At 33.3% G+C, this 288358-nt stretch overlaps 8 protein-coding genes and 2 long non-coding RNA genes across 16 annotated transcripts; 9 read left to right on the top strand and 1 right to left on the bottom strand.

Annotated features, from left to right (window-relative positions):
• Positions 1-66908: 66908 nt before the first annotated feature.
• LOC145307097 (26S proteasome regulatory subunit 8) lies at positions 66909-72800 on the top strand. Its single transcript, XM_080149435.1, has 4 exons — positions 66909-67081; positions 71026-71189; positions 71515-71613; positions 71766-72800. Exons 1-4 carry the CDS (start codon positions 67057-67059, stop codon positions 72720-72722), a joined length of 1245 nt encoding a protein of 414 aa, XP_080005561.1. The 5' UTR covers positions 66909-67056; the 3' UTR covers positions 72723-72800.
• A 161-nt stretch (positions 72801-72961) lies between these two features.
• On the top strand, positions 72962-78489 carry LOC145307108 (uncharacterized). The gene is made up of 8 exons (XM_080149446.1): positions 72962-73120; positions 73573-73623; positions 73970-74038; positions 74790-75011; positions 75960-76085; positions 76622-76761; positions 77169-77280; positions 77864-78489. Exons 1-8 carry the CDS (start codon positions 73023-73025, stop codon positions 77964-77966), a joined length of 921 nt encoding a protein of 306 aa, XP_080005572.1. The 5' UTR covers positions 72962-73022; the 3' UTR covers positions 77967-78489.
• On the top strand, positions 78484-81229 carry AP-1sigma (AP-1 complex subunit sigma-2). Its single transcript, XM_080149488.1, has 6 exons — positions 78484-78664; positions 78984-79070; positions 79317-79373; positions 79982-80056; positions 80344-80481; positions 81030-81229. The coding sequence occupies exons 1-6, from the start codon at positions 78593-78595 to the stop codon at positions 81072-81074; spliced, it is 474 nt and encodes a 157-aa protein (XP_080005614.1). The 5' UTR covers positions 78484-78592; the 3' UTR covers positions 81075-81229.
• A 564-nt stretch (positions 81230-81793) lies between these two features.
• Positions 81794-82355, top strand: LOC145307136 (uncharacterized). Its single transcript, XR_013875310.1, has 2 exons — positions 81794-81856; positions 82188-82355. It is a non-coding gene; the product is annotated as an uncharacterized LOC145307136 (long non-coding RNA).
• A 1719-nt stretch (positions 82356-84074) lies between these two features.
• On the top strand, positions 84075-91454 carry LOC145307117 (1-acylglycerol-3-phosphate O-acyltransferase PNPLA3-like). 3 transcript variants are annotated; one of them, XM_080149457.1, is made up of 10 exons: positions 84075-84157; positions 84584-84628; positions 88460-88544; positions 89033-89120; positions 89386-89501; positions 89998-90081; positions 90251-90322; positions 90406-90442; positions 90752-90852; positions 91116-91454. In XM_080149457.1, the coding sequence occupies exons 1-10, from the start codon at positions 84103-84105 to the stop codon at positions 91177-91179; spliced, it is 747 nt and encodes a 248-aa protein (XP_080005583.1). In that variant the 5' UTR covers positions 84075-84102; the 3' UTR covers positions 91180-91454. The 3 variants fall into 3 exon arrangements, with proteins under 3 accessions (XP_080005583.1, XP_080005594.1, XP_080005601.1); XM_080149468.1 differs by lacking the exon at positions 90752-90852; XM_080149475.1 differs by lacking the exon at positions 90752-90852 and having other exon boundaries at positions 90894-91454.
• Positions 91443-112102, top strand: LOC145307076 (exonuclease mut-7 homolog). Its single transcript, XM_080149417.1, has 32 exons — positions 91443-91576; positions 91776-92401; positions 92588-92754; positions 93217-93311; positions 93628-93687; positions 95695-95778; positions 96343-96505; positions 96967-97073; positions 97296-97324; positions 97444-97550; positions 97675-97742; positions 101462-101551; positions 101766-101886; positions 102193-102257; positions 103927-104112; positions 104462-104525; positions 104847-104934; positions 105062-105160; positions 105947-106016; positions 106634-106706; positions 107111-107173; positions 107512-107581; positions 107798-107865; positions 108547-108610; positions 109028-109119; positions 109292-109395; positions 109675-109803; positions 109974-110079; positions 110365-110505; positions 110748-110840; positions 110956-111030; positions 111904-112102. Exons 1-32 carry the CDS (start codon positions 91443-91445, stop codon positions 111997-111999), a joined length of 3597 nt encoding a protein of 1198 aa, XP_080005543.1. The 3' UTR covers positions 112000-112102.
• Positions 112103-112337: 235 nt separating this feature from the next.
• On the top strand, positions 112338-125310 carry Spt5 (Transcription elongation factor subunit Spt5). The gene is made up of 22 exons (XM_080149424.1): positions 112338-112402; positions 112961-113021; positions 113480-113606; positions 114060-114130; positions 114331-114443; positions 114895-114995; positions 115430-115508; positions 116493-116572; positions 116960-117117; positions 117392-117702; positions 118048-118285; positions 118664-118789; positions 119238-119366; positions 119749-119856; positions 120301-120395; positions 120782-120914; positions 121415-121579; positions 121971-122592; positions 122921-123051; positions 123439-123545; positions 123752-123875; positions 124221-125310. The coding sequence occupies exons 1-22, from the start codon at positions 112338-112340 to the stop codon at positions 124302-124304; spliced, it is 3228 nt and encodes a 1075-aa protein (XP_080005550.1). The 3' UTR covers positions 124305-125310.
• A 4526-nt stretch (positions 125311-129836) lies between these two features.
• LOC145307041 (uncharacterized) lies at positions 129837-264603 on the top strand. Of its 5 annotated transcripts, none has more exons than XM_080149390.1 (35): positions 129837-130123; positions 190152-190290; positions 191001-191627; positions 192209-192387; positions 192535-192890; positions 207458-207522; positions 208134-208220; positions 208600-208723; positions 213497-213579; positions 213925-214054; positions 214352-214467; positions 215093-215287; positions 215690-215751; positions 216076-216178; positions 216617-216802; positions 217667-217801; positions 218106-218347; positions 218658-218854; positions 219233-219372; positions 219807-219983; positions 220245-220361; positions 221539-221668; positions 227773-227899; positions 229008-232186; positions 232934-233020; positions 233243-233764; positions 234191-236104; positions 240115-240201; positions 240359-242011; positions 245879-248317; positions 249380-250336; positions 257816-261532; positions 261883-262949; positions 263164-263400; positions 263738-264603. In XM_080149390.1, exons 1-35 carry the CDS (start codon positions 130026-130028, stop codon positions 263753-263755), a joined length of 19692 nt encoding a protein of 6563 aa, XP_080005516.1. In that variant the 5' UTR covers positions 129837-130025; the 3' UTR covers positions 263756-264603. The 5 variants fall into 5 exon arrangements, with proteins under 5 accessions (XP_080005516.1, XP_080005509.1, XP_080005522.1 ...); XM_080149383.1 differs by having other exon boundaries at positions 232499-233020; XM_080149396.1 differs by lacking the exon at positions 249380-250336 and having other exon boundaries at positions 232499-233020.
• Positions 197257-205075, top strand: LOC145312317 (uncharacterized). Its single transcript, XM_080151561.1, has 3 exons — positions 197257-197516; positions 197826-201563; positions 205068-205075. Exons 2-3 carry the CDS (start codon positions 198062-198064, stop codon positions 205073-205075), a joined length of 3510 nt encoding a protein of 1169 aa, XP_080007687.1. The 5' UTR covers positions 197257-197516; positions 197826-198061.
• A 629-nt stretch (positions 264604-265232) lies between the features above and the next one.
• LOC145307071 (uncharacterized) lies at positions 265233-266008 on the bottom strand. The gene is made up of 2 exons (XR_013875288.1): positions 265929-266008; positions 265233-265641 (listed from the first exon to the last, which is right to left on the bottom strand). It is a non-coding gene; the product is annotated as an uncharacterized LOC145307071 (long non-coding RNA).
• Positions 266009-288358: the final 22350 nt, after the last annotated feature.

Genomic DNA, 288358 nt, shown 5'->3' with positions numbered 1-288358 from the left:
TCATATAAGTCATATAAGTATTAAGTATGGGGTGTTTATGTTTTGTAACATATTATCATAGCTAGCTAACTATTGATGGCGCAGCTACTCTATAAGTAAAGTATGTATGATTGTCCTACCAAGACTCTTTTAAAAGTGAGATATTTGCTTTGTGGGAAATCTTTTTTTGTGCTGATCAAATAGTTTTATTTCTAGTTGTTCTGCTACGTATGAATGCCTAAGAATATGTCTTTCAATGCCTTATCCTCAAATTATGTAAAATTTCTTAATATTTTTTTGTTGGTTTTTATGGTCATTTATTTCTAAGTATATAAAATAAATTTACTTCAAAATAGAACACCCTTCAATATCATTATTCAAAATTAACTATGCGGTTATCATAGGACTAGTTTTAGGAAATAATAAAATGGTTATCATTATCGAAAAGAATTACAAGAGAAGGTTCACCTATGCTATTATATAAAGTAGTAAGGTTATTTGTCTGTAGCTTAAGATTTTGATAACTACTGAATCGATTGAGCTCTTTATTTCAGGGGAGCTTCCAAAAGGTCCCAGGGTGGTTTTTACTTTCAGATTAAAGCAGCTCAGTCTATTTTCTGAACACCCTTTTATTCTAATAAAAGGGCTCCTGTATACTAGGGGCGCAGCAGCTAGTAAAATATAAAGAGAGATTTTCAATAGTAAAAGGTGTAAACGAAGTATAGAAAGGCAGCGAAGCAAAGAATCTTATGATACATAAAAAAATAGATGGGTAAAGTGAGTGAGTTAAAAATACAATAGGAGAATGTTTAAAAATATAAAGAAATATAGAAGAACACTTTTAAATTCGAGTGTATCTTTGGGTATCAATATAATATAGTTCAAGGAATCAAGGTCCCATTTCTCCATGCATTTACTAAAATTTTATCCAAGTTTGCTGCGCTTATAAAAAAAACACAGAAACCAAGTATATAAAATCTTTGCGTTAACATGTTAAGGGGTCAAGTAGGAAAAATACTGTACGTCAAAACTTTGCATCTTTAACAATTAATTTCAGGACTTTAAAAGCCCTGAAGAAACTCTAGGCATAAATAGAAATGTAAAAATGTTCAAAATTCAATCTTTTAACTGTTGAATTCCTATGTTATTCGTAGTTATAATTTATCTTTTAAAGAAAGTGTATCAACTTTTTTTTATGGCTAGCCGGTTCTTTTAGTAAGTAGTAGATGTAAAATTTTTCATAGAATTCAGATATGCAATCGGTTTTTTTGTAGACCTCTTATTTTTTATATAATTTAAGTTTTTTAAAAAAATAATTAAGTCGGTTTTAAGGTACTAAAACGCAACAAAATAAAAGAAGAAAATGGCCAGTAAGAACAAAAATAGTAAGATCTTTAATTTGACACCTTACTTTTAAAATTCTGTTGAGTAATTATTGAAAAAATCTATTTTTTTAACCTCGGTTTAATAAAAACTTTAGACCTAAATATTTTCTCAAACAGACATAAAAAACATGGGTTCATATATACCTTTAGAATCAGAAAAATATTACGAATCCATTGTAAGCAAAATTGAAAAAAAGTAAAAAAATAAAAATATGTAAAAATGGCCAATTGTATTTTTTGTTCTGGCAACACTATAGTCTTCCCTTTTTTACCCCCTCTTTACCCCCTCTATACCCCCTTCCCATTTTTATACCCAATTCAAAAGTTAAGACGTTGCCTGTACAATATAATATGATATTTTCATATAATTCCTTTTATTGTAGTTTATATACTATATTGTAAACTTTTTTTTTCAATTTTGCTTACAATGGATTCGTAATATTTTTCTGATTCTAAAGGTATATATGAACCCATATTTTTTTACTTGTGAAATGATAAAATTGAGTTCAAAGTTTTTATTCTCGTGGGTTTAAAAAAATCGATTTTTTCAATAATTACCTGACAGAATTGAAAAAGTAAGGTGTCAAATTAAAGATCTTACTATTTTTGTTCATAATGGCCATTTTCTTTCTTTTTTTTGTTGCATTTTAGTACCTTAAAATCGACTTAATTTTTTTTTTAAACTTAAATTACTTAAAAAATAAGAGGTCTACAAAAAAACCGATTGCATATCTGAATTCTATGAAAAATTTTACATCTACTACTTACTAAAAGGACCGGCTAGCTATAAAAAAAAAGTTGATACAACTTCTTTGAACACAAAAATTTAATTTAATAAACTTTTATTATGTTGCAATAAAACTGATGTTGAAAATCAAATAATAAACATCTAATATTATAACGAGAATAGTTATTTCACGCATCGTATTATAAACAGCTTTCCGCGGATACAGAATTTACAATTATAAGATTAAAACCAGTTTTTTTAGCCCCGAGATGCCGAAGGCACGGGCTGAAAAAACTGGTTTTAATCTTATGATTGTACATTTTTATATTCGTAGAAAGCTGGATATAATACGATGCTAGACATAGTTTTTTCGTAGTTTGTAATCGATAGGACAATTCTAACATGCCTAAATTAACAAATAAAAGCTATCTATCTCGGACGGACGTACGGACGGACGTACGGACTTACCCTAATTATAGAAAAGCTTCGCTTTTAATAAATATTTAAGAACAGATATACTAGGCTCCTAAACCCCTAAAGATCTTAACTGTATTACTTATCCATTTTTTATGAAAAAAAAATTAAATTAAATATTTTTGCGGGGTCGTCGTTGTTTAGACAAAGGGGGAAAGGGGATTAGTGGGGGCATTAATTGGATATAAAAAGGAAATTCGTAATTAAAAAGGACAGAAAGAATTATAATTGGGAAAGGTGAAAGAAATTTAGAAAATAATGAGATATTAATCAAACTGTAAGCGTTTCAAATTAAACAGATGCATAGGAAAAGAGATGGAAATAAACTAGAAAAAAACTGTATATACAGATTGCTGATGAGGTTCTCCATCTATGGGAAACTTCATATAGGCCCTGGATATTTTTTTGACTACTTGTATCAGTCAATTCTTAGGTCAATTCTTTCAAAAGAAATTACCGTTGCCTAATAGAAATTAAGTGATACAGTACAAATGACCAATGATAGGCCAGTATGCATAGGATACTTAAAAGAAGATACAAATATAAGAAGCAAAAACCTAAAAATGAAAAAAAACGATGTAAATATAGAAATTAGGGAAAGCTAAATAGTAGAATGCGCGCCAAAGATAAATAGGAAAAATCTTTCAACATGAAAAAGGGACAAGGATTAAAGAAAATTTATGATAAATATATTTTTTTAGTATTTGGATTAGTTACATGAAAGATTAACTTGGTGTGTCCAAGTTTTGAAAGGGCATTTGTTATTACTATTAGACAAATGTTTTAATATGTTTTCCTTTTATACTTATAAATAATAGTAAATAGTTTAGAATAGTTTAGATATCCTTATCCATAGTTTGAAGTTGTTAATTACAAAATCCGTTGAAATAAAATACCTTTTCTTTTACAAATGTACAAGGAGAAAGGTATAAACAAAAAAAGTACATTTCTTAATACTTTTTTAAAAAGCTGATCCTTAAGATATTTTTATTTCTTTTCTTTAATTTCAAACAAAAGCGAAATAATGCACAATTGATAAATCAAGAAAAGCCTGTTGAAAATGTTATCTTGTTCTGTAGTTTTAAATATTAAAATTGTCAAAATGCAATAAAAAAAACAAATTGTAAAAAAAAACTAATATTATAAAGAATTGGATTTAACTTTATTTTCATATTATTCCTTCATCCCTGAAAGTTTAACTTACAAATTTTTGCCTAATGAGGAAGATTGGACAAGCTTATTTGAAATGCTACAAATTTTCAAAATTCCTTAAAATTGCATATATCTCATATACATATATCTTATCTCATCCCTAAATTTTTACTTTGGGAGGTTTTCATTAGACATGTAGCTTCTCTTTAATCTTTAAATGTCCGTATGTTTTAGTCATTCAAGAATTCATTTTTATTATTTTTCTTTTTTATTAGAAGAAGAATTTTAAAGCTCTAGACTTAACTTCCTTATACTAAAGTAACAGGATGTTTGTGTGTCTGTGTATCTGTGTCAGGGACGTCCAAGCTTTTTATTTTGGGGGGGGTAAAATTTATTTAACCCCCCCAAAAAATTTTACCCCAGGGGTAAATTTTGGGGGGGTAAAAATTTGCTTGGGGGGGGGGATAAAAAAAATTTGCGGCGCGCTTCGCGCGCCATTTTACACCCCCTAAATAAATTTTACCCCCCCCAAAATAAAAAGCTTGGACGTCCCTGACACAGATACACAGACACACAAACATCCTGTTACTTTAGTATAAGGAAGTTAAGTCTAGAGCTTTAAAATTCTTCTTCTAATATTTTAAATTTTATTAAATAAACCCAGAACCACTTCATTATGCAATCTACATTTTCCTGGATATTTTGTCTACGGTAGTCCATAAGTGTACAGCTTTACAGTACATTGTTTCTATTTGTTGAAGCAACACGTATGATAAAAGAAAAAGATTCTTTTTAAAGTAAAATGCTTATATTTCAATCAAAATCTATATGTTTTTATTTTTTACCGATCCACTTCTTTATGCAAGTCAAAAGAAATTAATGGGAAAACGTTTGTTTTGCACTTTTCTCCACTTTTAAAAATTAATTCTGATAAAATAACAATTTTTTAAGGGATTTATGCATTAATTATAATGAAAAACAGTTTAAGGTAGATTTTAATGATTTTTCTAAATAAGACATAATTGAAAAAAGAAATTCTATCCCTATCACTTTAGAGGACAGCTGCCGACCCCCAGTCTTATGGATGAAGCTAAATACATGTTAAAAAGAAAAATTAGCATGAAAAGTATACAAAAATGTTTTTTGATGTGTTAAAAAAATCAATTTTAAAATCTTGATTTTGAGGGTGATGGCCTTTAAGATGCTCTTACTGGTGGTGATGGTGAGCTAAATGTTATCAAAGTGCATGTCCATGATAAAAACTTATATATTGAACTATGGTTCAATTTTTGTAGTCATAGCAGCCTCCAGCCAATCAATATTAAAAAAGAAAAAAATTGCAATTTAATTACTAAAATTTATAAAGTAAATAATGTAGTTTTTAGATAATGGTTATATTTCATGTCGAGAGGCTCCACTGGAGGCTGCTATGACTACAAAAAATGGTACATAGGTTAATAGACAAGTTGTTGTAATGGTCATGTACTTAGATAACATTTAGCTCACCTTCACCACCAGTAAGAGCATCTTAAAGGCCATCATCCTCAAAATCAAGATTTTAAAATGGATTTTTTAAACACATCAAAAAACATTTTTGTATACTTTTAAGGGTAATTTTTATCTTTAACATGTATTTAGCTTCATCCACAAGACTGGGGGTCAGCAGCTGTCCTCAAAAGTGATAGGGATAGAATTTCTTTTTTTCAATTATGTCTTATTTAGAAAAATCATTAAAATCTACCTTAAACTGTTTTTCATTATAATTAATGCATAAATCCCTTTAAAAATTGTTATTTTATCAGAATCATTTTTTAAAAGTGGAGAAAAGTGCAAAATAAACGTTTTCCCATTGATTTTCTTTTGACTTGCATAATGAAGTGGATCGGTAAAAAATAAAAACATATAGATTTTGATTGAAATATAAGCATTTTACTTTTAAAAGAATCTTTTTCTTTTATCAAACGTGTTGCTTTAACAAATAGAAACAATGTACTGTAAAGCTGTACACTTATGGACTACCGTAGACAAAATATCCAGGAAAATGTAGATTGCATAATGAAGTGGTTCTGGGTTTACATAGTATTAAAAATGCGCGCGAAGCGCACAAAAATTTTTTTATTAGAGTTTTTTTATTTTGGGGGGGGTATTTACCCCTCCAAAATTGTTTGGGGGGGGTAAATACCCCCTCCTAAATGGTTGGGGGTGCCTACGGCACACCCAGGGTAGGGGTAAATTTTGAATGGGGGGGGTAATCGCCCCATTACCCCCCCCCCTTGGATGCCTATGATCTGTGTGTCTGTGTGTTTGTTCCAAAGGATCTCGCTAACCGCTAAACCGATCGGGTTCTCCTTAACAGGGTAGCTTCTCATAAGTCCCGGGACGGTTTATAACTATTTTGGGGGAGGGTACCACCTCCCTCCCAAGAGAAATGACAAAAAAATCGAAATTTTTTAAAATTTAGTGGAGACTTCAACGTCAAATAAAGAGTGTGTTTGTCTGTGTTTGTCTGTACTGACCGCTAACCGCTGAACCGATCGGGTTCTCCTTAACAGGTTGGCTTCTCATAGTTCCCAGGAAGGTTTATAACTATTTTCTTAGGGGGTGGGACACCCCAAACCCCCCCAAAAAATGAAAAATCCCTTCCCCCCAAAAAAAATTTATTTTTATTTTTTAACTAAAATTAAAAATTAGGGGGGGGGGCACCCCTCCCCCCGAAATTTTTTTTTCACCCCCCCCCCCAATTTTTTTTTTTTTTTAAATCTGAAATAAGAAATTGGGTTATCAAATTCGACTCTCCCCTCCTCAATTGCCCCTAGAGGCCTCTAGGGGCGTAGCCGCTAGTATTATATAAAGTAGTAAGGTTTTTTGTCTGAGGCTTAAGATCTCAATAACTGCTTAACTGGACGAGTTCTCTATTTTGGGTTTATGATGGTTTTGTGCTACTTTCTTGCTCCTTTGAATACAAAGCCCCTCGACGCTAGGGGCGCAGCCGCTAGATACTTATTAGTAGCGAAGCTACTCTATAATTCACTTTGTCCGTCCGTCCGTTCGTCCGTCAGTCCGTCCGTAACGCTTTGGGGAAAATGGGATTTACTCAGCTCCTATAAAAGATAGAATGCTAAAAATTTTTGACAACATTCCCATCATTAAGGAGCACAATTAAGTATAAAACATCGATGGCGGTTGGACCGCTTTTTAGCAGGTTTTAGGATATTTTTTTATTTTTCGCATTTTTCTCCATATCTTCAGTGTTTATGGTGCGATTTTCAAAATTTTTTCGGTTATAGATATCTAAATTAAATTTTCAGTCGTTTAAAGAAAATAACTATGACGGTCAGACTGCCTTTAAGCAGGTTTTAGGCTATTTTTGTATTTTTCACATTTTTCTCCATATCTTTGGTGTTTATAGTACGATTTCCAAAATTTTTTCCGTTATAAATATCAAAATTAAATTTCCCGCTGTTAAAAGAAAACAACCATGACGGGCAGACTTCCTTTCTGCAGGTTTTTGGTTATTTTTAAATTTTCCATGTCTCTGATGTATATAGTCCAATTTTCCAAATTTTTTTAAGTTAAGGATTTAAAAACCAAATTTCCTGTCGTTTTAAGAAAACAAGCATAGCGATCAGACTGCCTTTTAGCAGGTTTTTGCTATTTTTTTATGTTTTACATATTTCCCCATATCTTTGGTGTTTTTGGTCCAATTTTTTCCCATTGTTATGAGCATCTTTTATGTAATTTACTTTGACCGTCATCATTATACAAATTAAATCAATTAATAAATACACTTTAAATCTACTGGTACGTATTACCATCCATGATTTTATTTTTTGTGCTTCGCTACTTATGGATGTTGTCATCCTTGTATAAATATATTATAGTAGGAACTCTGAAAATTTGAGTACACTTATCTACTATGATAAACTTATCTATTTAACAAATAGGAAAACCAATATACTTGGTAGGGAAAACTGCAGGTATGCCTATACATACATATATTTTGTAAATCAAACGTATATTCCTATCCTATAAGTATTTTTTTTATTTTCGTAAAATCTTTGTAGCTTGAAATATTTTGTTTAGAAAATATCATCCTTGTTAAAAAATGTTAACTAGGGGTTTGAGAAAATTAATGATCTTCTTATGTACTCTGCTTGTTGTAATAAAATCTTTTAACCAGCTAAGCCCTGTATATTTTAAACTTTAATTTACATGGAATTTCATTTAAATTAACTTTAACTTTAAAATATTAGCATTAAATCAATTTTATGTATATTTTTTAAAGAAAAAAACTCAATTGGAATTTTTCTTTGTTAAGACATAAGTATATTTTAGTCTTATAGAAAATTGACAGAAAGCGGAGCCCAATACTGTCCTCAACGTTAAACCATTTTAAATGAGTATTTTATGTAAGATCTTTTTAACCAAACCAAAATACTGTTTCATTAATGTCTCTGCAGAGAGTTTATTTAAAATACAATACATATTTTAAACAAATAGTTTTAATTAAAATCTTAAAATTCTCGAATTAAGTTTTTGTCAACGTCTCAAAATTCCATATTCGTGGGAAAAATTTCTTTGCATTATTTAAATAACTAAATAATCATTCAATTAATAATCTATTAAAATAATCCTTTCAAGAACTTCTATTATGATAATAAAACTTAACTTAAAAACAAAAGATAATGAAAGAAAGACAAAGGCATGTAAATCCTTAATGGAAAATAAATAGATTTTTGTGTAAAAATTAATTTCCTTTTTCCAAAGACTTAATGATATTTTTGTGAAATAAATGGGTGGTTAAGCTTTAACCCATCTGCCAACTAGAAACCCCATCCCCACCTTACCATACCCTTTCACCTGTCTCCAATATTAATAAGGGCAGGGTAATTCATTGTCAAATACAATTAATTAATATTTTTCTTTCTTATATATTGGGGTGTTCTATATATCAACACAAATGTAGTTTAAAAAGAAAAAGTAAAAAATATAGCGATATCCTTCGGTAGAAACAGACACACACACACACACAGATATCCTGTTACTTTTAAATAAGGAAAATTTCTATTTCAATAAATGCTTGTTAAGTTATGGAAATTTGACTATAAAATATTAGTTTAAGTTCCTAAATGTTTACTTGATAAAGTAATTTCAACAATTTTTTACATTTACAATTCTAAAAGTAAATATAATTTAAATTTTAGTTTTTCAGCAATTCATTCAAAAGTTTCTAGCCGTGAAAAAAATATAATATTTGAATCTTATTTAAATACTATTTTTTAAAATCATTATTAATATTATTTGTCACTTTTCCTTAATTTCTTTAATATCCTAGAAGGGGATCATCTTGAAAAAAGGGCTTGAGAAGTGGGGGGGGGGGAGACTTGAAAATTGAATGATAATATTTTTAACATGGCGAAAATGGGCGTTTCCATTTATTTCTCCACCTTCCCCTGTTCGTGTCGCCCTCATTGGGTCCCTTAATGAAAATCCAAAAACCCCAAAGAGGGGGTGCGAAATTCCGTGGTTTAACCTGTAATTATTATAATGATTAAGACCACTTTCAGGGGTGGACCACTGATTTATTCAAAGAGGAAGGGGGGGTTATGAGGAGTTACGAGGCCCCCACACAAACACACACACAGTTTGGTGTTGATAACTCATTTTGTATTTGAAGGAGTAATCTGTGTAAATTATAGAGGGGCGTGGTTGGCCCATTTAACCTTTTTTTCTTAATTCAGCGCCATTTTAGCGTAGGGTTCAAAAAAGCAAAATTGTTTAGCAATTAAATCTTATTAGCTAGCAATAATAATATATTTGTACTATAACATATTTGCAATGTTTAAAATTTGTTTTTAAGGGGGAAAACAAGGACATTCATATCCCTAAAAAGCGCTACATTAACCATTTCACATGACAGTATTGTTATAAAGTAAATGTGGAACTTTCTTAGTCAATTGATGTTTTAATGTTGTTAAGACTAGATTTTATTTTTTTTTTGTAGGTATTGTAAACAAATCACTAAAAATGATATCTTTATGTTACAGGTCTCATTATTTGAATTTATCTATGATTTTAAAATCTAAAATTCGTCGAAGAACAAGGTTTAGTTAATTTTCTTAACTATTCGAACAGAGCTTAACAGAGGTTAACTGTGCTTTAAAAGAAACCTTTAGTGTCAAATCTTTTCAACCAATTGAATGAGTAATTTTGTTTATCTTAATGAGAGTGTACAACAATTTATCTCTATAGTCTTATCCCTTAAGATCCCTGAGAAAAATAAAGAAAATATATTAGAAAAGAATAGAAAAGCTAGTTAGTAAATTTCAAGTACTACACAAGCATAATAAATCTTCCTGTAGACAAGTCTATTGAAAACAAATCTTTTCATTGTCTTTTTAGCAATTATCTTCTTCCTTAAATGCAGTTTGCTTTTTTAACAAATTTAAATGAGGGTTCAGGTGAGTATAATTTATAAAAGTGCTTTTCTATAAAAGAAATAAGGAAGAAAACATACAATAATAATAAGCCTGAGAAATAAAAAAACTAACAAAATTCCCATAGCACTAAAATCTAAACAGTTGCAGACAACCAACTCATTGATTGCTCAAACTTTTTCTGAAAGTCCTAATTGTGCTTGGTATTCAGTTGTGCCTGTTCTTGGCCAAGACATTTTCCCTACTCTTATTATTAATGTCGCGCATCTGACATAGCATCAGTAGGAACATTTCTTAGCCTTTCTAGATATGACGCGGTTTGAGCCGAGATTTAAACCCACAACCTCCCCCAGCGACGAGCATATGCAGTACATACAAATCTTTCTATTTCTGACTCTACAAATTGCTACGGACAAACTATATGTATATTATCAGAAACTGTGTAAAAAGCTTAGATTCAAAATAGTTTTGCTAGAAAAAAAGCTCAATAATATGCCCACACCATTGGTTTGTAAATGATATTATTTTGCTGGCGAAGGTGGTAATTAAATATGAATTCTATCGACGCCCTTTTAAAATCCCTACCCGGATGAAATCAAGGATAGTTACTTAAAGCTTGGAAATAATCATATTTTTGTCTTTCATTTCTTTTGAATAAAGTGTCTTATTCCTAATAGAGATGTGGCAAGTTTTTCCTTTGTTGGTCCTTCTCTACTGTTTAGCAGGATGTAAGTATTAGGAAAATTTAGAATAACCCAAGAAAGGTTTTAGGCTATTGTTTTGTGAAGAACCCCTCAACAACTCTTGGGGCGAGAACCTAATAGGCTTCCCGTATTTAAAATATAGAATAAAACCTACCCAGGAACAATAAAAAGCTTCACTGGAAATGGTTTTTGAAATGGTTAATGAAACCAAAAATAGTTACTGTTTTCAAATACACGAACATATCTAATTCTATTATTACTTTTGCAACTTTCAATGAAATGATCCTTGATTGAAATTATCAAAATTATCGCTTTTGCCATTACCAATCAGAAAAATGCAGCATCGCCAATTTAAAAATTTACCACCAATGAAGATTTCATTTTTTGTTGTTCTTAAAGTTAATTTGTGATTGCAAATTCGTACCTAAAAATGTTTATAAGGCTGAATCTTAACTGTGATATTGCTATGTTCTAAAATCCTAGCAATGATATTTAAATGTTTTATTTTTAAATACAGTTTTAAAAGGACACTCATATCCCCGTTAATGAAAACACATGAGACAATGGATTTATTATTACTTGGATCTTACTCCATATTATCATACTCCATTAAAGTGAAACTTGTAGCGGGCTAAAAGAACGATAACCCCATCCCCTCTTTACCCCATTCCCTCCCCTTTTACTGGATGAACGAACTTACCAATAAATGACAGGGGAAATAGCAACTTAAATTGACGTCAACTTTTTACCTGTTAAAATATCCATGCAAATTCTACATTCATTCATGAGACGTTCTCTGTAAGTATGTCTCAGAGTTTCTCCAAAATAGTAGTTGCTTGTCAGATCTTGTCATAATATATAATTTAATAAATATATTTTGTTGTTGCTTCGCCAGCTATGGACAAACTTTTACTTCTTATCTTAGTACAGTCTCAAACTATACTTATAAACAAAAGTCTTAGCTGAAATTTTCAATTAATTCGGCTAACGCCTTTAATCTAAATAGTGAAAAGAAACTTTAAAGATTTATAAGACAAAAACGACAGTCTGAATGCGTTATGTGTCTAATCAAGAAGAAGGACAATATTTCTATTTAAACTCGCTACTTTAGCCCAATGCGTTGGCACTGTTAATTGTCAAGAAGTTTATAAGTTAGAGTATCTATATCGCATTAAAACCTAAGACGGTAGGCATAGTTCCTACTGTTGCTATGTAAGGTACTTTAAGATTAAGTTCTCACAAACAAATTGTTGGTTGCATATACAAATTTGACCATGTATTCATACAATTCATTCAAAAAGATTCAGTGCATTAAACATTAAAGACAGGATTTTTAAAAGTAAAAATTTAAACTAAAATCAGCCTATGAACTGACATGTTGTGAAAAAGAACTGATATGCTACAAAATTGTTTTCAATGTTCTTAAAAATAACATTGAATAAATAAGCGTCAAGTACAGCTAACGCCCTCTTCAATATTTCGCTCTGCGTCTCTTCTAACTTTAGTTCAAGTAAAAATCACTCTTAAAATATAAATCTTTTTTTTGTATAATATCTCTTATATATTTTCTTTTAAAAAGCTGTAGTTAAAGCACTTTATAACAGTTTAAGAGCTTTTTAAACTTACTTAAAACGAGCTTTTGTAATGGCATAAAAATTTTGTTTTAAACTATCTAGAATATCTTTTTTTCAGTGTAAAAAAAATTGCAAGTCTATCTATCAGGGAGCAACTTAATTTAATGGTTTAAACAACAACAAAATTACCACGATTTTTTGGAATAGGTATTTTGAAAAGAAAAATAATTCAGCAATATTATGTGTTAAGTTAAGTAAAGTGACGGCCATAAATATGAACTGTTTCTTCCTTGTTTATTACCAGTTTTTTTATAATCATTTCTTTATTTCTTTTATTTGAACTCCATATAGAAATTTAATGCTAAAAAAATTTGAGGATGCTGCATAACTTTAATTTTATCCAAACTATCTTTACAGAAATTGCAGTAGATAGATAGATAGACATCTATTCTAATTTAGAATACTTTGAATAATCATTTACCGTAGTAAAGTCAAGCTAAGTGCAAATTCATTGATGACAACTGAATAAGCTTTGTTTGAGCCAAACAACAAAGTCTTAATGATTGATTTGTTTCACTTTTAGAATGATTTTTTTCGCAAACAGAAAAATTAACATTTAACAAAACTACAGGACGGGATAAAGGACGAGTTCTTATTAAGTTAATTTTGCTTAATGTGCATGATTATCCAGTCGAAAGCTGCTCAGACAACCAACTTTTATACAGTCCTTATGTGGTATCCGCCTAGGATAAATGGCAGACACCAGAGTTCAAATGACTACGGCAGTGTGAACAGACGTGGACACCTATACTATAGAGAAGCTACGCTTCTCTAGCAATCACTAAATAATAAACAGAGTCTATTCAGTTGTTCCTTTATTGAAGGTCTAAAGATTACTAAAGTTGTACAACATAATATAAATACATATGGATTAGGAATAAAGATAGTTAAAGGTAAATCATACAAGTAAAACATAGATAGTTGCAATGGTTAGGTAGATGGCTATCCCTGTCCGGGGGAGGCAGGATAGCCCATGGAACAGCACAATAGGTAGATAAGCATAGAGGGGTTGAGTGGTAGGTCTGGGTACTAAAAGGGAAGGTTTGATGATTACTGTGACAACAACAGTCTGTGTGGGGGTGATTCTATCAGGTGAGGGAAGGCTTAGATCCTTTATCCTCAGGGCTGAGGTGGTGCTGATAACTTGGTGGTTGAAGGGGAAGGTTCCGGTGCTTAAGAAGGGAGAGGGAGGGGTAACACCCCTCCCTCCACTTACAGGACAACTGAGAGATGAAATCAATACCGTTATCTGACATATTTTCAGGTGGCTTTACAATTGTAGAATAACAGGGTTTAGCTGGGTGCGTAGCATCACTATAATGTCTTGGTTTCTGCATGGCCCAGAGTTGCCGCATACCACAACTCTCCCCTCGGAAGGCTGGGAGGGGTTGTCTGCACCGCCAGACTTCCGACAGTGGTTGCGGCCTTCAGTTTGTTGTCCTTGTGGAATGGGTCCGCCAGGATACCAGCTGCTGAACGGTGGTAGACTCCAGCCCTCCCCAGGTCGAACAGAATCTGCTATATCTGCTGGAGTAGCTGGTCCTGTTGGATGTTCTGGCCGTTGGATGTGTACCTCTGAGGCCACCCTGGCAACCTCCAGGGGTGGCACAGCACATGAGGGGGCTTGGACCAACAGCCGCCTGGTATACACCTCTTCAGGTTTCTCTACTGGGCTGGTGGTCTCCATCGTGTTGGTCACCTTGCTGCTGGCAGGCTGGCTACTGGATACAGGTGCAGCTTCTTCGCCCTCGGGGCTGGTCAGGCTCATTCGGCTTCCAGGGTCTCTGTCAACGCGGGCAGGTGGTGGTTGCCATACTGTAGGAACGTTGCCTCCCTCAGGCTCATCCTGGACATTGGCAGGGTGGTGCATGGCAGTCAGACCTGCAGGGTAGGGGAAGGTAACAGTCCATCCCCTGTGCCGGAGGCTGTCTTGGATCTGCAAGGGTGGCTCCGCTCTAGTTGGCTGGGGGACAGGCCCATCCACGGCCACTGCTGCTGGTGGACTGGAGGCACAAGGCTCCGGATTTCCTCCCCTAGCCTGAAGGTGTCCAGGCACATCGTCTCCATCTTGGGTAGACATAATTGTTGGGGATCCTCTACTTCTATGGTTAGGCTCGGCACTTGGCGCATCTAGTTGAGTTACTCCCCAGGCAGCGGTCAAAGCTTCTTCAGTTTGGCTGGTAATGGCTGATATCCTGGTTCCTGGGGCAGATGCAGGGGGCGCAGGCAAGTTTGACCCAGCACAAACTTCCTGGTACACCAATGCAATACAATTACCCTGGCTTGGTTGAGGGAGGTAGACAGCTGGACGCAGTTGAGGGTGAGGGACAGCTGGACTCTCCCTGCTGGCTGGGGGCTCTGGCTGACTGGGGGTGACGGGTGTCACCCCTTCCTCTGGGGCTGCGGGCTCGTTCCGGGGTCCAGGTATCTCGGTGGCGGCGACGGTTGTCGCCCCAGGCACCAGCGTGGGGGCGCTGGATAGCACCCCCCAGTCTTCCCAGGGGTCCAGGTCTCTCGGTGGCGGCGACGGTTGTCGCCCCAGGCACCAGCGTGGGGCGCTGGATAGCACCCCCCAGTCTTCACAGGTGGCGGCGATGGTTGTCGCCCCAGACATCAGCTTGGTGGTGCAGGGAAGCACCTCTCGTTCCTTCCAGGTGGCGACGCCGGTTGGCGTCCCATACATCGACTCAGACTCGCTGGCTAGCGCCTCTTGCCTCTCCCGCTCGGCGGCCGCCAGGGCCTCCCCGTACACCGTCCCGGTGGTGCTGGGTAGCGCCCCTCGGCTCTCGCTGGGGGTGACAGGGGTTACCTCCTCCTTCGGGGGACGCGGTCTGACGGGTACCATCATGTTGAGGCCGACCGGCAGAGGCCGCAGGACTTCTGGCTCCGCAATGTTGGTTGGCTGCACGAACACCGGTCCCATGTGGTTGAGGCTGAAGTCCAGGCCAACCCGGTTGGGTTCAGCCGCTCCTCCCAGCACGTTGATCCTGGCCACTATGGTCCCAATCTGAGACACAGACTCCTGGGTGGCCGCGGCCCCAGCGGCGGCAGCTGGTTGGGGTGACGGCTGGGCATCTCCCTCCAGGTAGACCTGGGTGTCAGACTGGTTGTATGCAGGTTGTTGGGCTGCCTGGTGTTTCTTCATTGCCTGGTCCCAGCCGGTTCTACACTTGGCGGCTGTGTGGCCGTTGAAGCGGCAGCGCTCCTTCGTCAAGCTGGATCCCATCAGTCCGGCTTCCCCAGGGTGTATCAACCTGCCAGGTCTCTCATCCTCCAGTTGGGGCACCAGCTGACAAACAGGGTCTCCCCTACTAGGGATCAGGCAGTGCTGGGCTGCTTGTGGTGGCTCCTTGGTTACATTCAGCCTCCTCCCCATACGCACAGGTCCCTTCCATCCAACAGCGGCTCTCCTCTCCTGGGTGGCGAGGCCAGCCTCGGCCTTAGCTTCTGCAGGTGCTTCTCCACATGAGGGATCCTGCCTCCAGTTACGCCAGGTAGTTGGTAGCAAAGGCCGTTGATGGTGCCAGTCGGAAGGGGGGCTATGATCTCTGGGGGGTATCTGTGGCCAGTGTGTGGACAGGTACCCACAGTTGAACCAGCAAGGCCCAGAAGATGCCATACTGATGGTAGCCTGAACTGGGTTCTGGACTGCCAGCAGGCTGTTGGTAGCCACCTGAGTTAGGCCAGAGTTGCCAGCTGGTATTGCGTCCCTGCCAGGCTCCGTCAGCTGCTGGTGGGGAGCCCCTGCGGTGATTCTGGTTTTGGCAGGGGGTGGCCTTCTTATTGACTTCCCTAGTTGGAGCTCTGCATCCTGGTGGGCCTCCATCTTCAGCAGCATGGGGGGACTTGGCTGGGTCATGTGCAGTGGTTCAACAGAGTAGAGGCATTTGGTCTTGGAGTGTGGGGGAACAGCCTCACTGATGCTGGTCAACCCTGCTCCCTCCGTGCTGGGTAAAGCCTTCCACTGCAGCAGGTCACCATTCTCCATCCTTAGGCCGGTCCCCAGTCGTTCCATGCCTGGGGGCTCCCAGGGAGGCTTGGGTGGCGGCTCCCCCACCCCCAGGTACGCGTCGGGCATCTGGGTGAAGAGCCTATTCCCCTGGGACAGCTCCCCATCCTCCAGGTTGGTGAGGCCAGCGCCAGGGAGGACCTTTCCACCCAAGACACAGGTGGTACTGGCCCTAGGGCTGGGCCCCTTTGGAGTCTCAGTTCTGGTGGTGGTGTCCATCTTGGGGCTGGCCACTAAGTCTCTGAAGCTTGTCACCTTCTCATTGGGCTCAGTCGCATCGTTCAACACTCCCGGGAGGACACATACAGGTTCAACAATCCCCAGTCCAGTATCTCCATTTCTCGTGCGTTGAGCACCAACTGTACAGGAGCTGTGCAGCGGACATTCAGTCACCCTTCCAGACAAGGGCATCTCAGGGACCAGGGGTCTGTGACCTGGCATGTGTTTTATGTTCACTGTACTCAACACAGTAGGCCAAAGTAATAACAGAAGCAGCACCTTGTATGAAGAAGCAGAGAGTGGTGGGGTACAGATGTTGGTGGTTATGATCCAAATGAAGACTTCTGTCCACCACAGTGCCAGCAGCATGCCTAGGCACACAGTTAATGCCCAATCAGGGATGTCTTCTATTGCCGCACGCCGGGCTAGGGGCTGACAATTTCTCATCTTGTAGATATAGGAGCAGAGTAGAGTAGCCGCGCCGCAAGGAGGTTCGAGCCGGCTCACCCCTATTATAGATACTATAGCTGTGTAATTAGGGTGGTAGTCCACGTAGCCGTAGGCTCTGTCCTCCTGGCTCAAGAGTTTCGGTGGCTGGAGTGTCCCCATGATAAGTAGCAGGGGGTTGGTCTGTTGGTGCCAGCGTCTTGTTTAACTGTTGAGCCTGAGTTGTTCTCCTTTCCAGTATAGCTCTTGATTTCTGTGATAACCAGCGGATCTTAGCTTAGAGATAAAAGGGAATATGTTAGGTGTCCATAGATGTCTCTAGGAGCGTATCCGCTAGTAGATATATGGATATGTAGGCTGTCTATATATGGCTACACTCCCATATATATATACGTGTATAGGAATATCCCCAGAGCTAGCTAGCTTTCCTCCTTGCTCCAAAAAAATCACGCTTCCTCTGTGTATAGTTCACAACTATGAGGGTCTATGGTCAAGGTACACACCACCACTGCCCAGTGTGGGGCATCAAGTCAGGCTATTTCCACAGGGTGGGCGTACTTTCGTTAAGTTACCATATCAGTCTCCAGTGTTGTATGGTGAGGTTAGTATTCACTTACTTGCAACCATGATACAAAAAAAACAACACTATTTATCACTTGGGTATTTATATATGCATATATTTTTTTCACTAGCCACTCTGCTTTGAAGTAGGGTTGGCAGGGCTAGGAAGATGTTGAGGGTCTGAGCTGGTCTAAGGAACTGATTTAGTTTTCCTTATCACACTGTAGATAGGGAGGGAGGAGCTTGCAAGTTTTTTCTTCTAAAAAAAATATCTCTGTTGTATGCTATAGAGTGGCCCCTCTCCTGTGTGTGTGTGTGAAATCCCCTTTTCTTGCAACGCGCCTACGCGCCGTCAGAGTGTGCACACAGGTAAAACGAGCTTCTATCCCTCAATCTGTTTTCTCATTGGTCCGCTTGATCTCTCTTTTTCCGTTGAATTTTTTTGTTGCGTCCTAAGCTCTGCGACCCGTAAATGGCGCTCTGTTCTCCCGGTCGCTATCTCCACACTGTGGGCGGACTTATTTAAGTGTGGGTAGGAGGGGAAGCGCGTGAGGGGACGGGGTAAAACCGTCCGTTCCCCCCCTATGGGGAGGGGGGTGTTACAGGTTTGAAGTAACTTGGTTGTGAGGTAATTGTGCCTTTTCCTTAATCCTGAGCTTATTGTTATGTCATCTCAATTGTATTTTCTTCAATGGATGGTGGGCCCCTCCCTTTCCATTGGAATAAGGGGTGTATTTGTTGTGCTGAAGGCTTGGGGGGTTAGATTGTTTATCAATGCATTGTTATATTACATCTAGGTTCTATTTTTGGCTTTATCACAATACACAACAGATTTGCTTACCAAGCCTGTTCTATTTTTAGTTTTTATCACAATACACAACAAATTTGTTTACCAATCCTTGCTCATAAATCTATTGTTCAGCCTTCACACTAGGGTGGTAATCCCTACAATGTGATATAATATCTGTTTTTCTAGATGGGTGGCTGCGCTGTAGCCTCTCAGGATACTTGGAGTTAACGTAGTTTTTCTTCTGCTTGGTACACTACACTCATGTTTTCGCTCACAGCTCGCAGCTATTTGGCTTGTTTCAGCCTGTCGGCGGCAGGGAATGTCCCGTCCTGCAGCGCCGTGTATCCGAATCCAGCTGGTGGCGGCAGGGAATGTCCCGTCCTGCAGCGCTGCTGGTTCGAATCCTTGGCTTGTTTCAGCCTGTCGGCGGCAGGGAATGTCCCGTCCTGCAGCGCCGCTGGTTCGAATCCTGCTATCTCTTGCAGTAAATGTTGGCCTATTTTCAGCCGTTTGCACTTATTTGGCCTGTTTCAGCCCGTCCGCAGGCCTGTTTCAGCCCTTGAGCGCTCAATTCTCCATTAGATGTCGGCGCTTCTCGCGGTTCTCCGTCAAGTTTCGCTGCTCTCCACAGTCTCTCGTCCGATCTCGCTACTCTCCGCAGCTCGGGTTCCGCCACACTTAGTGGTCTTTCGCCAGATTTCGCTTCCACAACTGCCGGATGCAGAGTTAGACCTTGCTATCCAGGGTGGGTAATTCAGGTTGCTTGTGTCAGTTTTGCCAGTTTCACTGCTGGGAGTACCTAAGCCTCAGCTGCGCGTCTGCTCTACACTTGTGGTTTGCCGTAATCTCACACAGCTGTCACCAAAAGTTGTGGTATCCGCCTAGGATAAATGGCAGACACCAGAGTTCAAATGACTACGGCAGTGTGAACAGACGTGGACACCTATACTATAGAGAAGCTACGCTTCTCTAGCAATCACTAAATAATAAACAGAGTCTATTCAGTTGTTCCTTTATTGAAGGTCTAAGGATTACTAAAGTTGTACAACATAATATAAATACATATGGATTAGGAATAAAGATAGTTAAAGGTAAATCATACAAGTAAAACATAGATAGTTGCAATGGTTAGGTAGATGGCTATCCCTGTCCGGGGGAGGCAGGATAGCCCATGGAACAGCACAATAGGTAGATAAGCATAGAGGGGTTGAGTGGTAGGTCTGGGTACTAAAAGGGAAGGTTTGATGATTACTGTGACAACAACAGTCTGTGTGGGGGTGATTCTATCAGGTGAGGGAAGGCTTAGATCCTTTATCCTCAGGGCTGAGGTGGTGCTGATAACTTGGTGGTTGAAGGGGAAGGTTCCGGTGCTTAAGAAGGGAGAGGGAGGGGTAACACCCCTCCCTCCACTTACAGGACAACTGAGAGATGAAATCAATACCGTTATCTGACATATTTTCAGGTGGCTTTACAATTGTAGAATAACAGGGTTTAGCTGGGTGCGTAGCATCACTATAATGTCTTGGTTTCTGCATGGCCAAGAGTTGCCGCATACCACACTTACTGTTTCAGGTAATGAGTTGCGCCTGTCTTGAGCCAAAGGTTTATACCTACTTTGAATATTTATTCTGCGAACCATCTTTTAGTGTCTCTATTTGAACCCCTATTTCCCCAACAACAAGCGGATAAAATATAATCTTAACAAATTGAAAATTATATTTTTGACAAACATATCGTCTGTCCTTAGGTAGCTGAGCTCTGACTGTTCAGAAATGTGTTTTTTATAATTTATATTTTTTACACAATTTCATGTTGTAAATTAATTTCAAATTGGTATTGAAGTGTGCTTATATTGATATTTATTTCTCTAATTACTAGCAAATAAAACCCTTAAATATGTATTAAACAAATTTGTTTTGATTTTTTACAAGAATGTTAAACGTTGCACTTGTGTGTTGTTAAAGTTAAATCATTGAATGACGCGGTTTCTAAAACCATTTTTATACTATGAAAGCATAGCCTTCTAACAGACTGACAAATATTGATATTTAACTGGTAATAATTACTTGAAATAACTATAATAATCTTACTATATTTATTATAAATGAGAATATTAATACAAAAAAGCCGATAGTTTTCCGTAAAGAAATAGCATTAAACAAGGATGGTAACATCATCAAGCGAAGCTCAAAAATCATACAGTCAGAAAAACGGACAATAAGAACAGATTATTGTATAACATTTGTGGATAGGGACATATTCAATTCATATTTCAAGACTTGATTATAGAGATGCTTTCCTTAGAAATTGTCTTTAATAATCCTAAGTAGAACCATTTTAAAAATCTGATTTTCATGAAAAATACTGGTATCAAAAAGGTAAAAAAACCGCAAACCTTAATGTTATAGGAATCATCATTTATAGAACGATCCTAATTATAGACCTTCCTTTTTAAGATATTATACATACATTTTCCCATTCTAACTTAGTGTAATCTTTTTTACATAAATTCTATAGAAATTATTTAGCTATTAACAAATAAAATGTATAATGTTAGAACATCCTTATAGATAAGACAGGTGATAAACACTTGAAATATTAAATGTTACAAAATTTTAAATGGGTGGAGTCAGATTGGCTTCAGGAGGCTGATTGAAGGGTCCCTAACTTAATACCTTTTTTATCTATTCTAAAAGCTGATACAATATTGCAGTTTTGTAGTGGGTCATATAAGATTCAATGTACTAAGTTCAGCCGCAGTTTATTCATAAAGCAGAAACTGCCAACTTGAAACTTTTTAAATTATGTAATAAGTTAACAAACCGCATCTACAGACGAACTGCAGCTGCAGTCGCCCTTTAGAAACATTTTTCATTTTACACGGAGCACTAGTAAGATTATTATTATTGGATGGTTTCATTGCAGGATTTTTTCGTAATGTTTTTAAGTTTAAGGATTTTTTCTCATAATGTTTTGGAGCTTTCGCTCGATCATTTAATATCTTGGGATGTAAATATTCATTTATGCTAAATTTTGTTTTAGTAATTAACTTATTACTAATTTTTTGTCACAGTTTTGCAGCTCTTTTTTTCACAAATCTACAACAAAGCTAATACTCTTTTTATGTTCCATTTTTATTGATTTGCAGCCTATCCCCCCCTCCCCCATTGAAAAATGGTCTTCAACCGAGACAACATAAAAACAGTAGACTCTTAGTTGTAGTATCCTTATAATAAAGTAATAGGATCTGTGCGTGTCTGTGTATACAGAACTGATATGGTTCTTTTGTACAGGTTGCTGTTCATAAGCAGTACCAGTGTCGCAGAAACATGAATATTAAACATCTGATCTTAACATAGACAAGATATTTCTCATATTAAATGTTCAAAAAATAATTTAAAGGAACACGAGAGACCTTTAAGTGCGAAAGTTAAAAATGTTGTCAGGTAATAAATTGGGGTCCCACAGTGGTGTTTACTTTGAATATTTATCCATAAAGTGAATGGGAGAAAAGTAACTAAATGGCCAATCAAGCAAGGATATTTACAAGAAGACTAAAAATAAAGGCTACTTTTTTTAATAAAAGGGGGTTGTCCATAATATAATCAATAATATGCTAAACATATTTCTTTTAACAGAGGAAAACAATTTGTTAAACATTTAAAAAATATACTTGTTTATGTTTTTTAAGAGTTTTCATTACTACTTTAAACGAAACCTAACTTATAAAAAAATTAATTCATTTGCCAACTTTGAATAAATAACCCTTGCTAGCAGCCAGCTAGGATCATTAAGTGTCGTCATATTTATTAATTAAAATAATAACAAGGATGACAACATCCAAAAGCAGAAAAACTTAAAATATTCTTATTATCAAGCTTATCGTAACAAAAGTAAGAGTTGTATAATAAACAGCAGCCGAGTAAATCTAAATCTCTATGAAAGATGAAAAGACATTGGACTGTTTACTACACTAGTACCCAAAGTTATATATAATAACGTTTACTTATTCATTGGTTTAACAATTTTGGAGACTTCTATAGAATTTGATTGGTTGGTTAATTGGGCTGAGTTTCCAAACATTTGAATCACTAATCACAATCTACAGAAGGGGTAATTTTGTTTATTAATTTAGGGTATATAAATTTGTCTTTCGGCCAATGTCTTTTCCCTTTAGATTACTGTAACTTTCATATAGAAATTTCATGGAAGATCAGCAAATGAAATATTCTAAAAGTAAATATTTATTTTTTGGGGGAATCTCAAAAACAGAGAACAAACTTATTTGATAGTCAATAAATTTTCCCGTATTACCCTTGTAGCAGTGTGAAGAGACTGCTTGACGGACAAAGCTAAAGAGAGAGTATACTTCACTACCAATAATCATCATATGTCTTTAATTGTTCACTCCCTACCCCCTATCACTCTTTAATTTGAACCCCTCACCCATTCTTTCTGGGATAAAGAGAAATTATAGTTATAGAATATTTATTTAACGCATCATATTATTGACAGCTTTCTGCGGGTATTAAAATGAAAAATTATAAGACTGAAGCATGTTTTGTGAGACCTGAGGTGCCGAAAGCCTGGGTTAACGAAACTAATATTAATCTTATAATTTTATTTAAATATTCGTGGAAAATTGTCTGTAAAACTATGACCTAAACGTCATAAAAATCTTCTTTTACTGCATAATGTTATTTACCTTGTTATTGTCAGAATGGGTATATGGACATTTTCTAATTTATTTTTCTTTTTAAAAATGGTTATATCCCTGACAATTAGGATGAACATGTTTGTTTGTTTTGTTTTTCATTGGCCACAGAATAATTAGAATATGTCCCAAGGCCTGGGAGGTGGTTCTAGGGTCAAAGAGAAAGAGAGATAGCGAGAGAGAAAGAGAGATAGAGAGAGAGAGAGAGAGAGAGAGAGAGAGAGAGAGAGAGAGAGAGAGAGAGAGAGAGAGAGAGAGAGAGAGAGAGAGAGAGAGAGAGAGAGAGAGAGAGAGAGAGAGAGAGAGAGAGAGAGAGAGAGAGAGAGAGAGAGAGAGAGAGAGAGAGAGAGAGAGGAGATAGTGAAGAAAGAAAGAGGGAGAGAGAGACAGATAGAAAGGTATTGCAACACACTAAGAGAAAGCAAAAAAAAACATTAAAAAAAGAGAGAGATAATACAGAAATTAAGAAAATAAGTGAAAACATAAAATTATTAAAAGAAATTATAAAAGAAGAAATAATTTCCAAGATGGAACCAAAGTTAAAGATTTTGGATACCTGACCTCTCTTGTGAGCAAAATCCTTCTGGTAAATATATGTGCACGCACCTAGATAATTGTCTGAATAATGTAAAATAATGATTATATTATTTACGATACTTGCCTATCAAATCGTTCAAGTCTTCCCATTAACCTCTTTTCTTCAAACAAAGGATTAGCAAATTGGTTAAAAAATAACCCTTTCCCCTACCTTTAAATTAAATTAGAAAAATATTGTTTATTGAAACATTACTGATACTTATGACTGATAGAAAATTTAGAGACAAATTATATTTTCATGTAAAAAACCCTTTAAAAAAGAACTGAAAGTGCCATCAAAATATTAAAGAAAAATCTCTCATGTCCATTTTTTCATATATTAGCAGCCAACATACCAATCTGATTGTCCCTGCTAGTACACATGTATTGCATATATCCAAGTGTCTGCCTAACTTATGACCTATTATTCATACACTATACTCTTTAGTTTTTCTTAAACAAACCACATTGAAAAAAAATTATACATTTTTAATAATTAACTAGCGGCTGCGTCCCTAGCATCTAGGTTATCAATATTTAAAGGGATCATTGTCTGGAACTGTGAATGGTACTGAATAGTACTTTTTTGGACAGCATCTCCGAAATTCGTACTAGTGATGTCGAGCATTTTTATAAATTTTAACATCTTTAGTTATGATGCAGTTTTGGTCGACATTCGAATAGTTGGTTCATTGAAACTAATTTTGTAAAGTATTTCAATTTTTTTTTGTTTTTCTACAGTTTACTTTTCTTTTACTGAATATAATTTAAAAGTCATATTTTTGCTTTAATGAATTACAACTCTTTTACTTTAAACTTATTACAGCTTACTGTATTTTTCTCATTTGAACTGTATTACAGGTTGTTCTATTACATTTCAACTTTATTTTGATTTGACCAAAGAACAGCGTGATTTCTCAGGCTTTATTTTGTAATAAACAATAAGAAAATTACCCACTTATTATTTATTTGTCTGTCATATTCATTGCACTACATTATACTTGTTTTCTAAATGGTCAAAGTAGTCTCTGTAACTTAGAAGTTTAATGATAAAAAAATATTCTTAAGGAAAAATTTGTATTACCTAATTCATATAAAACAAAAGTACATAGTTTAACTTTAATTCGTCTAATAATCTTTTTTGCTGGTATATATTGATATGATAATAGAACAAAGTTCAATCTAGAAATAATCGCCATGTTCCTATTAGGTATATGCATAAATTTTTCTTCTTCTTCCTTCTGAACATATTTTGAACTGTTCCGTATTCATGACATTTAATCATATCTCCTACCCAGCATATACTTTTATCGCATTATTTTAAGAAACATGTCGCATTAATACGTCCTTAATGACGTAACTTTTTTATTACTATACAAATGACGTTTCATATTTTTTTAAAGGACGTTTTGTGTACCAAAAATACGTTGTTATCTTTAAAAAAACGTCACAAAAAAAATATAAATAATATTTTGAATTTAATGACATGTTATCTTAAATAACGGCGCATTAAAACGTCAATTTTTCCTTTAAAACGTCCAGAAAAACAAGATGGCCGCCAAACTAACAATATAATTTAAATATTAATTAAAAAATAATAATATTTTATTAAATCCTAAAAATGCGGCCTTAACTCTGAAAAAACGTCACTAAAAAATATAAACACCAAAAATATTAAATGACATATTATTTTAAATAAAGACATATCAAAACGTCATTTTTTTACTGTAAAACGTCAAAAAAAACAATATGGCCGCCAAAATTGGTATTTAATGTGTATCAATAAAATATTAGATTTAATATTAAACAATTATTTTATTGAGTATTTTTTTAATTAAATCATTAGAATTAATTAATAAATAGAAATTGATTTGAGTTAAATAAAAATGGATTATTTTAATAACAATTGCAATTAATCTAGATGCTTGAATATGAGAAATGTACACAGGAAAAAAATAAGACCTCACTCTTAATCAGGAAACGAGAAAAACTTTTTTTTATATATTTCTAAATTTCTGCCTTTTATTGCCTAACCAACCGACCAACAGACAAAATATCATGGAACAGATTGGTTAGAAGCCTCTAGGGGCACTGGTAGGAGGGGGAAAAGTTGACCTTATCCCATTTTAATTTTGAGTTTCAAAAGAGTTTTAAAAAATATTTTTTTGGGGGGAAGGGGGTGTAGAATCCTCCCAAAAGATAGTTAAAAACCTTTCCAGGACCTATAAGAAGCTTCACTGTAAAAGAGAACAATATCGGTTCAGCGGTTAGCAAGATCCTTTGGGACAGACAAAAAACGTTTACTAATCTATAATACAAAGTAGAACGATGTCTGTCCGTCTGTCTGTCCGTCTGTCTGTCCGTCTGTCCGTCTGTCCGTCTGTCCGTCTGAAGCTTAAGATCTCAGTAACCACTGAACAAATTGGGCTCTACTCTTTAGGGAATATGCCTACTGGTCCTGTGATGGTTTTAAGCTATTTTCTTGGGGGGTGGGACACCCCCAACCCCCCCAAAAAATAAAAAATACCCCCCCCCCAAAAAAAAAAGAATTTTTTTTTTACTTTTTCTTTTTAAATCTAAAATATGAAAAATTAGGTTGATCAAACCTCTTAAGGCAAAGCCCCTAGAGGCTAGGGGCGAAGCCGCTAGTTAATATAATAGGATTGATAAAAAATAGAACTCTTACCTTTAAAATTATAAAAACAATTGAAATTCATTAAAGTCCCCAAAGTTGTTTAAGCTAACTTCTTACCTCAACATTGTAAAACTTAAATTCATGATTTGTCGTCGATTATGATCTCCTTTCGAAATTATGCAACAAGAGAAGGAAAAATGTTTTTAGAATTCATTTAACTCATTCTCTCATCACATTTACGAACGAAGTTCTATTATTGAGTAAATCTTATCTTTACACAGATTAAAATACTCATAAATTGTTATGTTTGTTTGAGAGGTTTAACCATTACTAAATACTAAAATAATATTTATATGATGATCAGCGGTCTGACATAGTTCAGAAATTATTTTTGTCTTTTCATAAGACAAATTTAACTTCAAAATTAAAATAATAGATTTCTTGATATTATTTTTATGTTACAAACTTTTAGTTTTTAAGAAGAAAAAAATATTTAAAATTAATTATGTCAGAATTTTTTCTGAACTCTTCCTTATTTCCTAAATTTTCTTGAAAATTATTTAACTAATCAAGATGACACATTACACAATAAGGAGGTATAAATGCCACATTATTTATTTCATTTACTGTAACATTAATATGTATATTCTATAACATATATTATTAAATTATTTAATTAATAAAGATGACTTATTACAAATTAAGGACGTGTTGATTCCACATTATTTATTTTATTTACTGTGACATGAATATGTAATTATACAATATATATTAATATGTGGAAAAAATACAAAATGACGTATTGAAACAACCTTTATTTTTATATTTAATCAGGCATTAATTTGTAATTTCTTTTTTTTAGAAAAATAATAACAAATAAAAAACAGTTAAGGCCATATTAATAAGTCATTTTCTTTAAATACGTCACAAAAAAGACGTATTGAAAATTAACAACATGTCAATGCGACCTTTCTAAAGAAACAAAACCACTTTAGTAGATGCTGGGTAGCATCTAGAGGCATGAATTCTTGAGGAAAGGGAAGAAAAAAAATTCTAAAATATTCTATAAACAGTCTATATATATTAAAACAGCTTAAAATAAATATGTGATGCTTCCTTAAGATCGAGAACTAAATTGTAATTCAGTGGTTAGTGAGGTCATACTACTTTATTCATTTTTATTTTTAGATTTGTCAAATCTGAAGATTAGAGTTTCCCTTTAAGAGTAAATAAGAGTCATTCAAAATTATGTTTACATGAATAAAAACCTAACCACTTATTATCATCAATAGGAATAAGAATTCTAATAAACAGGCAATTTGAAATTATTTGACAGTCCGTATTATAAAAGTAACATAATGTTCGTGTGTCTATAGATGTGTATGCAGCCAAAGATCTCGCTAAACGCTGGACTATTGCGGTTCTTCTTTACAGTGAAGCTTCTTTTAAGTCCAGGGAAGATTGATAAATATTTTAGGGGAGGGAACCTTCCCCCTCACAAGAGAAATATCCACTAGAAAATAATATCTTTAATAAAGTATATGTATGCTCTCAATTTGATCCAATATTTGCTTCTTGTCCAATTTTCAAAATTTTAACAAATGAATTAAATTGAAAAAATTAATAAACTATCTAATAAAATTGTTATAATTAGCGATTATCGACAAATTTTAATTGTTATAGCTGAGCTTCATTCACATAATTGTCCTTAAAATTTAGAATACTAATCTATATCCATTCATAAAATGAAAAACACTTGACGCGACGACTGAATAACAATATGAATTAAAGGGTCAAATATGAAAACAAGGGATATTAGAAAAACATTAACTAATTTGTAACCACAACATAATAATGAAGGTTGAATAATTTATACCAATTAAAATAGTCTGTAAGAGAAAACTTTCAATTTTTTAAAACATTAACAATTTACATATCATATAGTAAAATTAAATATAGTAAATTAAACTACTCCTCAAAATTTAATAAACACATTGCCCTCCCCCATAATAGCTATATACCTTCCCAGGACCTTGAGAAGCTAAACTGTAAAGGAGAACTATAATGGTTAGTGAAATCCTACGGTACACATACATATACATACACCCAGAGATCCTGTTACTTTATTATAAGAATGCTGTATAGAAGAACAATAAATTACACTTTATATATTACTCAACAAATTTAAATTACAAAGTAAATTTGCACTTATTTTTAAAAAGGAACTTAAATTAGAAAATTTACAATAATCTGTTTTCTTGAAATTAACCCAAAAAAATCCGTGCTTTTCAGAAGCACTGTTACTCTCCAACTTGGATCTATTCGTCCAACTGTCCGTCTTCTATTTATATAGCAGTTGTGGTGCTTTCACATAAAGTAACCACTTGAGCATTGATACACACTTCCCCTCCCTTGAAATGAAATAAGTAAGGATGGGGAAATTTGTCGATTTTTTGTTTATTACTTTAGATAAGATTATTATGGGCGACTTCTCAGAGGTTAGGTATAGAAAAAAACCTTTCCTTCCTCATTTTAAATTGATTGAAAAATAAGTGGATGAGGGGTATAAGTGGTCAACCTGCGATTTGTAAAAAAAGTAAGGACAGGTTACAGGTAGCTGAAATTTTTTAAAATTGTTATTTACTGCGCTACTTTTGAGCATGATTGTGCTTGTCTTTTCTGTCCCAAACATATATTTTGTTTTTTTCTAAATTAGTTTCCAATTACAACCAATTTCAAAACTAAAGGAATAGTCAATATTTCGAGGCAAATAAAATGTTAAGTAAATTCTATAGGGGAGGTAAAAATAGTTTAAAACCATCATTACTTAAAAAATTCAAGAGATAAAATGGCCTTAAGCGGTCCTGGGACCTTCATTAATATGAAGAACTCAATCAGTTCAGAGGTTGGCGCTATCTAAACAGACAAACAAAAAACTTTTCTACACTTTATATTTGGATAGGCTACCTATTAAAGTATCTAAACTTCATACTATATTCAACTAATTTACTCTCCCCAATATCTCTGTGTAATTTTGTGTTTAAAAAGAATTCTAATTACATGTGTCAAGTGACCACATATTTCTTTTTTAACTTCTCTTTTAAACACATTAAGTCTGTAAAAGAGAGAAAAAAAGAATGCTGTATAATACATAGTATTAATATAAACTATAGCAAATTAAGGACGAAATAATTACGTAAATTTTTATATAAAGTAACTTTTAGTTTAGAATTTTTATTTTAATGTTATTTGATTTAGAACAAAAGATACACATAAGAACTCAAAAAAAAATTTAAAATGGAAAGTTTGACTTAGAAGAGTAGAAAATATTTTTTTAAATAGAATCTAAAATACATACTTCAAAGATTCAAACCCTAAACTTTTTAAATTACATCACTACTGACTCAAGTGAATAAGCTGCCAGTAAATATTTACACTTCCCGTAATCTGTAATGCTTAATAATTTGTAATCCAAGGTTGAGGAAAAATTTTATGCTAAATTGCCAAATTGCTGCCGGGGGCAACGCTTGGCAAAAAAATTAGGCACATCAAAAAATATCAGGGTTTAACGTATAAGAAAGATGGCGAAACAAACAATTTTTGTTTTAATTTTGATTTTAAAAAATAAAATACTCTCAACAAACGCAGCAGCATAGAGTTATACTACACAAACAAGAACAAACGTCTCCAGTAAAATATATATTTTACTTTATTCAAGCCTTCTCAATTCTAATCGTTTGAGAGTTTCTGTACAACTGACTTTCTCTCAGAAAATCACTCATAAAAACTATTTTGTCTCCAATGTTCAACTGGTCAAAAAAACGGTTTTTGTTACAAAATCACATGAATCATGTATTGCGTCTTGATAATGATCATTTCTGCAGATGCAAAACACTTTTCATGACCATATACCTATCATTTTAAGCATGAAAAAAATATATACAGGAAACTTCGTAGACTTTGAAGGGTCTTTTGAAATAGGTTTCAAATTACATCAGTCACAGTAGAATTACAACTCAATAGTAGGGCAGTTTGTACTGTAATATATGGCATTATATATCTTTAAAAATGACCTGAAGTGTAAAATGTTTGTGTGAGATAGATAACAAGGATGAAAGCATACAACGTAGCTGCTTAACTTTTAAAATATTTTTTTTTTTGATAAAACATTTTTTAATCCCATATCAGTATTTGGCATGCTTTTTAATGGATTAGATTAAGTAAGATCTAAAACCCGTCAAACTTAAAACTTCAGAATTAGAAATAGGAGGAGGTGGAATGGCTGCTTCACTATTATGATAAGAGATTTTGCTGAAATAAAATCCTCATAGAATTGAAGAACCCCAAAAAATATAATATTTGAAACATAATTTTTTGTCATTTATTTTCAAAACTAAATTAAATGAGTTAATAAAAGGTTAACATAATATTTTACTATTGGACCCTAAGCATCTAATGGCGTAGAATAAAAAAGGAAGAAATAGCTTAAATCCATCCAACCATCCCAGGGCCTCAATGGATCTTCCCTAAAATGAATCTAGGCGTTAACTTAATAAAAATACACCAAAAACAATAAACTACTTTAAATAATAGGTTATTAATATTGAGATAACAAGTCATAGAGGAACTATCTTCCAAAACAAAAATAAGGGAAACAGCCAAAACAGTAAAAGTGTAACATAAGAGAGCGAATGAGAGAGAGAGAGAGAGAGAGAGAGAGAGAGAGTGAGTGTTATAGTGAGAGAGAGAGAGAGAGAGAGAGAGATAGAGAGAGAGAAGAGGAATAATGCGTCAGGCGCTTTTTCTATGATTGACAGTTTTAAGTCTAAGCAAAATTTTAGAGGTTAGACTCAGTAATACTAACACAAACAAAATAACAAGTAGGAATTGTGTTCATTTGTAGCGCAGCCATAAGTATCATTTGCCATTTTCTTCTTCATTCACTTTACCCCCTCTTAAGAAGCACTTTATTTGAGCTTCTATAATAAATAAATTCTTCTCTACAAATATGTTCTGTATTTTTATTAGTAGCGAAGCTACTCTATAATTAACGGTCTTTATCCGTTTGTCAGCCTTGCGTAGCGCTTTTGGAGAAATGTATTTTTTTTACAGCTACTATTTAAGATAGACCGCTGGTTTTGTTGTTGTTATCACATATCTCTCTTTTTCTTTTCTACATCATGACCAATGAACATCTGCTTATAACTCATTTGGTCCGTTTGTCCATGAATCGATGCAGCTTCACCCCACATAAACCAAAAAGCTGCCTTTTAATCTTATTCAAGAGCATGACAAACTGAAAGACATTAACATTTATAGAGAAGCTTTGTTCCTAAAAAAACACATACATTCGCTCTCACCTATGTTTTGTATTAGGTTATGTCTATAATATAACACACATTTTTACTCCAAAAATAAAAGAAGTTTCAATGTTCAACATTATTTTTTGTTGGTTCTCCCCCATACTGAAAAATCATGCATAGCATCGCATTACAGACAATTCTCCAAGAAAACTAAAATAAAAGCATACTATTGATAACTGTTTTGTTAGGCCGGGCCTTCAGCCCCTTTGGGTTAACATAGGGATAACTCTTCATAGGGATTAAACCCCCAAATGTTAAGTTCACAGTATAAATAAAATTATAAGGTAGTCTTCTTTTCCCTGATTATAAGCTCAGCTTCTATGTACATGTTATTATTGTTTTTGTTTGTTTGAATTGTATATAAAATATATGTTAGCTTTATCAAGAAACAGTTAGGAAGTTGAAATCATGATTCTTCTATTGATATTTTTTTTTTAATTTCGAAACCAGGGAGGGAGCCTGGGAGGGCAGGGGATATAGGGCTGTCTATTAAACTATTCCCCAAAGTTTTTTAATAACGTTTTTTTATTCGATGGGTAAACAACTTTGGGGAATTTTACTGATATTTTATTGGTTGGTTCATTAAGTTGAGTGTCCAAACGTTTTAACTACTAATTGTAATCTTCAGAAGGAATAACTTTGTGTATCATCATTTGTGATGTTGTACATCAATTTCTCGAAAGTCATCCAAGGATATATGCAAAGTTTCACTAAACTGTACAAGTAAATTAGTTTAGATATTACTGATATCTTAACTAACAAACAAAATTAACCTTACCCCTATCTACAAAAGGAAAGAGAGAAAAACGAATTGTCCTGCTCATAATCTTTTTAGATAAACTTCTTAAGCGATCATTCTTACTCGGAGTAATGATATTATGAGCCTAAGAATTATTCAAGTTTTATTAGAGACATTTTTTAATGTTTTGGAAGATTTTTTGGAAGAAATGTAGAACAAATATGTGACCATTATTTTAAGAGAAAAGAATCTAATTCATTTACTTAACTGTATACTGTGAATATGATTGTGTAATTTGTATTGTATACTTTTTTTACTAAGGTTTTTCAAAATAAATATTTTGTTCAAAATTTCTACACTTTTCTAGTTACCCATTCATTGTGATTCTTATGGAGTAAGAATATGTATGTCTGTCTATCTACTAGGCTTTATTGTATGTTTTGTGAACAGAATGTTAGGTAAGGATCCCTGTAGGGGCTAGGGGCTTCCATTCATAGAGAGGTGAATGGAATTCCATCTAGTCAGGCTGAAAGAAATTTCAATTTTGCAGAAAAACAAATTAATATAACAAACTACTAGATATTTTTTAGTAAAAAAAAGGAAAATTTCAATACGGCTGCTGGATCATTATCATAGAAAAGCTGCGCTATTTACAAAATAATAAAGTGATTAAATAAAGAAAAGGATTCAAATCTATTTCTTTTAAGAAGATGTTTCATTGAGAAAGAAAAAAAAGATAAATTGAAACATCTTACTGACCCTCAAAACATTGGATTTGAAATATAGCCTTTGATTTTAACAATGAAGGAAAACTATTCTAAACATTTGAACAATCTTTTTAGCCTTGTCAGTCAATGGTTTGGGATTGTGTGTGTGTGTGTGGGTGTATGTGTGTGAGAGTGTGTGTGTGTGTGTACATAATTCAGCCTTTTTATTGATCCATCTTCAATCTTTTTGTTCTAGCAGATTTATTTTGTTTTGCCTTCAAGGACCTATGTATACATATGCAGAGTGGATCAAAAAAAAACAGTAATGTGACTTTTCAGGCAATCACCATATACACCTAATTAAAAGGGATATTGTATTAGTACAAATGTTAAATTTTGGATATTTTACATATAAAAAAAAAATCTAAAGTAAATTAAAATTCTAAATTAAACCCCAAAAGATCCTCTTTCAACACTATTGAAATTATTAGATGAAAAAAACTTGTAGAATTGTTATTTAAATTATTTCAAATATTATTTTCCTGTTGAAAAGTTCCTAATAGATAAAGACGCAATATTCATAATTGCATTGCATATAATGGCTACTAAAGTGTAACTTGAATTTAAGGTCTTAGATAAAACAGCATAAGCATAAGTATAATAGTTAGATGTAAATAAACTAAAGAAGTGCAAATAAGTTTTGTAAAGTTTTTTAAGGGTCATCCTTTAAACATAGGCAGGGAGTGTTAAGGAGTAGTATCTATAGTTAGATGTAGATACACTAGCAAATATTATTGAAAGTTTAAAGTAATTTTTAAAAGAGTATAAAATAAACATTTTTGCATTAAAAATATAATCAAGGGATCTTATTAATTTTTTTTCTACCTTTTTACCATTTGACATCTTTGTATTTAAAAAAAACAATAGAAAGGAAGAATTTGAATAACTAGATGCCCACCCCGTGGACCCTGTGCCGACTTTCAATTAGGTCTTTAAATATAAGACAATAGCGTTTAAAATATCAACTCAGCCAAGTCGCTACATAAGAGCTGAAAGCAATTTTTCTAGCAGATTAAAGAATTCACAAAAAAAAGTCCACTGTGTAAATGGGAAAGAAAATAATGGGGCGAGGAGAACAATATTGATATGAGCATATATAAAAGATAGCCTGATATCTAGTTGCCGAAAGTGTACGCAGTTTCCTGAGTGTTTCCTCATCCTAGCTCAATATTTACTACTAGCTAAAAAAGCTTCAAACTTCAAAAAAAAAAATCAAAATTTAAAAAATTCAAATTTATAATGTATATTGTATAAATCGTTTACACATTCAAATTTTGATTTTTTTAAGGGAAGTTTGAAGATTTGTAGCTAGTAGTAAATATTGAGCGAGGATGAGGAAACACCCAGGAAACTGCGTACACATTCGGCAACTAGATATCAGGCTATCATATAAAAAGGTTGATTCTTCAGACATTGGATCATCATTATGACAGAGTATTTGAAGGTTGGTATTCTGTTGTGATATTATAATCAAAATAGCATAGAACCCGACCAAAATATATAAAATATCCTGGGGCATGGCATGTGAATAATATTCTGAATGATCACACACACATAAACACACACACATGAACACACACAAACACACACATAAACACACAAACAAAAGCCTAAAAAACCATTAAAAAACAAAGAATGATATATAAGGTACTTAAGAGTTTTAATATTTTGCTACTTTTAAAATTTTTCATAAAAATAAAATTATTAGTTAGATTTCTTGCAATAAAAGCAAAGCTTTTTAAAAATATAAACATTAGGAAAAATAGCATTTACAGATCACTAAAAAATAAAAGCATTAAAGTTAAATTTTAGCTATGAACGTACTAACGAAGAAAAAATATATAAATTGTCATCAAAAGCATCCTTAGAAAATCTATCAAAGATTTTATTTATGATTTAAGTGATTATAAAACTTGCCTTTGTGGTCTAAAGTTTTATTCATAAATTTTCAAGGTGTTGGTCTTTTAAGGTACCACAACTATGCCGAAAATGTTTTTCTAACAGGGGAAGGACAAACAGACAAACACAAATGGGGGTTGGGAATAGTGATACAGATTTCTAAATCTTTTTTGTTAAAATATAAAATTTGACTTTTTGTAAATTTACAGATTTAAAAAAAATTAAACTCTTAATATTGAAAGTTTTTGATAGCGCCGTAGTATAATTTAATTTGTCGGTCTGACCATGAATTTGTAACTCTATGAGATGTTTCGGATGTTGTCATTCTTGTTATATACAATATAATTAGAGCATTAACAACTGTCTTTCGGCAAGCGTTAAGAGAAGAGTTTCTACACAGCCTAGTCTTACAGTAACACACAGTCAAGCCACAGCTGTAAACACTCTGTAGAATTAGCTCAGTCTATAATCTACAGCTCCTAAGCAGTCTAGAATCTACAGCTGCTAAGCAGTCCAGGGTCTACAAAATCTATGTTTTTTAAACACTAGAGTTTCTAAGCAAAAACAACTTTTGTTGCAGTGCTACTTATTGACAAATACATCATTTCCCAGAGTCTTAATCCTTATCCTTAATTTAGGGGATGAAAAGTTCGTTGGAGGGTGAAAGATAATGGTTCTAAAATTGACAATATTTTATATTCAAACAAGGATGACAACATCCCTAAAACGTTTTAAAACTCTTTAATGTTTGATTACATCTGAATTAGCAAGAAGTATATCTAATATTATAAAAAAAAAACATTATATCGTGAAAAATTGAAATAAAATTTTGTTTTCTAATTGTCAATAAAGAAATTTTTTACTTTTTGGAAATCCTAAAGAATTGCTTCAATACATGAATTGCCTTTAATCACAATATTAATGAGTATGAAAAGTTTTACAAAGACAAGACATTTCTTTTCTCTTATAATCGCTATTTTACTAACTTTGAGACTTACCGACGTACAGACCGTTATTATAGAAGAGCTTTACTTCAAACAAGCGTGGCATAATGTATTCCAAAAAGAAGCGCTACTAAGCAAATGATGTTTTTGGGAAATTTAAGGATTTTCTTTGGGGACGATTTAAAACGCATCATGTTGATAGTTTATGTATGCTTGTTAGCCCAGGGCAAACCTTAGGCTAACATATATAATAGATACTTCATAACTAGAGATAAAAATAAGATTTTTTATGATTGAAATTATTCAGTATTAATCATATTTCAGTAGAGCAGTTGATCTACATAAAGTGGATGTCTGCTCGTCCGTACTTGCTTTTACCCACTTGCTTTAAAATTCCTTTTTGAAACAAAGGTGAATTCTCAATAAACTGATCATTAGATTTTATGTTTGAATCGTTAAAGTTTTATTTTTATTGCTTGAAGAGCTTTAAAATATTGTTCTTGATTCATATTTAAATATAGTCTACAGCCAGCTTACCGATGCTGAAGACCGATATTCAACCAACCGCCCAAAAAATATATTGGTCAGCCGAATATTTAAATTTTCCAAGTTTTATTTTTAAAGTATTTATATTGTGTCAATAAATGAACAATATAGACTGTATATAAGATGTAGAAATATAATATATACCTATCTAAAGATTAGTTATTGACAACTTGTAATAAAACATGCTTTCAATTAAATTTTCAGATTCTTTTATTTTCATCTAAAACATCTGTAATTACAACACACTTTGCGCATTTTACAAAGTATTTCAATTTTTAATTGTTTATGTAACATATTTAAAAATCTAATAAAATTTGTTATGTTTTAAGCAAAAATTTTTCATAATATCACTTCCATATCAATATGACAGAAAATTATGCTCATAATTTCCAAAAATTTTAAATTTACTTCTTATCTTTCAAAAAAGTTTTAAACTATCTTTTCTAAAATATACTAATATTCAGTCAAATATTAAAGAACAATTATCTATTTAGATTTTAAAAGCTTCCTAAAAAAATATAAAAAAATGAAGTTATACGTTACCTCCTTTAAATTTAAAAGAAAATACACATTTTTTGCAAAAAATCTATTTCAAAATATACAACAATTTGTATACACAATATTTCATTTCTCTGATTAGTTTTTCCACTTTCCAAAACTAGATTATTCTTTTTACTATCTTTCTTTCTTTCTTTTTTTCCCTTTCCCCTTTTTTCTTCCTGAAATAGTGAAGTTTATTACTTTTTAGAGGATCCATGACTATTGCCATGTTGTATTATACCAACCAGATTATTTAATATTATAAAGATAATGAGAAAAGATTATACCCCAAAATTAATATATTTGTATGTTATTTAAATAGAATCTTAGGAGGCGTTTCAGCAGGCATAAAACTAATTTTAGAGCCTTAATTTTAAAAAAGGTAAAATTTTGTGATATGCATTACTATTTTCATAAACAAGAACTTTTAATCTCAAAACATGGTATTATAAATATTATGATCCGTTTTCAGTGCGCCAACATAACAAAATTCGTGGATCCCTTATTACCCATATAGTACCTGTTTTAAATTAGTTGGATAGTTTGCATTCTGACCAGTGAGGAGTAATTTAGTCTGTGCTATGCAACAATACAGGTATGAGATGTACTAGAGGACCAAATATGATTTAGTTTTAATACAATGCAATATAGAACACTCTATATTATAGATAAAATAAACTTTTGTCTTTTTTATTAACTTCTTAAATATAATAGGAAATACGTTGATATATATTAACAGGGGAAAATATTCGTTAATTTAGCTTGTTATTATTGACCTCATTTATGGGTCAGTTCTATTATCCATTCTTAAGGAGGAGAGGGGTTGGGTTAAATAGGGTGACTGGGGGGATCTCGTTATTTTATCCACCTGCGAGCATCACTTTATCAGAGTACATGAAAATCGGGTGCAACATCCAAGTAATAATATACCGATTTTATACATACATACTGTAATTATGGTAATTTTTCTGAAGTTTTACAAATATTCTTAAAAAGGAATATTAAATGAAAAGTACAAAACAAAGATTCTTACAAAACCAAACATCAATTCATTTTTAGAAGCAGCATTTAAGTATTCTTTTGGCATCTGGATCTTTTTAAAAAATTGAGTATATTCTAGGACTACAGGGTATCTGTCATTGTTTACATTTGTTGATTTATATCAATGTTTCATTTTTTATTTCATTGTTCATCTAATCTACCTATAACCTCTATTATTGCAACCCTCTATACTCGTCTCTCAGTCCATAAAAACAATTTGAAAACATGGAAAAAGTCCAACTAGCTTGCTCAAGCTAATTTGTGTGTAATTGACTTTTCTCTAAAAAACCTATGTTTTTCTAGCCTTGAAAGAAGTGAGAATAAAATTCTTTATCGATTTATTTTGTGTTTTAAGGGGCTTTATTTGGTATGATGTTGAATAAATGTGTACTTTATTATTTTGAAGTTTTTATATGACATTACTATTAGAATTCGATTTCCATCATCTAACGCTCTCTTATTATATAAAGTATTAAGATTTTTTTGCCCGTAGCGAAGAAACTCGTTATCCGTTGAACAGATATGGGTCTCCGTTACAGTAAAGCTATTTTGAGGTCCAGGAAAGGTTTTTAACTATTTTTTGGGAGAGTACACTGATCCTCCAGAGATAAATCGCCCCTAAAAACCTTCCCCCCCTCCCAACAAAAAAATAAATAAATAATGTTATGCTGATATAATCACAGCAAAAAAGTTTAACTTTACAGGACATTTCTAAAACCTACAAAATAAAAATCTGTGTCTCAGTTAGTTTAAAATGCCTTGCCTGTGCTGAACAGTTGTTTAGCGCGCAAAATAAACGTTGGGTGTCCAATACAACCATTTTTAGAAGCACAACTTTTCTATAATAATTTTTAGTGTTTTGTATTTTTTAGAGATTAAAAGAAATAAGACAATCTCCGATAAATTGAGGTACATCCCCAATAATGATACACAAAATTACCCCTTCTATAGATCAGTGGTTAAAACGTTTGGACATTCAACTTAATGTACCAACCCAATCAAAATTCAATAAAAGTCCTCAAAGTTTTTTAAGTCAGTGAATAAGAAAATGTGATTATAAAACTTTGGGGGCCAGTGTAATAAACAGCCCAATGTCTACTCCTTCTCTGGTGTTTTACTTATACATATTAAGAAAAACATGTTCCTAGCAACTTAAAAATTCCTAAAATTACTTTTTCTCGTATTCATTCGAATCCGGTGGATAGGAACCGGTTCTCATCCATACGAAAAAACTATGTCTAGCATCGTATTATATCCAGCTTTCTACGAATATAAAAATGTACAATTATAAGATTAAAACCAGTTTTTTTAGCCCCGAGGTGCCGAAAGCGGTTTATAATACGATGAAAGAAATAACTATGACTTCACTCTCTGATGAATGCTGTCATCCTTGTACTGTATTTACTGATAAACTTAACATCAAATTAAAAAATACCTATAATACATCTATTTTTAAGGGATTCCTATAGTCTCTTTATCATAGCCTTATTCTGATATCGTAGCAGGCTATCAAAACGTATTTTTGCTGTGTTTCCAAAATATAAAAAGGGCTTTTAACCCAAATTTAATGACCAAACGGATGTAGAATATACGTGGATATTATAACAATGAAAAAGTTGTCGTCAATTTAGGTTGCTAACATGGAACTCGTTTATTTGTCAGTTTGTTCATCCAGTATTAAAATAAAGGATTAAAACAAAGATGGTGAATTGGGGATGTAAGCCCGCTGCGTGTTTCACTTTATCAGAGAACATAAAAATCTGGTGTAAGATCCTTGTAATAATATATCCATTACCAAACTTCTATTTTTATGATTATATTATGTATACTACAGACTTGAGATAAGTTAAGATCTGTTGATGTTAAATAAGAGAAAATACAATTTTTATAAAGGATTTGCAATGGACAATTTTTGAAAGCGAAGCTTCTCTATAATAAGGACTTATACGTTCGACCGTACGTTACAGTTAACTCTTTTCGTTAATTTATGCACAGTTTAATTTTCCTATTGATAACAAACTTTTGATTATGATTCCTGTAACAATTAGGTACAACTTAGAAAGAGTACATACTCTATAAATTTAACAGAAAGTCTGTACATCCATTAAAAACATGACATATTCCTATAAATCGCAATCATATGATTTTCAAGATTCAATATTTTAAGCGAAGCAACTCTATAAAGAAGTCCCAAAATGTAAGTATGAAAAGAATATTCAGCTTATTGAGTTGTAAAATTCTACATGTTCGTTTGTTCTACAATCCCTCTCCCTCTCTCTGACATAGTACAGATGGTAAATTTGTAAGATAAAATATCTGGTAGGAGGAATGTTGACAATGTACATCTGATAGAAATGTCCCTCTGTCTAACATTATACCCAGATAGAGAGCGGGCAATGGCCTGTTTTTTATTCTAGTCCCCAAAGTTTTATAATAACTGTTTCTTATTCGTTGACTCAACAATTTTGGGGAATTTACTGAATTTTGATCGGTTGGTTTATTAAGTTGAATGTTCAAATGTTTCAACTACCAATTTAATCTACAATTGGTGTAATTTTGTGTATCACCATTGGGGATGTACATCAATTTATAGGTCATTGTCTTATCCCTTTACATACCTCATAATTATCTATATTTTTATTTTTCTCTGCCTTTTATGTTTTATTGCTTTGCCTATAAACTTTTTATAACAAGGATGACAACTTCTATAATAGCAAAGCCCTGAACTGGTAGGACAAACGAACATTAACAATTGTAGAGTGTTAGAACTGAATAAGCAGAATATAAATGAATAAGTCTAAACAAAATTGTAAGTAAATTTGTTGCAAAACTGCTTTCTCACTCGTACCTAACTACTACAGGAATCACCATTCCATGTTTCAAATCAATAGGACAATTTTAACATGCCTAATATAACGATAAGAGCTATCCGCTACGGACGAACAGATTGACGGACCGACTCTAATACTTAATCTTGTAAGTTGAAGAATAAAATTTGAAATTAAATTTTTTTAACCAAAACATCAAAAGCAACCTTACAACTAACTTCTATGTTCTCTAAAGGATGCCGTACTAATAGGGATGAGTTAAGAAGGAAGAATGAAAATTCAATTTTGTACAGGGATCTCGGGATAGGTAAGCTGGTTGGAAAATTTTAATTAATCTATAAATCTCAAGAAAGAAATTTGTAGCAAAGATTTTGTTATTTGGGACTTTCAAATGTTTTGACTTCATGATGAATAAGAATATATTTTCAATATTTCTGGGCCAAACTAATAATCACCTTATTATTGTAGCAAATAATTTGAGCAAAGTTAGTGGCTTGTAGTAAACATGGATAAAAACAGTAATACTTGTTTAATATAATTTTACTTTATATGATAAAAATACTAAAATCCCCAGAATCGTTCTTTAGTAAATCAAATTGGCTGTTATTTGTATATTATTTTTCATTAATATACCTATCCCTTCATCCTAAGACAATATAAATTGTCTGTCTCGGTCAAAAGTTTAATTTTCTCCAAAAACACTGAGAATAGACCCCCTGCAGGGTGCTGATAGACTCCAGGAACTACAAGGACAGGGATTGGGCACTCCAAAAAAGAAAAGAGTGTCTTAAAAAATGTTAAATTTCATTAAAAATGCAAGAAATTCTAAAGATACATTTTCTGCCTTTGTAAGCTTGAACATGCCCCCCCCCCCTCCCCTTCAACCTTTAAATTTAAAAAATAGTTTACTTTTCTTTTAGCACAAGGAAAAATTCACAAACAACGGCTTAAACTTATTATGGCGCAAATTATAAAGTTTACAATTATACCTCAGAACATTTTAGAAAAGATGGTCCTATCCTTCCCAGTAAAGTATTAGGGCTTTTTAATAGGCTTTTGGGGGTGGGTGAAATTTAGGTCGATGACAAATTAAATCCACGCTGTATCACGGGTTGGGGGCGTGATTGAAATGTGAAATATACTCCTTTGATTAAACTCAATTTACGGGTTTTTATATAATTGCAACGTAGTTATAAGACTTTTGGTAGCAATAAATTGAGACGTTGGGTATCCCTCTAACTGAACCGATTTTTGATTAGTCAACGGTCTAAATTTGACTCGGCCAGGATATGATTAAAAGCCTAAATCGGCCAAGGAATAGCCGATTACAATATTTTTAAACTTAAAAAATTAAAAATAAAGAGCTAAATGATTTATTGCGTCTTTCTCTTTTTATCGACAGACGCACTTGGATATATTATTTTCATAATTAATTATATGTATTTCCCATGTTAACGTCACCTTATGTGTAAATTTGGTGAGCTACGTTATTGAGTAGCGTTGTTAAGTTAGGATGGAAGAATTTTGTAATGAAAGCAAAAGTGGGGTAGAGGATAAGGGATGGGGTAAAACGGGTTATCATAATGTTTTATTTTCTTGACTTTAAGTTAAACTCTATCGAAATTTATGCAATATATTTTTTCAAGGGGTTTGGGTATGCGGGGGGGGGGGGGTAAACAGGAAGAAATATATATTGGTTAGCGGTAAAACATGGTTGGAGGGGTTAAATAAGATAAAGTGTACAATCATTACAACCTAAAATTTATATGAAGTAAAAATTTTGTTGTTTTTTGTAAGGTTAAGTATCGCAGCTATTTCATGCTAACTACATTAATCTTTATGAGAAATAGAATAAAGAAGGCATTTTTTAGAAAAACATAAATTTTAAACGTATTTTTTGGCAGATATTGTCACAATATATAGTTTTATTAAAGAATTATCAAATGTTTTTCTCGTATTCATTCAAATCCGGTGGATTAGAACCGGTTCTCATCCATACGAAAAAACTATGTCTAGCACCGTATTATAACCAGTTTTCTACGAATATAAAAATGTACAATCATAAGATTAAGACCAGTTTTTTTAGCCCGTGCCTTCAGCATCTCGGGGCAAAAAAAAACTGGTTTTAATCTTATAATTGTACATTTTATATCCGCGGAAAGCCGTTTATAATACGATGCGAGAAATAACTATTAAAGTTTATGATAGGTGTATTTTGATATGACCATTTTCCTATGTTTTTTGATCAGTTTTAATATTTAAATGAAGATTTTAAAATGTTGTTTCATTGTTTAAACTCAAAATAAATAAGGGAAATAGCGTTTAGCGAGAGAGGGGGGGGGGGGGTGAGTTAAGCAATAGGCAATTATTGTAAAAAATTGAGAAAATTGGGTTCTTGTATTTCCATTTTGAAAATATATTTACAAATTTGCTTCGCAGATTAAAGTTAGAAAACATAGGATTAGTTTTAGGAGGGATTTTATGGGAGGGGGGGGATTGATAGATTGGATTTGTTGTAAAGTTGTTAATATATGCTTTCTTTCCTCGTGTTTAAAGGATCGGTAAAAAATAATATTTTAAAGTATTCCTCTTTAAAAAATATTCTGTCTGATTTTATTGGTAATGGGAGCCGGGGCTACTCTAAGATTTACTTTGTCTCATTACCTTTTAAAACTTAAACAAAGCAATTGATTTATGTACATTATTATGTAATAATAATTATAATTTTTACTACAATTTTTTAGTACGAATATTTTAAACCAATGTAAGTTTCTTCCTTTTTCTGTATAGCTGTTTTAGATAATTTTTAGCAGTGTAGCAACTATAAAACTAATTCATTACGTTAGTTAATTCCTTTTTTAGAATAGAAAAGGAAGTGTAAATACGTATGTCTAGTTAATTACAATAAGGTCTTTTTTTGATTCCAAGTGCGTTGTCTGAAAGTCCGAACTTTGCATAGTAATGAATTGTGCCTGTTTCAGGCCGTTGCATCCTCTTAATAATACTTTTTATGCCATGCATCTGACATAGCAGCAGTAGCAACTATTTCTAACATTTTTTATAATGACGTGGTGTTAATTAAACTAATGAAGCACTGTATTAAAGACTAGCGTCTACACCCCTAGCTTCCAGGGACTTCCAGGGACAGAGAAAGGCTTGAAAAATAGCTTAAAACCATCTCAAGATTTAAAATGAAAATAAAAAAGCCTAATCAATGACAAGACATATGTGAAGTTTACCGAAAATTAAGTATTCAACCGTTTCAGTATATCTTAAGCTTAAGAAAAAAGTTAACTTGCTTTTTACTATCTAATATATGTATATGTGCTGCGCCAATTATGGACATAATCAATAATCATCCTTGTTAGATAGGCAGATAGTGGGCATGAGAAATTTGTTTAAATTGTGTTTTGATCCGTGGGTTCGTCTTTGTAGTTTAATTGCATGGAAAAATGATAATCTTATATTTGTCATGTATACAAACATGGATAGGTTTTCAGAAAAACTGAATATAAGAGCATGTCAGGGATATTAAGGGATAAGACAATGAACGAAATTGATGTACACTCCCATTTATCAAGAACAAATTTGTAGATCAAAATTATTGGTGAAATAGTTTGTACTAATCAAGATGCAAAACATTTTAAGCCAACGAATGAAATTATGTTGAACTATTGTCTTCATAAAAGTTATAAAAGCATAAAAAGAAGTCATGTAACGTTATGGATTGTCAGATGAACAGAATATATTTTCAAAATGGACACACGGCCAAACAGAAGGACAATCGGACTGACAAAGTAAAATATGCAGTAAATTTGCCTTTAAATATAACATTTAGTACATGTTTTATAGTCGGAAATTCTTAATAAGAAAAAGAAAACAAACACAATTTTTGGACCTCTAGATTTATTAGGAGGAGAGATAGCAAGGAGTTTTTGTCCCCTCCTGATATTAAATTAAGAAATAACTTTAGCAATATATTTATCAATACTTATCCCTGTCTTAGATTTAATTTCTAGTTCTTTGTTGACCTAAAATTTTTCTTTTTTATGGGAAAATAAGCTTATTCGTAAAACCTTATAAAGATATATGCTATATTTAATCAATAATTTATATAACAGATACCAAGATAAAATTGTCATTTAGCATTAAAACTTTACTGTAAAAATAAAGTTATTTATTGCATCGTATTATAGAGAGCTTACCGCGGATATTAAAATTATAAATTATCAGAGTAAAAATTATTTTTATTATAGGATTATTATTTTAATATTCGTGGAAACTATACAATAGGGTGGGTCGATTTTGGACATTTTTTTTCTGAGGCAAAAGCGGGGATCTGCACTCAATTTATATAGATATAATACACCTCTGGGTGATTTAAAATTTATCCTAAGTCTTAAAACCGCTGACGACCAGACATTCAATTGTATAGCTATTTGTAAATGGGAGTCAAAAATTTATTGAATCAGAACTATGGCTTCATGGTGCTCCCTGGAAATGCCTTGAGGAGCTGAGTCAGGAACTTTTGTCCGTCTCAAAAAATCTCGTTCCTAGCCTGAGAAAATCTAAAAAACCTCTACAAATTGGACAATTCTCAATAAACCTTAATTTTTTTTGCTTTTTTAGTGATTTCTAAGGCTAGGAACGAGATATTTTGAAACGGACAAAAGTTCCTGATTCAGCTCCTCAAGGCCTTTCCAGGGAGCACCATGAAGCCAAAGTTCTGATTTAAAAAAAATTTTGAATGTCGTCTTTGCATACTAATAAGTAATAATCATATTTTTAAGTGGTCGTGTTCTAAAACTCAATTTTTTAAAATTCTTTTTGGGTCAGAAATGTTTTTAAGGTTAATTTTATCTGTTGCATATCCCCGCTTTGTCTAATTCCGATATGAACCCACCCTACTATACAATGCTTAACATGTTTTTTTTTGTTTTTCAGAACGACTGAAACCCGTACTAATCTAGCGGATATTAATCGGTTTCGAAGCCATTCTGGAAAATTTTTATTTTCTATTGATGAAATTAGAGCAAGCATATAAATTACAGAATAGCTTTGATGATTAAAAAGAAGAAAAAGAAAATCTATGCAAATTAAAATTTTAAATTAATACAATCGTGATCATTTATTTGATATAACAGTGTCCAAAAAGTTTTTTTTATCCTCATAAAATTACTTTTGAATTACCTTTATTCAAAAACTAATAAAGTATTTGTACCACTGAGCAAATTTTATTTACTTTTGGATGGATATTTGATACCTAATATATGCATACTATATAACAAGGATGACAACATCCATAAAAGCGAAGCTCTGAAACGGTAGGACAAGCGGACATTAACACTTGTATAATGTCAGAACTGTAAAATCAGAATGTAAATGTCAAAGCAAAATTGTAAGTAAATTTGTTGAAAAACTGCTTGATACAGGATAATGTTTATGGACATACTTACATTTTTAGGACTTGATTATTGAGCTTCATTGCTTACAATATCGTACTTTGTTGTTCCAGGAATCAGTATACCAAAAATCAGACCAATCGGATAATTACTAATTAGGTCACTTACAAATTTGTTGTTAAAAATGTAAAAAAAATCATATGTTTAAAATGGCCGTACGGACATTCTGGTAATGATTATAGAGTTGCTACGCTTTTTAAATCGTACCTAACTTCTACTTTTAAATCGATAGGACAATTCTAACATGCCTAAATTGACGAAAAAAGCTATCCAATACGGACGGACGGACGGACGGGCCGACCCTAATTATAGAAAAGCTTCGCTTTTGATATATACTGATTGTGTTCTTCATTTTATGGAAGCTTCAAAGGTACAAAGAAGGAAAAGTTTCTAACGGACAGACGGACAATTAATTATATAGTAGCTCAGCTACCAAATAAAGAAAAAAATCAAAAAGAATTTATGAAATTGAATAAATGAAAGTCATTAATTAAGAGAATAAAAAAGACTTTCTCATTGAAATGATTGGACGCAATGATTGTACGGCCTAATTTTATTTCAGTTTTATTATAAAAGACTTTTTCTGTCTTTTGTTACTCATTCAACGTTTCAAAGTTTTAATGTGAAGTAGAAAACTTTGATCAACATACTTGATTATGAATCTTTTATGTAGCAAAAATTATTTTACAAGATGAAAAAACAAATAATTTCAGACAGATGATCGAACAAAGTTCCCATAATGAGTTATGGGAATCTTCACAAAAAGTTTTATTTATCTATTTTTGACAGCAGCTGGTTTAGCTTAAGTTTAGAGAGATAAGACATGGCCAATAAATAGATGTACATCCCCAATGATGATACACAAAATTACCCTTTCTGTAGATTACAATTAGTGGTTGAAACGTTTGGACACTTAATTTAATGAACCAACCAATCAAAATTCAATAAAAGTCCCCGAATCTTAAGCAAAAGAGTAAGAAAACGTTATTAGAAAACTTTGAGGACTAGTATAATAAACACCCCAATGTCCCCTCCTTCTCTGAGATTGGACGCTGAAAATTGTGTATCACAAGGTCCAGCCGTTCACGAGATCTTTTAGACAGACACGCATACACATTATTACTTTTTTAGAATAGGATTTAACTTCATTATACTATCTTTGCCTATCTTTAAACTAATGAATTCAAAACATTAAGATTTGCATAGCGATCCGTACTGTATTATGAAATAAGGTTGCAAAATTAGACAAATATTAGAGGAATAAAAGGTTGAAATTTATCAAAAGCATTGAAATGTTTTTTAACTGCTATATTTAAAAGTGGTTGAGTTCAAATCACAAGGGTGAGAAAAAATCCATAATCACTTTATGTTTTAAATATTATATTTTTTTTTTTGGGGGGGGGTTAATAAGTGAGGTTTTTTTTTATATTTTTAAGGTGGGGGGGGGGGGTCTTAAACTTATTTAAAACAACCTTTAAAACTACTTAGGTTGAATAAAAACATATATACTCATATCCAGTTAATTCTTTTAGAATTCCAACCTTAATGTTTTAATCTTAAATAAACTGTGCTTAGCAATACCAAATCTATATTGAGTTAAACATTGTGGGGAGGGTGGGGGGATTCCTCCCAACTCCGCCCCTCATTTGTCACATCCTTCCTCTTTATATTATGGATTGAGAGAGGGGGTGTATGTAACCACCTTCCCTTTAGCCTAAATTTGCACATTATAGACTTGTGCAAAAGGCTGTATTAAAGAACAAAATCTTCGCTAATTCTAAGATTGTTAAACCCTTAATATTACACAACAGTTTCAGACTATCACAGTCAGAATATAATTTGTAATTATGCTATATATAAGTATGAGAGCATTGATTTAAGAACAACATTTACTATGGTGGATTATGGAGAAAGGATCATGGTAACCAAACTGTTTTTAAGTTTCTTCCAAAAGTCTTTCAGTCTCTTGGCATCCATGTTATTATAAGATCATTTGAATATCATATAGGTGATAGTGTTCTTTAACAAAAAGCATCATATGTAATTCAAACCGTGACACCTCTGATGGGTTAATACTACATAATACAGACTGTCTATATAGCACCTTGGAGAATATTCATCATGGCGCCTCTAATTGTTTTGGCTGGATTCTTAATGGAAGAGTTTTAAGTTTGGAAACCATTATTACTTGTTTGATGGTTGTTTAAGACTAACATATTACTTGGCAACTCTGATTACTTGTGAAAGAGTGGATTCAGACACACTGACAACAGAGCAACAAATAGAATATTGAACTTGGCAACCCTGATTACTTGTGTAAGGGTGTAGTCAGATACTCTGACATTAGAGCAACTAATAGAATATTAAACTTGGCAGCCCTGATTACTTATGTAAGGGTGGATTCAGACACACTGACAACAGAGCAACTAATAGAATATTGAACATGGCAACCCTTATTACTTGTGTAAGGGTTTAGTCGGATACCCTGACAATAGAGCAACTAATAGAATATTAAACTTGGCAACCCTGATTACTTGTGTAAGGGTGGAGTAGGACACACTGACAATAGAGCAACTCATAGAATATTAAAATTGGTAACCCTTATTACTTGTGTAAGGGTGGAGTCGGACACCCTGTCTACAGAGCAACTAATAGAATATTAAAATTGGCAACCCTGATTACTTGTGTAAGGGTGGAGTCGGACACCCTGACAACAGAGCAACTAATAGAATATTAAACTTGGCAACCCTGATCACTTTTGTTAGGGTAGAGTCGGACACTCTGTCTACAGAGCAACTAATAGAATATTAAGCTTGGCAACCCTGATTAATTGTGTAAAGTTGGAGTTAGACACTCTGACAATTGAGCAACTAATAGAATAATAGACTTGGCAACCTTGATTACTTGTGTAAGGGTGGAGTCGGACACACTGACAACGCCCCACTCTTTATTTTAACAAGTTGCCAAACGTTTGCAAATTTTTAAGGCAATGCGCAAAAAAACAAAATTACCAATGTCTTTATATATTTTTATTGTTTTACTTTTCTTTTATTAAATTAATGTAATAATTATAATTTTTTTGTTATCAATTTGAATATATTCATAAGTAAATTGTAAATGCTATTTTCCTATTGCATTAAATAAATGAAGCTTGGTTGGCAGCCTAATCTTTAATGGAATAAAAACTATGTTGAGCCTAAATCTTTAGATACTTTTAAGGTGTTTTTGAAAAGCGTCAAATTTATTAACCGTTTGGCTTATTTTAATTAATTAAAATGGCTTAATAAATTAAAATGGCTCAAAACCTGCCTATTTTAAACCGTAGGATCAAAATCATATTTTTTCTTAATGCTAATAAACGAACTACCCCATCTGTAGTTGAACCAACTCATCAAGATTTTATGAAAGCATTCAAAGTTTTTAGACCAACAAATTAGAGAAGATGTTTACAAAACTTTGGGTCAAAGTATGTTTTAAAATCCAATGGTCTTCTTATAATAACCCTTTCAAATATATGAGCTAAAAAAATCCGTTGTTTTGGGTAAATTTCATTTCAGCTTTAGATAGCTATAAGGAGAGCTAAACCTAACTTATTGCTTGTAATAACTAAATGTTTAAAACTTAAAATAACCAAATTTAAATAAGGATATTTAAATTATGCATGTATTTAAATATATAATGCATAAATTATTCTTGTTAGATTTGAAAGAACTTTATTTAAAATTGTAAAGTTATGTGTACTTAGATATCTTTATAACAAAAAACATTTTTAAACAAAATTAACAACACATCGTTTTGTTAATCTAGTATATTTATATTTTTCTTACTGATCTATTTTTGTAAATTTGCTTCCTTAATAAAATCATGTTTCTCTGTAAAAGTTGCTACAGCTGCTATGTCATATTCACAACATAAAAAGTAAGAGTAAGGGAAATGCCTTGGTCAAAAACAGGGGCAATGCAATACCATGAACAGTTAATACTTCCAGAAAAATGTAGTGCAATAAAAGATTTAGTTGTCTGCAAAAGTTGGGATGTTAGTGGCCTGGTACCATCTTAACAATTCTACAGAAGTAGTAATCAGTTATGAAAGTTTTCGCTTAACTTCAAAGCAATTTTCTTTTTTCTAAAACTGAAAGTAAGCTGCACAGGTTGTATAACAATGTTTTAATCCTTTTATATTTGTGTGGATTAATGAGTTAATGAATTCATTTTAACTATATAAGCCAAAGTTTTAATCCTTTAATCTGTGGGCAAGCTAATAATCAGGAATATAGGTATAGACGTCCAAGGGTGGGGGTATAAAGGGGTATTTATCCCACTCAAACTTTGAAACCCCTCATTTTACCCCCCTAAATAATGAAGAAGAAAAAATTATATTACCCCCCTGAACCTTTGAAACTCCTCTTTTTACCCCCTTAAGATAAAAAGCTTGGACGTCCCTAAATACATGGAATTATAAATTTACTGAAATATATTTTTTTTAATAGCTCTTGCCTTTTCATTAGGAGAAATTTCATTTAATTATCCATTGTTCTATCTCTGTATTTATTCTTTGTAAAAATAAACTTTAAAGGTAAGTTATTGGGTGCTTTCACACAAAGACAAAGTACCTTGTTTATTAATAATAACCTTACCAATTTTGAAATAAATTAAAACTTTGGGGGGTAGTTTTCCGTTTGTTTACTTTAGTTCAGGTTAGATTAGGTTATATTGGGAACTGGGTTAAGCGACCGCAGGGTCTAGGCCCTAAAAGAGGCACAGGAAAAAAAATATTGATAGATATTGACTTACACATACAATTAAAATGTTCATCTAACCAATTTTCAAATTGCTATGTCTGCGATACTAATAAAGATCTTTGTCCTTGTATCTTTTATAGTGAAACATTCTAAATAAACCTTTTTAGAGACAATTTTTCTATCCTTGTTTCCCTGAATCTAAAAAGAATTAAGTTTCATTTAGAAATTGGATTAGTGTGGAGTAATGAATATAAAAATTGCAATTCATTGTTGTAAGTATAACAAGAACATTTATGTCTATAGATAGCACAGCCACGATTGCAAAAATATTTAAGTTTTTAAATTTTAAGTAGGGAAATAGAGCAAGGAAAGCAAAAAGTGTCAATAATATTAATTAAGGAGTTAACATTTGATTTTTTTCCATAACTTCTTTTTGCCACTAAAAGAAAAATTTTCATTGATTTTAATCTAATGAATAGGTAACTCATCATAATTGAGAATGTACATCAATTTATCGTCTATTGCTTTTTCCCTCAAAATTCATATATTTAAAGACAAATTAATTTAAACATGTGAAAAAAGTTTGTTGGAATCAACCATCTTAAAAACTAACAACTTTTATTATTTAGAAATATATTCATATTGAAAACAAAGTTAATATTTGATCCATAAACAACAAGGTACAGGATCTTTGTGTTTTTTTTTGCAATTTATTTGGATATTGCCTTGAACCTTTCAAAAACATATTTTTTGGCAATGGGTTTATGTGTTAGATTAGTGAAAGTGTCAAATAAAAGGTGACTTTGTATCAATATTCAATACATATCAACCTGATAATTTATAATAATAGAAATTTAAAGAAAAATTGTCCTATCGACATCCATCCTTGATTAGTGAATGATTTTTAATATTTAAAAGAATACTGAGCTAATCTATAATCTTAGTAAAATGTTCTCACGTCATTTAAAACATGTCGAGTTTTTAAAACATATTGAACATGCATTACATTGCCCTTTTTTCTAAAAAAAAAGTGATTTCCAGGACGATTAGAAATCAAATAAATTTGCCAAATTGTCATTTGAAGGTGGGATATGAGTGCAAAACAGGATATTTATAAAACTGTTTTTTTTTATATTAATTTTAGCCTTTTCCCAAGTGTTGTAAGTTTTTCTTTTTCTTTTTATATACAACTCCTATTCGACGCCCCTGTCAGTGTGAGATTGTGACAGGAAATGTTGTAATAAAAAGTTACTTTATTAATATCATGATGTTTAAATTATCTACACTTTCTCAACTTTATTATAGACTTTCAAATAACATTCGAGACTTGCCAATAATGTAACAGGGCACAAAGAAAGGTGGGTGATTGGGAGTAACCCCCCTCCCCCTGACAAGTAAACATTAAAGTTTTTAATTTGTCTTCAGATGGTTTTAGGCTATTTCCATCATGTAAAAATCTATTTAAGTCAAAATATAACAGTAGTTTGAAAATTGACATAGATTTGATAATAAACAAAGAAATATCTAATTTGAAAATACACTATATTATATATTACAGACAGAACGGTACAATAATCTTGTATAATAGCTACGCTACTTAAGTTATCAAGCAGATTAGATTAGATTCCAACCCTTTTAATAAATTCTGGGTATGCCTATTATAAAGACAGTCACAAAACTTAAGACGGACACCATAAACTAAATTACAATATCTATACAGTTTGTACACACAGTTTATTTTCTATAATTAAAGTTCAATTTAATTTGGATTATTTCTTTTTCAATAAAACACTAATGATAGCATTCTTATTAGTAAAAGCTAAAAACATGGGTAAAATACCTATGTGATTGTTAAATATAAATTGTGTAAACTGTACATCCTTAGGAAACAAGTAATGGCGGCCAATAAACGCCGACAGGCCAAACTGAAGTGAGATAGGCCAAGGACAGGCGCAAAAATTTCGTCTTAGAGCTGGAATTCAGGAATAGGACTAGGATGAAACTTCACCATAATCTGCACAAACATAAATAGATTAATCCTTATAATAAAGTAACAGAATATTTAGCTGTCTGTCTTTACCAAAGGATCTCGCTAACCGCTGAACCGATATAGTTCTCCTGTACAGGGTAGCTTCTCATAGGTCCTGGGAAAGTTTATAACTATTTTGTGGGAGGTTAACACCACCAATTTTTTTTTACTTTTTCTTTAGAATACATACATATACATATACATACTTATACTTTCATTCTAATCAACTGCTTTTTACTTGAACTTAATTTAGCTACATTAAAGCTTTTTTACTTTTTAAGTATAATACCGCTAATAACAGTTGTATAAGTGCTCCTAATACAAAACACTTTAAAACTTTATTTTGATCAAAGTTACCTGTCCCTGTTTCCCTGAGTGTGTCGTCACAGAATGAAAAGGTGAAAAAGTTTAGATTCGTTGCAGTTCATTTCTTTCATCCAAATCGATACAGACAAGGGATATTTTATATCATAACATTTCACCCAAAGTTCTTTTAATATAAGGAGCTTTTGTGCTGTTGCTCTGCTATTAAAACTTTAGATCTCCCTTCTTTAACCTAATTAGTATTGATTCAGGCAATAAAAGGCTATTTGACTGCTACAACCTCCCTTGGGATATAAATCTTTCTCCTAAATAAAACAGAAGTATTAATTGCTTTCATTTTAAACCAAAATAGGATGTTCAGAATTGTTTTTAAAACCACAGATACATTCCCGAGTAGTTACTAAATGTGAGAGATTTAAAACTTTAAATAACACGCTGTTCGTGTTGAAAATTTTTTTTAATGTGAATTGACAAAAAGTTGTAATGCCCCATCTTGGGCCCTGAATTAAGCAAGCCAAATTTTGCCAAAGTCATCTTTCCGTTCACATATGTAATATCTTTCTAAAAATTGCTAGGCTTAGTTAGAACATAAAGATAAAGTTTTTTGATTGACTCTTTCAAAAATGATTAATTATTTTCTTTGACTAATTCTAAAATATAAGCGAATATCTGTACTTAAAGACTGCTTTAGCAACAGCCATTTTCTATTACTTAATTAAACTTTGTTTTCAAATAAAGTTTTTGCAATGTCTTTTTTCTCATATTGTAATTTATTCTCTTTTCAAAATATTTTTGGATTTTCTTAGAACGGTTTTTGTTTTACAAATTACCACTGTAGCGATTGAGTTCTTCTCAGGGAAGCTTCATATTACAAAAGGGATTGGTTGAGGGGTTTCTAAATTAAAGTCTATTGTTTGTGTCCTACTCTATTCTCTTTAAATATCGTGGTAGAGCTATGAAACTAATGTATGGTAAAATAATATCCATAGAATATTTAGGAATGAAGTTTTTTCTTTGGTAGCTTGTAAATATTGGGGGGAAGATTTAGGTATAGTTCTTTTTAATCTTCAATTGTCCTATCAATCCCTGATAAATTTGCCTTAAGGCAAAGTTGACAAATTTAAGTTAATTATTATTAGATTTTGAAAGATTTAAAATTGTTATCAGATAATGAATTAAACCCTATTTGTTCAATAATATATATTAACAAACCTTTACTTCTATACGTGTACATTACCCCGTCCCGGATTTGAAAAATTTTGTTAAAATTTTTGCCCCCAGCCAAAATATGATTGATTTATGCATAAAAATGACCCATGCAAAATATTTTTTCTGTAATGCAAAAATTGCGCTGGTACAAGCACTGCAAAGTTTTTTAAATCTGCAAAAAACCCTGTTTTTATGGCTTTTTTGGGGCTTTTGTACCATCCCAATTTTAAAGATTTTTACAAAATTTCAATTCAAGTGTGTTGATATATGCCTGAAATTTACCAAAAAAAATGGGGGCAGTCTCAATTATAACATATGAAGGTGTAGCAAGTAATCTTCCAAATACAAAATTGTCAAATTGCATACATATATAATAGGATTGGGCCGGATACTTTTTTGGACGGATACTGGATATCTGGCTGATTTATAATGCCAAATATCCGGCAAATAAATGTTATTTGGCCTGATATCCAGTTATTCGACCGGATATCCGGTTATTTGGCCGGATATCCGGTTATTCGGCCAGATATCCGGTTATTCGGCTGATGTTCTTTTATTTGGCCAGATATCCGGTAATTTGCCATATAACGATTATCGTTCATTAGAAATCAACCGGATATCCGGTATCCAGCCAAAAAAGTATCGGCCCAACCCTATTATATATGTATGCAATTGTTTCTTCTTTACAGTAAAGTTACTGATAGATCCAGGGAATGTTCCAGTTATTACCACTTAAATAAAATTAGAGGATCGACCCTTCTCTCAGGTGCCCAAGAGTCCTTTAGGAGCATTACCGCTAGAAAGTACTATGGAGAAGCTCTTCTTGTGAAAATTAGATAATTTTTAACATTATCTTTTTATGTGTCATTATTCATTGTTTATCTCTGTTAATTTTGTATTAACTTAATGGAAAAAGATTTTTTAGCTTATAAAAGATGTTCGGTGCTTTTCCTCAAAGTGTCTTTTAATCACTGACAACCCCTCCCTCCTTATATTAACTTGCAAGGGTCCCTGGTACCCAATATAAACTATCCTAACCTGACCTTATATAATTAAGAAACAAACTAGAAAGTATCCCTTCCTTTTTTTCAAGGTCGGGAGATGGGGGGGGGGGGGAGGGGGTATGTGCTCGACTTGGCATTTGGGAAACTGGCAATAATTTGCATTAAACTTACGTCTTCAATATATCAAAAACTAAAGCTATAAAGCAGAAGTACCGATTGCAGAGTTGCTACACTTTCTAAACCCTTATTGTTAAAGGAATCATCAACCAAAGGTTTCAATCAAAAAATTTCAACTTGCTTAGATTAAATAAAAGAGCTAACCTTTACGGAGTTCGTTCAGACTCATATTATAGAAAAGATTTGCATTTAATAAGTATCAGAAATAGATTGGACAAAATAGGCCGTTTAATACACTAGTCCCAAAAGTTTGAAAATAATTCTTATTTGTTGACTTAATAACTTTGGGGACTTTCAATAAATTTTGATGGATTGGTTTATTAATTTGAGTGTTCAATCGTTTCTACACTAATTTTAATCTACAGAAGGGTTAATTTTGTATATTATTAATGGGGATGTACATCCATTCATTAGCCATAGTCTTATCCCTTAGATCCTTCAGTAACATGTTATTTCTTGTTATGTAATAAAAATGAAAGTGTTATTATTAGACTTTGGGTACAGGGATCTAGAGGGATAAGACAATGGCTGATAAATTTATTTGTATATCCCATGATGATACACAAACTGACCCTTTTTTGTTGATTACATAGTGGTTGAAACGTTTGATCACTAAACCTAATGAACCAACCAATTAAAATTCAATAAAAGTCTCTAAAGTTGTTGAGCCAAGAAAAAAAAATGTTATTATAAACCTTCCGGGACTAGTGTATAAACAGCCCAATGTCACCTCCCTCCCTAGTTATTATTAGACTTGTGATACACTCTTGTATAGTTCAGGGAGGGAGGGGACATTGAGCTGTTTATTGAATTAGTCCCCAAAGTGTTATAACGGTGTTTTCTTACATTTGGGTTAAAACATTGGGAAAATTCAGTATATTTTATTTGGTTGATTTATTAAGTTGAGTGTTTAAAAGTTTCAACCTCTAGTCTTAATCTACAGAAGGGATAATTTTTTGTATCATTATTGGGGATGTACATCAATTTATAAGACATTGTCTTATCCCTTTAGATACTTGAATAACATGTTATTTCTTGTTATGTAATAAAAATAAAATTGTTTCAGTTATTATTAGACTTTGGGTACAGGGATCTAGATAGAGAAGACAATGGCTGATAAATGGACGTGTATACCCCATGATTATACACAAACTTACCCTTTCTGTTGATTACAATAGGTGGTTAGAACGTCTTATTAAACCAATTAAAATTTCAAACAATCTAAAAAGTTGTTGAGCAAACAAATCAAAAAGTTTTTTAAACTTCGGGGACTAGTGTAATTAACAGCCCATTGTGCTCTGCCTCCCTAGTTATTATTAGACTTTTGGTACACTCTGGTATAATTCAGAGAGGGAGGGGAAATTGGACTGTTTATTTCACTTGTCCCCAAAGTTTTATAATTGTTTTTCTAATTCATTAGGTTAACAACTTTTGAAAATTTTATTGAATTTTGATTGGTTGGTTTATTAAGTTAAGTGTATAAACGTTTCAACCGCTAAGTTTAATCTACAGAAGGGATAGTTTTGTGCATCAAACTTATATAATAGAGGTAGACCGGATACTTTTTTGGCCGGATACCGTATATCCGGATGATTTAAAAAGCAACATATTTGGTATCCGGCAAATTACCGGATATCCGGTCGAATAACCAGATATCCGGCCAAATTACCAGATATTTGCTAGATATCTGGCCAGATGTCGAATATCCGGCATTATAAATCAGCCAGATATCCAATATCCGTCGAAAAAAGTATCTGGCCCAATCCTATTATATATGTATGCAATTTGACAATTTTGTATTTGGAAGATTACTTGCTACACCTTCATATGTTATAATTGAGACTGCCCCCATTTTTTTTGGTAAATTTCAGGTATATATCAACACACTTGAATTGAAATTTTGTAAAAATCTTTAAAATTGTGATGGTACAAAAGCCCCAAAAAAGCCATAAAAACAGGGTTTTTTTTGCAGATTTTAAAAACTTTGCAGTGCTTGTACCGTCGCAATTTTTGCATTACAGAAAAAATATTTTGCATGGGTCATTTTTATGCATAAATCAACCATATTTTGGCTGGGGGCAAAAATTTTAACAAAATTTTTCAAATCCGGGACGGGGTAGTGTACATCTGTTTTCTATTCTATATAAGTACATACATATATATATAATAATTTATCCTGATATAAAAGTAAAAGGATGTGTGTCTGTCTGTCTGTTTGTGTGTACCGAAGGATCTCGCTAACCGATATGTATCGACATAGTTCTCCTTTACAGTGAAGCATCTCGTAGGTTTAGGGAAGGTTTATAACCATGACCCTGCTAATAATTGCCCAAGAAAAGATGTCCCCCTCTTTCAATTTCCTACAATTTATTTTTAAAATTATAATTTAAAGTGGAAGATCACTCACTTACAGAGGTAGCTATTCTAACAATCAATTCTACAAAAAAAATCACGAAACCTTTTAAAGTAAGGTGGAAGTATATTTTTATGTAATTGAAGAGGGGTGGGTAAGAAGGGGAGGTAAAGGGGAAGGGGGTTGTGGAGACATTTTCCTTTAGAATTGTTTGTCAGAATCACATTCTCTTTTCCCTGCTCACTTCCTTCTAGTTCCCCTAGAGGCCTCTAAGAAGTGACGTAGCCGATAGTTATCTGATATAGAGAAGCTCTTATATAATTAACTTCTTAACCCGCGACCGTGGCTCAACACGTAGCGCATCCGCTCGTCGTCGGGAAGGTGATAGGTTCGAATCTCGGGCCGACACCGCGTCATAACTAAAGACGTTAAAAATGGTTCCTACTGCTGCTATGTCAGATGCGCGACATAAATAGTTAGAGTAGGGGGAATGCCTTGGCCCAAAACAGGCGCAACTCGTTACCATGCACAGTTGGGACTTCTCAGACAAAGGTCGTGCATCACAGAGAGTTGGTTGTCTGATGGATATTACTTAGCCTAATATCCTTGGGTGTTTGGACAGAGAAGGGTGCGTTAGTCATCCTTAGTTCTCCTGGATTGCTGGACCAGGACCTGGACAGTACATCAAGTCGATAAGGTCCGGTACTGCAATCCCGCCCGTACGAGGTATGGTAAGGTAATTAACTTCTTTATGTTATATGAAAATATTCAATTAATCTGTAAGAAAGTTTTAAAAGGGAGTTATATTTAGAAATAATGCAAAAAAGTTACAATTATTTGCAATTTTCTTTTAAGAAAAAGCATATGTATATATCTTTTAATTTCTGTCGCCTATTGATCAATCTTTTCGTTATTTTTCCAAAAAAAACTATGAGTTTTGCCTTTTTAAACTCCAAAGCTGAGATAAATTAACGCGTGGCTGCAATCTACAACAAACTTACTTACACACACTTACAACTTGAAATGTAGATTCGCTACAAAAATATAGTATTCGGAAGGTCAAAGAGGGGCTAGAAAAATAACTTAAAATCATCTCAAGCCGTAAATCTGAAAAAAAGAAGCCTAAAACCATCACAGGACCTATGTGAAGCTTTACTTAATTAAATAACCCAATCGGTTCAGTAGTTATTGAGATCATAATCTTCAGACAAAAACCCTTACTACTTTAAATGGTAGGATATAGAGCGTCCTATCTACGAATACTAAACAGTCTTGTTATAGTTACGACATTTTAGCAATTATTTCCTAACAAGTGTCTACCAATAGGTCGCGTCGATTCCAGAGACTTTTAGATAATACATTATAACAACAAACAAGGATTATAATATCGATATTACCGAAGGTTCGGAAGATTATAATTATAAAAAGTTTTAACGAATAATATAACATTCTCATAAAACTTTGGGTACTAGTGTAATTTACAGTCCAATGTCCCTTACCTCTCTAGGGGACAACAAAAAGCAGAAATTTGTTAAGGAACCTAAAATAAATGTTTTAATCTGTCATGGAATTGTGACATAAGACAGTATTATCGATTATAAAAAGATCTATCCATTACTTTTCAAAATCCTTACTTCTAAGTGCGTATTGCGTATGTTATAAGGGCGTAAGTGTGTGTGTGTGTGTATTTAACAATATAAACCTTTCAACATAACTCTTGAAACGTTAAATGTCAATTATTTGCACGATTTCAGTTTGCTATACTTTGTGTAATTGTATATATAGTGCACAGTATCATATACAGGTTTCGTGATTTTTATTCAATTATAAATATATATTTTTTACATTAAAACTAGCGGTTGCGACCCTAGCATCTAAAGGCTTTTACACAGCCTAAAACTACCCCAAGATATATATGAGGATTCCCTAAAAACATAATTAAATCGGATTAGCCATCCTTGTGATCTTTTACTTCAAACAAAAAAAACCTTACAACTTTATTTAATAGATGTGTTTAACAAGACTTCACATAAACCGCTTTATTATAAATCTTCAATTCTCCAGGAAACTTCTTTTCGGTAAGAAGCAGGCTTTCGGCTATTTTTGCGGATAAAAGAGAGGAGAGGATTTAACCAAAAAGATAGATAGTTGTATAAAGATAGATAAATAGAGAAAGGGATTGAAAAGAGAGATACATAGATTAAAGAAAAAGAGATAAAGAGAAAAGAAAAAAAATATATATTTGTGAAAGAGAAGGAAAAATAAACACAAATAAATTTAAAGGTGGTAAAGATAGAGACATAATAAAAATGTATTTAATTAGGTGAACTTATAATCCTCTTAAGTCTACAAAAAGAGACATAAGTATATTTACTATAAAAATAAATACAAGGATGACAACATCCATAAAAGCGAAGCTCTGAAACGAACATGACAGACGAACATTAACTTTTGTTGAGTGTCATAACTGAATATACAAAATATGAAAATATAAGGTTTGACAACATTATACGTAAATTTGTTGCAAAACTTCTTAAATACAGAATTCTGTTTAAGGACATACTGACATTTTTGATACTTAATTATAGAGATGCTTAGCTCATAATATTGTACCTTATTGTAATAGGAATCAGTAATCAAAAAATAAATCAATCGGATGATTTTATCACATAAAAAATTGTTATTAAAAAAGTAAAAAAACAACATGTTTAAAATGGACTTGCAGACTTTCTGGTAACGATTATAGAGTTGCTACGCTTTCTAAATCGTACCTAACTACTACAGGAATCACTATGCAAAGTTTGAAATCGATAGAACATTTCTAACATGCCTAAATTAACGAATAAAAGCTAACTATCTCGGACGGACGGACGGACCGACCCTAATTATAAAAAGGTTCGCTTTTAAAAATTAAGCATAATAAGAAGAATTAGAAAATCACTAATAATTAGGTTAAAAAATTACACAAAAAGGAGAAATTGAGGAAAAGAAGAAAAAAGACACATGTTATTAAATAGCAACAAAAAAAAGTGTGTGTATGTATGTGTGTGAATATTTGAGTGTGTAAATTTAATTAAAGGTTCTTATGTGTAAAAACTATTTAACAAGGACAACCATTAGTTTATAGACAGCGTATTAGACAACCAAAATAAACTAAATTTTTCTCAATTCAAAATATGAACTGAATATGTGTTGGACTAAATTTTATAAGATATATTGTATAATTTAATTTAGAAAGGGGTAATTTTGTTTATTATCATTTGGGATGAAAATAACTTATCGTCTATTTCCATAGTCTTATCCCTGCTGTTATGACATTATTTACTAACGTACAGAAGCGGAGAGGAATAGAGTATCTGCGCTGCGTAAAAACACAAGCACTAATTAGCACAGATTTAATTTTCTCTCAGTGTGGTGCAAGAAATCATCTGAGAAAAACGTTAGGGTGATGTAGCCGCAATTTTTCTGAGGAATTAATGCGGCATTTCAGCGAATAGTAATATTAAATGCTTTCATTAGAAGCAGTATATGTGTGTGTCTGTCTGATAAGAACTCGGCAAGCACTTGACCGACTGATTTCTCCTTTGCAGGGAAGCTTCTTATATGTACAGAGTATATTTTGGTTTATTTTTAAAGATGGAATATGTAAGAATGTTACTGTATTACAGTTTAGTTTCCTATTTTAACATAAATTTTTGTTGCAGCCTTCTTACGTTTGGACACAATTGTCCTTGTTTTTAAAGTGTATACTATATCCTCTTATATGAAGTAGTAAGTTTTTTTCTGAAGCTTAAGATCTCTAACTACTGAACTGATTTGGTTCTCTATTTTAAGGTAAGGTCACATGATGGTTTTAAGCTACTTCATTTTCAGATTTAATCCTTGGGATGGTTTTTTATCTATTTTCAAGACCCTTTAAATACACAGGGGCACAGCGGCTCTATAAATATGCGGTTAGCAACCCTAAGAAAAAGATTTGCTGTATAGTGTCAAAGTCACTTTTTGTGTACCAGGATGAAAATCAATATTATTATCAACTCTACCTAGTTGAAAATTAACATGAGGACATGTGTTAACAAGGATGATAATATCCATTACATTTATTTAATTTTTTAGAAATTCAAAAGAAACACAACAAAGTGTGGTTGAGTAAAGAGGTGAACTCAAATCTCCACCATAAATCACAGCCAACATACAGCCGGACTAAAAATGCTGAGACTTGAGAAATGCTGAAAGGGGAATCTTTACCAAAAAAGTTAGCTGTTTATCTTTAATAGAAGTCAAGAAAATTCCTTTTCATCCAGAATAATACAGACAGACGGACAAACAGCCGAACAAAGTGATTTACAAAAAAAGCTTCGCTAATAAAAACAGCGCATATAAATATAATCTTTTTTGGTTCCTTATTACAGATTCTAGTACGTAGCTGCTATAAATCTAATATTGTTAGTCCGTCTTTCTTCCATCTTCTTTGGGGCAGGATACTCCGTCGCGTCGATTTCAAGACGTCTTGATAAGCTAAAGGCATCATCTGCTTGTCATAGAACACTTTATAACACCCACTATAGAATACAATTTGGTTAAGTAACATTAAAAAGATTATCAACAATTTTAATGCACGCCCTTTGTCTGGAAGTCATTATTTGTGGTAATAAGTTCGTCCTATTACGACAAAAGGATTCCCCCCTGACCTAACACGCATAAAATAGCAGCAGAAGGTACAATTTTCTAAAGATTCTAGACTTAAAGATAATTCGCCAGAGATAAAGAGACAAGCAATAATACAAATATATATCCTGTTACTTTTGATTGTAGAGTAGCATCACTGTTTAAAACAAACAAATTAGTATCAAAGCTCAGCCCAGTAATTGATTTTTAAATCAGCGTAGTTTAGATAGTTTCAGTATTTTTGCGCAAAACTGGCATGGATAGCTTTAGAAATGATTAAGGTAGCTTATTTTCTAAGAACCTTATTAACCCCAAAAAATAATACAGCTTTAAAGTATGGCTTCGAAAGCTATTGAATAACGCTGGATTAAAACCAGTTCTCGGTCGTACTGAAAGATCACGTGATGCTATTACAGACTATTTTTCACGAATATTAGAATTAAAATCATAAAAGTAATCCAGCCCGGGCCCCTCGGGGCTATTTGAGGGAGAATGCATCCAACCTTACAAGAGAAATCACTTTTCCCTGGCCAAATGTAAAATCTAAGGTGGTGGTTCAACTTCACATCCTACGACACCCCCCCCCCCCCTTCCCCACTCATAACTTCACGTGCCCCTAGAGGTACATCTTTTAGTTTCTTTTATAATAAAATGAAATTTACTGCAAAATTGGTTAAATAAAATATTTTTAAAACTAAAATACATCTTTCAGCTCTGGTTAATAATCTATGAAAGCTGCTAAAACAAATTCTAATTTTCTTCTCAAATTTTGAGAAATTGTTGATTTGACAAGTTATTGCCCAAAAAAGGAAGGAAAAATAAAGGATAAAGGTATAAGTTTGTTAATGAAATCACACTTTCAGCGTGGATATGTCCGCAAGATACGACGGCTGTAATAGGCTCGAGTCTGTAATGAGAGGTAAAAGAAGGTTTATATTGCTGCTATGTCAAGCGCATGTTATCAATTGTTAGAGAGGAAAAAATACATTGGTTTAAAATAAACGGTAACTCGACACTATGCAAAATAAGAACTTCTTTCTAAGCAAAGGTTCTGTGATCAAAAATGCCTGCAGAAAAGTACCCGTCCAATAATGTTTTACTAACTATTTTTATTCATAAACAAGATCAAGTTGCTCTTTTATTTATATTATTCATCTATTCCTTAGTCCAAGCAAAATTGAAAATCCTGGAAAAAGGGACAATGCATCTAAAATTATTGTTTTAAACCCCTAGTTTTTTGTCAGATAGAATGACAGCTTCAGATATAAATATCTTTTTCTGCAAATTATGGTACTTAGCTAAGTACGTGTAATTAGTGAAAAAATAGGCCAAAATGTTTGTAAACAAGAATGACAACATCCATAAAAGCAAAGCTCTGAAACGGTACGACAAACGTACATTAACCTTTGTAGAATACAATCAACATGATTTAAATGGAGGTACGGACATTCTGTTAACGATTATAGAGTTGCTATGCTTTCCAAATAATGCCTAACTGTTATAGGATTCATCATCAATTGATAAATCGATGAGACTAAATAAACGAGAAAAAAACTAACCGTTACGGACGGACCGATCGATCCAAATTATTCGCTTTTAAAAATAGGACAAAAATTTTTTGAAAAATATTTTCTTTAAATTCTTTAAATGGATAGTAAGATAGATAAGAATGAAGTTTAGAGAGTAAAAAAAAGAGGTAGAGAGCTAAGAAAAGTGAAAATATATTTACAAAAAAGAGAAAAAGACATATATTTAATATTCAAACTATGTACAATATACTAATAAGAATAGAATAGAGAGAGAGAGAGAGAGAGAGAGATACCCATAGAGCCCTAAAAGACCCTTAGCAAGATTCCCTAAAAAGCTAAGCCTATTCGATCTAATCAAAATATTTTGCAGTACATATAATATACATTATACTAATTAATGCTTATCTGTCATTGAGTAAATTATAGAGTCAATATATTTTCCATCTAATATTTCTGTATGAGAAAAACATAGAAAATGAAATATAGAGTAGATGTGCTGTGCTACAAATAATTCTGTGTAAGATACACAACATAAAAGATAAATTATAGAGTAGTTGTGCTATGCTACTAATAATTCCGTGTAAGGTTTGCACAGAAAATAAAAAGATAAAATCAGATTTGCATTGAACTTATTCAGTCAGGAAAGAGAGGTATTTTCTTAAAAACAATTATGATAAAGAACGCCAAAGATACCAATAAATCAACAACAACAAATTTATCTTACCACTTAAGGATTTTTTGGGCTTAAAAAAGCTGTAAGGTTTTTTTAAAAAAAGAACAAAGCGGTTTGCAATTAGCTGCAGCTTTGGTTATAATTTTTTTTTAACATTGCGACTAGGTTACAGCTGTGGATTATTGGATTGGGGGGAGGGAACGGTTGATTTAAATATTTATCGGACCCCCCCCCCCCCTCCACACGCAAATAGGGCCATAATCATGTGCATCCCCAATTCTGATTTATGTGATAGTTTTGTTTTTAATAATATTTGTCCTAATTATTCATCCTTTATATTCAGATAGGGCTTTGTTAAAAAATAAAAGTTTGAAAAGAAAATAATTTGTTTTGTAGTTGAAGTAAAATCTGTTTATCAATTCATCGAACTTTCAAATAGATAGGAAGGTTGATAACATATAAAACCAGGACAAAGATGTCCTTAAGTGGTGAAGCAAAATCCAATTTATTTTAGATTATTTTCCTTCATTTTTCTTGTTCCAACGGCTTAGCCGTCAAGGAGCAGTTAGGCTGCTAACACAGTTTCATGTTAAATTATATTTTTTGACGTAGAGCAACGTTTTGCATAATAAATTACTTAAAGAATAGCTGTGCTAATAACAGGGATTGCAAAAAAGCTATTATTTATTCATGGCTACGCCTCTAGCTTAGAAGAACTTCACCCAGAGAGGAAAGTTTTTAGGCGAGGCTCTGCACATGATTTGAGGGGAAGGAGGGACAAAAGTGCCGAAAAATGTTTGCTCCTCCACTTTGTATCTCTTCTGATATTTAAGATAGAATACTGATGATAATTCATATATGAACACTGGGCAGCTACTATACAGCTTGATTCTAATCCCAGGAAAACGCGGGGGCTGTTTTGTATATTAGCAAATGAGAGAAATATCCAAACCACTATAAGCTTCTCAAAAGGCTAATGCCCTTTATAAGCGAAGCTGTTCTATAATGATGGTCAGTCCGTACATCCGTTAATTTAGACATGTTAGAATTGTTCTATCAATTTCAAACTTTGCATGATGATTCATATAACAATTAAGTACGTTTTAGAAAGTGTAGCAAATCTATAATCGTTACCAGAAAGTCCATACATCCATTTAAAATATGCTGAGTTTAACTTTTTGACAACAAATTTTAGTATAATATAATTATCCTATTATTTTGATTCCTGTATTTACGCAATTTAGCAAGTGTACACTTTTGTTTATGCTTACAAATTAACGTTCTGTTTATTAAATTCTGACAACCTACAAGAGTTATTAAAGATGTTATAAAGATAAGAGTGAATTGTAATAGTTGTTTCAAATTTCATACTAGTTTTAGGTTAAACTTTACTTGAATAATTTTAATATAAATATGGTTTGTTGTGGTATTGCAAGTTTTTCCCAAATTCCCCCAGTTTGTCGTCAAATTAAATTAAATTTTTTAAAAACATCATGATATATCGCACAAAAATGTAATAAAAATATTATTTAACGAAATTAAAGCTTAGAAATATAATCATTATTACAAAAAAAGGCTTATTTATAGTAAAATTATGTTTAATTTGCTGCTCTTATTAAATTACTCTATGCTCTTTGGAATAATTAAAATTGCGCGAATGCCGCTGAAATTATTTCTCTGAAAACTGTGACCAAGCAACTTTCATCACAAACACAAGAGGAAAGGAGAGTGATTTTTGAATCTATTTAAACATATTTATTTAGAATTCAGCTAGAAGATGCCGCCTAATCCTAGGGTAACAGGTATAAATCTATCATTTATTATGTTTTTTTAATAATGTAGAATATATATTCAAGTTTTATTGCTAAAGTATGGTATAAATTATAAGAATAAATCTATATACCGGTAACGTAATAGCGAATACCTACTTTTTTGTGGTTGAAAGACAAAGTTTTAGAATTTTGAGCTGTAAATTCCTCTTTGTATAGGATTTTTATCAAAATATAAGGTTTTTTTTCTTGTATTTTACCCTTTTATTAAGAAGTTGTAATATTTGTTTGTCCGTCAAAATCTCGCACACTATATAGCTAAACATACCTAACGCTTATATTCAAAATCAAGACATTTATTTATCATTATTTATGAATATCTGACGCTCATGAGACTTTAAATAATCAGATTTTCTTTCGCTCAAAGTATTTAGAAGAAATATTGCTAAATTTTAAGTAAGGTTATAATGTACCTTTAATTGACTTATCCCTAGCACAGTGGCCCTAGCGTATCTTTTGCTTAAAAATCGTGACCTCATCAGTTGAAAACATCATAACTTTTTTATTTTTAGGAGTTATGACTTAATTTTTACCATTTTAGAAACGGGATAACATGTATTTTAATTAGAAAGTCTGAAAAAAATAATTTACTTATAAATTCTACTGTTAATTTAGCAAAATATGCCAAATTTTGACTAAAAATCGTACTTTTTTACTCAAATCACATTACAGAAGTTCTGACAAATTTGCTTAAACATGGTGTAACGGCTTTATCTTTTGAGTTAGATGATAGTTTTAAATATAATAAAAGTTTTTTATATAATATATTATCTACAAGTTTTGGAATTTTTTGGATAGGCCTCCAGGTTCAGATCCTGCAGGCTTCCAGATCGACTCTCTGGACAGGTATAAAAAAAAAAAATTTGTTGACTTAATGAAAAAATTCTTTTACAAAATATTATACTATAGGGTGTTTCTCAGAAACGACTTGAGATAAATGGAGCAAACCTTGGGATAACACTTTTGTAGGCCTATATTTAATTTTAGAATTATCATTGACCACCCACCCCCAAACCCCTAATTTAGGGGAGGGGGCAGGGGGATTATACTATAGGGTGTTTCTAAGAAACGACTTGAGATAAATTGAGCAAACCTTAGGATAAAACTTTTGTAGGCCTATATTTGATTTTAGAATTATTGCTGACCACCCACCCACCCCCAAACCCCTAATTAAGGGGGGGGGGGGGCGGGTGGATCATACTATTGGGTGTTTCAGATCTCAGAAACGACTTGAGATAAATGGAGCAAACCTTAGGATAAAACTTTTGTAGGCCTATATTTGATTTTAGAACTTTTGTTGACCACCCACCCACCCCCAAACCCCTAATTTAGGGGGAGGCGGGTGGATCATACTAAAGGGTTTTTCTTAGAAACGACTTGAGATAAATAGAGCAAACCTTAGGATAAAACTTTTGTAGGCCTATATTTGATTTTAGAATTATCGCTGACCACCCACCCACCCCCAAACCCCTAATTTAGGGGGGTGGGCAGGTGGATTTTACTATAGGGTGTTTCTCAGTAACCACTTGAGATAAATGGAGCAAACCTTAGGATAACACTTTTGTAGGCTTATAGTTATTTTCAGAATTATCGTTGACTACTTACCCACCCCCAATCCCCCTTAACTGAGGGGAGCTGTGAAGCTGGTTTAATACTTAAATAAATATTGCTCACCCCCCACTCACCCCCACCCCCAAACCCTCTTATGGCAAAGGAAAAAGATGGGAGGCTGGTGTTTAACACTAGTGTGTATAACTTAGAAACCACTTGAGAACCATGGAGCAAACCTTGGATTTAACATTAGTAGGCCCAGGGTTTCGGATCCGCATTGATTTTATGCGGATCCGGATCCGGATCCTCAAAATTTGGTCAGTGTGGATCCGGATCCGGATCCGGATGCGGATCCGGATCCTACTGGATCCGGATCCGGATCTTTGACAATTAAAATAAAATCACCAAATTTTTCAAAAAAATTTTATTCTTTAATTCGAAGTCAAAAATACTTTTAATTTTCAAGTCTGAACCTAAACCTTAAAGATTGGCTCTCATCAAGAGAATGTCTGAGATTTTATATAAATTTAGGTAGATTTTTCCTTTTTTCCGCATTTTTTGGAGTCTAAGGATCCGGATCCGGATCCGCATTTTTTTGCGGATCCGGATCCGGATCCTTGGACTCAAAAATATGCGGATCCTTGCGGATCCGGATCCGGATCCAGATCCGGATCCGAAACCCTGAGTAGGCCTAATACTATTTTATACTAGTGTGTACTACTCATATACCACATCTGATACATGGACCAAACTTTAGTAATAAACTTTTGTAGGCCTAAAGTGGCTTTTGAAATATCATTGACCCTCCACCCAACCTCAAAACCCCTTAATCTGAAGGGGAAAGGGTTGGTGGTTAATACTATTCAAACTTTTGTGTTTAAAAAAAAAACACTAGGGATAGAACCCAAAAATTTTAAAATCTGGATTTTTCCTTGATTTTAGATTTGTATTCTACAAGGATGACAACATTCATAAAAGCAAAGCACAGAAATGGTAGGACAAATGGACATTAACCCGTGTATAGTGTCAGAACTGAACAATCAGAATATAAATGTATAAGAGGATAATCAAAATTGTAAGCAAATTTGTTGAAAGACTGCTTGATACAGAATAATGTTTATAATATTCTAAGATATAGAATGTACAATTATGAGATTAAAACTTGTTTTTTTAGCCCTGAGGTGCCGAAGGCAACAGCTAAAATAAGCTGAGAACTCCTATTTTTAGTGTTGGGGACTTTTGCTCCACAAGCCCCTAGAAGGAAAGACCCAAAATAAAATATGTGATTGTAACTTAGTTCAGTTATTCTTAGTGGTCATTGGTCAACAATAGTACTAAAATCAAATATAGGACTACTAAAGTGTTATCCCAAGGTTTTTGCTCCATTTATCGCAAGTATTTCTTAGGAGCACCCTATAGTATAATCCACCCGCCCCCCCCCCCCTAAATTAGGGGTTTGGGGGTGGGAGGGTGGTCAGCAATAATTCTAAAATCAAATATAGGCCTACAAAAGTTTTATTCTAAGGTTTGCTCCATTTATCTCAAGTCGTTTCTGAGAAACACCCTATAATATAATCCACCTGCCCCCCCCCCCCTCCTAAATTATTTTTTTTGGGGGGGGGGTTGGGGGGTCGAAGATAATTTTAAAAGTAACTTTGGCCCTATAGAAGCTTAAATCCAAAATTAGCTCCCTCTAGCTCTAAGGGTTCTCGATTAACCCCCCCCCCCCTGCCCAAATGGGAATTATGCACATCCTCCTTTATAGAAAATCTTTGCTTTAATAAACAATTTTTTTATTCAATAAAAATTCAATTATAGTACGACATATAATGTTAAGAATACAATAATAATCTCCCGTTTATATAACACTACACTGAGAAATAGCGCAAATCGCGAAAAATCACCATAAAATTGCGGCTAAATTAACGTATGACTCACACGGGGTGAGAGGGGGTGAACTTCCCACGGTTCAAATGTAATAAAATTTTGCACAGTCACGAATAAGCGCATATTCTTGCCGCGTTTTTCTGCGTGTAACGATATCTCTATTTTTAGGCTTATAATAAACGCTCAAAAATACCTTATATTTAATGACTTAAATTGCCCTTAAGAAAAATTAAATATTAATTTTTTTTTATAAAAAACGATAAATGAGGTCATAATTAAACTATTTATGCAAAAAAAATTATTAATTTATCTTAAATAAGAACAAAGATATGATGTTTTTAACACCTACTAAAAGGATTAATTTTTTCGGGATTTGGCCTAAATATCGCGTCGACTAAAGTTGTTTACAAAAGATACACTACACTACGCTGCAGGGCCACTGTGCTAGCTAAACTTTATCTAAACATTTCTATTTTAAGGTGTGGAAATGGAGGTCGACCAGCCCTCCGCTGGAGGCGTTGGAGGTGGTGATGGATTGAGGTCTTATTACATCACTAAAATCGAGGAACTTCAGCTAACTGTTAACGATAAAAAGATGAATGTCCGCCGTTTGCAAGCTCAGCGTAACGAGTTAAATGCTAAGGTAAACTAAAGTCAGCTTATTGCATCCATATTCATCGAGGATTTGGGTGCAGTTGTCGCGTAATTTAGTATTAAATACACACTAAGCTAATAAAAAGAAACCCGTCCTATTTTTGGTTGGATTAAAACATTGGGAACTATTTATTAAACCTTCATCGGGTTTTACAAGAATGGCCGTAATTTTGTTTATCCTCCAGATTTCTGATTTAAACTTATCTATAAAAAGAATTTGATTAAATACAAAGTTGCCAAAAATGTTCTTAGTCAATTTACTAGGTAGGTATCATTTATCTCTGCTAACATATACCTAAACATCTATTTCTTAGGTACGCATGTTGAGAGAGGAGCTGCAATACTTACAAGAACAGTGTTCATATGTTGGAGAGGTAGTCAAACCTATGGACAAAAAGAAGGTCTTAGTAAAGGTAAGCTATTTATGGTTATATTTAACCAATATTTAATTTAAGATTTTCCTACATACTTTTTAGTGTTCCTATCATTCAATTTAAATGAAAATCCTTCTATTAGATGTGAAACTTTGTTTACATACGTATTTTGATGATTTTCTTTGTTTAAGGTTCATCCAGAGGGCAAGTTTGTTGTGGATATCGACAAGAACATTGACATCAATGACGTGACTCCCAACTGTCGTGTGGCCCTAAAGAACGACAGCTACACATTGCACAAGATCCTCCCCAACAAGGTTGACCCCTTGGTCTCCCTAATGATGGTCGAAAAGGTGCCCGATTCAACCTACGAGATGGTTGGTGGTTTGGACAAACAGATTAAGGAAATTAAAGAGGTTATTGAGCTGCCGGTCAAACATCCTGAACTTTTTGATGCCCTGGGTATTGCACAGCCTAAGGGTGTCCTGCTGTATGGACCTCCTGGTACTGGTAAGACCTTGTTGGCTAGAGCCGTGGCCCATCACACTGAATGTACTTTTATCCGTGTGTCCGGCAGCGAATTGGTCCAAAAGTTTATTGGCGAGGGCAGCAGGATGGTCAGAGAGTTGTTCGTGATGGCGCGTGAACACGCGCCTAGCATCATCTTCATGGACGAGATTGACTCCATTGGCTCCGCCAGAATTGAATCCGGTGGTGGTGGAGATTCAGAGGTACAGAGAACTATGTTGGAGTTGCTTAATCAGCTGGACGGTTTCGAGGCCACCAAGAATATTAAAGTCATTATGGCAACTAACCGTATCGACATCCTTGACTCTGCCCTGCTCCGACCCGGCCGTATTGACCGTAAGATCGAGTTCCCACCTCCAAATGAGGAGGCTCGTCTCGACATTCTCAAGATCCATTCCCGTAAAATGAATTTGACTCGCGGCATCAACCTGCGCAAGATTGCTGAACAGATGACTGGATCCTCAGGCGCGGAGGTGAAGGGTGTGTGCACAGAGGCGGGTATGTACGCGCTCAGGGAACGTAGGGTGCACGTCACCCAGGAGGACTTTGAGATGGCAACGGCCAAGATTATGCAGAAGGATTCAGAAAAGAATATGTCCATCAAGAAATTGTTCAAATAAATATTTTCTCATTGTCCCTATGTATTTATAATTTATGTTTGTAACTATATTGTATCATTAATAAAAATATGCCTTGGATATTTTTCGCTTTTTGTTTCAACCAATATTTAAGTTCTTTTTTTCTAATTTAACTTATAGTTAAAATAGTCCTCAGATATAAACACTAGTTTAACCTAAAATTATGCTAAATTCTCGTTTAATACAGTACCTTTTGTATCATTTCGGTCTATTTATGAAATTTTAAGTCAATAACTTTATTTACAGATAAAAATGCACTGAGTTTTAAGCTAATCTTGCAAAATGGCTGGATTATTAGACTTACCAGATGAAATATTAATAAAAATATTGTTAGATATTAGCCATTGTCAGATTATGGAGATGGCTAGAGTTCATATGAGGTATGAAAGTAAATCAAATTATCTTAATATTATTTTCTTTTGTTTAGTTTCTGCAATGTTTTACCCAGGGATCTTTAGGGATAAGACAATAGACGAAAACATTTACCCGTCTGTAGTTTGAAACTAATGCCTGAAAAGTTTAGACACTGCTAGTTTGAAAATCCAAATGTAGATGGAAGAGAAGCCCAGGTTTTCATGCGAATGAATAACAAAACGTGTCTATGAAACTTTGAGAACCCGTATTTTTCATAAAATGATTAATTATCGTTATTCTTATTCTACCTACTATATATCATCTCATTAAAATGAAGATTTTCTCAATTTTTGCTGGATATTTTATTTCTTTTTGTGTTAAAAGGTCTTATTATTTGATTCTTTCCATTTGTAAATGAGTGTATAATGTGTATTTAGTATTTGCTGAAGTTAAAATCTAATATAATGAAAATGTTTAGGTTTGAAAATCTTCTGTGTAACTCTGCTTTATGGACCAAGGTTAATTTTAGGTAGATATTCTTTCCAATAATTAAATTTGGCAATGCTAATGCGGGATTGTATATTCTGCATGGGATCCTAATAAATAAAGAAAATTGAAACCATTTTTCCCATACTAGGGCGAAAAAGGCTAGAAAAATATGTGGGAGGATGAAAAAATTAAGAGTAGGCACTAAAAACATTTCTTATTTTTCTATCTCCTTTTGGGGAAAAACTACTAGGAATGGGGAGGCATGTGCTTTCAGTCGTTGGCTATTCTTGCAATATTTACCGCAAACTGTATCATATCTAGTTATTGTATATTTTAAGAAAGAAATGAACACATCAATGATATTGAATCTTGATATTTAATTTTAGTCGTCCAGTACCACCTAAAACTCTGAGAAAATGTATCAAATATATTGGAACCCACACTAAATCTTTAAGGTAGACTTTTACTTATCTAAATTAATTTGCTTAATATTCATTTTTAGGAAGATTCTCCTATAATGTAAAGCAACAAGGCTTTTTATTTGTCCGTTTGTAGCTAACTAAAGAATTTCATTTGACACCTCTGGTTTTAATTGTCAATAGTCAAAATAATCAATAAATAGGATACCTAAATTCAACAGTCGTAGAAACTAGGATTTTTAATTAAATCTCTTTTTTAAAAGCGAAGCTTTTCTATAATTAAGGTCGGTCCGTCCGTACGTCCGTAACGGATAGCTTTTTTCGTTAATTTAGGCATGTTAGAATTGTCCTATCGATTTCAAATTTTGTATGGTGATTCCTTTAATAGTTAGGTACGATTTAGAAAGCGTAGCAACTCTATAATCATCACCAAAATGTCCGTACGTCCATTTTAAACATGTTGATTTTTTTACTTTTTTAACAACAAATTTTTAAGTGATCTAATCATCCGATTGATCTGATTTTTGGTATATTGATTCCTAGGACAACAAAGTATAATGTAATAAGCGAAGCAAATCTATAATCAAGTCCTAAAAATGTAAGTATGTCCATAAACATTATCCTAAATTAAGCAGTTTTTCAACAAATTTACTTACAATTTTGCTTTGACTCTTATACATTTATATTATGATTATTCAGTTCTGACACTTTACAATTGTTAATGTCCGTTTGTCCTACCGTTTCACTGCTTCGCTTTTATGGATGTTGTCATCCTTGTTTGTTGTAGTGTAACCGGTTTTTCTGGAGGAAAGCGTCCCAAGCCTGACAGTAACATAACCGACAGTTTTCTATCCACATTGAAACAAAAATGTACAAACCTAGAAATATTGATTTTCAAAGATGTTTGGTTTAACCAGCCCATTCGAGTGGATTCATTTCTCAAACATTTACCAGAAAGTATTAAGCAATTGGAGTTGTCTAATTGTCACCTACCCCACACACCTACAAGGTAATTTAAGAGTTCATAACTAAAATTTTGATAGTGGATAAAAAAATATTGCCAAAAATACAGCGAAAACGAATTTGACAAAAATACACCCACTTGTTCTCAAAAACACTGTGACTATATTTTTGCTAGTGGAAGGAGTGGCAGCACCCCATTTAGTATCAAAAGGTCAAACAAACTTAACTATTGGAGAATATAGCATATATTAGCCTCTAAATTTTCTATAAATAAGCAGCAACTAAATATTGTATTAAGTTCTCTCTTGGTGATAATTAAAAGCATGCCGTTCAGTAAGTCAAAGAATTTTTTTCAGAAATTTTAAATTGTTGAAAAGTAGGGGACAAAATATTATACCTTCATAAGGCAAATTCTTGGGTTAAACAGTGGAAAATAAAATCTTACTACTAAAACATATCATACGCTAAAAACTTTTTGATTGCTAGTAAATAATCAGGGGAAGAAACTCTGTATATTAAGGGGGGGGGGGGGGGCGAAAGTGACACTTTTTGAAACCAAAACTAGAGGTCAACAAAGGAACTCAACTAAAAAAAGAGTTACAGGTCTGAGATTTTGCATGGCAGTTGCTTTATAGGGGTATAATATGGAACTGTGAAGAAACTGCGGCGCAACCGCCGAAAACCGCCGTTTCCCGCCGAATTTTTTTTTGCCTTTTCTCGGCGGTTTTCGGCGGTTGCGCCGCCGTTTCTTCACAGTTCCATATTGTACCCCTTTAAAGCAACTGCCATGCAAAATGTCAGACCAGTAACTCTTTTTTTAGTTGAGTTCCTTTGACTTTTAGTTTTGGTTTAAAAAGTGTCACTTTCGCCCCCCCCCCCCCTTTTAAATGCAATTGTCCGTCCACTCTATCTCCCTGATTTTGATTTGGATTAGGTACCTACTAAAGAATAAAATTTAAAAATATCTGCCGAATAAAACAAATCATTTTTTTAGGGAGAAGAACTTCACATATTTCCTGTCCAAGACAGCTATAGAAAGACTTAGTTTAACTCGGTGCAAGTGGATGGTTTGCAAAGATCTTATTGATGCCATGACGTGTAGTAATATTTCTTTTTTAAGGTAATGTATATGCATTCCTTAACATTTAAGTGCTTGGAATAAGTATCATATTAATTTATTCATATGCCTTTACTTGATTTAAAAAAACGTTTATTTTTGTAATGTCAATTAAGTCTAACACACCATGTTAATAAGTGAAGTAAAAAAATTGAAATACTATACTATATTTAATTTGCCAAATTTTCTTCAGAGACATTTATATTTTATTTGCTAATGTATCGTCCTACTCCTAATATAAATGTCACCAAAGATACATAAAGGACAATAATATTGAACTCCATTAGTTACTTCCTAGACTCAATCCCTTATATTCCTTATTTTGACTTAACTTTAAAAATATTTGCTATTGTTATATTTTATTTTAATGTTATATTTATGCGGATTTACCCCGAATTGTGTTAAATATTTTTCCATATGGGCTAGAACCGCTTATTTTTCCTGAAATTCAACAAAATCTTGATACTATTTCATTTAGAAACCCTTAATCCTTTTTATAACCAACCGGCTGAATTTCATGAAATATGAATATTTTTTAGGATATGTGAATGTAGAAACTTTAGTAATGTTGCCCACTCTGTTGTGATAAAAACTCCTCGTCAACTTGTGAACGCCCAGCGCAAGGATCAGACACATGAGCCATTACATTTAGAGATTCACGGCTGTGAACTTAAACAGGGATCAATCCTTAAACAATGAATTTTCAAGTTCTTTTAATGAAGCAGGGAGGGAGTGGCCCATATGCAAATAAAACCTATATTCAATCCCACGACCCTTAAGATTATATTGTAAAAGCTACCAAATTTTACTCACAATTTAAATTTATGTCTTTTTGTGTGTACCACCTTATTACATGTTACACTTTTCAAAATTTCTCTTAACTTGGGTACGTTTTGTCATGAAAAGTATTTTTATGGTTTTAAATTCGTTTTACCCAGCCTAATCAATCAAGGATACTACGAAAGTCATCCTGTCATTCGTTTTTCCTTTTCGTCTGTTCGTCTAGATAAGTTAGCAAAAACTCCCAACTTTGGCTATATAGTAGAAGGACTATTTCGAAGTTTTGTTTACTGATTGATCTGTAGGAGTTAATGAAATGTTTGTTTACCCTGACTGGATCAAGAATTACAAAGTTAACACTGACAGACAATAAGAAAATTAATATTGGACAGTTACTACGCCCTTTGTCTAATTTAAGGTAAAGGGATAGTTGCATGAAATGGATTTCAGAATAATGATTTTAACCCTAAGTTACAAGTATAACACTGAACATGTATAATTTTGTATTACAATAAATAACAAACAATTAGACTTTACTAAATAAGTCGTCATGCTTTTTGTGTGAAATTAAGCCAGCTAGGTATATAAATTGCATATATCACTTTATATCATTTTAAGTTTACTTGATGTTTTCAAAACTACATTGTAGAGAAAAGAAATTCTTCCAAATATAGTTTCAAAACTACATGGTAGAGAATAGAAATTCTTTCAAATATATGCCCTATAAATGTTATTTAAACCATTGAATAGAAAAAAATATAGGTACGGTTTACTAAATTCAAGTTTAAATGCATTTCGTGCAACTACCCATTTTGAATTTAGATATATAAAGTTTAAGAAAACTGACGGAAAAGACAAAAACCTATTGGGGATTTATGCACTATCTCAAAATATAGCCTTTAACATGTTCAAGCTACCGTACTGAACAAACTCTTAAATATATCTGGTTACTTTTGTGTATAAGATTTGTTTCTCGTAGGTATTTAATTTTTTTCTTTCAGAAACATAGAATACCTGAATATACAAGGAACTGAAGCGTCCAAAGACTCGGAACTTATCAAAGAAATATCATCAACCTATCCCAAGTGTCAGTTAGTTATGTGAAAAGGAGACTAATGAGCATTTTAACAAGAATCCTTATATTTTTATATTTTATCTCTACCTAAATAAAAATTCATACTGCTTCTTTAAGCGGATATTCGTTCAAAGTACCTATAAACAAAAAACTTGAAATGATTGTAAAATATGTTTCATTCTATGAATATTTTATTGTCTTTAATCTAGATGTGATATTCCAAGTATTTATATAAATGATCTCATAATCATGGACATTCTTCAGTTTTATGTAAATTAACTTTGAGGAAGAGGGGGGGGGGGGGTGCGACTTCCCTCATAATTATTTTGTGAGACTTTAGAACTAAACAACAACCAAACAGTCTTAGACCAACTTTAAGTTAGTAGCTGGTATTAAACTTTCCTAGAAATTGCAGACTAATCAGTCCACCTGTTAAAATATCTACAAAAATACAAACTGTTTATGGTTAACAATTGAACTGTCATTGCACTAATTGTAATTAATAATCTTTATATTTACACCTTGTTGGCATTTATCAACTTATGTTTCAGATATTTTATGGATCAAAACTAATAAATGTGAGTTCCAAGTTATCTACCTGACCCTACACCACACACACACACTACTTGCTTGCACTGCACTAGCTAGCTAGAATATGATCCAGTTCATGCTTCTGTTCAGCCGTCAGGGCAAGCTTAGATTGCAAAAATGGTTTACTGCCTTCCAGGTAATAAGACTGTTTTCTCTTCTGGAACATTATAGGAGATTCAGTAGATTTACCTGATAAAGACATTTAATGTGTGTTTTTTTGCTGGTTTTTTAGTTGCAAAGTTACTGTACAATTTGTAAAAGTCCGTTCATTTCATCTATGTGTTCGCCCGTCTGTCTGAAACTATGTGGGACAAACGTAATTTTTTCGACCTCTATTCAACAAAGACTGCTGATTTTTCATGACAACATTTCCATTTTAAAGATAAATTCTTACAAACATTACTATACTTCATTGACCTAAATCTAGTATGTAACCATTTGTTATTTATTTGTAGGAGGGAAGTAAGAAGAAAATGTCACGTGATTTGATCAATGTAATCCTCACTAGAAAACCTAAGATGTCTGCTTTCTTAGAATGGCAGGTAACGTGATGCTGATGTAATAGATGTGTTTTAATATTGGATATGTTTTTGCCACTGAAAATAAGATAAAAGGATATGTAATCTTTAAATTCAGCTTCATATATTGAATATCTTTTTAAAAAAATTCCTTTCACAGTTGTAAAACTTTTGAATATTAACTTTGCCAAATTTAACTAGCCTACATTTAAAAATATCTGCTGTAATCACCCTTCAGTAAGAGTAAACTTCGTATTTATATTTGTTTAGGATTACAAGATTGTGTACAAAAGATATGCTAGTCTCTACTTCTGCTGTGCCATAGAGGTAAGAGTCAGATGCCACCAACAATTCAATTAATTTTTAATAAAATGTCTTGTGATTTCAGTTGTTTTTGGGGTTTGTCTTAGTAGTAATGCAGAATTTTTATTTGACCCCCTAACAGGGGTGTATATTCTACATGGGATCCCCGGCTCAGGGGGGGGGGGGGAATAAAAAATTAGTGGTTGGAGGGAAAAAAAATGTAAAAATTAAGAAAACTGAAAACATTTTTTCCATTTCCCCCCCTCCTTGGTAAAAAAAATAAAAGAATGTGTGGTAGGAGGGTTAAAATAAATAAAATATATATTTCTTTAAATATTTCCCCCCCTACTTGGTGAGAAAAAAACTAGGGGGGAAAAGAATTAAGAAATTTGGAGCCGGGGAAAAAAATAAATCTTGTGCAGAATATACACCCCTGGGGCCTGCCCCCTAATTTAAATTTCGATTTATTTTCGTTGTTGGTCATACCTTATTCTAATTAAGATTAAGACTTTTTAAATTACCGTCCATTGCCCTATCTCTGAGTAAAATGGAAGCATGCATTTTAAGATTTGAAATCTTTATGTATACGCTGCGCTCCATCAACAAATATTTCCTTGTCTATTTATGTTTAGAATACTGACAATGAACTGATTGCATTGGAAATAATTCACAGATATGTTGAACTTCTTGATAAATACTTTGGAAGTGTAAGTAATATTTGTTTGATTTTGTAATTTGGTCTTATTTTCAATATTTTGAACCGTAAGCTATTATATGAAGGATTTTTCACTATCGAATATTTTAATAATAATATGTTAAAGGTTTGTTGACAATTCTTGGTTACGTAGCTATATACTATAACTACCTAGTTATTAACAATTCAGTTTACTGTTCTTTTTATCTAAAATGAAGTTTTTGATGTTTTACTTATAAAATTAAACGAGCTTCTAATTTATTTTCTAAATAAGAATAAAATTAATTTGTTTTCTGTTAGGTGTGTGAGTTGGATATTATCTTCAACTTTGAGAAGGCTTACTTCATGTTGGATGAATTCATAATCGGTGGCGAGGTGCAGGAAACTTCTAAGAAGAATGTTCTAAAAGCCATTGCTGCTCAAGATTTATTGCAAGAGGTACAGTTTTTGATTTTGCTTCAAGAGCACTAGGTATTGATTTATGTAAGTATACAAGGAAAATGTGTTAAGTCAATATGATATCGTTCTGCCTTAGTTGTAAAGATAATAAAGAGAAACCGTTCTTTCTGTTTTTATGACGGATAATTTTATTGGAGCAAAGTCCCTACTCTATAATAAAAGGTATGGAAAATGCTTTTTAAACAATCAAATCTATGCATTGATTAGTGAATCTTCCCCCACACCTTTTAATTAGGTATTGGTTATTTCTATTATTTTCAATTTGAGTATCAAATGCGCTACCAAAGTCGAATTGTAGTATTTGTATACTACCGGCTTAATTAATGGATGAAGGGGTGCATGGTTGGTCTTTAGCCTAAAACCATCCAAAGCCTATACTAAGCTTTCCTGTAAAGTTATACTCAAACTATATACTTAGATATTTAAGAGATTCTTGCTTAAAAACAAAACAAAATTCCATCTACTTTATATTATAGTATGAGAAAATAAAGAGACTGAACTTAGTTTTAATTTTATGTATTTTTTAGGAGGAGACCCCACAGGGATTCTTTGAAGACGCCGGCCTGGGATAGAATTAATCCCTCTAGGGGGCCAAAACTTATTACGCATCATCCTGGATCAAGTCAAATTAACTTTGTTAGTCACAAAAAATGTTCCAAATCAAAAATCATCCTGGTTCAAATATTTTCCGTTATTTACAAACATTTCTGCCACTGAAAAACTTTCAGCTAAATCTTTCTAATTGCAATATAATTTCTGAGCTCGATCTTTAAATCGTTTATAGGGGATTTAAACCGGGGCGATTCATTTGGCGCACCATCAAATTATTAATATCAATCTTTAAATCGAATTTGCATGGGCGATTTGAATCGGGCAGTGGCGCGGGCCCGGCGCGGCAATGGCACTCACCGAGTGCCATTGCCGAACCAAATTGGGGTGATTTATTTAATAAATAAATATTTTTTTTACTTTAATATTTTATTGCAAAACTATCGTGAAAACATTTTTATAGTTATTTTTAAAATAAATTATATATTAATGTTTTATATAAAATACCATACGGACACGGCATTTTATATAAAATACCTTACTGACACTGCTTAAGTAATAAAGTTGTACTGGCGCGGATCGATATTTTAGTGAGTGCGCAGGCGATTTAACAACACCGCGCCGAAAATCTTTTAAAAATCCATGTTTTATAGGCGCGCTGTGGCTTAACACCAACGCACCTACGGTTCACCTCTGAATCGCCCCGGTTTAAATCACCATAAAAACGATTTAAAGATCAAGCTCTGTTTAAATAAAACACAATAGTTGTACTTGTAACTAAAATATTTTTCATTCAAAACAGCACGTAAATTACTATTAAGGCACTTAGTTAGATATTAAAATAGATACACATATTTAAACCGATTAGGGAGTAATCTTCAGTTTTGTAAAGTTGTAAGCCATACCCATGCACATTAAAAATATTACAAAGTTTTAACATTCAAAAGTAGATAGGTAAACCTTTCAAAAAAATTTACATTTATTTTTTGGTGTATTATTTAAATTTTTACCCAACTTTTAAAGGTTTGTTTAATGTTATGTAGTATTATTGTATACGTTTTTTACTATTATTGTACGTACAATAACATTGCTAGTCTATATATAATTCTCTACTATTAAAAAGCTGTTGTAACTAGGTTATTTAATGAATAAATATTCATGATTGATCTCTTGATTTTCCTAAAGGGATAGTTTTATAAAAAGTATTTTATCACGGAATAACCTTATAGTTTAAACTTATTGGAAACAATTACATAGTTTTAAATTTTTTAACAATTAAAAATTGTATTTAACACTTCGAATCGGTTGTTTTTCAAGCAACGTTAGATGTTTAAATACCTTTAATGGAACTATCCCTTAATCAAATACTTGCCCTGCAACCTTTAATCAAATACCCTAACATACATCGATTTCTTGAGTAAAGAATGAAAGTAAATAATAATGCATAACATGTAACTCTAATAAAATGAATCTGAAACCATATGGAATAGGGACTTAGATTTTTAAACTAAAATATATAATATGCAAAAACGTTTTAATTAAGTAAAGGTTTAAAAAGAATGTAGGAAAAAATTTTAAAGGATTATGACAGGTTTTCTATTTTAATTTAAAGAAATGTGCTTAAAAATGGAAACTTATTCCATTATTTATTTTTCTAAGCTCCCTTTTTCTGAAACCAAATTGTGTCTTCCTTTCTTCAAGTTGCCAAATATATAGTTTTATTTTCAAACAATAAAAAATGACCAATGCTTGAATAATTTCTATTTTGCATTTAATGTTTCTATTTAAGATATTTCTAAACTTTTTATTAGCTTTTTAAGATTTATATAATATATTAATTTAGACGTTCCCTATCCTAACTATTACGAATGCTTAGCCCAATTCATAGTAAATTCAATAATTTGCAAGTGGAAAAGATTTCAAATTTTAATTGCCAATATCCTTATCTTATTTCCTCGTTTTAGCATCCTTTGGTTTGATTTATGCTTGTAAAGGGAGAGGTCATTTTCTAGTAAATCCCGTAAAGGTGTGTGTTATAAGGCCTAAAAATAGTAGTAGAACGATAAGGTGCTCTAGATATATGTATTCCCTATTGAATAGAACAATAGGGAAATTTTTTTTTTTTTTTGATAACCGTACCTGGATTATCTAAAAAAAATACGAAATTTCTATCAAACGCTTTGTTTGGCTCAAACTGACAAAAATTTAAAAAAAATATAATTATAATAATAATGTTTTCTATAGGTACAAGGTAAAGGTTAAGAACAATCTATACCATTAAACAAAGGAAGAAGTCATTCTTTACAGGTTGATTTATTATAATTATATTTTTTTTTATTTGTGTCAGTTTGAGCCAAACAAAGCGTTTGATAGAAATTTCAGATATTCCAGGTACGGTTATCAAAAAAAAAAAAAAAAGTTTTTTCCCTATTGTTCTATTCAATAGGAAATACAAATATATAGAGCACCTTATCGTTCTACTACTATTTTTAGGCCTTATAACACACACCTTTACGGGATTTACTAGAAAATGACCTCTCCCTTTGTGTTTCTTTCGTTTTTTTGTTGCTGATATTATTTTAGTAAAGGGGGAGGAATTTTTTTTATAAAGCGTGCCAAACTTCATTGTGTTTTCTAATAACGTAATCGATATCAAAATGAATTCATTTGTCTGTACTAATGTAGACTTTCTATTCTTGGTATAAGCTATAAAATACCACAAATACCCGCGGTTTTTACACAGAAGAAAGATTATATTAAGTCACTTGGTAAGTTAGTAGTCTTTGACATACTTTTATGACAAGTGTCTCCTCTCCTTTAAAGATATTGTAATAACTTTTAGTTAATTTTATACTATTACTGAGTGGTGTTTTGTGATCTATTTATAAAATGTAGTTAGTTTAAACAGCTGTGATTTATTTTAATTTGTGTAGTTATAAATATACTTGATTTTATTTTAAATAAAAAGATTTTAACATTATCTTAATTTTAATTGTACCTATTGATTTAATGTTTATGTATTTCAGTTAATAAAAATGAATTGAGGAAACGATGGGTTCTGTTAAAAAAGGAATTCATCTTTCTTTTGCAGGGGCTGGCTTTTTAGGTACTTACTTATATTATTTTAACTGAATTTTTACTCGACAATATGTCCGTCCGTCTGTTTTTCTTTTTCATACGGAGTTCCTTACGCTTTAATCTGAAATATTTGTATACAGTGGCGTGAACAGGGTTTTATCCTGATGGTGCGCGAAGCGCTCTTTAAAAATTCACCTACCGAAACTGAAAGGGGATGTAATAGAGACATTTAGTGGAGTGTAAAACAGAATATCCAATATCAGGTAACGAACTTAGATACATTAACAAATCCTAAGCATATGAAATACTTTCATTTAGGTTGAGATATTTATTCAGTCAGAAATAGATATGAAGGAATTTTGCCAATTGGGTGGATGCTCCCGCTTTATTCACGCAAACTGCATGTATGTAATATGGTTGAATTGTTAACCTTGATGGTAACTAATTGTTTTAGGGGTATATCAAATTGGTGTGGCTCGATATTTACAAGAAAATTCAGGTATTTTAGTTAAATAATATTTAAATGTAAACAAATCCATGTTGTTCTTTCTGAAACGTGATTGTGTCAAAGATTGAATTTCAATCATCGAAAACCAAGATCTTCTTTTACTGAGAATTCCTTATTTAATATTTTGAACCAAGCTAAGGTTAGTTAATTACATACCTAATTTTGGCCAGAGTATGACAGCTTCCATTATACCATATTCAATATGTCCCATTAAAAGGGGGACGTAACTGAAGCTTTTTTGATGCTGGGGGGGGGGTTTTCTCCGGAACCACTTGATGAACCGTGCAAATTTTTTGGACTTAAGCTTTTAGGGGTATGAACATCTTATGGTTTCAAAGTCAACCCCCTACCCCCACCCCCTAGCCCCCCGGGGCTCAAAACCCCCTAAAAATGAACCTAACCTTAATTTTCTCAGAAACCATTTGACCAATAGGGATGATTTCTTAAACTTAAGCTTTTAAGGTTATAAACTAACTTCTAGTTTAGAAGTCAACCCCCTGCCGCCAACTCCTAGCCCTCCGGGGCTCAAAAAAACCCTAAAAATGAACCTAACCTTAATTTTCTCAGAAACCATTCGGCCAATAGAGATGATTTCTTAAACTTAAGCCTTTATGGTTAAAAACTAGCTTTTGGTATAGAAGTCACCCCCCTGCCGCTAACCCCTAGCCCTCCGGGGATCAAAAAACCCATAAAAATGAACCTAACCTTTATTTTCTCAGAAACCATTTGACCAATAGAGATGATTTCTTAAACCAGGGTTTCGGATCCGGATCCGGATCCGGATCCGGATCCGCAAGGATCCGCATATTTTGAGTCCAAGGATCCGGATCCGGATCCGCAAAAAAAATGCGGATCCGGATCCGGATCCTTAGACTCCAAAAAATGTGGAAAAAATGGAAAAATCTACCTAAATTTATAAAAAATCTCAGACATTCTCTTGATGAGAGCCAATCTTTAAGGTTTAGGTTCAGACTTGAAAATTAAAAGTATTTTTGACTTCGAATTAAAGAATAAAATTTTTTTGAAAAATTTGGTGATTTTATTTTTATTGTCAAAGATCCGGATCCGGATCCAGTAGGATCCGGATCCGGATCCGGATCCGGATCCGGATCCGCACTGACCAAATTTTGAGGATCCGGATCCGGATCCGGATCCGCATAAAATCAATGCGGATCCGAAACCCTGTCTTAAACTTAAGCTTTTATGGTTATAAACTAACTCCTAGTTTAGAAGCCACCCCCCTGCCACCAACTCCTAGCCCTCTGGGGCTCCAAAAAACCCTAATAATGAACCTAACCTTAATTTCCTCACAAACCATTCGACCAATAGAGATGATTTCTTAAACTTAAGCTTTTATGGTTATAAACTAAATTTTGGTTTATAAGTCACCCCCCTGCCGCCAACCCCTAGCCCTCCGGGGCTACAAAAACCCTAAAAATGAACCTAACCTTAATTTTCTCAGAAACCATTCAACCAATAGAGATGATTTCTTAAACTTAAGCCTTTATAGTTATAAACTAGCTTTTGGTATAGAAGTCACCCCCCTGCCGCTAACAACTATCCCTCCGGGGATCAAAAAAACCCATAAAAATGAACCTAACCTTTATTTTCTCAGGAACCATTTGACCAATAGAGATGATTTCTTAAACTTAAGCTTTTATGCTTATAAACTAACTTATAGTTTAGAAGTCACCCCCCTGCTGCCAACCCCTGGCCCTCCAGGACTCCAAAAACCTCCAAAATGAAACTAACCTTAATTTTCTCAGAAACCATTTGGACAATAGAGATGATAGCTTAAACTTAAGCTATAATGCTAATAAACTAACTTCTAGTTTAGAAGTCAACCCCCTGCCGCCAACCCCTGGCCCTCCAGGACTCCAAAAAAAAACAAAATGAACCTAACCTTAATTTTCTCAGAAACCATTTGGACAATAGAGATGATTGCTTAAACTTAAGCTATAATGCTAATAAACTAACTTTTAGTTTAAAAGTCTTCCCACCCCTGCCTCCAACCCTAGCCCTCCTGGGCTTAAAAAAAACTAAAAATGAACCTAACTTTATTTTTCTCAGAAACCATTTGATCAATAGAGATGGGTTTTTATGTGTATAAACTACTTTTTTGTTTGGCAGAAATATGGTTAGGTATAAACTAAATTTTATTTTAGAAGTCACCCACCCCATAGCCCCCCTGGGCTCAAAAACCCCCTAAAAAATTTACTTTAGCTTAAATTTCCAGTAATTTTTTTAAAACATGCTTTTAGAGGAATAACCTAACCTCAGTTTTCTCAGGAACAGCATTATTAAATGTGCAGATATTTTGGACTTCAGCTGTTATGGGAAAAAATTAACTTTTCGTTAATGAATTAATGATTAAAGATTTATTTTACTATTTTAAGAAAAGAAGGATGTCAATCAATTTTGTAAGAGTTGGGACTCTATACTTTGTTTGCGGCAGGGGGATGACTTCTAAACTATAGTTAGTTTATAAGCATAAAAGTATAAGTTTAAGAAATCATCCCTATTGGTCAAATGGTTTCTGAGAAAATTAAGGTTAGGTACATTTTTAGGGTTTTTTGAGCCCCGGAGGGCTAGGGGTTGGCGTCAGGGGGGTGACTTCTAAATCAAAATTTAGTTTATGACCATAAAAGCTTAAGTTTAAGAAATCATCTCTATTGGTCGAATGGTTTCTGAGAAAATTAAAGTTAGGTATATTTTTAGGGTTTTTTTGGAGCCCCGGAGGGCTAGGGGTTGGCGGCAGGGGGGTGACTTATAATCTAGGAGTTAGTTTATAATCATAAAAGCATAAGTTTAAGAAATCATCCCTATTGGTCAAATGGTTTCTGAGAAAATCAAGGTTAGGTTCATTTTTAGGATTTTTTTGAGCCCCGGAGGGCTAGGGGTTGGCGGTAGGGGGGTGACTTATAATCTAGAAGTTAGTTTATAACCATAAAAGCTTAAGTTTAAGAAATTATCCCTATTGGTCGAATGGTTTGTGAGGAAATTAAGGTTAGGTACATTTTTGGGGTTTTTTTGAGCCCCAGAGGGCTAGGGGTTGGTGACAGGGGGGTGACTTCTAAACTAGGAGTTAGTTTATAACGATAAAAGCTTAAGTTTAAGAAATCATCTCTATTGGTCGAATGGTTTCTGAGAAAATAAAGGTTAGGTTCATTTTTAGGGTTTTTGAAGCCCCGGAGGGCTAGGAGTTGGCGTCAAGGGGGTGACTTATAAACCAAAATTTAGTTTATAACCATAAAAGCTTAAGTTTAAGAAATCATCTATTGGTCGAATGGATTGTGAGGAAATTAAGGATAGGTTCATTTTTAGGGTGTTTTGAAGCCCCAGAGGGTTAGGGGTTGGTGGCAGGGGGTTGACTTCTAAACTAGAAGTTAGTTTATAACCATAAAAGCTTAAATTTTAGAAATCATCCCTATTGGTCAAATGTTTTCTGAGAAAATTAAGGTTAGGTTCATTTTTAGGGGGGTTTTGAGCCCCGGGGGGCTAGGGGGTGGGGGTAGGGGGTTGACTTTGAAACCATAAGATGTTCATACCCCTAAAAGCTTAAGTCCAAAAAATTTGCACGGTTCATCAAGTGGTTCCGGAGAAAACCCCCCCCCCCCCAGCATCAAAAAAGCTTCAGTTACGTCCCCCTTGATAAGAATCCCTTCCCCTTTTTATCACTCACTCAAACTCACATTCACTTGGAAATGTCTGTGCTTGCCACTGAATAGAAAACAATATCTTTATAAAATCTCTTAGAAACTTATCATGAATATTAAAAAAAATAACACCTTATCTTTTAAATGCTATTTATTATTTATTTAGTTGTTATTGACAAAGTTGGTGGGTGTTCCTCAGGGTCTTTAGTTTCTTGTATGTTACTAGATCAATATCCTGCTCAACAAATGAGGTACTCAGTCTGTTTAAATCTTACATTATAGTTTCAACAACTATTTATATATATGTACAATGGATATAAACAGGTTTTTTTTATCCCTAGTAAATCGAATATTTTTATTTGTGTAAGATGCTTGCTTGGAACTTGCAGCTGATATTCGCTACTCTATTTAATATAATAATCTTTCTGATGGTCGTCAAGCAGCCTAACAGCTGCCAGTAATTCAATAAGTAACATTTTAAAACCTTTTCGTTATACCAATTTGTTAATGAGTAGGCTTTTGTTTGTCCGTTAAGACATTGCCAACCATTAGGCCAATTAAATTCTCCATTTTATGGATGCTTCACATTATTACAGGCCCTGTTTTGATTGTCAAGGCTATTTCTGTTTTGGGATTGTTTTAGGCTATTATTTGCCCCTATTACAACCTCTTTGAAAACTGAGCCCTTAAATGCTATAGGCAATGCTGTTGCTTTTAATATTACATTTTAAAAGTTTAGGGTGAAATTTGGAGAAATATCAACTCTAGCAAGAAAATCAAAACTAGGTGCCTTCAGCCCACAATTTAATGTTGAAAATTTTCTTAAGGTAAAAATTACAATATTAGGTAGGTATTGATATATGAAATTCAACATTTTAAAGTTTCATCTATTATTAGAATTTATCAATTCAAAAACTTCAAATTGATGAAACAATGGTTTTAAAGAACTTTATTTTGGTTTTTATATAAGTGATATATTTTATGCATATTGACTGAAAAGAAGTTAAGAGTATATTTAATTGCTTACTAATCACATTTTCTAATAAATATAAAGATGCAAACGCAACTCTAAACTTGTGTTTATCTGTTTAGAGATATTTGTTACCCGCGCTATCTGACCATGTACTAGAAAGAGTGAATAACAGACTATATATTTCACTAACAAAATTCAACAGGAGAAATGTTGTTGTTAGCCAATTTAATACAAAGTAAGTTTAGAAATTATTTTATCCTCTTAAAAAATGTAATAATGTAACTGTTTGTTTTGTTATCTGAAAAGATCTCTCTAACCGCTGAACCAATAGCAACTTTTAAGTGATCTTTCACGTAGCTTCCAGGTTGGTTTTAGGCTTTAGACTTGAGATTGTATTAGATTTATTTCTGCCCGTTTCCCTATTGAATACAGAGCCGTTAGATGACAAAGGCGAAACCACTTTGACTTATGACATATCTAATGCTAGACTACAATTAACTATTATTTGTCTGTCTTATATAATAAATAATCATGTTCTTAAAAATCGTTCTTTAAATCTAGAAAAAACAAATAATTTACGAGGCCAGGAAATGTTTACTGCAGACTTTTAAAAGAAAGAAAGTCATCAGTTTTATCTAGCTTAAGATATTATTTAAGTTGCCTTTTATTTTCTTAAAGTGTAGTATTGTTATATGATTACTACTTTTCTGACAAATAATTTTATAATTTAGGAGTGATTTGATAGATGCATTGGCATGTAGCTGTTTTATTCCTGCATATTCTGGATACTCTATACCTAAATTTAATGGAACCAGGTAAGAAAATGAACCATAAACATCCCATTTCAATACCGTTTCATTATCAGTTTTCTGCGCTTTAGAAAGTTGTATTTATTACCTATAAACTATCCCACCCACCCCTTTAAAAATGAGCAAGTACTGTGCAACTGCTTAATATTGAATAGTAAATTATCTTTGTTTCTAGATATTTGGACGGTGGAATAACAAACAATTTACCAAAAATCTCCGAAGAAACAATTTTTGTTAGCTCTTTCAGGTAGGTAGGTAATAAATTATCTTGGTGTTTAATTTAGATTATTTTTTTTACTTCAATATTTTAACAAATTGTTTGTTTCTTAGTGGAAGAGGTAAACACATTTCACCACAGGATGTAAAGGTAACTATTCGAAACTCATTTCAACTTTTTACTGTGGCTGTGCATGTTACAAAATAAAAATAATCTTATAAATTTTTATTTTGATATCTGTAGAGAACTGTCTTTAATATTAAGTGATAAATTACTATTATTTCATCTATTTTCTTATTGCTTCATTTTCATTCTTAGTAACTAATAAGTTTATTCCACAGAAAGTGTTTATTTTGTTTATTATCATTGGATATGTACATAAATTTAGTGTCCATAGTTTTATCTTCTAAAATCTTGTGCAAAGAAGCTGCTTAAAAGAATCAGAATTTTCTGTTTTAGATTTTAAAATATCCATCTTTTAACTTGGGAGGCGAGAATGTAAGTTTAAGCCCTGAGAATATAAAACGGCTGATGCATGCTGGATTTATCACTACAGACAGGAAAAACAGTCATTCATATAACCTTTATACATTTTTTCTAGGGTTGATTTCTCTTGGTAAGTTGGTGGCACCCTTACCCAAAATAGTTATAAACCTACCCAGGACCTATGAGAAGGTACTGCACTGTTAAGGAGAACAATATTGGTCGAGTATTTAGCGAGACCTTCGCTACAGACAGAAAAACCTTACTACTTTATATAATAGGAGAAAGGAAGAAAATGAATTCAAAAATAATTTTGATTATGACTATTAATAATGTTCAGTATGTACGACCAGTACGAACATCAGGGGTATAAAGACGCTGCTCATTTCTTCACATCAAGATGACATCAATCAGAATAAATATATATTGATTATTTTTAAAGACAATTGAAATGGATAATTATTGATTAAATCATCCGCAATTTTATGAACTGTTTACCTATAATCTATCTATCAAATAAGAATCTGATTCAAAGCCGAGATGGAAATGTTTTTATTCTTTTAAATATTTCACCGCATTAAAAATGATTCTAGTCAACCCAACAAAAAATTATTTAGTCCCTAGATGAGGTTACTAGGTACTTATTGAGATAATAAAGTTTTAAAGTATGAATTTCAGATGGGTATTTAACGCCAATAGAATGTCAAGCAATGCTAGTAACAATGGATTCCCGAGGGACAGAGGGATATTCCCTCTGGATCCAACCCTATCCCCCCGTGGAAGGGGCATAATATATATAGGAATGGACATTGAATTAAAATACAAAGAATTGTCAAATCTTTAAAGGATATTAATTGTCATATACACTTCATTTTTTGATGAAACGAATCACAATAACTAAACTAAAAAACAAGAATTAATTTTTTTATTACAGTTTTTCTTACTTTTCCTAAAAGTATTAGATACATCTCCATTTTTACATTAATGTCCTTTAACCAGGTCAAAATTTCACATCAAATGGAAGAGGAGCGTTTCAACATGACCAACCACAGTCTTCAAGCAACAGGGGTGTGTTCACCCAAGACCCAGCACAATCGCCACGTGGCAGAGGTGTGTTTACCCAAGACCCAGCACAATCGCCACGTGGCAGAGGTGTGTTTACCCAAGACCCAGCACAATCGCCCCGTGGCAGAGGTGGGTATAGACGGGGCCGAGGTTTCAACACGCCTGTACAAAATCATGCTTCATTTAATAACGCTTACGAGCCAGTAAGCCATCATCAACCATTTGGTAGGGGTGGCAATCAAACTAACCTCAGAGGTTTCCATAGCCCAAGAGGTCATTTGACAAACACAAGAGGTATCACTGCAACAGTACAAAGCCATTATTCACACCCAAGAGGCTTTCAGGATACACATGATCATCAGACAAGCACAAGAGGTTTCAACAGCAACCAAGGCTATCATGTAAACTCGAGAGGTATAGGTCCTTCAATGCCAGCTGGGATTCAGCCAATTTTTGGGCGAGGCAGAGGAATTTCCGGGAATAATGATACTTACCAACAAGATAATCAAAGAAGGAATTTTGGAAACTATGGAAGGGGCAATGGATCTTTAGCAAATCAAGGTAGGCTCTATAGAAAATGACATAAAACTCCAAAAATTAACATGCTTTTAACTTTTTTACCATTCAAATTTTATTTAGTGCATTTAACAATCTTTTTAGTGACATGAAATTTTTTTCTTTAAAAGTATAAAAACTTATATATATGAATTAATGTTATTTAATCTATAAAATTAGATATTTGTTTAGAAAATTCTCCGAGGCGGGGGAAAAGTAAAATGAACTGGTCTGGGTCTCAAGATGGGAGGGGTATAAAAACTATGGCAGGGGACATGGGTAGCAAATCTTCAGGAGGGGGGACTAAGTCACCCCCCAGAGGAAGATTCCGAAATGACAGAGGCGGTCAACCACCAGGAAAGCATGCATTTATTATATCCTCCTTTTCTTCTCCTATATGAAAAAAACATATAGTTGATTTGTTTAATTTTGCTATTGTTTATTTGTTTAAATTACAGTAAAGATGTATCAGCATTGTGGAGCCGGGAGCCGTGGAGCCGCTATATTTTGCCGGAGCTGGAGCCGTTATTTTTGTAAAAAAAAAACTGCTCCGGCTCCGGGTTTTGCTAAACAAAGGGGATTTTTTTTATGAATTATAATTTGGTAACTCTGTTTTGTCGTGTGCAAATGCCCCTTTTAAGTTTTTCAAGTTCATTTTTATCAAAAATTTAACTTTTAAAACCTTCAAAAGTCAAAAATAGACTTGGCAAAAAAATAGGTTGAGTTTTTCTTGTTTTTAGGTCGGAGCCAGAGCCGCACCAAAATCGAACGGCTCCGCAACGCTCGACTATGAAATAATAAATGCGAGTTTCTCTGTAGGATATAATCCAAATCACAAGTTTTACAAAACAAAATTTAATCCTGCAAGCATACCCGAATGGACACCCAGTAATCTTACACAAATTCAAATTTCTAGGCATTTATTTCTTTATATTGATTTAATAAACTGACTTTAACTCTCAAATTAGGAATAAGCAAAGGTACTCTAAACTACCGAATTTTAATTGATCTTTAGAACTACCTTAGTACTTTTAGGTAGCTTGTTCTATCTGTAAATCTATTGCGATCAGTAATATTGTAGCTTTGTCAACGTTGGATGTGATCGTTCCTTTTTTTAGATTTAATGTTTCAAAAGTAAAGATTGTTTAAATCCCTTTCCCTATTTCATAGAGCAAGGTTCAGCTATCCTGAGACCATTACTATTTGTTTTAAAAGAAATAACCTTTTGTTAGTACTGAACAACTCTTCTGTGATAAAATGAAAAACAAGACGCAACAGTCTATAAATATCAGGTATGTTAGAATAATATTAGATTTTAGTTTACAATATTCTTTTTAAAGCTATTTCTTTCGTGGTTATAACCTGCATAGGCGTCCAAGGGGGGGGGGTAATGGGCCATTTGGCACCCCCAAAATTTTTTGAACAATACCCCCCCCAAAAAAAAATTACGCCTACCTTGGGGGTGCCGTAGGCACCCCCAACGATTTTGGGTGGGGTATTTACCCCCCCCAAACCATTTTGGGGGGGGTAATTACCCCCCCCAAAATAAATGTTCTTTACAAAAAATTTTTTTGGGGGGGTATTTACCCCCCCCAAATTGAATGTTCTTAAAAAAAAAATTTTACTGAAAATTTTTTTTTGGGGGGGGGATCTATGATGTAATTGTAAAGCACTGAAGATTCCATAAAATAGATACCTAACTAAATTAAATATTTCATTAAATAATGAAAAAGAATTTCTATAGGCGATTTCTTTTGGGAGGATGTCAGGGTGTCTCAAAACTAGTTATAAAACTTACCAGGACCTATAAGACGCTTCACTTTAAAGTATAATCATATTAGTTCATTGGTTAGTGAGTTAACTATTGTATTTTTATGTTCTAAAGAATGAGATACTACTATATATTTGAACTAGCGGCTTCGCCCCTAGCCTCTAGGGGCTTTGCCCTATATAGTTTTGGGAAGTCAACCCTCCTTAATAGAAATATTCAAAAAAATATTCTTTGTTTAATTACTCTGTGATAAAATTAAACCCAGGTTGTGCGCTTTATGCAGAAAAATTTTAATTTGTACAAATTAAACCCAGGTTGTTTGCCGTATACAAAAAAATTTCAATTCGTAAAAATTAGACCTAGGTTGTTCGCATACACAAAAATTAAAATTAAAAAAAATATATTTTGATTTTTTTTTGGGGGGGGGGGGATTCATGGGGGCTTTGCCCCATGTTGCAGTGGGGTTCTCCCACCCCAATTACTGGTTTTTGTTTAAAAAAATTTAAAAAAAAAAATATTTTGGAAGTGGGGAATTTTTTATTTTTGGGGGGGTTGGAGTGTCCCACCTCCCAAGAAAATAGCTTAAAACCACCAGAGGACCAGTAGGTATATTCCCAGAAGGGTAGAGCCCAATTTGATCAGCAGTTACTGAGATTTTACAAAAAATGTAAAAAAAAAATTTTGGGGGTTGGATTTTTTTTATTTTTGGGGGGGTTGGGGGTGTCCCACCCCCCAAGAAAATAGCCTAAAACCACCACAGGACCAGTAGGTATATTCCCTGAAGAGTAGAATCCGATCGGTTCAGTGGTTACCGAGATCTTAAGGGACAGACAGACAGACGGACAGACAGACGGTCAGACGGACAGACGGACAGACATCAATCTACTTTGTATTATAGATAGTAGTGGCGCCCTTAGCATCTAAGAACTCGTGTTTTCTAAAGGGTAAAAAGGGAGGAGAAAAATAGCCTAAAACCACTCAAAGGATTGACCTATAATAGTGTGGAACCATCATGGGATCTATGTGAAGCTTTCCTAAAAAGGAGAACTCAGTATTAAAAGTAATGAAATCTGAAGCTATAGTCAAATAAACCTTACTTACTACTTTATGTTATAGGATAGTACTTATTAACTTAATAGATTAGGTAGGTGCTTTTTTTACATAATAATTAAATTACCCCCCCCAAAAATTTTACCCCCGGGGTAAATTAGTTTGGGGGGGTAATTACCCCCCCCAACAGATTTGGGGGGAGTATTTACCCCCCCCAACAGACTTTAGGGGGGGTAATTACCCCCCCCAATCAAATTTTACCCCCGGGGTAAAAATTTTGGGGGGGGTAAAAAAAAATTTCGGCGCGCTTCGCGCGCCATTTTACCCCCCCCAAACACGAATTACCCCCCCCCTAAAATTTTTTACCCCCCCAAAAAAAAAAAGCTTGGACGCCCCTGATAACCTGCCCTACTAATTGGATTATAAATTTAGAATTATTTTTCTATTATTTTAGATAATTTAATTGACCTTGTTTTAGACAAGAATTAGAAAGGGTTATTAATGATCATACCAACCCAAGGCTTTCAGTCCTGAGAATCCTCATGGAAAGTAGAAATAACAGGTCAATTATTTGTTTTTTCTTTAATCATAATGAATAAATGATAGAAAAGGAAGATTGTGGTATAAACACTAGATAGATGCGATTTTTATATAGATTATAGGTTATTCTTACGTATTCTTAATATGAAGACAATACTTTTTGTGGTACCATCACAAAAGAAGATATCAAAAAGGCACCATCCTCTTATTATTACCTTACCTTTAATATTGTTAGAAATTAAAAGGAAAAGAGATTATTCAGAAATTAAAAGGAAAAGAGAGTATTCATGTAAGAGAGATAAAAAGTGAAGCAACTGAGAATCTTTAATTTCAGGCATAATTGATTACCATAACCCCGACTTACATTTTCCAGATTAATGTACTTTTGAATAAAACAAAACATTTGACCAATATATCGTTAATATTGTAAACTCGTTCATGAAAAGTTATCTTTTATGTTAGGATGTTAGATTTCTTTAATAGGCATGGTTTGAGGGGTTGTGTTACTTTTAATGCAAAGATTCCATGCAAATTTTGGACTTTCTATACCTGATGTAAGGATTGACAATATGAAATATTTTTTTAGAGGTGTAGTTGTAGACTTTGAGAAATGGTTAAAAGCGAGGAAGCACCAATCACAACAGTATCCAAGTTTAACTAAGGAAGAGAAGGATTTAGCGGTCAGAGCATTTCTCTCAGAAGATAAACCTACTAACCTCATGTCTGCTATCAATGTCTTTGAAATTAAGGTAATGGTGCCTTTTTACTTTATAGAAATAAAGTTTTATATATATTAGTACAATAATTACGCCTATCTCGACTTTTTCAACCATTTCTGCGATACTTAAGGGAACTTTCAATCTAACTTAAAAGATTAAATGATTTTAGTGGAAATCTTATGTGATAAATTTTTTTTTTCATGTGATCTTATCCTCCAGGTTTTTAAATTGTCCCTTTTTGTGAACATAGGTTTGCCATTACTTCTGTAGATTCGATTGTCCTGTACGCAAAATCTGTGTCTTATAGTAGCTCTAATTTAAAATATCCAATAAATGATAAAAGATGTATTATAATAAGAGTTCTAGATAGGGGAAGAAATAGTGATTTGCAGTTCTGACGAGTTGATACTGTGATCTATTTTGAGGAAGTGATTGACAATATTATGCTGTACATGCACATATAAGTGTTATGATTATTACTTTTATTTTAGTCCGAAGAATACAAAGGAGTAGTGCCACATTTGATAAAGAATGGAAAGTACAAACACGCTTGTGACTGGGCAACTTGCCTCAAACTTTTTGATATGTTTAAACTAAGGAAAGTCCATCTTAAATTACTAATTACCTAGGGATGAACTAACATTAATGCATTCTAAAAACCATTGGAAATTAACACTCGGACTCTAAGAGAACCAAAGTTATACAGAAACAAATTTTTAGAAAGCTCTTTGCTTGTTAAATTATGTATAACAATTTTGCTTGGTACCATTTATATTTGTTCCAAATATTAAAAAGATTATGATGGATTTTATTTTAACAGTGATTTTGTGATGCCTCTTCTAGTTCAAGGTAAAATGTAAAACTTTATTTAATTCACTTTTTTTTTCTTATTATTCCATATTAGATATGTAAAAAATCTTTAGATAAAACATACCTCCTTGGATTTTTCATAATAATGTTATACCTAGGAAAGTTGAATACCCTGGAGGGGTACATAGATCACTCTCCAAGATTGGGAGAACAGTTCGTCTTGTTCCTGGATGCACTTAGCACTGATGAAAGTCTCATAACTCAGGTAATCCTAATTGACATTGTTTAGACATTGACATCATGTGTTCTAACAAAATATTGGGATAAAACTTGTAAGAATTCATTGACTTAAAGATATTCTAACTTAATAACTTGAATTTTATCTTCAGTATATGTCATTATCAACACGAGATGGAATGTCACAATTGAAAGGAAAAACTTTGGACAAAATAATAAAGTAAGTTTGTAATAATATTGTTAAACTGTTTTTAACCTATTTTTAAAATGTATATCAAAAATAGACTATGACACCAGAGCTGGATCTTTAAATGTGTAGCCGTGGCCGTAGTCATGGCTGTAGTTGTAGTCGTAGTCGTAGTCATACAGCATGACCCTCGAAAAAGTATTTTTAAGCATCTGCAGCCCTTATTTCTCAATGAATCATTAAAAAATGTATATGTCCTTGTTCTCCATAGTGTTCCACATAAGTAGATATAAAAATATTTTTTTTACCTCCATTAACACCGGAGATTTTTAGAGCTAAAGTTTTGAAAAAGTGACTGAGAAAAAGAATTTTTTTTTGTTTCTCTTATTTTTTGGATGGTTATATTATGTTTTTCTGGCAACTGAATAATAATACACAAAGAAAAACAAGTTAACTAATTATTTCTTTTTTATTCCACCAAAAAATATAAATTTTTAATGGCAAAAAATACTACTGAATGAATTGATTATTTGCAAATTTTAGGTTATTTATTAACCCTTATTTGAGAAAAGGATTAATTATGACAGTTGCTCCGCCTACTTTTCTGACATCTCAATAATTTAATAGGGGGTTAATTAAGCTTTTTAGACAAAAAAATCATTATGTTTTAATTTTATTTTCTTTATAACTTTTTTGTTATTATAGTTAGGATTGTGAAACAAAAACAATTTTCCTGCTATATTCATAAAGATTTATTTGGTTTTTTAATCTTAAACAATTTTGCCTAATTAGTAAGTTTTTCAAAATATCATTAAACTAAAAAGACTCAAAAAATATGTGTAAAAAAAATGCTTTTTACTCAAAAACTAAATTTTTTATTTCATTTTTGTATAAAGTTTCTGCTAGTGACAAAAATAAAAGGATTTCTACCTTAATTTTGCTAAAAAAAGTCGTTTCATGTTAAAAGTTACTTTTTCCTCAATCACTTTTTCAAAACTTTAGCTCTAAAAATCTCCGGTGTTAATGGAGGTAAAAAAAATATTTTTATATCTACTTATGTGGAATACTATGGAGAACAAGGACATATGCATTTTTTTATAATTCATTGAGAAATAAGGGCTGCAGATGCTTAAAAATACTTTTTCGAGGGTCATGCTGTAGTCATAGTCGTAGCCGTAGCTGTAGCCGTAGTCGTCGCCACAGTGCTGCTAATAATTATAATTCATATAAACCTCACTTTCAATAGGTTTACGTTAAAATTATCAAATTACTTGTGGCTTTAGCAACGCTTTAGCCACACTAACGGACTGTGGTCACTTTTAGCGTGGTTAACCACGCTACGACTACGACCACGCGTTGCCAATATGATTTAAAGATCGCATTTTTTTTTGTGGCCACAGCAACGCGTGGTTAATATGATTTAAAGATCGCTATTAGGTTGGTGGCTGTAACTCTGACCACGACTACGGCAACGGCTACGCTTTTAAAGATCCAGCTCAGTAGAATCAGACTGCAGAGCCCAAATTTGAATTAAGTCCCCAATAAACTTTTTTGGGGGGATTCAAAAATTAATTATTGCTGTTGCTCTGGTCAGATTGACCAGAGCAAAAGGATTTTTTTTACTTGGGGTAATATTGTGGCTTAGAGAACAGTTTTATATAATTCATGTTATATTGATACAATAAAAAAAAACATTATTCTGTTTGATGGAAATAATTTTTTTTCTAAAACAATTAATTTCAGTGAAAAATTTAACATAATACAATAAAACACATAATGCGAAAGTCAAACCAATAAGATTTCTTGTTTCATTTCAATTCTTTATAATTTCCGAAAGAGTGTTTTCACAAAGTGACTTGTTTACAATGTAGTTAAATAATTTTTATTTAATTAAAATGAAAAGAATGAAAACTATACACATAAAAGATACCTACATACTTTTTAAAAATATTTAAAAAAATAAGTTTGAATAATCTTATTTTATATCATATTTATATATGTGACAAATATAATTTTGTTGTATTGCATAGGGTAAAGCGGGGCGATCTCGGTTTTGAGGTGAAGTCGGTATTTTTTTGACCACCTTCAATAAATGAAATTTTTGTGAGATGAATTTTTAGGGTACTTATTGGGTCTTAAAGTCGGACGACAAAAATTTTTTTTTTCGATTTTTTTGCTTCGGTTGGAAAAACGGTAAGTTGGACAAAAACTGGTAAGAGCTAGAGCTTAGACGTCTTCAGGGGACTTATTAAGAATCTAATAGGCTCTCCATTTCCGTTTAAAACTTTAAAAAAGCTTGTATAGTTTTTTCTTAAATCGACTAAAAGTGAAGCGGGGCGAATTCGGTTTTTTCACTTTTTATACTAACTTTTTCAATTTTATATAAAAAAGTGAAATTTTCAAGAAAAAAAGTCAAATTTCTCGTACTTAGAAAAAATATATTTTTTTTGTAGAAAAAATTGTCCGATCTTCATAATTTTTTTTGTGAATGCTCTTTATTACATTTAGCAACTTTAACCTTTAGGGCATGCTGTAATTAAATCACTATGTCATAGGTTTTTTGAAGCTGGAAAATCGACCACAGATTTTGCCAAACTTTTCTCTTTTTTTGAACTTGATTTTTTAGGAAATTTTGCTAATAGAACTAATTTTTTTTTGGCCAAATCTATTCAAAATTGTCTAAATTTTAAGGATCAGGCCTTTAAAGTCATAAAAAGTTATTTTTTCTAGTAGTATTTTTATGTTTTTTATCAAAAAAAATTTCGAAAAAAAAGTCAAATTTCGCGTACTTCGAAAAAATTATTTTTTTTGGTAGAAAAAATTGACCTATCTTAATAAAATTTTTTGTGCATACTCTTTATTACATTTAGCAACTTTTACCTTTTGGGCATGCTGTAATAAAATCAATACGTCATCGATTTTTTGAAGCTTGAAAATGCCCTACCGACTTCGCCTCAAGGCGGGGCGAAGTCGGTGCCGTTTTAGAGATCAATTTTGACAAACTTCCCAATGTCCTAGGTTTACGTCCCTTTAGGACCTGATCGACTTTTCCGAGATCTTTCTACTGGTCTTGGTCCCATTTAAAAAAGATAATTTTTACGATTTGCAGGTTCAAAAAACCGAAAAAAAGACCGAGTTCGCCCCGCTTTACCCTAAACATTTGTTGTCATCTTATGTTGTCATCAAATTTAACCCTTTACAGCCAATTTTTATGTGTTTAAAATAGGTGATAAAACACAAACATGTTAATGTTAATTCATTGGTATATTGTAAAGATTTAACTTTTTAGTGAATTTTTTATAGTAAAATCATAAGGCCTAATTTTACTCTATACCAGAAAACAATATTTATGAAGCAAAACACTCTAAAAGCTATGAATTTTACCCAAATAAAAAAAGACTTTTTGCTCTGGTCAAAATGACCACGGCAACAGTAAAAATTAATATTTAAATCCCCCCAAAAAAGTTTATTGGGGACTTAATTCAAATTTAGGCTCTGCAGTCTGATTCTACTGGTGTCATAGTATATTTTTTATATACGTTTTAAAAAAAGGTTAAAAACAGTTTAAGTTTATTTCAGCAACTATTTTATATTCAGTTTCGTAACTGAACTCTTAATAATCAATGATGTTAATTTTGAAGCATTTAAATTCTGTACATTTTATTTCTAAATAATCTCTATTTTTATGCCTTATGTTTTTCTTATCTTCGTTTCATGTTCTTTGATGTTGTTGCATATTTTGTTATTTTTAGGAGATATGCCAGCAAATTTGGTATGGATATAAGTAACCTACCTAATTATTGTACAAGATTAGAGACAAATGATTTGATATATTGGACAAGGTAAAGAATCTGCATGACTCTAAGACTAACATTGCAACGCATAGGAATAAATCTGCTCACAGTGAACAATTCAAGTCTAATATCCTATCACTTTTAAGACATAATCTATACTGACCGTCTACGCAAGTGTATTATCACTCCCCCCCTCCCCTCCCCTTGATCCGTTTAATAAAAATCTTTTATTATTATGACCATCTATTTTTCTATTTTGTAGGGAATATAATAACATAGAGCCGGAAGCAATCACTGCCTGGAGAGAATTAATGTTGTCAAAGCTTCAACGAGTTCCTCATCTTAAGTCAATGTTTTTAGACCGTCTTATCAGAGTTGATATGGTAAGTTTATATTTTCTAATTTGTTAGACGTGTTTGAGCACGTTCATTCATGTTTAATGTGTAAATATAAATTAATACCACAAGGGATGGTTGGTAGTTTTAACTTTGCCATTAGCCATCTTTAATTATACATAAGATCATTTTATGAAGACATTGTACAACAAACCTTTAATTCCCTGACCTTTGTCAGGAAGTTTTACCTGTAAATTGTAGGTAGTTATTTAGTATATAAAGGCAAAGAACTTTCTCTTCAATTATTATAAATGTCACGAATCTGACTTAGCAAATATGATATTTTTTTAAAAGGAAGAAACAAAATTTTGGTCAAAACAACTTGGTATTCGAACAGAAAACATAGAATTCTTATTCAGGTATTTATTTAGACTTTAGTATTAAACAAGGATGACAACATCCATAAGTAGCGAAGCACAAAAAATCGTAGATGGGAATACGTACAGGTAGATTTAAAAGGTTTTTACTAAAATCAAGAATAGATTTATTGGATAAAATAAATATGAAACCTTGTTTTATTTTGTATGATGACGATGGTCAAAGAAAATTATATTAAAGATGCTCATAACAATGGGAAAAATTATTTTGATACTGATATCCCATAAAAGTTTGAAAATTGGATCAAAATAAACAAAGATCTTGGGAAATATGTAAAACATATAAAAATAGCCAAAAACCTGATAAAAGGCAGTCTGGCCGCCATGGTTGTTTTCTTAAAACGACAAAAAATTTAATTTCTAAATCCTTAAAAACTTTAAAAATTTGGAAAATCGGACCATATACACTGAAGATATGGAAAAAAGTGTTAAATATATTTATAAATAGCCTAAAACCTGCCAAAAAGGCAGTCTTGCCGTCATGGTTATTTCCTTTAAAGACAGGAAATTTAATTTTGATATCTACAACTGAAAAAATTTTGAAAATCAGACTATAAACACTGAAGATATGGAGAAAAATGTTAAAAATATAAAAAAAAAACAGCCTAAAACCTGCTGAAAAGGCAGTCTGGCCGTCATGGTTGTCTTTTTTAAAAGACGGGAAATTTAATTTTGATATCTATAACTGAAAAAATTTTGAAAATCGGACCATACACTGAAGATATGGAGAAAAATGTGAAAAATATAAAAATAGCCTAAAACCTGCTAAAAAGGCAGTCTGGCCTTCATGATTGTTTCTTTAAACGACAGGAAATTTAATTTTGATATCTGTAACTGAAAAAATTTTGAAAATTGGACCATAAACACTGAAGATATGGAGAAAAATGTGAAAATATAAAAATAGCCTAAAACCTGCTAAAAATCGGTCCGACCGCAAAAGATGTTTTATAGTCAATTGTGCTCCTTAATAATAGGAATGTTGTCAAAAAATTTCAGCATTCTATCTTTTATAGGAGCTGAGTAAATCCCATTTCCCCCATAGCGTTACGGACTGACGGACTGACGGACTGACGGACTGACTGACTGACGGACGGACAAAGTGAATTATAGAGTAGCTTCGCTACTAATAAAGTTGCATATATAGTACATTTTTTTCAATAATATATTAATGTTTTTAAAACAATTTAAGAAAATAATTAATACCAAAAATACATAGTTTATGTGTAAATTAGGAGTTTTTAACACATAATCCTATAATGTAACTTAAAAAAGATTCTTTGCTTGTCAGTTAAGATCTCGCTAACCACTGAACCGTTTACGAATTCAATCTTAGGGTTCTTTATATGAATGATTATTCAAGAAGGAAATTACTTCCTTTTTAATGTTTTCTTTGATGAGAGAGAGATGCCTAGTTAGGTATAATAAGCAGTTGCTTTTAAGATATATTATTAATTTTCCCATGGATGGACAAGATACCGGGATTCTGACAAACAATTCTAAGTGATTTCCCCATAACTGTCTTCCCTTATTTCTCCCCTTCTTACCCACTTACATTAAAAAACAAGTTTTACCCTTTCTAAACGCCACAACACTATTTAACTTTCGGCGTTTTCCAATGGAATTAATTGGCTGAATTTACCTTTTTTTGTAGCAGTGAGATGACATTAACAGAAGAAACCGAGGAAGAGAACTGGTTGGATGGAGGTGAAAAATCCACCAAAATGTCGCCAGTTTTATGGAAAGAAAATATTTTGGCGTCCTGGAGCACCTGGGATAATTGTGATATTAATCAAGATAGTTCAAACAACAATAAATATTTTACATTGCCTATTACAGGGTAAGTTTCTTAATTCTTTATATATGTACTAGCGGCTTCGCCCCTAGCCTCTAGGTGCTTTGCCCCAAGAGGTTTGATCAAACCAACTTTTCGTAATTTAGATTTTAAAAAATAAATTAAAAAAAAAATTTCTTGGGGGGGGGAAATTTTTTTTTTATGTGGGGGGGAAGTCGTCCCCACTATTTTAATTTTAGTTTTAAAAGTAAAAAAAAAAATGTTTTGGGGGGGAGTATTTTAAATGTTTTGGGGGGGTTGGGGGTGTCCCACCCCCCAAGAAAATAGTTAAAAACCTTCCTGGGACCTATAGAAAAAATATTTTTTGAATTAAATGTTTAATCTTATTTATCAGGGAGAACCTAAAGTTCATAGACACTGTTGAAGATGCATTGGATTGTTTTCAATACCTTTCTCAGGTGAGTTCAGGTCAATAGGCCGATTATATGCAAATTATAAGTTCATTACAATTAACATGTCTGTTATTGTCTTCATCATAGCAAATTTAGGGGTTTTGGTATCCAAAGAAATATATATTTTCCTTACTAGAAAAATTGTGTGATTTTCAAGATTAGAAGCTTCTCCAAAAATTACTTTTTATGGAGATAAAAAAGTCATTTGGGCTTTTATATCAAAGTGAAAAAGTAACTTAAATTTAGTTGATAGGGAAAAGATTGTTTTTTTTAGAGCTGCTTTACTTGTGAAATATTTTTCATGAATTATGTATATTAATGTTTCAGGCTTCAATGATCGGACTGGATGGAGAATTTACAACGGGTCCTTATAAATCACACTTGTCAATTTTACAACTTTCAACAATAGAAAAAAGTAAGATTTTCAACAGCAAAGTTAAAAAATAATGTTTAATAATGAGAAGGGATAAGGCGTTAAGTTTTTTTTCTTTCACATAATATGAACAATTGCAAAATCCTCCTAACTTATTCTTAAATTTTAGGTTTTGTATTAGATATGACATGCCTTAGCACAAAAATGACAACCGAGGATTGGAGCAAATTAACACATTTAATTACACATCCAGATATTATGATTTTAGGTAAATATTTATTGAATAAAATAATCCCTCTTGTAAATAATTTATAGTTTCGATGAACTCGCACCCACACTAGATTGAACTTAGGCCATTTCATGATATGGGTGCCATGCTGTCTTCTGTATAAATTTCATGTCCACAATTTGTTTTTTAACATACCATTTAATTTATCTATACGCCTAACGCTTCATCAATAACCAACTCTCCTGATTCTTAAACTTACGATTAAGGTTATTAAAAGTGTTGATTATTATTGCTAACTTATGTAGAGTGAAGTTAAAATTCAGGGATCTTAAGGGATAAGAAATTGAACGATAAATTGGTGTATTATCACAAAGATTATTAACAAAAATTCTGTAGATTAAGAGTATTTGTTGAAAAGTTTGGAACCTACAAATCGAAATCAAATTCAAAAGTATCGAGCCAACTAATAAGAAAACGTGATTAAAAAAACATTGGGTATCAGCTTTATTTACAGACAAATGTCCCCTTCATCTCTGAAAAAAATGGCTTTGTTGTTACCAAACTTGAGTTGATTACTTAGTGTCAGAAATACAGACGTACTTTAAAGTCTAATAATTGAGTAGGGACGATACACTAATCAATAATAAACTCAATGTTATGTATATTATGTATTGCAATTAATCAAACAGATTTCAAAGAATACTATAAATTATAACTATAGATTATAACCTATATAACTCTAACTAGCAATATGAATCTAAACATCAATGCTGACTAATGTATTTAATGAAGTATAGCTCCCCTTAAACCCATACACTACATTAGGTTATGGTATACAAGATGATCTAGTCCTTTTGAGTAAAGCATCACCGGCTTTGGAAGATATCATTCAAAAGTAAGGAAATTTACCTATAAGTATAATAAAAAAAATATCATTTAAAATTAGGGATGGGAATCCGTCGAATTTTTGGGCCGGATTCGGATTCCGGATTCTGAAGGAATCCGTCAAAAAAAGTGACGGATTCTTGCGGATTCCGGATTCTTATTTTTGGCGGATTCCGGATTCGGATTCCGGATTCTAGCAGTATTTTAAAAGGCCGTCCGCAACAGAGGGATAGCTTTTTTCGTTAATTTATCACTATGTTACTTGGTTGAAGCCTTGATTTGTTTAAAGTGTTGACTTCCAGCATAACTAAAACATTTACATCACATTAGTAATTATTAAAATTTGTTATGTAGAAATTTTTTTTTTGATCTTTGCCTTCAAACAGAGGAAGTTGTAAGAAAAAAGACGGTAATTTTAGCCTACCAATTTAGAATCCGGAATCCGCTATAAAAAACGGATTCCGGATCCGGATTCGGATTCCAAAATTGGCCGAAAATTGGGCGGATTCCGGATTCCGGATTCGGATTCCGGATTCGGATTCCCATCACTATTAAAATAACATTTCTAATATTAGAATTAAAGTTTATCACTGTAGTGCAGAACTTACTCGATGCTTGTGATTTTAGAAAGAAAAATATTGTTTGTTTGGAGAAATTGAAGGATCAATTGTTCAGTTTGTTATTGTTCCCTAAATCAATGGTAAGCATATTTGAATATATAATATTTTAAAAGAACCAAATTTTTGGTAGTGGCACCCTCCCCCATTATAGTGATAAACATTCTCAGAAGCTAGGTACATTGTAAAGGAGAGCCATCTCGGTTCAGTGGTTAGTGAGAGCCTTCGGTATATACAGACACAGATCCTGCTACGTTTAAGTAAGATAGAATATAAAAAAATTCATGGAGGTGTAAATTTTTTCAAGGGGCGATTTTTCTTAGGAGGATGGTGGTAAAACCTTCCAATGACATAAGAATCTAGACAGTTTAGTAGAACTATATCGGTTCAGCGGTTAGCGAGATCCTTTGGTACACACAGACAGACTTACATAGATCCTGATATAAGGATATATTAATAAGGATTGATAAACTTTAATTTTTTCTAGTTCAAAGGGTTGTCTGGTACTTCAGAAAGTGTTCTTGGAAAAAGATTAAGCAAAGCAGAACAGGAATGACATTTTTATATAAATAATTGTCAAGACTTTATTATAATTCTAGCAATTCCTTCACGGACAAGAAACCTCTTCTTATAAAGTAAAATCAAGCCGTTTCAAAGCCGTAGTTTAAATTAAAACATTGTCCAATAACTTACAGAAATAGAGTTTGATCCATCAAAATGGTTGGGATTGGCTTTTGGTTACAAGGGACCAAGAATATAGGATCTAATTAAAAGAAGAATTTTTTACGTTTCTGTGGCCGATTGTCTAAAAAATTAATAAGGAAAGTAAAATTTTGACTATGATTTTATAATAATTAAAAAAATATAAATGTCCATTCTTCATAATAGATCTCTGATTGGGATAGACGACCTTTACGCCGGGCTCAACTTGAGTACGCGGCATTGGACGCGTATATAGGAATATATTGACAATTTTTCTCACGTATTTTTTCCCTTTTTTATTTTGTGCTTAAAATGAAGATTGATTAAATATTCTAAATAATAAAAAAAAACAATAATTTTATGCATACTTAGGTAAGTATTCAAATAAAATTAAATAAATTGGACGGTTAAAAATTACAAATTGACCTGGGGGAAAATTGTCGAAGAGAAATAGTCCAATATTTACCAACAGTGCTCGCTTTATACAACAAGATACAAGCCGTCGCCGAAGAAAAGGGAAAGGGTGAAAATTTTAGACAGGTAAAGACATGATTTTATACTATTTTAACGTTATTTTGTCATTAATAATCAATTATTATACTATTTGAAAAGGATTATAAATCCTGTATGTATTCAAGACAATTGCCATTCAGAGATAGGTTTTTTAGGCATCTCTTTCATGAAGCAAATCTAAAAGCGAAATTGTTTTTGATAATTTCACAGTATTTTGGATTTAAAACTGTTTTGGCTTGCAAATTATTTTATAGTTAGGAGGTTAAACTAGTGTTATAGGTAGTTATAAAATTACTAGTAGCATTAGACTTTCATATTTATCTCTGATCTAATCGATCATAATAATCGTCTTAGCTGAAAAGGTTTTATTAATACATTATTTCATTTTTCTGAGATATTAAACTTATATCTTTCTGGTAGAGATATTTAATTAAGAGGCAATGAAATGGCACATGTCTAAAATAATAATATATGGCCATGACAATATTATTAGGAGAGGGGTAAAATGTAAAACGTCTATTACCTTTCCAAGAGGGATTAAAGTTAAACAGCTATCGTAGATTATATTATTCTACTCGAAAATGATTTAAACCACTCAATTGTATTGTGTCGTAATTAATTTCGTCTCATCAAATCTTTAAAAAAAAAGTTGGGTATAGCTTAGGTATATATTACCTACAAGATGCATGATAGATCATATTATTTTAGATTGTCAATGATTTTATTTCGGGAAAGTCAACAAAGCCGAAACAAAATGTTCAAGAAAAGAAAGGTAGATTTATATAATACTTTTTTAGTGTTATAGCTACTCTGTAACTAAGGGATATCGTCTGTAGGTCACGTATAAAAGTTTTTTTTTCAGTTTATAACCAATTTTCTTGTTTTTCAAATGTTTCAATTCTATCCACCTTCCTAAAAAACACACTTGATGCTAAAGTTTTCCCTCAAGAACTCCAACCTCCAAAAAGTAATATTTTGATCACATAATCTTAAATTTCAAGCTAGGTATTCTAAATATTTGGTGAATTCATATGTTTATTTGTATGATTTTAAAACTCTCATTGTCTTTTTTGAAGTCATTATTGAAAGATGAAATTGGCCTTGTCTTTTTGTATTATAGCAATTTTATGTTTGCAACAATATCTACTTCTTTTTTTCCTGAATCAAAAAACTATGTCTTATTTTTCAGATTCTGAATCAAAGGCACCAGTTTTGGGCCCCTTGAACAAGGAACCAATCAAACCAAAGGAGCTTCATGTCGTCTGTGATACAATGCTGCAGGTTTTGACCTTTTTTTTAATGTATAAATATTTCTTTAAAAAACATCGATTTTTACATAAGGATATACTGATCACTAAGTCCTTTATATGCGTTTTTAGACTTTCATATATGAATTCAAATAAATTTTCAATTAATCTAACCGTTGAAGTAATTTAAAAGCTGCATACTTTAGGGTGTTTGTAAGAAGTTACGTGTATGTGGAGTTGATGCTTTGGCCCTAAATAATTCCCAAACACATGAACATTGTCTTGCTCTAAGGAAAGAGATGCTTGAAAGGTAATTTATGAATAGTGCTAACATTTAGACTATAGTATTCACATTAAGGGATATTTTTGAAGATTTAACAAAGTGGGCAATTCTATCATAAATATTATGCCTATTTAGCATTTTTATTATAATTAAGTTTTTTTTTAAATTAAATTCCTTTACATATTTAGGTATTATTGTAATGCAACACAATAAAAAACTTATTTTAACCTAACTATCTTTATCTAATACAGAATCTATCATTTCTATTGAACTGAGTTTTAATTAATGATATGAATTTTATTTTAGGACACCTGGCCCAGTTTATATTCTTTCTCGCGGGAAACCAGCCCAGCTCATTAGTAAACACTTACCTAAGGGACATTGTTACTCTCTTTCCAGTGACTTGCTTGATGAACAGATAAAAGAAATATTCCAGTAAGTAATTTTCTTGAATTCGGGATCCAATTAATTTTGATATGAATGAATGCATCTATTAGTAGCATATTAGTTTAATGAATATTTAGCAGATTTACAACGTTGGTCATGGTCCATGTGTTTATGCAATTGAATGCTACGCTAAATAGTATATATTTGTCTTTGTCCAGGTACTTCAACGTAGTTGCTGACGAGAATGATTTGTTTTCACGTTGTGTTATCTGTAATGGAGACCATTATATCAAATTAGCAAGCACTCACCTCAAACAAATATGGGTAGGTGTTCTACAATCTTTGAAAATAACAAGATATAACCCAAGATATCAAGTGATTTTCTTGTCATATTACCAAAAAGGATAGTCTAGAAATTTGAAAAGGACACGACCTAATAAAAGAAAACAGGATTTTGATTGATCAAAAGAATCGAGCCAAAAAGTTTGTTTTTCTCATAATAAAAAACTGACTGCCTTAATTTTTCCGTGAAAGTATTCTACGATCCTTTATCTTTCCCAAATATTTACTAGCTTTCATCAAGTTAAATATTCATATTTTTTTTAATAGAAAATAGAGGAGAAAAGAAACTGTATCCCCGCTGGGGCTGAATCCGAAAGGCGTAGATCTCCAGCCGAAAAGGATCAAAACATTGATGTTGAAGGATTCATGGATAGTGGACAATCAAGTGGGGAAGAGGATTTTAACATGGTAAGTAATGGATGGACAAACAAACATTAACAATTACAATAACATATTGTTTATATATATCAACCAGTTATTGAATGAAATATTTGAAACTCGCCTAATTTATACTAATTATTGGCTTTTTTATTTTTTATAGATTTTATAGGGTTTACTCCTCTGAAAAAAATCTTTTGGGTTGCCTAAAGCCCTTAATAAGCATTAAGTGCCTCTTCTGAAACCTAATTTTAAAATTTGTTTTCTTTCAGATTTCCAGTTCTAAAATACAAGAACGGTTGTGGCTAGAGGCTGAAGGTGGAAAGGTTGATTTAAACTCGGGAGAAATGGAAAATAACGTTAAGGTAATTTAATACTTTAATTTGTCCTAAGAACTTCTAGCTACCGGTCTCGGAACTTTTTTTCTGTATGTTTGTATATGCTCAAGAAATTAATCATGTACATATTTCTTTCACTTAGATTGGAGTTAAAAATGTGCCACACAACACCTTAAACACGGTTGAAGAGTTTTGGATTTGTCATTCTTGTGGAAAGGTAATATTTATATTAAACTTTTTTTTCACCTGAACAATAACATAAAATACTTGTTTTTTTTTCCTTACTACTATAACAACTTGTAATTAACGACCAAAGTTTTTCACAAAGTTTATAAGTCTAGTGCTCTTAAATAAGTTTTAATATAAGGGGGGGGGGGGGCAGCTGTGCCATTGTTTGAAATCAGAAGTAAAATGCGCATGATCTCAGCCTTTAAAAGAGTTACAGCTCTAAAATTCGGCACAGCAGTTGAATTTGTTGAGAACAATATATGGAACAGCGAAGAAACGGCGGCGGAACCGCCGCTTCCGGAGATAACCGCCGAATTTTTTATTTGCCTTTTATCGCCAAAATAGACAATTTTAAATCTTTTTTTTAATATTGACATGTTTGAAATATTGAGTGTCACATGAAAATATAAGGGAAATTTTTATGAGAAAAAAAACTTTATCTCAGATGATTGAGAACAGTTTAATTTGGCAAAAAAGGAGGAAAAAAAAATTTCGGCGGGAAACGGCGGTTTTCGGTGGGAGCGGCGGTTCCGCCGCCATTTCTTTACAGTTCCATATTGTTCTTTTCAAAAGCAACTGCGGTGCAGAATTTTAGAGCTGTAACTCTTTTACGGGCTGAGATCATGCGCGTTTTATTTTTGGTTTCTAAAAGTGGCACAACCACCCCCTTTCTACTCCATTTTGTCATTTGGCCAAATGTATTATTTACAACTCCTGTTCATATTCTGATCCCTTTAATGGTGAGCCTCTGTTATGGGTAGTAGATATATTAGAATATGTAGTTAAACATTTACTACATTTTTCGAATTGAATAAATCTAAAATAATACCTAAGTTTTTTAGACATATATTATTTATTTTAGGTATATTGGCAAGGGTCCCACTGGGAGAAGGCTCAGGACAGAGTGAAAGATTTCTTAAATGTTGCACCTTCCCCAGTTCCTAAACCAAAATCGTAAAATCAAAAATATTTTATATAATATTAAAATATAAAAAAAAAATATTTTGTAATAGAACCGCAACGGGAAATTATGCACAAAGGCATACTCTTTATCCCTTTCCTTAATTTTGTTAGAATTTTACAATATATATGTGATACCATATTCCATAACTGTCATAAACTCAATAAGAACAAATTCTTTTCAGTTCTCTTTTTTTATGTATTTTGAAGCATAATAATCAAATTAATTCAGAAAACATAATTTTTCTTTTTTAAAGTAAAAATATAAATACTGTATTTACTTCTTTCTAAAAGTAATATTTTGTTATATTGTAATATATTGAGACTTTCTTAATCATGATGAATTTTTTTGCAGAACTAAAAATGTCTGACAGCGAAGGAAGTTCTGTTGGATCTCCAAGGTAGAATCAATGTTGATTTTTCTGTTGTATTAACCCTTTTTTTAATTTTTCGTGTAAAATTCTCTGATACGAAACGATACATGATTTTTCAGTTTGGTTCAGAAATTTTAAACTATGCATCGGAAAGGATTTGGATTAGAAAAAAGGGACCTGTAGGTTGCGCTAAAAATCAGTAAAGGTGTGAGTGTTAAGGCTTAAAAATAGTAGAATGATAATATTCACTAAATATGTGTATTTCTTATTAAAACAATAATTAAAGGAACTATAGACAACATTTTTTAAAAAGTTAACATAAATTTTTATTGTTCTACTAGGTACTGTTTCTAACTTGAAACTCACAACCTTTACGGATTTTTAGCACAACCTACTCCTACCTTTATGATATATTTCAATGGCCATGCAAGAATGTTATTTCTTTTTATAACTTGTTGTAATCTTTACATTTATAAAATGTGTTAAAAAATAGGCCAGCAATTTTACCTAAATCTTACTTAAGCTTCTAGATAGGAATTATACCAGTTTCCTTATTTATAACATTGATGTTGAATAACATTACAGGTCTGATGAAGGAGTAGAAGATGAACAAGAACCAGAGGGAGAGGATCTTCTTGATTCTGAGGTATGTACACAATTACACACATCACGTATTTACACTTATATTTATAAGAAGTGGGTTGTTGACAAATGCAATATACACCATAATAAAGGGAGGAGTAGGTTGCACTAAAAATCCGTAAAGGTTGTGAGTTTTAAGTTAAGAACAGTAGTAGAACGATAAAGATTTATGTTAACTTTTAAAAAATTGGTCTATAGTTCTTTTAAATAAGAAATACACATATTTAGTGAATATTATCGTTCTACTACTGTTTTTAAGCCTTAAAACTCACTCATATGTTAATCAAATGTTACTTTTTTTGAGTTGTAGACTAAAGAACAGAAAAAGGGCTTCAGTTTTGTGTTTATGTAGGTACCTAAAGTAGTTTTACTTAAAATCAGAAATTTTCAACTTCTGAATGTCGCAATTGTAAACTTTTCTTTGAGATGTCGTCTTGCCGTAGTCAAATGTCTTCTTTGTAGGAGGAGGAAGACGAGGAGGATGACCGTCCGCGTAAGAAGCGAGGAGGACGAGTGAACGCCTCTGACTTCATCATCCAGGAGGCCGATGTTGACGATGATGATGATGAAGATGACGACACATACAGAGGTCAGTTGGTGCGATGAGTTGTTGGTTGGATTATTTATTACCTCTTAACAGACAACCAACCCTGTGATCTGTTGTATGATCTTTTGCAAGGATTTTAATATTTAGCACGGGGAGAGTTTTTAGTTTGAGTATTTTTTTTACCTCCTAACAGACTACCAACCCTGTGACTTGTTATATGATCTTGTATAAGAATTTGACTATTTAGCATGGGGAGAGGGAAAGGTTAGGTAGAAATAGGGCCTGTGCAAAATGACGCCTCCAACCACCCGCCCTCTTCTTGTGGCAATTGAACCTACTAAAATCATAAGCTATTTTATTATTTATCTGTTTTTGCAAGGTATGACATTCTAAGATCAATATGCTGAAAAATCCTAGATTTTAGAACCTTTTTACGAAAAATTTAGACAACCTTTAGCCTAGATATATAACAATGTTTTATCCCTATTTATGTAGATTATAATGATGATGCCCTGGACCCCAACAATGAGGCTGAAGAGGCTGGTAGAACAGCTGCGGATATCGAGGTAAGTCACGCCTCGCGGATCGATAGACATCTTGCTATTTAGTTGTAGCTTTTTAATGAATTGAATAATTTACTTTACTATTTTATTCCTACCCACTAACCTTTGTTTACAACCCATAACAGTAAAACAGAGACCATTTAGACGAAGCTGCTATTGTTAACACATTTTAAAGAAAATATATTCATGTTGATAATTTGTAGGCTAAAATGAGGCAGAGAGACAGACTGGGTATGAATGAGGACCAGTTGGATGAGGCTGCTATTGAGGATTATTATCGTAACAAATATAATGAGGATGAAGCAGCCATTGCTAGGTAAGAAATCCTTTTTAATAATGATTATTCATGGCAAAGAAAGTGTTAATTATATTAAAAATATTATAGTAGTAATTTTAAGGAACTTTATTCATATATATATTACGCATATTGAAGTAAAGCTTGTTGTCCTTGCATTATCCCACCAATTCCCTAAACATCCTTTTCAAGTATTGGAAAACTCTAGAACTATATTTCACAGAAAAAAAACTGTTCGTTTATTTCTACGTCCTTAAAATTAGCAAATTGGAAGATATGATCAAATGTTTCTCTCAAATTTCTTAGTCTAGTACAGAAGTTTTTTTGTAGATTATTTTAGGCCCGGTTAGGTTAGGTTATACTGGGCAGCTCCGCAGTGTTAGTTATAAATAATTTCCCTTCCCCCCTTATTTTTAATTAAGGAAGGTCTGATGGGCACTTCTAGGTTAAAAGCTAATATTTTCATCTTTAGATTCGGAGAGGGAGGTGAAGAGATGTCTGATGAGATCACTCAACAGACCCTGTTGCCCGAGGTCAAGGATCCCAACCTCTGGATGGTCAAGTGTCGTATAGGTCAGTAAAACTGGTACCCAACGTATTATGAGCATTGGTTTGCTTTAAAACATTGGGATCATTAAAAAAAATTAAATTCAGATTGATTTTTACAAACTTTTAGTATACAAACTTTTCTACCGACACTGGGGGATGTAAATTAATTTGTCGTTCTTTGTCTTATCCCTTAAGATCTCGGTTTCTTTCCTCTTATTAAAAAGATAAATCAGAATGCATCCGTTTTTGATTTACAGATTTATGTGATTTAGAAACGTTTAAAAAATGACTCAACTTTAAAATTTACAATATTTTTGTTTTGTTTTTATCAATAGGTATGTGACTTATTACCTGATTTAAATCCTTTTTATTAATTTTTTTTAACTTTAATAATAAATGAAACTTGAATGATTTATATCTAGTATGTCCATTACTTATGTTTTGATTTCTAATTCAAGGTGAGGAGAAAATAACTGTGCTTCACCTGATGAGGAAAATGGTGGCTTACCAGTATGAACAAGAACCACTTCTTATTAGGTATCTTATTGATAAGTAAGCTACTAGAAAAAATAATCTAGTATAAAAAGATATTGTATTCATCTTGTAGCTCATTTTTTGTAGGTCTAGATTTAACTTTCTTATCTAACCTAATATTTTTTTGCGCGAATCGCTCCATCTATTTAATTTGCACCATGCAAGTTTTATTACCCTAAAGTTTATAAAGGCGTTCTGCTATTCGTTTGCTCATCAAACTTATAGAGGTTTTATAATAAAAATTTATTTGGTTGTATTATTAATTGAATCAACGTATTTATTAGTAGCGAAGCTACTCTATAATTCACTTTGTCCGTCAGTCAGTCAGTAACGCTATGAGGGAAACGTGATTTTCTCGGCTCCTATTAGAGATAGACAGCTGAAATTTTTAGTGAAGATTACCATGACATGTGCGCATCTATTCTGTACATTGTTTTGTCCTTCTGTCTATTAATTGGGGTGCTAGATAGATTCCTAGATTTTTACTTTTTTGCAATTTTCTCAATTCCTGTTCAAGATGAATGGCTGGAATTTTCAGGGATTAAATAAATTCAAATTCTACATATTTCCATCAAGTTTTATTAAGATGCCTTTATTGGTTGGGGTGCTAGATCGATTCCTAGATTTTTAGGTTTTCTTGATTTTTTCGATCCCCATGCAATATAGACAGCTGAAAATTTCAGGATTGAATAAGTTTAAACTCTACATATTTCCATCAAGTTTAATTACGGTACCCTTATTAGTTGGGGTGCTAGATCGATTCATAGTTTTTAAAGTTTTTGTGATTTTCTTAACTCCTGTTCAAGATAAATGGGTGGAATTTTAAAAGGTTTCGTGATTTTTATGATTGAAATTTTTTATAACATACTCTAAAGATCATTTTTCCAGATGTCTAATCATAATTTTTGAACTTCGCTACTTATGGATGTTGTCATCCTTGTTTTTTTTTATAATCAAATTATGATAATGAGATTAATTCTAATTTAGGTCTGTGGTAGCTCCTGAACATGTTAGAGGTTATATCTACATTGAAGCATTCAAACAGTCTCATGTTAAGGCTGCCATTGGTGAGGTTTTTAACATCTAATTATTATGAAATATAATTTTCTTAAAGTCTAAAGTTTGCAATTAAAACTTGCCAAAGTAGATAGAAGCCAAAACAAGCAAACAACTCTGATGGAGAAAAATCTTAATTTTTAAAAGTATTTGACATCTATTGGTAATTAACTATGGATTTATGGCATTTGATTTTATTAATTGGTGTTTTTTTCTTTGCATTATAAATGGAAATGTATTGTATACCTACCAATTCATAAATATCTTCGTTGGTACGAACAGACACATACACTAGTTTTAGAGTAGCTGCGCTTCTGTAAAAAAATTATTACCAACGGATTAGGGATGAAAGCGTCAGAACTGAGAATAGAATCAGATGTGATGAAATGTATTACTAGATGGAATTGGTAACCTGCGCATGGGTATCTATCAGCAGCAGATGGTCCCATTGAATGAGATGACTGACGTGATGAGGGTGGTGAAGGAGCAGGTCGGGCTCAAGCCCAAGCAGTGGGTCAGGATCAAGAGAGGTGTCTTCAAGGATGATTTAGCTCAGGTAAGCAGTACTTATTCATCCATCCCTCCAAAGAGTGTACTTTCGACTAGATAACAAGAATGACAAGATTCATAATGTAAAAGCTAAGAAAGTTCATGTAACAAAATTTTTTTTTCGAGTAACAATAAGTAATAAAATTTTATAATGCAACAAATGAACCTAATTCATGCAGGGTATAGATTCTGCAAAACATTAAATGTTTTTAGTAAGGGCAGGATATACGTTAAACCGTCAGACTCGTCTTAAATGAAATAATCCACGATTCCATATTTAGGTTGATTATGTGGATGTGCCAAGCAACATGGTATCTCTGCGTCTACTGCCGCGCGTCGACTACGCTCGCATGCGCGGAGCGCTTCGTACAACAGCCGCCGATGATCTCAAGCGCAAGCGGTTCAAACGTCCGCCGTCGAAACTTTTCGATCCGGAAAAGATTCGCGCCATCGGTGGAGAGATCAGTAATGATGGTGACTTCTATTTGTTTGAGGGAAATAGATATTCCCGCAAGGGATTTCTCTTCAAGAATTTTGTTATGAGTGCTATCTTAGCAGAGGGAGTTAAACCTACTCTCAGCGAGTTAGAAAGGTAAATATTCCTGATTTTACAAAGCTTCATTTATTACTTACCAATAATAAAATCAATTATGTAAAATATTTCAAGATTATTTAATAACTCAAAATAACTTTATGATTAGAGTTTTAAATTGCATTTTTAAGGACAAATTTGGAACTAATCAGTAAAGCAATAACAAGCTACAATTATTCTATATGATTTGATTTTTAAGAACAGTAAAGACAACTTTCAGCAGGCATAGAACAGCCATTGATACATTACATAGCATATTCATTTTGAGCTTTATTCAAATTACTTAGGTATACACGTTGCTACTTGTTTTATGTTTGTTTATTATTCAATAATATTTTCGTGCAGATTTGAAGAAACCCCCGAGGGATTAGACATTGATATCGGAGCTGGTGACAAGGAAGAGTTTGCCCATAAGTTCAGCACTGGCGACAATGTTGTTGTGGTTGAGGGTGAGTTGCAGAACCTGCAGGGTAAGGTGATGGCCGTGGACGGCAGTAAGATCACTATCCAGCCCAAGCATGAAGATCTTAAGGACGAGCCACTGCACTTTCAAGCTAGTGATCTTAAAAAATATTTTAAGCAGGTTACATTTTTTTCTTTTAAATTAAATAACAAGGATGTTTATTATTTATTAAAACTTCACAAATATAAAATAGAAACGAACTTGCATTTATGTTATGTAGTTCATTTTAAGGGATAATGAAATGGAAGATAAATTGTGGCACATCGACATTCCCTAATAATGATAAACAAATGACCCCTACTGTAGATTAATATGAAAAGTTTCCATCAACCAACCAAATGAGATCTAAGTACAGTACATACAAACAGTTTTAAACCAATAAAAGAGGAAAGGAGTTCATAAAACTTTGAGAACCAATGTTTTTTACAATGCATTGTCCTTGCCATCCTGATAATAGTCCTACACTTTGATATTGAATGATAAATTTTATTATTTCAGGGAGATCACGTGCGAGTTATTGGTGGCAGATACGAGGGAGATACCGGACTTATTGTCAGGGTTGAAGAGAATATGATTGTCCTATTCTCTGATCTAACTATGCATGAACTCAAAACTTTACCTAAGGTATGTTATATTGTTTCAGACAATGAATTTTAAGTGTAAAGGTTTATAGTTTTTCCTTTAAAATGTTTTAGTTACTAAACCAGAGGCGTGCGAAATTTAGTGGGGTAGATACACTCCCCTGAGTGTCCAATACTCTACAACATCCTTGACAAGGTCTACTCTACATCCCTCCTAAAACACACAAGAGGAGTGTTAAAGCAAAGCTTGCCCTCTTTGAACACGGAACATAAAATGGTAGGGGCACAGCTACAGCTGGTGTCTTAAAATATTCTGTAGACGAATTTTAAGGGGAGTTTTTAGTGATTTAAATTAAACATTAAACCAATTTCGTAAGTTTTTTTTGAAAGGCGGATGTACGATAGTTGAAGTAAATAAAAAAGAAATAAAGTAGCCAGGCTTCTAATATCATTGCATATATATTTAAGCTGATGACCTGACCCTATTTTAGGACCTGCAACTGTGTAGCGACATGGCAACCGGTGTGGACAGCCTTGGACAGTTCCAGTTCGGGGATCTTGTTACTATTGACTCACAAACTGTAGGTGTTATTGTCCAGATTCAGAAGGATAATTTTCAGGTAAACTTTACTTTTACAGTTGTGGATTAGGATACAGATAATTCTTATTTTACTGGATACCCCTTTGCATTTTTTTCAAGGTTATTTAGATTTTCTAATGTGTTCTTATGCAAATGTTAATTAAGACGTGAAATTCGAACTTTTGAGATATTTGCATCTTTGAAATGTATCTTATTTTGATCAAATCAGTATAGCGATTATTTTAGTTAAATATTAGTGGTTCAAGATATTCTTATAACTTATATTAACAATCGTTTTTCTTTTCTAAATCTTTATTCTTCATAGCTTTTCAATTAAAAAAATATTTAAAGGATCGCTACTCTACCCTTACTCGTTAAATGCACTTTAGAGCTTAATAAAATTGTTAATCGATGTATTTAAGGTTCTGAACATGCATGGAAAGGTTGTCAGTATGAAGCCAGCTGCTTTACAACGTAAACGGACACACAAAGATGTGAAAGCGCTAGACAGCGAACAAAATCAGATTCAGGTAACTAAAATAAAATTTTAGATAGATACTTTTGATTCCAAATGTCTGCCTGTTAGCTAAGTTTACATGATAAAAATTGTCCCTCTGTTGCTATAGTAAAGATTCTACTAATCAATGAGCATTTATTCTATAATATTCGTTGTCCTATCTATTGTCCTGATCTATTAGTAGTGTACTGCTCTGGAATACATGAAATTTTATCAGGAAATAGCAGTTTTCTTAGCTGGGAACAAAGATGGACTGCAATTACTTTGTTTAAAGATAAATTTCACCACTTAACATCTACTCTACAACTCAATATGTCTATCAGGCTGTCTGTTATTGCTTAATTGGCTATTCTTTTTTATGTTTAAAAGCTTCGCTACTCATATGTTCATTGTTCATGGTTATCATCCTTGTTTGTTAGAATTTAAATCTTTAGAAAAGTTCATCTTTCTTTTTTAGACACGTGACGTGGTGAAATGTATCGACGGACCTCATTCTGGTCGTCAGGGAGAAATTAAACATCTATACAGAAACTTTGCTTTCTTGCATTCCAGGTAAAAACAGATTATTTACATGTATTTTTATATTAAGGCATAGGAAACCCTTGATTATAAACAATAAAAAGCATTTTTAGATTTAGAATTGCTTCGCTATTGCTAAGAGAACAAACAGGACAGAAAACGAAAAAAAAATCACTTTAAATTAGTTTAGAATCCAGTAATCAAAAAGACTTTATTTTACCCTCACTTATTTTTTATTTAAACTTAAATTGATTAAGTTAGGTAGGTTTGCCCCATGCAGTAGTAACTTGTTAATTCTCCTCTATGGTTAAATCCTATTAATAGGGCATGGAAGTGGACTATCTTAAATAATCTTATTGGGGATTTATAATAAAGCTGTACTTAGATTCCTTATTTATTATAACTCTGATATATTTTAGAATGATGTTAGATAACGGAGGTATTTTTGTGTGTAAATGCCGCCATTTGCAACTTGCCGGCGGCGGCAAGGCGTCGTCTGGAGGCGGCAGTACGCCAGGTGTCGGCGGTATGCCAGGCTTTATGTCACCCAGGAAAGGATAAAATTATAAGTAAAATGGGCGAACAATGTAAATTATATTATGTACTTGAAAAAGACGCTCGAATAAAAGAAAAAATGTAGGTATGACTTGAGTAAAATCAGTGACTAGGGAATGCTATTCAGCCAAACAACTCTAAGTGAAAATTTCCCAACAACCCTTTCCCCTTATTTCTCCTCCTTCTTACACACTTCCCTTCAGTTGGATCAATAAAATTAAACAAGTTTAACGAGAATTTCAAATTGAATTAATTGGCTGAATGTCAGCCCCTGAGTAAAATAAGGTGAAAATTTTCCCTATTTATTCAGTGTCACTTATAGGCTGTTATTTTAACAGTTATCAAACTTTCATAAAAGATTGGCAAGTTTTATTAATGCCTATATTGTGCAGCAGATACGGTTGCGTGTTTCTAATATTCACAGTGTATTTCCTGAAGTTATAAATAATGGTTTTCCTTGCTTATTACTTATACATTTATCCCTGGTATGAATCAGGCTTACATCACCCGCCCATCCAAGCCAGGGAGGTCGAGGTGCCGGTGGCGGTGGTTTTAGGGGGCGGGGGCGTGGCAGAGGGCAAGTCAGCAGGGATAGAGGGATTATTGGAACTACAATTAAGATCACACAAGGTCCCTACAAAGGACATATTGGTATTGTTAAAGTAAGTTAATTTTCTTAGATTTCGAAATCGATACAAAACTCCTATCACAACACAATTTATATCATCTAATACAAGTGGCTACGCTCCAAAGGGCCTCTTCGGGCACTTATGATGGGGGGAGGGCGAAGTCGACCATCACTTTCCACTTTAGTATAAATAGAAATAAAAATAAAAATTTGAGGATTGCATTTTTTTCTGGGCAATATATCTTTAGTTGGCTGTGGTTCCTTCTCCCAATATAGCTTCAGTGTACCTATAAGAAGCTTTATAGTAAAGAACCATATGTTTAGCTGTTAGTGAGATCATTTGCAACACACATAGACAGACATAAATCCTGTAACTCTTATATAAGGATTTCTTAAATCTCTAAAACCAACCCTTTTTGCTTTAGGATGCTACAGAAGATACAGCTCGTGTAGAGTTGCACGCCAAGTGTCAAACCATCTCCGTGGACCGTTCTCGTATCATGCCTGCCAGTACTGGAAAGAGCAGCGGTGGAATGTCCAGCTACAACAAAACGCCGTCGCACTCGGCCTCAGGCACGCCTATGTATGGTTCTTCCACGCCCGGCGGCAGCCGTACACCCATGTACGGCAGTCAGACTCCTATGTATGATGGTTCACGCACGCCTCATTATGGCAGCATGACGCCGAGCCACGGAGAGGATGGTTCGCGTACGCCAGGACGATCAGGTGCTTGGGATCCAACGGTTAGCAACACACCTGCCCATAATCGTGACTTTGAAGATTATAATTTTGATGATACAAGCCCAAGTCCCAATTATAATCCGGGAACACCGTCCCAGTTCGCCTCTCAAGAATCCCCATCCGGCCCGTACACACCCAACACGCCTGGCAGTGTCTACAACCCACAGGATTATTCGCCGTACCAGCCGTCGCCCTCGCCATCAGCGGCCTATCAAGCCTCGCCATCGCCGAGCAACAGTTATGCACCGTCTCCTGGTGGCGCTTATCAGCCATCTCCATCACCAAGTTACGCAGCGCCATCTCCAGGTATATTTTTTGTACTAACTCTTTTAATAGTTGTTATTCCTGCGAATGATTTTTATTATTGCCTAATTAGTATATAATTTTTTTTACATGATTTTATAAAACTTATGATTTAATTAGCTCTAAATAGTCGTCGACATTAAATATCTAGGTATCTGAAATAGAAGGTCTATTCCCAACTAAAATAGTCTTTTCTATCCACCAGAATAGTTCAGATTCATTTTAGAGTAGTTAGGAATTAGATACAAGTTCCTTATATAAGTAACTTCCTTTATCTTTTGTCATTATTCAAAAAACATTGAAAATCTTATTTACTAATATATGTTGCTAGGTTACTCTCCCATGACTCCTGGATCCAGCAGCAACGCCTCCAGCCCGTACCATCCATCCACCCCGTCCCGTGGAGGCGGAGGCGACTCGGATATGCTGGCAGGACAGGACTGGTACTCTCCTGATATTGAGGTAAAGAATTATTTGTTTGATTTAGAAAGTGTCCAAAACTCTTAATCAAGAAATGATGGACAGTAAAAGTCCTTACAGATAGATGTATTGCTATTTCACTACAGAAAAATAAACAACATTTAATTTATAAGTAATGAAGACTTTTTTACCATCAAAAGTAGAGTTCTACTGTATATGAAAAAATGTATTTTCTTTCAACTAAAGGTACTAGGTAGATACTTGAATATTGGTTTTCAAAAATAACCTCTTCTCTTTTTTTAAATAGTAAAGATACATATCTTTTTGAGAGTAGATACATGTTATAGTCTGAATAGAAATTGTGATTTTTGCCTTCCCTCTATAAATCTGGACAAAATCTACAATCTACATTGTTGTTTATTTTCTTAGGTTGTCATCAAGGACAGTCACCAGGACAATAATCTTTGTGGACAGATTGGCGTGGTCAGGGGAGTTATTCCGGGCCATTGCTCTGTGTATCTACATGATGAAGAGAGGTTAGTACTCTATTTGATGCAATCTTATTTGTTTCTATAAACTCTATGTCTATTTTCTGATTACAGAGTTGTGACTATACATAGACCTGATACTAGTGGTGTCCCCTAGTGGTTAATAATAATATTAATATTACAAAGTTGTGACTATACCTAGATCTGATACTAGTGGTGTCCCCTAGTAGTTAATAATAATATTAATATAATAGAGTAGTGACTATACCTGGCGTGGACCTGCAGCCTGTGGTGCCCTCTCGCGGTGACAAGGTGAAAGTAATCCTGGGAGATGAAGATAAGGACCAGAGTGGCCAACTTCTTTCTATTGATTCACAGGTTACCAAAAGCTTTCCTTTTATTATAGCATTGCCAATTGTATAGTAAGGGAATGTCTGACTGTATGTCTACTAGTTCTCTAGCGACAACTTAATTATGAAAATTAATTCAATAACATTATCTGCTAGCAAGATATTTAAACAAACTAGGTATCATTTCAATTATCTAAACAAAACAAAAATTTCGCCGTCTAATTGTTGCACGTTTAATAAGCCAAAACCAACAGCTGTTCTTGTCTTAGTTATAATAACGACCTTTTTTCTTTCTTTTGTTCAATTTATTTGTTATTTATACCCCTGGCGTAAAACGGTCATTTTTTGTATGCTTACCTATTCTTTTTTCTAGGAGGGTGTGGTGAAATTGGACAATTCTGGCGATGTAAAAATGTTACAGCTCAAATTCCTTTGCAAAATGAAATCTGATGATTAAGAAAAACATTTAATCAAGAGAATAAAAAAAATAACTATGATATGGCATTGAAAGGAAAAATTTGTCGCCTTTTGAAAATTATATTGTTTTAATTGAGATGCAGTAGAACTATATTTTCTTCACTGAAAAAATTGGCGCCAAATATTTTTTTTTCAGGTGCCATGACTCTGTTTCTCCGCGTTTTATATATAGTTGTTATTTTTCATTATATATCAGGGATAGAGGGATTTCCCTATCTAATATTCTTATAATATTCGTGTTGCTTTTTATGGATAGCGGGTTTCGTCGTAGTTTCACAGTAATTTTTTCTTATTATTCCCAGCGGGAGGCTCCTACCCTACGGCGGGGACATTTCCTAACCCTGCGGAGTAAATCAACATTTACCTAACTAAAAATAGCCAATCAAAAGCTACTGTGAAAAATCGACGAATCCTGTTACCTCATTTTCTTTCCATGATCCCTTTTCATTTAAGTATAAAACACATTATTAATGAATTCCTCTTAATATCCTGTATTTCATTGTAGTAAATTTTTATCGATGTAGTGTTTTTCTAATTTAGAAAACCAGTAAAAAAGGATGTAACAAAGTTTACCTAAAAAAAAGGATATTAATTTGTAAATAAAGAAGTAGTTTTAATTAATGTAACCTATACCTGTTTGATACATATTTATCAAATAAAATGGTAGATTTGAAAAAAATTCTCCTATATTTTAAAGTTATTTTTCCATTAAGAGGTAAAAAAAAGTCTTTGTATTTAATTTTTCTTTTTATTCAAAATTAAAAGATATTTGTATTGTATTACATATATTTATATCAATTAAGTAGTAAATCTATCCTTTGTTATTTTTTTTCTGTTATATTTATCTAATAATAAGTAAAAAGTATAATTCATAACACACGATCATATTTCACATTATTTTTTTTGCTTATTTAAAAACTATCGGCCAGTTTTTTCTAACTATAACTGTATCATTTTTTTTTTTGGTAATAAATTGTTTTATAGAATATTTAGTTGAACTTTTTTAGTTGCAAATCGACTAAACATGTCGTTATATTACTAACTAGCTGTTTTGCCCCTAGAGGCCTCATTAATAATAAGTTTAATTGAAGAAATGTCTACACACCCGAGGAGATTATTTATTGGGGGGGGGGGGGGGGGGGTTGCACTTGCAAAGGATGTATTGTATAAACAAACAGCTATTAGGCCATTTGGCTGTTTTTCTAGTTGTATGTGTCAAAAATGTAGTTGAATTTGTTTAATAGATCAAGCAGCCCTTAAAAACTTTTTGATTTATTAAACGGTCAAGTCAACATTAATTTTCATGTTCTATTTTCTTTTAGTCGACGTGCGATGTATTGAAATGCATTAAAATGAAAGAAAGACCAAATTAATTATGGATTATTTTTATTGAATTTTGCAACACACACGTATGTAAATTTTCCAATGCACTACAGGGCTACGTTTGGTTTAACAACAAAAATATGGTCTTTTTTCAGCCATCCTTTTATAAACTAGTAATTTAGTAGGTAACTACCGTTTTTAACTTCCCTGGTATGACGCGGTGTGGATCAGACTCGAACCCGACACTCATCAAGCAGGCATTCTATCATTTACTCTTATGCCGTGGGTATAAATATCATTGTAAAGAGCTGTTCGTAACGTACGCACGGACCTACGCTTTTAAACAAGGGTGACAACAGCCATAAAAGCGAAGCTTTGAAAAGATAGGGAAAACGAACCAATTGACACTTGGAGAGTGTCAGAACTGAATTAGTAAAATTTTAAGCTTGAATAAAGGCTTCACTTATAACATTGTAGTTTGTTTTTCTAGAAATCCGCATTCAAACAAGGATGACAATATCTATAAAAGCGAAGCACTGAAACGGTAGGACAAATGGACATTAACACTTAAATAGTGTCAGAACTGAATAATCAGAATATAAATGTATAAGAGTGGAAGCAAAATTGTAAGTAAATTTGTTGAAAAACTGCTTTATAAAAGATAATGTTTATATGACCAGTACCTATTGTAACCTAACCTGACCTAAAGAACTGGACAAACAAACGAAAAATTAGGCTATTTTAGGGGAACCGCAGAAATCATTATTATCAGATAAGTACAAAAATTGGAGTGTACCTTGAAGGTCAGGATTCCCAATACCAGGTATCTGTGTATGTAAAATTAATGTGATTCCCAATACCAGGTAAGTGTGTAGTGTATGTAAAATTAATGTGATTCCTGATACAATAAATCAATATCAAACTCGATCATTAATTTTTAATATTATTTTATGCACTGCTACTCTATAAGTAAGGTCAGTCAACGAATTGTTTACGTTCGTAGAAATGTTTCAAGTGCTAGAATATTAATAGGAGCCAGGAGTATATAAAATTTTAGGTAGAATTTCTTAAGACTTACATTTTCCTTCAAATCTATGCAGGGCTAAGGAACCCTAACTTCTAAGCTTGCCTAAGATATTAACTATAGGTTTTTGCTTAATTCATTATATGATAAATTCACTGGAGTAAAAAAGCACGAATGTAAATAAGTCCTTTACTTCATAATTGTTTATTTAGAAATATATGTATTTCGGTGAACATGGCACCCTCTTCAGTCTATAGTAGTTTAGCTGGACGTTAATTTTATTTTTTACTTGCTTTGTAAGGGCACATTATTTAACAATGGTAAAAAAACAACCTAAAACAGACCCTATAGGACATAAATTCAGAAATGAAATATAATTAAAAACCAGGAGTTAAAGTAGGATTCACTAAGATCTAAAAGGATATACCAAAAAACCTTACTTTTTGACATAAGAGGCTTATAAAACTACAGCAATAAAGGTACTAAGAAAGAGAGGGAATGTCTGATTGATCCAATAGAAGAATCGCATCGGTACATACATTTAATTTCATTGGTTGAAATTTTGTACACATCTTGTTACGAATGCATGTTTTTTTCATTTCATACATAGATAAAAGTCAGCTGTAAACAGTATATTTTCTTAGTAGAAAGCTTTGCGGAATCAGAGTTAATTGCCCAAAAATTTCGTTAAAATTTGAAAGCTTCGAAACGAGGCGGATTCTTAAAAAAAAGTTAGGCTGGCTACTCGCTGGTGAGGCAAAATTATTTTTGTGAAAAATCCTCCAAAATCAAATAAAAAAGTATACAAAAATTAAATAAAATCTAAAACGGGTTATTAACATATGATTTTGTTTAATTTTTGTAGATTTTTAATGTGCTTTTGGATGATTTTTCACAAAAATAATTTTGCCTCACTATCGAGTAGCGAGTCTATAATTTTTTAAGAATCCACATCAGCTTGAGTCGAAAGTTAACAATACTTTTGTCTCTAGAAATGTTCCTTCTTAGATTTTACGAAAAAAGTGTTCAGAATATGCTTCTATTCTTCTATTTCTATTGCTACAGCAATCACAGTGGCTTTTCGTAAAATATAAAATATGAAGTAATGAAAAATCACCAAACCTTTTATCCTGTAAACGCAAAATCAAAAAAAAAATGTAAAATAGAGGCTTTGCCCTGAGGATTTAGGGTCTTGAAATTCTGAATAGAGAATCCTTTGCTTTAACATTGAATAGCCTAAAACCATTGAAGGAGCTTTGTGAAGTTCCCTAAAATTGAGAATTTAACAAGATCTTATTCTTGATGGACAAATAAAATGTTTATAACTAGCGGATACGCTCCTAGGGGGAGGGAGCAATGCGCTTTTATTGATGTGGGAAGGGGGGGGGGTGTTATTAGGGACCATTTCTCTAGGGATGGTGGTGGCAAAGAAAAACCATGCAGGTTTGCGATTTCCTTCGCAACACACACAAATACTTATACAAACTTCCTATTACTTATATATAAGGACTGGCGGCTACGCCTCATAGAGGCCTCTAGGGACACTTGAGGTGTGGGGGGTTGAATTTGATGCTCCCCCTATTTTCATTTTAGTTTCAAAGTAAAAATAAAAAATATTCTTTTTATGGGGAGAGGTCATTTTTTATTATTTATGATTTTAAACGAATCCTTTTAGATATACAATAATTATAATTCATTTTTTAGGTTATATCATTGCGTTACATCCCATCTAGGGTTATAAATCTATTCATATCTTTTTCTTTGGTTATTCATAGAAAAATACATTTGTATATATTGTAATAATTGTGTGTAATTTTAAACTATTAAATCACATTAGATTAAAAACAGTTAAATCAAAGATAAATAAAGCATACCCCAAATAAAGACAAAACTATTAATTTCATAATTTGTAAAATTTTATTTCTCATTATGATATCCCTGTATCTGTGAGTATACATAGATTCTAGAATTAACGGGCATCTTTAGAGTTAGATTGGGAAATAGGGGAGGGGAGAGGGGGCATACAACCCCGTCAAAAGTCCTTCTAGAAGCATCAACCAAAGCGACCAGTTTTCGGGCTTCAAAGATATTAAAATTAAGTCTTAAAAATAAAATTTTTAAAACAGGCATTTGACCTTTTTTGAATTGAGATGGGCTTTTATTGGTTTAAGCAAAAAATTAAGTTTCAATTTCAACAATTTTAATCGTTTTTAATCATTATAATTTTAATTTCAATTTATTAATCATAATTAAGTGAAGTCAACATGCAAGAACAGCTGCAAATCTGTTTTATTCTTCCAAAATATACTGATTTTTTGCAAATAGCTGCCTTTTAATTCTTATACTAAAACTATTTGCGCTCCAAAGAAAATAATTCGTTTAGATAAATGCTTTGAAAATAATGGCATACCCCCCTTGGCCCCCAGAACCATATCTACATATATGACTCATATCAAGCTATGCTTTTCTGCTTTTAAACATCCCCGCCCCCCCCCCCCCCCCACGCCACTGACTATCTATCTTGTCCTTTTTGGGTATTGTCAAAAATACCCCCCCCCCCCCTCATGGATACCCTTTTTTCTTACTACTTCAGCATCTTGTAAAACGCGCTGGCTCGCACGCTCAAATACACACACGCACACATATTTTTCGCCCAATTTTTGCACCTTGCCTAAAAATGTTCAAAACACTCATTATTTGATTATTTTTTTATTGTTATTTGTGGTTCATAAATAATAAATGTAATTAATGTTCTCTTTTTGAAATGACATTGAAAAAAAAACAGCTGTGATTATTAATGATTTTGAGTGCCCAAAACCATATTGCTTCAAGTTATGCCTGTTGCTTTGCTTTCCATGCCTTTACCCACCTCCCTTTGACGTAGTTATCGCGGTGTTTGTTATCTTTAACATGTCACTATCATTATGTGTGTGTTTTTATAAAGCTGTATGTTAAATGTGTCTATGGTTGCGACTCCCATTTCTCTCTCTCTCTCTTTCTCAAATACGCTATGGTAAAGGTGTGTGTGTGTCGTCAATGCATACACACACACACATTCACACACCTGATACTTCCAAAGTAATAGCGCTGCTATCCCTTTTACCCATTCCCTTTCATTATCCATCCATCCACCCCCCCCCCCGCATACTCAAATATTCATGGGCCTTTTGCCAGTCAAGCGTTCCCCGTTCGTCATCAAACATAACTGCTAGGGGGCTACACACAAAAAATCTTGCAAAAAAATTGCAAGGCCCCTTTTGTTTTTGCATAAATTATATATTTTTATACTAATATAAATTAAATGTATATGTATAATACAAGTTATAAAGTGAACCCTAAAAATTGAATGAAAAAATGAAACGGAAAGAGTCCAAAAAGGCGGACACGTCCAAAGTTGCAAAAAAGGACGGAGCCGCGAGTGGGAAATGTATTTGCGAGATTTGCACTTGCGGGTGAGTACAGGTTTTTTTCTGCACACCCCATAATTAATTGGGTGTGAAAATTAATGTCCTTGTGCAAAGACTTTCAACAATGAAAGTCTGTACGTCGACAACGTACGTTATAGAATCGTTGTCTGCAATTTAGCATTCTGTTTATTTAAATTAATATAGAGTATATGTTTATTTCAAATAAGACATAAATATGCAAAAGATACCCTAAAAAAATACCATTTACATTTTTGCTAGTTTGTCATTGCTACGCTATTTATGGATACACATATTTTTGTTATTTTTTTAAACAGTATGTTTTTAAAACACAAAATATTATATTTAATTCTGATAATATTTTGTAATTTAAAACACTATTGTAATACAAATTCATGGCTTGTATAATCTTAATAACAACAAGGATGCCAACATCCTATAGAAGAAGAGTCTTTTCTACAGTATTTAAATTTCGTTATTTAACTCATTTTCAATCAATTCTACTCCCTAATACATTCCTGCTACAAAAACACATAATTTAATACTTTAAAAATTCAAGGAAAGATTTTTTCTCTTATTTATTCGAATCCGGTGGATAGGAACCGGTTCTCATACATACGAAAAAACTATGTCTAGCATCGTATTATATCCAGCTTTCTACGAATATAGAAATGTACAATTATAAAATTAAAACCAGTTTTTTAGCCGGTGCCTTCGGCACCTCGGGACTAAAAAAACTAGTTTTAATCTCATAATTGTACTTTCTATATCCGCGGAAAGCCGTTTATAATACGATGCGAGAAATAACTATTCCAGTATGGCATCGAAACTGATTGATATCCGCTGAATTAGAACTGGTTCTCAGTCCTACTGAAAATTCACGTTTATTATCGTATGACAGACAATTTTCAACGAATTTTAAAATAAAAGTCAATTATACGTAATTTAATAATATGCTATTCCTAATTTTTCAGTATGGCCGATTCTAATCCAGCGGTTATTAATCGGTTTCGAAACGATGTATAAAACATAATATATTATTGTATGTAAAAATTTAATGAAAAAAAATTAGCGTAAAGTTGACACAGTTTGACAAGTAAATAGATCTTCTCAAATAAAATGGTTTTGAAGTATGTATTTTGTGCTAATTTTGCTAGTCAGAAGTTATAACTTCTTATTTTGCTCTATTAAGCTAAAGAAACTGTCTGACGGTCAAACCAAGAAATAGGGTAACTACAATACCATAGAAAAACCAAACATGTCTGCAACAACCCGTATATCAAAATTTGCCATCATGCAAATATTTGGCAGAGTTTTTATTTCGTATTTTCGCGGATTTCTTTTAGTCATTGGAGCCTAAAAATTCAGTCATTGCAGCCTGATTAGGCTTGATGGTCCGTGACTAAATAATGACATTTTAACAACTATTTTTAAATTGCCATGGTGTCGCGTAATGCTTTTCAATGTTAATTTGATTCCAATAGTAGTAGGATGGTTTTTTTGTTCGCAAACGAGAGCATAAATTTTCTAGCTGGCTTTGTTTAAATGTGGTGTTTTAGCTATCTTATTATAGACAGCTTTCCGCGGAGATCCAAATAAGAAAAATAAAAGGTTAAAACCAGTTTTGTTGTGCCCGATGGACCGAAGGCCCAGGTTAACAAAACTGGTATCAATTTATGAATTTTTATTATTCATAAAGAATGTCTGTAATACAATGATATACATGATTTTTCAGTATGGCTGAGAACCCGTTCTAATCCAGCGGATAATAATATACTGGAAAAGAAAAATGTTTTTTTTTTAAAGTGTGTCGCTATTATGTCAGCTACAGCCACTTTTTATCAAAGTCGACATAAAACCTTAGAATTGTTAGAATCCAAAAAATGTTGACAGGGAAAAATGTAAATATTTTTATTATTACTTTTATATCATTGCTGCGCTACGTTTACACAAAATGCCCTTGTTTAAACAAATTTGATAAAATATTACATAATTGGAAATTTTAAAAAGGTGCTTTTTAGTAAAATTATGACATAGGAAGTAAAAAACACATGTGCATATTAAATTTTATTACTAAACGCACTTTTTCATACTTTTAACATATTTTTAATTCATAAAACATCAATTTTTATTAGTATACAAAGTATTGTACATGATAATTATGATATTTGAAAAAAAAGGATTTGGTCGTTTTCCAAATACATGTTTTCATAGCAGTGAAGTCCCTTTTAATTTGGAGCATATCTGTTCGTAAGTGACAAGTATAATGTTAATAATACTTAATGTTGTTGCTACTCTACATATGGAAAACATTTTCTTATTGAAATTTCAGTATAAATGGATATTGTTATTCTTGTTTTTATTATGAAACATGCAAAGATAATAAAAGCAAAAATGAAAAATTCCAAAATATCGCAGAAATCTTTTTATTAGTTTTTGTCAATTTTTGCATTTAGTAAAAGTTGCACTTTTATGAATATAATCGAAATATTGCTACTACTAGCCTGCTACATAGCCTGATATTTATTTCGGCAATATGTCTAACATTAAATATAACTACCAGAAAACTTTAAATTTAGAAAACGCCTAGACATACAGACAATTTACACATTATAGTGGCTTCGTTACACATGACGAGATTACTTGCATGACAAAATAATGCAAGTTTGTCCAAAATTTTACAAATACTAGCAAAAATGAATGGATGGACATAAAGACATATGAAAAACTTGAGTAGCTTCGTTACAAATATAGTAAGATTAATTGCATGACAAAATAATACAAGATTGTCAGAAATTTGACAAATACCAGAAAAATAAATATTCTTGTATGGTTTGTTTATTTGTTTTACAATTCACAATTACAAAGTATTTTTGGTTCAGATCCATGAAAACGCAGTTTATTCATTTCTCCTATTATTTATTTGTGTGTAACCACTAAAACATTTTAATTCTCCATTTTAGGAGAGGTCCACATAGGTCCCATGATAGATTTGGTTTATTTTATTGAAGATCCACGTTGACTTCTTAACTTAATATTAAAACTTGATTGGTTATTATTAACTAGCAGTGACTAATTTATTCCTCCAATAATGGACGAAAATTTATATAATACCAATGATGAAAAACAAAATTATATCTTCTGTGGATTAAAATCATTATTAAAATTTTGGACATTTGGGATATAAAACCAACCAAGTCGATGAAGTCCCCAAAGTTTTTTAAGCCAACAAATAAGTTAACGTGATTAATTTACATTCATACACCTCCCTCGTGAATGTATAAAAATCTACTAAAAACCTAAAGAAAAAAAAAGAAATTATAAACATTATACACGAATCACAATATTTAAACATGAGTATATAAAATTATAAATGCATGATGTTTTTTCCAAGGTCATTTGACAAAAGATTTTAAAACATTAAAGCAAGCATTTAGAATAAGCTAATACACAATTTTACATGAAACATAATATTCGTAGCGAATCTACTCTATTGATCATAATGTCTTAGTGTTTGTCAGAAATTGTTTTTGGTAAAAGTGCATTAATAGTTAGATTTTAAGACGTTTAATTTAACATAATGTGAATGCAACATAACTACTTTGTTTGTCTGTCCTTCAATAAAAACGCTAGTCTATGTATTTTCCTTCAGGTTTTATAATTTTATTTCTATTCCGTACTAAGCTACTTTCGTTTTTGTTTTGTGACAACATTTTAACAACTATAATGATGTTAAAAAATGACAATCTTAACTATTGCAACTTGAATTAGTTGTTAATAAATGCGTAGACACCTGCACAGCCCAGATGCATACGCATTTCCCGCGCGTAAAGTAGACACCTGCGCTGCCTTAGTACCCATACACGGTGTTGTTGTGTGCATCGTTAAGTAGACAGCCGCGCTGTGCCTAATAATAGACTAGAGATGCTTAATTCAGAATCAACAGGGTGGCCGAAAATAAACTACAATAAGGGAAAAATAAAGGCAAATTTAGAGCAGAAAGGGAAGACATAGAACTGTAAATAACGTTGATTTCTCAACGGTTTGCTCGAAAACTTTGGGTACTTTTTATTAAAATCTTGATTTCCCACTGAAGGTGTAATTTTTTTTATCATTATTGGAATGTACATCAATTTATTGTCCACTGTATTATGCCTGTAGATTCCTGCATTTATTAACTTCAACTAAAATCAAATTAATATATGGTATATCTATCTTAACATAAGAGTTTAAATATCTCCTAAAATGATTCTACTAAATAGGTTAACCTATAATGATATCCTATTATATAAAATAGTAAGCTTTTTTGTCTGTAGCGAAGGATCTAGCTAACCGCTGAACCAAAATAGTTCCTGATATGGTTTAGGCTATTTTTTATTTATATAAATAAGTCTGGGTATGGTTATATGCTATTTTTCTAACTTTACATATTCCTTCGAGTATAGAGGCTTTAGATGCTATGGACGCAGCCGTTAGAAGTTTAAATAAATTTATAAGTTGGTAACCGTGGCTGGCTACGTATTATAATATGTATGCTAGGACACGGAAGCCCTTGGCCTTCAGGCTCTCAAATACGATACTTGGGGTGCTCATATGATTCCGCTAAAAATTATATCTGTAAATTATCAGGGATCTAAAGGGATAGGACAGTGGCATATACATTGATGTACACCCCCAATGATGATACATAAAATTACCCCTCCTATAGATGGCAATTTAAGGTTGAAACATCTGGACAATTTACTTAATGATCAAAACAATCAGCATCCACTAAAAGTCCCCAAAGTCGTTAAGCTAATGAATAGAAAACGCTATTATAAAGCATTGGAGACTAGAGTAATAAAGAGCCGATTGTCCCCTCTCTCTCGCTGGTAAATGATCGATTCAGTACCCATTATAGAAATGTGCGATTTATTTGTATTTTTTGTTTTGATAACGATAACAATAAAATGTTTAGTGTAATCGAATAGACACCCTCAAATACTCAACATTCAGCGGGTTCTATTGGCATTTAGTTACAGTATTATAACAAAAAAATAAAAGGTGGTATTTAAATGTATTTTAATGAAAATGTCGACTCTAAACCCAACTTTGATACTGTAAGACAACAAACAAGATATATTGTTTTAACAATTATGGGCAGTTGTTTCTATGGGATTTTATACGAGGATTTATTTTTAGTATATAAAATCAAGGAACTATGTGTTCGAAGGAGTAAGGAAAGTAGGAAAATAGCCTAAAACCACACAGGGACCTATAAAATCTTTCATAAAAATAAGAACTCAATCGGTTTATTAGCTAATGAAATCTTAAGATACAGAAAAGAGTCTTACTACTTTTTACAATGGGATAAAAAAGCATGGACAATGGCAACACTTCTTTCTGTTTAATTACACCATATATTCTAACTAAATGAGGCAAAATTTTACACAAAAAAATAGATGGAATTAAGTTCTTATAATTTATCGTCCTATTCTCATATCATAATATTCATTTATCTATTCGTATTATAAATAACTTTCTCAGCCATACTGAAAAATCATGTATAGCCCGGACCTTCGGTTCCTGGGTCCAACAAAACTGGTTTTAATCCTATGATTTCTCATTTTAATATTTGATGTAAATTGTCTCTAATCCGATGCTGTACATGATTTTTCAGTACCGGTTCTAATCCAGCGGATATTAATCGGTTTCGAAGCCATACTGGAATAAATAATAAAAATTTGATTTCATATCTAAAATTTATTTTAAATGCTACAATACTTATTTATCCTTGTTATCAAATTTAAAGTGACGACTAACGTAAAAGTTGTTATAAAGAATAAATAAAAGGGTTTTAAGATCACAAGATGAAATAAACAATGATTTCCAAATCAATTTCCCTTACGTTAATGGTACTCCTCTAAACTTATTTAATGGTTATACAATCAGCCCTAGACATTGAATAGTTATTTATCGCATCGTATTATAGACAGCTTTCCGTGGATATTAAAATGAAAAATTATAAGATTAAAACCAGAGGTGCTCAAACGGGGTCGAAGGCCCGTACTAACAAAACTGGTAATAATTTTAAGGTTTTTATTTTAATATTTCTTTGAAATTACAATACGATGCTATACATGATTTATTAGTATAGCTGAGAACCGGTTCTAATCTATCGAATATTAATCGGTTTCGAAGCCATGCTGAAAAAAAACAACTGCCACAAAAAAGTCTAAAAACAGTCTCACCGCAAGATCATTCTTTTCTTATTTTTAAGTAAATAGGCAAGGGCGGAGGGGAGGTTCAAAACACTCACCAAAGAAAATGTTTAAAAGAACGTCATGCCCAAACTTTGAGTGTGTAACAAAGGCTAGTAAATGGAAAACTTAATGCAAAAAAAAGTCTGGGACTGTGCCATAATTCAGCACTAGTGGTGTATTTCGCACCTGGGTGATTTATTTTAGTACAAGATAAATATGTCCATAAGTAACGCAATAATAATAAGATTTTATGCAGTATTGCTACACAGAAATAAAAATCTTAGGTAAATTTAATGTAGGCTAAATTTCTTTCTAAGAAAAAAAGGTTACTTAACTTAAAGATCTACAAACGATCCCTTTTTTAGAGTAGCTGCGCTCCTAATAACCAGGAATCTAAAGGAAAAAGACAATGGCCAATAAATTAAAGTACATCCCCAATGATGAAACACAAAATTACTCCCTCTGTAGATTACAATTAGTAGTTGAAACTTTTGGACACTCAACCTAATGAACCAACCAATCGAATTCAAGAAAAGTCCCCAAAGTTGTTAATCCTATGAATAAGAAAAGCTTATTATAAAACTTTGGGGACTAGTGTAAGAAGCAGCCCAATGTTGCCTCCCTCCCTGCCTAATAACCCTATTATTGGCCAGTATATGTATGAAACAAAGTAGGGCGTATAATACTTTCATTTTTATATGTCTATTCAAAAGCTATTTTTACGGAGCCAAAAACTAAAAGGTTATTTAGATAAAATGAATTTTTACTGTTTCTTGGATGTTTAAAAATAAATTCAGTATGGTTTCGAAACCGTTTAATATCCGCTGGATTAGAACTGGTTCTCAGCCATACAGGAAAACCATGTATAGCATCGTATAACAGACAATTTTCCACGAATATTAAATAAAAATAATACCAGTTTTGTTAGCCCGAGCCTTTGGCCTCTCGGGGCTAACAAACTTTGTTTTAGTCTTATATTTTTCTTTTTAATATCCGCGGAAAGCTGTCTGTAATACGATGCGAAAAATAACTATTAAAAACTTCTTTAAATTATTTTCTTAACCTTAAGCTTTTGTACGATTTGTTTTATTTGCCATTATCTATCTCTGTATCCCTGTTAGTCTTTATTATGATGTAGACCAGTTTAGTTGTTGTCGATAAATTAGGCACAAAACCAAAATTTGTGAGCTTTGCATTTTTTTGGATTATCTTATAAAACTGCAAAAAAAAATTATTGGATAGCTTGAAGTTAGATTTAGGATGTTCTCATTATTAAAAGGAAAGATAAGTACAATTTTAAAACTTTTTTCTGTTAAAACCACGTCATAACTCAAGACTTAATTATGAGATGGGGGAAAAGGCGCAAATTATTACAATGCAATGCAAAGTTAATACTTTTAAACAAGTGCCATTTAATCAAAGGGATGGTTGTCTAAAGCTGTATTCTTTTCATGATTTCCTTTTTTATTGGCTAATTTGAATTTTTTGCATTATCAAATAAACACTATTTTTTTCTAACTAACGGGTCTAATAGATTAGAATTTAATTTACAGAAAGGACAAATATATGAGTAATTGCACATTACTTAATCTAATCATCTTGCATTAGATGTGGTTTTTACTTATCATGATTAAACACACAGTTTTAATGACAGTAACTGCCAAATTTTCAGCTATATATTCTCACTAATGTTTCCCAGGGATCTAAAAGGATAAGACAATGACTGATAAAGTTATGTACATTCCCGATTATGATCAACAAAATAACCATTTCTGTAGATTACAATTATGGGTTGAAATGTTTGGAAATTCAACTTAAAAATCAAAACAATCAAATCAATAAAAGTCCCTAATATTGTAGGCTAGCGAATATGAAAACATTATTGTAAAACTTTGGGGACATTTTAACGACTCTATAGAAGCAAATTAACCTGATATTTAGATCGTCAATATGTCCAATTTTTTCCAAAATTTAACATTCAACAAGAATTGTATAGATTTATTTTATTAAAAAGTACCCAAATGTCTATATTAGTCTGATGTCAATTATTAAATATTAACTGGTTCGTTGGCCTTAACTTTATTGTATTTTTTAGAAGTACAGCTTTTCTGCAAATAGATGTTTGTTTTCAGGAAGTATAAACTGCATGTAATAAAATTTTCAATCAAATGTTAAATTGTACTTATCCTTTAGCTTAATAACTTTAGTGACTTTTATTGACTTTTGATTCGTTTGTCCATTGACTTTATAATCCGAACGTTTCAACCACTAATTGTAATCTACAGGATAGGTAATTTGTTTATTATTATTGGAGATGTACATCAATTTATTGGCCATTGATAGATCCCTGCTAGCTGCGCTACTTATCAACAAAACTTTCCTTGTTTCCTAAATCATTAATTTGTAATGTAAAAATTCCAATAAATCTATTTATAATTTAGACTGAAACATTAATATTATTAATTCCTTGGAATTTTTATATACTTCCGTCCAACTTTGAAAAAGTAGACGATTTTCCAATTTAGGTAAATTAGACCTTCAGAATTCCAAGGTTTCTATTAATTTTCCTGAAAGCCTTGATGAAAATATGCTTAATTCAATATTAAACTAGATTTACTTCTATGTTGGGAGGTGGGAATGGAAGCGGGGTGGGGGGGGGGGGGTGTATGTTTGTGTTTTAGATTCTCGCAAAATGGGCAAGGCAAAAAATTTTGTGAAAAGTACAACTCTGTATGCAATTTTTAATAATTGATTCAGACAAAATAACTTTTAATTCTGCATCATATTGACCAAGAGCATGCCGTAAATGTCTTAAAGAACAGCTATGGAAAAAAACTAGTGTATCGGTCAGATTATTATTAAATTGGATGGGTCTATAAAAGCAAGGTCTAATGTTTGAAATGATTAAATATTAATATATCCGTAGTGAGGCTTTTGTCACATTGTAACTTTACTTGGTTCTAGAAAAAATAGTAAAATAATAATAACAATATAATAACAGCTGTTTCCAGTGTTAAATTGTATTGTAAATCTACTAAAATCAAGTTATTAGAACTAGAGCACATGGTATGTTTACATTTCAAGTTAAATTCCGATCGTGGTAGTGCGAAAAGTAAAACAAGCACAAAGAAGCAGATAACCATAAGTAGCGCAGCAAGCTTACAAAATGTATAGTTAGTTATAAGCATTGAAAACTGTTTAGGACAGTTTAGCTAACACAGAAAATGGGGAGGGTTATGGTTCAACTTTGTTCGTCTGTGCACTTATAAGGGTGTGTCTATGTGACTAAGGAGAGAAAAGCTGAGAGAAAATGGAGAAATAAGAAAAATAGTAGGACAAGAAAAGAATAAAAAGGAAAATGTTTAACAATGCATATAATACTTTTACCGAGTGACAGACAGACGTACAGATAAACCCTAATCGTAGAGTAGCTACGCTACTAACTAAAAGGAAAGCAAGTGAAAAGAATATTGGTAAATCCATGCCTTTAAATCATGTGTGGTTGTTAGGTATGGAAAACAGGGAAAGGTCAATGGATCATAATTTAATCTTCCACAAATTAAATAATCTATAATTTTGCTTAAATCGTTATTCAACACTTTATCGTGTAAATTAAATAAGTTTTATTTTCTTTGTATACCAAACTTTTTAGCTATCATTTATATTATACATTACATTACATATTTAAGAAAAGATTCGATACATGATTTTTCAGTATGGTTTAGAACTTTTTCTAATCCAGTAGATAATAATCAGTTTCGAATCTGTACTGGAAAATACATTATAAGAATAGCGATAAATACCACAAGACTTAAAAGGGTTCCTTTAACTATGTGGTAGCTTATTTTTTGTGTGAATATTTTATCACTAAATCCATGTTATCATCGATAACGTGTGTATATAAAACTTAATCTAATACAAATTTGATATTTAATTATAGCATGGTAATTATGTTTCAGAGAAATTATTGGTAAAATAATTGCATTATATCGTAATAATCTTTAAGGGGAATGTAAAAGCCAATTTAGAGACTTTCTTTAATTTTCAAATTATATCCTTTTAAAGTCCAAAAATATTAATGTCACAATTAGAAACTTAAGGAGGTATAATTAAAGTAAAATGATAGAGGGGACATTAGCTATATGTAACTCTACCCACAGGGCAGAGACCCTGTCCTGATTTTGTTTGGGGTCTTTGAAATCAGCTAATAGCGTCGGAAACATAAACACAACTGAGGCCCAACAAAAAAAACAGAAAGCAATTTGCTTGGGCCGGGTAGTTAGAAATGAATCATTGCATTACAGAAAAGCTATGCTTCTAAATGATTGTCTAGTCTCAACGCTTGTTTTTTTTATATAATTGGTTGAATGCAATGTTCTAATGTTCTAAATTTTATTTTCATGGATATAACATGAATTCCAAGTTGGAGGGTAAGGGACGTTGGACAGAGAATTATACTGGTGTCCAAAGTTTTATAAACATGTTTTTCTATTCGTTGGCTCAAAAACCTTAATTACTTTAATAAATCTTGAGTATTTTGTTCAATCAAGCATTGCCAAACTTTTCAACCTTTAATTTGATCCACAGGAGGGGCAGTTTGTTTATAATCATTAGGTATGTAAATCAATATATATGGGGTATGTACCAATGTACATTTTAAGTGATGTACATATAATGAAAGTGTATCTAGAGTTTATACAAAATTATTTACACTTGATTTAATCTGTAAATTCACATTCGAAAATTTTAAACAATTATATTTATATTTTAATAAAATTAAAAAGAAATTATGTTTTTTACTTAACATAAAATTCTTTTTCTAGTATGACTTCGAAACCTATTAAATAAGAACCGTTTCTCAGCCCAACTGAAAAATCATTCATATCATCGTATCACAGACAATTTTCCACAAATATTAAATTGTAATCATAATCTTATATTTTTTCATTTTAATATCCTCGGAAAGCAAGCTATAATAGGATGCGACAAATAACTAATCCTTATTCTTGACACATCTTTCTTGTCATTGATTGATATATTTCTCTGGTTCTGTGTTATTTTTTGGATGTGTTTCAGAGTGTCATTTATGAAACCTACCAACAGCTAAATCTCTAAATTACAGAGAAGCTTTGCTTCAAGTAAATATATGATCAGAAGATACTTTAAAATTTTATTGTCTGATAAGTTTTCCGTTATTTTGTATATTTTTTATGGTAGCTAATAAAAAATCATTGGCTTTTAGCAATTAAATATAGTCTTTAAATATTGGTTAAAATATCCTATCCTATCATATAAAGTTGTAAGGTTTTTTTGTCTGAAGCTAAAAATCTCGAAACATTTTGGTCCTAATTGGTATCTCTTTTCAGGGAAGCTTTATAAATCTATAAAAATGATAAAAAATGATAAAAATGAGAACAGAACCCTCCAACCCCAATATTTTGCTAATTGAAAATAATTGGGGATGGGGGGTAATTTTTCGTCATTTTGTGTTTACTTAAGGTTACGTTAGGTTAGGTTAGGTTATATTGTGTACAGGATAGATAGCCCCGCAGAATAAGAATACCGTGGGTAAAGGCATCTCAGGGGTTAGGCATAAAGAAAAAAAACTAACCCGCCCCCCTTTTGAAGCTAGTAAAAGTGGCTGACTCAGATCATGACGTCAAAAAAAATTAACCAATGAGAGGCCACTATAAATTTTACCATTGGTCAATTACAGTGTATACTGGCCTCTCATTGGTTAAGTTTTTTTTGACGTCATAATCTGAGTCAGCCACTTTTACTAACTTTGTTTGATTATCAACCCCCAATAACTTTCAACAAAATTGCGTAGTTTTAATCTTGAGAGAAGATAAATTTATCTTCCATTGTCTTATCTATATTTACATGTATTTCTTGTTGATTTGTTAAAGATTGGGTTTCAAATTTCAAGGATTTTTAAAAAGTTTCAATGAAAACATGCTGGTAAATAGTCAAGATTATTCTTTAAAAAAGTTTATATGGTTTAATGACATTACCTGCCAAAATAATATAAATGGATAGAACTATTAGTAAATAATTGTTCTTCTTTGTTTAATTACATTGCAGAAATTCTGCCTTAGGTAGGTTTTGAATTATAGGTGAAAGAATAATTATTTAGCCAGATACTATACATTTTATATACTGCTGTATTGTCTGTTGTGTGACACTAATGATAGGATAATGTCCTGGTCCATAAAAACACATTAGGACTATAGACGAAGGTTATGTTTTAGTGTTATTAGCTATTCTTCTCTTGATGTAAGCTATTTTTGACAAAAATTCACCTAACCCTTAAAAAAAATTACGAAAAATTACGGAAAATACAGTTTTTTGTATTTTTCAACCTTTAATTACACTTTTCACACGGCAAACATTTGTCTTGGTAAATACTAAAACAAATAATCAAAACACCATTATTTAGTTGCAGGAATATAAATAAACTTTTTTGAATTTAATTGGAGCCCTCCATCAAGTAAATATGGAAAACATTAAATGTTGTTCTAATATTTAGGGATTAAATTCAGGATTCTGGAAAGTATATGATTTAGGGTGATTGCAATCAATCAATCAATCAATCAAACCCGGTTGCATTATTTTATCCTCATAATACAAACTTTCCCTTAGTCAAATAACCCTTAAACCATGTTTATGCCTATTTTTGTGAATTTCAAATTAAATTGAATGGTTAATCATCACGTTCCCTGACTATGTATCATTTTTTTTAATTGCTATTGTTTTTTGTTTGTTTGTTACTTGATATGTAATTATTGATTATTTTTTATTCTTTTCAGGTAAGGATAGCTCTATATTTAGCAAATATTGGAACGCTTCCTTCAGTTTTGGCGATGTGTCTGGTTTGAGTTTTTCTAATGATGTAATATTGGTATTAATTCTATGCCAGAAGAGTGACAAAAATAGTCTTCGGGGAATGCTATGACCCTTAATTTGTCAAAATCAATAACTTTTCACAGCAAAGAGCAAAGACTTTCCGTCAAAAGTCGTGCAATAAAGGGGTATACTAGTATTTGTATGCTATTATTAACGGACAACCTATAAATAGATTAGTCTGTAAGTCTGTTTCATTGTAGGAAAAAAATTTACTGAGAAAGCTTATTGTTACAATATTAACTAAATATATGCATATGAATATTCATGTTCTAATAATTCATTAATATTGTTAACGAAGTTATGGTACTCTATGAATAACTGTTCGTCTGTCTGTTTGTCATATTAAGTAGATAAGGATATTATTGTCTTTTTATGATTTTCTAACCATTTAGATAGGGTAGTACACTTTTTTTGTTTGTCTAATAATAATTTATGAACCAATTAAGATTTCCGTTTTTTGGGAGTCTTTATTTATGTTTCGGGATAATTTTAGCCTATTTTCATGCCTTTGGAATTTCTCAGTCTTAGAATGGGTTTATCCTTTTTTGATTCCCTTCCTTGCTTTGGGCGCAGCTTTAAGTATTTTATAATCTATAAATATTGGAAGTCCATCACCATTACATTAGGTCATTTAATTGATATCTACTATATTCCATGCAAAAGACGTGCAATCAAAGAACTACTGCAGTTATGGCAATATGTGTAACTGTACAATGTATAAATTCCTCCTTATTAATGAAAACTAAGCTAGAGCTACCATTGCATTTGTGGTATCCTTGTAATAATATTTGCATGTATGTTACCGATGAATTTCTAATGCACTAATATATGTACACTCAACGAACATAGTAATAAATAAATAGACCGAAAATTAGGGTTTTAAAAGTTTAATCAGTTAGGGAGAAGGTCATAAATCGATCAATTAATTAATCTTTTTTATGTTTTAATTGTGGTTAAAAATAAACCCATTGTTATAAGTGGGAATGGATATAAAATAAACGTGGATATTAGGACAGGGGGAAAATATCGTCAATTTAGGTTGCTAACATGGACATCATTCACTTGTCAGTTCGTTTAGCCAATAGAATGGGGGTTAAGAGTTTCTCTTTCTTAGAAAATATGAAAATCTGGCGATTCATCCAAGTAATAATAAATCCATTTATGTGTGTGTTTGTACTAGTCATACAGGTGTGTGTTCGTGACAAATAGTGGTGTTAATGGATAAAAAAAACATTATTGACGTACATAATGACATACTATAGTTGAAGAGTAGTTTCTCCTCAAAAAATAATTTTATGTTACTAATTTACACTTACGTTTGTTCCTATCCTGTTAATTTATACAACAAGCAAATATATAATATGTTGTTCATTTAAAGGTCATTAAATTAATAGGGTTGTTATACACGTAACAAGAACAATAAATCAGTGATTTCAATCATTTGACTGGCGATAATTTTGTTTTAATGCTTAAAATCTAACTCACCTTCTAGTGTAATATTATACTACTAGCGGCTGCGCCTCTAGAATCAAAGGGGGGAAGAAAGGGCAGAAAAGCATACAAAAAAACTTTTTCATACAAACAATACAAAATTAAAAATGAGAATGTCTGTCTCTGTCTGTGCATGATTGATAGGGAAAGGGTTGATTTTTGTAATGGACTATTGATTTAATCATTTAGACCACAAATAACTTTTAAACAATAAATACATAGTTATAAAACCAATATAATACTACCCTTTAAACTGTCGAACGATAAAGATAAAAACCGACATCATATTACTTAAGCAGAAGCATTTTTACAAAAGGAAAAATTTTTAACGAGCCGTTTCCAGATTTTTATTTTTAAGTTAAATACAATTATTTTTTTCGTTTCCTCGTATTTTAGAAAAATTTAACTGTGCCATACTAAGGATGTCAAAATTGTGCTTTATTAATAGTAAAAGACGGGGGAATGTCTGCGCTCTAGTAATGTTTAGTTTGGAGCTCAAGACAAAAGTTTGAGCAATCAAAGGGTTGGTTGTAAGGATATTAGAGGATTTTTATTGTGGTTTGCTCAGCCTTTACACATTAGAAATATTGGATGTTATCATCCTTGTTTTTCTATAAAATTTGTACAAAAATATTGCGTGCTTTACAGACTATAGAACACGGTTGTATGCTGTTATTTTCAAATTTTGTGCACTCGCAATCATAGAAGTACACTATTCTAAAGTGGTAGGTTGTTTGTGTGTTTGCCTGCTTGTCTGCTACTGTCTCTTAATCGTATTGGCAGAGTTATCTATATTTTCTAGGGAAGATTCAAAATATATCTTTTTCATAATGATAAAGTACAATTAATTATCAGTACAAATATTGAAAATGAGAATTGACACCCATCGAACATTTTCGTCTCATGACTTTTATATTTGGCATATATTATTCATTTATCTAGAATTCTAGATAGTTATCCTTCAATAATTCTTTACTATTACTTATGTAAATATATATTTAGTTGTTTAAAAAATTTTATATTTAGTTTTAAAGAAAAAAAGAATTTGTATAGGGGCGATTTCTCTTGGAAGAGTGGTGGTACCCTCCTCAAAAACAGTTATAAAACTTCTCAGAACCTATGAGAAGCTACATCGTAAAGGAGAACGATATCGATTTAGGGGTTAGCGAGATCCTTTGGTATAGATAGACACACAAATACTTCCCGTTAATTATATATAAGGTATATATGATAGTTTAAAAATGAATTTATCTTATAAAGAAAGAGGGCATTTATGATTCTACAACCCTTTCGTTCAACAAATATTTACAAGCTACAAAAGACAGAATTTCACAGAAAACTTGTCCATCATTGTGCTATCCATGTATCCCTATGGGGGTAAACAGATTATATTAGTTGTAAATGACCATAAGTTGATGTATATGATTAACATTTATCTTAACAATTTATCTATATTTAATTTTAAACCTTTAGCAATTATGAACTTAAGCATCAGAACCCACGAATTTGTACAATTTAAAGTACAGAAACCTAACCTTATAATATCAGGACCCACGAAGCTTTATAACATTACAGCACAGAAACCAGACCATATAGTATCAGGACCCATGAAGTTTTACAATATTTCAGTAAAGAAAACAGACCTTATAATATTAGGACCAACGAAATTTTAAAATTTTGTGGTACAGAAACCAGACCTTATTTTGTCATTGACCACGAAGTTTTACAATATTACAGTACAGAAAACAAACTATACAATATCAGAACCCACTAAGTTTTAAAATATTACAGTACAGAAACCAGACCATATAGTATCAGGGCCCTCGAAGTTCTACAATATTGCAGTACAGAAACCAGACCATACAATATCAGGACCCACGGAGTTTTACAATTTGAAGTACAGAAACTATACCTTGTAATTTCAGGACCCACGAAGTTTTACAATACAAAAGTATGTTTGATTAAAATATATTTTGATATAAATAAAAATTATCTATTTTAACAAGAAAGCGAGGATTCTTTGATTATTAATAATTAAACAAATTCCTCCTTTCTATTCCATATATACTTTACTATACGTGTATTAGCAATTTCTATGTTTTACCAAATCAGCTAAAACTTAAGATTTTAAATTTTGCCAAAAAGTGTAAACAAAATTGAATATAAATGTGATGAAAAATTACAAGATACTGTTTAAGGACACACTTACATTTTAGGACTCATTAGGTTATGGAGATTATTAGCTTATACTATTGTTATAAGTTTGTTATTCTAAGAATCAATATCTCAAAATTAAGATAAATAGGATAAAGATATCATACAAAAAAATTTATCGTTAAGTTAAAAAATATAGCATATTTTAAAAATATGTAAGAACTTTCTGGTAACTACTGTGCCTTAATGTTATTTCAATCATCATGCAACGTATAAAGTTGATAGGACAGTTCTGACATGGTTTAATCAACAAAAAGACCCTAATTTTAGAAAGGCTTTCCTTTTGAACAATAGTATAGACTGAGGCCTTTTCAGCAAATATTACTTTAAATCTTTGTGAAAAATATTTGTTTTGTAGTATTGTATGGTGATGATATCGTGCCTACAAGGATTTCAATGTTAAATATATTATTCCTCTTCAACCCCTATCAAGGTCGGAATATACTTACACACACACACACGTATTTCTGTTTGTGTGTGTGTGTGTGTGTAATGTGTATGTGTGTGTTGGTGTATTATTAATATTATCCTAAATGATAATATTAATGGAAAAGATACCTCTTCTAAATAAAAAAGAATCTTTTTAAAACTAAAAAGAAAATTGGAGGGTCGACTTATCCCCTTTCCTAAAGTGCCCTAAGATACCTCTAGAGGCGTAATCGCTAGTATATGATATAGATCTAATTTTCTAGTTTGAAATTTAAAAAAAAATGGCTATTTCATGTTTCATGATTTAAAAACGTAAAATTTTTCTAAATGATGAAGTTATACTTATGATGTAAATTATAAATTATGAAATCAAGAAGCATTTTTTTTGGCTCAAGTCAGAAATTAAATTATCCACGGTTATGAAGCAATATCAAATTATGTCTAAAAGAAACTAGAATTTTTCTTCAAATATTCATTTGTATACTATTACATAATGTAATAATTTTTTTTGTGGTCCGTTTTAAATTGTATACCTTTACATCCTGGGATTGTTTTAGGCTATTTTCGTTCTAGATGTAAGACTTGGGTTGGTTTCAGGCTAACCATTACACGAAAAGGGATAACTGTTATGGATGAACCGACCCTAATTATAGAAAAAGCCTCGCCTTTAAAAGTATTGTAATACTGTGGAAAATTTAAATTTCTCCTTTTTTTCTATATTTAATACAAATTTAAAAACATTTGTGATGAGAACTTTAATTTGAATACTTTGATACTTGTACTTGAAAATTTTACTTTCTCAATTAAACTGCAATCAAGAAATTTTAAATTGCCAATTTTTTTCATCTTCATACTTTAAAAACCTGCGCGGTATAAAAGTTTTTCAGGATCTAGATAAAGATATCTAACATAAATATATTTTTTCGGCGGTTTTAGTCAATAAATTAAAATTGGGGGGTTTGTTTGTCGTCCAAAAATATAATTGAGTGAAATCACCAGTTATTCTTCTGAAATGTCCTCGATTTTTTCTTAGAAATTATTCATTTTAAATATCTCAAAAGATGTTAGTCATTTAAACGTCTATTTATGTTAATTTTAAGTAACAGATGTAACCGAAATTATTTTAGGTATCTTTTTTGACAAAAGACAAAATTTCAAATTTTAAATAATTAAAATTTAAATCATTAACAAATTTCTAGATATTATAAAAAATAATTTCTCAACAATCCAGTTTATTATAGAAACTTCTTGAAATAGATTTAAATCAATATATACAATTAAAGGATGCTCCAGGTTTTTTAGTACAAATGACAGTTTGGTTCGACAGACAAAGCCAGTTATAAAAAGTTACATTTAATGAATCATAGTTATGTAATCTATAAGCAAGAAAAAAAGCTTTAGTATGTCGAGTTTTATAATTTTACTGTTAGTCATATCTGCTAGGGAGAATGTCATAAAAAGAGCATTAAACTTGCCCACGAGCCCTTCGTAGAAATAACATAATCATTGAGTTATTTGTACAGTTGTTTCAGAGATATTAAGCAATACCTTTTTCAGTTTAAAAAAAACTGAAAATTCGATGTTTGAATACCATAATGTTTTCTTTGTTAAAAACTAAGGATTGATAATGCAATCTAATAATGCAAGTTCAGCCATGCCAAACACATTTATTTTTACTCAATTTATTTAGCGCTTTCCTACAAAGTACATGTTTGAGCACATAGAACCCCCACTTCCTTTATAAATAAATTGAAAATAAGCGGCTTTTTATTTTTCGTATATCTATTTATTACTTTAGGTCAGGTTATATTGGGTAGTGGGTCAGGTATAGGGAAAAAATCTACCATTCCCCCTTATTTTCAATTTTTTTTTAAAATAGGGTAATGGGGGCTAGTACTCAATCTATTCTTTGTGGTAAAGCACCATTTATTATATTTATTTATCTTTAATGTTTCTTATTTATGATTTTTTTTTAAATTTAGAAGAGTAGCTACTCTAAAACTAAATTAGTCCACCCCTACGTCCACCAGTATGACCAATTTTGAGAATCTTAAATAATTTTTATTAAAAATCAAATCAGCTGTATACATGATAATAAACATCTATTAGCAATCAAAAATTTTAATGAAAAATTGATAAGATTGCCATAGCTTTACTGTAGCTTTACCTTTAGAAAAATATCCTCGTTGATTATGTCACATATGTTAACTTTTCCTTATTTTAAGAAATGTATTTATAAAAAAAGAAAAAATATAAATTTTGTATTTTCATCAAATATTCGATTATTAAAAATTTTGAAATGAATCTGATTTCGTATGCATTAAAGGTCTAAAGTTTAGATTTTTATAATTAGTAAAATTACCATTTAAGGTGTAAAAATGCTAATTTGAAGAAAAATTGCTATAGATCAAATAAGTAGTTTTCATAAACTAATATATATAACAATAATTTTAGATTAATAAATGATACCAATATATAAAAGAAAAATTATTATTTTACAACGCAAAGCTTTTTCTATAGATCTTAGGTTAATTCGCCCTGCGAGTTTAAAACGAAGGAAAATTTTCTTTCGTTAATGAATCTGTTGTATAGTATAGAAAAGGATAGAAATTTCTATGTGCGTATTATCCTCTTTCATTGACTTACTCTTACAGTCAGTACAATACTTCAATCCTTCAGATTTAAAGTCTTTTTTACGCTTTTAATCTTTCTATTCAATCTTATCTTTTCGTGTATTTACCGTCTGTAGTCTTGTTTTTAAAATAAGTCAACATTATGTTAAAATATGCACCACCTGTTTTTATTTAGAATGTTTCTCTGTGTGTATAATGTATATGTGACGTTGATATTATTATATTGGGCACTCCCCTTAAGAGTATTTCTCCAAAACAGCTGCATTTCTAAACATCATATTTAAATTTTTATTATAGTATACTTATGTCGAAACAGGTGTAACTATCTCATAAAGATATGTCATAAACCACAAAGCTTAACCATTCTGAAGAAATTAGTATACCCAGGTATAAGGTATAACTAACAAGTGAAATAAATCTTCAATAATATTTGAGGGGCAAATGGAGAGGTCGTCAATTTTACTATATGTTGCCCCCTAACTACAGCTGAAAACCACATAAAGGTTTCGTGATTTTTTAAATTAATTTCGTTTTTGGTATGAGCTGACCTATTATTTCTTTAACCATTATATTGGCCGTTTCATATGAACACTTAGATTAGATGCAATGCTTATCTTGAGCTCGATTTCTTGAACAAACAGCTTGGTACATAGGGTTTACTAGGGGGAAATTCCTTATGTGTTACCTATGTGGACTTAGGGAAAGTGATTCCCTATGACGCACTTACAGAAAGTGTCTCATGAATAATACCTATGTTAGCTGTGCGTATTTTTCACATATGTAATTAGCTGAGGAAAGTAAGCTGTCATAAGTATTTAAAAGCAATGTTGCCACATTTTTAATTATTATGTTGTCCAATTTTTGATTTACACAAAGCCCATTTTGAAGATCTTATAAAATGTCTTCTTCTGTAAATTCCGGAAATAGAATCATAAAATGATAATAGTAAACATAACTATTATTTTTAAGTATTAATATAATTTTATAGAAACAATAATTTAATCAATATAATAACTTTTCTTAATTATTTAGGTAATACAAATATGTCCTTATTTTTTTTCTCTTATTAACAAATTAAGTTTACAAAGAGTGTAGATAAATTAAGAAAAATACAAAGAGTAAATCTTTATACAAAAGTAACAGGATGTTTATCTGTATGTTCGTCTGTACCAAAGGATAATTGAAAAAAATCTTTTTGCAGGGACAGTGTTTGTCTCTGTAATATTTATCTTTTAGAGAAACTGCAGCTGCTGAAATCGCTGCCACTGGCAAAAAATTTTTTTTCACCATTTCTTGCCATATCAGACAATATTGTATCATTTAAGACCATGTTATTTTTTTCAAAAAATTTTCCACTGTGAGAGCACTTAGTAATTTTTTGTAGAATTTTTAATAATAAATTCTAATGTTAGGCTTTTATTTTTATAGTTTGTTAATGGTCTACATAAAAAAAGCAGTTACATCCCCCTTGAAGAAACTAATTAAAACCGTGGTGGGATTAGAATTAATTAAAGAGTTTTATTTTCTTCCATATAGAACAATTTTTATCATTGTTTATTTTAGTTTTCTGGAGCTTTTTTATTTGTGTTTAAATTCTAATCTACAAAAGTACCTTGAAAAACATATCTACTTAATTCTACCCTCCCGAAATTATTGTTATTATGCACAAATGCCCCGTAAAAATCGATTATTTACTCATGTATTTGACAGCTAAGCTTAGGTAAAACAGCTTATTCACATAAGGAATAGCCTGTTCCCCATGTAACATAAGGATTGAATTCACATATGTAAATGACGTCCACTTAGGGAATTTACTTCGGGAATTCACTTCGGTTTTACATCGGGATTGTTCATGATACACTTTTTCTATGAGTTCACTCAGTGAAAGCTGTCATAGGGAAAATCAAGTTCTTCAAGAAATCGAGCTTTGGAAAAAGATCATTTTAGTAAGTCTCATGAGTCATAGATAATTTTTCGCCAGTTCCTTCGACTATCAAATAATATAACATAACAGCAGATTCAAAGAATAAGTTTGTCTAAAATTTAGGTGTTATGTTGAATAATAAAATAAATTCAGAAATGTTTATTTTACAGAAATATATTGGTTTGCATCTGGAGTTTATTTGATAATTTAAATGACATATTTAAATGAGTAATATATAGATAGAGAATAATAGAATTATGACATTTGAAGATACTTTCAATGTTTAATCTTTGAAAGATTAGATAACTTTTGATAAAGGGGGAGGGAGGAGGGGGATTAAGAAAAAGAAAAAAATTGAGCTATATTCCATAGAGCGGTTGTTAAATTTTAAAACCAGACTTAGATCATTATTATACTTTACTGAATATTTAAGACATTTTTTAAGGTCTTTGTCACATTTTGTCTCAATGATAAGCATTCGTGTTAAAAATATTTCACAATTTTAAATATTAAGAAGAATCTTTTATTACACTATTGTATCTAATTGTAATTTATAGGCATAGCATTTTCTTATCCCAAATATGGTTGCATCAAATCCAAGGAGGGAGGGGGAATTAGTCCCCAAAGTTATATAATAAAGTTTTCTTATTCGTTGGCTTAACACCTTTGGGGACTTTTATTAAATTTTGATTGGCTGGTTTATTAAGTAAGGTGTCTAATGTTTCGACCACTAATTATAATCCACAGAAGTCAAAATTTTCTGTATTATCATTGGAGATGTACATCAATTTATCAGCCATTGTCTTATTCCTTTAGATCCCTGATCAAATCCAAGAAAAAGGGATAAAAAATATACGATAATTCAATCTCCACTGTATTTGGCAGCTTTTTGGGAGAGAAGAAAATGTTGCGGATTTATTGTATCGACATTGTGTTATTCCTTAGATCCATGCAATAAATCACTTTTTATCTAGATAAGAATTTTGGTTCGGATCATGATTCAGTCATTTTTGTAGCCAAGATTCTAAACAATCCTAACATAAAAGTAACAAGATGTCTGTCTGTCTCTGTATGTGTGTAGCAAAGGTTTTCGTTACCCGCTGAACCGATTTGGTTCTATTTAACCTTTCTACAAGCTGATTAAAGCTCCATGGAATGTCTAAAACTATGTTAAGGGTGGATTTAATGGATTAAGAATGGGATCATGATTCTCTACGTCCATTACCAGCAACGGATTACCAAACCGCAGCGCGGGTTCAAGGGTTTTAAGGAAGGAATCGTCCAATATTTTTAATTTGCAGAAGGGGAAATTTTTGGCTAATCATAATTTATGGTATACTTAATACTTATATCAATATATATACAATATACATTGTCTTATCCCTTAAGATACCAGAGTATAGATATATAATGAACTTGCTAATTTTGTCTTACTGCAATTTAATTTGCAATGTGAATATACATACAATTACAGGGATATTGTACTCGGAGAAAATTAATTTAGCACTTATCCAGGGATTCAAGGATAGGTCAATAGATAATGGTAAATTTATTTTCTTCCACAACTTTATGTGTCAAATGGTGGTGAGAGTCCAAGTTCAAGACCTGTAGGTAGCTCGAATTTCTCAATGGGTTCTAAACTTAAAAACGGTCTGTTATTTTGAACTGGCTAAACAATTATCTGTGGGTGACCTATCCATTTGTTCCTGGATTATTTATCCTTGATTCGTAGTCGTGAGTATTTCTATTTGCATCATGCTAAGAAGATCAATCTCGGATAAAATCCAACAAACTTAAAAAAGAATAAAATATGCCCACCTTCCTTTTCTGGAGGGATTTTGACAATAACTATTTTGCCTCTTATTATTTTCTTATGTACTGTATTAAAGGTATGAGGTAAAGGCCAAGAGTCAAGCCTCTGAGTTGACAAGTTGACTGTTCAGTCGAGGTGCAACTCACCCATACGACATAAGCATACTATTTACTTTATTGGTAACGATAACAGAATGTGTTTTTGTTCAATATTAATAGTAATTTTTTTCAAAGTATTTATCTATTTACATTCAACTTTAAAAAAAGAGAGAATGCGGGTTAAAAAATGAAATATTAAACGTTAAGAGATGTTTGTTTGAGTCTTTTCTCTTTGTACAGAGTTCAAGTAACTGAAATCATAATTTTTGGTTGCGAAGTAACTTTACAATAAAATATTTTTCAAGAAAGGGATTTCTTTATAGTTGTCTGTAGCTTAAAATTTCGATAACTAAAAAACCTATGGTTTTAGGATCTTTGATGTTCAGGTATAAGTTTAAGCATTTCTAAAACATTATATTATTTATGTATATTATTCTTTTATTAATATATTACATTACTAGCGGCTACGCCCCTAGAGGCCTCTAGGGGCACTTGAGGAGGAGAGAGTCGAATTTAATAATTCAATTTCTTATTTTAGATTTTAAAAGAAAAAGTAAAAAAAAATTACGTTTGATGTTTGTTTTTCGTTGAACTCTCTTTCTAAAATTGAGAAATTTTTAAAAAATTTAATTTCTCTAGGGAGGGTGGTGGTACCCTCCCCCAAATAGTTATAAAGCTTCCCGGGACATATGAGAATCTACCCTGTTAAGGAGAATCCGATCGGTTCAGCGGTTAGCGATATCCTTCGGTACAAACACACAAACACACAGACACACAAACATCCTGTTACTTTATTATAAGGATATCAATACGAAATGGTACTAGCCATAAATGACATTTTTGAATAAAAACATGTACTTAAATTACATTTTTTTATCTTCTGAGTTTGGAATATTCTTTCTCTTTAACATGTAAGAAGGTGGAGATGGATGATGGCTTGCACGTAGTTCCACCTGCCCGAGGGTCAATGAGTTCCAGAGCCATGCTGAGAAGGTCCTACCATGTCAGACGGGTTTGTGATGAGGCTCCAGTCTAACAGTCATCCCTGAAACTCCACAGTAATGGAGGTTGGCGCAGGGCTAATAACTCTGCCCGTAGAAAAACTTTATTACAGAAATACAACAAGGTACCCCTCATACAACCCTTGTAACAGAGGAAAGTATGGGAAATTCTTCTGATCCAATGACTGAGGCTGTTGGCAACAACAATATGACGTCTGGCTGGCAAACTGCTAGCAGACCAGGTAGACCGAGGCTCCTCAACTCTAGTAGATCAACCAAAATTTGCACATGGAACGTACAAACAATGTACCAGGCAGGAAGAGTAGAAAACATTATTAGAGAAATGACGAAGTACAAGATTGATGTTCTAGGCATCACTGAATCACGATGGACTGGAAGTGGTGACTTCAAACATCTCTCAGGCATGAGAATACTATATTCTGGCCAACAAGATGAGGCACTAGGTCACCACCAGGGAGTAGCACTTATCCTTACAGCCGATGCCTCCAAGGCTCTGATAAGTTGGCTACCACATGGCCCAAGAATAATGGAAGCTTATTTTAAAACCTCTAACAAGAGGATAAATCTGCGGCTAATATTAGTCTATGCCCCAACTGAGGATAAAGATGATGATGTCAAGAACAACTTCTATGACCAACTTGACAAAGTTTACAGGGATGGTCAAAAAGAGAAGGACATTACCATGCTCATCGGTGATCTCAATGCCAAAGTTGGTGATAACAATGAAAACATGGAGGAAGTAATGGGTAGACATGGACTTGGTTCCATGAATGATAATGGAGACAGACTTGTAAGTTTTTGTACAGAGCATAAGTTGGTGATAGGTGGAACCCTTTTCCCTCACAAGAAGATTCATACAGCCACGTGGAAATCACCAGATCAAGCTACTTTAAACCAGATTGATCATATATGCATCTCCAAGAAGTTCAGAAGATCCCTTCTTGATGTAAAAGTACAAAGAGGTGCAGATGTAAGCTCGGATCATTTTCTACTCTCTTCCATTGTTAAGCTAAAACTTAAAAAACAACAATCAGCCCAAAACCCAAGGATTAAATACAACATAAGTGCTCTTCAAGATCAAGACAAGCTAAATACCTTTAAGCTTAACCTTCATAATCGTTTTGAGGCCTTGACACCCACTGAAGATGATACTGTTGAAGAATCCTGGGAAGAAATCAAAACTGTCTATAATGAAGTCAGTAAAGAATATCTAGGTTTCAAGAAAAATGAAAAGCAACCATGGATTTCTCAAAATACCATCAACCTTATGAATGAAAGACAAGAGTTGAGAAAGAAAGTCCTTGATACAGAAAATGAGGCTGACAAAGCTTCTTACAATAGACTTAGCAAGGCCATAAAAAAGAGCGCTCAAAGAGATAAAAGATCCTACACTGAAGAACTTGCAACAAAAGCTGAGAATGCTGCAAGACAAAATAGGATGAAAGAGGTCTATGATATCACCAGAAAACTGACTGGTAAATTCAACAAATCTAGTTCACACATCAGAGACAAACAAGGTAATCTGTTGAAAACTGATGAAGATAATCTGAACAGATGGGCTGAACATTTCAATGATATCCTAAATGTACCCTCTTCTGAAGAAGAAGTTGATATCCCACCTTCTGAAGATACACTTGATATTCTCACTGAGCCCCCTAGCCTGCAAGAAATCAAGGAAGCGTTAAAGACTCTCAAGAATAACAAAGCTGCTGGTCCTGACAATATTCCTGCTGAAGTATTAAAAGCCGACATAGAACTCTCAGCCAAGTCCTTTTTACCCCTCATACACAAAATCTGGAATAATGAGATTTGTCCCGAGGACTGGAAAAATGGTCACATCACCATTTTACCAAAAAAAGGAGATTTGACTCAATGTGGAAATCATAGAGGAATCATGCTTTTATCAGTTCCCGGCAAAATTCTAAGCAGAATTATTCTAAGCAGGATCAAAACTAAAGTTGATGAAAAGCTTAGACCAAATCAAGCTGGTTTTAGATCAAATAGATCAACAATTGATCAAATTACAACACTTAGAATAATAATAGAACAATCTAAGGAATGGAACTCTCAGCTTTTTGTAAACTTTATAGATTACAAAAAAGCATTTGACTCACTGGACAGAACATCACTGTGGAAGATCTTGAGACACTATGGCATCCCAATCAAGATCATCAACATTATCAAATCTATGTACGAAGATGGTGGTGGTAAAGTGATGTTCAAGGGGAAACTGTCTGATCTGTTTGTTATTAAAACTGGGGTCAGACAAGGATGTCTCCTTTCCCCTTTTCTCTTTCTCCTTGCTATAGACTGGATCATGAGACAGTGTGAAGCAAGAGATGGTATTCAGTGGACCGTTACTGATCATCTTAATGATCTGGACTATGCAGATGATATTGGTTTACTCTCTACAACCAGACATCAAATGCAGAGAAAGACGAATAGGATTGCAGAAACTTCCAAGAAAATTGGATTAAATATAAATGTTCCCAAAACTAAAATCCTTAGAATAAATGCCACATCTCAAGAACCAATAAAGATTGGCGACATTAATTTGGAAGATGTTAGCACATTTGAATACTTAGGCAGTAAAATTGATGAATATGGTGGAACAAATGCAGATGTTAAGGCTAGAATATGTAAAGCTAGATCAGCTTTTGCTTGCCTAAACAATATCTGGAACTCAAGAACCATCTCTGTTCGCACAAAGTTAAGACTTTTTAACTCAAATGTCATGTCTGTTCTGCTCTATGGAGCTGAAACATGGTTTCTAAATAAAACCCATGAGACTAAGCTCCAGACTTTCATCAACAAATGCCTGAAAAGGATTCATAAAATCTTCTGGCCTAACATCATATCAAATAAAGATTTGCTTCTGAGAAGTGACATGAATGATATAAGATCAGTGATAAAGCAAAGAAAATGGAGATGGTTAGGACATACCCTAAGAAAAAGTCCCCAAGATATTACTAGGCAGGCCTTACACTTTAATCCCCACCAGGGGAAAAGGAAACCAGGAAGGCCAAGGAACACCTGGAGGAGAGAGTTGGAGAAAGAGATGATTGATTTGAAGATGGAATGGAGTGATGCTGTTGCCTTAGCAAAGGAAAAGAAGAATTGGAGAGACCTTGTCCGTAGCCTATGCCCATCATAGGGCTACCCAAGGCATAAGTAAGTAAGTTAACATGTAAGATTAAGCTTATGTGAAAGGTTAAATGAAGAATAAAACCTTTTGATGAAAGATTTCAACTTAATACTAATATTGGTTATATAGTTTCTACCTATGATTTTAAATATTTTTTAGTTGTCATCCTTGTTTAGATTTTTATCATGGTTTCACTATGAACCCAAAAACTTTCTTTTTAAAAGCAAATATCATTTATAATACAATATATCTATAATACAAAGTAGCTTGATGTCTGTCCGTCTGTCCGTCTGACCGTCTGTCCGTCTGTCTGTCCGTCTGTCTGTCTGTCCCTTAAGATCTCGGTAACCACTGAACCGATCGGATTCTACTCTTCAGGGAATATACCTACTGGTCCGGTGGTGGTTTTAGGCTATTTTCTTGGGGGGTGGGACACCCCCAACCCCCCCAAAAATAAAAAAAAATCCAACCCCCAAAATTTTTTTTTTTACATTTTTTGTAAAATCTCAGTAACTGCTGATCAAATTGGGCTCTACCCTTCTGGGAATATACCTACTGGTCCTCTGGTGGTTTTAAGCTATTTTCTTGGGGGGTGGGACACCCCAACCCCCCCAAAAATAAAAAAATCCCGACTCCCAATATTTTTTATTTTTTTATTTTTTTTTAAACAAAAACCAGTATTTGGGGTGGGGGAACCCCACTGCAACATGGGGCGAAGCCCCCATGAATCCCCCCCCCCAAAAAAAAAAATCAAAATATTTTTTTAATTTTAATTTTTGTGTATGCAAACAACCTAGGTCTAATTTTTACGAATTGAAATTTTTGTGTATACGGCAAACAACCTGGGTTTAATTTGTACAAATTAAAATTTTTGTGCATAAAGCGCACAACCTGGGTTTAATTTTACCACAGAGTAATTAAACAAAGAATAATTTTTTTAATATTTCTATTAAGGAGGGTTGACTTCCCAAAACTATATAGGGCGAAGCCCCTAGAGGCTAGGGGCAAAGCCGCTAGTAGTAAAGAAAGTCATAAGGCGGCTTATTAATGTTGAACAAGAACAGTTATTACCAGAAAAGCGCCGCAATAAATACCGTACCGTGTGTACCAAAGGATCTCACTAACCGCTGAACCGATCGGGTTCTCCTAAACAGGGTAGATTCTCATATGTCCCGGGAAGGTTTTAACTATTTTGTGGGAGGGTTTCACCACCCTCCCAAGAGAAATTACAAAAAATCAATTTTTTTTACCCTCTCGATTTTAGAAAGAGAGTTCAACGCAAACATAAACGTCAAACGCAACATAGACATATTTAAAATATAAAAAAACATTTAAAGTGCCACTAGAGGCCTCTAGGGGCGTAGCCGCTAGTTGATAAATAAAGTATTATACTAAAAAAAATTAAGAACACATCAAATATGAGTTCAATTTTTCTACCAGTATAGAGTGGCTACGGAACTAAAGAATAGATACCTAAATATAATCTAAGACCCTATAATGATTAGTAGGTATATTCCCTTAAAATAGAGCCCAATCGGTCCAGGGTATAGCAAGATCGGAGCTTCATCCGGACGAAGTGTGAATGGACTTACAGAAAGACCAAAGTGTTATAGAGTAGTTCCGCTTCTGAAAAAGAGTATATATGATTGTCATTAAGTTGAAAGGTAGTTAACAAAGTCCCCAAAATGAATGAAAAATGACATTGAAAATAAAAAGTCATTGCCGAGGTTTTATGTGTGTGTGTGTGTGTGTGTCAGAATCAACCCTTCGACTCATTGCTTAGCTTTCTATATTTATGATTGTATTATAATATTTAACAAAAAGATTCATGTACCTATATGATGTCTATTTTGACCCTCAGTTTGAAATATTTGGATACTATAAAATCAATGAATAATTGTGCTTGATGAATATCAAAATTAAATTAAATGATTAATGTATATGTACAAAAATTAACGAGTTGTATTTTTTGTCCATACCTTCAAAGGTTTTCTATAAAATTCATTTTTAAGGGGACATATCTCTTATATTTATTTATCGCACCGTATTATATACAGCTTTCCGCGGGTAATAAAATGGAAATTTATAAAATTAAAATTTGTACGATTTTTACTTTATTATTCGTAGTAAAATATCTGTGATACAATAATATACATGATTTTTCAGTATGGCTGAGAACCGGTTCTAATCCAGGGAATATTAGTAGGTTTCGAAGCTATATTGAAAATGGGGTTATCCTCCGTATAATCTACCTAATAGCCTCTATCAGCCAAACATTTTAAGAGCATCCGTTTACAAGATCTTACTATAGCAGTAACTATAGCATACACAGCAGAATACACGCTATACTGGTGTTATTTTAAATAATATTCATAATGGAATAATTCAATCATTAGAGTTTATAAAATATTCATAGTTCTGTTTTGGAATACAAAATTCAGTTATTTTCAGTATACAAATAGCTTTTCTTAGATTTGTTGATAATATCTGCAAAACAAATTTTTATTTTGCTCAATTTTCATCAAATATTTTTTAGCATTGCTTAAAGACTAATTAAAGATATTTGTTTATATCATTTTGTTTAATTATTTTATTTTTTCTAGGTAAGTTGAAATCTACAGCAAACTAGTTTTGTTCCATTAAAATTTTTTATTAAGAAATAAGTAATACAAACTCTTTTGAGTGGCTTTAAGCTAGAAAAAACTGTTCAACCTCACAACTGAAAATTTAGGTTTTACTTAACTACAAACCTTAAATTTCTTGTTTGCAAATTTTGCGCCATTTTTTCTAAATTTTTCTCTCGCTTCAAGAATCACCAACAATGCGAGAAATTTTAGTTGCTCTATTTAAAACTAGGGCTTAAGAAAATTATTCCTACAAATAACAAGGATGATACATCCATACTTGGAGAAGTACAAACAAAAATATTTAAACATAAAGAACCGAAAAATGATTATTGGAAAGCATCTTATAGTGCCTTTAAACAATGACGTCATACAATACAAATGACGACCAGTGATAGGCAAGTAAACATCTTAAATGGCCAATAGTAAAATGTATACTGGACTATCATTGGTCATTTGTATTGTATGACGTTATTCTTTACAGGCGCTATAAGCTGCTTCGATTAAGTTACAGAGTAGGTGTTCATCAGGTTGAAATTATAGAGTAGCTTTATCACTAAAAAATAACAAAAATTGTGAACAAAATCTAAAAATAATTTTATAAAAGGAAAATGATAAATATACCAATTTCCTGCAAATTTAAGCTTTTCTAAATCTGCTTTTTTAAAGCAAATGTCTAATAATGTCATGATGCTATATTGATATAAAACATTTTAATTTTTATATCAGATTAAAGGGTCATATTTCAAAATAATTAGTAATTCATATGTAAGGCTAAATATTAGGTTAGTAAAATATAAAGATAAAAAGCCTAATATTACATACTTAAATTTTGGATGTGTTTCGTCCTTGTTTAAAAATTACAAAATTTCTTGTAATCAACACATTTTTGGTCAAAATGTGTAAAATTGGTTAAATCGTATTTACTGGTATAGCCCTTGGCCAAATTCTACGGCGGATTTTTTTTGCCAATTTGTGTTTTAAAATTATTGCTTGGAAGATTTTCTTGCTGTCGATAACTTGATAAGATTTTTTTTTGCCAATTTGTGTTTTCAAAATTATTGCTTGGAAGATTTTCTTGCTGTCGAAACTTGATAAGATTTTTAGAAAAATTGGCTCTTTTTCCCTTTAAAACACCTACAAAAAAAAAGATGTTAGAATCCGTTAGTAAAAAAGGGCACAGCTTACAATATATAAATCAAATTTAAGTAAAACAAAATTAAGGATAACATTTTAGTTACCTAGTTTTTTAATTGAGAAACCAATTTTTAAAAATCAAAATCATTCTATAACTTAATAAAGTTAAAATCATTAATCTTAGCGTTCTCAGCATAGAATGACAGCATTCTTTATTTTCATTGGTTCTCAGACGTACTTACATACTCTAGTTATAAAGTGGCTACGCTATTACAAAAGTGTCAAATGACAAGGTTTGTCACTGATGATCTCATCGCTGTGCAGCCAGCCACAAAAGAATTCAGTTTTTTTCTCTATTCAAAGCCGTTCCTTGATTTTCATGGTGAGAGGGACGGGGCAATGTAGGTTATTTTTGTGTAAAAATATATTTTGAAATTTTATTTCTTTCCAATAAAATTAATTAGAGTGAATTGGGTGAAAGAGCCTCTTCTATTATTCTAAAGATAAATCCTTGTACCTCTGCAACTTTTCAAAATATGCTAAGCTTGAGCTTACTTCTTTTTCCTATCTTTTCACGTTACTCTTAAAATGGCGTTTTCAATATGTTAGGAGGGAAGGGGAAGGGTAGGGTGTGGGGGATTTCACATGTTACTGTATTCATGTATTCCATTACAATATTTTGCTAAACAAAAATTAAACTCTTTTCCATTTTCCCCTTTCTTTTACTCCTTTTGGGATTAATGATGAAATAAAATAAATGAGTAATCAGGGATAGGACAATAGCCGATAATAAAATCACAATTCATATTGCAAAAATTTACCTTTAGTAGTTTTTATTTTTGGAAGGGGAAGGGTATAAAGTAGAATCGATTTATTTAATGCCCATTTCCCCCTCTCCCTGTATAATCATTATCCACCAAGCCTTTTTCAATATTATTCTTTAAAGGCTAGTTAAAATGCCAAAAAGCTGACTAACCACAGAATATTATGCAATTTGTTTTTGATTAAATGGAATCTCTTTTTAAAAAGATTTAGGTATAGATGTTTGATAAAGTTATAATTCAAATATCTATATTGTGATAATATATTGTTTTTGGCAGATATTGCTAATGTGTATATGAAATTTTGTAGAAGTCTTATTAATTTTAAAGTTAAAGCTGCTTCGTCCCTACCATCTAGAATACTGTATTCAGGGGCATTAAAGAGCAGAAAATCATCCAAACACTGAAATATAAAAAGAATAGCCTTAAACTTATGTGAAGCTTTCCTAAAATGAAGAACTAGATTTGACGGCTATATTAATCTTTAGCTGCAGGCCAAAAATCTTACTACTTAATTTGATAGAATTCATGTTTTTAATAAATTTTGTGAGAGGTTAATACTGTGTATGCCCTAAAAAATACAATTATGATACAATTATAGATTAGAATGTCTTTTTGACTTTGTGTATTAAGCATAGCTACTCAACAAGACTGATGTTTAGTTGGCTGTTTTTCTATGATACATAAATGACGCATTTCAACTTCAACTTAGGCCAAAAGAAGGGAGGAGACAGTGGCCCTTAAATTAAACTGGTAACCAAAGTTATCTTTTCGTTTGCTCATAAACTTTGGACTCTTTCATTGAATCCAAACTAGCATTTTTTCAAATCCGAATTTTTCAATCTTTAGAAGGGTTATTTTGATCATTCGAGATGTACATTAATTTTTCGACCATTGTCTTGTCCCTTAAGATAACTGCTAGACAACACAGAAACATTAATTATATTTTTAATGAAAGTTACAGCTTTCTGTCTAAAGTCTAAAAATGCCTTTCAATTGTCTCTTTCGTCAGATATTTAACAAACAAACTCCACTGGCTAAGAATATAATTCTCCCTGCTTGTGTGATTGTATGTGGTTATTATGTGGGTGGAGGCTAATATAATATACAATATTTTAATCAATTTCACTCATTTTAGTTTTTTTTCAAGCTGCGACACCTCTTTTTAGGAGCAAAGTTATTCTAAAATCTTATTACACTTACGTGATCTTTTGGTGCAGCAATTTATTTTGATTACTAACGGCTAGACCCTGGAGGCCTCTAGGGGTAATTGAGGGAAGCAGAACCATTATGGTTCAGTGGTAAGCGAGATCCTTTACTATAAAGACAGCCAGACATCCTGTTACTTTTATAATAGCATGAAATGAAAACAAATATTTATGGAGAAATTCATAAAGATATTACAGTTAGGGAGTTGAATCCATTTTTATAGAAGCAGAAGATTCCACTTTTGCCTCTCTTGGTGAAGATATCTTCACCAAGAGAGGGGAAAGTGGAAGGGTAGATTACAGTTTTAGAGGGTCCAAACCATAATCATAGATTATATTTCTGCTTCTATAAAAATGGATTCAACTCCCTAACTGTATTAGGATATTAAAATGCAATATTTTTTTCTATGATTAAAAGTTGTATTGTGCTATTATTGTATAGAACTGTCCTAGTTTAAATGAAGGTTTGTTTTGGCAACTATATCCATGTACAAATCCAAATTTGGAAAATTAAATTTTCACCGCCTCCTACTTTTTTTCTTCACAAATTTTGACTGTTGTCAACCGAGTTGAAAAATATCAATATAAAGCGGGTTCTGCTGTCCTTTTGGTACAACTGAAATCACATTACCACGTCAAGGTATTCCGTACTGCAATTCTAACTCTTTACCTCAAGCTTTAAAGTAATTCAATTAATCTCAAATAAAAGAAATATATTGAATAATTAATCAAAATAGAGGGAATGTCTTTGCTCATAAACAGGTGCAATTTCAATCCCCTGCAAGAACTAAAATTCAAAAATTTAAATTGGTTGGTCTATCCACCCCTCCTTTCTTCGAATGTTCCTAGAGGTCTCTAGGGGCGTAGCCGCTAACTTTGTAAAAAATGAACATATTTTAATATATTCTTTTTTCTATGGTGTTTAAAATTCATATATTGACTCTGGATAAAAAAGATAAGACATAGATCAGTCTTTCTCTATTCAAAAATTGACATTTCAATGATCAAAGTGTTTTTGGAATAATACGAAAAAAAAGACAATTTTGAATTTTCTTAGTTTGGTTGTTTGCTTCAGTCACATAAGTCTCAAAGAAACCAGGGATATTAAGGGTTAAGGCAATAGGCAATAAATAAAAGTACTTTCCATTGCTGATAAACAAAATTATTCTTCTGTAGAATAAAACATTTGGTACACTCCTAGCTTGAACCAACTTGAACATAACTTTTTAACCTATAATTTATTCTACACAAGGGGTAATTGTGTTTATCATCATCAAAAAATGTCAATCTATTGTCCATGTATTATCCTATAAGATGGTTATTATGAATTTTTCTTTGTAAATTGTCGGTAGAAAGAGTTTTTTGTTGAAAAAATTATATTGGCTACTCAAAAACAAAATATTAGTTTATTTACTCAAAATAATGGATTTGATATAAAAACACTGAAAAGGGTTTTAGTTTTAAAGATTATATAAGTTTATTAAAATAACGGATTGATAATGTATATGATGGTCTGAATTTATTGACATTATCATTTAGCTTATAGATTGATCCTTTTCATCAAAATTATATAAAGTAGTTATAGCTAGTTTTTTTTCTGAAGCATAAGTTCTAAATTGTTTGGTTTTATAGGGTTGTTTTTTTTTGTTGTAAAAGCTTTACATGCGTTTTCAGATGGTTTTAGGCTATTTCCCCCAAATATCCATCAAAATTAAACATTAAGGGCGACCAAAATGATCGTTTATTCATGTAAAAAGCGCACATAATGCTATTTTGGCCAAAACTCTAACTTTACAGGGTGTCCAACAAAAAGTGTATTTCGGATATCTAGCGTAATACCCAAAATACCTGTCCGAAAAGAATCATTTTTTTTGGCTTAAATCCTGTGTTTTATCTGTGGGCATATGTGGTATATAACGGTTTGGAGGACCCGAGACTATAAGGTTGTCAAATTTCACTTTTGGACACCCTGTAAATGTGATTTTTGTGTCTGTAGAGCTAAAACTTGGTCCAAATTGGCTATTCTTTTACAAATTACTCTAATATGTGTCTTAGTATGTTTGGCCATAGTGTTTTCAGACCAGATCAATATTTTCCTATTTTTTGGACACCCTGTATTTTCTAAAAAAGAGAAATTTTTTTTTTGATTTTTAAAATTTTTTTTTCTCTATTTTTAAGTTACTTAAAACTGTCATATAGATACAGATTTTGACTAATAACAATAATATTTGCCTATTTTACAAATTTTTACACTTTTGGGACACCCTGTGCATGTTTTTGAAAAATGATGTTTTTTGCCCATTTTTTGGGGAAAGGAGTCGTTTTAGGGCCATAGACTATTTCTTCATTTTTGTAGAATTTTTCAAGACACATCATTTGTTATTTATGCAAAAACCGCAAAAACCGAACCGTTTTGCCGTTATTAACCGCCAAAGGCGGAATTTTTTATGTTTTTTTTCCGTTCCCGAGGATTTAATGCGCATTTTTGGTAAGAAGGCGTAGATTTATCAAGATCACTCTGAAATACTTTTATTTAGGATATTTTATTTTCTAAATTTCATACTAAGTCAAATTTTTTGTGCAGCTAACCGTTGTTTGTCGAGATGGATTACAATTGTTAAAACAAGAAAATGAAATGAATATAATATAAATAATTGCTATAACATAAGTAATAAAAGAAACATAAATCATGTGCATTTGAAATTCCTTTTGACAAAAATCAGTTGGATATACAAAAAATTTTACTTCACATGAAATTTAGTATATTAAAATGCCTAAAAAAGTATTTCACAGTTATCTTGATAAATCAACGTCTTCTTACCACAAATGCCCATTAGAACCTCGGGAAGGGCAAAAAACGTAAAAAATTCCGCCTTTGGCAGTAAATAACGGCAAAACGGTTCGGTTTTTGCGGTTTTAGCATAAATAACAAATGATGTGTCTTGAAAAGTTCTACAAAAATGAAGAAATAGTCAATGGCCCTAAAACGACTCCTTCTCCCCAAAAATGGGCAAAAACCATCATTTTTCAAAAACATGCACAGGGTGTCCCAAAAGTGTAAAAATTTGTAAATTGGCAAATATTATTGTTATTAGTCAAAATCTGTATCTATATGACAGTTTTAAGTAACTTTAAAAATAGAGAAAAAAATTTTAAAAAATCAAAAATTTTTTTTCACTTTTTTAGAAAATACAGGGTGTCCAAAAAATAGTAAAATATTGATCTGGTCAGAAAACACTATGGCCAAACATACTAAGACACATATTAGAGTAATTTGTAAAAAATAGCCAATTTGGACCAAGTTTTAGCTCTACAGACACAAAAATCACATTTACAGGGTGCCCAAAAGTGAAATTTGACAACCCTATAGTCTCGGGTCCTCCAAACCGTTATATACCACATATGCCCATATGCCCACAGATAAAACACAAGATTTAAGCCAAAAAAAATTATTTTTTTCGGACAGGTATTTTGGGTATTACGCTAGATATCCAAAATACACTTTTTGTTGGACACCCTGTAAAGTTAGAGTTTTGGCCAAAATAGCATTATGTGCGCTTTTTACATGAATAAACAATCATTTTGGTGTATAAAATGTAAGATAAGATAAGATAAGATTTATTTTCCTCTAAGGTGCATATAATTAGGGCGAGTTACTAATAAAGGTTTACAATTTTTGACTATTAGGTTTCTTCCTGAAAAAGATTGCATATTAATAAGATACTAAGTTTCTTCCTGAAAGAGATTGCAGGCAAGATAATAAATAAATAAATACATATTATAGAGCACAACTCTTATTGTGGTAAATAAATAATCAAATTGTAATTTATTAGCAATTTAAGATTCTGCAGTACATTTACTATTTATGTACCTAGCTCAGGGTTGTAGTGAACTTCTCCTTCCCCGTTCACCTACATTTTACATTTTACTATACAATTAATATATAATTGAACACTGAGCAAGCTGTGAAGCGAGTGGATGGCTTAACCCCGGCCGGGGTTGTTGAACCGCAGTTCTTCGCGGCGCTTACCAAGTCGTTTCAGAGCTTAGAAAATAGTTGTAACAAATTGTTAAGTTACATATCTGGACATATATAAGACATATATAAGACTACTATACTAAGGTATGCTGAATATACCATCTAACAATCATTCCACTAGAATCCATACGGGGTTTCCAAAAATAAGACCAATACAATTAGGTTATCGGTGCCATGGAAGTTAGCCATGTTTTTTTTCCCGTTATAAACTGCGACTCCCACCGCCCTAACGTTCCCGGATTAAATGATTATAAGAACTGAGTATTTTAAATCCCGTGGGATTTTAGTCCCACACTTCTTTGATACCTGCAATTTATTTCCGAACCGACACTTTATTCCTACATCCCTGATGGCGTTTATTAAATAAGAATAAATTTACATATTTGAGTTTTTCGTTGGGTAAAAACTTGAGGGCTTGATGGATTTTTAGCCACATTTAAACATTTAAACATTGCAATAACAAGGATTACATATGTACGGTAGGCGCGCATATGTACCTAGTAAATTAAGTAAAAATTAAGCAAAAATTGGTAAAAAGAAAATCTAAAAAGATTGTGATCATTTAGAGAAAAACTGGCTTTACTAGACTTTCAATTAAGTTGTTTGAGTGGCGACGTGCATTGGCATCTTCAATATCGTGTGTATTCAATTCAATATCCGGTAGGTTTGTTATAGAGTGGCTTTGCTACTTTGAAATTGAATTCTTATTTAAGTTTGATATTAAGAATGTGCTTTTTTGTTTGATTCAATTTAAGAAGAATAAAAAATCATTTTTAGAAACACATCAGTTTACTAGCATTGTTCTTCAAGTGAAGGTTCCTTTATAAGGATTATTAAGACGTTAAGACGTTAAGACTTAAGAAGAGAGGTTTTGACTGTAGAGAAGTTTGACATCAAGGACTGGAATAGAGATAAAGAAGGAGATGGCAGGTTTGGCGCTCGAGCGGCTGCGCACCAGAGTTCTGACCGCGGCGGCCGGTCCTTGGAGTAACTTATCTGGGCGTTTAACAAACGCTTCTTTGTTGGCAGAGTTTTATCTCTGGGAGGTTCAAATTGAGGACGATGTTTACCTCGAAATGGCTGGGATTTATGACGAGATAAATGAGCTGCGCTCATTTATCTTTGTCAGGCAACCCCGCAGTTTGACAGGCCACCTGTCCGGGCTGTGCTCTTTGCGGCACACACAAGCCGCCGTCCTTATCGTCGAAGGACGGCTTTCGGTGTGCGCGGAAAGATGCGCTCAGACTCTTAGTGCGCGGCGTCGGTCACCTTACCTGCCAGAAGTTGTTGACGCTAATGAGGATTAAATGACTGAGTGATCTGATCTGAGGAGGAACTGACCGACGGTATGGCTGAGTGAGAAGGATGGAAGAAGAGTTGAGGAGAGATAGTGAGCTACAGACTAAAGACTAATAGACTAAGTGAATGGATTTAAGTTAGGTTGAACACCTGTAAATATTGACACCTAATTTGTAGTGATGAATGTATAAGTGAAAGAAAAATTGGAAATATGTATCAACCAATCGTTTAAATGTTTAGTTTGAGTCTGTCAGAGTCACCCTACCCCGGCGCTTAATACTTATGTAACCGCGGCAACAACTAAATAAATAAAGAGTGCTTGAAAAAAAGTTTTGATTTGTTTGTAAAAATTGTTAAGAATAAATAACCTCTCCAAATTAATGGATTAATTATTTTCGTTAACAATCCTCTGCTGTTGCTGTTGTTAGTAACTTACATCGCCGTATATTCAACCTCACATTAAGAACTAATACCTCAACGACTTAATAACGTCAATGCTACTCTATAATTGGGTGTTTCCGTGCACACAAATATAAGATAAGATAAGATAAGATTTTCCCGGCAATGACAGAAATAAAATAAAATTGTTAAAATGACAATGGAATTGATGAAGTTAATGATTGATGGAGAAAAGGATTTTTGGTGATATTTGATGAATATAATGAGTATGAATAAACATAATTAAGTTTAAAAAGTTAAGATGTGGGAATTTGGTGAAGTTTTGTAGGAAGCACTATATACCCCCCCCCCCCCCCCTAGCTACCCGGGTGAGAGTTCGGATCTTACAGATCCTATTTTTGGATTTTTGAGTATAAGACATAGATAAATAATATTAGAACACTTACCATTAGTAAAAAAGAGATTTTTTGTTATAGGTACCTACGTAAAATCAATTTGGTTAAGAAAGTAGGTGAAACATTTTCTATTGAATTCTTTTTCATTTACTATTTGTTTTATATTGTTGGGAAGACTTTTAAAAATTGTGGGAAAAGAATGAAGGGGTGAATTTAGTAAAAAAGTTCTATTTGCTCCATTTGCGTATGCAAGTTATTTACATTTCTTGTGTTGTACCTGTGGCGATCACGGGAGATTTCCCAGGTATTATTAAAAATTTCTGGCTGTAAGCCGTGTAGGTACCTATACATGAATTTACAGACGTTAAATTTAATTAATAGATTAATGGGTAAAATCCCATTACTTTTAAAATATTCTGCTGTGTGTGCTCTACTTGGTAAGTTTTCTATGATTCTTACTGCTGCCTTCTGTATTTTCAAAATTGGATCTAAAAGATAGGCTGGACAGGCTGGACAGGCTGTAAAGAGAAGGCAGCAGTATTCCACATTTGCCTTAATATAGCTGGAATATAAAATCTTTAAGTGTTTCTTATCAAGCAAGTGGCGCATAACGCGCATAGAATAAATAATCTTTGAAATTTTTGCATGTACTTTTTTAAGGTGATAAGAAAACTTTAATTTTGTATCCAGACTGATTCCTAAGTGCTTTACAAAACCCTCATTATTATCATCTACAAGGTTTAATTTTGTGATCTTTTCAGGGATGCTTTCACCTACGTTGTTCATGTCTATGAAGACATTGAATTCCGTTTTCAATTGAATTTCTTCAGGGGTAAGATTTTCTCTGGGGGAAGTAAAGACCATAACTTTGGTCTTGAGGGGATGGATTAAGAGTTCATTTGCGTTATACCAGGCGGTCAGCTTGGGGATAGTTGCTTTTGCAAGTTCAATCAATTCCGCTAATGAATTTCTTTCCATGAAGGTTAGGGCATCATCAGCGAAAAGATTAATGAAAACTTCTGGGCTACAATTTGCAAGATCATTTATGAAAATTAAAAATAATATTGGGCCAAGGACTGACCCCTGTAATACGCCTATGATAATCTCTTCCAACGTAGATGAAAACAGCCCCTTAAAGTACACCTTTTGACGCCTATTACTATAATATGAACGGAACCATTGTAGTGGTAATCCCCTAATCCCTGCATTCTTTAACTTTTCAAACAACAGATTTCTAGGGATCATGTCGAAACACTTCCGTATGTCCAAAAATATGGACATACAGGAATTGTTTCAACTTAGGCACTGAGTGATCATATTTGAGAGGTCAAGAACATTATGGTAAGTTGAAATATTTTTCCTGAACCCAAATTGTCTGCAGTTAAAAAAGTTTTTTTCATCCAAAAAATTTACCAAGCTATCGCATACGTATTTTTCCAGGGGCTTGCTTAGGTTATCAATCAATGATATACCACGATGGTTATCCATTTGATTGAGTGAACCTGATTTGTGGAGGACAAGAATTTTGCTTACTTTCATACCATCAGGAAAGATGCCAGATTGAAGGGAAAGGTTATAGATGTGGCAAAGGGGGTGTGCGATAACATCCGCACAACGGGAAATTAAGAACATGCTGACATCATTAATGTCTGTGGACCTTTTGGGCCTGATGTTTCTAATCAAGTTTATTACTTTGAAAGGATAAAGGGGTTCAAAAAAGATTGATTCTTGGATGGGGGGGGGGGGGGTAAATATTCTGCAAAGTTTTTTTCTGTTGTTGGGATCTCAGGTTTAAGGGAGGTTCCAATCTGGCTAAAATAGGAATTGAATTCGTTAGCGATAGCTTGGTCACCCTCAACTTTCCTATCCCCGACCTCTAAGTATGAACACTCAGCACTCTTTTGATCGAATCCTAGCATATCTTTTAAGCAACGCCATAATTTTTTACTGTCTCTGCCGCAATTTCTTATATTTGATCTATAGTATTCAAGTTTTGCACGTCGTACATTTCTATTATAAGAGTTTCTATAAGAGTTATACAACAGCTCACTTTCCCTTGTTCTTTCCCTAAGAAAATTGTCGTGGAGGGTATGTTTGTGCTCCCTCATTCTCAAGAGGTACTCGTTCATGAAGGGCTGTTGGGGTTGGACCCTTAAGTTTTTTTTGACTTTTACAATGGGGCATGAGGTGTTGTATAACTCAAGAAACTTTGCTATAAAATTACTATAGGCAACGTTGACGTCATTTTGGTTAAGTACATTTGACCAATCGGTACTGAAAAGTGCGTCATTCAGTGAATTAATGTTATCATCGCCTAGCAATCTTTTTTCATAAGAATCAGGTTGTTTTGGTTTTTTGTTAGCATTAATTCTATACGCATTTATCAGCAACAAGTGGTCACTTATTTGTGATGTTAAGACACAAGACAACATAAGATTTGGAATAAAATTACCAACACCGAAAATGTCAATCAAAGTTGAAGTGTTTTTTGTGATTCTGGTGGCTTTGGTAATTGTATTCAAAATGCCGTTGAAATTTAGCGACTCTAGCAGACGCATACTTGGGCTGTTGTTTTCATTAATCCTGAACAAGTCAAGATTAATGTCTCCAACAATAAAAAACGGTAGGTTGAGTGACATAATCCTATCCAATAGTTCAAGGTAAATTTCAAAAAATTCATCTAGTTCAACATTACTTTGATTAGGAGGTCTATAGGTATTCAACACCAAGAATTTAAATCCATTAAACGAACATTTGAGACAGATTGATTCACATATACGTTCTTTAAAAGAGATATTGTCAAACATTCTTACTACTTTATAATGTTTTTGTACGAGTAAACCCACCCCTCCCCCCCTTTGTGATTTTCTAAGGTTGACATGCCAGTTATAGCCTTCGATATTATACACATCAAAATTTGCATTGGAATTTGCCCAGAGCTCTTGACATGCAAGAACGCTGGGCCGTATTCCTTTGCAATTAAATTTGTCTATGCACGCCACCAATTCATCAAATTTAGAGTTAATTGATTGACAGTTTAAAGAAAATAAAATTATCAGTTGTTCTCTAAAAGATTTTAATTTTGTTATTGCTTCATTTTCGGACATATATTGACAGTTAATACCAAATTCCTCGTTAAATCCATCAAAATGCTGGCCATAAATAGGGTTTAGGAGGTCTAGTGTCGGGTTAAGATTTAAATTAGCAGGTACCTGTTCATTCAATCCATTAGGGAGGCTTGTAGGGTACTGGTGTGGAGTCTAGGTTTATCGCAGGAGGATTAGCACGTATATCATCCAGTGGGAACGACTGAAAAACAATATATATCAGCATACATAAAACATGAACATATTTACAATAGTAATAATAGTGAAATAGATAAAACATTTAGTTAGGAGGTGATGTGCCTCCGCTCTTTACTCTTCCCCCCCCCCCCCCCCCCCGTGGTATATTTGCTAGATACAAAATCTTTAATCAATAATGTATAGGTTTGATGAAAAAAATCATTTTTAAAATTGTGAAAAAATGGGTATTTTTTAAATTTTTGTTACCTACCTTTATAGATAGCTAGATATCTAGACATCCAGGGACTCTGAAACTTTTTTTGACCATCCAGAATCCTTGAATCACCCAACGGACCAAAATATAGAGTATTAACAAAATCGGAGAGGTAGTGCAGAAAAGTGGTACACTTGGCAAATAATGCACCATATATATGATGTAAAATGTATAAATATTGATAGGATTTTGGCTGATATATATTTCAATTAAAGTGAAATTTACAACTTTTAATTAAATCAGTATCCAAAACACTATACACTAGGTGATATAAGATACTTATATGTCATAATTATTTTATGATTTAATTTGGAGGGTGGGAGGGAGTGGATATTTAACTATATTATACTGGTACCCAAATTTATCTTCATTCTTTGGCCTAAATAGTATTGGTACTTTCACTGCACATAAATTTAATTTTCATTGTATTATAAATTTTGATCCTGATTAATTTGATAAATTAATTAATTTTCCTTTTGTTTTACATGTTCAAATGAATATGTTACAAAATTGAAACAATATTTAAATCAAATTATCTTTTCTTCTATTAACAACATGCACTGATATAAATTGCCTAACTTCGATTATTTAATTTCAATAAACAAAATCTCATGAATCTACAATAGAAATTATTTAAAATGTGCCTTTAATGTTAGGATCTATAATAACAATGTTTATAGAAAAACAGGGTATCTTTCTGTTTTTCTTTTTATGTGTATGTGTGAAGCGAAATATCTCTCTACTCCATAAGGATTTTAAACTACTATGGGGGAAAGCAAATTTTACATACTATTTAATATTTAAAATCATCTTGGCCTTATTACAAAGTCGAAAAATTTATCTCATAAATTTCATGTTCATTTTTATGAAGGGCTTTTATTTGACATAAACCCCAAAAAATGTCTAATCACAAAATAGGAAAACAATTTGAGTCTATCTGACATTTCATCTATAATTCAAAAGCAAAGAGCAATAAGTGAGATTCTATGATTTGTTGATTCATATACACAACAACTTTGGGTCACACACCTGTGCTTAAATTCACTTAGCGCTGGGTCCACAAACTGTTTAATTACAATAGAATATTAGAAATACAGTTGATGAACTTAAATGTGATTTTGCTGTAATTATCGGTCTGTGGAAATCGTGTTTGGGCTGGTTTCTTATCACACATGGTAACCAGATATATCAACATGCAGGCTTACAGGGATGCCACAATGGAATGAGAGAGAGAGAATGATTATTTGGTTTTAGAGAGGGGTTATAAGGCATGATAAGGTACTAATGTAATATCAAACGTCCATTTATTGTAGTTAATATTTTAAATTCTCATAAACATACAAATATATTTTATTAATATAAAGTATCTTTGCTTGCAGTTAGAAGTTTTTTAAAACACTGAACTGTTTTTTGGGCCTATTTAAAATATAGAAATGCTTTTCATGAAATGAACCAAAATTTAGCTGGAACGTATAAATATGTAAATGAAGTATAGATTATCTCGCAACTAGATTATCAAACCCCCCCAACAACATAATACAAATTCCTAACATTTCTTAACATTATGGTCATTACTTTTACATATTTCAATTATTTATTATGGACTTAAGCCTACTAAACTATATGAAGAGTTATGTAGCCATAACTTTTACCATATTTCGACAGGCAATTTCAATGGTTTAAGTCGAATTTATGACAGAAGTTCGACAAACTTTTCCCCCCGATTTTTGATTAAATTTTACTTCGACTAAATAACAAAAATGGATATATTATTACTCGGATTTTACACCAGAGATTCATATTCTCTGATAAAGTGAAAAAGTAACGGGCTAAAATTGCTATTTTCCCCTCTACCCCCCTCCCCTCCTACTGGACGAACGAACTGACGAATAAATGAGTTCAATGTTAGTAAGCTAAATTGACGCCAATTTTTCACCTGTCATAATATCAACGTACATATATCCTATATCCATTATAATAGACAAATAAAAAAGGTTGACATATTCTCGACAATAACATTAAAATATTATAAACAGAATTATTACTAAATGTTTGCTTACAACTAAAAGACATTGATTGTTAACTTCCTAAACGATCACAAAATGTCGGACCAATGTCGACCGATTAACCCTTGTAAAAGTCCCCTAGCTTTAAAATTGTAAAAGTTGGCAGCATCTGAAAATATATTTCATTCCAAATCAAAATTAAACTTTTCATCTCTCACTCAAGTTTTACTGATTTGCAATCACTGCCGCATATTATCATATATGCATTGTCTTTCTTTTATCCTTATATAAAAGTAACAGGATCTCTGTATGCCTGTCTCTGTGTAACAAAAAATCTCGAAGCCGCTAGTTTACAAAAAAGACACACAAGCAAAATTAATTTAAGATGATGTTTTATGATTTGATTGAACCTTAGGAGAAGTGTCAGTTTGTACTGTTGTAATAGTGTGCTATTTTGATGATTAATAATGTGATACATCTGTGGATGTGAATGTACACCTAAGTTTTAGGCCAAGATATCCTTCAAATAGGATCTGTTACAGACACTAATGTTATGTATAGTTGACTGTACATTTTAGTTTTTTCAACAAAATCAATAGATGAGGGGCCAAAAAAATAGACTAAATCAGTAATAAACCTTGGGATAAACTAGACCTGTAGGACCTATATTCGCTAATAGACAAGAAAGAAAAAGTCATTTATATTACTATACGGACAGGAATATCCAATTGCTAGAGTATCTACGCTGCTAAAGATTAGTGTTCGCTATAGTGCATACGACCTTTCAAGATATACAATTTTACTTTCATTCTAACTTGAGATTAAATTCTTCTACAGAAATTGTAACATTTAAATTTGACTTTTTCATGTCAAAATAAAAAAAACAAGGATAACAACATTAATGAGTAGTGAAATGTAAAAAAATAAAGGTTGGACAAAAGGACAAAGTCATAGAGCATCTGTTCAGTGGTCATAAAATATTTATACAAAATTGAAAATCACGAAACCTTTAAACAAAAACTTTAAATATTAATATATTATCTCTGTCTTTTCCAGCATGACCGAAAACCAGATGACCAATAAAATTTTTATTGAATTTCGATTGGTTGGTTCATTAAGTTAGGTGTCCAAACGTTACAACCAGTAATTGTAATCTAAAGAAGGGAAAATTTTGTTTATCATCATTGGGGATGTACATGAATTTATCGGCCTTTGTCTTATCCCTTTAGATCTCTTGATATATTCACAAAAAATCTGGAAAACTGAAAAGGTACCATATCCTGGTTTTACTATGAGATTGATGAAAAAAAGATTATATCTTATAAAGCTTGACTACCATAATAGGAGCTTTGTTTTTATGACATATTCTAAATCAGTTTCTTGTACAAAAAAAGAGATGTCTAAATCTAAAAAAGTAAAGCTTTTAAAGCACAACTTATACAACTTTTAAATGTGTTCTTTAACTTAAAATTATATATAGCCCGAATTAAAAGAAATCAAAGTGTTTTGAGTTGAAAAATTAAGTTTTGCAAAATTAATAAACATACTTTTTAAAGAAGGTGTATCAACTTTTTCACTTTTTATTTAAGATAGCTAGCCGGCTCTTTTAGTAAGTAGTAGATGTAAAATTTTTCATAGAATTCAGATATGCAATCGGTTTTTTTGTAGACCTCTTATTTTTTAAGTAATTTAAGTTTTTTAAAAAAATAATTAAGTCGGTTTTAAGGTACTAAAACGCAACAAAATAAAAGAAGAAAATGGCCAGTATGAACAAAAATAGTAAGATCTTTAATTTGACACCTTACTTTTAAAATTCTGTTGAGTAATTATTGAAAAAATCAATTTTTTTAATCTCGGTTTAATAAAAACTTTAAACCTAAATATTTTATCAAACAGACATAAAAAATATGGGTTCATATATACCTTTAGAATCAGAAAAATATTACGAATCCATTCTAAGCGAAATTGAAAAAGTTTTAAAAAATTGTAATAAAAAAAATAAAAAGTTTATTTTAAGAATTGTAACTACTAAACTAGCCAATCACAAATCGCGAAAATTGACGAATCGCGAAGCTTAACCTATAAAGTTAACGAATAGAAATACCAAAAAAAAGGAGAACGTTCATACAATATATACAATAGATACTACAATAAATATAGTGATATTACAGATCATGTAAAGAATGAAAAATTATGAACAAATATGCATCAGTCTGTTTATAAACTTCAAAACAATGCAGTTAAAAATACATTATTGTTTCTTGTGTTTAAAAAATATCTGCTACATTGCATTGTCTTTTGTTTAGGTTCTGTTCAGGTTTTATTCAAGCTAACCCTTTAAAGCCGAAAATTAAAATTCTTAAAATAAACTTATAATTTTTATTTTAGTTTTATAAAAGTTTTTCAATTTTGCTTAGACTGGATTCGTATTATTTTTCTCATTCTAAAAGTATATATGAACACATACTTTTTATGCCTGTGAGAGGATATCTTTAATTTCAAAGTTTTGATTAATCCAAGGTTAACAAAATAGATTTTTTCAATAATTACTTAACAGAATTTTAAAAGTAAGGTGTCAAATTAAAGATCTTACTATTTTTGTTCATACTGGCCATTTTCTTCTTTTATTTTGTTGCGTTTTAGTACCTTAAAACCGACTTAATTATTTTTTTAAAAAACTTAAATTACTTAAAAAATAAGAGGTCTACAAAAAAACCGATTGCATATCTGAATTCTATGAAAATTTTACATCTACTACTTACTAAAAGAGCCGGCTAGCTATCTTAAATAAAAAGTGAAAAAGTTGATACAACTTCTTTAATAGTTATTTCTCGCATCGTATTATAAACGGCTTTCCGCGGATATAGAATGTACAATCATAAGATTAAAACCAGTTTTTTAGCCCCGAGGTGCCGTAGGCACGGTCAAAAAAAAACTGGTTTTAATCTTATGATTGTACATTTTTTTATTTGTAGAAAGCTGGATATAATACGATGCTAGACATAGTTTTTTCGTATGGATGAGAACCGGTTCCTATCCACCAGATTCGAATGAATACGAGAAAAAATATACTTGCACCTTATTTTAAATGAAGGCATTTCTTCTAAATTTACATTAAAATTAGAAATCTAAGTAATGAGAAAAAAGTTTTTTCTTGTAGTTTCTACTCCCTGAAATTAGATTAAATTATTAAAATATTCAGTGTTGATGACAGTATTACTGTTTTGTGTCTAGAACTTAATTCCATAAAAGGTTAAATCTATTTTTGATTATATAATTTTAATATTCATTTCAGTTATACTAATTTATTTATGCGTAAAAAAATGATTTTAAACAAATGTTGTCCTTTTTATTAGAGACTTATAGACTTTAAATGTGGTCTGACGTACGTACATACCTTGTAGAGTAGTTTTGCTACTAATTAATATCTTGGCCTCTATTAGAGATAGTTATCAATTGTAGTCTATATCCTAAGGGTAGATGAAGAGTTAGCTAAATAGTATTCAAATGATAAGAAATTAAAGGCCTCAGGGAAAGGCAATGATTGACATATTGAAATAATTATGCCAAGTAATATAAACAGTAATAAGGATCTTGCAAAGTAGATTATTAGAACAACGTATTAAAAAACGTATGTATAATTATTAGTGATGGCAATCCGTCGAATTTTTGGGCCGGATTCGGATTCCGGATTCTTAAAGAATCCTTCAAAAAAAGTAGCGATTCCTTGCGGATTCCGGATTCTTATTTTAGGCGGATTCCGGATTCGGATTCCGAATTCTAGCAATTTTTTAAAAGGATTTTTAAAATTAAAAAAAAAATTAAGTGCTACGTATGTTCTTGGTGTTCTCTATAATTCACTTCCGAGAATCGAACCAGATTTTAAAAGATATTAATTATTATATATAATGATGAAAATCTTTGCCTTCAATAAGGAGGAGTTGAAAGAAAAAACTCAAGACGCTAATTTTAGCCTACCAAATAAGAATCCGGAATCGGCTATTAAAAAACGGATTGGCCAAAAATTGGGCGGATTCCGGATCCGGATTGCAAACCCTAATAATTATATATATAAATAAATAAGCAGAGCAGCAATAAAATAGATTTAACAATTTTAAATGAAAAATGTCTTTGTTTAATTTCCAATTAAGTTGTCTGTGTTTAAAAATAGAAAGATAGCTTAAATACAAGAAAGTGGAAGTATAGCATCAATTAAGGAGTAGCTACGCAACTGCAAATTTCTGGACTTTTGTTATTAAATTGTTCCTTGTTCATTAATATATATATGTAATTATATGTCATATATATTGATGGAAATGTAACACTTACTTTAACTAATTACTTTTTACAATACGTGTGGCTTCGTCCCAAAAATATTTCTAGTTTCAAATGAAACTTTTATTTTCCAAGGGTTGTGATAGAGTTGTCGTTGTATATTTAAATCAACCGAATATTTTAAAACCTGTCATGATCTAATGCTGGTATTTTCTTTAAATTCTGGAATTATACTTGACATTGGTCTTAAACACAGACAGACATAAACATTAGATCTTTTCATGAAAATACCCACTTTCGAATTTCAATCTTCTGCTAACCTAAAAAGTTACTTTAGGGGCCTAGAAATATATGTACAAAATTTCAGCTCTCTATCTCTACTGGCGACCTAGCGCCAGGCATGTAAAATATCAACAGATAACGGTAGCACGGCGGTTTTAACAATATCTCAGTAATGTGCAGATTTTCAGCTCTTCTGCATATTTCAATTTAAACACATAAGGCCAAAGATATTATATCCAAAAAATCTTTTGTCAAAGTCTACACTAGACCTAGCGCCAGTCAGTTTTCTAAAATCATGCATTTTATACCTGTGAAAAATGAAATCGCCAGCGCTAGGTGTAGAGTAGACTTTGACAAAAGATTTTTGGGATATCATATCTTAGGCCTTATGTGTTTAAGTTGAAATATGCAGAACACCTAAATTCACCTTCCAAGCCATTCTCTAAGCATTTTAATTTTTTTTTAGAAATAACGGGATTTCAAAACTGCCTTTTGAAAAGGCCTAAAAAATATCTTTTTTTGTCCCTTTTTTCACTGTATATAGTTACAACTTATTAAGATATTATTCTCAGTTAAAAAAAAATTGGCGCTTCCAGCACCAAAACCGGCAAAAACAGGCAGTTAAATTTCTGAACCCCTACTTAACCCCCTGACAGACCCCCCCTCTATCTCGGCTCCTGTTACAGATAGAGACGTAAAACTTTTTTCTGGTTGTTCATGTGTATTTTTAGAGAATTGCTTTTTCTAGTCATAGCGGTCAGACCGCTCATTATCCACTTTTTAGCGTCCAGCCGCTAAATATTAAAACAGCTGTAGAGCGGCCAATTTTAAAGCTAAGAAAACCAAATTTTATGACAAATTATTATTTTTTATAATAAAAAAATACCTTTTTTGACCATCGCCGAAAAACGACAAATAACGGAAACCGCCAATTTTGGCGGTAAAACGGCCAATTTTAAAGCTAAGAAAACCAAATTTTATGACAAACTATTATTTTTTATAATAAAAAAATACCTTTTCTGATCATCGCCAAAAAATGACAAATAACGGAAACCGCCAATTTTGGCGGTCAGACGGCGGTTGGCGGCGCTAAATAATAGTTTTATCTGTTTATAGTTACAACTTTTTGAGATATTATTCTCAGTTAAAAAAAAAAATTGGCGCTTCCAGCACCCAAACCGGCAAAAACAGGCAGTTAAACTTCTGTATCCCTACATAACCCCATAACAGACCCCCCTTTATCTCGGCTCCTGTTACAGATAGAGACGTAAAACTTTTTTCTGTTGGTTCATGTGTATTTTAAGAGAAAATTACTTTTTCTAGTCATAGCGGTCAGACTGCCTCTTATCCGCTTTTTAGCAGCCAGCTGCTAAATATTAAAAAAGCTGTAGAGTGGCCAATTTTAAAGCTAGGAAAACCAAATTTTATGACAAGCAATTATTTTTCATAACAAAAAAAACAACAAATAACGGAAACCGCCAATTTCAGCGGTAAAACGGTTGTTGGCGGCGCTAGTTTTATCTGTTTATGATCACAATAAAGACTACATACAAAAATTGGCTGGTCTAGAGCTGTTTTAGAATTCCGCTACTGGCAGCTTAAAAACGGCAAAACTACAGGTAGGAAATAAAAAATCAGTTAAAAATCGGTCAAGGAGTGGCCAAACGGTCATGGCCTTACGGAAGTTCATTATTACTCAAGAATTAATATATATTTTAAAAAAAATTGAATTGATTTGAAGCTTACATGGACTGCCGCCACTGGCTGCGGTCAGCTGGAAACAACAGCTGATTTAAAAAAAAAAATTAATATGTCATGTAGGCATGTAAGATAAGCTTAATTTTACAATTTTAAGTCTATGAGTAAAAAAATAAATACACTGGAGCCATTCAAAGTTATTTGAAGACTAGGAGGATTATATCCTGCTGGATCATACCTGAACACCTAATTTTCATCTTATTTTTTACTAAGGTTGATTAAATATTACAAAAGTAATTACAAGAGAGTTGTCCTTACTTCTGATCTTAGAGCTTTGTCTTTATGGATGTTGTTATCCTATTTTTAGTAGCGAAGCTACTCTATAATTCACCTTGTCCGTCCGTCCGTCAGTCCGTAACGCTATGGGGGAAATGGGATTTACTCAGCTCCTGTAAAAGGTAGAATGCTGAAATTTTTTGACAACGTTCCCATCATTAAGGAGCACAATTAATTATAAAACATCGATGGCGATAGGACCACTTTTTAGCAGGTTTTAGGCTATTTTTGTATTTTTCACATTTTTCTCCATATCTTCAGTGTTTATGGTGCGATTTTCAAAATTTTTTCAGTTATAGATATTAACATTAAATTTCCAGTTGTTTAAAGAAAACAACTATGCAGGTTAGACTGCCTTTAAGCAGGTTTTAGGCTATTTTTGTATTTTTCACATTTTTCTCCATATCTTTGGTGTTTATGGTCCGATTTCCAAAAATTTTTAGTTATAGATATCAAAATTAAATTTCCTGTCCTTTAAAGAAAACAACTATGACAGCCAGACTGCCTTTCAGCAGGTTTTAGGCTATTTTTGTATTTTTCACATTTTTCTCCATATCTTTGGTGTTTATGGTACAATTTTCAAAATTTTTTCAGTTATACATATCAAAATTAAATTTCCTGTTGTTTAAAGCAAACAACCATGACGGTTAGACTTCCTTTTTGCAGGTTTTTGGCTATTTTTAAATTTTTCTATATCGTTGATGTATATAGTCCGATTTTCCAAATTTTATTAAGTTAAGGATTTAAAAATTAAATTTCCTGTCGTTTTAAGAAAACAAGAATGGCGGTCAGACTGTCTTTTAGCAGGTTTTTGCTATTTTTATATGTTTTACATATTTCCCCATATCTTTGGTGTTTTTGTCCAATTTTAAAACTTTTTTGGGATATCAGTATCAAAATAATTTTTCCCATTGTTATGAGCATCTTTTATGTTTTATGTAATTTATTTTGACCATCATCATTATACAAAATAAAACAGGGTTTCTTGTTTATTTTCTCCAATAAATCAATTAATGAATACACTTTAAATATACGTATATGATTTTTTTGTGCTTCGCTACTTATGGATGTTGTCATCCTTGTTTGTCTGTATTTAATCACTTATTAATGTTGTCATCATTGTCATATTATTTGATAAAAATATCAATGCTTTACAAATAAAATTTATAGAGAAGATCATCTTGATGTTTTTAATAATTAGATTTGTATATTTTGATTTTGTTGTTAACCCTTCGTAGACAAATTGATAATATTTCTAAATGTTATTTTTTTTAAATTGTCTGCGTCTGGCATCTGACTAAAATAAAAATCTATTACATTAGTTTAAACAATTAACTGTCTTGACCCTTTCCAGACCTTAATCAGCCAATTTTTGTATGTAGTCTTTTATTGTGATCATAAACAGCTAAAAATATTATTTAGCGCCGCCAACCTCCGTTTTACCGCCAAAATTGGCAGTTTCCGTTATTTGTCGTTTTTAGGCGATGGTCAAAAAAGGTATTTTTTATTATAAAAAATAATAGTTTGTCATAAAATTTGGTTTTCTTAGCTTTAAAATTGGCCGCTCTACAGCTGTTTTAATATTTAGCGGCTGGACGCTAAAAAGCGGATAAGGAGCGGTCTGACCGCTATGACTAGAAAAAGCAATTCTCTAAAAATACACATGAACAACCAGAAAAAAGTTTTACGTCTCTATCTGTAACAGGAGCCGAGATAGAGGGGGGGTCTGTCAGGGGGTTAAGTAGGGGTTCAAAAGTTTAACTGCCTGTTTTTGCCGGTTTTGGTGCTGGAAGCGCCAATTTTTTTTTAACTGAGAATAATATCTTAATAAGTTGTAACTATATACAGTGAAAAAAGGGACAAAAAAAGATATTTTTTAGGCCTTTTCAAAAGGCAGTTTTGAAATCCTGTTATTTCTAAAAAAAATTTAAATGCTTAGAGAATGGCTTGGAAGGTGAATTTAGGTGTTCTGCATATTTCAACTTAAACACATAAGGCCTAAGATATGATATCCCAAAAATCTTTTGTCAAAGTCTACTCTACACCTAGCGCTGGCGATTTCATTTTTCACAGGTATAAAATGCATGATTTTAGAAAACTGACTAGCGCTAGGTCTAGAGTAGACTTTGACAAAAGATTTTTTGGATAAAATATCTTTGGCCTTATGTGTTTAAATTGAAATATGCAGAAGAGCTGAAAACCTGCACATTACTGAGATATTGTTAAAACCGCCGTGCTACCGTTATCTGTTGATATTTTACATGCCTGGCGCTAGGTCGCCAGTAGAGACAGAGAGCTGAAATTTTGTACATATATTTCTAGGCCCCTAAAGTAACTTTTTAGGTTAGCAGAAGATTGAAATTCGAAAAAGGGTATTTTCATGAAAAGATCTAATAAACATAGGTAGTTTAGATCATCCATATTAGCAAAAAAATAGAGACAAATAGTTCTGTGAAATAGGAAGGAAAAACTAATGCATGATATTTTAGTTAATTTTCTTTATTAAGAAATGAATAGAAGAAGCATAAAATACAGTTTTTTTCCTATGTAGATTAGATACAACAAGCTCATGATATTTTAATTTTAAATACAACAGTAAATAATACCCTAGGAGAATACAGTTAAAACTGATCGATAGGGCGTAAGTGACGGACGTTTACAGGTCTAAACTAAAAATTAGCTTCGCTGTTTGATATTTAATTTTAAGAGCAATTGTTTTCTGGATATTTTTCTTTTAATTGATGGCCAAACTATTTTTAGAGACACATGTGTGGCCAATGCGCCAGAAAAGGGCGCCAAATCGTCTTCCCTCGACCCGTGCCATGACATACCTGGGCTTTGTAAGTACCTGAGGTGAGCGAGTGTGAGTGTGTTTGCGTGTGTGTGACAAGGCATGTGAATCAGGGTGTTCCAAATCTACTGAATTAGGAACGCCCTTAAGTTTTATTTTTTTTTATTGTGTGGCGTGTTTGAGTGATGTATTGGCATGTTTTATTTTAAAGAAAGGACGATTGGCTTTCTTAGAAGTTTTTTAATAAATCTCTTTAAGTCAAAAAACTTTATTTTTGGTTTTAAACATTTTTTGCCTTTAGAGGGCTTAGTTCCAACCATAGAAATAAACAAAAATGCTAGTATTCTAATCCAGCTGTTTTAGATGTATTAAGTAACACATGGACAAACAGAAACATCCAAATACTTTTATAAATTGAAATATGATAAACAAATTATTCAATTTGATAAAACGACAAAATCTTATTTTAAAAAAAGTGTATAAAAGGAAGACTAGATATTATCTTTGAATTTATTGATGCATAGAAAAGTATACACACAATAAACAAGAACTGTATTTCAGTTACTAGCGGTTGCGCCCTTATCATCTAGGCTTTGAAAGGGGAAATTGGTAGTATACAATAACCGAAAATTATCCCAAATCCTAAATCTAATAATAGAATAGCCAAAAATAACTGATCGGTGAGATTTTTATGGACAAACAAAAATCCTTGTTACTTGAGGAAATATTATGTTATTTCCAGTTTGCTATTCAGAAACTTGAAAGACTGACATGTAAACTATAGAGAAGCTGCGCTCTTAATGAGAGCGTGGGATAATAACATTGGGGTGTGAGATATTTTCATTGTAGAACAGGGCAGAAAAAAGTTTATAAGAAATAATTTAGTGTTTATCAACTGTTGAAAAAAATATGTAACATCTTCCCAGCAGAGCAATTTCTTTCTAGACTGATTAACTCATATTTCCTTTAAATGAAACTAACGGTTACGCCCCTAGCATCTAGTGGCGCTGTATTTGAAGGGGCAGAGAGGGGATAGAAAAAAAGCTAAAGACTATCCAAATACACATCTAAAAATTTAAAAGCCTAAACCAACAAAGAACCTAAATAAATCCTGTCTAAAATTGATAACTCATTCTGTGCCTTGGTCATTGAGATCTTAAGCTTCTGCCAAAAAAATCTGTTTTAAATAATAGTATAATGATACAAGAACAAATATTAAAAAATATAATAATATATTCTATATATTGCAATGCTACTTATGAACATGATTACTTTTTTTTTCAGAACACTTACCCCTCCCCTTGGGTTCAAATATTTTAACGTATGAATGGGGAGGGCGTTTTATGCATATTCTCCTTCCTGCTTTCTAAAAATCCTTTTTTTACGAGAAAGGTTCAGGGAGGAAGGGAACAGTTTGCTGTTTATTACACTAGTCCCCAAAGTTTTATAATAACATTTTCTTACTCGTTCCCTAAATAACTTAAGGGAATTTAGATTGGCTGGTTCATTATGTTATGTTGAGTGTCCAAATGTTTCAACCACTAATTGCTTTCTGCAGAAGGGGGCAATTTTGTGTAACATCATTGGGGATGTATATCAATTATTCACCTTAGGTACCCGGAAGGTGGTAGTATTTCCCTTTCTCTTGAATAGAAGAAAACTACATTGTATGTGGGTGAAAACATTAGATCGTAGGAGAAATTATTTTTTAAATCAGGGACCTGAAGGTATAGGACAATGGACTATAAATTGATGTACATCTCCAATGCAATGATATACAAAATTACTATTTTTGTAGATTATAGTTAGAGGTTGAAATTTTGGGATACTCCTGGTTTGAACTAAACCATCAAAATTTAATAAAAGTATCAAAAGTTTTTAAGTTCTTAAATAAAATACAAGGCCACATTATAAACATGATTTTTAGTCGAAACGCTCTGAAAATATAAAAAAACTGATCAAAATTACTTGGTCTTGTATATAAATTATCATTTCTTATCTTCATCTAATTTGAGAGTTAAAATTTGAAACCTACACAAAGTAAATCTGGCTGGGTAGGAAATAAGTTTAATAAGGAAGAAAGTAAACATGAACTATCCATCCTATCATATAAAGTAGTAAGTTCTTTTGTCTTTAGCTCAGGATTTTGAAAACTACTAAACTGATCGAGTTCTCCATTATATTTATAGGGTTCATATAGGTTCTAGAATGGATTTAGGCATTAGATTTTTAGATTCTTGGATGGTTTTAGGCTGTTTTTTTCCTACACCTTTGAATACAGAGCAGATGCTAGTGACATAGCTGCAAGTTATTTAAAAAAGACTAAAAAACAAGAATGGCTAAATCCATTTGAAAAAAAGGCTAAGCTCAATAATATAACAATAAGAAGCACAGGCGAGAAAATGGGAATAAAAAGTAAGCATTACAGATAGACAGTCCCAAAATTTCAAACCATCCTTTTAAATTTATTATATAATTTGTAAGAATGAAAATGCACAAATAATAATATACACTGAGTAGGATGATTTTTCAATTGGAGGTATAAACAACAATCACATTTAGATAACGAAAACTCATCTTTTTATTAATTCTATCATGTTAAATATAATAGAATGGGTATACATATCAATATAGTTGCTACACTTTTAACATTGTTCCTTATCATTACGAGAATCTTCTTACATGGTTTTACAGTTATAGGCCGATTTTGACATGCCTAAAATTACATGTAAAAAGGAAAGAATAAACATTGTTATGAAGTAGTTACGCTACTAATAAAAATGCATAACAGGTCCTCGAATAATTATCCAAGCGACAAAACTTTTTTGAAGGTTAAAATTGAACAAAAGAATATTTTTTGACAAGTCATATACACAAAAGTTGTTTTCATTCATAGTCTACCAGTATAGTATATGTAACTTAATATCTATATCAAAGTAGAAACTAGTGGCCAAGTCCTCAGCTTCTGGGTGCATCATACACAATTAATATTGCCTTCATCAGACTAGATTGTAAATTTGACATTATTCGAATTTGAATTTAACATTTTTTACTTAAGAAAATTATTTTACAATAAAAAAATCTTTTTTTATTTTGTAAATTCAACTTCTACTTAGGTCTAGAAGCTGCGCCCCTATCAATTAGCTGCCCAATATTGATAGGGTTTCAAAAAAAATTATAAAACCTTACCCGTAACTCTGTATATAAAACACTTAATCAATTCAGCATTTATACTACTTTATATAACAGGATTGACTATTAAGTAAAGTCTATCTACTTATGTTTATATATATTAACTTAAAACCCAATCTAATCATATAATGGACATACTTAATTTTACATTTGACATGGACATTTTGCATCGTTTATCAAATATTTTTAGTAGCGCAGCTACTCACCATTTTTTTGTCTGTATCCTGAAAGTAAGCAATATAAATATGCTACACATTTTCTGGATTATTACTGTATTGATTTTTTAAAAAGAATAGTTGTTATTGTATTATAGACAGCTTTCTGCGTATAGTAAAATGAAAACTTATTCGATGAAAACCAGTGCCGAAGTGGTTTCATTTTTATTTTAATATTAGTGTTATAATATAAAATGTTTTAATTTAGGAAAAATCCTTAAAAAGACCATTAACACCATTTTGTTGTCTTTTTTTTATAAAGGAAGTTTATAAATACGAAATTTGGCATGAAATGAAACCAATTAAAATTTTTTGTTGATAACAATTAACCCCAATAAAACCATGAAGAAAGGTTCTTAAGATTGTATAAAGATGTTTTTTTTTAATTCGTAGTTATTTTAAAACTTGGGAATTGCTGTATGTCTAAATAAGTTATCATAATTAGCATAACAGTATTCTTTTTAATTTAAAAAGATAGTAAACAAGGATATCAACATCCATAAGTAGCGATGCACAAAAAATTAAATTGGGCAAATGCATAAAAGAAATAAATCATAGAAAACTTCAAAAATATTAATTCTTAAGCAGAACCGACAGATCGACGGGTAAAGTAAATTTTATACCTAATAATTAGTTTCAGAAATCTTCACCCAAATTGCAGCGTCCTATTTCAAATAGCATACGTGAAAAATCACTATTCAACCATAGCGAAACGGCCGGACTGAAGGACATACAGATCGACCCTAATTATAGATAAGCTGGGCTATTAATAATAATTATTATTAAAAACATATTTATTGTGACAAATTTTGTAAAATTTGTCAAATTCTTAACAGGTGTGTTTAGGAAAGTTTGGTTAAAAGCAGGGAGGGAGGGGACATTGGACTGGAAATTACGCTGGTACCCAATGACTTCTTATTGTTAAGTTAAAAACTTTGGGTACTTCTATGGAAAACTTTAATGTAAAAATTTTCCATCTATAGTTTTATTCTACAGAAGGAACTTAATCGCTATTTGGTTTTTGCATTATTTCATCGTTAATTGTCTTATCCCTTAAGATCCCTGCATTAAAATTTAGAAGCAAAAGTTGTCCTTTCAAGCATACTTAACGGGGTCAACAACATACACATACACACACATACAAACACACACACACACATACACACATGCACAAACAAACATACACAGACACAGAATTACACTAAATCTTTTGCTCATAATATACACTGAATATCACAAACACATTTATTAACAAGGTATACACAGAAAATATTTATAAATACTCACACATAATACACACACAAACACACACACAAACACACACACAAACACAGAAACAGAATTACACTAAATCTTTAGCTCATAATTTACACTGAATATCACAAACACATTTATTGACAAGGCATACCCAGAAAGTATTTATAAATACTCACACATAATACACACACAAACACACATACACACACGAACATAACCTACAGAATTACACTAAATCTTTTGCTTATAATTTACACTGAATATCACAAACACATTTATTAACAAGGTATACACAGAAAATATTTATACATACACACACACACACACAAATACACATAACCAATAGAGTTTTAACTGAATATCTCATATTAACAACATATTCACAGGATGATAAATTGATGTACACCCCTACGGGAAATTATTGGTCAAGCAGTTCAGTTACTCGTTTGAACCAAGCCATAAGTTTTAACAAAATTATCCAATGTTTTAGTCATAGAATTGGTGAAACATAATATTTGATAAATTATTATTTGATTTGATATTTTTTTGAAAGGTTGCGTGATTGATTTAAATAAAAATATATCTAACAATTATTTTTTATTTTAGACGTCACAAATGTCGGCACAACCCCGGAGGCGGGGGAGGGAAGAGCCAGATCTTGCCGCTGGAAGATGGCCGGGGAAATATTGTTGGAGAGTATATGACTAAAGAAGAGAAAGCTTCTTTCCAGCTTCGTCATGCCCAGGTAAATAATAGTTGACTGGATTCTAAAGGAACAAGACAATGGACGATAGATTGATATATATCGTCAATGATTACCTATCAATTGCCTTATATGAGGGAGGATTTTGTCCACGACACTTTAACAACTAAGGATAAACAAGGGGATCCAATCTCTACTTTTATGTCCAAACACAAGGGGAATTTGGTTAAGTAACACCTATCAGACAACTATCTCATTGAATTCACAACCTGGAAGTCCTTACAGCGCCTATTTTGAGCCAAGGCATTGCCCCTGCTCTAACTATTAATGTCGCACATCTGAATACAGAAGGAACCATTTTTAACGTCTAAAGTTATTTAGCAGTGTTGAGGCTAGATTCAAAACTATCACCAATGATGCTAAGCAAAATTTCCCCTTTTGTAGAATTGAACACTAGGTTTTGAACCAACCAAAAAAATTAAATAAAAGTACCCAAAGTTTTTGACCCAACGCTCGAGATAACGTGATTATAAAACTTGCAGAATATTTTACAGCCCCTTTCCTCCTTGGATAATTTTGTACTTACCATCAATAATTACTTTTTCAATTGGCAAATATTATTGGAGGGGTCTTTAGTTCAGTTTTTTCACTGTCCAAAGGTCTTTTGATGTAAAAAAAAAAAATCTTGATACCTTTTGCATTTCTTATCTTATTTAAATATGATAACAAAATTAAAGATATATTTGTTATAGGCTGAGGCAAAAGAAGCTGTATTTGTATCTGAGATGAGAAAGCTGTCCGCGTCTGGAGCCGCTGCCCAATCAAGTGCCATAGTCCAAGCAGCTGCTGCCAGCGAGGTAGCCACTAGCAGCTCCACAACTGCTTATATGTCATCTGCTACTGAACAAAAGAGCAGCTACCAACAAGAGTCAAAAAGCAGTTATTCCGAGGAAGCATCCATGTCAATGCAACAGTCATCATCATCAAGTGCACAACAATCATCAACATCAACAGCAGGAATAGTCGCATCCAATGTTGTCATTGGTTCAGCCAGTTCAGCTTTCCGCCCAATCAAGCCTAGTTCCTCAACAACTCAGCTAGCTGTGGCGGCTAGCAAAGAGGAATCATCAACAGCTATGCAGCAGAGCAGCAGCACAAGTGTGCAGCAGCAGTCAATGGAGCAGTCTAGCAGCTCTATGGCGGTTGCAACCAGCAGCTCTAAGATGGAATCCATGAAGAGTCAGCAGAGAATGAGCTCCAGTCATCAAGTGGAGTCCAGTTCATCACAGCAAATGGAGTCTAGCCATTACATGTCCTCCAGTTCGTCCAGACAGGTCCAGGAGTCCAGTCAGAAAAGTATCAGCCAGATTCAGTCTCAGGTAAACTCTTTTTTATTAGTAGCTCAGTAAATATATAGCTAGGCTGTGATTTTACGTATACCTGTCGGCATATTTAAATAACTACTAAATTAATTTTATTTGTTAATTAACAGATTGAAAAATATAAAAAGAATTTAATAACCTATAAAGTAACTATTGACAATACTATAATAGTTATTTCTCGCATCGTATTATAAACAGCTTTCCGCGGATATAGAATATACAATCATAAGATTAAACCAGATTTTTTAGCCCCGAGATGCCGAAGGCACGGGCTACAAAAACTGGTTTTAATCTTATGATTGTACATTTTATATTCGTAGAAAGCTGGATATAATACGATGCTAGACATAGTTTTTTCGTATGGATGAGAACCGGATCTAATCCACCGGATATTAATCGGTTTCGAATAAATACGAGAAAATATTTTTACTGTAAAATTTTAGTTCAATCTTTTTATAATAAAACTGTTGTTTCACGTTAGCCAAGATATTTTATATCACTAATGATTTTTTTGTCTTAACAGTTGTATATTATCATACTGTTCTAATAGAATAATGATTCATATTCATAATTTTTAGATGGACACATCTAAGACAGTATCAACAGTTGGAGCAGCTGCCTCAATAAGCTCAACAGCTGTCACAATGGAGTCATCATCCAAGCAAGCTGAAGCTCTGGCAGCTAGTGAACAGCTGCTAAGAAGCTCAAAACAGCTTGCTGAAACCTCGCCTTTGGTCAAGAGAAGATCCCTTTCAAGGTTTGAATCAGTTTAACTTTATGGATGATAAAGAAATTTCTATAGTAGTTTCAAGCTAATGTCTGGACTTGACTTGTAGTATGGAACTTTTTTTCTTGAATTTTAGTTTTTGTTTTTCTTGAAATCTAATGTGATCTTATTTTGCAGAGACAGAAGAGGAGATGTGACGAGCATGCTGGACGCCAAATCCGCCGCCATCCAACAGGAGATTACCTCCATGGAGGCCAGAAACAACGCCAGCACCAAGCTGGACTCAGCAGTCATCAGTTCCGGCTCCATCCGTCGCGACTCAGGCCAGGAACTTGCCTCGTCCACAAAGTTTCTGTCGTCTTCCAGTGCAACAGCAGCTGCCGAACAAAAGTCGTCTTTTCACATGGAGAGCAGCTCTTCTACCACAGCTCAACACGTGGAACAGTCTGCGTCTGTGAGCAAAACTGCTATGGAAGCTTCTAGCAGCAGTAAGTCTGTTCAACAGCACTCTTCAACTGCTGTTATTTCAAGTGGTAAGTGCAGAATTTTTAATCAGGGCTAATATTCAGAAATAATTGTTGGAGTGACTGAGCTGCAATTATCAATTTGTAAAAAATGTATTCTACCTCTGTAATCTCAGACACATGACATGAACAACGCACTAAACAATAAACATAGGATACTAATTAGAATATAATAAGATACTTATGATAGTAGAGATTGTTAAAAAAACTCAAAAATTCAAAATATTATGATTATTAATGAAATATGATATCACATTAATGAAATAATCCAAGTTGGTTAGGGAAGTTGGTTGCTAATTAATTTTTCAAATTAAAACTTGGCAGCCACTAATCCTGGTGTGCTATACCTACCACCAAAGTGTCCTAACTGCTAAGTGATCATCACAATAGCACAAATTTAATGATTTCTTATGGATTAGAAGTAAATTGGATGGGCTTTAATTTTTGAACTGGTGGAAAATGAAACAAAGTTGACAACATTCATAAAAGCGAAGCTAAACAGCTATCTGACATTTGTACAAACCTCCAATAACAATTATTAAGTTAAGATGTATGAGTCAGAGAAGGTACTTATAGCTCAAAACACTTTACCCTATCGGTCTAGGAATAACCACTGTAAGATAATAGATAATTTTATCACGTAAAATTTATCACGTAAATTTTAAAATTGAATGTACCGACTTTCAGATAATAATTATAGAATTGCTCATTTTTCTAAATTTTTCTCAATGGAATATAAACATCAAGCAAAATTTCAATCAATTTTGTAACTTTTCATATCCTTACAAATATCTTTTTATCTAGTAACTAACTCTGTTCGTCTTGACCTTTGATATATATCTAGGATTAAAGTTAAGACACCATGGGTCTTTGCCAGGGAGCTTAAGGTATAAGACAATTCATGATAAATAAATATACATCACCAATGATATTAATCAAAATTAAATCTTCTGTAGATTTAAATATTTGTTAAAAAACACCACTTGATTCGAACCAAAATTCAATGAAATACCCAAACTAATTAGATAGCATGGTAATAAAACTATGGGTACCCGTGTAAGTTACAGTACAATGTCCCCTGACTCCCTGGTCGATGCTGAATCTTTCCGTTATTTTTTCTTGTAAATTTTATTTCTATTTTTCACATCATTTCCTTGTCATAAGAATTTCTAACTTCTAACGGATAGCTTTTTTCGTTAATTTAGGCATGTTAGAATTGTCCTATCAATTTCAAACTTTGCATGGTGATTCCTTTAGTAGTTAGGTACGATTTAGAAAGCGTAGCAACTCTATAATCATTACAAGAATGTCCGTACGTCCATTTTAAATATTTAGATTTTTTTTACTTTTTTAACAACAATTTTTTTTGTGATCTAATCATCCGATTGATCTGATTTTTGGTATGTTTATTCCTGGGACAAAAAAGTATAATGTTTCAAGCAAAGCAACTCTTTAATCAAGTCCTAAAAATGTAAGTATGTCCATATAAACATTATCCTGTATCAAGCAGTTTTTAAAAACAAATTTACACTTACAATTTTGCTTCAACTCTTATACATTTATATTCTGATTATTTAGTTCTGACACTATATAAGTGTTAAAGTCCGTTTGTCCTACAGTTTCAGTGCTTCACTTTTATGGATGTAGGCATCCTTGTTTTTCACATCATTTCCTTGTCATAAGATTTTCTAACTCTTCATGACGCTTCTAGTGGCTCCGTCTCTAGTCAAGCGTAAAACCTACCCAGGACAAATATTAACTTCTCTAATAGGTCCAGCCGTTTAAGATATCTTACTAGACATATACACATATTAAGCTTCCTAGGAGAGTATAAAGTATAATGGTAAAATTTGAAACCTAAAGTTTTAGTACCACTAATAGAAATATTTATATAGACAAATAGGGTTAACACACACACACACACAAGATTCTCTGAAGTTACTTTAAAGCTCTTCAGAAACTTGCTCTGTCTCCGATGCGACACTTTCCTACCACTTCAAAAGTTTAAAAACCTTATAGTATTTGGATCACAGCAGATTTCTAGGCCTCGTTAGGCTGATATTCAATTGTGATACTGCCCAATGAAATAACCATAGGAAAGACTGGTTTCAGAGACTAGACGGAAAATAGACGAGTTGGGTTTAAGAGGCAAAAGGTATCTTTTTCTCTCTCTCTCTCTCTTTCTCTCATTATCTCTCGCTCTCTCTTTTTCTTTCTCACCCTTTCTCTTTTCGCTCTCTCTCTCTCTCAGCCCTTTTTCTCCTTTCTTTATTTTTCTGTATTCACCCTCTAAATAAGTATGTGTACCCATATGTCTGTGTATGTGTGTGTGTGTATGTGTGTGTGTGTGTGTGTTATACACAGAAGGTCTAAATCTTTAGTTTAGTCCCCCATGTGTCCTGGTCGGAGCCAAAGCCCTCCTTCAAAATTCTCCGCCAGGTTTTGAATGAAGATTTAACAAACAATAGGTGATCAAAATATTTAGTTTAAGAGCTTTATAGATCTGTTCATTTTAACAGGAATTGAAGATTTGCTGTTAATTATTATATTAAGATAATGATAGTTAAAGCATTGTCATTTATATGTCAAAAAAATTTAATTTTAAAAAATCGTTAAAAGAAACCTAAATCTATTCGAGGACCAATAGAATACCTAATAAAAAATAATTTGCTTAATTTTTAAAAAATCGGATTATATTATATAATTTATTAAATCCCCCCCCCCCCCCCCCTAGTTTTAATATATTCTGTTTTATTTGCTGCTTTTGATTTGGAAGGCCTATTTCTTTCTTACTTTTCAACAAAGTATAAATGTCCATCTGTCTATAACCTAAGAATTTGCTGACAATGTGATCCAAATGAATTCTACTTTTCATGGAATATACATTCCTTCTAGTCATACTATGGTTTTGTGTTCTTATAGTAGGCTAATGGCGAAGCCAACAGGTTCTATCAAAACAGATCTATTTTTGGTTTTAACATTATGTGTTTAATGTTATACAACTAAGCATTTAAATATTCAGTAATAGAGAAAAACTTTTGTGAAACTTTTTGGAAACATTCAAACTTAATAGCCATATGTGTTCATTTCATATACTTACTTCTGTATAATTTTGAAATCAGTCCAAAAATAATTAAGGATAATACCAGTCGTTAATAAAGTTAACATGGACGTACTTTCATTTTGAGAGGTAATTCTAGAGATGTTAAGCTTATTTTATTGTGGCTAATTGTCCTAGGAATTATCATGATTAAAAATCGACATAAATGGATGATTATCACAATAAGAGTTACATACAAACGTACATGCTTACGGATAATCAAACAAAGTGAGTAAAATTTATCATTTACTCAAAAAAAAAAGAAAGGAAGTGAAGAGATGGGGGGAGTTTTAACTCACATCACTTGCAGAAAAATAAATTTAGCATGGCTATCCACTCTGGTCCAGAAAGTTCATAAATCATTGCTTTAAAATTGTTTGGACATCCCATTTAGCAAAATAAGAATTCCGATTTATTTTTAGAATTTTTTATTTGCAAAAACCTGTCCGTCTGTCTGTCTGCCTGTCCTTAATGTTAACTAACATAAATAACACTTAATAAATAAGATTTATGTATCTTTTATTTTATATTAGACTAGCGGCTTCGCCCCTAGCCTCTAGGGGCTGTGCCCCAAGAGGAAATAAAAAAATTATGTGAGTATGGAAATCATTACATCTTCTAATACCTACACAGCCAAAAAAATTACGAATGAATCGCCAATCCCAGCTGAAAAAATTGCGAATGAGTCGCCAATTTTCGCGAATAAATGGCGAATTCGCAAAATATATGCAAAACAAATTCTGAAAAAAATTGTAGGGGGGTATTGTTTTTTTTTTGGGAGGTTGGAGGTGTCCCCCCCCCAAAAAAAAAGAAAGAAAATAGCTTAAAACCACCACAGGACCAGTAGGTATATTCCCTGAAAGTAGAATCCAATCGGTTCAGTGGTTACCTAGATCTTAAGAGACGAACGGACAGACAAATAGACGGACGTACAGGCGGACAGACATCATTCTACTTTGTGTTATAGATTACTGTTTAATAGTTCTCATCTATAATTGTGTAAGCATTTGCAAAGATGATTTCTGTAACATTTAGGTACAATTCAGAACGTGTGATAAAATTGTCCTATTCATTAGATTTTTGGAATATTGATTCCTAGGATAATAAGACACAATGATAACACTCCATAATCTTTTAATTAATGTGTAAACCCCTTTCATTTAGTCCATTTAATCAGGGATTGAACATTAGACGATAAATGAATCTTGATTTTTAAGTTAATGCTTCTACATAGATTCTACAATATCTGTATTAGCTTCCCACACTGTGTTGGAATGATTTTTCTTGTATTCCCTGGCAAGTTCGAACCCATTAATTCCCTTTTCCTTACACCAGAGAATGAGTGTGTTACGCGGCATTCCTAACTATCTCCGCGCTTCGCTTGTAAACAAACAAAGAGGCGCACATTTTTTCCTTGATGATTCCCATGTGAAGAGCTACGTGAATAAAAATAATGTATTGTATGGATATACATGCGCTCTAATCCGTGGAAGATCTCAAATAAGCCTTCCTGCTTAGTTTGACATCATAATGTGGTAAGAATTTATCTTAATTCTTAATAATAAGTGTAGTATGGTATATTTTCACGAAGAAATTTAAAACATTAATTTTTCAACAAATAGACCATTTAACTGCTAACTTTTGACATACGAATATTTTCCTTAATTTTATTGATCATTTGAATCTAAAATTATCAATTTCTGATGCTATTTAATATGTTTCGTGCCAATTTAAAGTTTTTTAGAAATTTTATATTTTTAATTAAATTGAAATCACGCAACCTCGATCTACAAAAATAATAAACCATTAATACTATGTAATTAATTTTTATATTTTTGTTTTAGATTCACCGTTTTCATGGTAATAAATACACATTTGTAAACATTCACATGTTGGTCATTCGGAGGGCTTGGAGATTAAGAATTCGTGAACGGCAAGGAATGCGTTCCGAAACAATGAAAACGAGACAGAACAGATGCGGCTAAGAAAATATCTGTGAAGTTTTGTGAATGTGTTGGTTGTGATACCTTACCACACACTATTATAATCGTAATCAGTACAGTTAATTATTGTGACAATCATGGGTCCTAAAAAGAATAAAGGCGCTCAACTTGGACTACGGCTGCGCCCAGCCGTCGAGGCCCTAACCAGTGAACTAAATAAAGTGATGAAGTTGGTCAGTGAATCTTCAGAGCTTGATGTTAGACATTTCACTAAGGAGTCAATCCTTGTCCATGACAAGTTCGAGACATTCGATAGCATTATGGTCGGTTTTAGCAAGCTTGGTGTGAGAATCCAAGAGCTTGAGGAGTTTAGTGACATTTATTCTAATATAATTACTGTGCAAAAAGATTATAACGCTCTGAAAGATGCTCTAGATGCTATGGAGGAGCTTAGTGACATTCAAAGTGTTGTTGATTTAGTTGGTGATAATTTGCCTGACCATAAGGCTGAACTATATGATCGTTGCTTAAAGATTGTGAAGGTTATTAAAGGGTCATACTTTCCCTTACCAGAACCAATTATAAACACTTTGTCTGCTTTGATGAAACGGCTGGCCGAGGTTAAGCTTGAACCTGTGAAGCCGCCTACAACGACGGCGGGTGCTTCGACAGCATCGCCATTTGTGTCGCCGTTTGGCACACCACAGTTCGGCACCGGTTCTATATTCACGCCAGGATATATGAATCGTGTCGACGAACGCCTTCTTCCAAGCTTTGACGGCTCAGAGTCAGCCTACGTAAGTTTCAAGGACAATTTTAAAAAGCTTACCGTAGGACAGGACCCGTCATATTTACAGTTATTGTTGAGCAGTGAAAAGGTCTGCAAAAATAAAGAGTTGAGACTTCAGTTAATTCAGATTCAATCACATGAATCTCAATGGGCTTACCTCGACGCACGTTTTAAGTCCAAAACACGTCAGATGCTCTGCCTTTTCAACCAATGGGAGAAGAAGCCTAAACCGTCGGACTCCAACCAGATTGTGACAGTCTTAGCAGAGTTTGGTGGTGCAGTTAGCCAGCTCGAGCAGTTGACTAAAGATGATGATGATGAGGAAGTCACCACAAGCCAGTGGTTGACCATTATTCTTTTGGAAATGTTATCCAAGAAGTTGCCACGTGATTTCCAGGACAAGCTCAACCTGGCGTTGGGCTCGATGGATACCCCAAATATTCCTAAGCTGTTGAAGATTATAGAGGAACAGCGTGGCGCCATTTTGATGAGGTGTTCAATCGATGTAGACACCCCCTCCAAGAAGAAAGGTAATCCTGCGGCCGCAGCTACAGCCGTTGGTAAACCTGGGTCTCCAGCTAAGACCAAGAAGAAACAGCCTTGCCCGTCGGAAGGTTGTAACTCTGATCACCTGTTGTTTAAGTGCTCCAAGTTTAGGGATATGTCTGTTCCTGAACGCAAAGTCTTCATCAAGAAGATAGGCGCCTGTTTGCTCTGCTTACAAAAAGGGCATCGGGTGGCCGATTGTCCCAGAGCCGATAAGCTTGGCAGCTGTACCATTGACAGTTGCAACCAGCCTCATAATTCATTATTACATGAATCTGTTGCTAGTGGACAAGTTGCGGCAGTGTATGAATCACAATTGTTTAGCAAGAACAATTTTATGCTGATGTTGCAGCAGGTCCCGGCGTTGGCGGCTGACAAACGTCAAGTCACCGTCAATGCCATGTGGGACAGTGGAGCAAATTTGACGTTGATTTCTAGAAGTATTGCCAAGAAGTTAGAGTTGCCATCAACTGGTCGCACAGCTACTATTTCTCTGGCAGATGGAAAGAGCCAAGCATGTCCTACAGTCAAGATTTGTTTGGTTGACCGCAACCGGAATTCACATATTCTGGAGGCGGCGGTAGTGCCCAGCATTGGTACTGAAGAAGGGTTGCGTTCTATTGATCCTACAGCCGCCGCCGACATTTTCAACATGAAGCCTGATAATTTTTCTATGGTCGACGGCAAGATTGATGTTTTAATCGGCCATTTAACACCAGCTATGTTCCCGTGTGCAGATAAAATGGTTGGTGACTCTAGACTGTACAGAAGTTTATTTGGTACAGGCTATTTAGTTGTGTCTGCAGATGGCAGGACTGTTGCTAATCCTGTCGCCTGTAAAGCTGTGAAGTTGGAGGTCAGCAAGATGGAGTTCCTGAGTACTGAGAGTTTGGGAATACAGCCGCCATCAATGTGCAGCGGTTGTAAGAACTGCCGTCATTGCGCCGCCATAGCCGCCGGGCAGTCCGCCTTGGACGTGCGTAAGCGGCAGCTGATTGAAGAAGGTCTGACATTAGATCTTGAAAACCATATTTGGACGGCCTCATATCCCTACAAGCAGCCGCCAAGTGTGTTATTTGACAATTCAGAGCAGGCCTATAAGATCTGCTTACGTGACCGGCAGAGAATGATTAAAAAAGGTGAATACAGCACCTTCTGCCAAGTGTTTCAAGAAGCTGTGTCTCGTGGAGTGTATCAGAAAGCTTCGCCAGAAGACCTAGCTTATACTAAGCCCGTGTATTATTCGAGCCTAGTCTGCGCATATAAAGAGTCTATTTCCACGCCGTTGAGGATATGCGCCAATTCTAGCCTCTGCTGCAAGGGGCTAAGCCTCAATAGTATTATGATGGACGGCCCAGTTCCATTATATACTCTGATGCACAATCTTATCCGGTTCAGAAGTTATAAGTGTGCATTCGTGGCTGATATTCAGAAGTTCTACAATTCATTATTAGCTACCTATGAAGATTCTCAGCTGAAACGTGTTTTTTTCGCTGATACAGTTGATGGAGAGCCAGAGGTCTACCTTACCAAAACCATCAACTTTGGTGAGGCCTTGGCTGGAGATATGGCCGTGACTGCCCTCAGACTCACTGGTCGTATTTTTGGTGGACGTTCCCAGCAGGATGTTCAAGATGTTTATGGATCTGAGAAGATTAGAGGTTGTGACGTTGTAGCCCAGCAGGATGTGTGGAGAGATGTTCAGCAACCACTCAGTTCTGAATTTATTTTGTATCAAGATCCTCCATCGGTCAAATTGGAGACTTGTACTTACGTGGATGACTGTTTGAGCGGTCATAACAGCAAACCTGAAGCTGTCCAGCTGGTCCAAGAGCTGGAAGATATGATTGCACCTGGCAATTTCAAGTTTAAATCTGTTGTTTATTCTGGAGATGATGTTGACAGTGTAAAAGTTCTGGGCCTTGTATGGGACCCTAAACAGGATAAGTTGTTCCTACCTGTCAGAGCCAACCACGGCGAGAAGATTAAGGGTAGAAAGTTACTGGAGGATCTGGATCTGGAGGACCTCTGGAGAAGTCTACCTGAGTTGATAACTAAACGTGAAGTTTGGAGAATTGTGCAACAACTTTATGACCCAATGGGTCTAGCAGCGCCATTGCTGCTTAAATCCAAGCTTTGTCTGCGCTCAGTTTGCATACATGGATGCAACTGGGATGATGTTATACCTGGAGAGTTGAGGTCGGAGCTCGTGTCCAGCCTCCAGGACCGTTCGGCACTTGGAAATGTGTCGTTCAGACGTTCGATGGTTCCTGATAAGCCGTTGGGGCTTCCAATGCTTGTTGGTTTCTGCGATGCATCTAACCAGGCCTATGCAGCCATCACCTACCTGAGATGGCCAGTTCCTGGAGGATATGATGTAGTTTTGTGTTGCGCCAAGTCACGTGTCGCACCAGTGAAGATTGAGTCTATTCCAAGGTTAGAAATGCTTAGTTGTCTAATTTTGGCAAGGCTTGTGGATACTGTTGCCAGAGCCCTACCTTTCAACATTTCTGGCAAAGTGTTTTTTAGTGATAGCAGCTGCGCCCTAGCTCAGCTATCCAGTGACAGTGTTATGTTAAATGTTTTTAACAGTCATCGTGTTTCCGAGATACAACAGTTGACGAGCCCTGAAGATTGGAGATGGGTTCCAACCCAGCACAACATCGCCGACCTGGCGACGCGTGGTTTGTGCACGATTGAGGATGTACAACCTGGATCTACATACCAGGAAGGTCCAAGCTGGTTGCGCCTGGAACAGGACCAGTGGCCCGTTAAGACGGCGGGTGAGGTAAATGCATCCATTCCCGAGAGCGAGCTAAATCCCAAGATGGCGAAGCTCAAGGTAATGTTCACACAGGTAGTGGACAATGATTTTTGGAGGTCTCTGGCAAGAAGGACCTACAGGCAAGCAAGGAGGACTGTGGCCGCAGTTCTTAAGGCTGCCAACTGCTTTAAAACGCTGCTTGTCAAGAAACGTGGCGTTGCAACAATTGAGGATGGTGTTAGCAACAATGATAGTTCTAAGCATTATGAGAACTATACTTTCACAAATACATACATGGATTCTGTTTGTGACCTGTTTTTGACTTCCTTCAACCAAGAGAAGGAGATGACCATGGACGCCGAGGGGAAATTCGACTCCCTTCAACCGTATCATCACAAGGTCCAGGTTTGTTGGCTCATTGTGGGTCAGGATGGATGTTATCCTCTTAGGACATTTACAATATTGAAAATGTCCGGGAGAGGAGATGAGGCTCTTGAGGCCGCTGCTGGAGGCCCCAGGAAGATTATGAAGGACAGCCCAGGTGTTGTCTTGCTCAGCCGCCACAACAGGCTGGCGCGGCTCATCCTTCAACAGTCCCACGATGAATTGGGGCATGGAGGCCATCGTAAGACGTTGGCGCAAAGCCGCAGGTATGCATGGATCACACATGGCCGCATGGAGGCTATGAAAGTGGTCAAGAGTTGTGCTGCATGTTCCATTGAATATGCCAAGCGTTCGAGTCCCGCAATTGCTAATATTCTGCCAGATCGTGTCGAGCCCTCTGTGCCCTTCAAGGAGGTGCATATGGACCTTGCGGGGCCGATCGAAGTTACGAAGCCTGGCGTTGGCACCAGGAGTTCCAAGACCAAGTACAAAGTTTGGTTGTTGATTGTGGCCTGTAGATTTACACAGGCTGTGTTTGTTGATGTGTTGACTGATTATTCAACTGAAGCCGTGCTGGTCGGCTTGAGAAAACTTCAGGCGTTTTACAATATGCCTAGAAGGGTTACCACAGACAGAGGCACCAATATGGCTGGTGCCAAACGAATTATGGATGAACTTTTGAAGGATACCCGAATGCATTTTGAATGGCATCTGGTGCCCACCGCAGCACACTCGTTCGTAGGTACTGTGGAGAGGCAGGTTGGGCTGGTCAAGCGTGTGTTGAACAAAAAGTTGGCTGGTGCTACTGTAACCTTTAATGATTTATTGGTGTTGTGTGCTGAGACTGCAAGAGTCTTGAATTCTAAGCCATTGACCTATGCCACCCAAGGAGATGACGTCAATTGCTGGAGAATAATTTCACCTGCTGATCTGTTAGGCGGCAGGACCAACGATGCAATCTGCACCTTTGAGACAGGTTGTAAAGAGCCCATCACCAGGAGGCTGGAGAACTTGGAGGAGTTGACCCGTCAGTTCCATCAGGTGTACAAGGAGCAGCTCATGCCTGAGCTACTCAAATCCGTCAAGTGGCGCAGCAACAAGGTGCTGCTCGAGCCGGGAGACGTGGTGCTGATCGACGATAGCACAAATTTGATGAAGAAGTTCAGATTGGGGCGTGTGGAAGAAGTGCGCCCAGGTGGGAGGACCGTGGTTTGCAAGTTCAAATTATCAGATGACGCAGCCGCCACGAGTAACGAGACTTCCGCAAGACGTCTGCTCAAGATCAATCTACCCAAAGTTTAGTATAAGTATCGTTCTTGTTTAACTTTGAATTTTATTTTTACGGTAGATTTATCAGATATTTTTTTCGAAAGACAAAAAACGCAAATTTTGACGCAATTTCGTTTAAACTTTCAAATCGACGCAAGATTTTTTCATTTGAAATGCAAACTTAAGTTATTTATACGTTTACGCAAGTTTTTTCAATGATTTAAGTCTTTCCGGGACCAGGGATTTTTTTCGCGGAAATTTTCCTAGGTGCCTACGCAAATACGAACATTTTTATTCTTGTTTAATTGAAATTCGATATGATAAAAAGTAACACAATGAGATTTTTTTACATCATACAAATATTTCTTTAAGATTTATTATAATCACATAGATAATTTAATATTACATACATATTAAAATTATTTCTATTTACCTTTTAACCGATGTACCTAAAGAAAAATGCAGATTTTTTTTCGTCTTGAATTAAGTAGATTCTTTGAGTTCGAAGATTTAAGCTTAATAAGACCGCTCTATAGTGTATCTTAGCTCTGTTACCTCGGCCAGACATACTACAGAACGGCAAAACTAAAGCATAAGATAATTTTATTTTGATTGCTTTGATTGATGATTCTAAAGTTTCTTGAATTATTCATGATTCTTTTAATTTTTGATTTGATTTAAACATCACTAATTATGTTTATTTTCAGTTGATGGAGCCCTGCGCCAGAAATCCTGTCGGAAATTATGCAGTATCAAAAAATTGTGATGGAAAGACATAACGTCCGTCAGGATAGCTGGAACATGGCATTATTAATATTTTAAAGATTGGTTAGTTTGTATCTTGAGGGGTTCATTCTAACTGAGGCCCCAAATTGCCTTAATTTTGACTGTATGAATATGTACAAGTTGCTTTCTTCTTAAAACAGAGAGAAATTGCAAACTCAGCATTTAGAGAAGTTCTTTTCTTATAATTGAGCTTTTGTTTTACTTTGGTAAATTAATTTGCATATTTCAATTGCAATTTTATTTTACGCAATTTTGATTCACGAAGATTTAAAATTATGAAATTTTAATTTCCCGATGTTTGATGATTTTTACAGTCATAATTTAATTAGATTTATGTATCTATTTTATTAAACATGTTAGATTTAAGGATTTACCTATCTTATCTAAGAATGTCTAGATGTAAGCCCGAGTATTTTTCCGCTGGAGAAAATGCTTAATTTTGAGAAGTTTTTTATGAAAATTTTACTTTCTTTTTTAGCAAAAAGATTTAGTAGAAAAAATGTCATTATTTAATCTTTCTTTCTTTTGATTAAAAGTTTGAGTTGATTATTTAATTATTGATGCGATTTTTAATATAAAAAATCATTTGCCTATTATCATGTAGGTACCTAATCAAAGTTTAGGTACTATTGATTATTAATTCATGTATTCGCAATTACATGGTCTGTAATTCTAACTTTAATTGAGATTATGAGGCCATGATATAATGAGATGTGTGAGTGGTAAATGTGCATTTCATGAATGTTGAATGCTTTTCCCATTCCTTATTCCTATCCTTATGTGGTAGTGGAGTCGGTTTGAGTTATTGTGGTGTTCGTAAGTTACCATATTTAATTTTAGGCCTGATGGCCATGCCATTTTAAACTCTTGTAATTTATGCGTTATGAGATTGTGATTTTGTGGACACTGTCTGCACGCATGATGTTAAGATGAGTTATTGTGTTCGATTCCCAGTGACTAGACGGGTGTGTGTTGGAATGATTTTTCTTGTATTCCCTGGCAAGTTCGAACCCATTAATTCCCTTTTCCTTACACCAGAGAATGAGTGTGTTACGCGGCATTCCTAACTATCTCCGCGCTTCGCTTGTAAACAAACAAAGAGGCGCACATTTTTTCCTTGATGATTCCCATGTGAAGAGCTACGTGAATAAAAATAATGTATTGTATGGATATACATGCGCTCTAATCCGTGGAAGATCTCAAATAAGCCTTCCTGCTTAGTTTGACATCATAATGTGGTAAGAATTTATCTTAATTCTTAATAATAAGTGTAGTATGGTATATTTTCACGAAGAAATTTAAAACATTAATTTTTCAACAAATAGACCATTTAACTGCTAACTTTTGACATACGAATATTTTCCTTAATTTTATTGATCATTTGAATCTAAAATTATCAATTTCTGATGCTATTTAATATGTTTCGTGCCAATTTAAAGTTTTTTAGAAATTTTATATTTTTAATTAAATTGAAATCACGCAACCTCGATCTACAAAAATAATAAACCATTAATACTATGTAATTAATTTTTATATTTTTGTTTTAGATTCACCGTTTTCATGGTAATAAATACACATTTGTAAACATTCACATGTTGGTCATTCGGAGGGCTTGGAGATTAAGAATTCGTGAACGGCAAGGAATGCGTTCCGAAACACACACTCTTTAATAGCGAACAAAATTTATGTTGATTAATTAAAGCGTCTATTTTATATTCCTTTCTTTTGATGATTAATCTTCATCGTGACTTTTATTTGATATTGAAAACCTTTTTGGATTCTTACATATATAATTTTTAGAAGCTTATTCTCTTTCCTAGAAAATATTAGATATGCAATTATAGATATTATTGATAAATACTTTTACAACCAAGTTATTAAATTCTTTTCCGATTAATTTCCGCTGAATTATAACCGGTTTTCAGCTATAATAAAAAAGCAAGTATAGCATTGTAACACAGACAATTTTCCACAAATATTAAAACAAAAATCTTACCAGTTTTGTTAACCCAGATCTTCTCTCCCTCTGGGATAAGAAAAGTAAACCAGTTTAAATCTTATAATTTTTATTTCAATATTCACGGAAAGCTGTCAATAATTCGTTACGATAAATAACTATTATAATTGTGAATTTTTTAAATTTTTGGATGATGTTATTCTAGTTTTTGTTATAATCTATAATTCTTGATTATTGACAAAAATTTTGCAGTATTTAGATGTATGATAGCGTCATACATTACCTTGGTTTTATTGGATTTACCTACTTTATTATTCGAAGCGAAGCTATTCTGTATTCAGTCTTATGTTTGTATTTTCTTAAGAAATGTATAATAATCAAATGGGAAGCCAACATAAAACAGTACAATATCTTTAGTAAGGTTGTTTTAATTGTCCATTAAGATCTCAAGTGAAATGATTGAGTGTTTATTGAAAAATAGGTCTTGGGCAGGTTTTAAGTCATATTTATTACTAAGATTTAAGATATACCTTTTAAAATTAAAAACAAAAGTTCTGTTTTTGTGAGGTTTTCAAAATTTTAAGAGATTGGTAACTTTTTCTTTGGGACCTTTTACTCAAGACGAGTTAACCTCTCCTTCCTTCACAATAAACATAACACAGAGTTGTCAAGATGTGTGTGATCTTACTGGACAAATGGACAAACAGACACACTTCAAGATATTTCAGTTAATAGAATTCGGGAAGAATAAATTTCTTTCTATGTTCTAGTATGGCGTTGAAACCGATAGATTTCGCTAAATTAGAACTGGTTCTCAGCAATATTGAAAATCATGTATAACATCGTATTACAGAAATTTTCCACTAATTTTAAAATAAAAAATCATAAAATTAAAACCAGTTTTGTTAGACCGGGCTTTTTGCTAATCATATAATTTCTCATTTTAATATCCACGAAAAGCTGACTTTAATACGATGCGATAAATAACTATTATTGAATATAAATTTTACCAGAAATTTAATTCCATTTTATTTTAGATTCCCGCGAAGATGAAGCTATCTCCTCCTCAACAACTTTTGTAAGACAGAATACATTCACTAAGGTACAGTAGCTTTGCTTTTTGAATGCGCATTCATAAAATATAAACTATTTTCTAGGCGCCCTAGCCCTAGTGATTCTAGAATTATGGATAAAAAGAAATTACATACTCTTGTTTTATTAAACAATAAGTTTGTAAATGTGTTTAAAAAACTAGTTAAAAATACCAACAAAAAAAAGGTTTAAAAGTGTGTTGCTTTAGCTTAAAGTGTAGTTTTTAGAACAAAAAAGTAAAACCTAACAAAGAAATTTGACCAAACTTTTCTAGAAAAATTCGAAAAACTATTTCACTTTAAAGTTTTTTGCTTGTTCTAACAGTTTTAATAAAGATACAGGATGTAATTTAAGTGTTTATTTTTTAAAAGTTTTGTTAATAGATACTTTTTATGAATGTTTACAAATGATCCTTGCCAGGTTATAACCTGTTTTAAAGGAAATCCAAATAAATAGACCATTACAATTTGTAAATATATTTTTTTTGCTAGAGGAGGGTTTAATATACCTACATGTTTTTATTGGCTTCCATTGAAGATATTGGCTCAGTAACTTGAGAACCTTGGGGTGTGATGTCCTTTACTTGGATAAAAATAATAAAATGAACAAAAAACTATTTAGGATGACGAGATGTCCGGGGCGAGTAGCAGCAGTCAGGCACGTCCTGTGGCCACAGAAGCCAGCCAGGCCAGATTAGTGTCCTCTCAGGTATAGATAAGCTTTACATAGCATTACCTTTTGTTTTCACCACCCAAAGACTTTGTAAAGCGACCCATCACGTTAACCCATTCGTTAAAACAACACATAACATACAACGAAACCTATGGCTGGAAGTCACAACTCTGAATTATAAGTGTTCCACCTGATTATGTGACAAGGCATTCTCTTACTATTGATGTCACTCACTTGATAGCTGAAGTAGGTGACATTTTTAACATCTTATAAAAGGAGCGGTGAAGTCCCCACTAGAACCCAACACTTTCCCCATAGTAAGAGGACAGAAGGAAAGTCATAAATTTTGCAAATTTTTTTCTCTAATTAATGTTAACATTTGAATGCTTGCTACAATATTTATTTACCTGTTAAGGAGCACCAGGAAGCTGCCAGCTGGCAGTCCCAGGACCGGGTGCGGCTGATTGGCGGTAAGCTGGTCAGGACACAGGTCATCAACAAGTCACAGATGTCACCAACAGTTGTTAGAAAACATTCAGGTAACACATTTAAATTTTTTGAAACAATTCAAAGCCAATCGGAAAATCTAAAATATTGAAATGAATGAAAGTAATTTATTATTCAACTATGCATAAACAAGAGCAATTGACTCTAAGCACTTTTTAATTGTGATTTTAGACTTTTTGGGTGTAAATATAATAGGTTAATGTATCAATTGTAGATTTTTGTCGAAATATAATCAAATGTTTTGTTAAAGGTGATAAAATGGCAGCAACATATCATCAAATGCCACAAAAAGCAAAAGCTCATAATCACACCTTTTATGTGATAACAAATTACTACATCTTGTCCTAAATACAGTTGGCTCCTCAGGGCTAACAAATTTGGTTTAATTTTTCATTTTAATATCCGCGGAAAGCTGTCTAATATAGTCCGATAAATAAATATTCGCAACTAAAATGCAAACCATATTTGTTATGTGCTAAAAATTTGTATATGATATCTCTCTCTATTGAAAATTTCATATTCACTTTTTAGAAAAGCTATTCTATGTCAAGAACAAGTACAGAGAAGTGGTATCTGAAAAACAAACATACATTTTTTGCCACAAGAAACGATCACTATTAATTCCTAATAAACTGGTTTTAATCTCATAATTTTTCATTTTAATAACCTCGGAAATCTGTCTACAATACTATAACGAGAATTATTTTTTCTTCAGTATCCACATTCCTATTACTGATACTAAAGTATAGAGGGGTAGATATTGTATTTTCTAATAGAATTTATGTGTGTGAGAGAGAGGATAAAAATATAGCTTCCAGCTCCAGTTATGCAATAGAAGGACAAAATTTTATACAAAGAGGTTAATTATGCACATATCTAGCTCTAAAATAATTAATGGACCCAAATCAAAAGCAATAAGGATGATATCATCCATAAAACCTAAAAATTCTTTTACCTAGACATTTTTAAAAGCTTTACAATAAAAAAGATTTTGATTTTTAAATAGTATGTTGGTTAACAAAGCCTCCCCCCCCCCCTTATCAAAATAAAATCAAGATTTATTTATTTTACATGATGGTTATACATATTCTTATCTATTGTTAGCAAGACGACTACTTTTATTAAGAAAACTTGGTATTGTGCCAAATAAATGAACTAGGTCAAAATCAAAGTAATGATGTTAAAGTCAATACAAGAATTTCAGAGTCTATCAGAAATCAGGGATCTAAAGGGATAAGACAATGGCTCTACATCCCCAATGATGATACACAAAAACTACCCCTTCTGTAGATTATCATTTGTGATTAAAAGGTTAGAACACTGAACTTAATAAACCAACCAATCAAAATTGACTAAAAGTCCCCAAAGTTGTTAAGCCAACGAATAAGAAAACGTTATTATAAATCTTTGGGGACTTGTGTTATAAACAGCAAATGTCCCCTCAATGAATTATGCCCTTGATATGCCAATTAGAGTTTGTTTGTTAAATTAAGGTCAAATAGTCTTTTAAAGAATATTTGTCTCCAACCTTAAAAATAAATAGATAGAGTGTATTATATTTTGATTGTATTACACTGAGTTGCACTGATGTAGTTAGCTGGGATTTAATTCTCATATTTTCAACAAACATTCAATATTTAGTTATTTTTTATTTCTGGGTCAGAGCAAAATTCTGTGTTTTAACTTTAATTTCTCATTTCATTATTTCTTTGTGTAAAATGTTTTTTTTTAAATCTGTGTTAAGACCAGCTGTTTACCAAAAAATATTTTTTTTGTTACCCTCGCCCAAAATAGCTTTGAACCTTACCATGACTTATGAGAAGCTACACTGTAAAGGAGAACCATATCGGTTCGGGGGTTAGCGAGATCCTTCGGTACAAACAAACAACAGAAACAGATCCTGCTACTCTAATAAAAGGATTAGTTCGCCCTTAGCTGTAGAGGTTTCATCACTTTATGACAGACATAGGTTTATCATTTTAACTACAAAAATGGATTTATTGTTAATTGCATCTTACACCAGATTATCATGTTATCTAATAAATTGAAACTTGCTAAAATTACAATCCCCTCTCTTTACTTCTTTATCCTATCTCCTCTTCTCCTACTGGAAAAACGAACTTGCCAATAAATAAGAGGGTATTAGCAGTTAAAATTGACGACAATGATATCCATTCATATTCCTCAGTATCTTGTTTCTTCATTCATTATTACTCCTATTTCATTCCTTTTCCTACTAAAGAGAATATTGCACTCTGTCTCAATTTAGAAAATTTACAATAGTTACCATTCAGTTGACGAAATCTAGAATTTTGAAAATTAACAAGAAAACCTATATAGTAGCGAAGATACTCTATGATTCACTTTTATCTGTCCGTCCGTATGGGGAAATGTTGGTTTTCTCGACTGCTATTATTACTTAATATCTGCTGCGCTCTTGAAGCCTCTAGAGCTCTTGAGAGAGGGGAAGGGATTCGACCACCACTTTTATTAAAGTTTTAAAGAAAAAGTTTACATTTTTTTGTGGTGGGCATTTAGAAGCTATTTCTATTGGAAGGGTGGTGGTGGTAACCTCCCCAAAAATAGTAATAAACTTCCTAGGCTGAGAAGTTACATTTTAAAGGAGAACCATATCGGTCCAGCGGTTAGCGACATATTTTGGTACAGACATACAGAGATCCTGTTACTTTTATAGAAGGGTTTTAATATTTGCCGTCTGAATAATCCCAATAAAATTAAAATATCTGGATACAGACAAGATTTGGAGATTCTAAGCCGGGGGGAAATTAAATATATCAAATAATTCTTTCAGCTAAACTCCCATAAAAACCTAGGCTACAGGCATATGTCCTTAGCAGCGGGCAATCTTCCATACTGAATTTTTATACAGAAAGCTTTTCAACTTTTAAAGATGGACCTTTGTTACTTTATGATTGTTAAAGTTCGTTTGTCCGACCGTATGATTTGTTGAACTTCCCCTCTGTGGATGTAGTCATTCTTGTTTTCTTCAATTTACCTAAGATTAAAGATAATTAGAATTAAATAAAATATCGTAGTTTTTTTTATTCGTAGGAAACTCTCGACATTTTGAAAATAGTCCCTTTCGTAACATCGCCCCATAAGGGGCGATTCGTCGTATCTTTAAAATGGCTTTTTATAGGTTAATTTAGGTTAGGTTAGGTTATATTGGGTCAGGTGATTGCCCCACAGGGTTAGGTAATTGGTCCCGCAGGGTTAAAGCAGGGGCTACAAATAGGAGAAAAGCTACTGTGAAAAATACGAAGAAACGCCCCATAAGGTGCGATGTTACGAAAGGGACTATACCCGACATTTTTAGTTTGTAAATATTTCTATAATGTTTTGAGTAAATTAATGTATTTATAAAACAGGTATAATTTACAGCTTAATGTCTTCTCACTCTTTAAAATTATAAATCTAAGCAAATTTTTGGAAATAATATCTACTGCTAATCAAATGCAAAACTAGCTACAAAGTGAAAGGAGGAATTGCAATAAATAGCTTAGAACAAACGGACAATCGGATAATAAGATAACAGGAAATCTACCTGTTGTTTGTCTGTACCAAAGGATCTCATTAACCGCCGAACCGATATGGTTGCCCTTTACGGTATAGCTTTTCATAGGTCCTGGAAAGGTTTATGGCTATTTTAGAAGAGGGAACACCATCCTCCCAAGAAAAAAAATTGCAAAAAAACATAACTAACCCTATCCAGCGGTGAAAAGAATATTTTTTGGGTAACAGCTTATCATATCATAATTTGAAAAGAAAACTATACACATGCCCCTAGAGGCCTCTTGGGGCGTAACCGCTAGTTCTAAAAACAAAGAGTTTTTTTTACCAATGAAACAAATATCTTTGATGTCTTACAAATATAATTAAAAGTTTAAAAACTTTGGGTTTGAACATTTATATGTAAGTTGTAATTTAATTATAATTCATGTATTTAATATGGTGGCTAGACTTTAAACCAACCAGGGCTCGACAGCTGTACCTTTTTGGGGCGGCTTGGGTGTGGATTGATTATATAATGTTCTTGAAACTGTTAAAAGAGCGGCTGATGCTATAAGCTATATTCTTACGACAAATATTAGGTTAAAGTTAACCGGAAAACCGTGAAATTTAATAAAACTGCGGCTGTAGCTGCCAAGCCCTGAGACCAACTATTCATTAAATATTTAAATCTACATCTAACTTAATTCTATGCTCTTTCAGCTGAATATAATCCAGGAAGGGAGTAGGCAATGGTAGTTAAATTTATCTACTACCATTTCTGTCAACAATTTTGATCGCCTTGGCTATACCCATAGGATTTAAGAATGTTCCTTTGCCATATCCCTATATCCTGGGATTTAAATAAATGATTAATGTTATGAAATGTTAATTAAAATAATTATAAAGAAAGTTTGGACTATTATATACATTTTTAAAAGAAAAAATATCTCAAGACTTGGAAAGTTTCGCACCAAAAGAAAAACTTCTTTCCAAACTTAAAAAAATTGTAAAATTTCGTTTCCTATTTTAAGATATCGCTAATCACTGTGCCAAATGAGTTCTTTATTTTTAAAAAAGCTTCAAATATATCTAAGGTTGAATTTCTACCACTTTGAATACAGAGCCCCTAGAGTCTAGGGTGCAGCTACAAGTAAATATTAAAGCATTTTAAGATAACTTTAGCATAAGATATGATTCATAGATATTCAATTTAGAAATTTGTATTTCAATTCCTTAAGATAAACCTATGTAACTATACCCCATACCGTTCATTAATAAAAAATATTTTTCAGATCATCTCGGTGTTGAGGGAGAACTTGAATTTGGCGGCGGCTACGAATACGTGGCTGGTGGTCAAGACTCGCGGCCAAAGTTGGCAAGTATTTATATAATTTGTTAGTAGCATTGTTACTTTTACGTAGCAGTCATGGAATTATTTCTGTTTAAGTAGTATTTAAATAAGTAATAATTGGTAAAACATATTATTTGGGCATGTTTCACTTTTATACCATTTTTTCTCATACAATTGTAGTAAATTTACAAGCCTTTCTGACCACAATTGAGAGTTTAATTCTTGAAATGAACAAAAAAATTTCCAAAGGGAGAAGTGTACTTTGTTGGAGAGGCTAAGATGTAAAAGATTAGATTAATCTCAAATTTGTAACTCCCAAAAAACTACGATGATATTGGACATTATCAACCTGGTTATTCCCCATTTCAGGTGCGACGCAAGACGTGGACCAAGATGGACGGGGAGATGCAGTTCGAGACTAGCACCAGCCAGACATACAAGGGGGAGAGGGGGGACAGGGGCAATGTCACCAGACACCAGGATAACCTCAGATTAGAAGGTAATCTAAAGACGATTTTTTTTTGTATTTTTAGTGTACATATATCTGTCTGTCCGTACGTCTGCCTTTACGGCTGAGGGAAAATGTGAATTTAATGGATTATATATGTGGTATAAAGATGCAATTTTAGCGAAGGTTCTATGGGCTATACGATTACGCACCCAGCCTATACATTGTGTTTTTTTCTTCGGTCTATTAGTATGTATATTCTATTATTTAATGCTGTTAATTATTTGGGTAAAAATCTGCAACAATTTTTTAAAAATCCTCAAAACTCTAAATGAATCTTATTTTTAGGAAATTACGAAGGCCGCCGTAGCTATGCCGACGAATATTCCGCTACTGTCGGCGATAGAGCTGCAGTCACCGTCCGCCAAGACAACCTGCGGATGGAGGGAGAATTTATTCGCAAGGTAATCATCAAGATCAGTTGCTTCATTCTATTATATAAAGTAGTAGGCCTTTTTGTCTGAAGTGACGGATCACGCTAACCGCTGAACCGATATGGATGTGCATTACAGTGAGGGTTTTTATAGGTCCTGGGATGGTTTTAGGCTATTTTCCCTCACATATCCCATCGAATATAGATTCCCTTGATACTCTAGTAAATATAAAAATCATAAAGGTTTAAAACAAAACATCTTTAATAATTTTGTTCTGTGCCCTCTATTCTTTAACTTTATTATTTAAAATCTTTGTTAAGTTCAAGACAAAAGTTTTGGTTCAGATTTGATTCAGTTACGCACCAAATGGAAGACTGACAGACCAACACTCTAGATTTGCTAAAAAGCTTCACACAAAGTACCTTCTTCAGCACTGAAACCCATTCCTCTCTCCTTTGATTAAAAAAAATGAAAGTAAAGAGGGAAGGGGGGAATAGTTTTTCATTAGTTAAGTATTACTTAAGGCATTGTTAAGTTAGGTTAAAGCCCCTCTAGGGTTAGGGAAAGAGCAGAGAACTGCCACCCAAAAGAGGGAAGGGGTCATTAGTTCTCATCCGACCATTACTTCCAACAATTTACTGATGTTCCTGTACAGGTTGCGGACAAATGGGAGCCTGGAGAGAGGGCTGCCATGGTGAAACACCGCGACAACCTGCTGCCACCCGGCCCCATCGAGGACAACAGGGACAGGAGTGGGCCCGGGGCTGGGGACAGAGCCCCCGTGGTCAGGCACCCAGATAATCTGAGGCAGGAGGGAGATTTTGAGAAGAGAAGGATTGAAGAATTTCAGGTATGTTTTTATACATATATTCAGTATATTTGTATATGTATCTGTTTGGATCAAATATAATCATGGATGGACCTGCCATGTCATCATGGGCCCGCCAGGATGAATTTATTAAAATAAATTTAAAAATCACTCAGTTATAGCCCTCTCTCTTTATAACCCAGAAAATAAGATAGAAAAAAAACCGGAGGAGAGGCGTTAAAAATTAATCAAAGGGATGGGGGTTAATTTTTTCCTCTGTCCTTAACATCTTACGGGGCTTTAACTCTAAGAGCCTATACATGGGTGCTTTAACATTGCAAAGCTACCCAATACGAATATAACCTTGCCAAACAAACAAACAAAACAAAGGATCCCCCCCCCCTCCCTCCTTATTATCAATTTATATATAAATGATTTGTTTAGGCTGCTGAAAGAATGTCGGCTGTAAAACAATCAGATCATCTCAAAATGGAAGGAAAAATGAGGTAAATTAAATTATTAAAAAATCACTAAACCTCGTTGAATAATTTAGAATTTAATTACGAGTATCAAAATAATTTTGCGATTTTTATGTGAACATTATTTTATAGTCATCATGTCATTAGAATATCATTATGTTGATAAAATGTCAGCTATGGCCACTTTTTAACAGCCATATGATAGACATATGTAGATAATATTCAATGACTTGATTTGAAGACTGATAATCATTTTTTTAGTTAAGCAGTACACAAAAATGATTTATGATATAAGTAACAACATACTCAGAAGCATCATTAAAAAAAGACAAATAAAATCTTATCTTGTAGAACATCCAGAAAAGAATGGGCTACAGCCGGCGAGAGAGCTGAAATTATTCGTCATGAGGACAATCTTCACATGGAGGGACAGTTTGAAGTTCCTCAAACTCAGGTATTGAGAGACAGACAGACATACAGACAGACTGTCAGACATACAGACAGACAGATGGGTAAAGTTATGAAAATTAGTTATTTCTCATAGGAAAATCTTCACATAGAGGGACAGTTTGAGTTCCTCAAACCAAGGTATTGTAACATAAAGACATACAGACAAACAGACATAGGGACAGAAAGACAAACAGACATCTATACATACAGACAGACAGACAGATAGAAGGGTTATAATTATAAAAAGAAATTTTCACCCAATGAAGACAATTTTCACATGGAGGGACAGTTTGAAACAAGGTAGAAAGGTAAACTTACAAAAAGACAGACAGAAAGACAGATAGATATACAGACATGAAAATACAAAGACAAATAGATTGACACAACACAAAGAAACAGATAGAAATAAAAATATAATTTTAATAATAAAATTTTGTTTTAGGCCTGGGCTCCAGGAGAGCGTAGCAAAGCGGTCAAACGCTCTGACACTCTCCGCCTGGAGGGCGCTGTCGAGGGGAGGAGACGGGAGACATTCTCCAAGGGGGAGAGGGCGGAGATTGTGAAACATGAGGATAATCTTCATATGGAGGGAACTATGTCAGACAGGCGTAGGGATACATATACTAAGGTATAGTAGAAAATTACCCAACGATTTTAAGCTAACGACCAAGATAACGTGGTTATATATCTTTGGGTAGCAATGTAACTTACATTCCAAACGGGTTTTAATTTGAGGATAAGTCGCGACTAACGAGCGGCTGCCGAGCCCGTATATGTAGATTTATAGAAAGATAGACAATTAAACCGATAGATAGATAAAGAGATAAATGATATAATTGATAAATAGATCGATTAATAGAGAGATATTTAAAAGAGATTTAAGAATGGATATAAAAATAGATTGATTGTAGGATAGAAGACGTTATGAATAAATAGACACACGTACAAAAATATTGATTGATTTAAAATCTTATATATTGAAAGAATAGAATTAGAAATAGCAAAGTTTGATTAAAGTTTCAAATATCTGAAACAAACTTCAATTAAAAATGTTTTTATTGGAAAAGCAATCATTTCAAACCTTTGATTTTAAAACTTGGATAAATATTTCCAAAGGCAGTGTTACCATTTGTATAAATCATACTTTAATTTTAATATTCATTCAATTTTTCAATGGTCTATGGAAGCGGCACGTAATGAGGCGTCGCAAAGAGATGAGGTTTTCTCAATTTTAAGTTTATTTTGGAGTTCTACCGGAAGCTACTGTGAAAATACGACGAAACGAACACAGTAATAGTGTCTGACTGATTATGACGTAACAAAAAAAATAGCCAATGAGAGGCCACTATAAATTTTAGCATGGGTAAATAACGGCCTCTCATTGGCTAATTTTTTTTTGTTACGTCATAATCAGTCAGACACTAATACTGTGTTCCGACGAAACCCACTTCTTCATTTTCTTTCCATGATCCAAAATTTCTTCATTTATTAGGGAGAAAGAGCAGACATAGTACGTCACGAGGACAACCTGCACATGGAGGGAAGCATGGAGTCTCGGCAGCACCAGGAGTGGCACAAGGGGGAGAGAGCACAGATGGTCAAGTACTCGGACAATCTCAAGCAACAGGTATACCACTTGAAAGGAAACAAACTTGAAATAATTCAAGGGAGGGAGTGAACATTGGATTGTTAAAAATACTATTACCCAAAATGATATCTTACATTCGCTGTCATAAAAACTTTACGGACTTTAAATAAATGATTGTTCCCAAACTAGTAGTGATCAAACTTTAGAAGCAATAATTTTAATCTACTGAAGGGTTAATAGTTTTATCATCATTGGGTTTATATACAATTTCACTTTTATATCAATGCTAGTTTTTAGTTTTTGATTTTTTAGCCGTTTTTTTATTGAAATATATAATTTGCAGGGAGATTTCGAGGGCAAAAAATCTGAAGAATGGAAACCCGGCACCAGAGCAGAAGTATCAAAGCCCAAGGAAAACCTTAAGCCGGAAGGCGATTTTGTCCGCCGCGAGAAGGCCGAGTTCGCCGCCGGCGAGAAGGCAAGTGTGGTGAGGCGGGAGGATAATTTGAAGGTGGCGGAGGGAAAGTTGGAGGTGCACAGACAAGAGTGGGCCACATCCGGAGATAGAGCTCAAATTGTTCAAAGGTAATATAATAATAGATAAATTTTAAAGGTATTTCATCACTTTTGTTTGTCCGTTAAGATATCAATTCGTCAACCACTAAACTGGTCGAGTTTTTGTAAAGATTCTTATTGCTCCTAGGATGGTTTATATTTCTAGATTAAGATTTGCCCCTCTAGCATCAAATTATGTATCAAAAGCGGTAAAAAAGGGGCAGATTAAAATCACCACAAGGCTTTAATCTATAAATGAAATAGAAAGAAACAATAGTAGGACATTTTCTTTTACATTTTGTATTTTTTGGTTTACTAATTTTGAATATATTTGTATCAGGGCTGACAACCTGAAGGTTGAGGGTCAGTTTACTGGACGCCAGCAGGCAGTATGGCAGGAGGGTGAGCGGGCACAGGTTGTTAAACGCCAAGACAACCTGGCCCTGCAGGGAGACTTTACTGGCAAACAGAAAGAGGAATGGAGGGCTGGAGAACGGTCAGAAATCGTTAAACATCAGGATAATCTCAAAACCCAAGGTAATATTTTTATAGATTATGGAAAGAAAACGAAGTAGGGGGCTCGAACCCTTCGAGACAATTATTAACATTTACCTAACCAAACCTAAAATAACCTATCAAAAGCAACTGTGAAAATACGTCGAAACCCACTACTTCGTTTCTTTTCATGATCCTATAGTTTTTATCGAAATCATAATAGAAGTAATGCAACAGTAAAAGGCCAATCATTCTTAATTTACACTTGATGATCACTTCTGCTGCAAGCGTCTTTGCACGGGTTTAGGCGAAACAAGTATGTTAATATTTCAACGATATGTGACCGACAGACGGACGGACTAAAGTGAAAATTTAAAATAATCGAAATATGCTGATATCACATCTTTGATTTATTATCAGGCGAGTTTACAAAACGAGAGATGGCCAGTTTTCAGGAAGGTGAGAGATTCAACCTTGTGAAGCATGCTGACAACCTCCAGGTCGAGGGAGACTTCACCAAGCGGGCGCAGCCTGTTTGGCAACCTGGAGAGAGGGCTCAGGTACAGGTTTTTTAGTATTTCAGTCACCTAACTTTGCATTAATTGTAAAAGCAATATTCTCGTAGTTAATGACGTAATAAAAGATTGAAGAATTGAAGTAAAATATGGATCAAAAAGAGAATGATAAAGTCAAATGTTAAATATTTTTTTTATAATTTTGCAGAATAGTTATTTATCAAATCGTATCATAGACTGATTTCCTCGGATATGAAAATGAAATATTATAATATTTAAACCAGTTTGGTGGACCCAAAGTGCCGGAGGCCGGACTAACAAAAGTTGTATCAAAAATTGTCTATAATACGATGTTTTACATAATTTTTCATTATGGCTGAGAACCGGTTCTAACCGGTTTCGAAGCCAACCTGGAAAAATATTCTGCAACTTTAAATTAATAGTTTTGAACATTCCCAATTTGATGTTAAAATCTTTAGGTTGTAAAGCGCAGTGATAACCTTGCCATGGAGGGAGACTTCACCCGCAAGGAGACAGCCGCCTGGCATGGAGCCGGGGAGAGGGCCAGTATTGTGGTGAGGCAGGATAATCTCAAGATGGAGGGAGACTTCATCAAGAGGCAGGAACAGACTTGGCAGGCTGGAGAGAGGGCTCAGGTACAGTTATTGAATTGTTAAAAACACTGGTACCCCAAAAAATCTCAATAGAATTAGTTGAATTGAACCTAGCCTCTAGGGGAATAAAAATATATCCTTATATTATAGAATTTATGGCACTTTGATATTAACAAAGCACTTAATTAAAAATATTCTACAAATTCTTTTATTGATTTTTTTAAAAATTCAAATTTACCTTTTTATTTTTCCAAGAAAAGTTAAAACAACCTTTTATGAAATAACAATATGCATTAAATTTAGGTTGTTAAGCACGACGCTAACCTAACCCTGCAGGGTGACTTTGAGAAGAGGGAGCAGGTTCAGTGGATGCAAGGAGAGAGAGCGGATATTGTCAAGCATAAAGACAATCTACATCAGGTAACAAATCAAGGATAATGCACATAAAGTAAAAGAAATTACGCAATTTTTCTCAAACTGGAACTCATTTATACTCTTTTATAAAAAAACATGTTTGGGATACGCTTTTTTAGGTTGGGTTTAGTAAGGAAAGCTTTACAGTTTATTGCAATTGGGAATGAATTGTTCTTAAATCATTGAAAATATGAGAGACGGATCTGTCGGTTTAAAAGATTATGCCTTTAATTATTTTACCGGTTATAGGTTTAGTATCAATGAAAGCATCATTTTACATCTATAATGTACAAAATGAAAGAGAATATAAGATTTTCTCCACTATCCTTTGAACTAATTATTTCTTTGATCATTTGTAATGTGTCTGTCTTCTTAATTGCATATTATAATTATAAAGGTGTTTGTGTCTGTGTGTACCATAGGATCTCGCTAACTACTGAACCGATAAGGTTCTCCTTTACACGATAGGTCCTAGGAAGGTTTAATTCTATTTTGGAGGAGGTTAAATTTTCTTTAACTTTTTCTTTTAAAAACTACAATTGCCCCCCTCTCAATTGCTCCTAGAGGCCTCTAGGGGGTGTAGCCGCACTGAAGTATTTACAAAAAAAATGTATTACTGCCTGTATAAAAATTATTTTTGTTTTTCTTGTGCAACAATTTATCTTGAAGAAACTAGAAAGAAAATAATTGTTTTGTATTTGTTTTTCAAGAATTCCAATACTATTACTTATATCATATCATATGGTATTGTTCTCCATATTTTTTCTTTACAAGATAAATATTTTTGTATTTTTATACTTATTTTTACACATTTCTAAAAAAAATCAAAGAAAGTATTAATTTCAGGTTTCTAAAAGACGGAATATTTGTATTTATCATATATATAGATTAAAGGGAAACATAATATAAACAAATGTAAAAATTATTTATGGATTGGAATTCAAATGAGTATTCAGTGAAATCACATAAAGTATTGATAAATAGGCCACCGAAACTCTACTTCATTTTTTTTGAGACTCAAGCCCTGCGGGCTCTATTCCTAAACCTTACTAACCTAACCAAGCATAAAGAAGTTTATTCTTTCCAAAAGTTATATATATCAAATATATTATAATATAACTGCGAGACCTGTCATATTTTTAAATATTCCCCCATTAACATTTGAATTTTGTTAATATTCCAGGAGGGTGCCTTCCTCTCCCGCGCCCAGGAGAAGTGGGTACCCGGGGACAGAGCCGCCGTGGTACGCCGCCAGGATAATCTCAAACCTGATGGAGAGTTTGATAAACGACCAGATCAGAAATGGCAGCCAGGTAAATAATTTTTTTTTTGGTTGTTAGAAAACAAGAAATATTAAAAGACATTCTTTAGGCTTATTTCAGAAAAAATACTTTCATCTAATCTTTTATATATACCTTTTTCTTTTAGAATAATAGTTGATTAATTAAAGTACATATTATATGATGATAAACAAAATTATCACCTTTAAAGATTTAAATTACTGGTGTAAAAATTTGGACACTGCTCCCCTGTTCTACTTTGGGTACCAATATAATGTACAGTACCCTTCCTTCCATGATTTTAATTTTAATTCTTCTTTTTTACTGGGCGTTTGAAAAATGTAAAATAACATTAGAGAAATTTTAAATAAAAATATATGTTATTCATATATAACTAACTTACAAACAGTATACAATATATGTATAATAATATAGTTCTAATTGTATAATTGTATCATAATTTATAATGGAGAACAAACTGTAATTTTCCTAAATTGAAAGATTTCTAACGTATTTTTTAACGTATCAAAATGACCCTATGAAATTAGAGATTTCTGATTTGAAAAATGAAATGATGGGAAAGGGGAGGGGGAGGGTGCTGGTTTACTGACATTTTTTATCCCAATCAAAATAAAAGTAATTAAACAAAGCAAATACAATTTACAGGCTTAGAGCATATAATGAGTTTCTGACATGCATTATACTTTTGTGGGTTGAGTGTTTGCTGTTGTGTGCTAATTTCTCATTATCCTTTCAAATCTGAGTTTATTCTACTTTTTACAGCTAGACTTTCTTTATATTGCTCTACCTTAAACTTTGTTTTGTATTTTACTGAATACTCTAGTTGAAAGAGAAAAAAAGCATTTTTTAAAGATTTTTTTGTTACAATTTAGAGAGAACATTATGCAAAAAATTAAAAAATACAATACACTTTTACAAGGATGCTTGAACAGGGTTTTGCCCTAAATTTTGATGGGGGTTTCCTATTTTAATTAGATAACTTAGATAAACAAAATATCAGTTATTTTTTTGACATTGCCCTAGAAAAAAAAATATTTTGTTAATTACTTTTCCGCTCAGTTGTTATTAGTTTTTCTTAGCTTGTTATTGCTTTTGTTACTTTTTGATTATTAGTAACCTTTGTACTTTAAAAAGATTGAACTGACTAAATATATCAGCGCACAAAATCACAGTGTATTGAAATGTGTATAATGAAAAGTTTCTTGGAGGTTGTAATTAAGCTTCAGTTTGCTAGAGTTGGCCATAACCTCTGGAACCAGATACATACAACTCAACTCTTGGAATTTATAAGTTTGCAATGCGAAGTGAACTTTCAGTTGTGCTCTTCACAATTTAGTTACAATATGAATGTGTATGTGTGTGTGTGTAGTGTCATACAATAGGATTTAAAAGAACAGGTATATCAATTATCAATTATGATTATAATCAAATACTACTATGTCATTTTTCAAATTAAGAAAATTGTTAATGTGCATTTATTTAATTTTTTACAAAAGGCTTTCACCTTACTTTAACTTTTTATAAGCTTTTTGTACAGTTTGTTTAGGCATCTGATCGTCATTTTGGGCATCTAGAAGAGTACTATTAAATTCAAACTTTGTATTATGGTTTCTGTAAAAGTTTGGTGCAATTTAGAAAGAATGAATTTAGAAAATTATTGTATCAACTAGATTTTTTCAAAATGATTCATAAGACAATTTTACACAATATAATAAGTAAAGCATTTCTATAGTCAAGTTTTAAGTTGTAAATATTTCATCGCCATAATTGCTATCCAAATCTACTAATTTCTAAAAAGTCTAATAACATTAAAATGTATTTGTCGTATGGTCTATAGTTTGCTTTTTATTAAGAAAACTCATTTTTGTTAAAGAGTGTTTTTACTGTTTTTAAAAGCGAAGCTTTTCTATAATTAGAGTCGGTCCGTCCGTCCGTCCGTCACGGATAGCTTTTTTCGTTAATTTAGACATGTTAGAATTGTCCTATCGATTTCAAATTTTGCATGGTGATTCCTTTAGTAGTTAGGTACGATTTAGAAAGCGTAGCAACTCTATAATCATTACCAAAATGTCCGTACGTCCATTTTAAACATGTTGATTTTTTTACTTTTTTAAATAGCCTTTTTCGTTAATTTAGGCATGTTAGAATTGTCCTATCGATTTCAAATTTTGCATGGTGATTCCTGTAATAGTTAGGTACGAGTTAAAAGCGTGGCAACTCTATAATCTTTATCAGAATATCCGTACGTCTATTTGAAATATTTTTTTTACATTTTTAACAACAAATTTGTTTGTGACCTAATTATCCGATTGGTCTGATTTTTGGTATACTGATCCCCGGACAACAAAGTACAATATTATAAGCATTATCCTGTATCAAGCAGTTTTTCAACAAATTTACTTACAATTTTGCTTTGACTCTTATACATTCGCATTCTGATTATTCAGTTCTGACATTATACAAGTGTTAATGTCCGTTTGTCCTACCGTTTCAGAGCTTTGCTTTTACAATATTACAATATTACAATAATGTTTGCAAGAATTTTCAAATGCAAAACCTTGAAATGATTTAACCAACTTGCATATAATTGTTTTGTGGTCAGATTGTTATTCCCTCTTTCACTTTACAAATTAATTTTATCAGGGAGAGATAGGACATTTGGCTGTTTATTACAATAGTCCCCAAAATTATATAAAAACGTTACCAATTTTGGGGTCTTTTCTTGAATCTTAATTGATTAGATTATTAAGTTGAGTGTCCAAATGTTTCAAACACTAATTTTAATCTACTAAAGGGTTTATTTTGTGTTTCATCATTGGGGATATACATCAATTTACCGGCCATTGTCCTATTCCTTCAGAACCCTGAGTTTAGGACTCTTGCAATAACTTCTCAGTTTTAACTTTATATTCAAGAAAATAGCGATAATTTAACAAGAATGAAAACATACATAAAAGCGAGGCCCAAAATATCAGACGGTCAGATAAACGAACATTGCCAACAATAGAATATTAAACCATCTGAAGATGTACACAACTGTACATGAGACAATTGGTAATGTAAAATAAACTTGATATATAAATACTTGTGAGTTGGACATTAAATGAAAATTGAATATTATTTCTATTCAGTTATGAAAAAACCTTATATGGACATACTAACATTTTAAGACATGATATAAAGATGCTTTCTTTGTTACATTGTGCCAATCCTTCTAGAAATCAATACTCCAAACCCCTTTTCAACATAAGAAATTAAGATAATTTAGTCCTATGAAAAACGCCCAAAATACATTGCATTGATAATTTACGCGCTTTTGTAGTCAGAATTATAAGATACAACATATTTTCCGTACAAAATCCCCCTATTCCTATAATTCGTATTCCAAGAATAAATGTTGTATATTTCCTACTTTACTTGACCTGTATTATATATTATTATATTTGATTTGATTGTCAACTCAAATGTGGAATGACAAGAATGGGAACATCCAGATTGAAAAATCAACAATAGATTCTTTACTTTTTATTACAACTATACGACATTAATTTACATTTATCCTTGACATAAAACACAATATGTTAAACTAGGTTAAGAATTGCAAAAAATATTCAAAATTGAATTGGATTATTTATATTTAGCCTTTAAGACTAACAAAAAAGTGCGGGACTTTTTTCGTTACATTTAATAAAGTACCTATACTACATACTTTTATTTATTGAACAAGTTGCTCCTAATGTATTGACATATTAGAATAGTAACATACAGACCCTACCTAATTAAAGAAAATCCTCCCTTCAAATATGATAATAACAAGGATGACAACATCCATAAAAGCGAAGCACTGAAACGGTAGGACAAACGGACATTAACACTTGTATAGTGTCTAAACTGAATAATCAGAATATAAAAGTATAAGAGTCGAAGCAAAATTGTAAGTAAATTTGTTGAAAAACTGCTTGATACAGGATAATGTTTATGGACATGCTTACGTTTTTAGGGCTTGATTATAGAGTTGCTTCGCTTATAATATTGTTCTTTGTTGTCCCAGGAATCAATATACCAAAAATCAGATCAAACGGATAATTAGATCACATGAAAATTTGTTGTCAAAAAAGTAGAAAAATCAACATGTTTAAAATGGACATACGGACATTCTGGTTATGATTATAGAGTTGCTACGCTGTCTAAATCGTACCTAACTACTACAGGAATCATCATGCAAAGTTTGAAATCGATAGGACAATTCTAACATGCCTAAATTAACGAATAAAAGCTATCTATCTCGGACGGACGGACGGACGGACCGACCCTAATTATAGAAAAGCTTCGCTTTTAATAAAGTTGGTCTTGAAAATAGGGGAAAGTGTTTATTCGACAAACAAGGGAATTTTACAAGGAATATAATTAAACAATTTTACATTAAACTGTGGAAATAGTTAAAAGTTAGCAGGGAAACAAAGAAAAATAAAAATGTTTCGATTTGTGGCTACAAAAAGAATTTTTATTCTATTTATTGTTTTTAAGTCATTTTGTGAATACACAGTTTCACAAAGTTGTTCAGAAACTGGTCAATTGGAAAAATGATGATCTTACTAATGGGGACAATGACATAAATATCTTAGAATTAAAATCGGTTCTCAGACATATTGAAAAATCATGTATAGCATTACTTTACATTAGTATTACAGACAATTTTCCTCGGAAACTAAAATAAAAAGCATAATATTTTGTTAGCCTGTGCCTTCGGCCCCTCGGGGCTAACATTACTGGTTCATTTTAATATCCGCGGAAAGATCTCTATAATAAGATGAGAAAAATAACTATTATGGTGTTTATGAAATTGACAGTAACCTTTTTTCCAATATTTGTGTCATTATAAAGTTAGATATAGTCTTCTAGTATCGATAATATATCTGGCTATAATATTTTACCTGTAAAAATTAACATTTTAGAGACGCACCTTCTCTGTAATTTAAGTAATGACATCTGAACTTATATAACTTAGGTGAAAACTAAGTTTTTTTTGTTTATTTTTCCATTTAATTAGCTTTTATTTTTTTATTATTTTGTCTCAAGGTTTTGCTATATTTCCTTTATCTTGTTAATAAAAATTATTGAAATCCTAAACTTTTAATGTTGGATAGAACTAAGGCATATGAAGAGAAGCTTTGCTCCATAAAAGAAAAGTCACATTTTATTACCTCATTCATTTTTTTGTTTTCGAAATAAAATGCAAAGAAAGTTATATTTCTTGCATGGGTTTGTTGTGGCAAAATCCAGTGCACGCCACTTTCTGAAAGACATGATTTGTCTTTGTTTACGGTTTGTAACTGGTTCTATTCCAGAAGAAAAAGAGCGGAGTAAAGTGTCAGAGAGAGAGAAAAGACAATGGGCTGTTTATTACACTAGTTCCCAAAGTTTTACAATAACGCTTTTTTATTTGTTTGCTGAACAACTTCGGAACTTCTACTGAATTTTGATTGGTTGGTTTATTAATTTATGTGTTGAAACGTTTCAACCTCTCTTTTTTTATCTCCAGAAGGTGTAATTTTGTGTTAAATCATTGGTGATGTACATCAATTTATCGAATATTGTCTTATCCCTTTAGATCCCTGAAAATACTATTGATCAAACTGCAACCAACAATATTTTACACACACACAAACACACACACACACACACACATTTACAACTTTTAGTAGTATTTTATATTTACACTAAACCACATTATTTTTTTACCAAAAAAAAATATGTAAGTTGCTTTCTCAATACTTTAATTTCCATTTGTCAATCAAATAGCTTATACTTAATATCCATAATTTATCAATTTGTTAATATATATATATATTCTTTCTATCTATATTTATATCTAAAATTCTTTTTACCTATCTTTTTTATGTGCATTTATCATTTTAAATGCATAACACATATATAAAAAATTACGTCATATTAGGATAATGGACTATTCTTATAGGACGTCATACGGGAAACTTCGGTCAAAAGTTTTTTAATTGTCCCCTTTTTTAAAGGCACTATGAAGAGCTTCCGTTATCTGTCATCTATCTATCTATGTATGTGTATCTATCCATATAGTTATCAACCTATCTTTCTAGGAGAAAGAGCTGAGCAAGTGAGACACAATGACAACCTCCAGCTAGAGGGTCAGTTTATCCGTCGTGAAGCCGAGGCATGGCGTGCTGGTGACAGGGCAGATATTGTCAGGAGGGAGGATAATCTCAGGTAAATAGTTTTCCAGTATGGTCTTCGAAACCAATTGATATCCGCTGGATTACAACCGGTTTTCAGCCACACTAGAAAATCATGTATTGCATCGTATTACAGACAGTTTTCCACGAATATTAATATAAAAATCATAAAATCAGTTTTTTTTATCAATTTTTCATTTTGATAACCGTGGAAAGCTGTTATACGATGCGATAAATATCTATTTTTATAAGGAACTTCGCCCACTTTTTTACTTTTGTACTTTTCCAGTTTGGGAATATAATTGTCCTGTTTTTGAAATTAATTAAAAAGAATATATACCTATTTTTTTTTCATCTTATTCGCATGATATCAAGTGAATTCATTCATGCAAAATTATGCACGGTTTTCAAGAATTATGTAATATTTTTGCATTAAATGCGATTTTAAGGTCAAAATGACAAGTATTTTCTCTGAAGTTTCTGGGAATAATGCAGTATTATGCCAATCATGTTCGTTTTCACAAGATATTTATTGCCTCTTTTGCTTTACAATTTCCCATTTTCGTTTGGATTTTTCAAAGGGTTTTCTATAAAACTTTGATTTCCTTTAGCTTAATTTTCTGTCAATTTGAAAATATTGTCAATTAGTTGTAAACCTTTAAATCCAATTAAGAGCTATTATTTTAGTTACATTTTTAAACAAAATTTATAATGTCAAGAGCCATTCATTTGATTTATTTAATATCTTCCGAATGACTTTGATTAAAGTAATCTTGTTTTTATGGTTCCTTGTTTCATGATTTGTTTTTTCCTATAGACAATATTTTGCAATTTGTTTTTTTGCAAGTTTGTCAATGATTTTCTTGCAAGCAAAATAAAATAGAATCAAAATTTACAATTCATAAAAAATCATAAGGGTATAGTCCCTTTCATTGCAACGCCCCTTAAGGGGCGATTCGTCGTATTTTCACCGTAGCTTTTTCCTATTTATTGCCCCTGCAGGCCCGGGGGCCTCTAACCCTGTGAGGCAAACCTAACCTAACCTATAAAAAAGCTACTGTGAAAATATGAGGAATCGCCCCTTAAGAGGCGTTGCCCCGAAAAAGACTATATCCAATCATAATATATTTATTTTATTTTAGACTTGAAGGACAATTTGAAAAGCGCCAGGAGGCGGTCTGGCACCAGGGAGACAGAGCTCAAGTTGTCAGACAAGTTGGCAACCTTAGGCCTGAAGGAGACTTTGAGGGCAGGGCCCCGGCTGTCTGGGCCCCTGGAGAAAGATCACAAATTGTAAAACATGGTGATAATCTGAAGCCAGAGGGAAATTTCCTGAGTCGGCAGCCAGAAAAGTGGAAGCCAGGTGAACGGGCAGATCTTATCAAGCACGGAGATAACCTAAGACCTGAAGGTGATTTTATTCGCAGATCACCAGAAAAATGGACGCCTGGCCTACGATCTGATCCAGTCAGGCAGGCTGACAATCTTAGGCCAGAAGGCCAGTTTGAAAAGCGTCCAGAAGCCAAGTGGGTGCCAGGAGAACGTTCCCAACCAGTCAGGCAGACAGATAACCTTAATGTTGAGGGTGAGTTCTACAAGAAACCATCGGCTGTGTGGGCACCAGGAGAGAGAGCCACTGTTGTCAAGCATGATGATAACCTCAAACCTCAAGGTGATTTTGAAAAGAGACCAGTAAGCAAGTGGTTGCCTGCTGACCAAAGAAAAGTTATCCGCCATGATGACAACCTCAGACCAGAAGGTGATTTTATGAAAAGAGCTCAGGATACCTGGAATCCAGGAGAACGTGCTCAAGTTGTTAAACACTCAGACAATCTTGCCCAAGAGGGTGAATTTTACAAGAGGCCAGTTGAAAAGTGGAGTCCTGGCCAACGAGCTGATGTTGTAAAACCTCATGACAACTTGCAGCAACAGGGTGAATTTATGCGAAGATCTGCTGATAGATGGGTACCTGGCGAAAGAGCCAGTGTAGTCAAGCAACCAGATAACCTCCAACCAGAAGGAGATTTCTATAAGCGGCCAAAAGACAGGTGGGCTCCAGGTGAACGTGCTGACATGGTCCGTAGGGATGATAACCTCCATCCTGAGGGAGAGTTCTACAAACGACCAGACCAGAAGTGGGCTCCGGGTGAAAGAGCAAATGTTATCAGACATGACGATAACCTGGCATTACAGGGTGATTTCCAGAAAAGAGCTCAACAAACATGGGCGCCTGGTGATAGAGCAAATGTCGTTAAACCAGGTGATAACCTTCACATGGAAGGTGATTTCTATAAAAGGTCTCAAAATAAATGGGCTCCGGGAGAAAGAGCTGATATGGTGAAGAGGGATGATAACCTTAAACCAGAAGGTGAATTTCATAAGAGACCAGATCAAAAATGGGCTCCGGGAGAAAGAGCTGCTATTTCCAAGCATCCTGATAATTTACATACAGAGGGAGAGTTCCAAAAGAGACCAGATCAGAAATGGGCTCCAGGAGAAAGGGCTGCTATTTCCAAGCATCCTGATAATCTTCATACAGAAGGTGAGTTCCAGAAAAGACCAGATCAAACCTGGGCTCCTGGAGAAAGAGCTGCTATTTCCAAGCATCCTGATAATTTACACACAGAGGGAGAGTTCCAGAAGAGACCAGACCAGAAATGGGCTCCTGGAGAAAGAGCTGATATGGTGAAGAGGGATGATAACCTTAAACCAGAAGGTGAATTTCATAAGAGACCAGATCAAAAATGGGCTCCAGGTGAAAGAGCTGCTATTTCCAAGCATCCTGATAATTTACACACAGAGGGAGAGTTCCAGAAAAGACCAGATCAGAAATGGGCTCCTGGAGAGAGAGCAGCTATATCGAAACATCCAGATAATTTACACACAGAGGGAGAGTTCCAAAAGAGACCAGACCAAACCTGGGCTCCAGGAGAAAGAGCTTCTATTTCCAAGCATCCTGATAATCTCCATACAGAAGGTGAATTCCAAAAGAGACCAGATCAGAAATGGGCTCCGGGAGAAAGAGCTGATATGGTCAAGAGAGATGATAATCTTAGACCCGAAGGGGAATTCCAAAAGAGACTAGATCAAAAATGGGCTCCAGGAGAAAGAGCTGCTATTTCCAAGCATCCTGATAATCTTCATACAGAAGGTGAGTTTCAGAAAAGACCAGATCAGAAATGGGCTCCGGGAGAAAGAGCTGATATGGTCAAAAGAGATGATAATCTTAGACCCGAAGGAGAATTCCAAAAGAGACCAGATCAGAAATGGGCTCCTGGAGAAAGAGCAGCCATATCTAAACATCCTGATAATTTACATACAGAAGGAGAGTTCCAGAAGAGACCAGACCAAACCTGGGCTCCTGGAGAAAGAGCTGGTATTGTTAAAAGAGATGACAACCTTAAACCTGAAGGTGCTTTTGAAAAGAGACCTGATCAGAAGTGGGCTCCAGGAGAAAGAGCTGATACAATTAAGAGAGATGATAACCTTAAACCTGAAGGTGAATTTCATAAGAGACCAGATCAAACCTGGGCTCCTGGAGAAAGAGCTAATATTGTGAAGAGAAGAGATAATCTTCATACAGAGGGAGAATTCCAGAAAAGACCAGATCAAACCTGGGCTCCTGGAGAAAGAGCAAACATTGTAAAGAGAGGAGACAATCTTCAACCTGAAGGTGAATTCCAGAAGAGACCTGATCAAACCTGGGCTCCTGGAGAAAGAGCCAATATTGTGAAGAGAGGAGATAATCTTCAACCTGAAGGTGAATTTCATAAGAGACCAGATCAAACCTGGGCACCAGGAGAGAGGGCAAATATTGTTAAGAGAGGAGATAATCTTCATACAGAAGGGGAATTCCAGAAAAGACCAGATCAAACCTGGGCTCCTGGAGAAAGAGCAAATATTGTGAAGAGAGGAGATAATCTTCAACCTGAAGGTGAATTCCAGAAGAGACCAGATCAAACCTGGGCTCCAGGAGAAAGAGCAAATATTGTAAAGAGAGGAGATAATCTTCAACCAGAAGGAGAATTCCAAAAGAGACCAGATCAAAACTGGGCTCCTGGAGAACGAGCAAACATTGTAAAGAGAGGAGACAATCTTCAACCTGAAGGAGAGTTCCAGAAAAGACCAGATCAAACCTGGGCTCCAGGTGAAAGAGCAGGAATTGTAAAGCGGGATGATAATCTTCGACCAGAAGGAGCTTTTGAACAAAGGCCTGATCAGAAATGGGCCCCAGGAGAAAGAGCTGATACAATTAAGAGAGATGATAATTTAAGACCTGAAGGTGAATTCTCAAGAAGACCTGATGAAAAATGGGCTCCAGGTAGGAAATATTTTACTCATAACTTTATTTCAATAATGAAACTTATTAAATTTTGCATTAAAAAATTAATTTCAAATATTTTTTGAATGATGTCAGGTAAATGACAATGGGTGGTAATATAATTTAACATATCTAGGTATTATTATAAAAAAAAGATTTGATTTAAATTTCATTGATACTAGAACATTTCTATCCACATTAAATTTTGAATACATTAAATAACAAGAAAGAAAGTCAAAGTAGATTTTATATTTAGATTGATAAATATTTTAGCAATAACATTAAGCTTAGTTCAAATGACCCATTTTATAGGAGAAAGAGCTAATATTGTAAAGAGAGGAGATAATCTTCAACCTGAGGGAGAATTCCAGAAGAGACCAGATCAAACCTGGGCTCCTGGAGAAAGAGCAAATATTGTAAAGAGAGGAGATAATCTTCATTCTGAAGGAGAATTCCAGAAGAGACCAGATCAAACCTGGGCTCCTGGAGAAAGAGCCAATATTGTGAAGAGAGGAGATAATCTTCAAACTGAAGGTGAATTCCAGAAGAGACCTGATCAAACCTGGGCTCCTGGAGAAAGAGCAAACATTGTGAAGAGAGCAGATAATCTTCATTCTGAAGGAGAATTCCAGAAAAGACATGATGAGATATGGGCTCCTGGAGAAAGAGCTAATATTGTAAAGAGAGGAGATAATCTTCAACCCGAAGGTGAATTCCAGAAGAGACCAGATCAAACCTGGGCTCCAGGAGAAAGAGCAAATATTGTAAAGAGAGGAGATAATCTTCAACCTGAAGGAGAATTCCAGAAGAGACCAGATCAAACCTGGGCACCAGGTACATCATTAATTTGAGAATAATTTTTTTAGGACCACTTATTATTTACCTTTATATTATATTATATAAAATTTGTGTAATTTTTATTATTAGGACAATTTGAAGATCAAATTAATCTATTAGATAAAATAAAATAGTTTATAGTATAATTATTTGTACCTTTTAAAATCCAACCTATTTGTTTACTTATTTTTGCCCGACTGAATGAATATTTCCTTTTAGGAGAAAGAGCTAATATTGTAAGGAGAGGAGATAATCTTCAACCTGAAGGAGAATTCCAAAAAAGACCTGATCAACAATGGGCTCCTGGAGAAAGAGCAAACATTGTAAAGAGAGGAGATAATCTTCAACCTGAAGGAGAATTCCAGAAAAGACCTGATCAAACCTGGGCTCCTGGAGAAAGAGCTAGTGTTGTGAAGAGAGGAGATAATCTCCAACCTGAAGGTGAATTCCAGAAAAGATCAGATCAAACCTGGGCTCCTGGAGAAAGAGCAAATATTGTGAAGAGAGGAGATAATCTTCAACCTGAAGGAGAATTCCAGAAGAGACCAGATCAAACCTGGGCTCCTGGAGAAAGAGCCAATATTGTAAAGAGAGGAGACAATCTTCAACCTGAAGGTGAATTCCAGAAGAGACCAGATCAAACCTGGGCTCCTGGAGAAAGAGCCAATATTGTAAAGAGAGGAGACAATCTTCAACCTGAAGGTGAATTCCAAAGGAGACCAGATGAAAAGTGGGCCCCAGGTAGAAAATTTTCTTTACAGGAATGTTTATAAAGGTAGCTCCAAAAATATTTTACTTCTAAAACAAAATGTTAGTCATCATTTTAGGTATAATTATTTTTGGGACATTCTTTATAAATAGCATTATGATTAAAATTAATGTATTTAGAATTATAATAAGTAATGATAGATTGAATATTCAAGTAGAACTTGTTTCTTTTTCATTTTGCCAGCATTTAAAGATTTTATGCATGACCAAATTTCAATACCAACTTTAGAATACCATACCATTTTCATTACATTTACATTTTTATAGTTTTAGACCAATTCCTTTAGGAAAGTCTTTAGAAATAGCATTTATGCATTAGCATTATTTTTAATTAGCCATAAATCACACAATTATTATTTAGTTGCACAAAAAGCATGTTTCAACTAACACATTTTTCAGGTGAAAGAGCAAACATAGTTAAGAGGGGAGATAATCTACAACCTGAAGGAGAATTCCAGAAGAGATCAGATCAAACCTGGGCTCCTGGAGAAAGAGCCAACATTGTAAAGAGAGGAGATAATCTCCAACCTGAAGGTGAATTCCAGAAGAGACCAGATCAAACCTGGGCTCCTGGAGAAAGAGCCAACATAGTCAAAAGAGGAGACAATCTTCAACCTGAAGGAGAATTCCAGAAAAGACCAGATCAAACCTGGGCTCCTGGAGAAAGAGCCAATATTGTTAAGAGAGGAGATAATCTTCAACCTGAAGGAGAATTCTCTAGAAGACCTGATGAGACCTGGGCTCCAGGAGAAAGGGCTAACATTGTAAAGAGAGGAGATAATCTTCAACCTGAAGGTGAATTCCAAAAAAGACCAGATCAAATCTGGGCTCCTGGAGAAAGGGCTAACATTGTTAAGAGAGGAGATAATCTTCAACCTGAAGGTGAATTCCAGAAGAGACCAGATCAAACCTGGGCTCCTGGAGAAAGAGCCAACATAGTCAAAAGAGGAGACAATCTTCAACCTGAAGGAGAATTCCAGAAAAGACCAGATCAAACCTGGGCTCCTGGAGAAAGAGCCAATATTGTAAAGAGAGGAGATAATCTTCAACCTGAAGGAGAATTCTCTAGAAGACCTGATGAGACCTGGGCTCCAGGAGAAAGGGCTAACATTGTAAAGAGAGGAGATAATCTTCAACCTGAAGGTGAATTCCAAAAAAGACCAGATCAAACTTGGGCTCCCGGAGAAAGGGCTAACATTGTTAAGAGAGGAGATAATCTTCAACCCGAAGGAGAATTTTCTAGAAGACCTGATGAGACATGGGCTCCAGGAGAAAGAGCCAACATAGTCAAAAGAGGAGATAATCTTCAACCTGAAGGAGAATTCCAGAAAAGACTAGATCAAACTTGGGCTCCTGGAGAAAGGGCAAATATTGTAAAGAGAGGAGACAATCTTCAACCTGAAGGAGAATTTCAGAGAAGACCAGATCAAACCTGGGCTCCTGGAGAAAGGGCTAACATTGTTAAGAGAGGTGACAATCTTCAACCTGAAGGTGAATTCCAAAAGAGACCAGATCAAACCTGGGCACCCGGAGAGAGGGCAAATATTGTTAAGAGAGGAGATAATCTCCAACCAGAAGGAGAATTCCAAAAGAGACCTGATCAAACCTGGGCTCCCGGAGAAAGGGCTAACATTGTTAAGAGAGGAGATAATCTTCAACCTGAAGGAGAATTTTCTAGAAGACCTGACGAGACATGGGCTCCAGGAGAAAGAGCCAATATTGTCAAGAGAGGGGATAATCTCCAACCTGAAGGAGAATTCCAGAAGAGACCAGATCAAACCTGGGCTCCTGGAGAAAGAGCCAATATTGTCAAAAGAGGAGATAATCTTCAACCTGAAGGAGAATTCCAGAAAAGACCTGATCAAACCTGGGCTCCTGGAGAAAGAGCCAATATTGTAAAGAGAGGAGACAACCTTCAACCTGAAGGAGAATTCCAGAAAAGACCAGATCAAACCTGGGCTCCTGGAGAAAGAGCCAATATTGTGAAGAGAGGAGATAATCTTCAACCCGAAGGAGAATTTTCTAGAAGACCTGATGAGACATGGGCTCCAGGAGAAAGAGCCAACATAGTCAAAAGAGGAGATAATCTTCAACCTGAAGGAGAATTCCAGAAAAGACCAGATCAAACCTGGGCTCCCGGAGAAAGGGCCAACATTGTAAAGAGAGGAGATAATCTTCAACCTGAAGGAGAATTTTCTAGAAGACCAGATCAAATTTGGGCTCCAGGAGAAAGAGCAAACATTGTAAGAAGAGGAGATAATCTTCAACCTGAAGGTGAATTTCAGAGAAGACCAGATCAAATTTGGGCTCCAGGTATTTTTTTAGCCGATTGATATTTAATGCAGTCTTTCATCTGATATTTTTTCCCCTATCAAATACCTCACTCTATTTAATCTAAAGTATGAAAGGGACTGTGAAGGAATAAATTTCTCATCAGATTATCAAACCTTAACATCATCTCTTTCATATAATCTCAAAGATAGGGCCAAACGGGCTCTCGTTTCCTGTAAAAAAAAACGGCTTTTTTATACTAAATCCAAGATTGGGAGAAATTTTTCCGGAGTATATAGATATGCAATTAATTGTCTTTTTATCTGTTTATAGATAAAACTAAACTTTTTGACATTGTTCCCTTTTTTTCTAACTGTTGGGCCTACTTTTTACATCATCATTGCCTTTAACCAATTTATAGTTAATTGGAAATTGATAAAATAAGCAATACTTTTTATTTAATATCATATACAATAACAAAGCTAAAAACAGGTTTATTTATCAATAACCAAGTAACTTAAGTTGGCCCATCTCTCTCCCACTTTTGATTACAAATTTAAAAATAAGAAAGGTGTAATATTTCTTAATAAAAGTCTGATAAAAGTGTAATCTAAATATCTAAATAAGTGGGTTGTTTATTGTCCGACATAATAAAAAAAGAATATTATCATTTTAAATAACCTCTGAAATATAACCCTTTGTAGACAGTGAGAATTTATGTCTTGATTTTGCGGCATTTTGAGAGGAAAAAATGGAAAAACTCGGAAAATATGAACTTTTTTGTTTATTATAATGTTTCTAGGGATATTTTATAGTCATTATAGTAGAATCAAATTAATAACTGTTAAGATTTTATTTTATGATTTAAAATTGACAATTCATGGTTTTATAACGCTGCATTATAGTAAAAAAGATCTATTTTAAATTTGCATTATTGATAAAATAATTCCAAAGGGAAGAATCTCAGAGGTTATTTAAAAGAACCGTGGAAGAAATACACTGATCAAACTGCAAAAAGACTGCCACAAGTAGATCCAATACCCCAAATTTGAAGCTTTCAGCTTTAATAACAAAAAAGCTGTAGGCATTTTAAAATGATATTTTATGTACAATCAAAATTTTAATGCTCATGTTAAAAACTTTTAAATTAACTAGGTACGTAGCCCAGAAACAAAATTATAAGCTTATTTTTGTCCTAAAGGGGTAGTTTCACGAAATGCATTTGAACTTAATTTAGTGAACCGCATATTTTTTCTTAGTTAATGGGGTAAACTACATTTAAATAGCATATATTTGAAATAAATTCAATTTTCTACCACGTAGTTTTTAAAATATCAAGACCTGAAAATTGTCTTTTTGTGATATATGCAATTTAAAAAGACGATTTTCAAGTCTTGATATTTCAAAAACTATGTGGTAGAAAATTGAAATTTTTTCAAATATATGCCATATAAATGTAGTTTAACCATTTAACCAGGATAAAATATGCGGTTCACTAAAATAAGTTCAAATGCATTTCGTAAAACTACCCCTTTAGGTTGCCAGTAACTAATTATATTTTTAAAATAAAAATACCCATTTTTATAGTCAAAATCATTTTAAAAAGTTCAGTTTAACCTACGTCGTACTGAGAGTACTGTACAATTTCCAGCCAATCAGAAGGCTGAATCAGCTCAACGACCAAGCACAGCTCAGATTAAATTATAGTTTCATTTGTTTCCGCTAAGATTTTACGCTTACAAGTGCAAATTAAACCGAATTTTTTCAGATATTTTGACTATGAAAAGTGGTGTTTTTATTGTAAAAAAATGATCAGTTACCAGCAACCTAAGTTTCTTACAAAAATAAGGTTATAATTTTGTGTCTAGGCAACGTAATTTCATATTGAAATTTCTTTTATTAGCAATGAAAATCTTTAAAAATTTTCATTGTAAATAAAATGTAATTTTGAAATGCCTAGAACTTTTTTGTTATTGAAGCTGAAAGCTTCAAATTTGGGGTACTGGGTCTACTTGTGGCAGTCTTTCAGCAGTTAAAGCGTTGTGTTACTTGCAGGGTTCCTTTAAGATGATAAAATCCTTTCTTTTTGTGCTGGACCGTAAATAACCCATTTGGAATATTTTGATTAAACTTTTATTGGACTGTTGAAAAGAACACAATTAATTACACATTTAAATATTTTTTTCTAATTTTGGCTTCATAAAAAATCGGCGTAAAAAGCACTTATTAAAGGAAACAAAGAACCTGTGTTGCATTTTCTTTGAGAATGAGAATATGTTAAGTTTGATAATCTGATGAGAAATTTTTTTGCGTACAGTCTCTTTAAAGGGACTGTGAACGTAAATTTTTCTCATCTTAATATCAAATCTTAACATTATCTCATTCATAATATCTCACAGATAGAGCAAAACGCGCTTTTGTTTGCTTAAAAACAGCTTTTTCCGACGATTTTTATAAGGTAAAGGGAAAGGAAGAAATTTTCTGTATTATATAAAATGTGCATTAAATTGCCTTTTCCTCCCATTATAGCTAAAATTAAACTTTTTCACATAGTTCTTGATTTTTCCTAACGGTTAAGCTGACTTTTAACATAATTCTTGCTTTAAACCAATGTATAGTTACTTAGAAATTGATAAAATAAGCAATATTTTTTATAACAATACAATAACAAATCTAGAAACAGGTTTTTTATTAGTATCCAATTAACTTTAGATGGCCCATCTCTCGCCCACCTTTAATTACAAATTTGTATATAATAAAGGCGCAATATTTCCTCATAAACAGTCTGATAAAAGTGTAAACTAATTCTCCAAAGTGGGTTATTTATTGTTTATTGTCCAACACAATAAAAAAGGATATTATTATTTTAAATAACCTATGAGATTCAACCCTTTGTAGACAGTGAGGTATTTTTTTTGTCAATAATACGAATTTAAAATAGGTCTTTATTACCTAATTACTACGTTATAAAAAAACTAATTAGCAATTTTATATCATAAAATAAATCCTTAACAGTAAGTAAATTGTTTCAACTATATATGACACGTTAAATATCCCTACAAACATTATAAGAAACATAAACGTTCAGATTTTCCCTGTTTTTTCCTTTTTCCCTCCCAAAATACCATAAAATCAAGGCATTATTCCTGGATATTTTTGTTAATAGGACGTTTTTGGTTGATCAGTGTAGTGAAATGTGCTTAGAAAATGTTAAGATTTAATAATCAGATGAGAAATTATTACGTTCACACTCCCTTTAAGCCACAGTCGCGGGTCCGTCAAAGTAATTCAATGAATAATTCTAACTTTTGCTATATATATTACTAGCGGCTTCGCCCCTAGCCTCTAGGGGCTTTGCCCCAAGAGATGGTAAAAAAAGTGTAAGGTGAAATTTGTAAAAAAAAAAAATAATAAGAAGGACCAAGGAAATCTTCCACAAAGGAATCTTCTACAAAGGACCAAGGATATTTCTTACAAAAAAAAATGGGGGGGATTTTTTTTGTTTTTGGGGGGGTTGGGGGTGTCCCACCCCCCAAGAAAATAGCTTAAAACCACCACAGGACCAATAGGTAGATACCCTGAAGAGTAGAATCCGATCGGTTCAGTGGTTACCGAGATCTTAAGGGACGGACGGACAGACATACGGACAGACGGACAGACATCGTTCTACTTTGTATTATAGATAGCTAGAAAATGGGTTTTTATGTCTTGCTAAGCCTAATCAATCTAAAAATCTACAAATGTGTTAATATTTCTTATGATAACAAAACTGGATGTTTCTCTGTACCTAGAGGTTCTCGCTATTTACTGAACCGATATAGTATCTTTTACAGGGTAGATTCTCATAGGTCGTTGGAAGATTTATGAGTATTTTGTGGGAGGGTACCACAACCAAGGTATTTTTTTCCTATAAAAAAATCCCCTCACCCTTTAAGATTTATTTAAAAGAAAAGAAAAAATTAAAATCAACCCACTTAAAATAATTTTTTCTTTTTCTTTTAAAATATGAAATATATTTGGTTATCGATTTCAAGAAAAGTGTTATATTTTAGGAGAAAGAGCCAATATTGTAAAGAGAGGAGATAATCTTCAACCTGAAGGAGAATTCCAGAAAAGACCGGATCAAACTTGGGCTCCAGGTAGGAAACTTATTTTTAAATAATTTTAAAAAATTAATCAAACATTTTTTATATTCTTTCAATTAATAAAATTTAGCATGAGTTTTATAAATTTGAAGATCATTATTATCATCATAAAATAAAGATAAAAGCATGCTCAAACTAACACTTGTTTTAGGAGAAAGAGCTAACATTGTAAAGAGAGGAGATAATCTTCAACCTGAAGGTGAATTCCAAAAGAGACCAGATCAAACCTGGGCTCCGGGAGAAAGAGCTAACATAGTCAAAAGAGGAGATAATCTTCAACCTGAAGGAGAATTCTCTAGAAGACCAGATCAAACCTGGGCTCCGGGAGAAAGAGCAAACATAGTCAAAAGAGGAGACAATCTTCAACCAGAAGGAGAATTCCAGAAAAGACCAGATCAAACCTGGGCTCCAGGAGAAAGAACCAATATTGTAAAGAGAGGAGATAATCTTCAACCTGAAGGAGAATTCCAGAAGAGTCCTGATGAAACCTGGGCTCCTGGAGAAAGAGCCAACATAGTCAAAAGAGGAGACAATCTTCAACCAGAAGGAGAATTCCAGAGAAGACCAGATCAAACCTGGGCTCCTGGAGAGAGAGCCAATATTGTCAAGAGAGGTGATAATCTCCAACCTGAAGGTGAATTTCAGAAGAGACCAGATCAAACTTGGGCTCCTGGAGAAAGAGCTAATATTGTCAAAAGAGGAGACAATCTTCAACCTGAAGGAGAATTCCAGAAAAGACCAGATCAAACCTGGGCTCCAGGAGAAAGAGCCAATATTGTCAAGAGAGGGGATAATCTTCAACCTGAAGGTGAATTCCAGAAGAGACCAGATCAGACCTGGGCTCCTGGAGAAAGAGCCAATATTGTCAAAAGAGGAGATAATCTTCAACCTGAAGGTGAATTTTCTAGAAGACCTGATGAGACATGGGCTCCAGGTGAAAGAGCCAACATAGTCAAAAGAGGAGATAATCTTCAACCTGAAGGAGAATTCCAGAAGAGACCAGATCAAACCTGGGCTCCTGGAGAAAGAGCCAATATTGTAAAGAGAGGAGATAATCTTCAACCTGAAGGAGAATTCCAGAGGAGACCAGATCAAATTTGGGCTCCTGGAGAAAGAGCTAACATTGTTAAGAGAGGAGATAATCTTCAACCTGAAGGAGAATTTCAGAAAAGACCAGACCAAACCTGGGCTCCTGGAGAAAGAGCTAATATTGTCAAAAGAGGAGATAATCTTCAACCTGAAGGTGAATTTTCTAGAAGACCTGATGAGACATGGGCTCCTGGAGAAAGAGCCAATATTGTGAAGAGAGGAGATAATCTTCAACCGGAAGGTGAATTCCAGAAGAGACCAGATCAAACCTGGGCTCCTGGAGAAAGAGCTAATATTGTCAAAAGAGGAGATAATCTTCAACCTGAAGGTGAATTTTCTAGAAGACCTGATGAGACATGGGCTCCTGGAGAAAGAGCTAATATTGTGAAGAGAGGAGATAACCTTCAACCTGCGGGAGAATTTCAGAAGAGACCAGACCAAACCTGGGCTCCAGGAGAAAGAGCAAATATTGTTAAAAGAGGAGACAATCTTCAACCTGAAGGAGAATTCCAGAAGAGACCTGATGAGACATGGGCTCCTGGAGAAAGAGCCAATATTGTTAAGAGAGGAGATAATCTTCAACCTGAAGGAGAATTCCAGAAGAGACCAGATAAAACCTGGGCTCCTGGAGAAAGAGCCAATATTGTAAAGAGAGGAGATAATCTTCAACCTGAAGGAGAATTCCAGAAGAGACCTGATCAAACTTGGGCTCCAGGTAAAAATGCTTAGACATATATTAAAGAAGAAAAATTAACATTGTTGCATGTTATGTAGATTAATACTAAATATTCCATCCTGTTATTTCATTTCAACCCCATAATTCATTATTATTAAATTGTGCAAAAGATATTTTAAAACGTATTTAGAATTTAGCTAGTTAAGAACTAATCATTTATTTTCCTTTTGCTAATAATTATTGTTTTAAATGTTGCCTTGTTTTCTAAATTAAATATTCAAAAATATAGTTGAAATAAAACAATGATGAATCAGATAAGATATTATTACTTAAAGGAAGCCTGCAGAAAATAAACTGTAGTATGCTGAAAGACTGACACAGACAGACCCAATAACCTTAATTTTAAGTCTGCAGCGTTAATAACAAAAATTATAGGTATTTAAAAAAAACAACTTAGAGAGCTAAACATCTTTTAAACATTTCTAAACCTCTATATTAGAAATTTTATTAAAGGGACTGTGAACGAGAAAATTTCTCATCAGATTATCAAACCTTAACATCATCTCATTCATATAATCTCAAATATAGGGCAAAATGTCTCTCGTTTCCTTAAAAAACGGCTTTTCCGCCGATTTTTACTATGTCCAAGATGTGGGAAAAAATTTCCGGACTATATAAATGTGCAGTTAATTGTCTTTTTTTCCTTCTATAGCTAAAACTAAACTTTTTGACATAGTTCTCTATTTTTCCCAACGGTTAAGCTGACTTTTAACATAATCCTTGCTTTAAACATATGTATAGTTACTTAAAAATTGATAAAATAGTCAATATTTTTCATTGAAAACCAAATACAATAACAAAGCTAGAAACAGGTTTTTTTATTAGTATCTATGTAACTTTAGATGGCCCATCTCTCACCCACCTTTTATTACAAATTTGTAAATAATAAAGGTGCAATATTTCTTTATAAACAGTCTGATAAAATTGTAAACTAATTCTCCAAAGTGGGTTTTTTATTGTCCAACACAATAAAAGTATATTATTATTTTAAATAACTTCTGAGATGCAACCCTTTGTAGGCAGTGAGGTATTTTTTTGTCAATAATACGAATTTAAAATAGATCTTTATTATCTAATTAATACATTATAAAAAAACTAATTGGCAATTTTATATCATAAAATAAATCCTTAACAGTAAGTAAATTGTTTCAACTATATATGACAAGTTAAATATTATACAAACATTATAAGAAACAAAAACTTCAGATTTTCCCTGTTTTTTCCTTTTTCCCTCCCAAAATACCATAAAAGCAAGGCATTATTCCTGGATATTTTTGTTAATAGGACGTTTTTGGTTGTTTAGTGTAGTGAAATGTGCTTAGAAAATGTTAAAGGGACTGTGAACGTAAATTTTTCTCATCTTAATATCAAATCTTAACATTATCTCATTCATAATATCTCACAGATAGAGCAAAACGCGCTTTTGTTTGCTTAAAAAAATGGCTTTTTCCGACGATTTTTATAAGGTACGGGGAAAGGAAGAAATTTTCCGTATTATATAAAATGTGCATTAAATTGCTTTTTTCTCCCATTATAGCTAAAATTAAACTTTTTCACATAGTTCTAGATTTTTCCTAACAGTTAAGCTGGCTTTTAACATAATCCTTGCTTTAATCCAATGTATAGTTACTTAGAAATTGATAAAATAAGCAATATTTTTTTATTGAAAACCAAATACAATAACAAAGCCAGAAACAGGTTTTTATTAGTATCCAATTAACTTTAAATGGCCCATCTCTCGCCCACCTTTAATTACAAATTTGTAAATAATAAAGACGCAATATTTCTTTATAAACAGTCTGATAAAAGTGTAAACTAATTCTCCAAAGTGGGTTATTTATTGTTCAACACAATAAAAAAGGATATTATTATTTTATATAACCTATGAGATTCAACCCTTTGTAGACAGTGAGGTACTTGTTTTGTCAATAATACGAATTTAAAATATGTCTTTATTACCTAATTACTACGTTATAAAAAAACGAATTGGCAATTTTATAGCATAAAATAAATCCTTAACAGTAAGTAAATTGTTTCAACTATATATGACAAGTTAAATATCCCTACAAACATTATAAAAAACAAAAACGTTCAGATTTTCCCTGTTTTTTCCTTTTTCCCTCTCAAAATACCATAAAATCAAGGCATTATTTCTGGATATTTTTGTGAATAGGACATTTTTGGTTGATCAGTGTAGTGAAATGTGCTTAGTAAATGTTAAGATTTGATAATCAGATGAGAAATTTTTACGTTCACACTCCCTTTAAGATTTGATAATCAGAGGATCCCTTTAAGTAAGCTTATTTTGGGCATATATAAAAACAACACTTTTCGTAGTCTAAATTTCTCAAAAATATCTGTTGATCTTCAGTGACTAAGGATAAAATCCTAACAGAAAAATAAGGGAACTAATATTTTACTGCACCAAATCGAGTCAACCTTCTTGTAATCAATATCTCTAAAAGAAATATTAGTTTTTCTTCTGTGTTTAATCGTAAAATACTGGCGGAAAAAAATGGAAACTATTACTCGTATCTACATATTCTCAGCTATGATTGGTTGTTGAGCGGATCCAGCCTTCTGATTGGCTTGAAATACTAAAATGTAATTCTTCAAATTACATACCTTCATTGATCACATAAATTAAATTACAGTTTTTGAGAGATTTTGACTATTATTTTTTTTTTCTTTTGTAATAATGAAATCAGTTACTTATAACTTTGATTCTATTAACAGTTGTAATTTAATATTGAAATTTCTTTTATGAGGGTTGGAAAAATTTCAAAGATTGTCAACTATCTAAAATTTCATTACAACGTGGCTATAACTTTTTTTGTTATTGAAGCTGGAGACTGCAAATTTGGGGTATTGGGTCTACTTGTGGCAGTCTTTCAACAGCTAGAGCGGTGAATTTCCTGCAGGCTTCCTTCACGGGTTAGAAAAGGAACTCGAAAAAGATAGCAAAAAGAATGAAAAAGGAAGGAAAATTTAGGGATGAATAGAGAAGAAAAGTAATGAAAGTGAACTATCAGATAATCATTATAGTCAGACATTTATAGAGTTCCTTCATTTAAAATTCTCTTTTGATTAAAATTATGTCTAATTTACTGTAAAAAACAATCTTTGAAGTTTTTTTTGAGTCTTTTCACTTGTGGCTACTTTCAAAAAATTACTTCTTACAATTTTCTACATAATCAGTTAGCAAAATTTTACCAAATTTCATATATTTACCTGCTTGTAATTTTTACAAATTCACCTTCCTAGTCAGGCTATTGCAACCCCTAAAGGGCATAAATAAACAATTTAGTTCGACCTGAATTTAACTATAATTTCTACATTTTTGGGGATACTAGGTTTCCAGATGTAAAATGGAAGTGAGTTTTAAAAATTAAATAAACTTCTAAAAGAAATGCTTTTAAAAAATATTAAACTGTAAAATTGACATTACTGGAGAAAATGTTTGAAACAGTAAACGCTTAAAAACTATCCTTATACTAAAGTAACAGGATGTCTGTTTGTCTGTGTGTTTGTCTTTGTGTATGTTTGTAGTTTGTACCGAAGGATTTCGCTAACCGCTGAACCGATCAGGATCTCCTTAACAGGGTAGCTTCTCATAGGTCCCAGGAAGGTTTATAACTAATTTGGAGGAGGGTACCACCACCCTCCCAAGAGAATTCGCCCCTAGAAAAAAATTCCCTCCCTTCAAATTCTTTTTAAAGTTTTTAAAACTGAAATTAAAAATGAAGGTGGGCCCCCCCCCCCATAAAAAAATCTTCCCTCTAGGGGCGTAGCCGCTAGTTATACTTATTTATATAGCATGTTGCACATTTATTAATAAATTTGTAGGTGAAAGAGCCAATATTGTGAAGAGAGGAGATAATCTTCAACCTGAAGGAGAATTCTCTAGAAGACCTGATGAGACCTGGGCTCCTGGAGAAAGAGCAAATATTGTAAAAAGGGGAGATAATCTTCAACCTGAAGGTGAATTCCAGAAGAGACCAGATCAAACCTGGGCTCCTGGAGAAAGAGCCAACATAGTCAAAAGAGGAGATAATCTTCAACCTGAAGGAGAATTCCAGAGAAGACCTGATGAGACCTGGGCTCCTGGAGAAAGAGCAAATATTGTAAAAAGGGGAGATAATCTTCAACCTGAAGGTGAATTCCAGAAGAGACCAGATCAAACCTGGGCTCCTGGAGAAAGAGCCAACATAGTCAAAAGAGGAGATAATCTTCAACCTGAAGGAGAATTCCAGAGAAGACCTGATGAGACCTGGGCTCCTGGAGAAAGAGCAAATATTGTAAAAAGGGGAGATAATCTTCAACCTGAAGGTGAATTCCAGAAGAGACCAGATCAAACCTGGGCTCCTGGAGAAAGAGCCAACATAGTCAAAAGAGGAGATAATCTACAACCTGAAGGTGAATTCCAGAAGAGACCAGATCAAACTTGGGCTCCTGGAGAAAGAGCCAACATAGTCAAAAGAGGAGATAATCTTCAACCTGAAGGAGAATTCCAGAGAAGACCCAATGAGACCTGGGCTCCTGGAGAAAGAGCCAACATAGTCAAAAGAGGAGATAATCTTCAACCTGAAGGAGAATTCCAGAGAAGACCTGATGAGACCTGGGCTCCAGGAGAAAGAGCTAATATTGTAAAGAGAGGAGATAATCTTCAACCTGAAGGTGAATTTCAGAAAAGACCAGATCAAACCTGGGCTCCTGGAGAAAGAGCTAACATAGTCAAAAGAGGCGACAATCTTCAACCTGAAGGAGAATTCCAGAAAAGACCAGATCAAACCTGGGCTCCCGGAGAAAGAGCCAATATTGTAAAGAGAGGAGATAATCTTCAACCTGAAGGAGAATTTTCTAGAAGACCTGATGAGACATGGGCTCCAGGAGAAAGAGCCAACATAGTCAAAAGAGGAGATAACCTTCAACCTGAAGGAGAATTCCAGAAGAGACCAGATCAAACCTGGGCTCCTGGAGAAAGAGCCAATATTGTAAAGAGAGGAGATAATCTTCAACCAGAAGGTGAATTTTCTAGAAGACCTGATGAGACCTGGGCTCCTGGAGAAAGAGCTAATATTGTAAAAAGAGGAGATAATCTTCAACCTGAAGGTGAATTCCAGAAGAGACCTGATCAAACTTGGGCTCCAGGAGAAAGAGCAAATATAGTTAAGAGAGGAGACAATCTTCAACCCGACGAAGGTGAATTCCAGAAGAGACCAGATCAAACCTGGGCTCCTGGAGAAAGAGCCAACATTGTAAAGAGAGGAGATAATCTTCAACCTGAAGGAGAATTCCAGAAGAGACCAGATCAAACCTGGGCTCCTGGAGAAAGAGCTAATATTGTGAAGAGAGGAGATAATCTTCAACCAGAAGGTGAATTTTCTAGAAGACCTGATGAGACATGGGCTCCTGGAGAAAGGGCTAACATTGTAAAGAGAGGAGATAATCTTCAACCTGAAGGAGAATTCCAGAAGAGACCAGATCAAACCTGGGCTCCTGGAGAAAGAGCTAATATTGTGAAGAGAGGAGATAATCTTCAACCAGAAGGTGAATTTTCTAGAAGACCTGATGAGACATGGGCTCCTGGAGAAAGAGCTAGTATTGTAAAAAGAGGAGATAATCTTCAACCTGAAGGTGAATTTTCTAGAAGACCTGATGAGACTTGGGCTCCTGGAGAAAGGGCTAACATTGTAAAGAGAGGAGATAATCTTCAACCTGAAGGAGAATTCCAGAAGAGACCAGATCAAACCTGGGCTCCTGGAGAAAGAGCTAATATTGTGAAGAGAGGAGATAATCTTCAACCAGAAGGTGAATTTTCTAGAAGACCTGATGAGACATGGGCTCCTGGAGAAAGAGCTAATATTGTAAAGAGAGGAGATAATCTTCAACCTGAAGGTGAATTCCAGAAGAGACCAGATCAAACCTGGGCTCCTGGAGAAAGAGCTAATATTGTGAAGAGAGGAGATAATCTTCAACCTGAAGGAGAATTCCAGAGAAGACCAGATCAAACCTGGGCTCCTGGAGAAAGAGCTAATATTGTAAAGAGAGGAGATAATCTTCAACCTGAAGGAGAATTCCAGAAGAGACCAGATCAAACCTGGGCTCCAGGAGAAAGAGCTAATATTGTGAAGAGAGGAGATAATCTTCAACCAGAAGGTGAATTTTCTAGAAGACCTGATGAGCCATGGGCTCCTGGAGAAAGAGCCAATATTGTGAAGAGAGGAGACAACCTTCAACCTGAAGGAGAATTCCAGCAAAGACCTGATCAAACCTGGGCCCCAGGTAAAAATTATTTGCAAAGACATAATGATTTATAGCTTGTCTGCATGTTGCATAGTTAGTGTAGAGTATACAGTAAATAAGTTATTACAATACATATATTCAAAGAAGGTAGAGTTAATATTATCAAACTCTTATCAAATTAAATCTAAATGAAATATTATCTAAATATCAAATGAAAATTTAATATTTGGTCTAGTCTATAAATATTAGTAAAGTTTTTTAGTAGCAAAGTTTCTCTATAATTCCAAATGTCCGTCCGTCCGTCTGTCCGTATATAATGAATTGTAGGAAAGGTGATTTTCTCGGCTCCTATTCAAGATAGACATCTAGTCTATACATTGTTTTGTCCATCTGTCTGTTATTTGTGGTGCTAGATTGATTCCTAGATTTTCATATTTTCTTAATTTTTGCAACTCCTTTTCAAGATAGAGAGCAGAAATTTTCAATGTTTAATTAATTTTACATTCTACTTATTTTCACTGAGTTTTATTCCGATTTGTGTATTAATTGGGGTGCTAGATCAATTCCTAGATTTTTAGGTTTTTGTGATTTTATCTATTCCTATTCAGGAATTGAATATGCTCATATTCTACATATTTCCACCAAGTTTCATTAAGATTTGTCTATTAATTGCGGTGCTAGATAAATTCTTAGATTTTCAAGCTTTTTTGATTTAAAGGTTGCGTGATTTTAAAAGTTTCATAATTTCTCTATTTTATCAAGTGTAATGATTTTTGTATGACACTGCTCTATAGTACATTTTTCCAGATATCCATTCATAATTTTTGAGCTTCGCTACTTATGGATGTTGTCACCCTTGTTAAATTTCAGATTTGGTTATATCTTTAATTTAAAAATAAAGCATTCCTCATTTCCTCTTCATAAATTTTATAATTTCATATGTTTAAGAATTTAATGTAAATGTTTTTAATTTAAATTATCTTTTACATTGAATAAATTTGAAGTACAATATTGATAAATTTCCAAAATTTGAAATAAACACATTTACACTTAAATTTAAAAAAGCATAATCAGATAAAGCATGGTTTTATATTTTTTTAGGCGAAAGAGCAAACATTGTAAAAAGAGGAGATAATCTTCAACCTGAAGGTGAATTCCAGAAGAGACCAGATAAAACCTGGGCTCCTGGAGAAAGAGCTAATATTGTGAAGAGAGGAGATAATCTTCAACCAGAAGGTGAATTTTCTAGAAGACCTGATGAGACATGGGCTCCTGGAGAAAGAGCTAATATTGTAAAGAGAGGAGATAATCTTCAACCTGAAGGTGAATTCCAGAAGAGACCAGATCAAACCTGGGCTCCTGGAGAAAGAGCTAATATTGTGAAGAGAGGAGATAATCTTCAACCTGAAGGTGAATTCCAGAAGAGACCAGATCAAACCTGGGCTCCTGGAGAAAGAGCCAATATTGTAAAGAGAGGAGATAATCTTCAACCTGAAGGTGAATTCCAGAAGAGACCAGATCAAACCTGGGCTCCTGGAGAAAGAGCAAACATTGTAAAAAGAGGAGATAATCTTCAACCTGAAGGTGAATTTCAGAAGAGACCAGATCAAACCTGGGCTCCAGGAGAAAGATCCAATATTGTAAAGAGAGGAGATAATCTTCAACCTGAGGGAGAATTTCAGAAAAGACCAGACCAAACCTGGGCTCCTGGAGAAAGAGCCAATATTGTAAAGAGAGGTGATAATCTTCAACCTGAAGGAGAATTCCAGAGAAGACCAGATCAAACCTGGGCTCCTGGAGAAAGAGCAAATATTGTTAAACGAGGAGACAATCTTCAACCTGAAGGAGATTTCCAGAAAAGATCAGACCAAGAATGGGCCCCTGGAGAAAGAGCCAATATTGTAAAGAGAGGAGATAATCTTCAACCGGAAGGTGAATTCCAGAAGAGACTAGATCAAACCTGGGCTCCCGGAGAAAGAGCAAATATTGTAAAAAGAGGAGATAATCTTAAACCTGAAGGAGATTTTGAAAAAAGATCTAATCCTGTCTGGTCTCCAGGTATATATGTTTAAGATTTTTGCTTTTCTTGTTTGATGTGTTGATATAGCTACTAATTTCCCTTCTTAGCATGATATGTCTTTCTATGTTTGTTATTTTCCATTGGTGACGGAAATCATTTTTAGTGCTAATGTTATTATTATTATTTGTACAAAAAGTGTGGAATGGTAGTGGTTTAAGAAGGTTAACATCTGCTGATCCTGTGAGTAAACATGAAAATAAGGGGAAAAGACAAGAATTAGAAAAAATTTATCCTGTTCCTAGCAGAGAAAGTCTCCATGGATCTCTGAGACAAACAGGTTATTTGGTGAAATGCATCTAATTAAAAAAAAGAACAAAAGAAATTAGATACATGTAAATAATTACAACTAAATTTTTTGATGTTTAATTAGTAGATAAATTTTAAACTATATTTTGCTTCATCACATTTACTACAAGGTCCAGAACTGGATCCTGTGGGGCGAAGGCGAAGTTTATCAATGTCAAGAATACATAATATGAATGGTGTACACCACTCTAGATCTAAATGGGAGGATGTGCCAGTCCAGCACTACACACCACACAAACCAAAATGGGAGGATCCATCTAGATCTTTCTCATCTAGATATATGTCAAGAGTAAATAATTTATATTCCTCCCATAATGGGCCAAGTTTGAGTGATCCAAAAATAGGACATGCTAATTGGCTGAATGGCGTTAACCATGGCAATCCAGTAGCTAATAGTGGCTATTACAGGCAAGCTACGTCAAATGCAATACATATGAATCAAAATAAACCTAGGAAGGCATCTTATAACATTTGTTTAAGATTTTGTAATTGAAATTTAAATATGTCTATTTTACTTCAAAGCTATTTTTATGCAAAATGTAAAAGTATGTGGCAAAGAAATATAAGATTTATGTGTTTGCTTAACTTTTACAGTGTTTTACAACAACAAAAAGTCATAATGCATAAAAAAGTATCAAAATATTGAACCCGGTATTAGTGTCTTAGAAATTATCTTAGTGACGTAACTAAAAACGAGGGATTAGAGGGGAGGTGGGAAAGGTAACCCCTAAAAAAGAGATGGATAATAGAGGTGATTGATAATTGATAATTGATAAAGAAAATGTAGGAAATAATTTATACTCTCTGTACTTTCTACCATAGATTAATAAATTTGTATTTTCTAGACAAGGATGACAACATCCATAAAAACGAAGCACAAAAATCAGAAGGTAGAACAAACGCACAATAGCTAGAGTGTCAGAACTTAATAAGCAGAATATTAATTTTGAAGTCTAAATGAAATTGCACATAAATTTGTTGCAAAATTGCGTAAATATAGCATACAGTAAAAGGACATACTTCCGTGCAAAATTTGAAATCAATAGTATAATTCTAATATGTCTAATAAATGTTGTCAAAAAAAGGTTGAAAAAAGTCCGCATATTTGATTAAATTTTTCTTAAAATCCGCATATTATGTTGATAAAAACTATAATATATTATCACTAGCAGTAACATCACTAGAAGCTTTTAGGGTGGTAAGGGGGAAAGTTCATTCTTCCAATTTTCAATTTAAGTTTTAAAACAAAGAAGTAAAATTGCGGAGATGGTACTTTTTTTCTAAGTGTTATTTTTTTTTGAGAGTGGAGAGCCCTCTTCCTAAATAGTTATAAACTTCTCTATACCTATAATAAGCTTCACTGTAAAGAAGAACCCTTTAGGTTCAGCGGTTAACAAGATCCGTTGCTACAGTCAAAAAAAGCTTAGCTTACTAATTTATATAATAGGATATAATAAAGTAACAGGATGTCTGTTTGTCTGTCTCTTTGTTTGTTTGTTTGTCTTTTTCTTTTAAAATCTAGAAAAATAAATTGGTTTATTAAATTGGACTCTCTCCTCCTCAAGTGCCCCAAGAGGCCTCTAAGGCGTAGCCGCTAGGGGGCTATAGCACTTACACATCCAGCAAATTTACAGTTGATGTATTTTTGGCAAAATGTTTTCTTCCTTTTTCACATGCCATAAATACATCCAACACTGGCATTTACACATCCATACTTTTTCAATTATATGTCATAAATACATCCAGCACTGGCAAATACACATCTAGATTAATTTATATGAATATTTATTTACAATCAATTAGATTATGTACAGTATAGTTTAAAATTTTATGCCCTATTTTAGTTACTCTCCCCCTATTTACTCCCTTCCCTTTTTCTCAAGTTGCTCCCAACAAAACATCAATACCTTTGAGCAAGTGGTCAAATTATTTCTATATAAAATGATAATTTAGATATTCATTGTTACTACAGTAATGCCTATCTTAAGAGACATATTTGTCCATTGGCACCAGGAACATAGCAGTCAAATGTAGAAGCTCAAATAGGATACAGTAACAAAATGCTAATCCTTATATCAAAGTAAAAGAATGTTTGTGTGTGTGTGTCTATTTATATGGAAGGATCTTCCTAACTAATATGCTTCTCCTTTGCAGGGACATAGGTCATAGGTCATGGGAAGGTTTATAACTATTTTAGGATAGGGTACCTGCACCCTCACGCGCTTAGAAAAAAAAACCACCAACATTTTTTAATTTTTTTTCTTTTAAAACTAAATTGTCCTTTTAAGTATATCTGTCAGACAGACAGACAATAAATATATGGAGCAGATCTGTATAAATATAAGGTATCTTGACTAAAACTTACAGCTGGCTATCTAAAAAAGCAGTCGTGAAAATAACATTTCTCCAACAATAAGGTTTTTTAAGCATGACCGACAGTCAGACAGACAAAATAATGTATAGAGTAGATGCAGGGGGGGGGGGAAGGGGTGATTACTTGAGGGCACCCTCAAATTTTGGAAGTCGTTAAGTAGATGCACATATATCTTGGGTATAGTTCCTTTCATGACAATGCCTCTTAAGGGACGTTTCTTGGTATTTTCACAGTAGATTTTATCCTATTTCTAGCCACTGCGGGGGGGGGGGGGCTCTATCCATGCGGGGCCATTTTCCTAACCCTGCAGGGCAATCACCTAACCTAACATAAAATAATCCATCAAAAGCTACTGTAAAAAAAATACATTAAAACACCCCTTAAAAGACATTTTCACTAAAAATTTCAGTAGTCTTTCTTCAATAGCAGCCAAAAAAACACACAAAGCATGTTTTAAATGGACGTACTGACTTTCTGTTAACAATGATAGAGTTGCTTTCTAAATTATACCTAACTGTCATAGGAATCATCATGAAGAGTTTGAAATTGATAGGATAATTCTAACATGTCTTGTTTAATAATCTAAAATCAATTAATAATTTTATCTAATTTCAATTCCAATTTATCTATGAAATAAATGTAAAGCTGTACAGGTTTAGGCTACTATCTGACTCAATACATTTCTTTTTCTCCTCTTTTTAGCAACCGAATGAAAGTAATTCTTTTCAATTCCAGATAATTATAAGAATTGGTAACATTTGCTTAGATATTTATTTTATAAAAACATAGCAAAAAAAAATTATAACCGTATTATAATACAGGTATTAAATATTTATATACAAACAATAAAATTGAATATGAATAAAAATTAAGGATAGATCAATCAAATAATAATTATGTACAGTGTCAAAGGACTAAACAATCTTGTGAGAGGTAATATAACTTATGCATTTTAAAAAGATATTTGTTAAATAGACTGATTATTTAAAGACATATTTGTTAAATATGTTGCTCTACTGGATATCATTACCCTTGTTAGAATGTACCATTCATAAAGAAGGTTATTTTTTAATGGCAAAACTGTTTAAGCTAGCTTTTTTAACAATTACGTTCAAATTCCGTTAAATTTATTGATATAAATAATCTAATAATTGATTGTTTTGTTTTTATTCGTAATTGTCTTTTTTATATATACATTATTATGCTTAATTAAAAATTTCTGATAAACATCTCATTATATTTAAAGAAAAATTAGCTGTCTCTAAATTTAATATAGAAATAAAATTATTATGGAAAATCAATGGATTTTTCATGGTAACACGTATAAGTTAGAAAATACAGACGAATTTATAGATGTAATCTTGAAAAGATAGCTTTAATTTAAAATGATAAATATGCGTTATTTTTACCAAAAACTAGACAAAACCCTTTTTTGTTGTTGTTGATAGCAATATCTTATTTCTTTACTCTCGTTTATATATAGTTTTAACCTAATATCTTTTGATTTAATTGTTATTGGTTTGAAATTTTGACTAAAAAGCTGGCTTAAAAAATAGCTCATATGTGATAAAATATATAGCATTCTGCGCTAACTTATGAGGCGTTTATACAATAAGTATAATTATAAAAGCAAATATTTGAAAATTATTTAAAATCATTCAATGTTTAATGTAAGATTAAGCCAATTATTAATCACGAAATTACATATAGGTTTTTTATTATTTTGCTAAATAATCTATAAAATATTTACACATTGTAAGTCAACTCTTGAGTTATGTAAGAAGTACAATATCAGCTGATAGATCTTATTTCAATTTTGAAAGATAATTTTATAAAAAAAAAATAAAAAAAAGTTGATTTTGTTTTTTAAAAGTGAGCAAAAATAATGTAGAATTTTTAGAAATATTTTTAATATTTTTTAAAAGCACAAAAAATCTTGATTTCAGGCCTTTATTAACAATTCTTAAAAATCCTAGTAGTATCGACACATCCTATTTTTTTTACGTCACTAAGATAATTTCTAAGACACTAATACCGGGTTCAAAATATTTTCTTTTTCAAAAACATAGATATTTCCACATAAGTAATGTTAGGAGAATATTTGTTTACATTAAAAAAATTATCAGAAGAACATTTCTTTTTTTCTTTTATTGTGGCACCCTGTATATTGTAAACTTTGCCTCTGGATCAGGGAATATTTGAGGAGAGAAGATAATATTTTCCCTCAGGGTGAAATGTACACTAGGAGATATACCAGCATCACTCCACAGCACACAAACCAATATAATTCTTTAAGTAAGTTAAATAAGTAAAGATAATTATGGCATTAATAAGACAAGGATGAAAATATTCAAAAGCAGTTAAAATAATTAACTTCCCCAAAAGTTTACTTTAATAATTTCAAGCTAAGCTATAAATAACTGTTTTTTTTCATAAAGGCAAACTTTCCAAATTTTAAATGCAGTTCTGAAACTACATATATATTTTTTTCTGTAAAATGTTTTTACATATTCCCATTGGACTTTATAAAATTATATGTATTTTAATTTTTTGTTGTAAATTTATATAAATAATTTTTTGACTTGGGGAAACTGTTTTTTTTTTAAACTGTTTTTAACCTATTTTTAAAACGTATATAAAAAATATACTATGACACCAGTAGAATGAGACTGCAGAGCCTAAATTTGAATTAAGTCCCCAATAAACTTTTTCGGGGGGATTTAAATATTAATTTTTACTGTTGCCGTGATCATTTTGACTGAAGCAAAAGGTCTTTTTTTTATTTGGGTAAAATTCGTAGCTTTTAGAGTGTTTTGCTTCATAAATATTGTATTCTGGTATAGAGTAAAATTAGGCCTTATGATTTTACTATAAAAATTCACTAAAAAGTTAATTCTTTATAATATATCAACGAATTAACATTAACATGTTTGTGTTCTCTCACTTATTTTAAAAACATAAAAAATGGCTGTAAAGGGTTAAATGACAACAAATGTTTATGCAATACAACAAATTTATTTTTGTCACATATACAAATGTGTTATAAAATAAGATTATTCAAACTTATCTTTTAAAATAATTTTAAAAAGTATGTATCTTTTATGTGTATGGTTTTCATTCTTTTCATTTTAATTAAATAAAAAATATTTAACTACATTGGAAATACGTCACTTTGTGAAAACACTCTTTTTTTGAATTGTAAAGAATGATATAAAACAAGACTCCTTATTGGTTAGATTTTAGAATTATTTGTTTTATTGTAAATGTTAGATTTTTCAATGAAATTAATTGTTTTGGAAAAAAAAATTATTTCCAATGAACAGAGTAATGTTTTTTTTATTGTATCAATATAAAGTGAATTATATAAAAATGTTCTGTAAGCCACAATATTACCCGAAGTAAAAAAAGAGCTTTTGCTTCGGTCAAAATGATTACAGCAACACTAAAAATTAATTTTTAAATCCCCCAAAAAAGTTTATTGGGGACTTAATTCAAATTTGGGCTCTGCAGTCTGATTCTATAGGTGTCCTAGTATATTTTTGACCCCCCATTCAAAAATAGGTTAAAAACAGTTTAAATTAAACCCTTACCTTTCTGATTTTACTTTCTTTAAGAAGTTTCATATTTTATTTCACATTAAGTGTGTTTAATTCTTCATGTGAGTTAATCAAATCTATTTTGGAGGATTTCAAGTTTGTTTTATTGAATTTTATTTATCTTAAATTCTCTGTAACTTTTAATAATGGATAAAATATTTACATTTTTATGAATATACTTTATCTTTAAAATGAAATGAAAATAATATATATTTTATTGCAAAGGGGATTTGAACCAAGGTTCATCTAGTCGTTGGACGTACAATCTGTACGCATAATCAGGTAGAAATCTTCAATAAAAGTTAATTTAACCTCATTTTAAAGTCTAAGAAAAAAAATTGGCATTTTCCCTCTATTTGTTAGTTGACCACATAATGACATCCCTATCCTTAAAAAAACATTCTTGTTATTCTTATTTGTTTAAGATGGGTTTAGTGTGGCCAGGAGTTTAGAATAAAAGAATATATAGAAGAACCTTGAAAAGCATTACAGCTCTTCTCTTAAACCTCAAGATATTTATTGAATAGAAATAAAAGGGAGGATTGTGTGGTACACTAAGCTATCAGATGGATTTTACTATTAGTATATTTTATTGTGATTGGTTAAATTAACTCAAAGAAGCAAAAATAAAAATCTTATTCATGTGCATGTGAATGTGCATGTTAGAAATTTAAGCTTACAAATTTGTATTTATAATTGTTTTAGTTGAGAAATCTGTAAAATACTGCATGCTCTTACCTTTTGCATTTTGAATTTTAGTTTTGGAATGTTTTTGTTTTACCTGTTTAACAACACAAAACATATAAACATAGTACAGCATGTCAGCTTTTTAAAATTAGGTTTGGTGTGGAGGACAATAATTACTTGGAATTTATGTTTAGATATAGATTTCATCTAGGATTATAGTTTTTTTTACATAACTTATGATAGTAGGTGGAACTATTAGGTAGCTGTACAAAATATCATTTGTTTTATAATGGAATTTTATAGTTCTAGTTTAAGGAAGGAAAATGTAGATAAAAAATGATTATAGCACAAGAACAAAACAAAACATAAAGCTTACACTTGTTTTCAATTTTGTAAAAATAATAGAATTAGTCTGTAGCGCATTTAAAACTGTTTGGTCTGCTTTAATTTATTATTATTATTTAAATTTAAGTCAAATTATAATTTTATTTCAGGTGAGAGGGCTGCTGTAGTTAGAAAAGAAGACAATCTTCATCCAGAAGGAGAATTCCAGAAGAGACCAGACCAACAATGGGCTCCTGGAGAAAGAGCCAATGTTATTAAGAGGGGAGATAATCTTCATCCTGAAGGAGAATTCCAGAAGAGACCAGACCAACAATGGGCTCCTGGAGAAAGAGCCAATGTTATTAAAAGGGGAGATAATCTCCAACCAGAAGGAGAATTCCAGAAGCGACCAGACCAACAATGGGCTCCTGGAGAAAGAGCCAATGTTATTAAAAGAGGAGATAATCTTCATCCAGAAGGGGAATTCCAGAAGAGGCCAGATCAAGCTTGGGCTCCTGGAGAAAGAGCTGGTATTGTAAAAAGAGATGATAATCTTAGGCCAGAGGGAGCATTTGAGCAAAGACCAGATCAAAAGTGGGCTCCTGGAGAAAGGGCAGACACAATTAAGAGAAATGACAACCTCAGGCCTGAAGGTGATTTCCAGAGAAGACCTGAAGAAAAATGGGCTCCTGGAGAAAGAGCTGGAATTGTTAAGAGAGATGATAATCTTAGGCCTGAAGGAGCTTTTGAACAAAGACCTGATCAGAAGTGGGCTCCTGGAGAGAGAGCAAGTGTCATCAAGAGAGGAGATAATCTTCAACCAGAAGGAGAATTCCAGAGAAGACCAGATCAAACCTGGGCTCCGGGGGAGAGAGCTAATATTGTTAAGAGAGGAGATAATCTTCAACCTGAAGGTGAATTCCAGAAGAGACCAGATCAAACCTGGGCTCCTGGAGAAAGAGCTGGTATTGTGAAGAGAGATGATAACCTTAGACCAGAAGGAGCATTTGAACAAAGACCAGATCAAAAGTGGGCTCCAGGTGAAAGAGCTGGAATTGTAAAGAGAGATGATAATCTCAGGCCTGAAGGAGCATTTGAGCAGAGACCTGATCAAAAGTGGGCTCCCGGAGAAAGAGCTGCTATTAATAAACACCCAGACAACTTGCATACTGAAGGAGAATTTTCAAGAAGACCTGATCAAACCTGGGCTCCTGGAGAAAGAGCTAATGTTATCAAAAGAGGAGATAATCTTCAGCCTGAGGGAGAGTTCCAGAAGAGGCCAGATCAAACCTGGGCTCCTGGAGAGAGAGCTGGTATTGTTAAAAGGGATGATAATCTCAGGCCTGAAGGAGCATTTGAGCAAAGACCTGATCAGAAGTGGGCTCCGGGTGAAAGAGCTGCTATTAATAAACACCCAGACAACTTGCATTCTGAGGGTGAATTTTCCAAAAGACCTGATGTAAAATGGGCACCTGGAGAAAGAGCTGGAATTGTAAAGAGAGATGATAATCTTAGGCCTGAAGGAGCATTTGAGCAGAGACCTGATCAAAAGTGGGCTCCTGGAGAAAGAGCTGCCATAAATAAACATCCTGACAATTTACACACTGAAGGAGAATTTTCACGAAGACCTGATCAAACCTGGGCTCCAGGAGAAAGAGCTGATATGGTGAAAAGGAATGATAACCTTAGACCAGAAGGTTCATTCGAACAAAGACCAGATCAAAAATGGGCCCCAGGTGAAAGAGCAGCCATTTCCAGACATCCTGATAATCTCCACACAGAAGGTGAGTTCCAGAAGAGACCAGACCAGAAATGGGCTCCTGGAGAAAGAGCTGGTATTGTAAAAAGGGATGACAATCTTAGACCTGAAGGAGCTTTTGAACAAAGACCAGATCAGAAATGGGCTCCGGGAGAAAGAGCTGGTATTGTTAGGAGAGATGATAATCTGAGACCTGAAGGGGCCTTTGAACATAGACCAGATCAAAAGTGGGCTCCTGGTGAAAGAGCAGCCATTTCAAGACATCCTGATAATCTCCATACAGAGGGAGAGTTCCAGAAGAGACCAGACCAGAAATGGGCTCCTGGAGAAAGAGCTGGTATTGTAAAAAGGGATGACAATCTTAGGCCTGAAGGAGCTTTTGAACAAAGACCAGATCAAAAGTGGGCTCCTGGTGAAAGGGCAGCAATTGCCAAGCATCCTGATAATCTCCAAACAGAGGGTGAATTCCAGAAAAGACCAGACCAGAAATGGGTTCCTGGTGATAGAGCTCCAGTATCTAGACATCCTGACAACCTTCAGCCTGAAGGAGAGTTCTATAAACGTCCTGATCAGCGCTGGGCTCCTGGAGAAAGAGCAGATATGGTCAAAAGAGATGATAACCTCCATGTAGAAGGTGTCTTTGCCAAGAGACAAGATGCTTCCTGGGCTCCTGGTGAACGGGCTAGTATAGTGAAGAGAGATGATAACCTTCATCCAGAAGGTGAATTCTATAAAAGGCCTGATACTACATGGACTCCAGGTCAAAGGGCATCAGTTGTTGTTCACAAGGATAATTTGCACACAGAGGGTGCATTTGCTCAGAGAGCTGAACAACGTTATGTACAAGGTGAAAGGTTTGGAATCATCAAACATTCTGATAATCTAAAGGTTGAAGGGGAGTTTGCCAAGAAAGAGACAGCACAGTGGCATTCTGCTGAACGATCATCAGTTGTAAGACATGATGATAATCTAAAGGTTGAAGGTGAATTTACAAAACGAGTAGTTGAGTCATGGGCTCCAGGAGAAAGATCTGCTATGGTGAAAAGATCTGACAATCTTCATCCAGAAGGAGAGTTTGCTAAGAAGCCAGTTGAAAGATGGGCTCCTGGAGAGAAGGCGCCAGTTGTACGTCAAGATGATAATCTTAAAATAGAAGGTAAATTTGCTGGTAGAGAAGCTCAGACTTGGCAGCCTGGCCAGAGGGCAAGTGTTGTTCATCACCAGGATAACCTTAAATCTGAGGGTACATTTGCTAGCAAGGTAGAACATAGCTGGCAGCCAGGAGAAAGAGCCAGGGTTGTTAAAGCTTCTGATAACTTAAAGTTAGAAGGAGCAATGGCAACCAGAGAGGAGTTAAGATGGCAGGCTGGTGAAAGGGCTGCAATGGTTCAACATCATGACAACCTGCGCCTGGAAGGTTCAATGGCAACTAGAGAAGAACAAAAATGGCATGCTGGTGAAAGAGCAGCTATTGTTCAACACCAGGACAATCTGCATATGGAAGGATCCATGGCCAACAGACAGGAACAGAAGTGGCATGCTGGAGAGAGAGCTGCTTTGGTTCAACATAATGATAACCTTCACATGGAAGGAAATGTTGACTATTCTAGACAAGAATATGCTACAAGGGGTGAAAGAACTCAAACGGTTCATCACCAAGATAATTTAAGAACCGAAGGTGAGTTTCAGAAACGAGAAATGCAAAGTTGGGCTCCAGGTGAAAAAGCAGCTAAGGTTAGACATGCTGATAACTTGAAAATGGAAGGACAAATGAACATATCTCGTCAGGAGTGGGCCACTAAGGGAGAAAGAGCTGCCCAGCACAGAGCTCAGGATAACCTTCACCAATCTGGTGAAATGTACACCAACAAGAAGACCTGGGCCACCAATGGTGAGCGTGCATCAGTGATCAGACACACAGATAACTTGAAGGTTGAGAGTGGCAAGTTTGCAAGTAGGGAAACAGCTGTTGTGGGGAAAGCTGAAAGAACAGCTGTTATTAAACACCAAGATAACCTTCATGTTGCTGGAGGTGTTCAAGGGGCAAGGAAAGAATGGGCTGTAACTGGAGAAAGGATGGAGACCAGGAAGCATGCTGATAATCTCAAGATTGAAGGAGAGTTTACAGGTAATGATTTCCAATTTACAATATGTTACAAGAATACTTCCATGTCCATATAAGGTTCAATGATTTATTTTTTAAATATGACAAATTTAGGTTAGCAATAGTCATAAAATATCCAAAGAAGCTAAAATTCGGCCAATTAGATTAATTTTAGATATAAGCTTTATAAATATTTAATTTGTTTTTACATAAATAAGGAATAAGCATTAATTTTAATTTATAGCCCACTCTTAGGAACTGCTCCTTTATTTTTTATAAGATTATTTTTTATTATTTTTTTTCTTACAATCTTCACATGGATAATGATGTAACTATTATCATTGTAAGACATACATAATTTTATTTTATTTCAGGTAGAACAAGTGACTACGCAAGACATGAAAAAGGTGAAAGAGCTGCCATGGTTAAGCATGAAGACAACCTCAAACTTGATGATGGTAGGTTTGAAAGCAGAAGCAACACCTTTGTTTTGGAAAGAGGAGAAAAGGCAGCCAAGGTGAAGCACTCTGACAACCTTAAACTAGAAGGAAGCATGAGCCTACAAAGATCTGGATCATTTGCAACACGTGGAGAGAGACATAATGTTGTTAGGAGACAAGATAACCTAAAGCTTGAAGGAGAGTTTGAGGGCAAAAGGCTAGATTCTGCATCAACCTCAAGAAGAGTTTCAAATGCTTCGACTGTTTCCCGAATGTCAGCTAACAGAGACAGGTCAAATATTGTTATTGGTGATGATGCTTCAACTGCTACAACATCCAAAGTTACAAGAACTGCAACTGCTTCAGCTTCAGCGAGTAAATCAGCTCAAATGACATCTGAGTCATCAACATCAGCAAAGACAGCTGTAGCATCAGCAACTACTGTAAGAGCAAATGCTTCATCAGCTCTGCAAAGTGCCTTAGTGCAGAATGGAGAAGCATCAAAAGCACAATTATCTGCTGTTAATATGGATAAATTTGCCAGCAGCTTGAGAGAGAGCAGTGCAACATCAGCACAGCAGCAGAAAGAGATCTCAGTTATTGAGCATCACAGAAAGCAATCAATGCAGCAAAGGCAATCTCAACAACAGCAACGCAGCGAATGGGGTGGAGGAGCCAGCAGCTATGAATTGAATGCTCACACAGGTAGAACAGCTGCCTATGGTGGTAGAGATTATGAATATTCTGCAGCTTTGGTTGGGGCTGGCCGCAGATCTGAGACAAGCAGTGCTAGGATTGGTAGCATTAGTAGCATGTCAAGACAGCAACAGTCATCAGCATCAGCTGCGTCCACTGGAGCTGTTTTAGCAGCTGCCAGCTCTAGGTTACAGTCAGCTGCTGTAGCCTCTGGTCAGATGTCAATGACGTCAGCAAGCTCAGCTAGACAAGAGTATCAGAGTATGTATCAGAGCACCACACAGCAAAGTTTCAGAGGTCAACAGGTATGATTTATATTTTCTTTAAATAATTTAGATTGTGCATTTTAATAAGATGCAATTACAAAACTAAATAGTTTGAATTTTTTTAAAAAGATAAAATCAAATAAAATTAATTAACAAATCATGCCATGTATTATTAGCATTTTATAGGCATAAAATAATAATAAAGCATCTTTTTATTTTAATATGTTAAATATTTAAAATTCCTTCCATTCAGAGTGGTACAGAATATCGTGTAGAGAGGGTGAGCCAGCCAGTGAAGCGCAAGACCTGGGCTGAGTCCTCCAGTATCCTGGCTGGAGGCAGTTCTTCTGGAGCAGGATTTGTGGCCTCCAGCTCCTACGCGCAGGACTACCATGAACACCATTGTCCTGCCAGTAGGGTATACACTAAGGATTCTCCATTCAAGTATGACAGACAAAACAGCGCTGGACATAAAATCTTCAGGCCGAAGGTTTGTTCATTTATTTATAGAAAAAATCATATTAACTTAAATATATTTTTAAGTATAGACATAAATTCTCGATCATTTTCAGCTACTCTATAACTTAATTTGTTCGTCTGTCAATGCTTAATACTATTTAGCAATTATAATTTACTCAGCTGCTATGTAAGATTATCACCTTGTAATGAATTATCTGGCTATCATATACCTCTAAATGTACGTTTATAAGTTTTCTGTCCTTTTAAGCATTTTATTTTTCTGCTTTTAAGTATTTTTGTTTACTACTTTAACTAGGGCAGTTACACATCATATATTGGATAATCATTATCTAATGTATTTTTTTTAGAGTGGCGACGCAAGATGACAGTATGTTCATGCAAGTCCACCAGCAGTATACTAACAATCAGCTCCAGTTAGCCTATCATAGGCTAACTGGCTGAATATTTGTATACTGTTTCATCTACTAGAATACAAGCCAAGTATTTTAGTTTTAACATTACTAACAAAATATATTCTCTACTGTAAAAAATGTTTGGAGACTTTTTCTGCTTTTTAATATAAATCCCGTGAAAGACATCTGATAAAAAAAAATCTTCCGTAATATCAAAAGCCCTTGAAATCATATCATTCTTTTAGTCGCCATAATTAAAGTCTCCATGAGATTAATATTAACTAATTATGAATCATGTTGATCTGTTTTATATATGTAATATGCAATTAAGATTTCTTGTTATGTTAAACTAACAAATATTTTATAGAGATTGATATATATTAATTTATCTGTGTAAAGAAAATGTGAAATACATGCAGTTTATTTTTATTTAGATCTCAAATTATAAAAAGTCTCAATATAAAATTTATAATTATAATGCACTGTAATTTGAAATACTCCTATAACTATTTGTAATCTTCCCAATTAGAAATAATGAAAATTACCACCTTAAAATCAATAAAAACTGTAAAACTGCCATTTTAAAATAACAATGTGAATGTAAATAACTCCCCAGCTAAGCTGCTTGAATCACTTCCACAAGAGGTGAGAATACTGTACCCTGACTAATAATAATCATAATGTAAGATGTTGTGTTTTATAGATATTAATTAAATTCTAGTTAAGCTTGTTCTTATCAGCTAGACCTGTGATAAATATTCGCCTTTGAATACACATAACATTTTTATATAATATAAGAAATAAAATATAATATAGAATAACATTAGTTGTTAATTTTTTTCATCTGTTCTTCTGTCTGTATATCAAAAACCATCTGAAAAAAATGTAATTTTCTACTCGCTATCTAAATATATCTCAAATGGTAGAACAACAAGTAAGTTGAGAATTTAAAGTTTAACGGGAAAAGTATTGTTTATCCCAAAAAAAAGCAAGTAACAATTTACCGTGAACTGCATAATATCCTAGATTTCCTTATCTTACCAAGAAGGACTGACGCTGTTATAGAGTAGATTTGCTACTAAATATCCATAAAAGCGAAACTCTACAATAAAAAGGAAGAACCCATGATTAATAACTAGTGTAGAGTGTCAAAACTTAGTTTGTAAATCAAAACCATATTTGTAATTGTTGGCTTATTCAAAAAAATTTGGTAAATAGGATAATTATATCATACAAAAATTTGTTGAACAAAAAAGTAATGCCTTTCTGGTATTAGAGTTGTTGCGCTTCCTAGATCTTACATGTTATGGGAATCGCCCTACAAAGTTAGAGTTGGATAGGACAATTCTAAGATGTCTAAATCAACGAAAGTAACTAACCAATACAGACGGACCGATCACAATTATAGAAAAGCTTCGCTTTTAAAAAGCAGAAAATAATGTTCATTTAAGAAAAGAGAAAGTTTTATATTTCTATTTATTTTATACCTTGTATAGTTATACAATAATGTGCAAAAAAAAGAAATAAAATATATAAATTTCTGAATTTTCATATAATTCTACAGTTAACCGGGGATACAAAAAAATGAAACTATAGATTTATTTTATGATTTCTATTCACGTGTCCCTGGATAATTTCTTTACAGGTTGAAAACCGGTTTTATCCAGCAGAAATGAAGTTTGAAGTTATTTTCCTGTACAGAAATATTTTCCAGTATGGTCGTAATAACATTTTGGTTTTGTGTATGTACAGTTGCCGGGACTATCACATTTTACTGCACGTCCATTTCTATTATCAGCTGCTATGCCAGACGCGCCAATTCTCACTGGGCTTGCTTGGATAACACAGAATAAGAACATCTACAAATATAAAATTAAATAATTTATAAGAAAATATTGTTTAGCAAAATCAAACAAACAAAACATTTTTTTGTCTTATACTAGGGACACTTAAGGCTGGAGAGGGGGGGGGGACAATCAAGCCCCCAGGGCCCAACCCCCATCTTTCAATCTTATTTGTAAAAAATAAAAAAATAGTTCGTTAGAATTTTTTTTCTATGGGCGATTTTTCTTGAAAGGGTGCTGGTACCCTGCATATAATTATTAAGAACCCTCCTAGGACCTATCAAAAGCTACACTAAAAATACCTGTATAAAAACAAATATAATCTTGAAATTCATGATGTTAACTTTCTCGCGACTTCAGATGAAATAATGATATTAAGATTTCGAAATTTATAAACATATTTGAAATATGTGATAAATATCATGTTTTCAATAGTTTTTCCATGATTGGAAAATCAATACTCCTGTCTGCATCTAAAGGGGGCGGAGCCTCTATGTTTTACCTGGATTAACACGCGAGAAAATGGCGGATCACATTTTACATGGTATTTCATATGTAAATTAACTATGAAACGGGGTGTTTACAAACAATTTAGAAATATGTGTTTTTGTAATACCAACAAATTAGAGGTAGGTAGTTATTTTATCATTTATCTTTCGTTATGTCACTTTTATGTTCAACATCAGATAGTCGACATAAATTTATGTATATATTATGACAAATCGACAAAAAAAGAAACTGACCTATAGTTTACAAAGGGGGAGAAAATTGGCTTCAATAAGCCCCCCCCCCCACAAAAAAAATCCTTCCCTAGAAATTTTGTATTATTGAATTATATAAAGTAGTAAGCTTTTTTGTCTGTAGCATAGGATCTTGGTAACCGCTCAACTGATATGGTTCTTCTTTATACAGTAAACTTCTCAATGAGACTGGGATGGTTTTAGGCCATTTAAAAAAAACGCCTGGGTATGTTTTTAGTTTTTTTTTTGCCCTTACATATTCCTTCCAATATAGAGCCCCTAGATGCTAGGGGCGCAGCTTCTAGTCTAATTTAAAAGTACATGAATATGGGATTTTCTTGGGTTATACGAATATTTTTTAAAAGTTTTATTTATAAAAATATACAAAACAATGAGATTTTTTCAAACCCAAATTAATTAAGCTTTTGGAAGCAGTATGTTAGTGCTTATTTGCCCATGTAGTTTTAAAACTTGAGTATATTCTCGATGTATTAGATCTCTGTAATTCTAGTGTGCTTAGCCGCTAGTGTGAACGGCAGATACGACATACGGACGTTACCAAGTTTTAACTATATGGAAGGTTCACTTCAATCCCCAATAAAACATAGTTTATATTCACAAATTTATTTATACACAAACAAAACAATTTGATTTAAATATTTACAGAATTAGGATGGGTTAAACTTACCTCCCTTCATATATTTTGGGGAAAGAAATCAACAAAATAATAGATTTTACAAAATAATAATTATCATTACCAAAAAATAATAGTTATTTCTTTCATCGTATTATAAACCGCTTTCCGCGGATATAGAATGTACAATTATAAGATTAAAACCAGTTTTTTTAGCTTCGAGGTGCCGAAGGCGCGGACTAAAAAATGGTTTTAATCTTATGATTGTTCATTTTTATATTCATAGAAAGCTGGATATAATACGATGCTAGACATAGTTTTTTCGGTTCCTATCCACCGGAGTCGAATGAATACGAGAAATATATTTACAAGCACATTATCATTAAGGGGGAGCGCAGCCATTTTCTATATAAGTGTGGCCGCTTCAAATATATTAGAAATAAATGATTATTTTTTTATAACTGGTTAATTCAAAATAAAAATACTTAATTTACATATTCATTGAGACATTACAAAGTATAAACTTGTATTATCCTATTGTATATAGTATCTTTTTTGTCTTTAAAGATTTAAAGATCTCGCTAACCGCTGAAAATTATTTTTTTATCTCCCCTCCCCCCCTTGTATTTAAGTGCCCCTAGAGGTCTCTAGGGGCGTGACCGCTTGTTTTCATACAATAATAACATTATTTTCCGACACACAATTTATGGCAATTTTCATCAAACCAACAATTTTGTGGAGTTTCCCAACAGTTGCCATGTTCATTACTTAACCGACTGCACGACCATTTCCCGCTTCTTTGTCAGACTCGTCAACTGATTTTTCTATGTTAACTGGGTCGGCTTGGATAACACAGAATAACAACATCTAAAAGTAAAATAGTTTCAAAACAAAGTAAAAAACAAATGAAATCATTCTATTAATCGTTAGCTATAAAACTTGTGGGACTTTTATTGACCAATAGCTGCTGGCACAAACTAGGAGAAAACCTCCACAAGATTATTATGGGGTAGTTTTGTTTAACATAATTGAGGAAGTGCATTAATTTATCATCAATATCTACTCTTATTCCATTTAAAAATATCTTTAACATCCTTGAAATATAATAAAATGTCGTCATTTATAATATTACATCGGAATAGAATTTATTTTCTCGTATTCATTTGAATCCGGTGGATAGGAACCGGTTCTCATGAATACAAAAAAACTATGTCTAGCATCGTATTATATCCAGTTTTCTACGAATATAGAAATGTACAATCATAAGATTAAAACCAGTTTTTTTTAGCCGGTGCCTCTGGCACCTCGGGGCTAAAAAAACTAGTTTTAATCTTATAATTGTACATTCTATATCCGCGGAAAGCCGTTTATAATACGATACGAGAAATAACTATTCTTGTATTCATTCGAATCCGGTGGATAGGAACCGGTTCTCATCCATTCGAAAAAACTATGTCTAGCATCGTATTATAAACGGCTTTCCGCGGATATAAAAATGTAAAAATGAAAGAAATAACTATTCCACTATGGCTTCCAAGCCTTAGGTTTAGAACCGGTTCAAAGCCAACTGAGAATAATTTATAACATCGAATTACAGAAATTTTCCACGAATATTGAAATAAAAAATCATAAAATTAAAACCTTTTTTGTTAACCCGACCCTTCGGTCCCTTAGACGAACATTATTGGTTTATATCTAATTTTACATTTTAATATCCATGGAAAACTGTCTACAATACGAGAAGATAAATAACTATTCCTCGTTTTATAGTGATAAGACAACATGTTTTTTTTTTGTTTTATTGCCCTGATCCAAACAAGTTAAACTATTTAACTTAGGAGAAGTTTATTTTATTTCTCATTGTCCCCTCCCTCCCTAATATAAGATAAATTTACCTGAATAAAAACAAATAAGATCTTGAAATTCATGCTGAATTGTTGAGTTGACTTTCTAACCTCCAGATAACGAATGATTAAATTTGGAATTTTTCAGTCATTTTATAGTAGATGTGATTGTAGAATTTCTTAATCAGTTAGGAGGTTGAAACAATTTTTATAACAGAAGAATTATAATCTAAGATTAAGGCTTCGTAATATATGAATACCTTTTCCCCTCTCTTGTTAATAATATCATCATGGCCGATATGGTATTGTAGTGTACCAATTCTCTTTCAAGAAAGACGAAACTGAATTGGCTGTTTACTAGATCTTTTCATGAAAATACTCTTTTTCGAATTTTAGTTTTCTGCTAACCTAAAAAGTTACTTTAGGAGCCTAGAAATACATGTACAAAATTTCAGCTATCTATCTCTACTGGCGACCTAGCGCCAGGCATGTAAAATATCAACAGATAACGGTAGCACGGCGGTTTTAACAATATCTCAGCAATGTGCAGGTTTTAAGCTCTTCTGCATAATTCAATTTAAACACATAAGGGCAAAGATATATCATCCCAAAAATCTTTTGTCAAAGTCTACTCTACACCTAGCGCCAGTTAGTTTTCTAAAATCATGCATTTTATACCTGTGAAAATAGAAATTGCCAGCGCTAGGTGTAGAGTAGACTTTGACAAAAGATTTTTGGGGTATTATATCTTTAAGATAAGATAAGATAAGATAAGATTTATTTTCCTCAAAGATACAACATATTTTTATTTGATGTTTGGCATTTTAAAGGTTACTATGCTTTGATTGGTTTGGTTCTTCTGGTTTGGTTCTATTTGGTTTCAAGTTTGGACAAAAGAACGAATTGCATAATAACTATTATTAGGTACCTAGCATGGAATTGGCCGAACTTCGTCTCCACCTAGTTGCCAAGCCAAGTTCATATAGGATACAAATATCATTTTACAAGAAAAATTCCATGCAACATTGTACCAGATAGTTGGCATAACCCTTTAAGGGTTGTGGAGCCACTGGTGTACTTTGACGCTTGCCAAGCCGATACAATGTTATATGTGCAAATACAAATCTTAACAATAAATAAATAAATACGATATCTTGCTGCGTGATTCAGACATCCTCCTACTATTAGTTGCAACTCCTCCAAGCGTAAGTTCGGAACAATTAGGTAACCGAAGCCTTCGTAAGAAGTTGCTATTACCATTGTGATCCCTTGGCAACCCTGTCTTGACTGGTTCCTTTGTAACAAATTGTTTAATTTTAGTGTGAAATTCTGTCCGTGTCTAAGGATAATTTCACACCAATAATTTCAGGGCAACGGTAAATATCCCGATAACGGCGGTCCAGCCCTGGAATCCAGACGGAAAGAAAGATAAAAATAAAAATAAAAAATAAAAACGATAAGAATGAAAAATTAGGTAAGTACCTAGGTGAACAAGGAGTAGGGTAATAATGATTTCGATTCCTACGGAATCTGAGTTTTTATTCTTGAGAAAGGATACAGAGAATCCTTATGTATATAAATATAGGTCATATGCGATTCCTACGGAATCTGATTTTGGTTTTTTGAGATATAGGGAATATATGTCCCTTAGTATGTAGGGTTCGATTCCTCCGGAATCTGATTTTGGTGTTTTGAGAACTAATCACAGCGTTGCTGTGATGGAAGGACAGACGATGGGGGGGGGGGGGAGAGTGCCCTAGAAAAATGTTATATGGATCTCACTTTTTGTATAGAAGGTAGAAAAAAAGGTGTGGTGAAAGTAGGCCAAGGTAAAAGTGAGAGTGAATATGACTGCAGCGCGTTGGCGCGCACAATGGTAGTTTTATAGTCAACTATTTAGTAAAGTCTTAACCTTACTGTTGATTTAATCAAGAGAAAAATGTTCAGAGAGGAGGAATACCAACAAATGTGGCAGCCGCTACGTGACCGCTTAACTGTGACTCATCAGCAGCTTCTAAATAAAGTCAGCGGTGATGGTGTCAGTGAGGATGTTCGTCGAGAGGTAGCCAAGCTACTTTACCAGCAATGCTACCTCGAGACCGAACTAGTACTCACTCTGTATAATCCAAATGAGAACATGGAATACCATGTAAATAAGTTAGATGTAATTGCTCAACAAATTACTGCTCAGGAAGGAGCGTGCCTCCAGCTATAGCTCCAGAAAGTGTCCTGTACTGATCCAAGAACCCGTACTGGTCAAGTTCTATGCGATGTCCCACACAAGATATCCACAAAAAAGCATTAGTGAGAGAAATAAATATTAAAAATTAAAAATTTTTGTTAATTTTGAAGCAGCTATGGCTTAGACTAAGTGATAAAAAGTGTAAAATCAGAGTTAAGCTATCAACAAAGAAGGAAAAGAAAACATTATTTAATATTTTACTTAGAATTTCAATATTTTAATACGCTATTTGTTTAAATCTTAAACTAATTTATCTCTGACTTTAATGAATAAATCTGGCCTATCTTGTTATAATTACTGTATAAAATATGTAAAGTAGTTGGATGTATGTTACTATGTTGCTATGGGATGTAATTGGCTATATATTGTTGGCATCAATTTGTTTCAAAGAGAAAAAAATAACAAATAATAAGAGCGGATGAGAGAAATAAAAATAAAGTTAAGGAGAACGGTTAAAAGATCCGAGAAAGGGAGGGGGGGAGAGAGGAGAGTAAGATGCATTAAGAAAAAGGGGAAGGGGGAAGTGGTCAAAGGATTCACGGCCGTGGCTCATTGTCTTGTCTGCGCGGTGCATTATGCTTGGTATAGGCGGGGGGGGGGTTGGGGTATGGGGGGAAGGATGGTTTCTTAGTGTAGCTAAGTAAGAAAAAGGAGGGAAAGAATTCAGTGGCGTCCAAGCTTTTTATTTTGGGGGGGGTAAAATTTTTTTAAGGGGGGGGTAATTTGGTTTTGGGGGGGGTAAAATGGCGCGCGAAACGCGCCTCAAATTTTTTTTACCCCCCCCAAAATTTTTACCCCGGGGGTAAAATTTTTTTTGTTAGAGATTTTCTATTTTGGGGGGAGTATTTACCCCCCCAAAATGGTTTGGGTGGGGTAAATACCCCCCCCAAAATCGTTGGGGGTGCCTACGGCACCCCCAAGGTAGGGGTAATTTTTTTTGGGGGGGGGTATTGTTCACAAAATTTTGGGGGTGCCAAATGGCCCATTACCCCCCCCCTTGGACGCCTATGAAAGAATTTCAACTGTTTGTTAAGCATATGGGGAAAATAAGCGGGAAACGGAAGTGGGGAAAGGGAATTACTTATTAATAAATTAATTAAAGATTGCATAAATATATGGTTTTAAAACACAGGGGGGGTATAAATAAGGGGGAGAATGGGTCAAGATTTAATTGTTTACAAGATGTCAAATCAGGAAGAAGAAGGAGGACAAGGCCAGGGAGCGGAACAAGCAATACCAGGACAGGCGCCGGAAATTCCGGCAGGAGTTGGAGGCGAGGAAGGTGCACCCCTCCAGGTTCTAGTTCAAGAGCTTGTTGATATGCTCGACACCAGCGGCGAGGCCGCCGATGAGGAGGAGGCCAATGGCGATCCCATGCCTGATGTCCAGCAGCTGTTGAACCACGCGGCAGCGCCTGATCTACTCCCATTCTGGGGGGTAGATCGGCGCTGCTTTGATTTATGGTTCACAGTGAAGCGCCGCCTTATGGGCATAGTCTACGAAGGAGACCAGTTGCTCTGGCGACGCTCCCTCTATGGTATAATCGATGAGGAGATCTTAGCCTGTATGTACGGGAATTATGGACTGGTTGTACTATTAATTCAAGCCCTACCCACCTACGCCAGATCTTTCCATGCGAATATGGACGCCATTGCCTCCATGGACCGCCTGGTCACGGCTCAGCAGGACATCCTGGAGAACCTGCTTGACCGTGAACCCATCTACGGCGAGTACGGCGACTCAAGCGAGGAGTACGACGAATAAATGTACAAGAGCTTAGAATGTACAAGAGCTTAGAACCAGTTCATAGTAAAGTCTATTTTAACATTTTTGATATCAAAATTTGAATAAATAAATAAATTTTTTGCTAAAAATTCAATTAAAATTTGTTGTTTTTTATTAGATAGAGGTTGCGTGATTCATTAGCTGCTAGATAAAAGGAAAATAAAAGACTTAAATAAGTCTAAAAGGGTAAAAAAAACACAAAGAGTAAAGAATAAACAAATAAAAAATAAAAATAGATAAAATGGATAAAAGCTAAGCTAAGTTACTCTATACCTAGGTATGTATGTCGGTTCCTACGGAACCTATTCCTTGTAGTTCGAGGTTGGAAAAAAAGACTGAAGTTTGATTAGGATAATATAATGTTATTTGATAAATTTATGCTTACAAAAGAGTCAAGGGCAAAAATAGTAACCTGTCCTAGTTGGTTTAAGTAAATAACAAGAAAAGTTTGGGTATTACTTTGAATATTATTCTGAATAGAGTTTTGGATATAAATAGAGAATATGTTTTTTATTTATGTAGTTATTTTACTTAAAACTCGATTTTGTTTAAAAAATGTGTAAAACACTTTCTTTTAAAAATATTCTTGTTCTCAATTGTTTTTATTTCAAGTGGAAGACTGTTAAAAATAGTTGGAAAAGAGTTAAGAGGGGCGTGCAGGAGAAAATTTCTATTTATGCCCGGTTCATAAGCAAAGTTATTCCTGTTCCTTGTGCCATATGTATGTCTGTCTTGAATAAAATTCCAGTTATTTTCAAAAATTTTTGGGAAACTGCCCAATTTATAGGCGTGCATAAACTTACAGACATTAAATTCGATTAATAGGTTGAATGGGAGTATGCCATTAGATTTAAATAGTTCTGCTGTGTGAGCTCTACTGGGTAAATTTTCAATTATTCTAATAGCTTGCTTTTGGAGTTTAATAATTGGGGCTAACATATACATAGGGCAAGCAGTGAACAGGAGACAACAATACTTGATATTTGACTTAATGTAAGAAGTATAGAGTAACTTTAAGTGCTTTTTATCCAATAGGTGTCGCATTACTTTCATACTATAAATTATCTTAGAAACTTTACTATAGACTTTTTCAAGGTGGTAAGAGAACTTCATTTTTTCATCGATTTGGACCCCAAGGTGTTTAATACTTCCCTCGTTGGTCCCGCTAACAAGATCCAACTTAGTAATTTTTGATTCATCATTTTCATTATGGTTATTCATATCTACATAGACTTCAAAGTTGGTCTTGGCGGCGAGTTCAACGGGGGGAGAGTGTCTCTCGAGGGGAGGAGAAGACCATACACTTGGTCTTGCGGGGGTGTATGAGAAGTTTGTTGGAGTTATACCATTGGGTCAGTCTGGGAATAAGTTCTTTTGCGAGGTTTATTAATTGAATTATATTCTGCTTTTCAAGGAAGCCCACCGCGTCATCAGCAAAGAGATTGATTAACCCATTAGTATCCACCCCACGATTTAATTAAAAATTAAAACTTTTTTTGAAATACCCTACTTACTATGGATGATTTGAATACAAATCAAAAGAAATTTTTTTGTTATGACCACTATGACAGAAAATATGACCACGTTTATAAATTGACGTTTGGCCACTCCCTACCCCATTATGAGATGATAGGAAATAACTGACATAGGTACTAAAATTGCTAGAAAACTTTATTTGTTTTTCTTAATTCAAAAGAAAAGTTTTTTTACCTAAATTATATATATAACAAAATATGAAAATGGTTTTAAATACCATTTCTTATTAAATTACTAGCGATTTCGCTCCTAGCATCTAGGACTCTGTCTCTAACAGGATAGGAAGGTGGTAGAAAAAAAGCCCAAAACCACCCAAAGCTTAAATATAAAGAGTTAAAGAGTCTAAAACCATGACTTATGAGAAGCTTCCCTAAAATGTAGAAGTCAATCGGTTTAGTAGTTATAGAAATCTTAGGCAACAGACATAAGAAACTTTTAATATATAAGAGGATATAGCTTAGAGACAAATGTAAGCTAGATAAATTGTATTCAGGAATTAGGGAAAAAATTGCATTTTTTGAAAAGTATTTCTTTGTTTCTGTACAATGTTTTTATCTTTATGTCTTATAAAACTATCAAAAAAATATTCTGATCAATACCTTTAGTTCCTGCTAAAACATATACAAATTAGTAAGGCTTATTAATTACTTCTCTTATACCCTATTCCATTTATAAAATCGCATTACTAAATCCTTTCCTATCTCACGGTTTCATAAATGCGCGAGGATTTTACCAGAACACATGACAATGATTTCAACCAATCAGAAATAAGCTGGTTTTATGTCCCACCCTAAATTTTCACCCAGAGTATTCTAGATGTGAAAGAACGCCCAACTATGCATTTCCGGTCGTTTTGTTTTATCAGCTTATATATGACCCCTCCCATTATATTCTTGACCATAAAATTAATCCTTTTATGGAAAAAAACCGCCCCCCCCCCCACACACCATTATACATCCAATTAATTTATCACATCTTTGTAAAACTATACCTTGACTTGACCAATCCCATTTCCTGTTTATCTAGGGATAAAGAGATATGTTTTTTTTTACAAAAAAATATTTATCCGTAAATATTTATTGCCATAGAGCTCAGTATAGTATGAAAAAATCGGCACCATCCCAGTTGAGGAGTGAGATTCTACCCCATGTGAAAAAATAAACCCCCCCCCCCGCCATCTGTCAAAATAAACCCCCCCCCCCCCGGCATCATGTGATTTGTACCCCATCTTAAATTTTGGTCCCTGTAATTTTCAATGTATAAAACAAAGCTTGGTGGTAATAAACTATGAGTTATAGGGGTAAAATATTACATATGGGGTAAGTATATAAAATATGGGGAACAAAAATCACACATGGAGGTCCAAAAATTAATATGGGGTCATTTTTTCATGATGGGGTAGCTTCAAGTGCTTATATCTGGAGAACCGTAAGAGATAGAGGCCTAGTTGCTTGACTGTGGTAACTCAGATTTACACAAGGAAGCCATTTATGCACATGGGGTGTCAAAATTTGATATGGGGTATTTTTTTTAATGATGGGGTGTCAAAAATGATGGGGTAGTTTTAAGTGCTTATATCTGGAGAACCGTAAGAGATAGAGGCCTAGTTGCTTGACTGTGGTAACTCAGATTTACATAAGGAAGCCATTTATGCACATGGGGGACCAAAATTTGATATGGGGTATTTTTATCATGATGGGGGTAGTTTTAAGTGCTTATATCTGGAGAACCGTAAGAGATAGAGGCCTAGTTGCTTGACTGTGGTAACTCAGATTTACATAAGGAAGCCATTTATGCACATGGGGGACCAAAATTTGATATGGGGTATTTTTTTCATGATGGGGGTAGTTTCAAGTGCTTATATCTTGAGAACCGTAAGAGATAGAGGCCTAGTTGCTTGACTGTGGTAACACAGATTTACACAAGGAAGCTATTTATGCACATGGGGGACCAAAATTTGATATGGGGTACTTTTTTTCATGATGGGGGTAGTTTCAAGTGCTTATATCTGGAGAACCGTAAGAGATAGAGGCCTAGTTGCTTGACTGTGGTAACTCAGATTTACACAAGGAAGCCATTTATGCACATGGGGGACCAAAATTTGATATGGGGTATTTTTTTCATGATGGGGGTAGTTTCAAGTGCTTATATCTGGAGAACCGTAAGAGATAGAGGCCTAGTTGCTTGACTGTGGTAACTCAGATTTACATAAGGAAGCCATTTATTCACATGGGGGACCAAAATTTGATATGGGGTATTTTTTTCATGATGGGGGTAGTTTCAAGTGCTTATATCTTGAGAACCGTAAGAGATAGAGGCCTAGTTGCTTGACTGTGGTAACACAGATTTACACAAGGAAGCCACTTATGCACATGGGGGACCAAAATTTGATATGGGGTATTTTTTTCATGATGGGGGTAGTTTCAAGTGCTTATATCTTGAGGACCGTAAGAGATAGAGGCCTAGTTGCTTGACTGTGGTAACTCAGATTTACACAAGGAAGCCATTTATGCACATGGGGACCAAAATTTAATATGGGGTATTTTTTTTCATGATGGGGGTAGTTTCAAGTGCTTAGATAGAGGCCAAGTTGCTTGACTGTGGTAATTCAGATTTACATAAGGAGGCCATTTATGCACATGGGGGACCAAAATTTGATATGGGGTATTTTTTTCATGGTGGGGGTAGTTTCAAGTGCTTATATCTTGAGAACCGTAAGAGATAGAGGCCTAGTTGCTTGACTGTGGTAACACAGATTTACACAAGGAAGCCACTTATGCACATGGGGGACCAAAATTTGATATGGGGTATTTTTTTCATGATGGGGGTAGTTTCAAGTGCTTATATCTTGAGGACCGTAAGAGATAGAGGCCTAGTTGCTTGACTGTGGTAACTCAGATTTACACAAGGAAGCGATTTATGCACATGGGGACCAAAATTTAATATGGGGTATTTTTTTCATGATGGGGGTAGTTTCAAGTGCTTATATCTGGAGAACCGTAAGAGATAGAGGCCTAGTTGCTTGACTGTGGTAACTCAGATTTACATAAGGAAGCCATTTATGCACATGGGGGACCAAAATTTGATATGGGGTATTTTTTTCATGATGGGGGTAGTTTCAAGTGCTTATATCTTGAGAACCATAAGAGATAGAGGCCTAGTTGCTTGACTGTGGTAACTCAGATTTACATAAGGAAGCCATTTATGCACATGGGGGACCAAAATTTGATATGGGGTATTTTTTTTCATGATGGGGGTAGTTTCAAGTGCTTATATCTGGAGAACTGTAAGAGATAGAGGCCTAGTTGCTTGGCTGTGGTAACTCAGATTAAATTAAGGAAGCCATTTATGCCCATGGGGATACATAAATTAATATGGGGTCATTTTTCTCTGATGGTGGGTAAAAATTGAATATAGGGGCCAATTTTTTATGATGCAGGTGGGTGAAATTAGGTTAGGTTAGGTCAGATCAGGTCATGTTAGGTAAAGTAATATTAAGGGAAAGGGAAAGGCCCCCTTGCAGGGGTTAGGTTAGGTTGAAATGGGTCAGGTTAGGTTAAGTTAGGTTAGGTTAGGTTAAAATGGGTTAGGTTAGGTTAAGATGGGTTAGGTTAGGTTAAGATGGGTTAGGTTAGGTTAAGATGGGTTAGGTTAGGTTAAGATGGGTTAGGTTAGGTTAAAATGGGTTAGGTTAGGTTTAGTTGGTTTACGTTAGTTTAAAATTGGTTAAGTTAGGTTTGGTTGGGTTAGGTTAGGTTAAGTTAGGTTAGTTTAAGATTGAGTAGCCCTGCAGGGCTACTCAATATTACCTAACCTAACCTAATTACCTAGGTTGGGTTTGGTTCGGTTAGGTTAGGTTAGATCAAGTTAGGTTAGTTTAAGATTGAGTAGCCCTATTAAATTTCGATACCCCATGTGCATAAATGGCTTCCTTATGTAATCTGAGTTACCACAGTCAAGCAACTAGGCCTCTATCTCTCACGGTTCTCCAGATATAAGCACTTGAAACTACCCCCACCATGAAAAAAATACCCCATATCAAATTTTGGTCCCCCATGTGCATAAATGGCCTCCTTATGTAAATCTGAATTACCACAACCTAACCTAACCTAACCTAACCTAACCCCTGCAAGGGGGCCTTTCCCTTTCCCTTAATATTACTTTACCTAACATGACCTGATCTGACCTAACCTAACCTAATTTCACCCACCTGCATCATAAAAAATTGGCCCCTATATTCAATTTTTACCCACCATCAGAGAAAAATGACCCCATATTAATTTATGTATCCCCATGTGCATAAATAGCTTCCTTAATTTAATCTGAGTTACCACAGCCAAGCAACTAGGCCTCTATCTCTTACAGTTCTCCAGATATAAGCACTTGAAACTACCCCCATCATGAAAAAAATACCCCATATCAAATTTTGGTTCCCCATGTGCATAAATGGCTTCCTTATGTAAATCTGAGTTACCACAGTCAAGCAACTAGGCCTCTATCTCTTATGGTTCTCAAGATATAAGCACTTGAAACTACCCCCATCATGAAAAAAATACCCCATATCAAATTTTGGTCCCCCATGTGCATAAATGGCTTCCTTATGTAAATCTGAGTTACCACAGTCAAGCAACTAGGCCTCTATCTCTTACGGTTCTCCAGATATAAGCACTTGAAACTACCCCCATCATGAAAAAAATACCCCATATTAAATTTTGGTCCTCATTTGCATAAATGGCTTCCTTGAGTAAATCTGAGTTACCACAGTCAAGCAACTAGGCCTCTATCTCTTACGGTTCTCAAGATATAAGCACTTGAAACTACCCCCATCATGAAAAAAATACCCCATATCAAATTTTGGTCCCCCATGTGCATAAATGGCTTCCTTATGAAAATCTGAGTTACTACAGTCAAGCAACTAGGCCTCTATCTCTTACGGTTCTCCAGATATAAGCACTTGAAACTACCCCCACCATGAAAAAAATACCCCATATCAAATTTTGGTCCCCCATGTGCATAAATGGCCTCCTTATGTAAATCTGAATTACCACAGTCAAGCAACTTGGCCTCTATCTAAGCACTTGAAACTACCCCCATCATGAAAAAAAATACCCCATATCAAATCATGAAAAAAAGTACCCCATATTAAATTTTGGTCCCCCATGTGCATAAATGGCTTCCTTATGTAAATCTGAGATACCACAGTCAAGCAACTAGGCCTCTATCTCTTACGGTTCTCCAGATATAAGCACTTGAAACTACCCCCATCATGAAAAAAAGTACCCCATATTAAATTTTGGTCCCCCATGTGCATAAATGGCTTCCTTATGTAAATCTGAGTTACCACAGTCCAGCAACTAGGCCTCTATCTCTTACGGTTCTCCAGATATAGGCACTTGAAACTACCCCCATCATGAAAAAAATACCCCATATCAAATTTTAGTCCCCCATGTGCATAAATGGCTTCCTTATGTAAATCTGAGTTACCACAGTCAAACAAATAGGCCTCTATCTCGTACGGTTCACAAGATATAAGCACTTGAACCTACCCCATCATGAAAAAAATACCTCATATGAAATTTTGACACCCCATCATGAAAAAAATACCCCATATCAAATTTTGACACCCCTTGTGCATAAATGGCTTCCTTGTGTAAATCTGAGTTACCACAGTCAAACAACTAGGCCTCTATCTCTTACGGTTCTCCAGATATAAGCACTTGAAGCTACCCCATCATAAAAAAAAATGACCCCATATTAATTTTTTGACCTCCATGTGTGAGTTTTAACCCCTTGCTTCAATGTTAATATCATAGCATTGTTTGCTACCCCATCTGTGTTTCTCAACCACTAATTATGTTTGATGACATCCAGAAAAATGTATATTATGTAGTTCAATAATCTGCCACTAGATGTTCCTATTTCAAACAAACTATTGTTTTTTTTCTTCAATGGAGACAAATTTTTATCTTAAAATATTAGGTAAAGTAAAGAATTAGAATATGTTGGTGATTTAGTATAAAAAAAGTCTTAAAAGAGAAATAAAAAAAATAAATAGAGGCATTTTCAAATTTTATTCAAAATATAGGAAAATATAGAAAAGTGAAAGGCATAGCTTCACTACAGTGGAGCATGGTAGCTTATGCTACCCTAATATAAATTCTTTCGCGCGAGGCTCACCTCGCAAACCCCTCTAGACTCTCCCCCCCCCCCTACCTAGATTTAATTTCCCCTTCTGCCAATCATGCCCCCATCTATCAAATCAGACCCCACCTTCCAATTCTGGCCTCATCTTCAAATTTAGACCCCATCCTTCATTTTTGTCCCCTGTTCAATAATTTATCCCTTCTCTTGACATTATTTTGTTTCTCTTGGAGAGGAACAAAATATGAAGATGGGGATCAAATTACATGATGGGGACAAAATCACACGATGGGGTATAAATTTCATGATGCCGGGGGGGGGGGGGGTTTATTTTGATAGATGGCGGGGGGGGGGGTTTATTTTTTCAGATGGGGTAGAATCTCACTCCTCAACTGGGAACTTGCCGAAAAAATCTATAAATCTAAATGTTGTACACATAAAAATGTTGTAATTTTTTTTTTGTAAAAAACAATTTTAGCTTTTAAGTATCAGGTATATGAAGTAAAGTTGTTTTCTAACTTCATAGAAATATATTCTTTATATTAGTCTTATTATTTTCTTTAAAAAAAATAATTTCAAGAGACTAGGTCATTTAACTATCCTTTTTTCCAACTTATCACTATGTCTGTCCTTCCTGTTTTTATTACTAGCGAAGCAAAGCTACTATATAAATAGTGGTGCAGCTACTCTATAATTATATATTTCCGTTCGTATATCATTAAGAAACTGTAATTCTCAAAGTTTCCATCATCTTTCTATCTGTTTTTTTTAATTTTCGCCTTCTCTTTCTTGTTTTTATGAATACTGAACATGATAAAATTTCTCACATTGTCTATTTGTCACTGTATGATTTGTTTGTCTTTGCTGCCTATGAATATTGTCATCATTGTTCTTCACTTTGACCCTCTTCCTAACTATATTTCAATTAAAGGTTCGATTTTTAAATCAAACTTATTCTTTTGATGGTGAAGTATTATAAAAACAAAATAGTAAAAATTATATATCTATATTTTTATTTTTAATATTTGCATTAAAGAATATTTTTTAGATGAAATTATTTTGAAAAGATGAGTTACCAATTTAAAAATGATAAATATTTAAGAACTGACCAAACACCCTAAACATAATTTCTAGGGGATTTATACATATATTCACTATGCATATTACTACTACTATTAAGCCATGCGAAATAATACTTACGTAACTTTTTCAAACACTTTTTTCTCCGTGAAATTTTAAGAATCCCTTAAATTTTTTTTTAAAAGCTAAAAGTTTTAATTATTGATAAATGGAACATTTAAGAAAATTTGTAAAAACACCATATCCTTTGGTTGATTTATGGCTATTAAAATTATTACCCTCTCAATTTTCAATTTTTGATTAAGCCCTCCATTAAAACATTAAAATTTTAATTAGTTTTTTATTGTTTTAATATTTTTACTTTTTAAAATGAAAGTTATAGCAATAATCTTTTCACATCTATTCTTATTTTTTGGATTTATCATCCCTGTCAGTTTTTAGAGCCATCTAAACAGAGGCTACTTTAACGTAGTTTTATTGACGTGTGGGTACGAATGGGTTAAGATCTCTTCGCTACATGAAACGAGGTCATTGATGAAAATTAAAAAAAGAATAGGTCCTAGGACTGACCCCTGGAGTACGCCAATGATAATGAATTCAATTGTAGAAGAAAAAAGACCCTTAAAGGGCAAATATAGGTTCGATATGATATGAGCTTATATGAAAGGTGCCATTTCATACTTTTAGAATATCTATGCCAAATTTAAAAATTCAAAAAAATCCTTAAGTAGATTTTGCAATTTTCTGTTTCAATTGAACATATGATAAATGAGATTGACGACAAACGGTTTATTTTAGCCCTTTACAAGACTTTTTTTTGACTATTTTGCTTAAGTTTGATTGACTATTACAATGGCACGCATCTTAAATGATAATTTAAATGTTTATTATTTTAGATTATATACTCTTTAATTCAATTTTTAAAAAGCGTAGAAATAATTTGCGTAAAAGTTTTGACTAGGGTAAATAATACGTCTTAAAGTTTATTTTCTGTACAAAGATCATTGGTTGATTCTGGAAAATATAAAAACCCTGATGTACGCAATTTTAACACACACACACACGAACCTTAAAAAAACAGGGATTTGAAATCATTCTTCCTCCAAGAAAATTTTATCAATTATTTTTTTTTTACTTTTTACATTATTTGATGTTTTTTTAAACTTTTAAATATTTTACTTTATATAATTTGTATTAAGGTAGAAGATGGGTATATTTACCCCTGATTAATTGGTTTCCACGTTATTACGACTATCCTTTAACGAAAGCTTTTTAATTCAACCTTGCTACGAAGCCTTGTGTGATGCTAGGGTAATTGAGTTCTTAGGGAACCACACTTATTACATAATATTATCTTGAGTTAGAAAGGTTTTAAGCTATAAACAGACTTATACAATTAGATATGTCAATATCTTTAAGTTATTTATAATCTATATAATGGCACCTTTGAAATAAGCTCATATTATATCAAACCTATATTCGCCCTTTAAAAAACACCCGCTGCTTCCTATTTGCATAATAACTACGGAACCACTCAAGAGCAACCCCTCTTATCCCCGAATTCTTAAGTTTACTAAAAAGGATGTCCCTGTTAATCATGTCGAAGCACTTCCTTATGTCCAGAAATATGGCCATACAGGAAGCGCTCCGACTGAGTGCCTGGGTAATCATTGTGCTTAAATTTAGTACATTATGGAAGGTTGATATTCCTTTCATGAAGCCGAACTGGCGATTACTAAAAAAAGATCTGTCTTCCAAAAACTTAACCAGCGTGTCACAGACATATTTTTCAATAGGCTTAGAAAAATTATCAATGAGACTAATGCCTCGATGATTATCTGCCTCGCTGAGTGAACCAGATTTATGAAGAACAACTATTTTTGAGGTTTTCATTTTTTCTGGGAAAATGCCATTTTGAAGTGATAAATTATAAATATGTGTTAGGGGGGTGGCAATGGTATCAGCACAGCGAGACAAGACAAACATCGAAACATCATTAATGTCCGTGGAACGCTTGGGTTTAATACTGCGAATAATATTAATAACCTTAAATGGGTACAAGGGTTCGAAAAAAAGAGAGTCCTGGCAGGGGGGGGGTAAATATTCAAAAAAGTTTTTTGGGGTCGAAGGAATTTCAGGCCTTAGGGAAGACCCAATCTGGCTAAAATAACGATTAAACTCATTGGCTATTTCTTGGTCATTTTCAATTTTGTTTGGTCCCACTTGTAGGTACGTACACTCAGGGGAAGACTTATTAAAACCAATAACTTCTTTCAGTGTTTTCCAAAGTTTTTTTCCATCCCCATTTGCGTCCCTAATTTGTTTCCTATAATAATCAATTTTAGCTCTTCTTACCTGCCTATTATAATTATTCCGATAGACATTGTAAATACTTTCATTTTCTACGGTTTTGTTATTCAAAAAGTTGCTATACAGGATGTCTCTATGCAGTCTACAACGGAGCAAATAATCTGACATGAAGGGTTGTTGGGGTTGGGTACGTTTGTTTTTTCGTTTTTTTCTAACTGGACACTTTTCATTATAAAGTTTAAGGAAGGTCAAAATAAAATTGTTATAAGCAACATTTACATTGTCTTGACTTAAGACATGATTCCAGTTAGTGTGGTAGAGTGCATAGTTTAAGACATCGAAGTTTTCATCATTTAGTTCTCTTTTTTCAAAAAAATCCGGAAGCTTAGGTTTATTTACTTTATCTATGCGGAATGAATTAATAATCGGCAAGTGGTCGGAGATTTTCGAGGTTAAGACAAAAGATGACATCAGATTTTGGATAAAGTTCCCCACCCCGAATAAGTCAAGAAGGGTTGCTGTGGTTCTAGTAATTCTAGTAGCTCTGGTGATGGTATTTATGATACCGTTGAAAGAAAAAGATTCAATAATTCTCATAGAATTGCTATTTATATTATTTATTTTGAATAGGTCAAAATTGAAATCTCCCATGATAAAATAGGGTATATTTAATGAAGCTATTTTATCAATTAAATCAAGAAACAATTCAAAGAATTCTTCGATTTCAGCATTGCTTTGGTTAGGAGGGCGATAACAATTTAATATGCAGAACTTCATACCATTATAAGAGAGCTTTAAGCAGACTGATTCAAGAATGTTTTCTTTAAAGGAGAACTTGTCAAATAATTTATCTACTTTATAATATTTGCTTACTAAGATACCCACCCCTCCCCCCCTATTTTTTTCTCTCAATATTGTATGCCAATCATAGTTAATGACCCCATAGCAATCCATATTTACATCCTTATTTAACCATAGTTCTTGGAAACATAATACATTTAAGTGGATACCATGTTGTTTAAAGAAGTCTATAGTGGAGACAATATCGTTATATTTAGAGTGTAATGACTGACAATTTAGACTGAAAATAGAAAGAAGGTTTTCGTTAAATGTTTTCAATTTTTGTACTACTCCTTGTTCATTAGAAAAAACACAATTAATTCCGAATTCGTTTTCAAAATTGTCAAAATAATCGCCAAAAATAGGATTCATAAGGTTCAGACCAACGTTATCGTTCAAGTTACCGTTATCCTGGTTAATTTGTTCGTTAGGGAGGTCTGTCTAGGTAGGGTTGGTTCAGGAGCACCGCAGGAGGAATCGTTTTAACGTCTAGTATGGACATCTGAAACACAGTAGATATTAGTAAACATATAAAAATAGTTAATATATAAGATAATATCGTTGGAACGAAAAAAACCATTATATTTATTCCAATCAGGTTTAGTCTATGTGCGTGTTGGGGGTGGCAACACATTTATAAGCTCGTTTAGTTCCCCTTACTCATTCTAGTTCCTTTATATTTTATATGACAAAACAAAAACAAAAACAGAGATATGGAGGTGGCTGAGACTTTGACTTAAACAAAAAATATTGAATATCAAGTATTAAGTATTAAGTTTTGTGTAAACATTGAGTACGATGGGTATTGATTAATTAATCATTAATACACTGATTATTCTGATTATTCGGACGGTAATAATAAGCTGATAGAGTACTAATATAATATAATGCATTCAATTTATATTATAATATTGTATATTATATCAATCGATAAGAGCTCTGCTGAAAGTCTTTAGTAGGTGCACTAAATAAATAAATTTGAGTTAGGTACCTTTTTTCGCCGTTTAAGATACTTAACTTCATGTTGAGATTACCGCCTTCGTTGCAGTACGCTTCGGTTTGATGGCGGTGGTGTCTCTCACCTCCTTGGTTTCCCTGGATTTGGCCCTCGTGGCAACAGGATCAGCAGTGGCCGCAGCTGCAGGAATTGCGGCGGCGGCGTGCACAGAGGTGTTGGGAGTGGCAGAAACAACGGCGGGGACAACGGCGGAAACACCGGGAATGGCAGAAACAGCTGGCTTAGCGGAGTCAGCGGTGGCCGTAGTCGCGGCGGCAGATGTCCCTGGGCGGCTTGGCGCAGAAGTGGCCAAAGCGGCGGGAACAGCTGATGCGGCGGTGGCAGTTGAGACGGCGGTAGAGATAGCAGAGTCAATGTCAGGGGCATGTTCTGTTTCACCCCCATCTGCATCAATGATGATTGGGGGGAAGGCAGCCGGGTCATCGAGGGCTGGGGCTGGAGCTGAGGTAGGACGTTGCTGTACAGTGTTAGCTGGGTGAGCTGTAATTGTGTTGAACTGTCTGGGGAAATCCTCTTCTGTTAGGTCAACCTGGTCCGAAAAAAATGATTTCCTTTCCTCGAGCGATAGTCTGTTGTATTGAAGGATTGGTGGCGCTTCAGGTAGAAAGAGGTCATTACTTCCAGGGATGGGTAGGGACATTTCATTCAGATCCTTGCCGAATGGATTCAAGCAGCGGATCCAGCGGCTGCCATTCTTGAGCTGGAATTGTACATGTTGGCCAGAAACTTTGGCTCTCGAGATCAAGTTGGTAGCATATACGAAGGTCATTGTCTTCCTGTTGAGGTCGGACATATCCTGCTTAACCTGCACAAATCTGTTGGGGAAGAAAGGGACCGGTGACGTGTTGTTTCTGGGGTTAAACCTCTTGATCTCGGCGTTGTAGCGGTCAAGCACGGTCTTCTTATTGTTCATCCATGCGTCGAGGTAACATCTAGACATAAAACAAAATATAAAGACAGGGATTTGACCCTTAGAGTATGGGAGTATGGGAGCATGTGAGCGCGCTCAACTATATCACTAAAATGTGTAGGGATGTACTCTAATTCCCCTCGTTTAACTGCGATTTCCAGGGTAGGTCTTATGATATTTCTAAATATGATAAATTCCGTTATATTTTCGCGGCTCCATGGTTGTTGAAAATTCACTATCCTACAGGCCCAATCGTGACATCTCTGCTCTCTTATCGAGTTTTGTAGGAGCTGATACTTGACGAAATTTTCTCTCGACGATTCGACGGAATTTAAGTAGTCCTTTTGATGTGTAATCGTATCCCTAATCGCTTTTTGTTCACTTGCTACTGTTTTAGCATCAACGAAGTTTTCGATTCCTTCGATGGAATTTAATTTAACGTCTAAATCTTTGGCCTTATGTGTTTAAATTGAAATATGCAGAACACCTAAATTCATCTTCCAAGCCATTCTCTAGGCATTTTAATTCTTTTTATGAAATAACGGGATTTTAAAACTGCCCTTTGAAAAGGCCTAAAAAATATTTTTTTTGTCACTTTTTTCACTGCTTATAGTTACAACTTATTAAGATATTATACTCAGTTAAAAAAAATCGGCACCTCCAGCAGCAAAACCGGCAAAAACTGGCAGTTAAACTTCTGTGCCCCTACTTGCCCCCCTCTTCGGCCAACAGTAGTTATCTCAAGAAGTAAAAGAGATATCAACACACAGAAAGAAAGCTTTTTAAATAAAACTGAACTAAATAACCATTACACATTTAATTTTGGGATTTTCCTTCTAGGCGCTTGTGGAGCAAAAGACTCACCAAAACACTAATAATATGAGTTCTGAGCTTTTTAAAAATATATCAACCTGATTTTTTTAAAAAATCTTTTGTTACCATAATTGAACTCAGTAACATTTACTGATTTCATTTTGGGACTTTCCTTCTAGGGGCTTGTTTTGCAAAAGACCCCCAAAAACTAAAAATTTGAGTTCTGGACTTTTTTTTTAAAGACATCAACCTATCTTTTTTTGAGAAAACTTTTTTCACATAACCAAACTCAGCAACCTATACATATTTCATTTTGGGACTTATCTTCCAGGTGCTAGTGGAGCAAAAGACTCCTCAAAACACAAAAAATATAAGTTCTGAGCTTATTTTTAAAGATATCAACCTGATTTTTTAAAAGAAAATTTCTTAAATAAAACTGAACTCAGTAATGATTACACATATCAGTTTGGGACTTTCCTTTGAGGGGCTTGTGGAGCAAAAGACCCCCCAAAACACAAAAAATATTTTAAGATATCAAACTGATTTTTTTAAAGAAAACTTTTTTAACATAACCAAACTCAGCAGGGGCGTCCAAGCTTTTTTTTTGGGGGGGGAGGGGTAAATTACCCTCCCTGAAACCTGTTGGCCGGTGCAAATTTTGTTTACCTTCCCAAAATTTACCCCCAATTTTTTAAAGAAAATTTTTAAAATAAAAGACCCCCCAAAACACAAAAAATATGAGTTCTGAGCTGATATTAAAAGATATCAACCTGATTTTTTTAAAGGAAACTTTTTTAACATAACCAAACTCAGCAGGGGCGTCCAAGCTTTTTTTTTTT

This window comes from Acartia tonsa, chromosome 2, assembly GCF_053477335.1.
Source record: "Acartia tonsa isolate MP-2025a chromosome 2, ASM5347733v1, whole genome shotgun sequence".
Lineage (NCBI taxonomy): Eukaryota > Metazoa > Arthropoda > Copepoda > Calanoida > Acartiidae > Acartia > Acartia tonsa.
This window is presented reverse-complemented; position numbering and strand designations above follow the sequence as displayed.

Bases quoted from the DNA above. Each gene is read 5' to 3' on its own strand.
- LOC145307097 (XM_080149435.1), top strand. From the start codon at position 67,057: ATGCCGCCTAATCCTAGGGTAACAG. The intron at 67,082-71,025 runs GTATAAATCTAT...TTCTATTTTAAG, and splicing joins GCCTAATCCTAGGGTAACAG to GTGTGGAAATGGAGGTCGAC. The intron at 71,614-71,765 runs GTAAGCTATTTA...TCTTTGTTTAAG, and splicing joins AAAAGAAGGTCTTAGTAAAG to GTTCATCCAGAGGGCAAGTT.
- LOC145307108 (XM_080149446.1), top strand. From the start codon at position 73,023: ATGGCTGGATTATTAGACTTACCAGATGAAATATTAATAAAAATATTG. The intron at 73,121-73,572 runs GTATGAAAGTAA...GAAAATGTTTAG, and splicing joins ATGGCTAGAGTTCATATGAG to GTTTGAAAATCTTCTGTGTA. The intron at 77,281-77,863 runs GTAAAGGGATAG...TTTTTCTTTCAG, and splicing joins CGCCCTTTGTCTAATTTAAG to AAACATAGAATACCTGAATA.
- AP-1sigma (XM_080149488.1), top strand. From the start codon at position 78,593: ATGATCCAGTTCATGCTTCTGTTCAGCCGTCAGGGCAAGCTTAGATTG. The intron at 79,071-79,316 runs GTAACGTGATGC...ATATTTGTTTAG, and splicing joins CTGCTTTCTTAGAATGGCAG to GATTACAAGATTGTGTACAA. The intron at 80,057-80,343 runs GTAAGTAATATT...GTTTTCTGTTAG, and splicing joins TTGATAAATACTTTGGAAGT to GTGTGTGAGTTGGATATTAT.
- LOC145307117 (XM_080149457.1), top strand. From the start codon at position 84,103: ATGGGTTCTGTTAAAAAAGGAATTCATCTTTCTTTTGCAGGGGCTGGC. The intron at 84,158-84,583 runs GTACTTACTTAT...TAATTGTTTTAG, and splicing joins TGCAGGGGCTGGCTTTTTAG to GGGTATATCAAATTGGTGTG. The intron at 90,853-91,115 runs GAAAAACAGTCA...AATAATGTTCAG, and splicing joins GGATTTATCACTACAGACAG to TATGTACGACCAGTACGAAC.
- LOC145307076 (XM_080149417.1), top strand. From the start codon at position 91,443: ATGAATTTCAGATGGGTATTTAACGCCAATAGAATGTCAAGCAATGCT. The intron at 101,552-101,765 runs GTAAAGAATCTG...TCTATTTTGTAG, and splicing joins GATTTGATATATTGGACAAG to GGAATATAATAACATAGAGC. The intron at 110,080-110,364 runs GTAGGTGTTCTA...TTTTTTTAATAG, and splicing joins CTCACCTCAAACAAATATGG to AAAATAGAGGAGAAAAGAAA.
- Spt5 (XM_080149424.1), top strand. From the start codon at position 112,338: ATGATGAATTTTTTTGCAGAACTAAAAATGTCTGACAGCGAAGGAAGT. The intron at 116,573-116,959 runs GTGAGGTTTTTA...ATGTATTACTAG, and splicing joins TCATGTTAAGGCTGCCATTG to ATGGAATTGGTAACCTGCGC. The intron at 117,118-117,391 runs GTAAGCAGTACT...TTCCATATTTAG, and splicing joins TCAAGGATGATTTAGCTCAG to GTTGATTATGTGGATGTGCC.
- LOC145307041 (XM_080149383.1), top strand. From the start codon at position 130,026: ATGAAACGGAAAGAGTCCAAAAAGGCGGACACGTCCAAAGTTGCAAAA. The intron at 218,348-218,657 runs GTAATATAATAA...TATTTGTATCAG, and splicing joins AGAGCTCAAATTGTTCAAAG to GGCTGACAACCTGAAGGTTG. The intron at 242,012-245,878 runs GTAAAAATGCTT...ATAAATTTGTAG, and splicing joins TGATCAAACTTGGGCTCCAG to GTGAAAGAGCCAATATTGTG.
- LOC145312317 (XM_080151561.1), top strand. From the start codon at position 198,062: ATGGGTCCTAAAAAGAATAAAGGCGCTCAACTTGGACTACGGCTGCGC.